The sequence below is a fragment of the Haliotis rufescens genome, unplaced genomic scaffold, assembly GCF_023055435.1.
Source record: "Haliotis rufescens isolate VD_foot unplaced genomic scaffold, xgHalRufe1.0.p SCAF_1, whole genome shotgun sequence".
NCBI classification, from domain to species: Eukaryota; Metazoa; Mollusca; class Gastropoda; order Lepetellida; family Haliotidae; genus Haliotis; species Haliotis rufescens.
The window spans coordinates 1,443,580-1,731,937 of NW_025963779.1; the positions used below are offsets into that span (position 1 = coordinate 1,443,580).

Consider the following 288,358-nt stretch of genomic DNA (forward strand, 5'->3'; position numbering starts at 1 on the left):
ACACTGACATTCTGTATTGATGACTCAAGGAGACGACTACATTCACATACTGTATTGATGACTCAAGGAGACGACTACATTCACATACTGTATTGATGACTCAAGGAGACGACTATACTGACATTCTGTATTGATGACTCAAGGAGACGACTACATTCACAGACTGTATTGATGACTCAAGGAGACGACTACATTCACATACTGTATTGATGACTCAAGGAGACGACTACATTCACATTCTGTATTGATGACTCAAGGAGACGACTATAATTACAGACTGTATTGATGACTCAAGGAGACGACTACATTCACATTCTGTATTGATGACTCAAGGAGACGACTACACTGACATTCTGTATTGATGACTCAAGGAGACGACTACATTCACATACTGTATTGATGACACAGGGAGACGACGACATCCACATACTGCATTGATGACCCAGGGAGACGACAACATTCACATACTGTATTGATGACCCAGGGAGACGATGACATTCACATACTGTATTATTACCCAGGGAGACGATGACATTCACATACTGTATTGATGACCCAGGGAGACGACGACATTCACATACTGTTTTGATGACCCAGGGAGACGACAACACTCACATACTGTATTGATGACCCAGGGAGACGACAACATTCACATACTGTATTGATGACCCAGGGAGACGATGACATTCACATACTGTATTATTACCCAGGGAGACGATGACATTCACATACTGTTTTGATGACCCAGGGCGACGACGACATTCACATACTGTTTTGATGACCCAGGGAGACGACAACATTCACATACTGTATGGTGACCCAGGGAGACGATGACATTCACATACTGACTTGATGACCCAGGGAGACGACGACAGAGTTGTTCACCAACATATCTGATGCTTCATACACAAAACTGGAAACCACCCAGAGAATGTTTGCCCGACGTGCACAAGGATTCTCTTGTAGATCAGTATGGGAGCCCACCATAACAGCAGTTGGACTATGGTCAATGCATACATATATAGACAAATGTAAACTGTTATTCTTTGGTCGACTATGTAAAACAGAATAATTCCTTTATATCGAAGAAACTTTTCTTATGGCTATTAGGCAACTGTATAGCAGGTTTCAACATCAACAGCAGTTTTATACAAGAGACAGTTTTACTGTTTAGAAAATATAATATAAAAGAAATACTGCTTGTTTATTTTAAATATGGCACTAAACTGACATACTGTATTGGTGACCAAGGGAGACAACTACATTCGCATACTGTATTGATGACCAAGGGAGACAACTACATTCGCATACTGTATTGATGACCAAGGGAGACAACTACATTCGCATACTGTATTGATGACTCAAGGAGACGACTACATTCACCTACTGTATTGATGACCCAGGGACACGACTACACTGACATACTGTATTGGTGACCAAGGGAGACGACTACATTGACATACTGTATTGACGACGAAGGGAGACGACTACATTCTCATACTGTATTGATGACCTAGGGAGACGACTACATTCACATACTGTATTGATGACCTAGGGAGACGACTACATTCACATACTGTATTGATGACCTAGGGAGACGACTACATTCTCATACTGTATTGATGACCTAGGGAGACGACTACATTCACATACTGTATTGATAACCAAGGGAGACGACTACATTGTCATACTGTATTGATGACCTAGGGAGACGACTACATTCTCATACTGTATTGATGACCTAGGGAGACGACTACATTCACATACTGTATTGATGACCCAGGGACACGACTACACTGACATTCTGTATTGATGACCCAGGGACACGACTACACTGACATACTGTATTGATGACTCAAGGAGACGACTACATTGACATACTGTATTGACGACGAAGGGAGACGACTACATTCTCATACTGTATTGATGACCTAGGGAGACGATTACATTCACATACTGTATTGGTGACCAAGGGAGACGACTACACTGACATACTGTATTGATGACCCAGGGAGAAAGACGACGTCCACACACTGCATTGATAACCAAGTAAGAAGCCTACAGTGGCATTCTGTATGGATAACTTAGTTAGCAATACAACGCTGACATATTTTATTGATGACCCACTAAGCAACATCACACTGACATATTGTATTGATGAGCCAGCGAACAAGGCCAATCTTGTGCATCTAATGCGACATAACGATGACGTTACTTAAGACCTGACACTCATACACTTACTCAACGCACTATCTGAACACTTGATTATTGAAGGCATATGTAGTCAGATATTTCTGGGAGTATAGTGCATTGGTATAATGTTGTAGGGCGTTCCGATGCTGTATAAAGTCTTGAGGTTGTTTGTCAAAAATATATGTCATTTCTCACATAAAGACAAACTAAAACAGAGGGAAAATACGTTAAAAATATATTTCTGAATAATACACAACTCTCTTACAAGGAATTAGATTAGTTTGTTAAAACATATTGACAACATTGTTGATGGAGATTAAGCAGATACACATAAAATGTAATCAACAAAGAGTACTATTTGTATATAGAAGAAGAGAAGTATCAACGATATATATCAACAAGTATCACACCAAGACAATATTCAACAGTATTTCAGCCAAATCACAGTGGTCATTTCAAAGGAAACAAGGCCTGAACGTGTTCACTTTCTGTTAACCAGATGGTGTTAGACGTGCCAGGATCAGCTTTTCTTAGTTCGAATTCTAGATACGATCTTAATATGATTCTTGGTTTGTAGGCAGCATACCTATGCTCGTGGATTTCATGAAAATGATCTCTTGGAGCTACGTAGCTCTGGCCTTCCTCCAACATGAAACTGACACGCCGTGGTCACTTGCCCACACACTCATTGCTGTTTCATTGGAGTTTGGATAATAAGATAAGCAATCTTACCTTCCAACTGGATGGATAGAGTCAATATGAGATGTTGCTTAAAGCAAGTGACGCCTTAGCGTCATATTTCTTCTGTTATAATAAGTCAGTTGGCAATTTCAATGAATAATTTTAGTGGGATAATATGCAGTTGAATTACATCCAGGCATCAAGTTGTCATCGCCCCAGCAAATTGATTAATTATGAATAAAGTCTGCTGAATAAAACCCTAAAAATATTCAAATGGATGGATCAGTATTGTTGTTTTTGAAGTGCAAATCTCCATTTTGCTTTGGGATTCTACACCTCTAATGCGCATGACGGGTTTCGCTCCACCATTTCGTCGTAGTCTGGAGCGTTGGGGATACAGCGTGGCTTCTCCGCGTTACCGTATCTAACCACCCGGGCTCCCTTCTCGGGGTGGTGGCTGTCCTTGTATTCTACCCTGATGGAGTCACGTGACTGGGAGGACGGGCATTCCTCGAAATAGTTGTAGGGAAGCAGGGCGAAGCTGAGATGTGCCCCGGGGGTGGGGGTGATGGGCATGTCCTCGGTGTGGGGGATGTGATGGACACCCATACTGATCCATGCCACCAGGTCCTGGAAGAGTTTATACGTAATACAAAGACAAACATTTCACCAGGTACATTAACTTGATAGGAAATGGGAACGAGTTTTGTATCCTATATATCACAAACAATGATTTTAATCAATTAGCAAAGTGTGTATGAATACAAACCATGCACGATCCAACCGCATCACTCATCGCGTGCATACCATATACATCCCTGCAAAGACGGCTGAATTATTTGGGAAATCAAACCCCTAACGGCAAACATTCTTCACAACATAGTTGCATTTCGTTCCATTTTAATTATCTATCATTGAAAGACACGTTTTACGTTGACACAACTGAACTAATTTGATATGGCGCCGCGACTACACGCTGCTCAGCAAGCTGCTTCTGTCCTACCAAGGAGCCAACAAACACCTTGCTGACACAAACAAAGTCAAGCAAAGGCAATGGTGGTAGATGATTATCGGCGGTGTTAAACCTTCACCATAGGACAGCATGACAACACAATTTTAGCATGTAATGAAGTGAAGTGAAGTCTCCACACATCTGCTCATCTGTAGTCTTCACCCACTCAAAGTACAGTACATCATTCCATCCATAATTTCTGGTTCATCTGGCAACAGGCGATTCTACTGTACATCTAGCTAGACCTAAAACAATGTAAAGGTAACCACTATTGTTTCTCTTGTAACCACCAACGAACGAACAAACGAACGAAGGAACGAATCAAAAGTTGTACCAGAAAGGTAAAATATCGCTCATCGACAAATCTAGTTCCACCTGGGTTATAATGATTGATAAATATACGAAGGTATCAGCATTTACGTTTGTGCATAGTGACAGAGACATTTCTACTGCCTAGTGTACCACTTAATCATATATACCACTAACTCCAGAGATGTACATGGTTGTCACTTTACTGACTGTACTCGCCTAGTGTTTAATTGGTATTTTCCTAATGAACCCAAAAGACGTTTAAATGTGGTTGGTGGATCGTGGCGCTAGCTCAAACGTTACGGTCATTACAAAATAATTTTGTCAAAAAGAAGCTTCTCACAAGTAGGTGTCCGGCACTGGGGCTCACCTGCATGTGTAGGCAACTGTTTGAAATGTCAACTATAACAGCTCATCATCAAAAGTGTCATATACCAAAATATCCCTAAATGATATGGACTAACTGAGAACTATGAAACAAGTAACTATATTTCATTAATACTTATCTGCTAACAACTTGTTCAAAACTCTTTTGTTTAAATGAGCTTATTTACATTCATATATTTCAACACAAATGAAACTTACAGCCGGGATAAACAGGACGTAAGGAAACAGATTCTAAGAAAAAAAGAGAAAATATCATCTGTCTCTACCCCATCCCCCTGAGACGAGGGTGTCGACTAGCCTGTATCAAAGCCTAGTTCCCACCCTTGCCATTGCAATTCTACTTTTCTTGGATTGATAGCGGCGCCACCGTGTGTAGAACACGGGTTGTGTCCCTTGTCAATCAGATCGCCGTCACGAATTGATACTATAACAAATGTTATTACATCTGTTACCGTAAATAGCCTAATAATGGCTATAATTATGGTTTTCGATGTTTTTGTTTGGCTTAGATGTACCACGGTTACAAAGGACCAAGAAAGAAAAAACGTATTATTATTGTACATATTCCGGGTCGTTATGACATGAGTCATGACATGCTTCACAAGAGGATCATATGACAAATAAATGTGTGCAAAAGTGCACAAAGCAATTCTATCACGAAGAGCCTCCACATTAATCAAACCACGCCCTCCCATCATAATTGGTAAATATAAGCGATTGAGGGAAGAGCGAGGGTGGTTGGATCTATTGTCTGACATGATTCTTCGTGTGAGGGTGTCAATACCCTGGATTTCTCGTTTCGTCCAATCAACAACACCAAAAGAATACGAAAGGATGGGCACAGCGTTAGTGTTTGTGGCTTTGACTACTGTATAGCGAGCGTTCAGCTCTGAACTCCAGATTTTCTTTAGTCTACATTTGTACTCTGCTACATTATTATTATTAGTAGTAGTAGTAGTATTATTATTATTATTATTATTATTATTATTATTTACATATTAAAATAAAATAAAAAGCAGCAAAGAGGGTTTGTGTGATCCTGGTTAGGCTCATCATCAGCTCAGGGCCCTTGCCCCCTCTACACGCAGCCCAGACAGCGAATGGGACTTCTCCCAGGAAGCGCTGCCTAGTCAAAAAACCCACCCAGAACTTTTCGGAGAATGTGAAGACTCCCCAACATCGCAGCCTTCTGCATTATCCAGATTGTCAGAAGGTGTGTATTCCTGGTAGCAAACCAGGGTACTTTCCTAATATCAGTCAACAGATTGGGAGGTACCAAACCTAAGGCACCGAGAACAATGGGGAGTCGGACAACTTGGTACTTGGGATGCAAGCGTGACATTTCGAAAGCGAGGTCATATATGCCATTTTCTCCTCAAACTTGTCAATCACATTACTGTCAAAGGGCACAGAAAATTCAATGATATAAATGATTTCATTGGATTTATCAAAAAGAACAAGATCAGGTTTGTTGGCCTCGATACGTCTGAGGCTGTAAATGGGCCTATTCTAAAGGATTTTGTATTGATCATTTTCCATAACGCCCTCTACATATTCCGGGTCGTACCATGGATTGACCTCTGTGTCAAAACCACAAGCATGGCGAAGACGGTAATAAAATGATCGAGCTACACCATCATGTCGTTTAAGATACTATGTCTGTGCCAAAGCTGGGAATCCACTGACAATGTGTTGGACAGTCTCATTAAATTCATTACATAATCTATATTTCATATTTACATTTTGATGCAAAATCACACAATGACGGTTGCGAGTTGGAAATGACTGGTCCTGAGCAGCAAACAGAAAGCAGTCAGTTTCACTTTTCAGGCGAGACGACTTCATTCACACAAAGGACTCTGCAGGATTGCTGATCTCAACATACTGCACATAAACTCGATGAAGTGTTCGTTCAGAAAGCCTCTCCTTGAAAAAGTAAGTCTGGGCCGATTTGATATGGCACTTAGCTTGGTTGACACTCATTTATGTACCGTCCAGCAGTACAGAACCATCAACAAAATCAACACTGACATGGAGATTATGTCCCACATCCTTGGCTCGTTTTAGAAAACTGTGGAATGCTTATTATTAGTAGTAGTATAAGTAGTATTAGTAGTATTAGAAGTATTAGTAGTATTAGTAGTATTAGTATTAGTAGTAGTAGTAGTAGTAGTAGTAGAAGAAGTATAAATGGTCCTGAATAATTTGCTTGACTATGCTGACTGTTTGCAACTGGATGCTGCAACGTACATGATTGGGATTCAAAGTAATGCTTAATGATATTTGATTGAGCTTGAACATACTTCGACCTTCAGAACGAATTTGTTGGCAAAGAGTTTAACTTTCTTAGTTGTGTAACCGTATCCATATTAATTTCCAAGCATTATTTATTTCCACGCTTTCTACTACATTTTTGCTTTTCATCTGCATTCACATGATGCCCAAATTATTCTCCTGTCGATTTAACCTGATGCCTTGACACACTCCGAAAATGTCCTCATCTTTAAACTACTACCTGCACCTTTTGTATTGACCCAGGAGTAGGTGGCCTTGGTTCTAATTCACAGGATAGTGCAACTGCCATGACCTAATCAATAGTTGTATAGTCGACTCGTGAGCGTATGTTCTTACATGGGTTACCTCCACGGATTATTCATCCAAATCATTACCTTATCAACAATGTCGTCGTTGTCAGTATAAAACGATGTGAAGTTAACTGTGGGTTCCATGGAATCGAACAAGCCATAGACGGAGCTGGCATCTCTTTCGTCGTCCTTGAACTTGGTGACCGTCATCTGGTTCCTCGCCCATGTAATAACTGGTTCATTACCTTCATCCTCAGGGATAAGCACTTTCGTCATTCCGTCGAGGTGGATTCTGGGAAAACAAATGCCTTAATATCAATATTCCACTGTGTGTCTAATGAAAGATAAAGCACGTCAAAAAATTCTTTGAGATCTATAACCCGAAAACAAGTTTTATCCCGAGGATGAGGGTTTAAAATCTCATAAAACCTCAGGGAAAGTGTTTTATCTAACTTATAAACCGAAAAAGAAACTTAAAACAACATTTATCAACATTTTTTATGTTTTAAACATATTTTCCATTAACCTAAGGACACGGGAGAAAAATATCTGTTGCTGGCACACGGCTACTCTTACTGATTGATCAGCGCTTCTGTCTCCAAGTTGTACATTCACTGGGCTAGATACGAAGGTTGCATGTTCAATCCGCAGAAATGTAAAGAAAACATCTGTCATTTGATTTTAAATCAAGAATTATTTAGAATTATAAAGAGTTCTTACTATTGTTTTTAAACATTTCGAACATCTTCAAGACACAGACCGTGAGCAGGATTTTAAAAACAAAAAAGGTAAAAAAAAAAAATACAGAAAGTCTCAAAGAAGCCTACCTGTAAGACTTCATTGCCCCAAATTTGGTTGGCTTGTCGTTGTTGTGGAACACATGGTATTTTGGCTTCTCAAAGTTGAACTTAAAGGCTGCATCCATTTCAGTCGTCTTGAGAGAACGCTCATACTTGATCTGAAAGTACTTTGAGTTGGGGTCGTTTGTCGTCTGCGAATTGGGGGAAACGTCACGTGATATGTCAAGGGTCTCGTATCTGTTGTTCGGTCCATGAATGTCAACGTCAGCTTTGAAGAGGAAGAGATGATGATGAATACTACCAATGGTATTTTCCTTCAGTTGGAAGCCATACGGATCCTCTTTAGGGGTATAGAAGGAGCCGAATATGTACCCTGTTGATAGAACTCGAACTTCCATAGCTCCACTTTGGTGGAATATAAAGTCAATCACATAATCATAGTTTACAATGGTCATGATGCTTCTGAGAACTATGACATTGTCCTCCATTCCGGAATAGAAGCCACCCTCAACCTTACTGTATGACAGATGTCGACGAAGAGGAAGTCCTTGGTTCAGTTCAAACAAACAGAAGGCTCTCTGGAGAAGAACTGGCTCCTCAGAAGATTCGCCCAAATAGGAGTAGTTAAAGAATGTACTTGTCTCTGGACAGTCCGCACCTGGAACCAGAGATTGAGAGTGGGTGCCAATAAGAGCACCACTGTCGATGAAATCTGCACTTCGTGTAGCAGAGTTGTTGGACGCATAAAAGACAGCTATCTCCTGCAGGCCGACTTCATATGCAATTCTTTCGTTGTTGAATCGGATGTCGTAAATTTGTGGACCGCTTAAAGTGGACATTCTGAAGTCGAAGGCCCACTGCATGTATTCCACATGACGGTGGTGTACACTGTATCGCTTACCGTCAGGTTCATACATTCGGGGAGCTCTCTGTGGCTTCTTCGGGACAGGATCACCTCTTCTGTGCAATGACGACTTCAATTCTTCTATGTTTTCGGGGAATGGTATCCTTGACTTGGGGATTGATCCAGCTCTGTACTGAGTGGCGAGATCATCAAGACTCGTGTACTCCTGGCCAGCATATACCAGCTTCTCAATGAAGAATTGTGCAGGGTCTTGAGAATCCACATTTGCAAGCATCAGGAAATCAACAGGATTCAGGTCATAATACTCAACAAAATGACTTGTTGTGAACCACATCTTCCTCACCTTAACTTTACTTACTCCAGTCCCTACAGGCGCTGGGTAGAAATTTAGGCATCTGTCTCCACAGTCTGTAAATGTAGCACCATAACTCTCCTTCAAAATAAAACCAATCTTTTTGTCTACCTCTGGGAACAGTTTCATGTAGTATGTCCCAAATTCGACATATCCTATCGGCCTGTAGGCATATGGAACGGGATTTTTACGTCCTGGAACGCTTAACAATTTGCAACTGTTGGGATTTGGGAGAGGACCAACAATATATTCTTCTGACACAGGAGGGACAGCGTCACCTCTGAAGATCACAATTCGAGCTTTTCTTTCTGGTTTAGGACCAGAACCACTTAAGTAAGACAGAGCTTCTGATTTCAAGGGTGGATGAAGATCTGACACATATATGTAGCTAGCGTTGACTGTGGCTTCAGCTTGCTTCTCGAGATTTAACTGCATTTTCAGGCTGTATAGATAGTCCTGGATTGCTTTGAGTTCCTTCACTGTAAGGTCATCGTACAACCCAGGTTCATCTGCCTCTGATGTGTCAATATCGGGCTCCCCAAAACTTTCTCCACAATCACCAACCACCTGACTTTCAAACCTCTTGTCCTTCATCACGCAGACAGCAATGAGAGCGGCTACTAAAGCCAGGGCTATAAGGGACAAGGCTATTGCGATACATCGCCATCTCCCAGCACTCCAATTCTGGTGAAATTCAGTCATAATGCTTCAACTGAAACAGTAGGAATAATGTTCAGCAAGGTTATCTCGTAATATGACTTGGAGTATGCGGCTGCACATTTTACAGCATTTCAGGTATTTGTCTTCATGAGGACAGTAATAGTAATAATATAGGTATTTGATTTTATTATGGTACATCAGTACTAAGACAGTATTATTATGATACACACATACTGATTCACAGCGTATGGAAATTGTATGGTACAATAGAGGTGCGGTCAATTACACTAGTGATTAAAGCGTTTGCTCGTCACGCCGAAGACCCGGGTTTGATTCTGAATACGGGTACAATCTTTTAAGCCCATTTCTGGTGTCCCCGCCGTCATATTGCTGGACTATTGCTAAAAACGGTGTAAAACTCTCTCACGCACCGTATGGTACAATAATGGGCAACACAAGGCTGTAATGAAGGTCACAGATGGACACGGACAGACAACAAATGGCAAAGATGGACAGACGGTGCTAGGCAAAACAGGACAATGGTGATCAACGACTCACAATGAAGCAAAATGAAAGAAAACGAAGAACAAAGCTTGTGGGTCAAAGATAGACAATGAAGGGTATAGAAGGACAACGAAGAACAAATGGGAAAACTGAATATAGTGAGTAGTTCGTTATAAAGGACAGTGATGGACAATGACAGACAACTGTGGACACTGAGGAACAATGGAGGAAAATGACTGATTACAATGGATACAGATGGATAAAGAACGACAATGACTGACATCAATGCATAACTGTGGTCTATGAAGGACAAGGGATGACAACAATAGTTGCTGATGAACAATGAAGGACAATGACTGACAATAATTGGTAGCGAGGAACAACGAGGGACAATGACTGAGAGTAGTAGGTACCGAGGAACAATGAAAGTCAATGACTTACAACAATAGGTATCGAAAAACAATTTAGCATAAGAGCTGACATCAATGGGAACTGATGAACAGTGAAGGAAAATGACTGACAGCAATGGTTACCGAGAAACAACAAAGGACAATGACTGACAGAAATGGGTATCCAGAAACAATTAAGCGTAAGAGCTGAGATCAATGGTAACTGATGAACAATTAAAGACAATGACTGAGAGATGTAGGTACAGAGGAACAATAAAGGACAATGACTGACAACAATAGGTATCGAGGAACAATGAAGGACAATGACTGACAACAATAGGTATCGAGGAACAATGAAGAACGGTGACTGACAACAATAGGTATTGAGAAACAATTAAGTGTAATGGCTGACATCAATGGTTACTGATAAACAATGAAGAACAATGACTGACATCAGTGGTTAACGATGGTCAATGAAGGTTAGGGGATGACAAGAATAGGTACTGATGAACAATGACGGAAAAAGACTGACAATAATGGGTACCGAGGAACAATGAAGGACCATGACTGACATCAAAGGTTACCGATGAACAATGACTGACAACAATGAGTGTCGAGAGACAATTAAGTGTAAGGGCTGACATCAATGGTGACTGATGAACAACGAGGGACAATGACTGACAAAAGTGGATATCGGTGGAAAATGAAGAACAATGCCTGACAAAGAAGGACATACATTGTGACATTAGCCATCCCTAACTTGTCTACACGTCCTTCTTCAGGGGTTCATATCGTGACGTTCACTTGCAACCAGAAATTGTTGACATTCGTATATTTTAGAGGTGAGATTTTGTTAAATTGATATCAGTGACACTGATATATAATCATTCAAACGTGGTGTAGTTTAAGTAGTTTACGTGAACTGTTTAGTGGTGGGACAAGTTGGAAAAAGTTTATGTTCGACTATTTGATGAATATCCCTGACTATAAATGTCGACAACTTGACACCTTCTGGGGTATTTTAGGTTAGATGTCCAAGACTGTAAGCTATATTTGAGAATCATGCAGATTCAATCTTGTTATTTATTCTTGTAGCAGGGTAAGAATTGTTTATGAACTTACAAACTAAAAACTTAAACACGAACTATGTTATGTACAAGCAACATTTATTCATGTTACAAAGGCTAAAAACAAAATTGGAAATATGATGTACTCGTGTTTAATATGATTTGCTCACGTTGTGGACATCTTTAACACATATATGGTTGCAATGGCGGACTTAGTACAAGTAGGGTCAGAACCTCTTGAACCATTTACCGTGCCATCTTTGGTGGGAACAAGATGTTTACTATGAGCAACTTACAACGGACAGGTCACTTGACGGCTGGCCTATAAAACACAAACTCTCACCGACGATGTTAAGGTGAGCTAAAAGTTACATTGCATTACATTGGGGTCCACTCTGTGTACCGACATTGAGAATCAACCCAGCATTATGTAACACTAATCATCCTATTGCAACGAGCAGTAAAAATCTGTTTTTGAAGCAATGTGATGTGATGCAAACATCTTATTTGGAATATGTTATCGTTGGGATCATAACGCCAAACATACCCCCCACCCCCTCCCCTCTGAAGTCCACCCACGGTGCCAGGAACCATGTCATGTGGAAGGCTTCCAGTCCTCCATGGACGAAAGGACGTCATCGTAATATGCTTTATACTGGCCTGACAGTTCTTTTTGCAAGTTTGGGAAATCTGAAGATGTCAAATCGGGTGAATATGGAGTATGTTTTATGTGTTTACATAAAAGCGATAAAACCCATATTCAAAGGAAATCTCTTCTAAAAGCAGAGTCGATTGAACGATTCCGACGATATCATGAGCATGTGTTTATGAATCACTTTCAGATAGTGACGATACCAGGTGTTCGCGAAAGGACATCATTATTGTCACTGATGCGCCAAATTTTGAAATGTTATACACATGTCTACCATGAAACGTTTAAAACTTTGCTGAATGTTGTAACCTTGATCAAGAGTGTTTTGTCTATCAGATGAGGCGATGTCACTGGTACCCTTTATTTCGAGTTCATGTGGGTAAATCGGTGAAAGGGAATTGGCTATTACCAGAAAACTGGTGATCATAAATAGCAATCTCAACGCTCAAGAATACAGGGATCAAGTTCTTCAGCTAGATGCATTGCAACCTTTACATGGACAGCCCCAGGGAGCACTGCTGAAACATGACAACGCAAGGCCTCATACAACATAAATTGTTCAGGGTTAACAAAATATTACTGTGAACATTATTCCACGGCCAGCATGCTCACTCGACAAAACTTCTAAGGTATATTGACGAGAGTGAGTGAGTGAGTATGGTTTTACGCCGCTTTTAGCAATATTCCAGCAATATCACGGCGGGGGACACCAGAAATGGGCTTCACACATTGTACCCATGTCGGGAATCGAACCCGGGTCTTCGGCGTGACGAGCGAACGCTTTAACCACTAGGCTACTCGACCGCCCATATTGACGAGACCACATGGACAGAACAATTCAACAGATTTCAAAAAGCGTAAAGAATCCCCACTAACGTATTCAGGCGACTGGCATCAGTTAGACAACGTGTGACAGGGTCCATTAATGCATGTGATGGACGTACACACTAAAGGCTTTACAACCAGTGCCTATTGCCAGAGACATGTTACCCTTCGTTTGAAGACAGAATTGGCGAGGAATTACTTTCTCCCCCGCCTGAGTGCAGCGTTGCTGTGAGTATTTTTCCCGGTAGATACTGGGGTCATATTTCTGATCTGATGTACTTTTGGGCATATCTAGTCTCCAGGCATGTTAAACTGGTCTGAAAAGCCATAATAAATGTATATGTAAGGTGATGTATATCAGGTTCAACCGTTAACATTTATATCTGCAGTAGATCACATGTGGTTGTTGTATATCAGGTCATGTGTTTATGTAAACCCTGTTGTAGTTGCTGTATATCACGTCAAGTGTTTATGTAAACCCTGTTGTAGCTGCTGTATATCACTTCAAGTGTTTATGTAAACCATGTTGTAGCTGCTGTAAATCACGTAAAGTGTTTATGTAAACCCTGTTGTAGTTGCTGTATATCACGTTAAGTGTTTATGTAAACCCTGTGGTAGTTGCTGTATATCACGTCAAGTGTTTATGTAAACCATGTTGTAGTTGCTGTATATCACGTTAAGTGTTTATGTAAACCCTTTGGAAGTTGCTGTTTATCACGTTAAGTGTTTATGTAAACCCTGTGGTAGTTGCTGTATATCACGTCAAGTGTTTATGTAAACCATGTTGTAGTTGCTGTAAATCACGTCAAGTGTTTATGTAAACCCTTTGGAAGTTGCTGTATATCACGTTAATTGTTTATGTAAACCCTGTGATAGTTGCTGTATATCACGTCAAGTGTTTATGTAAACCCTGTTGTAGTTGGTGTATATCACGTCAAGTGTTTATGTAGACCCTGTTGTAGTTGCTGTAAACCTAGTCACGTGTTAATATAAACCCCGTGGTAGTTGCTGTAAATCAGGTTAAGTGTTTATGTAAACCCTGTGGAAGTTGCTGTATATCACGTCAAGTGTTTATGTAAACCCTGTTGTAGTTGCTGTAAATCTAGTCACGTGTTTATGTAAACCCTGTGGTAGTTGCTGTATATCACGTCAAGTGTTGATGTAGACCCTTTGGTAGTTGCTGTAAACCTAGTCACGTGTTTATGTTAACCCTTTGGTAGTTGGTGTATATCACGTCAAGTGTTTATGTAAATCCTGCTGTAGTTGCTGTAAATCTAGTCAAGTGTTAATATAAACCCCGTGGTAGTTGCTGTATATCAGGTTAATTGTTTATGTAAACCCTGTGGTAGTTGCTGTATATCACGTCAAGTGTTTATGTAAACCATGTTGTAGTTGCTGTATATCACGTTAAGTGTTTATGTAAACCCTTTGGAAGTTGCTGTATATCAGGTTAATTGTTTATGTAAACCCTGTGGTAGTTGCTGTATATCACGTCAAGTGTTTATGTAAACCATGTTGTAGCTGCTGTATATCACGTTAAGTGTTTATGTAAACCCTTTGGAAGTTGCTGTATATCACGTTAAGTGTTTATGTAAACCCTGTGGTAGTTGCTGTATATCACGTCAAGTGTTTATGTAAACCCTGTTGTAGTTGCTGTAAACCATGTCACGTGTTTAAGTAAACCCTGTGGTAGTTGCTGTATATCACGTCAAATGTTTATGTAAATCCTGCTGTAGTTGCTGTAAATCTAGTTAAGTGTTAATATAAACCCCGTGGTAGTTGCTGTAAATCAGGTTAAATGTTGATGTAAACCCTGTTGTAGTTGCTGTAAATCTAGTCACGTGTTTATGTAAACCCTGTGGTAGTTGTTGTATATCAGATCAAGTGTAAAACTTATGTAAACTCTCCTGTTGTTGCTGTATATCAGGTCAAGTGTTTATGTAAACCCTGTGGTAGTTGCTGTATATCAGGTCAAGTGTTTATGTAAACCCTGTGGTAGTTGCTGTATATCACGTCAAGTGTTTATGTAAACCCTGTTGTAGTTGCTGTAAACCATGTCACGTGTTTAAGTAAACCCTGTGGTAGTTGCTGTATATCACGTCAAATGTTTATGTAAATCCTGCTGTAGTTGCTGTAAATCTAGTTAAGTGTTAATATAAACCCCGTGGTAGTTGCTGTAAATCAGGTTAAATGTTGATGTAAACCCTGTTGTAGTTGCTGTAAATCTAGTCACGTGTTTATGTAAACCCTGTGGTAGTTGTTGTATATCAGATCAAGTGTAAAACTTATGTAAACTCTCCTGTTGTTGCTGTATATCAGGTCAAGTGTTTATGTAAACCCTGTGGTAGTTGCTGTATATCAGGTCAAGTGTTTATGTAAACCCTGTGGTAGTTGCTGTATATCACGTCAAGTGTTTATGTAAACCCTACGGTAGATGCTGAATATCACTGTGCCTACATCCCATTTTGCCAACAGAAATTACTGTAGGCACATTGGGAACTCGGTTCCATCCCTGTTTTTGTAAATGGGCTGAACCAGTATTGTTTGACTTATTTTCATAAGAGTTAACTCTCGAGGATAAGAGTATAAAATTAGTAGGTCAAAATCTGCTGCCCAATCAAGTCCCTGTACTGTTGCAGATTCCTGTATACAATGTAAGAATCTAAAAATATGTGTAGATGAATCAAATACTTGCTGTAAAAACACTTACAACAAAATAATAAAGAACAAATCACTTTAATAAACTATTTTTAAGATCAATGCAATTTAAATTTTAATCCATTGTTGTGAAAACAAGCCAGATCGTTACCTGAGTAGAGATGTTAATTCATTTGCCCGTATATGCTTTATTTTCTTATAGAGATCAATTCAATTAACATTAGACTAAGTAAAATGTGTCGACGTTTATCACTTACACTATTTTAATCCCATCACACTGAAAAGTATAAAACTAGATTTTGGCAAGTCAAAATATCACATCATGGCAAATATTCAGTGAGTAGAGTATCTTGGATTCAAGACAGGTGACCAGCACATGTTCCACGGGGGTACCATTACCGGCTCACCGTGAGGCGTCAGGCTGCAACACACTGGAAGTGTGTGCATTCAGGTGCAAATGTCGGTGCACCAGTGGTTGGAGATTTCATCAGATCAGCATCAGACTACAACCATCCACCAGTGGCATCAGAAGTGCAGCTAAGCCTCCTCAGCAGACTGAGACAAGGTATGCAAGCAGAAATATGAAGAAATAAAATGATGCCAATCTTGCCGATGTCCCGTAGGGACGTTCAGCTGGATGGAGGGTGGGCGGAAACGAAAAATGGAGATGAGTTTCTGTGTGTGAATAATGGTGACGATGACAAGCTGCTTGTGTTTGCCACTGATGATATGGTAAACATGATTCAGGAAGCTGACACGATTGCACAGTTGAACTATATAAATATAATGTATCCGAGACTTTCATTATGTGTTATGTTTTTTTAATTTTATTTCATTTCACAAGTGTTTGCCATTGTACCTACATTGTTTCGTTGTCTCAATATGGACAGGTTTATCTCATGTCACAGGTGAAACAGGTCACAATTCATGGTCACTCGTGCATTTCTCTCCAACCATATCATTTCATGATTTAACTGCAATGGTACTGTATCCTCATTGGAAAGACCGTGATTAATTGAATGTGCGATCCAATGTATTTAATGATCAAAAGTATGTATGGTGTAATGTGTGTATGTTTATGCATGTACGTTATTAAAATGTCGGCCATGCAACTACCTGTCCCGTTGTTAAATGTGTTGTTATGATGTAGCGTAATGGTTGGGCACAGAAGAATCGGTGATCACTGACCCCACGCGTGGTCAGGAGACAGGGACACGTGATACATTGTATAGAATCACTGGATTATGTGCACGCAATACCATCAACGATTACGTAAGTGTTTGTTTGTTTGTTTGTTTGTTGTTTAACGCCGCACTCAGCAATATTCCAGCTATATGACGGCGGTCTGTAAATAATCGGATCAGACAATCCAGCGGTGGACAGCATGAACATCGATCCACGCAATTGGGATACGATGACATGCATCAACCAAGTCAGCGAGCCTGACAACCCGATCCCGTTAGTCGCCTTTTACGGCAAGCATGGGTTGCATAAGACCTATTCAGCCCCGGATCTTCACGGGTCGATGACGTAAGTGATTCGTTCCGACATTGATATTCGTTTTAGGTTTATTCAAACATTCAAACATGTTAAGTTTCATTTGTCGATTCAGTTGGACCAGAAATTTGCTAGGGACTGCTTTTCAACAACACACTGACCAGTGGACAGAGCGTTACCACAGCCGCATTATACCAAAAGAGATTAAAACGACTTTTGTTTTAACCACGCCTGGTTTTCGGCATTCAGGTGATAAAACAGGTAGTATTAGGATCGGAGTCAATATACTGTGATTGAGCGGGATATACATGTCAAACTCAGTAGTCTGGCATTATTGAACCGGCAATAGTCACACGCACGCACGCACGCACTCACGCGCACGCACACGCACACATACACACACACACACGAACGCACGCACTCGTACGCACACACACACATATACACACACACACACACACTCACTATAAGGAAACTTATACATAATAACCCAGAAATGTGTCACATATCTACGCATTAGCTTTACATTGCAGCCCTCTAGGGAAATGATAAAACGCCATACTGCGATGACATGACGAAGTGGGACTTCTTTCCTAATTGTCGACATGTAGAGTTGTGTGTTTAGATTCTATTTCGTATTTTCTCTAACTGAGGCAGACTTACCTTGTTCTGAACAATGATGTCCCTTGTCACGACCACGATGCAGTCGTGGGAATGACACCAGCCTTCTATGTAGGTTATGTGCCAGACTGGTCCTGTTGGGTAATGTATCAGTGCCTGTGTTGTCAGAGCGCTGTATTCATATTCATAAGCACCGATATAACCTGTTGTGTTTACATCTACTGCTTTGACAAAGCAAGTAGTTCACAAAACCCATTGCGGAGTATCGAGTAACAGACTCTGGGCTTATACAGCTGTGAACAGAGGCTGGGACAGAGGCAACGCAGCAAGAACACCTCGACAGTAGAGTGAGTGAGTGAGTGAGTATGGTTTTACCCCGCTTTTAGCAATATTTGAGCAATACCACGGCGGGAGGCACCAGAAATGGGCTTCATACACTGTACCGATGTTCGGAATCGAACCCGGGCCTTCGGCGTGACGAGAGAACGCCTCAACCATTAGGCTACCCGACCACACCATCGACAGTAGAAAAGTATCCTCTATTGGAAACCGTTACAACTAATTCTACCATGAATTTGGAAACTACTCGATTCTGACTGACCAATCATTGGCTATTAAATCACAATAAACCTCATTGAAACAGCTGGTTTGACGGCCGCATCACCGCGGAAGCTAATATTCATAGAATGGTACTTCTTTTAGTCATTTTCGGTAGGCATGTTAAATTAATTATACCTAAAATGATAAGTTACAAAATGCAAAGCTGCGGTTACTACAATATTCAAAGCATGTGGGACAATACAGTTCGTGCAGAAAACACGATGGAAATCAACAAAGAGACTGAATTTTAAGTTTTGGGGACAACAGAGAGCTTGGAATCTGGCGCTTTTCTGTATACGCCTTATATAATTGTTAATTTCATGTAACAGATCAAATTAATTAGTTTCTATAATTTATTTAGGAACGAATTGTAATTCATTTTTCTTTGGACCAAGTACGAATGCCAAAGGCCATAAATGCCATGAATTGTGTTAGACCCTACCTGCCCCCCCCCCCCCCTCTCCCTCTCTCTCTCTCTCTCTCTCTCTCTCCCTCGCTCTCTCTCTCTCTCTCTCTCACACACACACACACACAAACACACACAAGAAGAACATACGTATGTACTCAACAACAAAAGTTCCTGTGACACCAATATTTTAGTGTATTTTTCAAACAAGTAAAGTTTGGTTTTCAATATTGTAGTACATGTATTGAATCAAGTCACAAAAACGCAACTGCTACAGAAAAGCATGCATTCTATGCAAAAGTTGACTTTTATGCAAACCTCATACATTTCACTACCCAAGAATGGGTATGCGTTAACGTGATTCCATATGCATTGTTTAGCATCGTGCTGACAACAACCACTCAGAAAAACAACAAAATTACGCAATTATTCTACATTACGAAATGCCACGTCTGTCCGAAAATGAGCGCCTGCGAGCCATTGGTATGCTTGAAGCAGGATCGAGTCAACGTGATGTTGCAAGACAATTTAACGTCCACAGAAACACCATTTGGTGTTTATGGCAAAGTTGGCAACAGACGAATGCAGTCAGAGACCATCCTCGGAGAGGCAGGCAACTGGATTCGAACAACAAACCTACGAAATCGATTCCAGCCAGCAACAGTGACTGCATGAAGCATCCCTGGCATTCCACGAATATCTTCACAAACCGTACGTCGTCGCCTCAGATGTGCACGGATTGTCGCCAGCAGAAGACCGGCCAGACGTCCCATTGCGACAGGATACCACCGTCAAACACGTCTACAGTGGTGCAGACAGCGTCTACGCTGGATGGCCATGCCGTGGGGACAAGTTCTACTCACCGACGAGTCTCGTTTTCACCTCAGCCACAGCGATGGACGGATTCGAGTGTACCGAAGTCGAGGTGAACGTTACGTCAATCATTGTGTCATGGAAGAGGATCGGTTCGGGGGCGGCAGCGTTATGGTTTTGGGTGGGATTACAGCAAAACAGAGGATCCGTTTGATAGGTGTAGAGGGAAATCTCATTGACAGCGCTACCACGACGAGATCATCGGCCCTGTTGTTCTACCGTTGTTGCGTCGTCATGGCCAAGGCATTACCATTCAATATGACAACGCCCGGCCTCATTTTGCTCGACTTGTTCAGGTATCTCTTCAACAAAACAACGTGAATGTCATCCCCTGGCCGGCTCGCTCCACTGATCTCTCGCCTTCGACGTCAACCACGTGTTCCACAGCAATCCAGGAACTTCGAAACATGCTCCAGCAGATATGGACAGATATCCCACAGGACTTTGTGCGACGCCTGATCCATTCCATTAGACGAAGATGTGTTGCTTGCATCGCAACCAGAGGTGGACACACACGCTATTGATTTGTAAAATGTCATTTTGGCATGTTCATGGTTTTTTTTATGAAATCACGCATTTTTTGAAATCAGTATGGCAAATGAAACCAATTGAACACTTACAGGAGTCCTTTATCTCTTGCAAACCGAAATTGTCTCAGATTTGGTAAAAAAAATAACTTTGCATTAAATCTTATTCAATGTCACAGGAATTGTTGTTGTTTAGTGTACCTTCATCCCCTCTCTCTTTATTCGGACCTTTTTAATTATAGTATTCCCATGAAGCCGAATCGCTGTGTCGCTTTGAAGTTTCTTGTTGTTTTGCCTGTGTTTATTGAAGGGATTATGAATGAGGGATGGTGTGAAAAACTAACCTGAGCTCACTGGTGTTAGCTTCCTGTCCAAAACCTGAACCAGAACTGATTACTGAACTTCAGTCACCTTACCTTAATCTGTATAATATATTTACTTCAGATATATAATTTGCTGGAGTAATGTGCATCACATTTGAGATTTTCTCCAACGCCCCACGTTTGCAGTTATTAGTGTGAAGGTTGTTTCATGTGTACACTCGGCAAGATAAAGGCAGGAGAGGTTTATTGCATTAGAAATGCGGTATGCACTACGAAACATTGAAAAGGAACCATGCATGTCTGTTTATGTGCTGTGTTACCTGCTCAACACGACTGCTGTTATGACTCTCTTGAATGAAGCTCTGTATAAATTACGTCACGATATTTCCCTGTTCGTGTATGCATTCTGTTAAACAGGACCCTGTTACATTTTCTGTGACAACGAAAATTTAAAATCTATCTTGTTTACAGACACGTGGCATCTGAATAACTTATTTTTATTTTTCTGTAAAAACTTTTATATAATCAACGTAATCAACTTTACGTAATTCGTGTTTCAACGAAAAGTGACTGAAAAGATATGTTTGAACATAATTGCATTTTTGGGATAACAGTGAAACTTTTGCTTTAAAATGAAATTAGTAAAATGTACACATGAACATATATGATTAAAGAATTTAAAAAATAACCGAAGCTTGTATTTATGCCAGAATCCACACAAAATGAAGAAGCATACACATATTTATACAGCAATATTTAAGGGCATATCACAAAATTCACTTCAAGTCCTAATGTTGGTCATGTTTCTTAATTTGTTTATTTCGTTGTTATCGTCATATTGAGGATGTTGTATTTAAGGTATTTGAGAGGTATTTTTATAAGTGTGACATATGATTTAAACATGTTATTTAATATGAGTGTGGATTGGTAAACAGGTCATCAGACATATGTTAATACCGTTCCAGTACAAAGTAATAGAAACAAAATTATATTGATTAAGTAATGTTGAGACATGGTTGTTTTATGTATATGTTGGTTTTACGCCACTTTTAGCAATATTCCACCAATATCACGGCTGGGGGAAGACAGAGATGAATACCTTTTTGTACGTGTGTTATGCTTACGGCAATATCAGGAGTTCGTATACACCCCCTAAATACTACTTATATCCAACATTACATACATTTAAACTTACTAATGTCCTCAAAACAAAAGTCATGTAGTCTGATTCAGTAAACCATATGAATCAAGATAACATTATAATGGCCAATGTCGTTGTGGTAAGTCTATGATGCACACGATAACATGTACAGTGATGGAAGATCATGTAAACAATTTTATATTTGGTGATAAATTCGTGAACAGATTCAAGAACAAGTGAATTTGTTTGTTTAGAACTGTGCTCATTTCGAAACAGCAATTGGTCTAAATTGGAGGCGTTGCTTTTGAAACAGGATTCATTTCTGATATTGGTGTAGCTGCCCCAGCCACAACTCTTTATCTGTCCGTGTAGGCAATAAGCTAAACCCAATCTGCTTTTGTATACCGATCCTGAATGACAATGTGTATTGACAATGGACCCACATCGTTCTTCTTATTTGTAATAAACTGGCATACAGTGTATTTTGCTGTATTATTATTGTACAAAACTAATCATGAACATATTGTGTGTATATATGTTCGTATTAGTTAACAACTGTTATACATTGTATTATATTGAATTATCTTTGAATAAGGAAGATGCAGCTGGTGCCTTAAAATCGACGTTAAACGAATTCTCTTGTATAATATTGCATTTGTGAACATATGACAGTATTGATCTTTCTGTTACTAAAGTCAGCCACAATGTTATATTTTCATAACAAATTTCATAACCCTCTAAATGTAGTTGTCATAATGAAGAAAGTATTAAAATATTACAATAAATACTGTACGGTACATAATCATTCGTCATTTTTCAATGAATTTATATACAAGAAACAACAATCAACCAAATACTGTACTGAATCAAAGAAACACTTACTAAAGCAAAAGAAACGAAAGAAGGAGTGTATTCCATACATACAAACAATGAACAAGCTTTGAACAGGCGACCAAAACAAACTTTGTTTTTCCTTTTGATATATCAAATATAAAATATATATATATATTGAATATATTGGAGTTCTCCTTTGTGCTTGTACAGAGAGAGCCGATGTGAGACATGTAAGAGCTATACAAAAGGGCGATAAGTCTTTATCTTACAGAAGCAGTTGTTCGCCAAGACGCTTGGGAAATCAGACAGCTGTGACTGGTTGATATTTTGTGAAATCTTTTGGTTTTTAATGTAATTCATCAACTACTATAAACGGATCATGTTTTTCAATAACATGATTACTTATGTTGATGGTGACCACAGATATTTATAAGTAGGTGAAGGTTGGTGCGGAACTGGGTTTGGTGTATTCTTCTTCCTGTACTCGGAAAAGTAACCAGCTTATCTTGCTGAAATGTGTTGAATTCTTAGTTATTTAAAAGGCTATGATGTGACCATAGACGTCTATCGGACAATTTTTTATTTCGTGTGAGCTGTAGCCCAGAACGGACAGGACACCGATCGGAAAACATCGACATTCTGCCTGTTTCCAACACTGTTTCCTTGATCCAAAAACGGAACACTTGCCTCATTCAACTGTCGCAAATTCTGGACATTCGTGAGTGCACTGACTTGCGTAATAGGGCCTGTTATTTATTACTGCAGTCACCTATTTGAGCTTTTGTATTGCCCTCTATAAATGTGGGCCAGTGGGGTAGCCTTGTAGTTAAGCGTGTGCACATAACGCCGAAGACCCGGGCTACCATGTGTGAAGTCCGTTTCAGGTGTTCCTCGCTGTTATTTTGCTTGAATGTTGCTAAAAGCGGCGTAAAACCATACTCACTCACTCATTTTATAAATGTAAATCAAATCATGTGTGTTTCAATATAACTTGTTTTTTTTCCATTATTCTTGTATGGTTATATTCTGATTTCACAATTTAGTTCGGTACATTAAGATTGTTGGCTTAACTTTTCAATTAACGTTTCAATTAGAACATCTACACGTAACTATGCCATAAAGAGATAATGAGGGGTGAGCCACTTCTATGTAACTGATGCTGTGTAGATAATTTGGTGATGAAAATCCTTTCCCTTACAATAAAATATACCCATGGAGATTCCTGGTTAAAAGCGAATACCCGTGAAGAACCGGGGTAGACAAGGTCTTCAGCAACCCATGCTTGGTGTAAAAGGCGAGTGTGCATGTTATAAGAGGCGACTAACTGGACCAGGTGATCAGGCTCGCTGATGCATGTCATCGTATCCCAATTGCGTGGATCGATGCTCATAATGTCAATCACGGGATTGTCTGGTCCAGACTCGAGTATTTACGTCACATAGCTGGAAAATTGCTGAGTGCGGCGTTAAACAACAAACAGACAAACATACGTAAAACCGATTAATGGTTTGGACTTGGTTGAAAGCAAGTCATCCTCCCGCGACAGCCTGGATAGTTGTGCATAACATGAATCATTGGATTGTCTGGTCCAGACCTGATTGTTTACAGACGCCATCATATTGGTGGAATATTGTGATGTAAAACAACAACGATAAGCAAACACAATACATAGTTCCGACCGGATGCCTTTTAACCAATCAGAGCGCTGTACAGACGTGTGACTGTTTGATTCAGACACATGCATCTGTCCTATCCAGACGTGTGTCTGTTTTATTCAGTCACATGCATCTACTTTATACAGACGTGTGTCTGTGTCATTCAGTCACATGCATCTACTCTATACAGACGTGTGTCTGTGTCATTCTGTCACATACATCTGCCCTATACAGACCTGTGTCTGTTTCATTCAGTCACAGGTATCTGTTTATTTGTCGTTTTACGCCGCCCACGTTAGGACTCACCCCGCCTCCATCACAAGGACCAGTACGCTATCTATTGGGCCTGCATATCGACTTGCTGATATTACGAGCAGCGCCCACGTTGTCTTGGTACGTTCGGACGCAATCAACGAAATCCCTTCCCGATCCACATGTGTTGAATAAAAGGGCTTGACATGCGCAGCAACGCAAGCCGTGGACAAAGGCTCGCTCAGTTTCTTAGGTATCGGCTCGTCACTTACATCCTGCCCGTCAGGCAATTGTATTGTCCGCGTCATGTGAAGCAGACTCTGTCACACATGCTTAACATCTGACATTGTATTGTCCGCGTCATGTGAAGCAGACTCTGTCACACATGCTTAACATCTGACATTGTATTGTCCGCGTCATGTGAAGCAGACTCTGTCACACATGCTTAACATCTGACATTGTATTGTCCGCGTCATGTGAAGCAGACTCTGTCACACATGCTTAACATCTGACATTGTATTGTCCGCGTCATGTGAAGCAGACTCTGTCACACATGCTTAACATCTGACATTGTATTGTCCGCGTCATGTGAAGCAGACTCTGTCACACATGCTTAACATCTGACATTGTATTGTCCGCGTCATGTGAAGCAGACTCTGTCACACATGCTTAACATCTGACATTGTATTGTCCGCGTCATGTGAAGCAGACTCTGTCACACATGCTTAACATCTGGCATTGTATTGTCCGCGTCATGTGAAGCAGCCTCTGTCACACATGCTTAACATCTGACATTATATTGTCCGCGTCATGTGAAGCAGACTCTGTCACACATGCTTAACATCTGACATTATATTGTCCGCGTCATGTGAAGCAGACTCTGTCACACATGCTTAACATCTGACATTGTATTGTCCGCGTCATGTGAAGCAGACTCTGTCACACATGCTTAACATCTGACATTGTATTGTCCGCGTCATGTGAAGCAGACTCTGTCACACATGCTTAACATCTGACATTGTATTGTCCGCGTCATGTGAAGCAGACTCTGTCACACATGCTTAACATCTGACATTGTATTGAGCCGAGGTCGATGTGTGCCTTTTTGCTTGTTGACATTCTAGGTGGGAAAACAATGACAAAATACCCCTAATCACTTTTGCTTTCAGCACAAATAGTTTCAAAATGTTCTAACACCTCCTCACTTTAAAAAAAAAGAAGGTGCCCGAGAAACATAAAGTAAGCCTACGAAAGGAAGGCAGCGTTTCTGTTAGCCACACCTGAGGTTTAATCGTGTGAGAATGTCTCAGGAAACTCTACGTGTAAGATCAACATTGGGATATTGTCCTGAAATATCCGTTTCACAATACATATATTGTATATTCTACCCAAATATTGTCTTCGTACGTACGTCACATCCTTCCTAAATATATGTCACTCTTAACTGTAACATTATCTGAATTAAACAATGGCTTGTGGTGAAGACCTCCTCTGCTACCGATGTGCCTGCATGTAGCTGCCTGTATCACCAAACAGTGTTGATAACCTACCTGGTATATCCTACATGTACAAAGCCTATAAACAATATGCCTCACCACGACCGGTGTCGGGACTCGTGTCAGATTTCTTTGCCCTGTTGGGTGACCGTCTATATACACAGCTGAGGCTCCACGACGTAAAGGGTCTGTGGCAAACAGTCGACTAGTCGTGTGTGTGGTCAGCAACGTTCCTAATGTTATGAGTGTCTCCCCTCCGAAATGAACTCAACATATACAGGACAACAGATACAGGTCAACATATACAGGACAACATATACAGGACAACATATACAGGACAACAGATATTCGCAAAACAACCGCTATCATCTTTTGACATCATTTGCCCATTCAGTGTTGAAATACTGCCTATTTAACAATACAGATTGAACTTCGGTGGCGACAGACGAACGATAGTACGTTGATGGGAGACTAGCTAAAATCAGGTACTGATCCGTGCCATGAAATCAGGTACTAATCTGTATTACGAAATGAGCTACTAGTTTGAATTATGACATGAGCTACTAGTTCGAGTTATGACATGAGCTACTAGTTTGAGTTATGACATGAGCTACTAGTTTGAGTTATGACATGAGCTACTAGTTTGAGTTATGACATGAGCTACTAGTTTGAGTTATGACATTAGCTACTAGTTTGAGTTATGACATGAGCTACTAGTTTGAGTTATGACATGAGCTACTAGTTTGAGTTATGACATGAGCTACTAGATTGAGTTATGACATGAGCTACTAGTTCGAGTTATGACATGAGCTACTAGTTCGAGTTATGACATGAGCTACTAGCTTGAGTTATGACATGAGCTACTAGTTTGAGTTATGACATGAGCTACTAGTTTGAGTTATGAAATGAGCTACTAGCTCGAGTTATGAAAGATGAGCTACTAGTTTGAGTTATGAAATGAGCTACTAGTTCGAGTTTGAGATGAGCTACGAGTTCGAGTTACGAAATGAGCAACTAATTTCAGTTGTGACATGAGTTATGAAGTGAGTTTCTAGTTTAGGTTATGAAATTAGCTACTAGTTTGGGTTATGAAATGAGCTACTAGTTTGAGTTATGACATGAGCTACTAGTTTGAGTTATGACATGAGCTACTAGTTTGAGTTATGACATGAGCTACTAGATTGAGTTATGACATGAGCTACTAGTTCGAGTTATGACATGAGCTACTAGTTCGAGTTATGACATGAGCTACTAGCTTGAGTTATGACATGAGCTACTAGTTTGAGTTATGACATGAGCTACTAGTTTGAGTTATGAAATGAGCTACTAGCTCGAGTTATGAAAGATGAGCTACTAGTTTGAGTTATGAAATGAGCTACTAGTTCGAGTTTGAGATGAGCTACGAGTTCGAGTTACGAAATGAGCAACTAGTTTCAGTTGTGACATGAGTTATGAAGTGAGTTTCTAGTTTAGGTTATGAAATTAGCTACTAGTTTGGGTTATGAAATGAGCTACTAGTTTGAGTTATGACATGAGCTACTAGTTTGAGTTTTGAAATGAGCTACTAGCTTGAGTTATGACATGAGCTTCTAGATTGAGTTATGAAATGAGCTTCTAGATTGAGTTATGAAATGAGTTTCTAGTTTGAGTTATGAAATGAGCTACAAGCTCGAGTTATGAACTGAGTTTTTGGTTTAGGTTATGAAATGAGCGACTAGTTTTAGTTATGATGGGATGGAGGGGGCTCAGTTGTAATTTGACTTAAGTCAATACATATGCGGTCAAAACCCGTACTCTAATTCTACCTAACGTGAAAATACTTAACCCCTGACACTCACTCACTCAAAACCCTGTCTGAACACCGTAGCCAGATATCTCTAGGAGCTGAGTACATGTCGGGGTTTAATGTTGTGGTAAGTTTAGATATTGTGTAAAGTATATAGCTTGTCATGTCAAAAAAATCATTTATCGAAGAGAAAATAGAACAGAGTGAATATACCTTAAAAAAGAGAACCGAGTATATATCCGAGTAATACATTTTAATTGTACACGACAGACCATACAAGGACTTTGATGAATGAAATAAAACATAAGCAATATAATTTGTAGTAATAGCACGAGGGATATATTTCGCCGCTTACAAATCTACGTGCAGCCTGTTTTCTTAGAAGCGGGGTATAAGGGCTTTATTCTCCCGCTAAGAAGTGTCTTTCCTTCCCAGGCGGGATACAGAGTATTTTATCAAGATCACGCGAACTAATGAGATATCATCATTCTGACATGGAGTTACGATAACATTATTGATAGACGTGGTTCATATGGTCAACAAGCAAACAACAGTGAAGCTGATCACGCAAACAAATATTAATGTTCTTGTCGGTTAGATAATTGTTTACAAACTTTTAATAGAATAGCAGATACAAAGGAAATGTTATCGAGATAGCTATTTCCATATATTTGGGATAACTTTCTTAGTAAAGTACAGATTCTCGTACTGTTTAGGGTTTAGTCCCGTCCGGGATTCGAACCCACACTGCCAGAGTGAGGCACCCAATCGCCATCACACAAAGTCAGTGGTCTAACTCACTCAGCAAGGTGAGTACAAACAGTGCTCTGAGGAGTCACAAGGCAGTAATGACGGTACTTGGATAGGTCACCAGACAATACAGAGAATACAAACAGAGTTCTGAGGAGTCACAAGGCAGTAATGACGGTACTTGGATAGGTCACCAGAAAATACAGACAGTACAAACAGTGCTCTGAGGAGTCACAAGGCAGTAATGACGGTACTTGGATAGGTCACCAGACAATACAGAGAGTACAAACAGTGTTCTGAGGAGTCACAAGGCAGTAAAGACGGTACTTGGATAGGTCACCAGACAATACAGAGAGTACAAACAGTGCTCTGAGGAGTCACAAGGCAGTAAAGACGGTACTTGGATAGGTCACCGGACAATACAGAGAGTACAAACAGTGCTCTGAGGAGTCACAAGGCAGTTATGACGGTACTTGGATAGGTCACCAGACAATACAGAGAGTTCAAACAGTGTTCTGAGGAGTCACAAGGCAGTAATGACGGTACTTGGATAGGTCACCAGACAATACAGAGAGTACAAACAGTGTTCTGAGGAGTCACAAGGCAGTAATGACGGTACTTGGATAGGTCACCAGACAATACAGAGAGTACAAACAGTGCTTTGAGGAGTCACAAGGCAGTAATGACGGTACTTGGATAGGTACTCAAAGTACTTAATAAAGAAATACCTCATTAATTATCGGGACCTTGAACATAACCTTTTTTATGTTCGGGGATGATAATTTCTTTACTCCATGTATCTGGAAAACGACCACTGTTGAAAAGTCCCCTGAATACATTTAGTAGAAAGGGCAATTTGATATTTTCCGATGACTTTATAATTTATGATTTTTCTTGTGTTTTATGGCATTTCAAATATCATATTCACTAAAGGGGGTCCTAATATCTGTTTATCAACTTCGAGAATTTCCAGAAATGATTATCAGATTGAACCTCCCATGTTCGGATCAATCGTCTCTGGCCAATTATAGACGTTCTTACAACGTTTCTTAAGAGATATCGACTGTATATTTCTAAGGTTTTCAACTCTTTCCAAAATACATTAGAATTCTTTCTAAATACATATAACCTCCTCGCTCTTGTTGCTGGGTTCTCATTTTCAAGTGTCTGCACTTGCTTTTGTACTTGTTTCTGATAGAACAATATTTTATTTGATTAAACGGACTTTAATTATTTCTATAGCCAATTAGCCTTTGCTTTGCTGCCTTCTTGGCCCTATGACACTTGCGAAAATAAAAAATATGAGTTCTTTCTTGAAAAAATAAACCTGTTTATTCATACACACACCCGCAACTAGTTATAATTTGCAAATAAAGCAACAGCTTTGTCAATTCAAAAGTCAGGATATTTACAAGATCATCCAAAATATGATTTTGTTCTGATAATTTATCAAGATAAATTCTTTCACGTAATGCATTCTATCTATAACAAGGAGTATTCGTTGTTCTCTCGATAATACAACTGTCTTTAATAGAATTTTTAATCCTCGGGAAGAAAGTTTCACGTTTATCCTGCCTACATCAGGTGGTTGGTTTCCATCTCCTACCCGAGCATTAAAATCACCAAATAGATATACATATATTACAATCTGTTACAAAATGCGGATTTTCTAAGAGCCACCGTTCTCTCTGATAAAAAGTAGATGCATCGACAACTTTACAGTAGGACTACCCTTCCGGTGGGATATAGACAACAAACAACATGTTATCAGGATCGCTTCTTGAAATACGTCTATCAAAACGCAAACAAACAACATTATCTATGTCAGTTGCTATACAGGGACACGATCGATTTTCTTACAAAGGCATAAAACCCCACCAGACAGTCTACCATCAATTTACATGGTTTACAAAAATAATAGCTCGAAATCACAAAGTTCTGATATTGTGAATTACGTATCAGTAAAAGTCTCACTCAGACAGATGAGGTCAAACTGAATAAAATAATCCGGTAAGTCTTCTACCTGTAGCTTATTGGTGAGACAATCAATGTCCAAAAGGAATAGAATGATAGCCACACTGGGATCCAACATGGCTACCGGAAGAAATGGCAGGACATGGGATGTTTTACGTGCGCTTTGTGAAGTTGGCTCCTGAACAGGTGTCGCTGCCGCTGATTCACTGCCTGAAATACTGGCACTATTTTCACGCAGACCAAGCCTAACAGCCTTTGCTGAATGTTCTGTTTAACTGGTGATCCGCTTGGGTAGCTGATCTGTTTGTTTCAGTAGGGTTTGAATCTTTTGGTCTTGTCATAAGGCGTCCCTTTTTTAAATACGTGGTAACGCCTCAGTCTCTATGCTCGCTAATAATCGCCCTTTGTCTCTTAGTAAGGTCATTTGAAACACCAAGGTTACATTTTTGCAGCCCTGATCATATTGTCAGCAATGAATCTTTGTCTGGAACTTTAGGAATAAATGGTCGTGGTTGACGATTGTCATTTCTGACACCAAAACGGCGAGCCCGTAAAATGTCCGAATGTTGCCAGGTACGATCTTGGTAAAGCTGGTTCAGTACTTCTATGACAGTGCTAGTCTCTTAGTCTCGTTCTGTCCTTCTTCCACATAATATAACAACACATTGCATCGACGACTATGAGTTTCGAGTTCATCTAGATTGTCAGTCTGTTGTCAGAGGTCTCCAATTTTGAAGAATGTGCGTCTAGTTCAGCGTAAACCGTTTCTTCCTGTTCTAATATGTCTAAATCTTCCTCGAGGATAATTACACGTTTTTCTATCATCGTACACTTATCAATTACTTCATAAAGCCGTGATTTAAGCAAGTGCATTTCTGTTTGCATCGAGTGTCTAAATTCCTTCATTTCATCTAAAATAGCCATTATATAACGTTATTTAAATCCTGTCGCGTGATTGGATCTGGCTTGGTCATCAGACAGTAAAGGCAGACAATACTTGAACGGATCACCCGACAGTACTCAGAGGGGGTCAGTACTTTGATCGGTCAACTAACAGAGTTGTCTCGCATTTTTAACATCTTAAATTCCGAGTCGATGGCTAGAAACAATGTGACATGTCGCATAGAGCGAGTGACGACTATCTTCATATTTCTTCTGCAATAAAACTGACAACTGACAAGTTCAACAATAACTTTAGTGGGATAATGTGCTGCTCAAACAGGTGTAGCATATCCAGGCAAAAATACATCGCCACAAGAAATAGTGAGTGAGTGAGTTGGGTTTAACGCCGCTTTTAACATTATTCCAGTTATATCGCGGCGTGTCAGCTTAATGTGGGAGGAAAGCCCGAAGTGATGCAGGTCTCAGACGTTTACCACTTCGGTGAAACCCACGAGCACGGGTATGGTGCTGACAAACCTAGAAACCTAATCATAGGTTTCTGGCGTGCACAAGGGACGTAACTCGGCGCCTTAGACGACTGGGCAACCCGTACCTAAGTCTGCATCATAAAATTCCAACAAATTCCAGTCAACTATTAGATGGATTAGTATTGTTGTTTTTGACGTTTGGTATTCTACACCTCTATTGCGCATGACGGGTTTCGCTCCACCATTGCGTCGTAGTCTGGAGTGTTTGGGATACAGCGTGGCTTCTCCGCGTTACCGTATCTCACCACGCGGGCGCCCTTCTCGGGATGGTGGCTGTCCTTGTACTCCACCCTGATGGAGTCACGTGACTGGGAGGACGGGCATTCCTCGAAATAGTTGTAGGGAAGCAGGGCGAAGCTGAGATGTGCCCCGGGGGTGGGGGTGATGGGCATGTCCTCGGTGTGGGGGATGTGATGGAGACCCATACTGATCCATGCCACCAGGTCCTGAAAGTGTTCATACGTAATACAAAAACAAACAGTTCACGAGGTACTTTAACTTGATATGAAATGGGAACGAGTTTTGTTTCCTATATATCGCCATCAATGATTTCTTATCAATTATCAAGAACATTAACCCATGTCCTGCAAATGAGAGCAACGTGCGCATAAAACAAACTATACAAGATGTAAACATTGAGAGCCGCATCACTCCCGACATAAACATATCTGCGAAGACCGCTGAATTATTTAGGAAATTGTCTTTTGGCAGTGTATTTTATTGTTTAACATTGATTGAAGCTGTGTGAAATTATTTCTGTTGGGATTTGGTAGATGCTCATTGCCTTGTGTTTGGACAGTGATCAGTCGTCAGAAATTATTATATTTAGATGCTAGTGTGGTGTGTAAACTTTCGGTCCGGTATACCGCGGACGGTCATATTATGTAAAGGAAACTTCTTTAATATTCTAGTACCGTTAGACTTGTGAGGGCACTGTATAGAACCAGCTTTTTGTGAGGATCGTTCATCATCCCTGATGGCCTGCCTAGCCCATCTCGGAAGCTTGCCCACTGTCGCCGGTGGGTGAATATATACTCTTTAAAAAGAAGAAACTTGACACTGACTTTCAAAATGTAATATAATGCGATTGTTTCAAAATAGGACACAGAAACCATAATTGAAACACTGTTTGAAGATCAATGTACACAATGATCAAAACATTAATCGTGTCACCTAGACAGACACACGTACACGATACAGTTAATGTCACAGGGGTACAGAAAATGTCAGTATCGGTTGTGCCTACCACGTGCATCAATCACCGCTTGTCACCTCCATAGATGCAATCAAGTTGTCAATAACAAGCTGTTGGATGTGCTGCCATTCATGCTGAAGTGCATCAAAAAGCGCCGGAGGTGTTTGGGGCGGTGGATTCCTTCTGCGAACGCGTCGATCCAACTCGTCCCACAGATGCTCAATCGGGGACAAATCTGGTGACCGGGCTGGCCAAGGTAATGTCTGGATGTTGTTGTGCTGTAAGAAGTCCTGACAAAAACGTGCAATATGCGGTCGAGCGTTGTCCTGCTGGAACTGTCCGCCATGAACGTTGACGTGAGGAAGAAGGTAAGGCTGTAGGATCAAGTCTCTGTAACGCACACCTGTCAATGCACCTGCAACATGCACGCGAGGCGTCCTACCACCGTGATGAATTCCAGCTCATACCATGACACTTCCGCCGCCAAATGGGACAACCTGCTGCACACAGTTGGGGGCGTAACGTTCATCCCGACGACTGTAGACACGTGCGCGCCCATCAGCACGTGTGAGTAGGAAACGGGACTCGTCAGTAAACAGTACATTTCTCCACCTTGCACGTGCCCATCTAACCCTCTGTTGGCACCAAAGGAGACGGTCCGCCAGATGACGTGGGGTCAATACATGACGTCGAACAGGTCTTCGTGCAAAAAGTCCAGCCTCCCTCAGTCTGTTGCGTACCGTTTGATCTGATATTCTGCGTACCCCAGGGATCTGTGTGGTTGTAGACGTGGCTGTGGTAATGCGGTCTCGGAGGTGTCGTAGCCGGATGTATCGATCTTGTGCTTGGGTTGTCACCCTTGGTCTTCCTGACCTTGGTCTGTCGTCAACTCTGTTTGTGTTGTTGTATCGGGTCCACAGTTCGGAGATTGTCTGTCTGGATACGCCAAAGTGCCTGGCCACTTCTTGCTGAGTTGCTCCAGCTTGCAATCTCTCAATGGCGTTGTTCCGTTGAGCTGCATTCAGTCTTGGCATTCTGTCACCGCCTCTACTGCCGTTATAAGGACTGTATAAACAGCCGTTGATGTGGATTTTTATACCCATTCATCAGGGGGGCCTGCATGCCTAAATGCAGGATCCTGTGCTGCACGTTTTTTACAGGCGGTTGCGTTTGGATGAAGCTGTAACATCGATCCCCAAACGCTACGTTCATGTGCTTTGCATGTGTTTTCGCGAATTATAGACACATCATCTTTCTGTTTGACTTATTTGGTTCTCATTTAATGTAATTATTTAGATATTTGGCAAAAAGTGGTTTTACATGTATGTCAAGTTTCTTTTTTTGAAGAGTATATAGAGGATTCATCACGAGTGTTTTTTAATATGGGAAATATCAACCGAGTCTTAGTTAATCGGTATTTGCCGAGCCTTTGGCGAGGCAAATACCGATTAACGGGACGAGGTTGATATTTCCCATATTAAAAAACACGAGTGATGAATTCTATTTATCATTGTCACATTTTTGCTTCCAAATTAAGGAATAATTGCATTAAACATTAACATCAGCAACTTGTCGAAATCTTACGTATAGATCGTGCGTAGTGTTACATGTTTTCCATAGCCATGTAAACCAAAATAAACAATTCGCTGAGAAAAAAAGTTCCTCGGATTATTTTAAACAAAATACTTGAACAGAGTTTTGCAGAATAATTGAAACTTTAATAACGGTAACAACAACGATTCTGTGTAATCTGATTATATCTCTGGTGTAACTTCACTTATAATATATAGTTTCAAATCAAACCGCTCGCTCTTCCGGTTATCTAATTTGCATATCTAATTTGCATACTTATGTCATTGGGGTGTGACATACATGTTTTTATGTCATAAGCTTATGTCATGGATAAATGCTTAAGTTAAATGATAAATATTATTATCACTGACTTTTGCTATCATCGCTGTATTTGTGTATTTGATACTGACATCATATTAAATATTGCCAATGAATATTATACTACCACTCTATTGTTTACTGCCAGTAATTTGTATTGATTTATTAATTTAGTGAATTTTGTAATGCTTTTGTTGATTGTATACCCCTTGTTTCACACTAAGTTCTTTTACGTACAGATTTCTGGGTTAACATATTGTTTAATTAGGAATCGGCCCGTAACAAAATCAAACCCCCGGGGGCTAACTTAGTCGCCTGTCGTTCCTGTCTTCATTTATACCACTAAACACGGTTTACGTATGATGGAACCATACCTTCCACTCCAGATGTCTTATAGATATTCAAAAGGTTTTGTCACGTCAGGATTGTGTTCACTCATAACTGGTTAGCCAGACTCACGTCAGGATTGTGTTCACTCATGACTGGTTAGACAGACTCACGTCAGGATTGTGTTCAATCATAACTGGTTAGACAGACTCACGTCAGGATTGTGTTCACTCATAACTGGTTAGACAGACACGTCAGGATTGTGTTCACTCATAACTGGTTAGACAGACACGTCAGGATTGTGTTCACTCATAACTGGTTAGACAGACACGTCAGGATTGTGTTCACTCATAACTGGTTAGACAGACACGTCAGGATTATGTTCATTTATACCAAGGTGCTTACAAACATGTTGGTGTTGAGAGAAAAGTCAAGAAAAGCCCATGGGTTATCGGCGGTGTTAAACCTTCACAACAGGACGGATTTCTTTAGTGTAGATTCAGCAAAGACAAGCACACGTTTTCAGCATGTAAGGGACTTTTTCCACCTTTTTTTACTACATTTTTTATTTTCATCTGCCCCAAGGATTAAGCCTTGACATACTCAGAAGATGTCCTCATCCTTAAACTATTATCCTGTACCTTTTGAACCCAGGCGTAGGTGTTCTTGGTCCTCATTCACAGTTTATTGCAACTGCCATGACCTTCTCAATATTTTTATAGCGACACGTGAGTCTCCAGTTTGACTCCACGTTTCTGTACTTGTGGCAAAGATACACCTTAATCATGCACATGAGCTATCTCGGTGGACATCTGCTCTTTACAATGATTACCCTGGCTCTATTCCCTATGTGATGGCTCTGGCGCTATTCCCTTTCCGATGGCCCAGTTAGTCAGTGGTTAGTGTTGAACCCGCATTTCAACTGGTCAACCTAACAGTCAATGCTTCATACATATAAATACAAATATATAATACAAGATATTTCAGGATATGTTGTTATATGGCAGTGTAATTTAGTGATAAACAATTATTGTTACTGTATAACACTGTTTCTGTTGAGATTCAGTAGACGTTCATTGCATTGTATTTTGACATTGATTAGTTGTCAGGAATGTAGTACTGTTTAATGTAAGCAGTGATGAAGAATTTATTATACTCAGATGCTCGAATTATCTGTAAACGTCCTAAATAGCATGGGCGGTGTATATTGTATTGATTTTTGAAGAGCTGGCACATTTTGTAATACAATTGTTGATTGAATTCTATTTGTTAGTTGTTTGTTGATATCGCACTAAGTTCTTTTAAGTACTGATTTCTCGGTTAACATATTTTTTTCCATTTTTGAATAGACGAGTAACAGCTTTTGCTGCGTTTTCTCCATAATTCCCTGTCACAGTTAGAGACCTCAGATACTTCTTCATATTTCAAACAATTCCAGTGACATTTCCAAAACCTATTTTGTTATCATTCATAAAGATAATGTATAATGTACAACAATGTTGTGATTCAGCCATCACTGATGCATTCATATAATTTTCCCGTCTATTTTGCCGTTTACGCCCAATGGAATCTGTTTTGTCAGATAATTGAAACTAGGCATTCTCTGTTGTTGACATTTACAATAATGCTAGGACTGGTTACTTATCGCTGCTGCCGCTTATTTGAGCCATGTATTGCCTTGAATATCAGCTTGTAACAAATGTCACATGGTTCAGATCCCAAACATTACCTCATCAACAATGTCGTCGTTGTCAGCATAAAACGATGTAAAGTTGACTGTGGGTTCCATGGAATCGAACATTCCATAGACGGAGCTGGCATCTCTTTCGTCGTCCTTGAACTTGGTGACCGTCAACTGGTTCCTCGCCCAAGTAATAACTGGTTCATTTCCTTCGTCCTCAGGGATAAGGACTTTCGTCATTCCGTCCAGGTTAATGCTGGTAGTAAAAAAAACCTTAATACATATCGTGTTAACTTGTATACTTATAACACTTTGTGCTCTGTTATGGCGGATAATTCGGAAACATCACCATGTGGAGTTTAGAATTTATATTAGTTAATCGGTTCCGAAAAATGTCAGTATGCCCCCAAATCATGCATCTTCATGCATGTTAGTTCCCATCTATGGAGGGATTCTCATATTTTAACGGAGAGGGGAATCAAGTTGGGGTGAAAAACGTCAACCTTCTGTTTATGTAGAGCAATATTCCTGCAGGTCTACATTTCACATTCTTCGAGCATGCTCTTTCTACCTAGATTTTAAAGAGCGTCAATCGACCCCTGTTCAGAATTTGTTTTATCAAGATTATAACATTTAAAAGATTATGATTGTAGCGGAAATTTCCAAATTTGACGCATTTATGACAAAAATTATGTCCTATGCAATTCCCTGTTTTGACTTGTTCATGATCCTGTGTTTTTTCAGGTGAACAACTGATTTGCCTTCGCATGTGTTTATGACGTTAGCCACAGGTGGAGCAGTATATGCTCACCTTTTCGCGAACACCTAGTGTCTTCACTATTTGATAATGTCTCAAAACCACATGCTCAGGATAAAGTCGGAATCGCAAAGTCGAGATTTATGATGAATATCGAAAGGGTTTTGTCACTTTAATGAAACAGTCCCTTCACCATCATTTCCTCAAGGACCAAGACATTACAACCATCATGCTACATTACACCATGCATTTACATTCGCTTTGTGAAAATACATGTATTTACATTTGGTTTGGGGAAATAGATGCCTCCTTCAAACTTAAGCAAGATAAAATTGCCACGCATCTAGCTAACATAATGAGACACATAAATGCATTTCTGAGTACTGAGTTCTGAAAAATAAGCTTCTACCTGCAGGTCCTCGTTTTTGTAATAAAGACGCTATTTTCTGGTCTAATAGCATTATTTTCGTTTTGTGAAAATATATACCCAATACAGTACACTTTTATACCAGAAAGTCCTTTGAATGTCACTTGTAGTAAGTAAAATATATAAAACGGAAAGTCCCTGAGTGGAGCGTAAAACTACTGACACATACTTAACAAGCTCGTACCTGTAAGACTTCATTGCCCCAAATTTGGTGGGGTTCTCGTTGTTGTGGAACACATGGTATTTTGGCTTCTCAAAGTTAAACTTGAAAGCTGCATCCATCTCAGTCTTTTTGAGAGAACGCTCATACTTAATCTGGTAGTATTTGGATTCAGGGTAGTTTGTCGTCTGCGAATTAGGGGAAACATCACGTGATATGTCAAGGGTCTCGTATCTGTTGTTCGGTCCATGAATGTCAACGTCAGCTTTGAAAAGGAAAAGATGGTGATGAATACTACCAATGGTATTTTCCTTCAGTTGGAAGCCATATGGGTCCTCTTTGAGGGTATAGAAGGAGCCGAATATGTACCCTGTTGAGAGAACTCGAACCTCCATGGCTCCACTTTGGTGGAATATAAAGTCAATCACATAATCATAGTTTACAACGGTCAGGATGCTTCTGAGAATTATGACATTGTCCTCCATTCCGGAATAGAAGCCGCCCTCCACCTTACTGTATGAAAGATGGCGACGAAGAGGAAGTCCTTGGTTCAGTTCAAACAAACAGAAGGCTCTCTGGAGAAGAACTGGCTCCTCAGAAGATTCGCCCAAATAGGAGTAGTTAAAGAATGTACTTGTCTCGGGACAGTCCGCACCTGGAACCAGAGATTGGGAGTGGGTGCCAATAAGAGCACCACTGTCGATGAAATCTGCACTCCGTGTAGCAGAGTTGTTGGAAGCATAAAAGACAGCTATCTCCTGCACACCGACTTCATATGCAATCCTCTCGTTGTTGAATCGGATGTCGTAAATTTGTGGACCGCTTAAAGTGGACATTCTGAAGTCGAAGGCCCACTGCATGTATTCCACATGACGGTGGTGTACACTGTATCGCTTACCGTCAGGCTCATACATTCGGGGAGCTCTCTGTGGCTTCTTTGGAACAGGATCACCTCTTCTGTGTAATGACGACTTCAATTCTTTGACGTTTTCGGGGAATGGTATCTTGGATTTTGGGATTGATCCAGCTCTGTACTGAATAGCGAGATCATCAAGGCTGTTGTACTCATGGCCAGCGTATACCAGCTTTTCAATAAAAAAATGTGTAGGGTCTTGAGAATCCACATTTGCAAGCATCAGGAAATCAACAGGATTCAGGTCATAATACTCAACAAAATGACTTGTTGTGAACCACATCTTCCTCACCTTAACTTTACTTACTCCAGTCCCTACAGGTGCTGGGTAGAAGTTTAGGCATCTATCTCCACAGTCTGTAAATGTGGCCCCATAACTCTCCTTCAATATAAAACCAATCTTTTTGTCTACATCTGGGAACAGTTTCAAGTACAATGAGCCATACTCAACATATCCTCCTGGCCTGAAGGCATAGGGAACGGGGTTTTTGCGTCCAGAAATCCTTAACAATTTGCAACTGTTGGGATTTGGGAGAGGACCAACAATATATTCTTCTGACACGGGAGGGACAGCGTCACCTCTGAAGATCACAATTCGAGCTTTTCCTTCTGGTTTAGGACCAGAACCACTTAAGTAAGACAGAGCTTCTGATTTCAAGGGTGGATGAAGATCTGACACATATATGTAGCTAGCGTTGACTGTGGCTTCAGCTTGCTTCTTCAGATTTAACTGCAACTTCGGGCTGTATAGATAGTCCTGGATTGCTTTGAGCTCCTTCACGGTTAGGTCATCATACAACCCGGGTTCCTCTGCCTCTGATGTGTCAATATCAGGCTCACCAAAAAATTCTCCACAACCATCAGCTGCCTGGCATTCAATCCGCCCGTCCTTCTTTACAAGGACAACAATAAGAGTGATGACTAAAGCCAGGTTTATGACACACATAGCGGCTATAGCGGCAACGTGCCATCTACCATCAGCCAGACACTTTTTCTTTTGACGTTCAGTCATGATGATTGAACTGAAACAGTGAAACTAGAGTATAGCAAGGGTATCTTACAATATGGCTAGGGGTATGTGGCAGCACATTTTACAGCATTTCAGGTATAGTGTTGTTATTAGGACAGTAATAGAGAAACGATAAAGGTATGTGATCTTGTTGCATTACCTCACTGGTACGGCAGTGATATTATAGTATGGCAGGCGGGATAATGCATACCTAGAGGACAACACAAGGCTGTAATGGTACGACTGACAACAAAGGAAACTGATGGCCAATGATAGACAACAAAGGGCTACAGTGAACCACAATATGGACAACAAAGGTATATGGTGGTCAAGAACGGATAATCACAAAACAATGAAAATGGCAACGACGGACAATAAAGGATGATGAAGCACAATAATGAACAATTAAGAAAAATCACGAACATTTGATATTCTGGATGAGACTTGGGATTTTGTATGGATATTTTTCAGCTACAGCTGCAAAACCAGATATTTTGTATTGAAACAATGAGTGTAAATAGTTTTTGGTCAAACGTTTTGCAACAATGTATTTTTTTGTGACTGATGCTGTCTTTTTTATTAAAAAATCTGGAGCAAGGCTTTCGATAGATAAAAATTACCACAGGCAGTTCTGTCGATGATTAAATCAGTTTTCTAGATCAGTTAATATGACGAGTGGCAGAAATGTACTGTCCTATATATCTCTACACAAGGCCTGACACTCCGTACAGTATCGCTCACCTTGTATCGTCAGTAATAAAGTCATGCACAAAATCTCGCTACCTACCTTGTCTAGGGGGTTTACTGTATCGATCCCAATATACGATACCTCCCAGTTATTTATTACCATGAAATAATATGAATCGAATCTGATCGACTCGCCACTCTGAAACCAACTTGGCACAAATGGCCGACGTCGGACACACATAGAATGAGTGTATCTCGCAAAGGAGCTCTCTGATTGATCGATATCTGTCAGACCAATGGTTTTGTTCTGATGATGTTGTTCTTACATATCGTGAAAGTTAAAAACCCAGAACCAAGGAAGCTGCACTCAGCAATATTCCAGCTATGTGACGGCGGTCTGTAAGTAATCGAGTCTGGACCAGACAATCTAGTGACTGACATCATGCGCATCGCCAACACCAACATTGAATTTCATCAACCAGTATGTCTACACAATATACCAAGAAAACCCAAGTTTACTCCGAATCCCACCCCTGTTAATACACTGGAAAGCATTTGCCCAATGTTGGTACAATATTGGACCAATATCATCTTCCAACAATGGACCAACTTTAAGCGTGACATTGGGCCAATATTGATCCACTATCATTGTGTTTGCTGGGTGTGAATACTTGGCTTGGTTCCCCAGGTTCCGTTGTGTCGAGCTAATGTCCTAAACCCCATGACATAGCTCTTCACTGTCCCCCCTTACTGTCCCGTTTATCCAGGTTTGATCCCTCAGGACGTGGAGACCCTTGGCAACTCGAATTTTCAGTTCATCGATGTGCAGGAGGGTGCCATTTCAAAAGCTTTCTGACGAGTCTTCTGTGTCTTTGTCGCCTGACCTGACTGGCAGTACTTGGCATTGTCAGTTTTAAGCGTCGGCAACTGACGACGACCCTTGCCGTTTAGGTCAAAATTATAACTAGACCATCAAGGAACATTTAATGTAACACCTCCAAAAATCCACAAGTCATCATTAACAACAATGAAGAGAAAGCTAAAGACTTCGTAAGTTACCGATAGCGGATAGGGCAGTGGAATTACTTACTCCCAGCAATGTGCAGCGTTGATGATGCGATTATTCTACACCGGTAGATGGCGTTAAACAGGGGTATTTAAGATAGGGCAAGTTTTTAATTGTTCATTCAAGTGCAAACACTGCCATTGCTTATTTTTCTATTTCCTTATTATAAGTATTGCATTTTCAATGTTTTAAACTTTTTTCTGTATGTTACAAATGTTTTATCTGTTGTATACTCTCCAAACTGGGAAACTTGAATATATTGGTTACCTCTCACCGTATCGTACCAACATGCCAATAGCCTCTTAGTGTCCATCAGGTTGAATACAAGCTATTCACAGTCTGATCACAAATACTGTCAGCTAACTGTGGATAATGAAAAATCAGTACGTATCTTTTGTTTGACGAAACGTCACTGAAATGTCAAAATATAGACTGACCTCCTACCCACGATCACCGAGGAACTGCATGGTCCACGTGTTTGTCCAGATGTGCTGGGGCGTCAGGTTTTGGATTGGGCTCAATACTGGCAATGGCTTTCTGATGTTGTGCTTATGGAAGTGAGCTTAGACGTTTCGGGCACATTGAGCACGGGTGTGAAAGACAAAACGTCCACCAACACGCCTTGCAAACGAGACAACAATGAGTGTCAGTATGTCGACCACGCTTATCGAGGAAGTGCAAAGTGAATAGGATGCATGTGACAACATGAGACGTAACCATCGACGATTACCTCAGTTTCGACGTTGTGTACGTCATTGACGTGTGTTGGCAATATGACGATTTGAAAGGGGCAGCACAACACGAGCCCGTTGTGCGTGGTGTTGAGCTACATCTACACGGTTTCTAATTTTCTGACCCGTAACTCGTTTTCCAGCAGCCTTGATTTGCAGCAATTCGATTCGCCGTTAGACCTCGATTTCGTAGAGCCTGGTTTTGGATCACTCGAACCAGTACCCTTGTCGTTGATCTGAATCGCACTGAACGGGATCGAGCGTGAACATTTTGAATTTATTGGTACCTGTTCCAAAACCTGCCAATCAGTACCACGAAACATTGACCGTTGTAGCCACTGCATGCTGACATCTGTTTCCAACATGCCTATCGCCCGTTGACGCAACGCGCGTTTCAGACGCCGTATCGCTAGTTCACACTCTAATGATGACTGAAAGCAAGTTAATCACAACTGTATCATAAGCAGAATCAATAAGCGTGACAAAAATAACGGTCAACAGAGGTTAATCGACCTTTTTTTAAAGTGTCACAATCAAGGAATGACACCCTACGCACGTGTGTGGCGTCAGTCACGTTCTGGAAGGAAGCGCCATTCTACTACGAGGACATGATTATGCTCTCATGCTGTATGTGTATGTTTGTGTATATCAGTGTCAAAACAAATGTGCTCACTGCAGGTTCATATGCTATAGTCCGTTTGCTGCAAAGTCGTACCGATGAACTGGGTCAAGATCACAGATAATCTTGTATATTTCAAATAAATGTTAGTACTTTAGATAGATGTATTATGGTATGGTTAAATTAGTATATTAAGATACGCAGGTTGTTTTAGATACTTTCAGGTAATACCATTGGAACAGGTTAGGTTCGGCTTATAGCTGTGGAGTTAATTGGTGTATATAGGGAGGTCAGGGGTAGCTTGAATTATTGCGTCAGTTTAAATAGCGCGGCAGGGTTATAATTTGGACAGTCAGCAAGAACCAGTATGATCATATAAGGCATGGACGGACATTATGGGAGCTTTCTATTCTGTTTGGCTGTCCCGAAACTGGCCGGACATCCTTGTAACTGTGTAAGGAGAGAAGAGTCTCCGAAACTGTATAGGAAGAGAAGAGTCTCCGAAACACGTCGTCCTGTTCTCCAACCACGGCATCGACAAGCACGACTTCAGTGGGCACAGGGTCATCACAATTGGCGTCATCGTGAGTGGAGGCGTGTTATCTTCTCTGATGAAAGTCGCTTTTGTGTCTCCCATGCAGACGGAAGAGTCAGAATTTGGCGGCGTCGAGGTGATCGTTTCGCTTACTATTTGGACTTAATTCGAGACTTGGACCCATGTGCTTTCTGAATGTTGGTCAAGGTCGGGGACAATGCGTCACTGCTCAGCGGTACATCGACCAAGTGATCAGACCCCACCAGAACACATTTTCCAGCAGGACAACCCACGTCCCCATGTTGCCAGAGCTACCATGGCCTTTCTGCAACAACACTACATCCGTGTTCTACCGTGGCCTTTCTGCAACAACACTACATCCGTGTTCTACCGTGGCCTTTCTGCAACAACACTACATCCGTGTTCTACCGTGGCCTTTCTGCAACAACACTACATCCGTGTTCTACCGTGGCCTTTCTGCAACAACACTACATCCGTGTTCTACCGTGGCCTTTCTGTAACAACACAACATCCGTGTTCTACCGTGGCCTTTCTGTAACAACACAACATCCGTGTTCTACCATGGCCTTTCTGCAACAACACTACATCCGTGTTCTACCGTGGCCTTTCTGCAACAACACTACATCCGTGTTCTACCGTGGCCTTTCTGCAACAACACAACACCCGTGTTCTACCGTGGCCAGCCCTCAGACCTGATCTGAACCCCATCGAAAACTTGTGGGATGAGGTTCAAAGGCGTCTGCACAATGTGCACCCAGTCCCTACAACTGCCGATGAACTACACACAGCTGCTCTGGATGTGTGCAGGAGGATCCCTAGGGCCTTCACAAAGCGTCTGATCCACTCAATGTACAGATGTGTGGGAGTGATCAATGCTAATGGTGGTCACACCAGGTATTGACTGACATTTATGGTATTGACCCGAAACTGTGTAAGCCCTTAACATTTGAAGAAAAAACAATTATGTCATCTGCCTTTTAATCCATTAAACTGTCTTCAGTCAATTTTTGACAATCTTGCCCTATTAGTATTTCTTGTCTTTACTGTTGAAAATAAATAACATGTATACTGCATACTCGCCTTGCGTTTCTTTTGCGTGTGAGTATATAATTGACAAACCACTCCCCATTCCTGAAAAATAATGGAGCGTTTAACAATAGAATGACGTCACAGATGTGTTTTAATCGATTGTACACAGACCCCCGTAATGTAGGTGACATTTGCAGAAGATACATAAAGATACATAATATACGTGAAGGAGAAAGTTTCACAGTTACTTTCTACTTTCGCTCGTGAGGTTCGTTCGAGTGAAATTAATCGTGAAATAGAGGACTTTCTCCTACAAACGAAGTCAACGTCGAGACCCGGGCCGAACTGTACAGCTCGCTTCCCTGTGATGAAGTTTAAGGGCTGGTAAGAAGGCCTCGCCGAAACGCAGCAGCAGTATGCTGTACGGGCTCAACTGACTCTTCAACACGGGCACTGTGCTACAACTGGTCGCCGAAGTTAGATGCAAGTCTGCGTACATCATGTAATTTATCAAATGGATTCTGATGAGTTGAAAATGAGACCCTGTGTGTTTACCTACGATTACACGTACACCATGCCGTGTATAGTCAATTAAATATAGACAGATCAAAACGAGGCGATTGTTACAAGTTCTCATGTCGGCCTGACCCGCTCCCCTTCTGTTAGCTTCATTGCTAGAATCACGTTACGCACTTGTTGTTGAGATATATAGCCTTTTCTTTCTGAGAGATTTTACCGAAACATATGCAGGCTTTCCTTAGCGACATGAGAGATATGAGCCACATCTATTTAACTGATGGTGTGTTAAAAACTTGATTCTAAAACTTATTTTTTAATACAATAACCTGATTGTAGGGTTAGGAATGGTTTCCAGCTGTGCTGGTAGAAAGGTCGATTAAACGGATCGTAAAGGTCAGACTTGATGACTTGGAGGAAAGCAAGTCATCCTACTGCGACAGCGGGGATCGTTTGTAAAACGTGAATCATTGGATTGTCTGGTCCGTATTGTCTACAGACAGACGTGATATAGCGGGAATATTGCTATGATGGTGTACGTTTTGTTACTTACTCTCCAAATTCTGGAATTCCAATCAAACAGTCCTATGAGTATGATGTTAAACAACAAACAATGACGAAACAATGCACAGTTTGGAGAATTAACCGATTCAGTTATTTAATGAATAAGCTCTTGTGTAAAATACTCTATGCCACAAATTAGGGAATTGTGGACTGTAAGTCTGTTTGAAAATATGCAAATGTGACGATAGATTAAAAAGGGTCACGGCTACACCAGTACCTCGTCAAAACATCACCAAGCGACAATGGCAGTTTGTTGTCGAAAACAGATAATAATATACCATGTGAAAGTACACGTGCATTAATGCGAGAAATTTGAATGTACACGCGAATCAATGAGACACGTGAATGTACACGTGAATCAATGAGACGTGAATGTACATATAAAACAAAGAGAGACAAGTGAATCAATGGGAGAGGTGATGCACACGTGAAATATTTAGAGAGGCGTGTGAATGTTCGCGTGTATCAATACCAGATGTGAAAGTATACACGTGAATTAATGAGAGACACGTGAATGTACACGAATATAATGGGAGACACATGAATGTACACGTGAATTAATGAAAGAGTGACATTTACACGTGAATTAATGGGAGACATGTAAATGTACATGTGAATTGATTAGAGACATGTGAATAGTGAGATAAAGTGCGTGTCCTGGGGTGTGTTGCTTCCTTCTCCCGACAGGGCGTTTAACCTTAGCCTAGAATCTGGCACAGCGCTGGACACGTTTAGGAACGCCCTGTTGTGATCACTGTCAGAGGTTTAGATCCGAATTTAATGAAAACGTACCTTTTCAATCTTTTCTCGTTATCGAAAGTAAAGGGTAAAGGCTGTTAAGTCTCGAATAACTTCACACCTTGTGAACTTGATCTTGTCCATCTGCATGACAATCTGCCTGCAAGCAGCTCAAAGCACAAAGACTAGCCCCCTCACTGTCACTAATAATCTACAAGGTACTTCTGTTGCGGGGAAATTCTATTTGTGGCACTCCACTTATCAGCAGCAGATAGACCATGGACATTTATTAAATTGCTCCAGCACAAAACTACAACCCAATAAATGCAGATCAACCATCCAGATGTGCGACGAGACTCAGCGTGATTGTAGGACGACTCATGCAGTTCCCACAGACGCTGTTGATGATTATGCATAAGAACGTTCGACGTTTTGGAATGTATCGGAACTGAGTTCTTAATTAATTGATCAGGACTTTATCAATTATTAAAATATAAGTGACTAAATCCTTTCCACATTCATTAGATATCTCTGTCAAAAGCAGAGAGTCGAGTGTACGATTCCGACTATATTATGAGCTTTTGTTTATGAATAGTGATGATACTAGGTGATCGCAAAAAGGTGGGCGTATCCTGCCCAACAGGTGGCAAAGGTCATAAACACATGCAAAGGCAAGTCAATTTTCAACGCGAAGTAAACTCAAAATGTTTACCATAAAACCTTTTTGAAAGCTTTACTGAGGCCTAGATTGTTGAATCCTTGATAAAACAACTTCTGAGCAAGAGTCGCGTGAAGCTCTTTTAAATCTTGGTGGATAGAACAAGCTCGATTGTTCCTCAAAAGTTGTGAAATGTAGACACCAAGGGCTGCAGCTGCAGGAATAGTGATCGACATAAAGGAAAAGTTGACCATTGGAAAGTTGAAATCATCCCTCTTGTTATACAGCCTTGTGGAGGGTGGTTTGTCAGTCTGAATCTTTATGCATAGATCTTAATAAGAAACAGGCGACTTGGTCTCATCAGTCACCTTTATTTCAGGTGGGTAAATCAGTGATGGGAATTGGCTATTTCATTATAATTGAATCATAACAAATTATCGATATACCTGAAGCTTAAGTTAAACCTCTTGGCTAAATTATCTTGCTTGGACTTTGCCAATCCGAGAAGATATTCCGATATTATCAATGAGGAAGCCCAGTGAGAAAGATTTATTATAGTCATGTGTTTATGTTCATATTGAATGATCGACATGGTACACAAACCCTTTTTACATATTGTTTTACCAAATGACTTATTGTATGATGTATTAGCAAATTGTGATGATGTTTATATGATGATTGGGGAAGACTTTCATGCCAAAACTGAATCTGATTTTGTAGCTGATGATGACAGTGTATTGGGATTTCTTTCTTACAATTTCATCTTTAAATATTTTTTTTGTGGATTTTGTAAAAATAATTCTGGTCATAGCTTACCCGATTTGTGTAGTTTACTTGATATACATACTATGAATGGAATGTGTTGGTGAATTTACTTTTATAGGAAACCAGAGTGCGAGTGTGATGCCTTTTCCGAGTTGTTTGATATGTGCCATAGCTTCTTGCTCAGACGTTGTTTGATCAACGTTACAACATTCAAGGACTCAGTAAAGCTTTCAAAAAGTTTTATGGTAGACACGTGGAGGACATTTCCAAATATGCCGCACCAGTGACAACAATTATGTCCGATGCAATTCCCTATTTTGACTTGTACCATATGTTCCCATGTTTTTCTTAAGGTGAACATTTGACTTGCCTGTGCATGTGTTTGTGACGGGTGCCACCGATGGGGCAGGATACGCTCACCTTTTCGCGAACACCTGCTATCATTGCTATTTGATAGTGATTCATAAACACAGGGTTACGATATAGTCGGAATTGTACGATCGAGATTTCTTTTGGATATGGAAAGGGTTTTGTCACTATATTTGACAAACCGCCTCGACCCGATCATCACACCTTCGGTCGCGACTAGTTTACGTACGCTTCACGTAAGTGAACCTAAGTCACACAATACACATATCAATGATTATTTGAAATTTGTGCGGGTTGATGGGACGACAGGTCAGTACAAACTGCGCATGATATTTCTGGGACCACGCATGGTACACAGGAAAAGGCTGTAGATGTAGTATTTGTAAACCGTGAAGCGTTGGGTACATTACTAAAGCTGGTAGTATCAATGCATTTGATATGAAGAAAATTGATATGGGCTATAAATATCACCAACATTGGATTGAAAGCGAACGCCAGTTACATAAAAGAAGAAGTGTAGAAGTTTAAATACGTTTAAGAAGAACAAGGACAGCAGATCACTATAGAAGAGTAAGCAATCAATACAATGATATTTGTGAGAAAAAAGACAGAAACTCATATCCACATTTTAGCCTAAGCAATTAAACAAAACAAATATTGTATACGCGAAATTTGATATTCAAGATTGTTTTAGAGCATTACACAGAAAATGTTTTCAGTTCCTTTTAGCCATGGTGATAGGATTCTGTTACAATGAATTAAATGGAGATAAAGCTGATATTATTGAATGTCCAATATCTAGAGTGGAATTATTGTCTTAAAGATATGGCATCTGGAACTGATAATGTGATAAAAGAGGTTTTTGAACATTCCTCAGATATTTTAATACCATAAGCGGGTTGGTAAAAAAGTTCTAAGCCTAAGAAAGAAAACAAACAATTGTGAAAGTGTTTTTTATTGTATTTTTCAACAAATCTCCCTGCTTTTCAATACACTTCTCAAATCGATAGTGAGGCTTTAAAATTCCAGTCAGGAAGAAGTTTTCTGAATCCAGCATGAAAAACCCATTCACGGCAGCTTTGAGGTCATCGATTTCGTCATAGAGCTTTCCCTGAAGGTGTTCTTTCGGTTTAGGAAACTGGTGGGAATCACTTGGTGCCAGATCTGGCGAGTATGGAGGATGAGGAAGCCCTTCGCACCCACATTGTCACACAGCAGCTTTTCCAAATCAAGAGGGATGAGAAGAGGCATTGTCATGAAGTAAGAAAACTCTAGCAATCAGTATTCCTCGCCGCTTTTCTTTGATAGAATCTCATAGGCGATAAAGCATATCAGCAATGTGGGCACCGGTAATCGTCTTTTGACTTAATCAAGAAGGATCACACCCTTTGCATCCTAGAATACTGTGGCCATAAGCTTCTTCACTGATCTTGAAGACTTGAATTTTTTTGGTGCCGGGAAAGTGGAATGGTGCCATTCCATGGATTGACGTTTTGACCCTGGATCATAATGGTAGCCCCATTACTAATCTATTTTTGAATTTGACGAAATCCTCCTAAATAAGCTCTACATTTTTTCTGGCAATGTCAGTTCTTTTTTCTTTAAGATCGGAATTTAGACGCTTTGGCACCCAACAAGCAGATATCTTATTTGTCTGTAAATGTTCATGAATAATAGTTCAGTGGATCCATGGCTGAGACCTGTCTCTTCCTCGCGTTCAGCAATGACAATACGTCTCTCTGACAGTCTATCTCCTTGATTGAATCTTCATTGTAGGAAGTTGAGGGACGTCGAGATCTAGGGTCATCAACAAGGTTTGTTCTCCCAGCCTTAAACATACGAGGGGTGTTCATTAAAGATTTCCCCTGACCCACTTCCGATGGACCTAGTGGAATGAAACTTGGCATAGGTATTAGTCTTTCTCCACATAGGAACCACCAAGAGTTACACACTTCTCCCATCGTTTTATGCAACTATGGATACCTCACTTGTTAAAGCCCTCATTTTGCGTCTCAAACCAGGACTTGACTTCAGAAATCAGTGTTTCATCATCTGTGAAACGTTTTCCCTTCAAAAATGACTTCATGGTTGGAAAGAGCTCGAAGTCAGATGGTGCAAGGTCAGGAGAGTAAGGAGGATGTGGAAGGATTTCATAGCCACAGGACCGCGCTTCTGTCTGGGCAACATGAGAGTTGTGTACTGGAGCATTGTCTTGCAGGAGACGGACACCCTTGGTCAGCATGCCACGCCTCTTAAGCTTGATAGCGTCCCGCAATTTCCGCAGCAGTAAAGCATAATAAGCTCCTGTAATTGTGGTACCCTTTGCCAAGAAATCCATCATCACTACTCCGTGCTGGTCCCAAAACACCGTGAGCATGACCTTGCCTGCAGAGGGTTGAACACGCGCCTTCTTTGGGGGTGGTGACTCCACATGCTTCCATTGCACCGACTGAACTTTAGTCTCAGGATCATAGTGATGGACCCATGTTTCATCCTGTGTGATAAGTCTGTCAAAACAGTTTGTCTGGTGGTTTTTTTTCACATGTCCAAAAGATCCTTTGAGCAATTGACTCGTTCCTGCTTTTGGAAAGGTGTGAGCAACCTGGGAATCCATCGTGCAGACACTTTATGCATGTTCAAATTGTCATGGATGATTTTTTCCACAGACCCTACACTGATCTTGACATCTTGTGCTAACTGGCGAACAGTTATACGTCGGTCTGCTAAAATGGCGGTCTCAACTTGATGGATAGTGTCCTCATCAATGGCTGAATGGGGGCGACCGGGAATTGCAGCTGTTTCCACAGATGTCCGACCACACTTGAACTGGCGATGCCAGTGTTTAACAACGTCATATGATGGGGCATCTTCCCCATAAGTTGCTTTCATTTCATCGAAAGTTTCTTTTGATGTGCGACCTTTCAAATATAAAAACCTCATCACTGCTCGGTATTCTACTGGCTCCATTACATCACCCTACTCGATCATAACACCTGTTAAAGTGGTAAGATTAATAGTTTGGTGCTGCAAATTCAGACATAACCCATAGATACATGTATCATTACACATGTGAAATTTCAACCAAACATGATAACCCTAAGTGGTTTAGGGGAAATCTTTAATGAACACCCCTCGTAGCTGTCCAACGTTTAACAGTGGAAGAGCTAGGGCACTTATCCCCATACACCTGTGACACGGTCACGAATTTCTTGGGAAGTGTTTCTCTCTAAAGAAACAAAACTTGATGACTGCATGATCGGTACTTGTTCTTTTCCATTTCTGTGTCTATTTCCAGTGTTCGAAATACCTGCCTGCCCGACCGTCCGTGACGGGTTGATTTCAACTCGGGCTGCCAGATTTTCAAATTCCCCTGCCCGACGGTCGGGTAATATTTCATATGTGAAAATATTCTAAATATTTCCCGATGATAAGCATTAATTCACATGTAAAGATGAATGATAAAATGTAACCAAAAAGAAACCCCGTAAGCTTATCCTGAGAAACATATGATTATAGTGGGCAGGCGGGTTTTGGTCAGGGCTGGCAAGTATTTCAGGTAGCCAATCCTGTGGACTGGCTGAAAGTTTTGGGAGTTTCATACCCTGCTATTTCGACCCCATTCACGTTCAACTGGCTGTCACTAATATACAGTCAGCAACAACAGACCAAATACACTTGCAATGAACTACTCAAACAATGTACTACATTGAGGCTTAGAACTTGTTGACCAGCCTTTGTATTTAAATATTATTGTTACGTACATACAAGAGTGGTATTGTATGCTAGTTTTATCGTCAAAATGTCAGTACTTTAGTTTGTTTAAAACACTGCAAAATATCTTTTGAAACCACTCTTTAACAAATGTAGAAAAGCATTTTCTAGATTCAGATACTCATCGCATGAAATAAATATTGAATTAAATATCCCTTAAATACTAAAGGAAATTAGATGTAGAATGTGTAATTTTCAGAGGATGAGTACCATTTTGTTCTCATTTGTCCACTTTATCAGAATGTACAAATTGCATACCTACATCAATCAATGTATCAATTTCCAAGTTTAATGAATTAATATCTTCTATAAATATTAATGTATTGAAACCTTTGAATGCGTATGTAATCCATGCAAAAGTTTAGAAATGTTAAGAGGAATGACTAAATCAAGTAGAAATCAATATGTCCACCCACTATCCACAATGATATGAACTATAGGCCTATGGCGTTTCAGTATTTCTGTAATAAAGAATCATTGAACTTATTGTTAATATTCTTTTTTTTGAGAGGTAATATTTGCCAGAGAATTGGACAATTGACAAAATTGTTCGTTTTCACAAACAGCGATGTCAATCATTATTGAGGAATAACTTTTCTCGGTGTATTCAGAAAAATATTTACCTCCATTATCAAAAAGAGACCTTTTTTTCTGGGCGAATTCTTTTCATAAAATGAGTGCGTCGCAAGCGGGCTTGAGAAAGATTACACTGCAACTGACAGTGCTTTTATCCTACAGTCTATATATTACAGATATCTATCAGTAAAGGAGGGAAGAAACAAGCTTTATTTATAGATTTGTAGGCATATTAATATTTTTTGACAATATCACAAATGTATAAAAAATACTGAGTCAAATTAAAAACTTCACATTTTTAAAAGTAATCCCATTTATGATATACAACGGACAAATGTATCAGAGAAGGTAATTTTTAATCATTAATGTCCAAAGAAGGATTTTAATTAACGGTGGTAACCATAATTTGTTCCAAGCACCTACGGTATTCGGTAATAAGCACGAGAATCTGATGGCACACAAGTTCAGTAGCGTGTATGACCACCATGTGCGTTGACAACTGCAACACAACGCCTCCGCATGGACCTTGTGATGCTTGTGAACACATGATTGGGAAGACGACGCCATTGTTGCTGCAAAATGATGCTAAGATCTTGCAAATTCTATGGTTGGTTCTGGAGAGTGCGCAAACTTCTGCCAAGAACATCCCAGACGTGTTCGATGGGATTGAGGTCGGGAGACCTTGACGGCCAGTCCATGACGTTTACTCCCGCATTCTGAAGGACATTCCTTGTCAAAACTGCTGTGTGGGGTCTTGCATTGTCCTGTTGGAAGATCAAACTGGGTCCATGTGCTGCCATAAAAGGCAGAAGTTCTGGTGCCAGTACCTGGTCGCGGTAGGCAGGAGCGTTGAGGTTGCCACGGATGACAAGAAGCCTGGAACGTGCATTGCCACAGAAAGCACCCCACACCATGACAACTTCCGCCTCGAAATCTGTCAACTTCCTGTACACAACACTGGGCGTAACGTTCATGACGGCGCCTCCATTGTAAGTGTCTCTGTGCCCACGTTGACATCTGTGTAATTGAGTCAGAATCGGCCCGCAGTATGGTCGTCGTGCTTGAAGGTGAGCAGTTCTGAGACGGTTTCGAATAGTTTGCGCACTCAGTCTACCCCTAAACAGTTCATTTCTGGTTGATGTAGCCGTCGAAAATCGGTTACGGAGGTGACGTAAGACAATCTGACGATCCTCTGCATGTGACGTCACACGTGTTCGACCTGGCCGAGGGCGATCAGCGGTGGTACCCGTTTGCTGTAGACGCGTCTGTAAATCATAAACAGTCCGTCAACTACAACCCATCGTCCTTGCGACTTCAGCTACGGACGTTCCCGTCTGCAACATGCCGATGGCACGTTCACGTTGCACATTTCAAAGGCGTGGCATGACAAATGGCCGTAAAGACTTTTGTTTTCTTGTGTTTTCTTTTTTTGTTATTGACTGCTTACAAGTATGGCTGAAAACACGTGCGTTATTATGGCCACGTGACCAGTTGCACGTGAAAAAACACTTTTGCCACTATAGTGCTGTGCACATGATTTTGATTCACCTGCACAAAAACGGGTGTTATCTGAAGACAATACGTGGCCATTACTGTTTAAATACACAATAAGGGCCCACAATGATAACTGGTCAAAATGTTAAAAGTTTAGGATTGTGAAGTTTTTAATTTGGTTCAGTATATTTACTTTACACAAAAAGTCCGATTCTTTTGTATGGAACAGACATTTTGGGCCTAGAACATTTGGATGTTATTGAAAAGGTACATTACATTTATTTGCATTTTAATCTAACATCTTGGTAGTAAAATCTTGGACACAAAACGCAAGGGTACACGGTGATTGCGGAATGTTTCACATGTATATCTGTACTTATTTAAAGGTTATGAAATATTGTGTCAAGTTATTAATTTTGCCATCTGCAAGATAACCCAGAAAATGTTTTATGATGCATCTCTGCGACAAGGGTCTATCTCGATTTCGTTGAAGTTCACATGATCTATTTATTGAAACAGGTAGACATGTATCTACTTAACGAGAACAATTGCCTTTGTAGAATTTGTAAAAATGATTTATTGAAGATGAATATAACTTTTTTAGGTGTATTTCCAGTGTATAATTTCAGAGCAGAATATCTTAATAACAATTTCTACCACAATCCAAATACTCACACGCAAAAGAAACGCAAGTGGTTTTAAGCAAATAGGTAGGAACCATAAATTGATACGAGTTTTAGCATGTAGTGAAGCCTGATGGTGTTATCAATATGTTTGGTTGCATTTTGGAAGCCCGAGTAAAACCGCAACATAAAAAAAGAATCGCCAAAACGCAACATTTCAATGAATATGTGGGTATCATGCACCCATTTCTCGCGAAATCGAAATGCACGAACTGTCACGAACTGTAGTGGGTATAAGACTGTGGCTGATTCTTGGACCTACCACTCCTTGGTCAACAATGCCACGCCAAACTCAAATTCAGAGAAACTAGGCTATCGGACGTTTGGAAGCTGGAGAGTCTGTCCAAGATGTTGCCCGTTATTTCAACGTTAACATAACCACAATTTACCGTCTCCTGCATCGATACAATGCTACACAGACCACAGATGACCTTTCTCGGAGCTGTCGTCCTAGGGTCACCACACCTCGACAAGATCGGCAGATTACCCGTCAACACCAGCGACATCCGTTCCTAACTGCAAGTGAAAGTGCTCGACAGACCTTAGGAACACATTATCAACACATTAGCCGGGACACTGTGATCCGACGTCTCCGTTCCAACAATCTTAGATGTCGCCGACCAGCACGTCGTCCTGTTCTCCAACCACGGCATCGACAAGCACGACTTCAGTGGGCACAGGGTCATCGCATTTGGCGTCATCGTGAGTGGAGGCGTGTCATCTTCTCTGATGAAGTCGCTTTTGTGTCTCCCATGCAGACGGAAGAGTCAGAATTTGGCGGCGTCGAGGTGATCGTTTAGCTGAAAGAAACGTTGTGGAAAGGGATCCATGGGGTGGACCTATCGTCATGATATGGGCAGGGATTGGACTTAATGCGAGACTTGGACCCATGTGCTTTCTGAATGTTGGTCAAGGTCGGGGACAAGGCATCACTGCTCAGCGGTATATCGACCAAGTGATCAGACCCCACGTTGTTCCATTTTTTGCACAACATCAACAACACATTTTCCAGCAGGACAACGCTCGTCCCCATGTTGCCAGAGCTACCATGGCCTTTCTGCAACAACACAACATCCGTGTTCTACCATGGCCAGCCCTCAGACCTGATCTGAACCCCATCGAACACTTGTGGGATGAGGTTCAAAGGCGTCTGCACAATGTGCACCCAGTCCCTACAACTGCCGATGAACTACGCACAGCTGCTCTGAATGTGTGCAGGAGGATCCCTAGGGCCTTCACAAATCGTCTGATCCACTCAATGTACAGGAGATGTGTGGCAGTGATCAATGCTAATGGTGGTCACACCAGGTATTGACTGACATTTATGGTATTGACCCGAAACTGTGTAAGCCCTTAACATTTGAAAAAACAACAATTATGTCATCTGCCTTTTAATCCATTAAACTGTCTTCAGTCAAATTTTTGTCAATCTTGCCCTATTAGTATTTCTTGTCTTTACTGTTGAAAATAAAAAAAACATGTATACTGCATACTCGACTTGCGTTTCTTTTGCGTAAATGTTCATTTACCATCCTATGAAACTTAGATAGTGTATGAATTTGTAACACACCCAAGACTACCCAAGACTTTAGGTTTTTGGCTCATCAGTACCATGATTCATGATTAACTGAAATCATTGTATCAAAGCACATGATTCATATATATACTTGTTTAAACAAACACCTACATTTAACCTACTTAAAGAGCAGCTCACACAACACACGCCAAAAAAACCTGATTCCATGTATTACAACACGAACATTCTTCAACACATTTTGGTCAAATTGTTAAGGTAACTGTTTAGTTTTGCGTAGCGTGTATGCATATTACTGTGTATATTAGTTATAGAATCGTGACATTCTTATTTAGTTATATGCAACAACAAAACAATATAAAAATAAACACAATCATAAAAAAGAAATCCATACTATCGCAATAACATGCGATAGTTAGAGAAGAAAACATATTTTCCATAATGAAAAATAATAACGAGAGATGAGTAATAAAATTGTTGATTATAGAAACATTATGAAAATATGTATGTTTAATGGAATGAATATCCTCTATTATGTAACCTCTATTCTATTACAGATCTCATCCTACATATTATATACTTGATAAATGCATGAGTCAATACAAGTTTCACCTGATTCATTTCATTTTACTTAAAGGCGACAAAACCTTTTCCATATTCATGAAAAATCTCTGCTGAGAGCAGAGTCGATAGTACGAATCCGAATACATAACACGAACACGTGTTTATGAGCACATGCTAAACTCATACATAACTACAACGTATCAAATACATATTTTCTAACTTTTAAGAAATCTCGTTACACTATTGCAATTTCTCAAAATCAATCCATACTAAACTAAGATGTATTAAGCAAACTATAGCTTCAAATATCGAAGATAAAATTGCCTCACTATAGAGGACATGGGTAACCAATGGTTTATTGTATTATTATGCAAACACACAATCCGGACTCCATCCACCATTTGAAGAACTGTTTTCAGAGTCACATTGTGACAAAATGTGCCCATATTAACTATATCCATCTGGCACCGATCACATGGTATAAAATACTAAAAGAAAACCAAGTTTGCCTCAGAATTTATCAAAACAAACATTATATTTTTACATCAACAGTATCTTGATACAGTGTTACTCCACTCAGCGTGAATGATGTTTAACAAATCTTAGGCTAGAGTAGCCCCGAGATCTGCAGGCTTAAAGGATACATCTAAACAGGATTGGGTGGTTACTGAATGCACGTCAGAGTTCTCATTGCTCCCGCTGTCAGCCAGTGATGTGTCTTTTGTCAGCTTCCACAACTATTTACAAGCAACTGAACACTGTGGAATACATGTTGACCACAGTGTAAAATAACTTTCCATGCAATGTTCGTGTTTGACGTTGCTGTTTAAGAAGGATTTTCAAGAAAAAAAATTTGGTTCATTGACTAGATCTCATCAAAATACATTCAAAGATATTCATGAGCATGCAACATCCTGAAGACTGTTTATCTAATAGGTGACCCCTGTTCTTTCATCTTACAGTAGGAGTCTACATCAACATTGTTATTGATTCATTACACACATGTTCTGAGTACCAATCAAACGTCTGCATATATGCCTCAGGAATTCGATGTTAGCGTGCACAACATAATATATTCGTACAGAAAAAAATCACACCCCTATATACATACAGACAAATAGTGACACCCGCAGTGATTTCACACTCGGTTCATATCAAAGCTCCTCCATAATGCATTAATTAAAAATTACCATTTTTTTTCAACCTATCAGCACTTGCTAAACAAATCCTTGCCTACAACATCGTACTCATCTGTGGTCACCTTACCTTGTATTTATTTTAAAGCAGCCATCAGATCTCAACCCTATGCTTTGCCGCAAAGGTAAACAAGAAATGAGGCTGATAATTACAACACGTCACGAGCATGAACGCAGCAAACGTTTCTGACAGGTTAAAATTAAAAAACAAAGTGGATAATATTACCACATCGTAAAGGGAAATTAAATACCTTCAATCATAAGTCTAGTTACAAAATGTTTAATTATGCTTTAGTTTTCCTTGTCAACCCAAAAATTTTGCAAGCAAGCTTATCATTGATGGTTTTGAATTTTCCATTCAAAACGAGTTCCTTTGATGTATACATTTCGAGAAGTCTTTAATTGTTCTTTACCTCCCGGAGTGGGAGATGCCTGGAATTAACTCCAATACTTGAGATCTCATCTTCACCAGTATCGGTATATCGATAGTTGATGAAGTGCTAAGGCCACAAGTAGATAATCATGTGTTCATCATGAATTGTTTCCGAATATTAAAAGCAGATGAAGCTGATAACCAGAACAGGATCAGAAACCATTTCTAGAGGCTCCTACACACCAATTCCTATATTGAGTCATTGTTATTGATGCATTACACACAAATATTTGATGTCTTTACTCTTCACCATAACACGACCATATCCAGGTCTCTCTACCCAATCAGGGACACCTCGAAGATATCACGATATGGACACGATGCAGACTGAATGACATAGCCTGAGATCACAACCATCATTTAGACATGACCAATGTGATAAAATTATTTCATAATTTTAAACGTCAGGTACGTGTTCAGACGTATTTGTGTACAAGAAAATATACGACTTTCTCACGTAGACTCAAATACATCATGCTTAAAGACACGTGGCAACAGCAAGAGAAGACACAAAGTGTATACAATTGTATCTTCATTCAAGCCATTTTGTGTCATTCGTACGATAAAACTCCAGATGCAAGCAGAACTATCTGAATACAATTTACAACTACATGTCATGACGAGAGATGACGAGAATCAATTTTCAACTATTCCTCTTTTTTGGTCTAATGGTGCTCATTATTGCCGTTGGCTGACACATATTCGTCTCCCGCCTCGTGGTGTACGTAGGAAGTCTCTATTGCGCATGACGGGTTTCGCTCCACCATTGCGTCGTAGTCTGGAGTGTTGGGGATACAGCGTGGCTTCTCCGCGTTACCGTATCTAACCACCCGGGCCCCCTTCTCGGGATGGTGGCTGTCCTTGTACTCCACCCTGATGGAGTCACGTGACTGGGAGGACGGACACTCTTCGAAATAGTTGTAGGGAAGCAGGGCGAAGCTGAGATGTGCCCCGGGGGTGGGGGTGATGGGCATGTCCTCGGTGTGGGGGATGTGATGGACACCCATACTGATCCATGCCACCAGGTCCTGAAACATTATTAGGATTTCAGTTATGATTTTGGTGACATGCGAAGTCGATCCGGTGATGGACGTTTAGCAATTAGTCCACTCCGCTCCACATGGTGATAAGGGCAGGATTACTACTAACTGGCGGTTTACAACATCTGAACTAGTAATTAACTAGAAAGGTGTTTGCATGACACATTTTGTTAGTGACCAAAAATTAAACCACAGCTGACCTCACCAACGTCTGTATTTATAATATAATTGTTAGGTTTCTCAGTAGTATAAAGCCAATGGATAAAAACGGTATCTGTTGGGGTCATTTGTGGATAAGTATTCATATAAAAGGTCGGTTAGATACTAATTTCAGTTTTCACAAACAAATATGCCGTCGCCATTGTGTATCAAGGTTCGCTAAATATATTGTTTATTCCTGAAACAGGATATTTACCATCCCAAAACACACACCCGTGATAACTTCTCTAAATTCATCTTTGATAAATAATATGGTCTAATGCAGTACGCCCTCAAAACAAGCACTTCTGGTTGAATGAAATAACCTTCTCTTTGGGAAAACATGTGCTCAAATACAGTAGAAGTTTGAAACAGTCCAATGACAAAGGTATCAGCACTCCCGGTTAATGAAGACAAATGTCCTATACAGTAAAGACAAATTTATAAACACTTCCGGTTTAATAACATCAATTCCTGATTGAAAGTCCTTTGTAGAAGAACTTTGAAACAGGAATTCCTGTGCTTCTAGCTACATTAATAATACCGTTAAATGCACTTCGGGTATAATTACATTACCCCTGTTTTGGGGAAATATATGGGCAATGTCAGATAATATTTATGACATCTGGTTTTGGAGAACACTACCTACAACATACAATAGAACTCATGAAAGTCTCTTGTCTCTCTCCAACTTATGTAATTCTACGTTTTATTCATTTCGAATTATATATCTCATATTCAATGTCCCACATTTAATTACAAGGGAGAGAGTGTGGTGCTTTTTTAAGAAAGACAATACATCTGATCTTTACCTGATCAACAATGTCGTCGTTGTCAGCATAAAACGATGTGAAGTTGACTGTGGGTTCCATGGAATCGAACATTCCATAGACGGAGCTGCCATCTCTTTCATCGTCTTTGAACTTGGTGACCGTCATCTGATTCCTCGACCAAGAAATAACTGGTTCGTTACCTTTGTCCTCAGGGATAAGCACTTTCGTCATTCCATCCAGGTGGATTCTGGGAGAATACAGTAAAAACAATGAATATCTAGCTAACTTACATTTATATTTATATCACATCATGCCCTGTTATGGCGCACAATTCTCAAACCTTACTGTAATTCTCATGTATAGTTATTTTAACACTGTGGTACCTGTTGTAATGAAGGGTGTGTGTTATACATGCACGACATAACAGGGTACTGTGGGACGTTCAACACGGTGTGTGTCTGTGTCTGTGTGTCAGTGTGTGTGTGTGTGTGTGTGTGTGTGTGTGTGTGTGTGTGTGTGTGTGTGTGTGTGTGTGTGTGTGTGTGTGTGTGTGTGTGTGTGTGTGTGTGTGTGTGACCCAAGTTCAAGCTGTTAATCAGTGGTCTTGAGGCGAGGGCAGGTGTGAAAATTCACAAGCTTGTAAATAGTGACACATCAAATATAACCTATGTGTTATACATGCACGATCAACCACCATACTGCTGGGACATAACAGGGTACTGTGGGACGTTCAACACAGTCTGTGTCTGTGTCTGCGTGTCAGTGTGTGTGTGTCAGTGTGTGTGTGTGTCTGTGTGTGTGTCTGTGTGTCTGTGTGTGTGTGTGTGTGTCTGTGTCTCTGTGTGTGTGTCTGTGTGTGTGTGTGTGTGTGTGTGACTTGTGGAGAAAATCACCAAGGAGAAAACGGATCAAGTTGCCAAAATGAAGAATTGGTTAACCGGAATCGGTACAGAAAACTGATGAGCGATTGTCAGATACAACGGAGAGAGGTATGAACATGCATTTCCCGTCTCAAGCGAGATTGAAATGCCAGGCCTCTGGCTAACATAATGAGACACAGCAGTGCATTCTGAACGCTTTGGTCTGACCACAATTAACTTCAACTCGTTTCAGTAATGAAGAAGTTTCATGCTTTTCTGGTCTATTTATATCATTTCCGTTTCTTGAAAATATATACAAATTTAGTACACCTTTACACCAGAAGTTCCATTGCATAATTTAATAATGATCACTTCCGGGTTTCAAAAAATGTTTTAAGAAATACGTCATGTACCAGTCACTTTGAAAAAATGTCAAATGTATAAAGCAGAAAGTCTCTGACAGAGATTAATGCTTTAAACACTCAAAGTCCCTGAGAGAAAACAAGTGCAGCGTGAAACTACTAAACAAGCTCGTACCTGTAAGACTTGATTGCCCCAAATTTGGTGGGGTTGTCGTTGTTGTGGAACACGTGATATCTTGGTTTCTCAAAGTTGAACTTGTAGGCTGCATCCATCTCAGTCTGCTTGAGAGATCGCTCATACTTGATCTGGTAGTACTTAGAGTTTGGGTCGTTTGTCGTCTGCGAATTGGGGGAAACGTCACGTGATATGTCAAGCGTCTCGTATCTGTTATTCGGTCCATGAATGTCAACGTCAGCTTTGAAAAGGAAAAGATGGTGATGAATACTGCCAATGGTATTTTCCTTCAGTTGGAAGCCATACGGATCTTCTTTGGGAGTATAGAAGGAACCGAATATGTACCCTGTTGATAGAACTCGAACCTCCATGGCTCCACTTTGGTGGAATATAAAGTCCATCACGTAATCATAGTTTACTACGGTCATGATGCTTCTGAGGACTAAGACATTGTCCTCCATTCCGGAATAGAAGCCACCCTCAACCTGACTGTATGACAGATGTCGACGAAGAGGAAGTCCTTGGTTCAGTTCAAACAGACAGAAGGCTCTCTGGAGAAGAACTGGCTCCTCAGAAGATTCGCCCAAATAGGAGTAGTTAAAGAATGTACTTGTCTCTGGACAGTCCGCACCTGGAACCAGAGATTGAGAGTGGGTGCCAATAAGAGCACCACTATCAATGTAATCAGCGCTACGTGTAGCAGAGTTGTTGGAAGCATAAAAGACAGCTATCTCCTGCAGACCGACTTCATATGCAATCCTCTCATTGTTGAATCGGATGTCATAAATTTGTGGACCACTTAAAGTGGACATTCTGAAGTCGAAGGCCCACTGCATGTATTCCACATGACGGTGGTGTACACTGTATCGCTTACCGTCAGGCTCATACATTCGGGGAGCTCTCTGTGGTTTTATCGGGACAGGGTTACCTCTCCTGTGTAAGGAAGACTTTAAATCTTTGACGTTTTTTGGGAATGGTATCTTGGATTTTGGGATTGATCCAGCTCTGTACTGAGTGGCGAGATCATCAAGACTGGCGTACTCCTGGCCTGCATATACCAGCTTCTCAATGAAGTATTTTGTAGGGTCTTGAGAATCAATATTAGCAAGCATCAGGAAATCAACAGGATTTAGGTCATAATATTCAATAGAGTGACTTGTTGTGAACCACATCTTCCTCACCTTAACTTGACTTACTCCAGTCCCTACAGGCGCTGGGTAGAAATTTAGGCATCTGTCTCCACAGTCTGAAAATGTGGCACCATAACTCTCCTTCAAAATAAAACCAATCTTTTTGTCTATCTCTGGGAACATTTTCAAGTAGTATGACCCAAATTCGACATATCCTACCGGCCTGTAGGCATATGGAACAGGATTTTTACGTCCTGGAACGCTTAACAATTTGCAACTGTTGGGATTTGGGAGAGGACCAACAATATATTCTTCTGACACGGGAGGGACAGCGTCACCTCTGAAGATCACTATTCGAGCTTTTCTTTCTGGTTTAGGCCCAGAACCACTTAAGTAGGCCAGAGCTTCTGATTTCAAAGGTGGATGAAGATCTGACACATATATGTAGCTAACATTGACTGCAGCTTTATCTGGCTTTTTGAGATTTAACTGCATCTTCAGGCTGTATAGATAGTCCTGGATGGCTTTGAGTTCCTTCACGGTAAGGTCATCATACAACCCAGGGTCCTCTGCCTCTGATGTGTCAATATCGGGCTTCCCAAAACTTTCTCCACAATCATCAGCCGCCTGGCGTTCAAACCTCCTGTCCTTCATCATGGAGACAGCAATAAGAGCTACGACTAAAGCCAGGGCAATGAGAAACAAGGCTATAGCAGCACAGCGCCATCTACCGATACTCCGTCGATATTTTTCCTGAAGTTCAGTCATGACGTCAGACCTGAAATATGTAATGTATTTTATCAACTTTTATGAAACAAAGACCAAAAGGTAAGAATAATCGTTACCCACAGACCAGTTCTCACACATTGAATGATCCTGTCCTTTTAGGCGATTGGGAGTGAATGGATATTGCTTAACGCTTCATCAGTAATTTTTCATCATTCATGGCAAGATATGTCTTTACCTTAGACATATGTTAATAAAGTAACAAAACCCTTTCCCCATGCAGTAGAAATCTCAGCATAAAACGAAAAAAACACGGGAACAAAATAGTGAATTGCATCGGACATAATTGTTTTCACTGACGTGTCAAATTTGGAAATGTCCTCCACATGTCTATCATGAAACATTTTGAAAGCTTTACTGAGGCCTTTAGTATTGTAACCTTGATCAAACAACTGAGCAAGAGTCGAGAGACGCTCTTTGAAATCTTGGTAGGATGAGCATGTTCCATTGTATCTCAAAAATTCCGAAATAGCGAATCTCACCCGGGTGTCTTTTAATATCCAATATATCAACACTCTTTTAGAAAAGTGGAAAACTCCTTGGCAAGGCTCGGAGTTTTTCCACTGTTATCAACGAGTGTTGATATATTGGATATCAAAAGACACTTGGGTGAAATTTTATTTATCATCAAACATCATTCTTCCAACTTTTTCAGTTTGAAGACAGTTATAAGCAGTGTCTTTAGTGTAAAAAGTACTGCCAACAGCTTTAGTAGCAGAACCATTAGTGAGCAGGGTCATTTGATTATGACGTCATGGTCACCAAAGATGTCACAATGGTCTTCAAATGTAGATATCACTTGATCTCACACAAACGATATCTTCTATGGGGGGCGGTCGGGTAGCCTAGTGGTTAAAGCGTTCGCTTGTCACGCCGAAGACCCGGGTTCGATTCCCGACATGGGTACAATGTGTGAAGCCCATTTCTGGTGACCCCCGCCGTGATATTGCTGGAATATTGCTAAAAGCGGCGTAAAACCATACTCACTCACTCACTCTTCTATGGGAGCCAGTTTTGGATGATAAATACAAACACGAAAGGCTGGAGCTGCTGGAATATTGCTCAACATTAACAGAAAGTTGACTGGTTGAAAGTTGAAGTCATCCCTGAATATAGATACGTAACGGTCAAGTTTGTCATATGGGACAGTGGTGAACAAAGTTGAAAAATCAAATGTTTTGACCAAATGGAACTTGTTTTTTTTCTGAGATGCAAGCAGTTCAAGCAACTCCTTTTATTTTTTGAGACCTGTTTCAAATACTTTCTGTGAATATAAAACAAGTCCAACCTTGATCGTATTATTACCATGTACAGAGGGACAGGAGGGACAGAAAATTCAAAGATATGAATATAAAAAAGGAAAAGATCAGGTTTGTTGGCCTGCATACGTCTAAGGCCATATACAGGTCTATTCCAAATAATTTTGTATTTATCATTATTATTATAATGTACAGATTAAAAATAAAACAATCAGGAACAAGGGTCTGGGTGATCCTGGCACAGTCCGGTTGGTTAGGCTCATCATCAGCTCAGGGCACTTGCCCCCTCTACACGCAGCCCAGACAGCGAATGGGACTTCTCCCAGGAAGCGCTGCCAAGTCAAACCCACCCAGAACTTTTCAGAGAATGTGAAAATTCCCCAACACCGCAGCCTTCTGCATTACCAAGATTGTCAGAAGGGCTATATGTCAGTCAACAGATTGGGAGGTACCAATCCTAAGGCACCAAGAACAATGGGGAGTCGGATAACTTGGTACTTGAGATGCAAGCGTGACATTTCGAAAGCGAGGTCTGCAAATTTGCCATTTATTTCCTGAATCTTGTCAATCACATTAGTGTCAAAAGGGACAGAAAATTAAATGATATGAATTATTTCATTGGATTTATCAAAAAGGACAAGATCAGGTTTATTGGTCTGGATACGTCTAAGGCTGTATACAGGCCTATTCCAAAGGATTTTGTATTTATCATTTTCCATGATGCCCTCTACATATTCAGGGTTGTACCATGGGTTGACCTCTGTGTCAAAACCACAAGCATGGCGAAGACGGTAATAAAATGATCGAGCTACACCATCATGCCGTTTAAGATACTGTGTTTGTGCCAAAGCTGGGCATCCACTCACAATGTGCTGGACAGTCTCATTAAATTCATTACATAATTTACATTTCATATTTACATTTTGATGCAAAATCTGTGGAATGCCTTGTTTTCATCATGCTGCACAAGAGGATCATCAGAAAAATAAATGGGTGCAAAAGTGCACAAAACGATTCTATCATGAAGAGCCCCAACGTTGATCAAACCACGCCCTCCCTTTATGATTGGTAAATAAAAGCGATTGAGGGAAGAGCGAGGGTGATGTGATCTATTGTCTGACATGATTCTTAGTGTGAGGATGTCAATATCCTGAATTTCTTGTTTTGTCCAATCATCAACACCAAAAGAATATGAAAGGGCGGCTCTGAACTCCAGAGTTTCTTAAGCCTACATTTGTACTCTGCTCGAAGTTTTTCCTTTATATTGGCATTCTGGAGTTTGTCCCTTATCTGCATCCAAAAGTACGTCTAGACCTGACTTTCCACGAGATGGTCAATGACTCCTCCTCTATGTAAACTGACTAATCCTCCCTCTTCTACCTTGCCATGCTTGCATTTGTCGAGTCCAATGGACATGCAGATATCATTAGAAAAGGACTCGACAAGCAATAGATATAAAGAAATATATTGTAATGCCCGTTTTATTTGTCTCATTTGCCTCCACATACAAACTGTCAATGAGCGATGTCCTAAATGTTCCAAGACACAACCGAAGTCCCTTACGGTGAATGGTGTCTAGTTCTCGGACATTTGGTTTACGAGGTGAACCGTAAATGAAGCATCCATAATGAAGTTTAGACTAGATCAATGTTCTATCAAATGTGTGTGTGTGTGTGTGTGTGTGTGTGTGTGTGTGTGTGTGTGTGTGTGTGTGTGTGTGTGTGTGTGTGTGTGTGTGTGTGTGTTAATGTCTGACTAAACTCAAGTTTCAAGCATGGTTTACATGGGTTCAAGGTTAGCCGTTAACATTGGTCTGCAATCATTTGGAACATAGTGTTATAGACGTTGTTGTTTGCTTAAATATATATCCAAATCAGCGAGACCTGACATCCTGATCCTGTTTGTCGCCTCTTACGACACGCATAGTTTACTGAAGACCAATTCTAACCCGGATCTTCACGGGTAATATTGCTCAAAACCTGGAAACTGACTTTCATGCAGTTAGGGTCTAAGCCATTGTTCATAGGGAGAGTCCAACACCAAGTTTGGTGAGACTAAATAATTTTGAGAAAGTGTAACCACAAACATGCGCAGAAGCAGGTGAGCTACACATGCCGACAGCGGTGTCAAATTACACCAAACCTTAGCTTTATTATGATCAAATGGGCGCCATTCCAGTATTTCGAGACGGATTACAAACGCTCTGTTGATGTGGGCGATTATGTGCAGTATGAACAACTGCTGCTTGTCATTGATGAACCTGTCCACCTCACGCGCAGATGGCCTCTGACCATAATTCTTTGCCTTCTTTGCTATATGCAGTAAAAGCGGCGTTAATCCCTACTCGCTCACTCACACACTATCTACAGTGACATGACAGCCCACCATAGTTACTATCGGTCGTAGGCTGTTCTCCTGTTGTATGCGGACCAACCTGCCACTCGTCACTTAAAACGCAAAGCATCGGCCTGGATCCACCAGCTGGCTTTCGCAGTAACCACTGTCAACAGTGCTCACCGGAATTTTCCAGCCAAAACACACACAGCGGCCTTCAATTTGGGGCCATGTCATGGGAAGCTGCAATCAATAACTTCACAGATTGTGGCTAACAAAAAATTGGGAACAAACTACAATGTCTAATCTTTCATTTAAGCTATCACAAGTCACTCAAAACAATTGGCACAGGCTGAACAGCCCATTTAAACAGGGCAGCATAGTCTACTATTTTCCTTCTGGATCATGCTGAGGTCACGTGACTGCAGACACATACGTACACGATAACACACACGCGAAATGAAGGGTATCTGAGGTAGGTAGAGGTTGAGGTTGCTGGAGTTGTAGAGGTTGCTGTAGTGGTAGGGGTTGCTGGAGTGGTAGAGGTTGCTGGAGTGGTAGAGGTTGCTGTAGCGGTAGAGTAAGAGGTTGCTGTAGTGGGACCGGTAGAGGTTGTTGTAGTTGTGGTGGTTGTTGTAGTTGATGTCATGCCGGTTGTTGTAGTTTATGTTGTGGTGGTTGTTGTAGCGGTTGTTGTAGTTGTAGTTGTTGTGGTGGTTGTAGTTGATGTTATGGCGATTGTTGTAGTATATGTTGTGGTGGTGGTTGTAGTTGTGGTGGATGTTGTAGTTGTGGTGGTTGTTGTAGTTTTGGTGGTTGATGTAGTTGATGTTATGGCGATTGTTGTAGTATATGTTGTGGTGGTGGTTGTAGTTGTGGTGGATGTTGTAGTTGTGGTGGTTGTTGTAGTTGTGGTGGTTGTTGTAGTTGATGATGTGGTGGTTGTTGTAATTGATGTGGTGATTGTTGTAGTTTAATGATGGTTGCAGTTGTGTTGATGGCGGTTATAGTTGCTGTGGTAACTGTAGGTGTTGTGGTTGTACACGCCAGCTGTGTGATGGTGTTTTGTGTAATGTAAGCAGGGTTCGATGCATGTTTGAGCAATGTCGACACGATAGTACTACCCACTACATTCCAATTCAAGGCATACATTGAGGTACTCCTTGTCTTTAAAGCACACAGACATGATACTCACGGGTTTACAGCTGACCTCAATATGTTTGTAAACCTGCTCGGCAGATCTGGCAGAGATAAGTAACTGATGTGTGTGGCCGTGCGCTTCTGTGTCGCCCAGACCGGGTATCACAAGGGCGAAGCAGCCAGTGACTGGGCAGACCCTACACGGAGATTAGATTATGTACACATTATGTCTATTGAAACCACAGGCTTTATTTTGATGTGTCATTATTAACAAGCTTGTGAATTTTCACACCTGTCCTCGCCTCAAGACCACTGATTAACAGCTTGACCTTTGGTCACACACACACAGACACACACAGACAGACACACAAAGAGAGACACAGACACACACACAGACAGACAGACAGACACACACACACACACACACATACACACACACACGTCACACACACAGACAGACACACACAGGCACACAAACACACGACACATACACACACAGACACACACACCCCCGCACTGTTGACTGTGAGGGGTTTAACATGAATACCCGAATACCCCACTCAGACACAGTACACTGACCCCGAGGCGACCAATCCTTGTTTTAACCCGTTAATACCGAGCGCCAGGCAGGGCAACAAGAGGCATTATATTTTTATGTCTTTTGGTATGACGCGGCCGGGGATCGAACACATAACTGGTTCATGGAAAATATCAAATACATTTGGCAGTATTTTGACATCTTGAATATTAACATAATTAAACAAGACATACGTAACTATATAATCAGGAATGTCTGTTGACGTATCTGCACGTAGCGTAATACCGGGTTAACCCTGGACGTATACAATACTGGATTAATAGATGCAGGTCGTGTCCTTAACCTTGCCGTCTTGTTAGCTGTATATATGGGAACTGTCTGCATGTTGTGACACAGAATATCTCACTTTAACAGTTAGCCGTAATCAGTTCACGATGTCGTCCAATAAAACCAGCACGCCCTGCTGGTCTGGGGCACAGTGACAACGCGCTACTTGTTTCCACTGCTGGTCGTGTTCCTACATTCAATCTTCCCTTTTGCTTCGAAACATCTCTTACCGTGAAGGTTATACAAAAGGCCTCTGTATGTTGAAAAGTGTTCGAGCTATATGTTTCACACATGCTAATAAAATATATCAATTGTAGAAAAGTTTGACAATATAGAGACGAATAAAATTGTATTAATAACGAGGATCGTATCAACAATTTGGCATTTACTGGTGACACAGTTGCCGGAAAATGTGCTATTATCGCAACAGGGTGTGCGGGTAACAATGTGAGGTACTTACATACACGCCGCACTGAACACCTGGGATGTTGGCAGTCGGTAATGGATGTGTAGCATTGTCTGTAGACCGCACGTGGTGTTGGCAGGGTGCAGATTATGTATACAAGAGCATCTTGCGACTAATCCTGATTTATGTACACAAGAGCATCTTGCGACTAATGCCGGATTCATGTATACAAGAGCATCTTGCGACTAATCCTGATTTCATGAACACAAGAGCAACTCTTTGCTAATGCCGGGTTCATGAACACAAGAGCATCTTGCGACTAATGCCGGATTCATGTATACAAGAGCATCTCACGACTAATGCCGGATGTATGCCACAAGAGCATCTTGCGACTAATGCCGGATTCATGTATACAAGAGCATCTCACGACTAATGCCGAATTTATGTACACAAGAGCATCTTGCAACTAATGCCGGATTCATGTATACAAGAGTATATTGCGACTAATGCCGGATTCATGTATACAAGAGCATCTTACGACTAATGCCGAATTTATGTACACAAGAGCACATATTGACTAATGGCGGATTTATGTATACAAGAGCACATCTTGGCTAATGCCGGATTCATGTATAGAAGAGGATCTTGTGACTAATGCCCGATAAATGTATACAAGAGGAACTTTCAACTAATGCCGGTTTATGTATACAAGAGCATCTTTCAACTAATGCCGGATTTATGTATACAAGAGCACATCTTGGCTGATGCCGGATTCATGTATACAAGAGCGTCTTACGACTAATGCCGGATTCATGTATACAAGAGCGTCTTACGAGAAATGCCGGATTCATGTATACAAGAGCAACTTGCGACTAATGCCGGATTCATGTATACAAGAGCATCTTTCAACTAATGCCGGATTTATGTATACAAGGGCACATCTTGGCTGAAGCCGGATTCATGTATACAAGAGCACCTTGCGACTAATGACGGATTTATGTATACAAGAGCATCTTTCGACTAATGCCGGATTTATGTATACAAGAGCATCTTTCAGCTTATGCTGGATTTATGTATACAAGAGCATCTTACAACTAATGCCGGATTTATGTATACAAGAGCACATCTTACAACTAATGCCGGATTTATGTATACAAGAGCATCTTACAACTAATGCCGGATTCATGTATACAAGAGCATCTTTCAGCTTATGCTGGATTTATGTATACAAGAGCATCTTACAACTAATGCTGGATTTATGTATACAAGAGCATCTTACAACTAATGCCGGATTTATGTATACAAGAGCATCTTTCAGCTTATGCTGGATTTATGTATACAAGAGCATCTTACAACTAATGCCGGATTTATGTATACAAGAGCATCTTACAACTAATGCCGGTTTATGTATACAAGAGCACATCTTGGCTGATGCCGGATTCATGTATACAAGAGCGTCTTACGACTAATGCCGGTTTATGTATACAAGAGCATCTTTCAACTAATGCCGGAGTCATGTATACAAGAGCACATCTTGGCTAATGCCGGATTCATGTATACAAGAGGATCTTGTGACTAATGACGGATTCATGTATACAAGAGGATCTTTCAACTAATGCCGGTTTATGCATACAAGAGCATCTTTCAACTAATGCCGGATTCATGTATACAAGAGCATCTTTCAACTAATGCCGGTTTATGTATACAAGAGCATCTTACAACTAATGCCGGATTTATAAATACAAGAGCACATCTTGGCTGATGCCGGATTCATGTATACAAGAGCGTCTTACGACTAATGCCGGATTCATGTATACAAGAGCGTCTTACAACTAATGCCGGATTTATGTATACAAGGGCACATATTGGCTAATGCCAGATTCATGTATACAAGAGCATCTTTCAAATAATGCCGGATTTATGTATACAAGAGCGTCTTACGACTACTGCCGGATTCATGTATACAAGAGGATCTTGCGACTAATGCCGGATTTATGTATATAAGAGCACCTTGCGACTAATGCCGAATTTATGTATACAAGAGCACCTTGCGACTAATGCCGGATTTATGTATGCAAGAGCACCTTGCGACTAATGCCGGATTTATGTACACAAGAGCACCTTGCGGCTTATGCCGGATTTATGTATACAAGAGCATCTTTCAACTAATGCCGGATTCATGTATACAAGAGCACATCTTGGCTAATGCCGGATTCATGTATACAAGAGCATCTTGCGACTAATGCCGGATTCATATATATACAAGAGCACCTTACGACTAATGCCGTATTCATGAACACAAGAGCACATCTTCGCTAGTGCCGGATTTATGTACACAAGAACACACGATTTATGTATACAAGGGTATCTCTTGACTTATGTCTCGACTTAATATCATGACCGTCCAACTACCGCCCACACCACCACTACCATTCTCTCTACTACTAAGATAAGAGATAAGACTTTATTATCCCAAGCGAAATTTATATCGCACAGATGTTTAGCACTGAAATATGAAAAAAAGAAAATATATGATATTCAAATATATACACAAGAAAATACGATACTTACTAACATAACCACGGGTAAACACATGTAGAGAATTGAACACTATCACAGTGACGACAAGGAATGGTATTAAAGTATATGTTTATTAGTATTTAACAGATAATCATTTAAAAGACTAATACTGGCTGGCATGAATGGTTTCCGGGCTCTGTTTGTTTTCAGCATCGGTAGACACGGATATTCGGAATGAAGTATATGACTGCTGTCATTTTGTATCTTACGCGCCTTTTGAACAATTTGCTGCTCATGAATTTCGCCGATGTGTTGAAATTTGATTTTGTTTGCTGTATTAATTTTTTTTGTAGTTTAGATTCATTTTTAACAGACAGGCTCACATACCAGCAGTTAACATTAAAAACAAAAATGCTCTGAATAAATGTTCTATAAAACAGAGAGAGTATGTATTATCAAGTTTAAGAAACCTAAGACGCCGTAAGAAATACAATCGCTTTTGATCTTTCTTATAAATATGTTCCGTGTTAGCATTCCACGTGAGTTTTAAATCAATAATGAATGGTGCTAAGATACTTATACTGTTCAACCAAATCAATATTTGCGTTGTCAATAATAACAGGCGGAGATTTGGGTCTTCTTCTTTTCTGAACTCTATAATCATTTCATTTGTCTTTTTAATTTTAGAGTAAGAGAATGAATCTTGCGATATTGGACAAATTTTGAAATTTGGGAGCGATAATCAATTTCAGACAGTGTTATGAATCCGGCCAGCGCTGCCTCGTCTGCAAACTTAACGGTAGATGTAAAGGTCACAGATGATTGGATACAATTTACAGTCTCAAATTGTAGTCTGTTTACAAGAAAAGATTCTATCCATTTAATCATTGTTGAATTAACAGACATGTTAAATTATTTTTGCATGAGTGAGTGAGTGAGTAAGTACGGTTTTACGCCGCTTTTAGCAATATTCCAGCAATATCACGGCGGGGGACACCAGAAATGGGCTTCACACATTGTACCCATGTTGGAAATCGAACCCGGGTCTTCGGCTTGACGAGCGAACGCTTTAACCACTAGGCTCCCCGACCGCCTCAATATCTTTGCATGAGCAGATAAAGTTGTATAAACTACTATCCTTACTATCACTTTCTATACCACCGCCACTACCATCCTCACTACCCCATCACCTACACCAGCACCACCATCCTCGCTACACCATCACCCACACCACCACACACACCACCACACACACCACCACTACCATCCTCACTACCCCATCACCTACACCAGCACCACCATCCTCACTACCCCATCACCTACACCAGCACCACCATCCTCACTACCCCATCACCTACACCAGCACCACCATCCTCGATACACCATCACCCACACCACCACCCACACCACCACCTATACCACCACCACCATCCTCACTACCCCATCACCTACACCAGCACCACCATCCTCGTTACCCCATCACCCACACCACCACCTACACCACTACTACCCTATTCTCTATACAAGGGGGCACGGGTGGCCCAGTCGTCTAAGGCGCCGCGATTCGCTGTGCAGAGTTGCGTCCCTTGGGCACGCCAGAAACCTATGATTGTGGGTTCGAATCCCGGTTCACCCCGATTATGTTTCTAGGTTTGTCAGCACCATACCCGTGCTCGTGGGTTTCACCGAAGTGGTAAACGTCTGAGACCTGCATCACTTCGGGCTTTCCTCCCACATTAAGCTGACATGCCGCGATATAACTGGAATACTGTTAAAAGCGGCGTTAAACCCAACTCACTCACTCACTCACTCACCCACACCACCACTTCCACCCACACCACACCCCACACCACCCCCCACACCACCCACACCGACACCTACATCACCACCCACACCACCACCAACACCATCATTCTCTATACCACCAGCTCTGCCATCCACACTATCTCCCACACCACCACTACATCACCACCCACACTACCACTACCACCCACACCACCACCTACATCACCACCCACACCACCATTCTCTAGACCACAACCACTGCCATCCACACTATCGCCCACATCACCACTACCACCCACATCACCACCTACATCACCACCCACATCACCACCCACATCACCACTATCACCCACACCACAACTACCACCCACACTACCACCTACATCACCACCCACACCACCACTACCACCCACACCACCACCTACATCACCACCCACACCACCACTACGACCCACATCACCACCTACATCACCACCCACATCACCACTACCACCCACACCACCACCTACATCACCACCCACACCACAACCTACACCACCACTACCACCCACACCACCACTACCACCCACACCACCACCTACATCACCACCCACACCACAACTACCACCCACACCACCACCTACATCACCACCCACACCACAACTACCACCCACACTACCACTACCACCCACACCACCACCTACATCACCACCCACACCACCACTACAACCCACACCACCACCTACATCACCACCCACATCACCACTACCACCTACATCACCACCAACATCACCACCCACACCACCATTACCACCCACACCACCACCTACATCACCACCCACATCACTACCCACATCACCACCCACACTACCACTACCACCCACACCACCACCTACATCACCACCCACACCACCACCTACATCACCACCCACACTACCACTACCACCCACACCACCACTACCACCCACACCACAACCTACATCACCACCTACATCACCACCCACACCACCACTACCACCCACACCACCACCTAAATCACCACCCACACCACCATTCTCTATACCACAACCACTGTCATCCACACTATCGCCCACACCACCACCACCACCCACATCACCACCTACATCACCACCTACACCACCGCTACCATCCACATCACCACCTACATCACCACCCACACCACCACTACCACCCACACCACCACCTACATCACCACCTACATCACCACCCACACCACCACCTAAATCACCACCCACACCACCATTCTTTATACCACAACCACTTTCATCCACACTATCGCCCACACCACCACTACCACCCACATCACCACCAACATCACCACCAACATCACCACCTACATCACCACCCACATCACCACCCACACCACCACTACCACCCACACCACCACCTACATCACCACCCACACCACCATTCTCTATACCACAACCACTGCCATACACACTATCGCCAACACCAACACTACCACCCAACTCACCACCTACATCACCACCCACACCACCACCTACATCACCACCCACACCACCAATACAACCCACACCACCACCTACATCACCACCCACATCACCACTACCACCCACACCACCACCTACATCACCACCCACATCACCACTACAACTCACACCACCACCTACATCACCACCCACATCACCACCCACACCACCACCTACATCACCACCTACATCACCACCCACATCACCACTACAACTCACACCACCACCCACACCACAACCTACATCACCACCCACACCACCACCTACATCACCACCCACACTACCACTACCACCCACACCACCACCTACATCACCACCCACATCACCACTACAACTCACACCACCACCTACATCACCACCTACATCACCACCCACACCACCACCTACATCACCACCTACATCACCACCCACATCACCACTACAACTCACACCACCACCCACACCACAACCTACATCACCACCCACACCACCACCTACATCACCACCAACATCACCACCTACATCACCACCTACATCACCACCTACATCACCACCTACATCACCACCTACATCACCACCTATATCACCACCTACATCACCACCTACATCACCACCTACATCACCACCTACATCACCACCTACATCACCACCCACATCACCACCTACATCACCACCCACACCACCACCTACATCACCACCTACATCACCACCCACACCACCACTACCACCCACACCACCACCTACATCACCACCCACACCATCACCTACATCACTACCCACACCACCACCTACATCACCACCCACACCACCACACACACCATCACTACCACCCACACAAACACCCACACCACCTACACCACTTTTACCTCCACTACGACACTCTCTACCTCCTTAAATGAAAACTCGCAACTTTTCCTCGATATTTCCATAAAATGCGGCTGCGTGCAATGAAACCGACACTTTGCAAAAACATGTGTTACTTCCTTCTGTGCTGTTACAGTCAATAGACATGGTGTATGCTCCATCAGGCTGACCTGTTTAACACCCTTGATGGTCGGGAAGGTAACTCACATGGTGCTTTGATAGCGGGGTAGGCTGGGTCTAAGGTCAGGGGTTAAGCCAGTAAGCGACCAGCAATGTAAATACATTGTGACCTGTAAACAACGCGTGTGTGCCGAGTGTCGATTCACCACGTAGTGGAAAGATTATAATCAATCACTCGTAAGGAGAGTCACACAACACATTATAGTTCAACTTGCTGAATCATGATCAGATTCGGTCGCTTTTTCCTTTTTAGCTTTTGCCGTTTTCTTTTCCGTGATCTCAATATATGAATCGTGCTTTAAATGATGCAGAACAAAAATGTAACAAAGAAAAAAAAACAGATTATTTGACAAGGAATTTAAGCAACTTACAACGTACCCAAACAGTCTCTTAAATAAGGAAATCACTGCGAATGAAGTTCAGGCTTATGTAAATGAACTTAAATGCAACGTGAGTACAGTCTTTAACAACATCACTAATGAATTCCTAAAATCAATTTGTCCTGTAATCTTAGATTCGTTCTGCTGGCTATTTAATGATGTGTTCAAATCAGACCACTATCCTAGTATATGGGCAACACCCGTTATCATGACACTCCATTAAAAAGGAGACAAAACTGACCAAAATAATTCCAGAAGTATTGCCATTAGCAACAGCCTTGGTAAAGTATGTTGCAAGATCCTACATAACAGACTCATCAAACGTCCAGAGGATATCAACATCCTAGATCCCTGGCAATCTGGATGCCGCAAAGACTTCGGAACTTGAGATAACATTTCAGAACATTAATTGATAAATCTAAAAGTAAGCGGAAGAATATCTATACTTGCTTCGTCGATTTTACAAAAGAAACTTCGACACAGTTGACAGAAATGTGTTGCTGGACATACTTATTAGGAATGGTAACCTGTTATCGTCCATATAATCCCTGCGCCCATCCTCCCAGCTAAACACCGTTGGTTTCAAACATTGATGTTCGACAAGGCTGTAGATTATCACCAAAGCTCGTTAATATCCAATGAAGCTACCTTTGGAAAGCTCAATACAAGGCAGCAGTGTCATAAGATGGTCAGCACAAGGAAATCCAATAGCCACAATTGATATATTCACATATCTAGGAATACAACTTCATAAAAATGCAAAGTTCAAAAAGTTGTATACTCACAAGGAAAGCCACAGGTACCATCAGTTTTTTTATGATGACATCCCGGTGAAGTTAGCAATAAAATTGTTTTAAACCCTTATAGAACCATTAGTGTTATTCCGTTGTAAAGATTGTGGTGTAGATATTGCAATGTTAAAAATATCGATAACTCAACAAATGTCATTCTTAAACATGCTTTGGGAGTAAATATAAATATTTCTGGTCAAAATGTTACCTGGATTCACACATTCAACTTTTGAAATAATAAACACAAATAAATGTAGTAAATCCACTGTAAATAAACTCCAGTCCAAATGTCAAGACATGTTCAAGGATTCATTAATGGATTCTCTCATATGCAAAAGCAAGTTAAGAACATACAGGTTGGCCAAGTCTATAAATAGTGAGAACTATCTTCCTCATTGTAAGTGTAAAACAATGATCATGGGTCACATTTCCCCAAACCTCGTGTAAGTAAACATAAATTGAAATTGGAACGTATAAAAAACACACACACACCAGAACGTCTCTGTGAAACATGTTAGGCCTTAGAAGATGAATAACACTATAAAATGTCTTGCATACAATATACTAAAGAAATGATAAATAATTTGGTGCACTCCGCAAAAATGGACAATTTAAAATACTTTTACCAACAGTTATCAAGAAACAATTTCCAAACTCTGTTATCATATTTTTTTTTATAATAAATCCTAGTGTGTACATTACCATACTTTTGCTCAATCTTCATATTGTTCCCACATCATTATAATACATTTGTTCTAAAATGAAATTGTTCTAATGTATCTCATTTTATGTGGAATGAAATACTGCTCCGTATGTTATAACTGAAGTACTGACTCGTGCAGTATTGAAGAAAAATGCCACCGTGTTTAAACTAAAATACTGCTCCGTATGTTATAACTGAAATACTGCTCCGTATGTTATAACTGAAATACTGCCTCATGTGTTATAACTGAAATACTGTTCCATGTGTTATAACTGAAATAATGTTTCGTATGTTACAACTGAAATACTGCCCCATATGTTAAAACTGAAAAACTGCTCCGTGTGTTACAACTGAAATACTGCTCCATGTATTATAACTGAAATACTGCCCCATGTGTTATAACTGAAAAACTGCTCCGTGTGTTATAACTGAAATACTGCTCCATGTATTATAACTGAAATACTACTCCGTGTGTTATAACTGAAATACTGTTCCGTGTGTTATAACTGAAATACTGCTCCGTGTGTTATAACTGAAATACTGCTCCGTGTGTTATAACTGAAATACTACTCCGTGTGTTATAACTGGGACCGGGAAGATCCGGGGTAGAAGAGGTCCTCAGCAACCCATGATTGTCGTAAACGGCGACAGCTTGTCGTAAAAGGCGACTAACGGGATCGGGTGGTCAGGCTCGGTGACTTGGTTGATGCATGTCATCGGTCCCGCTTACGTGGATCGATGCTCATGTTGTAAATCACTGGATTGTCTGGTCCAGACGCGATAATTTACAGACCGCCGTCATATAGCTTGAATATTACTGAGTGCGGAGTTAAACAACAAACCAAACCAAACATGTTATGACTTAAATATTACTCCATGTGTTATAACTGAAATATTACTCCATGTGTAATAACTGAAATACTGATCCGTGTGTTATAATTGAAATACTGATCCGTGTAATAACTGAAATATTACTCCATGTGTTATAACTGAAATACTGATCCGACCAGGGTACATTGCAGTTGCTCGCTACACCCAGGTTCGGCATAGACGTTTCCTGACACAGCCATTTGTGACAATTAAACTGGTGGTTACTCCATATTGACATAAAAACCACCAGATGTCACACGATATTTCACAGGACATAACACAGGACATGACACAGGACTTAACACAGGACAGGACACAGGACACCACATAGGACAGGACACAGTACATGAAACAGGACTTAACATTTGACATGACACGAGACATGGCACATGACATAACACGGGACATGACACAGTACATGACACAGGACACCACACAGGACACCACACAGGGAATGACACGGGACATCACACAGGACATCACACAGGTCTTAACACAGGACATAACACAGGATATGACACAGGACATAACACAGGACATGACACAGGACATGACACAGGACACCACACAGGGCATGACACGGGACATCACACAGGACATCACACAGGTCTTAGCACAGGACATAACACAGGATATGACACAGGACATAACACAGGACATGACACAGGACATAACACAGGACATGACATAGGACATAACACAGGTCTTAACACAGGACATAACACAGGACATGACACAGGTCTTAACACATGACATAACACAGGGTATGACACAGGACACAACAGGATATAACACAGTACATAACACAGGACATGACACAGGACATGACATAGGACATAACACAGGATATGTCACAGGACATGACATAGGACATAACACAGGATATAACACAGTACATAACACAGGACATGACACATGACATGACACAGGACATAACGCAGGACATGACACATGACATGACACAGGACATAACACAGGACATGACACAGGACATAACACAGGACATAACACAGGATATAACATAGGACATAACACAGGATATAACACAGGACATGACACAGGATATAACACAGTACATAACACAGGACATAACACAGGACATGACACAGGACATAACACAGGATATAACACAGTACATAACACAGGACATGACACAGGACATGACACAGGATATAACACAGGACATGACACAGGACATAACACAGGACATGACACAGGACATAACACAGGACATGACACAGGACATAACACAGGGTATGACACAGGACATAACACAGGATATAACACAGGACATAACACAGGATATAACACAGTACATAACACAGGACATGACACAGGACATGACACAGGTCTTAACACAGGACATCACACAGGACATAACACAGGACATGACAGAGGACATAACACATGACATAACACAGGACATGACATAGGACATAACACAGGATATAACACAGGACATAACACAGGACATGACACAGGTCTTAACACAGGACATCACACAGGACATAACACAGGACATGACACAGGACATAACACAGGACATGACACAGGACATAACACAGGACATAACACAAGACACCACACAGGACATAACACAGGACATAACACAGGACATAACACAGGACATGACACAGGACATGACACAGGACATAACACAGGACATGACACAGGACATAACACAGGACATGACACAGGACATGACACAGGTCTTAACACAGGACATCACACAGGACATAACACAGGACATCATACAGGACATAACGCAGGACATGACACAGGACATAACACAGGATATAACACAGGACATAACACAGGACATCACACAGGACATTACACAGGACATTACACAGGACATAACACAGGACATGACACAGGACATAACACAGGATATAACACAGGACATAACACAGGATATAACACAGGACATAACACAGGACATGACAAACACAGGACATAACACAGGACATGACACAGGTCTTAACACAGGACATCACACAGGACATAACACAGGACATCATACAGGACATTACGCAGGACATGACACAGGTCTTAACACAGGACATCACACAGGACATCACACAGGACATAACACAGGACATCACACAGGACATAACACAGGACATGACACAGGACATTGTACAGTATAGGAATAACCGGGTTCAATTCCCCACATGTGTACTATGTGTGAAGTCTATTTCTGGTGTCCTCCGCTGTGATATTGCTGGAATATTGCTAAAAGCGGCATAAAACAATACTCACTCAAATTAGATTCCTCTTCTGATAAAATAAAACTGGCTCGATGAAGCTTCGCATGTTGCTTTGTATCCTGCATGTTACTCGGCGGAACCCTTTCCCTTGTTTGCACTTACAAACCTCGAAATGCGTATGTTTTAGAATGTTAATAGTAGCTTACGCGTCAAGAAACAGACAACACGTCTGACAAATACACGTTACAGGCATTGCCTCATGGTGTAGAACAAACAAATAATAACCTCAGAATCGTCGGTCATTATTACTGGGGGCACGGGTTCCCCAATCGTCTAAGGCGCCGCAATTCGCTGTGCAGAGTTGCGTCCCTTGGGCACCCAAGACAACTATGATCGTGGGTTCTAATCCCGGTTCGCCGCCATAATGTTTCTAGGTTTTTCAGCACCATACCCGTGCTCGTTGGTTTCCCCAAAGTGGTAAAAGTCTGAGATCTGTATCACTTCGGGCTTTCCTCACTGTCATTATTAACAACTTACCAGTGTTAAGCATGTATTAATGTTCTCGAACATTGGGACAAAACATCGTCGAAACACATGTGCACGAGATAGTCATGCCTTAATGACCCATTGCGCGCGGACACCATATTTGATATCGCGGGTGTGTCAGGACTTGCCACGAGAGCGATGTGGAAAAATCTCCAATAAGTGTACTCCCCTTATATATACGCCTAACGTTTTTTATTGTGTAGAAAGCGTTACAAGCCAAATCACTAGCTTTAGTCATGTATATAACGTTAGATGTTTTAGTTAAATATTAGAAATATACTTTAAAGCAATACACATACTTTACTTTCGGTGACGTCAAAAACCCTGCAAGGTGTGGCAATGTTTGCATCCAATTTATTACATACGAAATGTACTCTAGCACCTCCAGCACAACGAAGTCATTTCACATGTCAAAAACTGTACACTTCGTTCTCCTAGAGGTGCTAGAGTTACATATCATGTGTAATAAATTGGATGCAAAATTGCGAATTTATATTTCTTTGTTGCAGTGATGGAGGTACTACTGTCAGGATTCAACATTTGGAACTGGTCCATAATAGGGTGTTAGTATCTGAAAGTAGGTCGCCAATATCAAACGGAGGTCTCTGATATGGGAAACTAGGTCACCAATACGCGAAAGATATGGGTTTTCCTTTCAGCGTATAAGAGGCACAGGTTGTGTAATGGAAGTTAAAGTAGGTTTAAACATATCGATGATCCCTATAATCACATTCTCTGCGACTGTTGCAGTGAGGCATATTTTCGATAGAAAAAGAAACCGCGTTTCAACGTTGGAGTCTTACCTGGTGTGCACCAAAGACAGCAGACAGCTTCACAACCACGACGCTCCGCTTGGAACGACACCCACAGCTGCTATGTAGGTCATGCGCCAGACTGAGGCTGTTTGGGTAATGTGTCATGATCAGTGGCTGGGTCCTACGGCTCCTGTTCTCTGGGGGTGAGGAGTGTTTGCACCCACTGACTCCCCCCGGGACGCCGCTCTGGGGGTGAGGTGTGTTTTCACCCACAGACTCCTCCCGGGACGCGCTCTGGGGGTGAGAAATGTTTGCACCCACAGACTCCTCCCGGGACGCCGCTCTGGGGGTGAGGATTGTTTGCACCAACAGATTCCTCCCGGGACGCCGCTCTGGGAGTGAGGAGTGTTTGCACCCACAGACTCCTCCCGGGACGCCGCTCTGGGGGTGAGGAGTGTTTGCACCCACAGACTCCCCCCGGATGCCGCTCTGGGTTGTGAGGAGTGTTTGCACTCACAGAATCCCCCCCAGGACGCCGCTCTGGGAGTGAGGAGTGTTTGCACCCACATACTCCTCCCGGGACGCCGCTCTGGGAGTGAGGAGTGTTGGCACCCACAGACTTCCCCCGGATGCCGCTCTGGGGGTGAGGAGTGTTTGCACCAACAGACTCCCCCCCAGGACACCGCTCTGGGTGTGAGGAGTGTTTGCACCCACAGACTCCCCCCGGGACGCCGCTCTGGGGGTGAGGTGTGTTTTCACCCACAGACTCCCCCCGGATGCCGCTCTGGGTTGTGAGGAGTGTTTGCACCCACAGACTCCTCCCGGGACGCCGCTCTGGGGGTGAGGAGTGTTTGCACCAACAGACTCCTCCCGGGACGCCGCTCTGGGGGTGAGTAGTGTTTGAACCCACAGACTCCTGGGAACCCTTCCACGTGATTCGCAGACCAGCCAAGGGTCTTATCCCCACCCTCAGGGCTTTAAGGGACAATTGTTGATGGAGATGGGTTTGAGATTGGTGAGGGGGTTGTAGGGTGGGTTGTTGGGGGGGGTGGGGGGGTACTAGGAGTGAGAGAGGTGTTTATTGACATTATGATTGAAGACATCACTTTGCATTGGGCTAGCGGTGTTTTCTTATTTTGGCAGTAATGTCTTCGCCAACGATTTTTTTCACTTTTGGTAAAGGCAGGACCCGTAACGACCGGGGTAGAATAGGTCTTCAGCAACCCATGCTTGCCGTAAGAGGCGACTATGCTTGTCGTAAGAGGCGACTAACGGGATCGGGTGGTCAGGCGCACTGACTTGGTTGATGCATGTCATCGTATCCCAATTGCGTGAATCGATGCTCATGATATCAATTACTAGATTGTCTGGTCAAGACTCGATTATTATGGAATATTGCTGAGTGCGGCGTTAAACAACAAAGAAAGATAAAGGCAGCATTGAGGTCGGCCCGAGTACAGATTACTCACTTGTACAACGTACAGCCAGACTAGCTTGTCGCCAGTGGGGTACTGACCTGGATGGATGGTTGACAATCCCATGTACATCTTCTCGACTGATAATAAAAAAGACAAGCAGCTGTATGCAATCGTATACTACACATAAAACGTCTCTGGTATAGTTTTGTTTGGTGGCCATGATATCACCTTATCTGCAAATGTAACGATACTGGCAATTAAGTCTATCTTGCGTTCAATTATTTCCGTCCAGATGTAAGCGTATGTAGCATGGTGTTCAGTTTATACAAAGTATTGGAGATGTGACAGCGCCTACGATAAGATAAGAATACGTGATACCGTGCATGCACACACGGGGTGGTCCAGCCGATCTCGAAAACATGAACCGTTTAATAAGCAGCAAAGCCTCCTGAAAATATTCTCAAGAGGACCCACTTATAAAGCCCTCCAGTAGAATGTGATACCGCTTCGAGTTCACTCCGTGCCTTTATGACATATTGCATGTGCATTGATCAAAATGGATGCTCGGTCAGGGCCTCAGTTGGAAAACTTAAGTGCCATTCATCGTGTATGATTTAATTGGTTACAGACAAAATCAAAGAAAAACTGCGATAAGTGGAACTTTGCTCATGTTCAAACATGTGTCAAAATTTATCAAAGTAATTATTTTCTTGAAGTATGGGTAAGTACGTTCAATTTAATCATTCATTTACTTGAAAAACTGTTTTCGATAGTTTTCAAAATTAATTTTCTTTGAGAAATCGGAGTTTAAACCTATCCTTTTCAGTAGGGTAGGGCAGTGGTTTAGAGTTATCTGTCCTTGGTGTGAGGAAAGCTGCCGACAACCGATGCGAAAAAACCAAATCTCATTAAAATCAGATCTAAGTTCTCGCTGCCGCTAAACAAAGGTCTTTGGCAAACATAGGCAAAAAACCGTGTTCATTCCAGTACCATGATATCTCAGTAAATATTCATGAGTGATTACATTTAGAATTGTTGTATCAAGTGTCCAAGGTAATTTTAAGACGTTAATCGCCGGTAATTGTTATCAATTAAAGGTGGCAATTGGTGTACCTCTTCACCTGAACTACGGTAATCCCCTCGTTCTTGGTGCTGACAGTCTGGGGTGTGCGAGAGGTACGATGTCAAGACCCGAGGGCCTTCGACCTATTACCGTAGTTCCTCCAACAAGCACAAAGAGTGATCTTCGTGTAACAGCTTTTATTCCCACTTTGTGTTGCCGGTCAACCCACTCTATTTGTCACTTAAATACGAGACTTCGGCCGCAAAGCTTCAGTCTCAGTCGAAATGCTGGTGCTTAAGTTTGGTTTCTGGTTCGAAAGATCGTGACAACAAGCCGAGAACGGGGTACCAGTCCAGATGTCGTCTCCCCAGCCGCTCTCTAGCCGCTCCCTAGCCGCTCTCTAGCCGCTCTCTCGATCTGGGGGCTTTTCCCCCTATTTAAACCGGTACCTACGTCACAGTTCTACTCATTTTTCCATGTATCATTGTCAACCACCTTTCCCCCCTACACTAGATCATTCTAACCCACTCTTGACTAACCTCAAGGTCCTTTTTAGGACTTGTGGTAATGTGACCACCTCAACCCCCGGAATCTGGACTATTCCCCCCCAAAACCATATATGAACCGGAGGGCAATTTCCTCTACGTTTCCTCTCCCAATCTATTTTGTCTCTGGCAACCTGCACATTCCCTTGCTATGTTACTTTTATTGTTTTGCTCTAGTACTCCGACCCACGACCTACTACCGTCACCTCTGGTTATTAGTGGCCCAGTATGTTTCCTGTGCTCTTCAACTCCAACATCGCCTGCCCTCAATATATCTTCCCATGTGTTATACCTATATCTTACTGTTTTAGCCCCTCATATTGCCTACTTATATAATTACTGTAGATGTCTTAATGAGTTGCTAATTACCATTATTTCATGCCTATAATACGACCCCCGTTCTGACGAAGAGTGTGTCCCCACACTCTAAGATGGTGCCAATTCTTGTTATAATATCTGATTTACATTCCCTCTTATTTCTATGACTTATTGATTTAACTTCCCTTTAATTATCTAAATATGTATTACACGTTCATGCCTATAACACAAGATTGTGAAGAAAGTAATCATACATGACGGTACACTTCTTTAAGGATATTGTCTCAGTTTGTTGTATCACGACGACGTCCATAATGACACTCACACCAATAGTTTTAGTGATTATAAATATGTTCAAAGGACACTTTGTGGAAAGATGCCTTGATATCCCCTAAATGGATAGGAACAGTTTTCTCTTTGAAAAACATTTCTCAGGAGCAGTAGAGTGGACCAAATCGCTCTCTTGGGTGTTTTCAATAAGAAGACTCTCGTAGCTATTTGTGATGTTATTATGATTTCTGTTCTCATTGGTTACTAGACCTACAAAAAAATAGAAAAAATGTTGCATTTAAAGAAACATTTGGTCTGCAGTTCCTAAGAAAGAGACTGATCACGCTCACTTTGGGGGTCATAACCTTGTTTAATCTTCCAGCTTTCGACTGTGTGCCTTGTGCCCAGTAAGATAAGTTACATCGTCATTGTCTGTTATTTTACAGTACAAGTTCAAGTTCAAGAGGTTTTATTGTACATATATGGAGACAGTGTTACAAAGTGAATGTACACAATTATTTTACGAAGTGACTTCACGATACTATAAGATTCTTGCGCCGAAAAAGTGCATGATGAACAAAAAGTGCTAACCTCAGAACTGTTTTTCTATCATTAGAATTCAACAGAGATTTACATGAATACAAATTTGACAAACGCAGGTATTTCTGTGGAATATACGCTTCCCTTAAATCAGTATAAACAGTACAAACAAGCAGTATATGAAGTTCATCCTCTATACAAGTTTGACAGAAAGGGCACAATCTCATTGGCTTCGGTATAGAACGAGGTCGTCAAATGTTAACCATTATTTCAGACAGTCAGAGACGAAATCTTGAATATGTTATGCGTAGAGATTGGCATGTTATAACATTTAAATACAATTCAGGTTCAATCAACGATTTAAAAGATCTATACATGACATATCTTGAACTGTTTTCAAGTGTCGATCTCCAATCCTGCTGAAACATATCTAGTTACTTTCTATGAAATAATCTAAACAAATCATGTTTATTACCGACACTTGATACAACCACACATAACCGAAACCGTGATAAAATAGCATGTAACGAATATTTGATGCCCATGTTGTGTACCCATGATTGTCCAGATTAAGTAGCATTTTGTATGTTTTTCTAGGCACGCGGTCTTCGTGCATTCCTAAAATTCTTAACAAGTATTTTAAACAACGAATATATGCATTAATGTACATCGGATATCTTCCACATTCGCCATAAGCCATACAGTTTGAAGTATTTATTCCTGTCTTCAAAAACGTTTTGCATGCATACAAATGTATTTCCTCTATTGGTTCACAATTTTTAAAACCCCAAAGTTCTGAGCCGTATAAAAGGATGACTGTATTTTGGCATCATATAGCTTAAAATAAACTCTAGGTGGAACAGGTTCTAATTTCGATACAGTGGTAAATAAAATGACCATTGCTTTTTTGGCCCTTGGCCTGTTTTTTTCCTAAATTCAAAGTCTGAGTAAAAACAATACCCAGGTATTTATATTCATCTGCAAGAATAACGGGTGTTTTTGTAAAACCAGTTTTCGGACTTAGCGAGTTGGACACCTCTCCTAAACACAACCACATTTGTTTTATCTAGGTTTACTTTTCTAAGATATTCAGCTGGTTTTGAAGCCCTACCACAGTATCTGATACAAGTATAACATCATCGGCAAACAATAGCATGAATAACTCTAAAATATCTGGGTACAGCTGAACGCCGTGTTTCCCCTGTCTGACAATATCGTATGTTAACTCGTTAATGAAAAATGAGAACAGCATAAGACTTAATAAGCAGCCTTGTTTCCAACCAAGAGGACAGTCGAAAAAGTCTGTTACCTGACCATCCAACTGTACACATGCTCTCACATGTGTGTACATACTTGTTAACATATGTAGCATTTTACCCTTTATGCCTGTATTTCTCAAACAAAGCCATAATTTATGTCCATTAACAGAATCAAACACTTTCTTGAAGTCAACGAGTGCTACATACAGCGTCTTCTTATGCCTTAATTGATATTTCTGAACAATTGCATAAAGCGTAAACATGTGGTCAGTAGTAGAATAATGTTTTCGAAAACCAGCTTGCGTTCCGGAATTTTGTCTCTCATATTTGCCCAAAGCGTAAGTCTCTTGTTTAAAATACATGTAAAGGCTTTACTAAGTGTACTATTCAGGGTGATTCCTCTATAGTTATCTGGATTATTAGGATCACCCATTTTGTGGAGAGGTACAATTATAGCTTTCGACCACATATTAGGGAAACAGCTACTTGAATATATCTTATTAAAATATTTCGCCAAAAACGGCAGTATTATTTCTTTAGAACATTTAAGCATTTCAACAAGAAGATTATCTAGTCCAGGGGACTTTCCATTCTTCAGAGAATACATTGCATCAATAATTTCCTCAACAGTGATATTGGCATCAAGCATACATCGATCAATATCAGTATAATGCTCATGATAACATATATCTGTGTCTGTGTCAGAACTGTTCTCAAACATATCAGCAGTATGGAAGACATCTTTTAAATGAGTTAACCATTAGGTGGGATTAGTTTTGCAAACGGTGTATGCCTTTGACTTAATATTTCGAATCTCTTTCCAAAATTTTGTAGGGTTACCGAGAGATTTGCATAATTTATCTACTTAATGTTGTCGAACTTGAAATTTATACCTCCGACATGTTTGCTTCTTTTTTTTCCTAACAGCATAATATTGTTTTCTGGAATGTTAATTTCTATGCTCTCCTGCAGGCACGTTTAGCAGATCTACATTCACCATTTAATATAATTATTCTATTGGGTGTATTGTGGATATTTGACACACATCTTTTCATACAATCAGCTGATTCTAAAATTATTTTGACAAAATCGTTTAAAGCTTTATCTTCATTTTCATCAACATCTAACAACAAATGATCCAATAACTTAGTCGATCGTAGCTTGTCTAAGAACTGAACACTGAAGTTATCATTCCAAATGTACTCATCATAATGTACATTACTAATTCCCCGCTGCATTCTGCTAGTCGTCTGCGTCATCGCCATATTTACCACTGAGTTCCAGAGGAAAATGATCAGAGTCTAATCTTTCACCAACATTCAACATAGATATGTGTGAAAATAAAATCAAAGGGCAGATGAAGTAACCGTTAACACTGCTGCCCTGGCGACTGACGTACGTATATTCACCATTAGTGTCACCCTCCATTCGACCGTTCACAATACAGAAGTCGAACACATCACATAAGTGTAACAGCGTGCGGCCGAATCTGTTCACACTAGTATCTTGTGAAGTTCTATCCTCAAATGGCGGGGTGGTATCCCCGGGAAAAGGATCACCTCTATTCTGTATGCTGTCTGGGTTAAAGTCTCTATAGTTATTCTAACCACCACAAGGGGCGTTCATGTCTCCACACAACACAATATGACAATCTGATACATCGGGTAATAAACTCCAGCTGGTCCATAGCACACGTTGATGACTTATTAGCATAATAAGTAGATCCTTGTAGAGGAATATATACACAAACTAGAACAATGTCAAAATCAATTTTAAGAATATATTTTGATAGCCTGAGACAAACAACCTTATCTAAGTTGGTTTGCATAGCGGTGCAAAAACCATCAAGAGCTTGCTTAATACAGACACAAACACCACCACAACATCGACCGTATTTAGATATTTTGATGGCAGGTGGATAAAAACTTACATATCCAGGTAACCAACTCGTTAGACAAAACCGTTTCAACTAGACATACAATGTCAAATGCTTGTAAATAATTTAGAAAGTCAAGATCTGAAAGTTTGCTTGAGAGTCCATTTATGTTATAAATTAATAGACGAAGAAATGTGGATTCTTTTACGGTGTTGTGATTTTCAAGACATGAGCTTGTGTTGTCAAAATCACCGGTATCGTCTGGACATAGCTCCTGTGGAAAAAGGTCCTGGCCACTGTCCTAGCTGGTTGAAGTGCTGTCGGTTCGCCGTCCATCAATTCGACGACTGGCACGTACGAACAGGCGCTTGGAGGTCAATGAACCCGTCTCCGATGTGCTGGGTGCCTGTTCCGTCTCATGTTGGTTTCGCACTGTTATCAGTTTTCCTTGCTTGAAATACACTTTCAATCCTCTCCTCTCGAGTTCCTTCAGACGGTCACGTTGGCGAAAGGTGAGATCGTTGGAGACGCCATAACCGCCCTCCTTCAATACAGGCCTTGCTTTTACAGTCTCGACTTTATCATCAGACGCCCGATGTTTCACTATTAAGGGTCGTGGTTTACTTGGATTGTCACGCTGGATGCCTGGGCGAGCGCCTCCGTCAGCTGTGTTCCTTGGGCCCAGACGTCTTAAACCCCTGAAATTGCTGTTGTTGGAAATATTCTTCAGGGATATTCAGAAATTGTAAATACAGGTATTCAGCGTACTTAATTGTCTCATTCGTCGGTTCTCCTGATGAAAATCTAGATTAGATGACTCGCGGTGGGAATTCGGTTTTCGACAGACATATGTGCCAATTGGAGCCTCTATTAATGCATTCTGAGTTGTCGACATCCTTGCTTTACAACTGTCTTATATGTACTTCGTCTATTCAGAGGGAATTTTACGGCATATTAGTGTTATATTGCAGTGTGATTTATTGTTAAATTTTTTTGTAACAGTATCACATTGTTTCTGTTCAGATTCGTTACATTGTATTTAAGCAATAGTTAGTTGTCAGGAATGTAGTACTATTTAATGTAAGCCGTGATGAGGACGTTATTCTTTTTAGATTCTCGGTTTATCTGTAAACTTCCGGAAAAGCATGGATGGATGTCAAGCGTTTTGAAACATGTGGAATATTCTGTGGTGTTCCGATGACACTGGGCTGGTCTGACATTGTGTGGAAAGTGCAGGGAGCTAGTTAGACTATATAAGTGGAGCCGGAGCGTGCTTGTTTCATCTCACATTTCATCTGACATTACATCAAGACCAACTTTCGTGTGAAGAACACTTTCCACTCTGGTGTTCAGCCTAGGCCTATCTCGGAAGCTTGGCCATCTACTGGTAGATAAACATGGTGGACAAGAAGATAAGTACCACCTTCATAAGCATTAAAGATAATAAAAAAACTAAGATGAGCAGAATTTGAACATTTCTGATCGCCCCGATCAATTATTGTGAGAGTATTTAAGAACAACATTTTTGTAGGAAAAGAAGAAAACCGTCGATACGAAAGATGGGGGATTCTACACAAATGGATGATGATGCAGGAACTGAGGTCCTTGCAACCACATCTACCTCATAGTCCTGGTTTGCCCCACAACGTTCAATATTTTCCCCTCTCTGTCTTGCAGACATTCAACCATGATGACCTAATGAATGTCGATGCCTTGACTCCAGAGCAGAAGTGGTAGTTATCAGCAGAAATCCCAGGACTTTCATATATTTCTCAGATCGTGATATCACGTTTACTGGAATGAAATATTGCATCGATACCATTCTCCATTACATGATAAACTACAGTATTAGGCACGATTTTGATTTTATTTGGCTCCGTTGGTCTTTGGGACGGTGGTTGATGTCTTTGTAGATGTTGGATAATATATGGTTTGTGTTGATGCCTGGGTTGTTGATACGATTGTGAATGGTGCGATGAAAGGTGATGAGGAATACATTTCTGATACTGATGTGTTGGTGCTTGTTGCTGTTCCGGCTGATGTTGATATGACAAAAGCAATCAAAGAAGATTAAGCCAACAGCCTTCAGTGACAAACGTGACTCCCTATAATTCCTAAGCATCGATACCTTGCTGAATGGCCAAATTTATGGTTCAAGCGCCAACTCTGTGAACTGGCATTTCATATTGGCATGGACTACTCTCTGATACCATGCGGGATATGGAAGGCATGAGACGTTCATTGCTCTCAGCCCCTCAATCTACAATCACTTACAGCACAACACCCTCGATGGTAGTGACATCTGTCAGCAGGGAGAGATTTGTGGACAAAAATGTGTGTATAAAAATTTGTGAAAAAATAATTGCACAAACTTCATAAAACTTCAAATACGTCATAAATAAACCATTTCTGTCATTCTCTCTCATTGTCCTGTCATTTATTCCCCTACACAACTTGCAAATGTAACCTTAAGTATCTTTGATCCACAACCAACTTGCACAATGTTGTCTCAATAACTTCATAATATGTTATGGGACTTACAATCATCTTGGCGTTAAGGCAACCGCTGTCTCAGTATTTCAGCAATATACGAAGAACATTACGTTACCTGTATGTACCTTGATGGTATACCTATTTGGCATCATATACACGTAACGTACATACTTATACCTTTCCAGTAATGGCACCTTCAAATCGGATGCTTTTTTTCTACAGCAGCCAGCTTGTTTCTTTTATTGCGTCAAGGCCTGTAACATATAAATCAACTGCAGATATTGTAGTCTACTTGGTGTACAGTGTGCCCTGTATTTGCCTGTCGTTCAAAGGTAGATAAAGGTGGTAATTGGAAACAGGGTCAGAGGACGGGGTCAGAGGACGGGGTCGGTGGGCGGGGTCGGTGGGCGGGGCATGTGGCCTGGGGGAGGGAGGAAATATAGCCCCATTGTTCTTCAAGATAAAGATAGCAGGTGTCGTTTCAAAATCATGAAAGTGATATGGGAGATTCCAGTCATGTAGTGTATTAAGTGCCGTTATTATTAGTATTTTTTTTTATTACAATATTAGTATATCTATATAGCGTATTAGTTCTCGATATCTACTAATCAAGATGGACTCAAACAAGTTTACAATTTATAAATTAGTATCCTCTTTTGAGTTTTAGTTAACATGAATTGCGGTCTTCCAGGATGGATAATTACTTCGTAATTCTTTTATCACAACTTTTATGGGCTACTTCTTGACCTTCTACTGGGCAAATCATTTAACTCAAAATGAGTTAAATATGTACATACACTGTATTTAGTCAGATATACAAGAAGTCTGTGTAAGGTGATTTGGGTTATGATTTATGCCCCTTTACAATACTTATAGAATCATTGATACAATCCTACATGTCCTGCATAGATGCATCCTGACACATGACCTGTATAGATGCATCCTGTCACATGACCTGTACAGGTGCATCCTGTCACATGACCTGTGTAGATGCATCCTGTCACATGACCTGTACAGATGCATCCTGTCACATGACCTGTAAAGATGAATCCTGTCACATGACCTGTACATATGCATCCTGTCACATGACCTGTATACATGCATCCTGTCACATGACCTGTATAGATGCATCTTGTCACATGACCTATACAGATACATCCTGTCTCATGACCTGTATAGATGCATCCTGTCTCATGACCTGCATAGATGCATCCTGTCATGACCTGTATAGATGCATCCTGTCACATGACCTGTATAGATGCATCTTGTCACATGACCTGTATAGATGCATCCTGTCACATGACCTATACAGATACATCCTGTCACATGACCTGCATAGATGCATCTTTTCACATCACCTGTATAAATGCATCTTTTCACATGACCTGTATAAATGCATCCTGTCACATGACCTGTTTATATGCACTCTGTCACATGACCTGTATAGATGCATCCTGTCACATGACTTGTATAGATGCATCCTGTCACATGACCTGTATAGATGCATCCTGTCTCATGACCTGCATAGATGCATCCTGTCATGACCTGTATAGATGCATCCTGTCACATGACCTGTATAGATGCATCTTGTCACATGACCTGTATAGATGCATCCTGTCACATGACCTGCATAGATGCATCTTTTCACATCACCTGTATAAATGCATCCTGTCACATGACCTGTTTATATGCACTCTGTCATATGACCTGTATAGATGCATCCTGTCACATGACCTGTATAGATGCATCCTGTCACATGACCTGTATAGATGCATCCTGTCATGACCTGTATAGATGCATCCTGTCACATGACCTACATAGATGCATCCTGTCACATGACCTATACAGATACATCATGTCACGTGACCTGTATAGATGCATCCTGTCACATGACCTGTATAAATGCATCCTGTCACATGACCTGTACATATCCATCCTGTCACATGACCTGTATACATGCATCCTGTCACATGCCCTGTTTAGATGCATCCTGTCTCATGACCTGCATAGATGCATCTGTTCACATGACCTGTATAAATGCATCCTGTCACATGACCTGTATATATGCACTCTGTCACATGACCTATATAGATGCATCTTGTCACATGACCTGTATAGATACATCTTGTCACATGACCTGCATAGATGCATCCTGTCACATGATCTATACAGATACATCATGTCACGTGCCCTGTATAGATGCATCCTGTCACATGCCCTGTTTAGATGCATCCTGTCACATGACCTGTATAGATGTATCCTGTCACGTGACCTGTAACGATGTATCCGGTCACATGCCCTGTTTAGATGCATCCTGTCACATGACCTGTACAGATGCATCCTGTCACATGACCTATATAGATGTATCCTGTCACATGACCTGTTTAGATGCATCCTGTCACATGACCTGTATAGATGTATCCTGTCACGTGACCTATATAGATGTATCCTGTCACATGACCTGTACAGGTGCATCCTGTCACATGACCTGTATAGATGTATCCTGTCACTGGACCTGTAAAGATGTAACCTGTCACATGACCTGTACAGATACATCCTGTCACATGACCTGTACAGATACATCCTGTCACATGACCTGTTCATATACATCATGTTACATGGCCTGTACAGATCCATCCTGTCACGTGACCTGTTTAGATGCATCATGTCAGATGACCTGTACAGCTGCATCCATTCACGTGACCTGTATAGATGTATCCAGTCTCATTGTCCTGTATAGATGCATCCTGTCACATTGACCAGTATAGATACATCCTGTCACATGACCTGATACATTCGATACATTCTGTCACATGATGCATTCTGTCACGTATAGATGTATCCTGTCTCATTGTCCTGTATAGATGCATCCTGTCACATTGACCCGTGTAATCAATTTCAAATCGTCATCTCACAGAATAATGTTTAATTGATTTGAACAATTTAAGTTGCATTTGACGGCTTGCTGGCTGCTGCATGACGACCTCCTGGTCAGCGCGACTTGAGACGGCTTGCTGGCTGCTGCATGACGACCTCCTGGTCAGCGCGACTTGAGACGGCTTGCTGGCTGCTGCATGACGACCTCCTGGTCAGCACGACTTGAGACGGCTTGCTGGCTGCTGCATGACGACCTCCTGGTCAGCGCGATTTGAGACGGCTTGCTGGCTGCTTCATGACGACCTCCTGGTCAGCACGATTTGAGACGGCTTGCTGGCTCCTGCATGACGACCTCCTGGTCAGCACGACTTGAGACGGCTTGCTGGCTCCTGCATGACGACCTCCTGGTCAGCACGACTTGAGACGGCTTGCTGGCTGCTACATGACGACCTCCTGGTCAGCGCGACTTGAGACGGCTTGCTGGCTGCTGCATGACGACCTCTTGGTCAGCACGACTTGAGACGGCTTGCTGGCGCCTGCATGACGACCTCCTCGTCAGCACGACTTGAGACGGCTTGCTGGATGCTGCATGACGACCTCCTCGTCAGCAAGACTTGAGACGGCTTGCTGGCTGCTGCATGACGACCTCCTGGTCAGCAAGACTTGAGACGGCTTGCTGGCTGCTGCATGACGACCTCCTGGTCAGCACGACTTGAGACGGCTTGCTGGCTGCTACATGACGACCTCCTTGTCAGCGCGACTTGAGACGGCTTGCTGGCTGCTGTATGACGACCTCCTGGTCAGCGCGACTTGAGACGGCTTGCTGGCTGCTGCATGACGACCTCCTTGTCAGCGCGACTTGAGACGGCTTGCTGGCTGCTGCATGACGACCTCCTGGTCAGCGCGACTTGAGACGGCTTGCTGGCTGCTACATGTCGACCTCCTGGTCAGCACGATTTGAGACGGCTTGTTGGCTGCTACATGACGACCTCCTGGTCAGCAAGACTTGAGACGGCTTGCTGGCTGCTGCATGACGACCTCCTGGTCAGCAAGACTTGAGACGGCTTGCTGGCTGCTGCATGACGACCTCCTTGTCAGTGCGACTTGAGACGGCTTGCTGGCTGCTGCATGACGACCTCCTGGTCAGCGCGATTTGAGACGGCTTGCTGGCTGCTACATGTCGACCTCCTGGTCAGCACGATTTGAGACGGCTTGCTGGCTGCTGTATGACGACCTCCTGGTCAGCGCGACTTGAGACGGCTTGCTGGCTGCTGCATGACGACCTCCTGGTCAGCACGACTTGAGACGGCTTGCTGGCTGCTACATGACGCCCTCCTGGTCAACGCCACACATAAGACAGAAAGATATTATTTCAAAACTTGTAATCCAGAATATCTGTAGCACATTCATCAAGCAAACACTTGAATCCCAACTGATGCCCACAAAAGCAGATCCTGAAATGACAGAATAACAGGTGTAAAGTTGTCAGTTACTTGTCTTCTGACTTCTACATGGCAAGGGGGTCAGCAGCGTTAGGTGAGTGTAACGCACGCAATCGTAAATTCAATCTTACCCTGGGTCTCTGCAGATATTTGTCCGTTTCTCTGCTCAGAAAAATGTGGCATTCACCATGTAACATCTTTATATATATTTTCGTGCGTGCTTCGTCTGGAGATATGTGTGTTACTACTACACAACAGCAAAACTTAAACAACGAAACTATGCGGTCATACCCTCACGGTGAATGGAGTTTAAAAAGCCTTAGGCTACAATAGATTTGAGTACCTCAGGCATGTATAAGGCAACGAATGAGGATTGAGTACAAGACATGTTGTTGTGGCTTCACATGTGGCCGTCAGCTTCAATGCTCCCCTACAAGCTACTTGATAGTGCGGAATACATGTTGTGTTGACTTCAGTATAATATATGACATTCAACTCAATTCACGGAGACGGTCGTTTCGTATTTGGACTCGTGTATCTGAAGTCATTAGAGGGGAGGAATCTATGTAATGCGTATGCTTCAAGATACTTCGTGTTATCATTATGTCTAGGAAAATTGAGAACCCTTATTGATGAAATGATAAATTATATTTGAACATCTGTCCAGATCTAAACAATCGGGCGCGGAGGTCAGGTGAATCCGCCAATCAGAGGAGCAGCAAATCTTATTTATGTATCTCCAAAACGAATGTCAACGGACAGTGCCGAATGAAGAATAATGCAGATTTTCTTCAAAAGTGCAAAACACTTTCAGCTGTAGGTGGTAAGGTCTCCTGTGATAATCTGCTACCAGTCAAATTATTTAGGAAAAAGATATTTCTTAGTTTCAGCTTTGCGTTCTTAAGATTATGAAAACCTGCAGGCAAAGTTTCTGGTGTTGTTTCCAGATGTTTTTCGGTGTTTCTCGATGTTTCTCGGTGTTCCTTGGTGTTAGGTGTTGCTCACTGTTTCTTGGTCACTTTGACCAAAGTCACGACTATTTCAGCTACATGATGACGGACAAGGCCCGACTACCTCATAGCAGTGGGGTCATACCTGGCAGTACAACAGGGGGTCAAACTAGGTACATGGCGTCCTACCGTGACCGTATCAACATACCTGGCAGTACAGCAGGGGGTCAAACTAGGTACATGGCGTCCTACCGTGACCGTATCAACATACCTGGCAGAGAGATTCCATGGGAGAGAAAGCACAACCCAGGGCACAGGGCGTGTGTGGCCTCTGATTGGACGAAAACCCAAGCTTCTGATTGGTCAGATTTCGATCCTGTTCTTTTGGGTAGACATGTCCACCACCACCACGATAATGAATTACCACCACCACGGTCGTCTGAATTCTAAAGGTGGACCGACATGGACAGACATGAACGTGATGTAGGAATGCCTACGTGATGTACTTCGTGTCTCCATGCAAACGTCATGTCACTCGTGACTACAAAGAGACGGGTTTTTTTGTTTTATTTTTATAGACATACGTAGTGTTGTCACTCGCTCATCCAGGTGTTGGCACTCGTGTATGCCTGCGTGGCGTTTTTTTTACATGTGACTACAAACATACGTTACTAGGGGTATAGATCGATAGACATACGTAACGTTGTCACTCGTTCATCCACGCCTAGGTGTTGGCACTCGTGTATGCCTACATTCGTGCTGCCATTCGTGTCTCCATGCAAACGAGTTGTCACTCGTGTCTCCATGCAAACCTGTTGTCACTCGTGTCTCCATGCAAAAGATGTGTCACGCGTGTCTTCAAACAGACGTTTATATTATATATATATATATTTATATATACATACATACATACATACATACATACATACATACATACATACATACATATATATATATATTCATATTTATATTTATATCGATAGAGAGAGCTAGATAGACATACGTGGTGTTTTACTCGTAGGCGTGTACCGTGTACCTCAAAAGGATGGGGAGGATGTGGGTTCTTTTGGATCGTTGTTTGTGTTGGCAAAGCAATGATCAAAACGTTTCTTTCATGAGAGATGGGTGGCCCCGAAAAGGGCCGTTGGAAAACAAACTGGAAACTGGAAACTGTAGGAAACTGGAAACTATTGAGAACTGGAAAAACATTTGAGCAGCATGTGCCATGCGTTAGACACTTTGCTCAGATGATGTATCTTTTTCCTCCTCCTCCTCGGGCTGATGACATCGCCGGCGCTTTGAAGGGTGCTTTCTTGAGGGGCTTCTGTCATGTTTTCTTTTGCCTAGGCGTGGTGTGACGTCCGCATGGAGTTGTGTGAGGTATTCTTCTAGGGCACGGATATCGATATGCATGTCTTCTATGAGATGGAGCACTTGTGTCACTTGTGTCGCCATGGACGGTGCTGCAGGAGTCTTCTTCCGACTGGGTTCTGGGCAATCTGTAGCAAAATTGCGCATGGCTTGACAGTTGTAGCATGGGCCCTGGGGAGTCTTCTGCTTATCTTGACTGCTTAGCTTCGGATAGACATAGTGGCGATGACCTTGAGCGTGGCACTCGGTACATGACACTTCAGGGCAGTACAGGTAACTGTGACTGTCGGTCTGGCACTTCATACAGTTGTATCGACGACATGGTTGATCTCTCATTCGGTGGTGCCTATAGGAGAGGCACTGAAAACCTGCTTCCTGATTGGTCGAAAATGCAGCGCGCCGATTGGTCCGTTCCGGCGCCTGGTCAGAGCCCCGGTTTTCCAAACCGTACCGACCCTTGTGTTTCAGGAACAGGCCTGTTCCATGGGAGAGAAAGCACAACTACTGTTCGACCCATCAGAGGGCCGTACTGGGTGTGTGCGACCTCAGATTTCGATCATGTTTTCCCTCGGGAGTGCATGTCGATCCACTTTCAGACCGTTGTTCTCATCCATGGCTTCACGGATGGAAGTGAACAGTGCATGGTACTCTCTCCGAACGCGCCTGTCTTCCAGATAAAACGCCAACAACCAACACAACGTTAGGAACATCATAAAAAATGGACTAGTCTCTGTACCCACAGGGGCCGTGTCTACAGGCAGCCCTGTGTTAGTACTGTAGAGGATGCGTCGCTTGGTGTAGATGATGCGGTAGTCTTTTGTGGTGGCTTGGGTCAGGAGATCGTTCCCGTTGTGAAGTACTGCACGGATGATCCGATGAGGATGATGCACCCTGATGATGTCATCCTCAGACTGTTGTCCAACAATCAGATGTTGAGGTGTTGACAGGCTCTGTAATTCAAGGTGAAACCGCGCACTTTGCAGGTTGTGCTGCGCGTTCCATCGGATCTTGGGTGCATTAACTCATAGGCATAGTTTTTGGGACCCCCTGACACAAACGTCTTGATGGTGTTTCCGCCCAGCTCATCTAAATCACCCAACGTATCCCCCAGGGGTGGATTCCATTCCTCTGGACGATGGATGTAAATGACACTGTCAATGTCGAAGTACAAGACCCTGCGATCCAGAGGTTTGAGGATGCTGTACAGCTTGAGACGCGCTTGTGTAGTGACCCAAGCAGCCATGGCAACATTGGATTTAGGATGTGGCATGTGGAATTCTTTCTTGGGGGTATATTTCACCAACACCATATGTTCGTTGATGACCATGACATCGTTGATGGTATTTCTTTCATCTCTCAACAGTAAAGTACTTGGCAGGATCGCTGATATACGCTGTCTGACTATAGCCTAAGCGCTGGGTTCTTCTTGATGTTGGCCTTGTTCAGGACGATGCCTTCTTTCTGATAGATGTCTTCAATGTAAGCATCAGGATCGGTACGACCCTCGGGGTTTGGGTCTTCAACTTGAAAAAATGGTCGACATAACGGGCAAAGAGTTCCCCTTTCTGGGTCTCGGGGTCATACGTGTCAAACGTGTCGAAACGCCAAGCTTCATAGATCTGAATCACTTTGTAGCCACACTGCTTCACGGCTTCTTGGACTTCTAGGGTGGTGTACGTGCCCACCCAGGCCCTCTCTTCGTCCGTGTGCTCACAGGACGTCTCTGACTGGGTTTTGGGACAAGTGCAGCTCACAGGAAAGAGCATTTTTCCACCCGATCTGAATGGTAGTAGAGGATGGTAGAGTTGTGTCGTTGGTAGGACACGACATAGGATGCAGATCAAACAAGGTCTCCACAGGAGGGTCGCGGAGGGTAGGGTGTCCTGTGGGATAGGTACCGCACTTGCAAATGTATCGATTAAGCGAACAGACATCGACTTACCAGATGGTTTCACCTTCTTAGGCCTTAGGTACAATGCACGTTTTGCATTCTAAAAATGCATCCAGTCCAATGACGTTATTCAGACGCCCACTGCCTGATCCTAGCCCGTCGGGATCTGCTACATGTAATAATTTGACATCCATTGTGTCTTTGTTGGACTGCTGGACTTTTTCCACGGCAAACAAGATATCCTGGCCATGGAGATCTTCAAAGCGGCGAAATGGAATCCGTATGGGGCAGTCCAAAGTGGGGTGACGGATACATAGACCAATACGATCACGCTTCTGGCCTGACACCTGATGGTAGATGTCCTCGATCACGCAGTCAAATAAACGTTGCAGTTCTGTGGACAGGTGGTGTGATGGAACATCTTCCAAGTAGTCTTGGTTCAATGTCAAACGATAAGTATAGTTAGAGGTTCTTAACCATCTGGCTCAAGACACCTCTATCTTCTCCCAAGCAATACGGTTCATTCTGCTTGTCAGTCATAATGCCTATGAGTGCCTGATGAACGTCTACTTTTCTTGATTAATAGATAAGGCTTCCCCAAAACAGGATCGACAATCTGGCCAATCAGAAACTTGGGTTTTCGACCAGGGTTTTGGAACAGGCTCGTTCCTATGGAAAAGAAACACAAGGGTCGGGTCGGTTTGGAAAACCGGGGCTCAGGCCAGGCGCTGAAACCGACCAATCGGCATGCTGCGTTTTCGACCAATCAAAACAGGGATTATTTCGATCTACTCCCTCTCCTATGAAAAGAGAGCGAACACTCGAGTGGGTTCAGTGTCAATTGTGAAAAAAATCATCATCGCACCGAGAATGGCACAGACGAAGAGCTGTACAGATGCTTGTGAGGGGACCAGGACTCTTCTGAATTCTTTTGGACCCAGGAGTGAGGGTCCGGATGCTTGTGGGGACAGATCTGAGTGTACGGGTGGTTGTAATGGTAGGCCACACCTGCCGCCACCGCCACCCAGTAAGTCACCATCGCCCTTGTATCGACACATTGAAAGAAGGCTAGCCTCGTTTGAGGGTTGACCGCTGAAGAGATGGGCCATGCGGGCTTCGTGTACACGCAAAGTGCCGATGATGTGTACTGCTTTCATTGTGGCCTGCAGCTGAGAAGATGGGCTCCCAAAGACGATCCTTGGCTGAAACACCTCAAGTGGTCCTCTCACTGTGCCTACCTCAAGCTGACCAGGCTGGTGAGACACAAGAAGAAGAACGTGGCAGCTTACTGGCACTATCTGTGCGAGGAAAATGCGAAAAAGCTTTCCCGCCTTCCAAGGATAAAGTTTCCGTTTCCGTTCCCGTTCCAGTTCCCGTTCCAGTTTGTTTCCAACGGCCCTTTTCAGGGCCAACCATCTCTCCTGAAAGAACGCTTTCCTCATTGCTTTATCTACCCACCACAACAACAAAAAACTCCACCACTTTTTATCTTTTTTTTAAAAAAAGTGGAGGATTTTACGTGCGCTTCTGTTCCTTTTTTCATTTCCGAGCGCTTATTATGTCCTCCTCCGGATGTGGCGCCCTCTTGGGGGCGCAAGCCTCTTGGAACCGGAAGTGACGCCATCTTGGATGCGCACGCCCTCCCGGAAGTGACGCCATCTTGGATGCGCACGCATTACCCAGCATGCCCTCTTCGCGCATGCGCAGAACCCATTCCGGATACCAGGGTACGGGCTATAACTACTCCTGGCAGTACAGCAGGGGGTCAAACTAGGTACATGGCGTCCTACCGTGACCGTATCAACATACCTGGCAGTACAGCAGGGGGTCAAACTAGGTATATGGTGCCCTACCGTGACCGTATCAACGTACCTGACAGTACAGCAGGGGGTCAAACTAGGTACATGGCGTCCTACCGTGACCGTTTCAACGTACCTGGCAGTACAGCAGGGGGTCAAACTAGGTACATGGCGTCCTACCGTGACCGTATCAACATACCTGGCAGTACAGCAGGGGGTCAAACTAGGTACATGGCGCCCTACCGTGACCGTATCAACGTACCTGGCAGTACAGCAGGGGGTCAAACTAGGTACATGGCGCCCTACCGTGACCGTATCAACATACCTGGCAGTACAGCAGGGGGTCAAACTAGGTACATGGCGTCCTACCGTGACCGTATCAACATACCTGGCAGTACAGCAGGGGGTCAAACTAGGTACATTGCGTCCTACCGTGACCGTATCAACGTACCTGGCAGTACAGCAGGGGGTCAAACTAGGTACATGGCGCCCTACCGTGACCGTATCAACGTACCTGGCAGTACAGCAGGGAGTCAAACTAGGTACATGGCGTCCTACCGTGACCGTATCAACATACCTGGCAGTACAGCAGGGGGTCAAACTAGGTACATGGCGCCCTACCGTGACCGTATCAACGTACCTGGCAGTACAGCAGGGGGTCAAACTAGGTACATGGCGTCCTACCGTGACCGTATCAACGTACCTGGCAGTACAGCAGGGGGTCAAACTAGGTAGGTGGCATCCTACCGTGACCAAATGAACATACTATCGGTGAGAAGGTTCATCAGTATCCATGCAAGATTCTTGTGTGACAGAACCGTTTTAGATGGACACGTACGAAAAAGGTTTTGGTTCATTTAATAAACCCATCACAAAATACATTCAAAGTGATTCATCAGCATGCAATATCATGAATACTGTTTCTGTTTATAAAATGGGTAAAACATGTTCTTTCATCTTACAATACCAGACTGATGCATTATGACAGTCAGCAAAGAAATTCCTATACTGAGTCATTGTTATTGAAGCATTTCACACAGTTACTTAATGTATTGTAATCTGATAAGTATATAGAGCATGCGAATGTACCAGCTTACTCCCATCCATCACGAGACCATATCTGAGTCTCTCTGCCCATTAAGGAACACTTTCGAAGCGGACTGAATGACGTCACAACCATCAGTTAGACATAGCACATAGGGTGAAGTCCTTCCATAATAATAAATAGCAGGTACATGTTCAGAGATGTCTGTGTACAAAGAACATATATGATTTTTCACGAGCAGTCTATTTACATACACGATGCCTGAAGACACATCGCAACGTGAAGAGATGACACAATGAGTACACAATGGTACCCTCATGCACGCAAGTGTGTGTCATACGTACGATTTAACTCCAGACGGACGCAGAACTCTCCGAATACAACTTACAATTACTCGTCATTGATGAGATGACGAGAATTAATTTTCAACTCTTCATTTTTTTTCAAATTTGAGAAATAGAAGTTTTATATTCGCCATTCACACAACACTTCCTTATACCCTTCACAACAACTGGCCATTCACAATAACTGATCCTAAAGCTGGAATATTGCTGAGTGCGGCCTAAAAACAACAAACAAAACACAATAACTGGAGGTTCATGGGCATTACATTGTCGAGAGCATACCGTTACGTTTCACGTCTAGGAAAATTTCACATGGTTGTCACATTAAGGTTTAAATGCATGGTTGATAAAAGGCCAAGCAAAACTGCACGCGTGTTTATTCCACAGCCAACAGTCCAAGGCCATTACAGCTACAATTATTTATAAAGGCAATTTACTACATAACGGTACATGAAAAACAATTTTTACCTAAAACGTTGCTGTTACTAGAACTACTTGTTAATATCTATTTTTAACAACTTCTACACGATCAACAGTCGTGGTCTAATGGTGCTCATTATTGCCGTTGGCTGACACATATTCGTCTCCCGCCTCGTGGTGTACGTAGGAAGTCTCTATTGCGCATGACGGGTTTCGCTCCACCATTGCGTCGTAGTCTGGAGTGTTGGGGATACAGCGTGGCTTCTCCGCGTTACCGTATCTAACCACCCGGGCTCCCTTCTCGGGGTGGTGGCTGTCCTTGTATTCTACCCTGATGGAGTCACGTGACTGGGAGGACGGGCATTCCTCGAAATAGTTGTAGGGAAGCAGGGCGAAGCTGAGATGTGCCCCGGGGGTGGGGGTGATGGGCATGTCCTCGGTGTGGGGGATGTGATGGACACCCATACTGATCCATGCCACCAGGTCCTGAAACATTATTAGGATGTCAGTTGTGATTTACGATAAACACCGCTACCAGTCGTTTATTTATTATTTGAGATATCAACATCAGGTACAGCCTCTTTAAGGGTAAAAAGTACACGCTTTAAACATATCTACCGGTATTTTCATAATGATGACTCCATGAACTAGAATCCGACCGCGGCTATGTCGGACAAATCCAATTTATGAACAGGGGGGTTAAATTGGGTCTTTCCCACATATTCTCACAAGTTTCAACTCGATTACCTGTACCTTTCCTCCCAATACCGATTGTCATATCTCTCCCCCTTTTGGGTGGGACCGTTCGGTCATTGCGCTGTCCAGCTACATCCATGGGTAACAACTCACTAGACACTTCCCTCTCCAATTTACGACGTCATCAAGTTGCGAGCGCATGTTCGAATCTCCAGAAATGACGTCATGATAGAACAATGTTTTATCGTGAAATAAACCACGCATCGTTCTTCATTGTTCTTTGGGAATTATCGCGTAGCACAGCGCACAGCTCACAAATCAGGTGAAGCTAAGCAACTTCGGTCTCGGAGACTAGTTGGGTGGGTGACCGCGTTAAGTAGCTTGACTCCATTGGCATGATGGCAACTTTGAAGTTTTGGGCATATGTTTTAATGTTGACTTAAAAGACCTTTGGGTAATCAACACTGAAAAACGCCTGGATAATATCTATTGTATTAAAAGCAAATGGAAAAAACGTAATTTGACAGTTTAACAGTTGTTAAGACTTTAATTCTCTCTACCCTTGTACATATTTTTTCTGCTCTCCAAAATCCACCAAAAGCTTTTATTGATCAACTGAATAGAATTCTTTTTAACTTTATCTGGAGTCGCAAAAGAGATAAGATTAAGAGGGATTGTTTGAAAAGGAATTATAGTCAAGGTGGATTGATAATGACTGATATACCCAAATTTATATCATCTTTGAAAATTTCATGTTTAAAAAGATATTGCGAAAAAAACATTGATTATGACCTTGCTAGTTTTCAGCTAGCTCATATCTACACTTTAGGTGCCAGTTCCCACAAGAATCGGGAAAATGAATTCTTTCTGGTAAGATACCATTATAGCCTGGAGTGACTTCATGCATTCACATCACATTGAAGACTTAGAAAAAGCAGAAATTGCTTCCCAACCATTATGGTTAAACCATTATTTTAGAGATCCAGTATTAATTTTTAATGACTGGTTTAAAAAAAGGTATAGTTACGATAAAAGACTTGTATGATGAAAACGGATGGATCCCTTTCCCACGTTTACAACAACTTTATGATCTTAAAGGAACTTTTCTCGACTATAACCGTTGGTTTTTTAATATTCCAAGAAGTTGGAGACAAACTATTGATAAAAATCTATATTCCTCCTCTAACCTCACAGTATCTCCTTGGATTTATGATCTTACACGTTCTATTAAAGGAACAAAAGTTTTTTTATAATAAACTGATAGGGAATTCCCTCCCTCTCCCTAAATCTTGTTTGAAATGGGAAAATCAACAAGGATGTTCTTTTCCATGGAAACAAATATTCAGTGTATATATTGCCATGGGTTAAGAGACACAAAACTCAGGGACTTCCAGTTTAGATTTATTCATAAAGAATTATTTACTAAACGTGAGTTATTAAGAATGAAACTTATTGATAACGATGAGTGTTCTATGTGTCATACTCACAAAGGAAATGTTTTTCATGTTTATATCGAATGTCATGTTGTTAAGAATTTTTGGTAAGATTTCTGTATTTACTTGACTCATATTTTGAAATAATTACTTCTCTGCCTTTAACAGAAAATGGGCTTTGTTTACTCAAATTGCAAAATAACTTATTCACTTGATGCTTGCAACATAATTTGATGTACCATAAATACCGCACCTTCTTAATTGTATACATAAATATGCCTTCACCTGTACCATGCTGTGGATTATGCCTTATGCCTCCTCTGTACCACATCCTTTGCGAATTACCTTTATACATGAATTTGTACTGTTATTTGACTGCATCTGTATCCTGTGTATATGACTGAATAAAAAGAAAAAGCAAAAAAAAAGTAGCTTGACTCCTGAGAGTTTCTAAGGCATCGGTCCTGCCCCACACTGAAGCACATGTACCACATGTCGTGTCTCCTTTGGCAAGAGACTTTGTTCGAAATGTGCCTCTGTTCACTCAGCAGTGAGTGGGTACCCGGTAGGATGAGATGGTAATGTGGCTGTTAACCTTCTAGCGCCTCACAGGCAGCTTGGGTTGTATACTCCCCAGGGAGATGAGAATGAAAACAGAGTGTTCACTGATCCTTTGACCGGGGTAATAATAGTGTAGCGCTATGAGCATCCACTTGGTGAATGGAATCTGGCGCATTATAAATGCACTTATTATCATTATTATTATTATTATTAACACTACATCAAGTGTCTTTCCGGTACATGTGATGTGACGGGAGTTAGAGAGTAGTCAATTAATGATGATAATTCCGGATATAACTACTTCCCAAGGATCAACACAATTACCTAGACACAGCCGCATTTCACTGGCACCAAAATTATCATTTGGATACATAAGAAATGTGTTATTTACATAAACAGTTACGTCAATGTCATTATAATGTCCACTCCATGGTGATTAGGGTCGGATTAATAATAACTGACCGTTCATCATGTCCGAGTAAGTAATTAACTAGAAAAGTGTTTGCATAACCCAATTTTTCACAAAACCAAAATCAGATGGCAGATGACGTTACCAATATCTATATGTATGATATAAGGGGTAGGTCTCCGGATACGTATGCAAATATATAAGGTCATGTCGGTACTACTTTTAGTGTTTACAAACAAATATGGCGTCGGCGTCTATCGTCTATCAAGGCTACCTAACTTCAATGTTTATGCCTATTACAGGGTATTTACCATCCCAAAAAACACAACCATGATACAAGACAATTTTGAAACAGACAGCCCCATGTCTGTAGGTACCTCATTGACAAAAGGTTATAGCACTCCCAGTTAAAAAAAATTGTAAAAAAGTAAAACTTTGAAACAGGAAGTCATGTGCACCTAGCTGCCTTAATAACAAAGTTATATGCACTTCCGGTGTGGGAAAATATATGCTTAATGTCAGATAAGTTTATGACTTCTGGTTTTGCAGAAAAGAGTCAAACGTATCCAGTAAAATGTGAAGACAAAAAGTCTCATGCCTCTCTCCAGCATGAGTAATTCTACGTTATATTTCCACTGATATATCTCCTGTGCAATGTCCAACATGTAATAACAGGGAGAGGGTGGTGAGCTTTTTTAAGATAGACAAAGCATCTGATCTTTACCTGATCAACAATTTCGTCGTTGTCAGCATAAAACGATGTAAAGTTGACAGTGGGTTCCATGGAATCGAACAAGCCATAGACTGAGCTGGCATCTCTTTCGTCATCCTTGAACTTGGTGACCGTCATCTGGTTCCTCGCCCAAGAAATAACTGGTTCATTACCTTCGTCCTCAGGGACAAGCACTTTCGTCATTCCGTCCAGGTGAATTCTGAGAGAACACAATAAACAATGGATATCCAGCTAACGTATATATTTATATCACGGCATATCATTGTTTCCTGACACTATTCATCCTCGACTGTTGAACTGATAAGGGTACTTAATTTCCCTGTACTTAATATCAGTGCCAGGTTACTCTCAGCAATCTTCCAGCCACAGGGGACAAGGGACACATACTACCTATGTGTTGAATAAGTGTGAAGAAATTCTTTAGTTTGGGTAAAATTGCTTCCTAAAAGTTAAGTACCTGTAAGACTTGATTGCCCCAAATTTGGTGGGGTTGTCGTTGTTGTGGAACACGTGATATCTTGGTTTCTCAAAGTTGAACTTGTAGGCTGCATCCATCTCAGTCTGCTTGAGAGATCGCTCATACTTGATCTGGTAGTACTTAGAGTTGGGGTCGTTTGTCGTCTGCGAATTGGGGGAAACGTCACGTGATATGTCAAGCGTCTCGTATCTGTTATTCGGTCCATGAATGTCAACGTCAGCTTTGAAAAGGAAAAGATGGTGATGAATACTGCCAATGGTATTTTCCTTGAGCTGGAAGCCATACGGATCCTCTTTAGGGGTATAGAAGGAGCCGAATATATACCCTGTTGATAGAACTCGAACCTCCATAGCTCCACTTTGGTGGAATATAAAGTCCATCACGTAATCGTAGTTAATTATTGTCATGATGCTTCTGAGAACTAAGACATTGTCCTCCATTCCGGAATAGAAGCCACCCTCAACCTGACTGTATGACAGATGTCGACGGAGAGGAAGTCCTTGGTTCAGTTCAAACAAACAGAAGGCTCTCTGGAGAAGAACTGGCTCCTCAGAAGATTCGCCCAAATAGGAGTAGTTAAAGAATGTACTTGTCTCTGGACAGTCCGCACCTGGAACCAGAGATTGAGAGTGGGTGCCAATAAGAGCACCACTGTCGATGAAATCTGCACTCCGTGTAGCAGAGTTGTTGGACGCATAAAAGACAGCTATCTCCTGCAGACCGACTTCATATGCTATCCTCTCGTTGTTGAATCGGATGTCGTAAATTTGTGGACCGCTTAAAGTGGACATTCTGAAGTCGAAGGCCCACTGCATGTATTCCACATGGCGGTGGTGTACACTGTATCGCTTACCATCAGGCTCATACATTCGGGGAGCTCTCTGTGGCTTCTTCGGGACAGGGTTACCTCGTCTGTATAAAGATGACTTCAAATCTTCGACGTTTTTGGGGAATGGTATCTTGGATTTGGGGATTGATCCAGATCTGTACTGAGTGGCGAGATCATCAAGACTCGTGTACTCCTGGCTAGCATACACCAGCTTTTCAATATAGAATTTTGTAGGGTCTTGAGAGTTAATATTTGCAAGCATCATGAAATCCACGGGATTCAGGTCGTAATACTCAACGAAGTGACTTGTTGTTAACCACATCTTCCTCACTCTAGATTTACTGATACCAGAACTAACAGGCGTGGGGTAGAAATTTAGGCATCTGTCTCCACAGTTTGTAAATGTGGCACCATAACTCTCCTTCAAAATAAAACCAATTTTTTTATCTACGTCAGGGAACAGTTTCAGGTAGTATGATCCAAACTCGACATATCCTATTGGCCTATAAGCATAGGGGACGGGATTTTTACGTCCTGGAACGCTTAACAACTTGCAACTGTTTGGATTTGGGAGAGGACCAACAATATATTCTTCTGACACGGGAGGGACAGCGTCACCTCTGAAGATCACTATTCGAGCTTTCCTTTCTGGTTTAGGCCCAGAACCGCTTAAGTAAGCCAGAGCTTCTGATTTCAAAGGTGGATGAAGATCTGACACATATATGTAGCTAACATTGACTGCAGCTTTATCTGGCTTTTTGAGATTTAACTGCATCTTCAGGCTGTATAGATAGTCCTGGATTGCTTTGAGTTCCTTCACAGTAAGATCATCATACAACCCAGGTTCCTCTGCCTCTGATGTGTCAATATCGGGCTTCCCAAAACTTTCTCCACAATCATCAGCCGCCTGGCGTTCAAACCTCCTGTCCTTCATCATGGAGACAGCAATAAGAGCGACGACTAAAGCCAGGGCAATGAGAAACAAGGCTATAGCAGCACAGCGCCATCTACCGATACTCCGTCGATATTTTTCCTGAAGTTCAGTCATGACGTCAGACCTGAAATATAAGAAAACATGTAATGTTTTAAGTCAAATATTATCAGATATAAATTATCGTTACCTCTAGACCAGTAGATGTGTGTGGGTGTGGGTGTGGATGTGGGTGTGGATGTGGGTGTGGGTGTGGATGTGGGTGTGGGTGTGGGTGTGGGTGTGGCTGTGGCTGTGGCTGTGGCTGTGGCTCTGGCTGTGGCTGAGGCTGTGCCTGTGGATTTCGGTGTGGGTGTGGGTGTTCTCAGTACCTGGCAATGGAGGATACAACCAACTGCCTAGTTTCAGGATTGTACAGCAATCTCAGTACCGGGCAATGAAGGATACAACCAACTGCCTAGTTTCAGTATTGTACAGCAATCTCGGTACCGGGCAATGAAGGATAAAACCAACTGCCTAGTTTCAGGATTGTACGGCAATCGCAATTACTGGCAATGAAGGATACAACCAACTGCCTAGTTTCAGGATTGTACAATACAACCAACTGCATAGTTTAAGGATTGTACAGCAATCGCAGTACCTGGCAATGAAGGATACAACCAACTGCCTAGTTTCAGGGTTGTACAGCAATCGCCGTACCTGGCAATGAAGGATACAACCAACTGCCTAGTTTCAGGATTGTACAGCAATCTCAGTACCTGGCAATGAAGGATACAACCAACTGCCTACTTTCAAGATTCTACAGCAATCTCAGTACCTAGCAATGAAGGATACAACCAACTGCCTAGTTTCAGGATTGTACAGCAATCTCAGTACCTGGCAATGAAGGATACCACCAACTACCTAGTTTCAGGATTGTACGGCAATCTCAGTACCTGACAATGCATGATACAACCAACTGCCTAGTTTCAGGGTTGTACAGCAATCTCAGTACCTGGCAATGCATGATACAACCAACTGCCTAGTTTCAGGGTTGTACAGCAATCTCAGTACCTGGCAATGACTGACACTTGATTTGTTGTTCACATCAACAGCCTGGTCAAGTCACTGCAGACACATACGTACACCGTAACAAACACACGCGGTAAAGTACCTGAAAGCACCGCCTCGTCTCCCCCACCGTCAGACCGGCTAAGTAACACCGTCAATGTTCACAACACACATCACCTCATGACGTCTTGTCACGTGAAATCGAACTAGCATCATATCATGTTTAAAGTCTTGAGGTTTCTTTTAAGTTCGAATACAATCATCCCTTTAGTCATAATATTCAGACGAGTTTGCTGGGCATGTCGTCGCTCTACAGTGTCGTAGGATATGTGCAACATTAACCATTAGTTCACACAGCAGCCATCCAACGGTTGCTGTAGCGGTAGAAGTTGTGGTTGTGGCTCCTCTGATGGGAGTGTTTCCCGTAGTAGTAGTAGTAGTAGTAGTAGTAGTGGTTATAGTGCTGTAGTGGATTTGGTAAACGTTGCTGTTGTGGTAGTGGTAGATGTTGCTGTGGTGACAGTGGTAGAGGTTGTTGCAGTGTTTGTGGTTGTGGTAGCTTTTGTGGTAGTGGTAGATGTTGCTGTAATGGCAGTGGTAGATGTTGCTGTGGTGGCAGTGGTAGAGGTTGCTGCAGTGATTGTGGTTGTGGTAGCTTTTGTGATAGAGGTAGATGTTGCTGTGATGTTAGTGTTAGATGCTGCTGTGGTGACAGTGGTAAAGGTTGCTGCAGTGTTTGTGGTTGTGGATACTTTTGTGGTAGTGGTAGATGTTGCTGTGATGTTAATGGTAGAGGTGCCTGCAGTGTGTGTGGTTGTGGTTGTTGTAGTGGTAGTAGTTCCTATACCATACCCACACCACCACCAACACCACCACTTACACCACCTACACTATCAACTACACCACCACCCACATCACGTACACTATCATCTACACCATACCCACACCACCACCAACACCAACACTTACACCACCTACACTATCAACTACACCACCACACACATCACGTACACTATCATCTACACCATACCCACACCACCACCAACACCACCTCTTACACCACCTACACTATCAACTACACCACCACACACATCACGTACACTATCATCTACACCATACCCACACCACCACCAACACCACCACTTACACCACCTACACTATCAACTACACCACCACCCTAATCACGTACACTATCATCTACACCATACCCACACCACCACCAACACCACCACTTACACCACCTACACTATCAACTACACCACCACCCACATCACGTACACTATCATCTACACCATACCCACACCACCACCAACACCACCACTTACACCACCTACACTATCAACTACACCACCACCCACATCACGTACACTATCATCTACACCATACCCACACCACCACCAACCCCACCACTTACACCACCTACACTATCAACTACACCACCACACACATCACGTACACTATAATCTACACCATACCCACACCACCACCAACACCACCACCCACACCACCTACACTATCAACTACACCACCACCAACACCACCACCCACACCACCTACACTATCAACTACAACACACCCACACCACCACCAACACCACCTACACTATCAACTACATCACACCCACACCACCACCAACACCACCACCCACACCACCTACACTATCAACTACAACACACCCACACCACCACCCACACCACCTACACTATCAACTACAACACACCCACACCACCACCAACACCACCACCCACACCACCTACACTATCAACTACAACACACCCACACCACCACCAACACCACCTACACTATCAACTACAACACACCCACACCACCACCAACACCACCACCAACACCACCTACACTATCAACTACAACACACCCACACCACCACCCACACCACCTACACTATCAACTACAACACACCCACACCACCACCAACACCACCACCAACACCACCTACACTATCAACTACATCACACCCACACCACCTACACTATCAACTACATCACACCCACACCACCACCAACACCACCTACACTATCAACTACATCACACCCACACCACCACCCACACCACCACGTACTACACCCACACCACCACCCACACCACCACCCACACCACCACCCACACAACCTACACTATCAACTACACCACACACACACCACCACCACCACCACCTACACTATCACATACACAACCCACACAACCTACACTATCAACTACACCACACCCACACCCACCACCCACACCACCACCTACACCACCCACACCAACTACACTATCAACAACACCACCACCAACACCCAAACCACCAACCACACCACCACCTACACATCCACCTACACCGACCACACCACCTACAATATCAACTACACCACACCTACACCACCCACACCCCCTACACTATCAGCTACACCACACCCACACTACCACCCACACCACCACCTACACTATCAACTACACCACACCCACACCACCACCCACACCACCACCTTCACCACAACCCACACCACCACCAACACCAACACCAACACCACCTACACTATCAACAACACCAAACCCACACCACCACCCACACCACCACCTACACCACCACCCATACCACCACCCACACCACCACCAACACCACCATCCACAACACCACCTTCATCACCCACACCACCTACACTATCAACTTCATCACACCCACACCACCACCCACACCACCACATACACCACCACCCACACCACCAACAACACCACTACCCACACCACCACCTACACCACCCACACCACCTACACTATCAACAACACCAAACCCACACCACCACCCACACCATCACCCACCACCAACACCACCTACACTATCAACTACACCATCACCCACACCACCACGTACTACATCCACACCACCCGCCACACCACCACCCACACAACCTACACTATCAACTACAACACACCCACACCACCACCCACACCAAAACCTACACCACCCACACCACCTACACATCACCCGCACCACCACGTACTACACCCACACCACCACCATCACCACCTACACTATCAACTACAACACAACCACACCACCACCCACACCACCACCCACACCACCACCCACACCACCTACACTATCAACTACAACACACCCACACCACCACCCACACCACCTACACTATCAACTACAACACACCCACACCACCACCAACACCACCACCCACACAATCTACACTATCAACTACACAACACCCACACCACCACCCACACCACCACGTACTACACCCACACCAACACCCACACCAACACCCACACCACCTACACTATCAACTACACAACACCCACACCACCACCCACACCACCTACACTATCAACTACATCACACCCACACCACCACCCACACCACCACCCACACCACCACCCACACCACCTACACTATCAACTACAACACACCCACACCACCACCCACACCACCACGTACTACACCCACACCAACACCCACACCAACACCCACACCACCACCCACACCACCTACACTATCAACTACAACACACCCACACCACCACCCACACCAACACCCACACCACCTACACTATCAACTACAACACACCCACACCACCACCCACACCACCACCCACACAATCTACACTGTCAACTACATCACACCCACACCACCACCCACACCACCACGTACTACACCCACACCAACACCCACACCACCACCCACACCACCTACACTAACAACTACACCACACCCACACCACCACCTACACTATCAACTACACCACACCCACATCACCACCCACGGCATCCTAAACCACCAACCACACCACCACCCACACCACCCACACCACCTACACTATCAACTACACCACACCCACACCTACACCCACACCACCACCTACACAACCACCCACACCAACCATACCGCCTACACTTTCAACTACACCACACCCACACCACACCCACACCACCACCCGAACCCATTCTTCCAACAGGCTGACCTGTTAAATACGCTGGATGATCCGTAAAGTCGGATTGATGGCGGCGGGGAGGGGGCATGGGGATTGGGTCAAAGGTCAGGGGTCAGCCCAGTGAGAAGCCAGCAATGTGAATACAACCTTGATCAACCTTGCTAAACTTGCATTGTGTTAATCTTACCTGTACATGTAATCTTCTCTGTAAAACAAACATTAAACATATAAATTTTACGAGATTGTGTCCAAGTGTCAGTTCACTTGCATATGCTATCATGGCGGGCAAAAGTAAGAAGAATTTCATGACAATGTTCGAAAAATGTTATGAATTTAATGTTATTAATTGAATGTTATAAAATGTTATCAATTGAATGCTATGAAATGATCACTGCTAATACAAATCAATGCGGCAATTACGTGTTTTATCCAAGATGGCGGACGTTTCCGAGCGAAAACGTATATAACGAACAACGGATATAACGAACTGATTTCTCTGGTCCCTTGTAGTTCGTTATATCCATGTTCTACTGTACATTGTGATATAACTGAAACATTGATCCGTGTGTTACAACTGAAATACTGCTCCGTGCGTTATAACTGAAATACTGCTCCGTGTGTTATATCTGAATTACTGATCCGTGCGTTATACATGAATTACTGCTCCGTGTATAATAACTGAAATACTGCTCCGTGTGTTAAAAACTGAAGTACTGCTCCGTGTGTTATAACTGAAATACTGCTCCGTGTGTTATAACTGAAATACTGCTCCGTGTGTTATATCTGAATTACTGATCCGTGCGTTATACATGAATTACTGCTCCGTGTGTTATAACTGAAATACTGCTCCGTGCGTTATACATGAATTACTGCTCCGTGTGTTATAACTATAAAACTGCTCCGTGTGTTATGATTGAAATGCTGCTCCCTGTGTTATAAGTGAAACATTACTCCATGTGTTAATCCGATCAAGGCACATTGCAGTTGGTCGTTTCACCCGATTTAGACACTGGTGTTTCCTGACACAGCCGATGCTTACAACTAAACTGGTTATTCGATATTGGTGTGAAAATAAGCAGATGTCACAAGACACTTCACAGGGCATGACAAGTACACCGATACGACTGGGAGAAAACTACCTTCCTTGATTAACACCATTTCTTGTAGGGGAACTGCGACACAACTTTCCCATGCTAATGCTATGACTTCATAAACATGTAAACTGTTTTGACACTGGCAATCTCAGGCGCTGATTGACAGCATGCGAATAACAGTGAACTCATTGGAGGTCTAAACTCCACATAATATTGCATATTCCTCTGAAGCAGAGTGCAATCTTACCTGGTGTTCAACAAACACAGCAGACAGATTCACAACCACGACGCTCCCCTTGGAACGACACCCACAGCTGCTATGTAGGTCATGGCCAGACTGAGGCTGTTGTGGTAGCGGGTCAGTGCCTGTACCCACAGGCTCCTCCCGGCACGCCGCTCTGGGGCGGGGGAGTGTTTACCCTTGTGTGGGAACCCTTTCGCGTGATTCGCAGACCAGACAGGGAGCATATCCCTCCACCCCCCACCAGGGCTTTGGGGGACACTTGTTGATGCTGATGGATATGAGATTGGTAAGGTTAAAGAAGGGTGAGGGGTGGGAGATGGGGTTGGGGAGTACTTTGGGTGAGAGAGGTGTTTATTGACATTAAGATTAGAGTCATCACTTTGAATAGGGCCAGCAGTGTTCATTCCTTATTTTGGCATTAATATTTTTGATAAGGATGTTTACACTGTTGATAAAGGCCGGCCCGATTGTAGATTACTCCCATGAACAACGTAAAGCCAGACTGATGGTTACACAACACAGTCGTAGCTTGTCGTCGGGGGGTGGGGTGGGGTGGGGGGTGGAGGGTGGGGGGGAGATGGGTGGGGGGGGGTTGAGGTGGTGTCGGGGTTAGGGGATGGGGGGTGGTAGGAATTGGATGGATGACAGACCAATGAACATCTTTTCGACTGATTACAAAGATAAGCTGCTGTTTCTAGCGACAGGCGGGCATTGAAGGAGAGACTCAGACTACTAGATGTAGGGGAGGGCCTATGGGCAGCAAGTTCCCTAAGTTCTGCGTGCCGCGTTCCCGAGTGCCGCCTCTCTATGTCACAAGGAAAGTTTATAGCTTATACATCCTCACACCTCGCCCAAATCCCCTGCCCCAACCCCTCCTTTTATCCAACCTCTGACGTCCCCTTCCTCAAAAACATTCGTCTTCTTCTGGGCTGAAGCCATCTTCCCGAGGCAAGGGAGTTAACTGACTATTTTCACCCTTGCCGATATAGACGTCGACAGATATTTTCCAAATGTTTTCACGTTTTTAATCAAGGTGCTCAGATGATTTGATGCACTTTACGGGGTAAGACCCGTTTTCTTACAAGATAGATCTTGACTATCGATCAGACCGTCTTGCCTGGGTGCCACCATTTTGTTTAAAGCAAATGCAAGTGAAATGAGAGGTGAAATCTGATTGGTCAATGGGTAGGGACATGGAAGGGATATAACTCGTAACAGACACTGGTGGCGCTACGATCGAGCCTGGAAATTCCAGCCTAGTTCGGCAAGGGTGGATACAGGGCTTTCATAGTCATGTTACTCCCTTACCTCGAGAAGATGGGTTGTGTCCCTTTCCCCCACAAGAGCATTGTCCCATTCTATGCTAGTCACTGGTTAGTCAAGGTAAGGGGGCGGTATTTCATAGGCCAATTGGATGTACTCTAGACTTGACTGGTTCGCATACATAGTTAATGTATCTTTCTATACAGTGTTCATGGTTTGAGTTTATCTTATTTTCTTGCACACACTTTAATTTACATTTCTAGTTTTGGACTGTCATAATTATGAATAAGGTCTTACAGTCCATTCACGGAACTGCTATTCAAATGAGGCAAGACTTTCTTTAAAGATTGAGGACTTCGCCCGGTTGTAATGCTGAGGGTGGGGTAGACTGGTGGCTAGAGCCTTGACACGCCCCTTGACGGTAGTCCCAGCTCCGCCTTCTTGTATTGCTGGGGGGATGGGACAGACAGATGGCAACAGCCTTGACACGCCCCTTGACGGTAGGCCCAGCTCCGCCCTGTTGTATTGCTGGGGGATGGGGCAGACAGATAGCTACAACCTTGACACGCCCCTTGGCGGGAGTCCCAGCTCCGCCATCTTGAGATGCTAGGGCGGGGCAGATTCAAATAATATTGAAACTCCTAACCCGTCTACTTCCGACGTGTATATTCGAAACAAAACATGACAGATGATGAATACGTGACACTTTTTATCGATAACAAGCACATATTCTTCGTATCGACGTTACAGGGTCCCTTCGTTTGATTACCCATATTGAGCTAATATATATATATATATACAATCTGATTTGTTCACGGACTGTAATTTTGGCAGACAAACAAACAGAAGTCAATATGTATACACTATGAAACAATACATTTCTTGACATGGAAGTCAACATATCTGTTTATTATATGTACGTGGACGGCCAGAGGCATAAGAGTGCGGGTTTGGGCCACGTTAAAACTCATGTTTTAACATTAGAAAGCCGTATTTTCAGTATTAAAAGACTTGTAAAACACTCTGAATAATCAAGATTAGAAGATGGCAGGATAAGGTTTGGTGAACGATGATAATGCTAGAATGAATATCCTTATTTATGCGTTGTTCACAGGGACAATAGTCTTTTTTTATAAGTTATATTCGCCCAACAATCTACCAATCACTTCATGCAAATAAAGTGCAGATAAATATATGTTTTAATAAAGCTTATAGTCCGACGATATATCCGGCAACCTGCATGTCTAAGTGTGAGGCTCCAGCTAGGCTCCAGGCTCCATCTATGAAGCAAATACGTAATAGCACAGGAGGGGTAGACTGTGTTACAGTGTGGTTATTCAAGCAAAAACTATTTAGCATTAACTGTCAGGGGGAATAGAAATTGATTTATTATGGGGATCATTAATTAATCATCTACAGTAAAATGTTTTAATTCATATGGAGCAATTTAAGTTGCATTTGATTTTCCGGCTATGTTATGTTTGTCAGGAATTGCGCAGTCCAACAGACAAACATCCTTTTATAAAAGTGAGCCACTCCAGTTTCCTGCTGAGAATGTCAATGACTATACTACTCAGTTTGCTGAGGATCACGTTTTGATGGTATCAAAAACATATCCAACATATATAGACTGACATCCTGGCACACAATGATTGGGTGGCCCCTATAGGACCTCATGTTCATGATGAACGGACAGAGGCGTGCAGTCGTGGGCACGATGTGCACGAGGTGTTTGAAATCATGTTTGGATGTGCCGTGGCAGAATGGTTGCACATCATTATCAGAGAGCACAACGACATGTACTATTTTACTTTACAACTGAATGCACTTATTCCCCCTCAACGTCAAACACGTCATAAGCATGCTTGAAGCCACACATCATGTGTAAATCCAAGGTCGTGACTCTCGTGATTGAAAAAACAGCCCATACTGTATGCTGATATAAACTGTTTTCTTGATTATCAGCTGGATATATAGTTTGATTGTCACAAACGTTTAAGTGACCGAGTGTGTTAAGAATTAAAGATTATTTCTGCAATATATCATCAATTTAGCTACCACACGTGTAATATAAGTATAAGACAGAAAGGTATACTTCCACAAACAAACTTTATGTTCACTTCAAAACTACGTTGTGATCATGACTATTCGCAGCACTTCCATCAAGCAAACACTTCCTCTGCATTGTCCCCAAATTCTTCGTCAAGATCGGTTAATCTCGGTAGGCACGTGGACTCGCTCTTGTATCCTTCAACGCTGACACCTGACGCCATATTGAATTTCTCCTTCAGTTCTAATCTGACGGAGTCACGTGATGCCATAGATGGACTCTCCTGAAAGTAGTTGAAAGGAAGCAAGTATATTCCAAGATGGCCGCCGACTGTGGGCGTAACCGGCAGATCCTCTGTGTGGGGGATGTGGTGGATCCCAACTGATGCCCATAAAACCAGATCCTGAAACGACAGAATGACAAGTGTAAATAAGGGTGTCAGCAGCCTAAAGTGCGTGTAACGGACGCAATTGTTAACCCTTGGAGGTTATATTAAACTGACAGGGGCATCCAACCCTGTCATCCCGACCGCTGTGGCCGCAGGGTCATGTCCTTACCTCATCCACAATGCTTTCGTTGTCGGCCAAGAAATTGGTAAAGTTAACAACTGGATCCAACGAGTCGAACATCCCATAGCAGGAGCTGCTCATTCTCTCCCAGTCCTTGAACTTGGTTGCTGCAAGTTGATACCTTGACCACGAGGCTGTAGCCTCGTTTCCACTGTTTTCTGGAAGAGGTTGGTAGGACATTCCCTGAAGGTGAAGGCTGCAAGTAAAGCATTCCTACCATGAGAGAGTATGCGTGTGTTAAACCCAACTCACTCACTCACTCACTCCTAAGCTGAAATACGGAATACTATATGAATCTACACGTATGGACCTCGCACCATGTAGTGACGTTAATCTCAACGATAGATGGACCTCGCATCATGTAGTGACGTTAATCTCAACGATAGATAGACCCCGCACCATGTAGTGACGTTAATCTCAACGATAGATGGACCTCGCACCATGTAGTGACGTTAATCTCAACGATAGATAGACCCCGCACAATGTAGTGACGTTAATCTCAACGATAGATGGACCTCGCACCATGTCGTGACGTTAATCTCAACGATAGATGGACCTCGCACCATGTAGTGACGTTAATCTCAACGATAGATGGACCTCGCACCATGTAGTGACGTTAATCTCAACGATAGATGGACCTCGCACCATGTAGTGACGTTAATCTCAACGATAGATGGACCTCGCACCATGTAGTGACGTTTATCTCAACGATAGATGGACCACTGAAAGTCTGACGACAACGACAGTCCTCTCTGGATACCAATGAATCCTAATAATGTGTTGTAGTTAACGAAAATAGTTGCCGCACAAACAAAATTCGGATAATAAAATGGACATCACTTTTGCATATCAGTGAGTGAGTTTGGTTTTACGCCGCTTTTAGCAATATTCCAGCAATATCACGGCGGGGGGCACCAGAAATGGGCTTCACACATTGTACCCTTCTCGGGAATCGAACCCGGGTCCTCGGCGTGACGAGCGAACGCTTTAACCACTAGGCTACCCGACCGCCCCCTTTAGCATATCAGCGCATGGAGGCTGCATCAGATGTTAAGTCGACTCCCTCAGATGAGTTCGCATCAATCTCATTAGAATCAGATCTTAGTTCTCGCTACCACTAAAACGAAGATCTGAGGACATTCCGTTCGCAAACTTTGGCCGAGACTTTGGTCAAGAAGTCGACAATCAGAAAGCAGCTTTCTCGAGCTTCACAGCACTAGTTTCCAACTGGCGACCTCAATTCCAGACTTCGCTTTGAAAAATATGTTGATAAAGTTCTCGATTCAAAATTTGAAAAATGAACAAAAGGACATTCAGGAATGTCTATTTGATGGCTGAGATTGCATGGTGGTACTTCCCCAGGGCTATGGGAAGTCGTTTTCGTTTCAAATATTTATCCCATTGAAGTGAGAGATTATTTCGATGGAATCAGTCGGACAGCCCGTAACTGTTAAGAAAACAGTTTGCACGATGAGAAAACACATTCCGACTGACACTTTCCCGATCTGGTAACGACGCTCTGATTAGTCGGATAAAGGTCCTTCTCACGAGACCCATATGGGATGTCCTCAGGATCTTTGTTCAGCGGCAGCGAGAACTACAATTTTATTTTAATGAGATAAAGTTGTTGACCTGAAGTTTGAAGTGTTTCGGCGGCTGTTTTCAGCATTTTGATAAAATAATGATCAGTCGAATCCACTTTTCAAGTGTATAATTTCGTTTCCTTGACAGTTCAGTTACCTGTATCCGCTTATTTCTCCTTGTCGTGTTTTCACTCCAGCGCTGTGAATCACGTGATACTTCGGTACCTGGAAGTCATATTGAAAAGCTGCTCCAAACTCCGATTCTTTCAAATTCCTCTCAAACTTGGTCTGCCAGTAGGTGGTGTTTGTGGTTGTGACGTCATTGGACACCTCCACCGCGTGAATGTCCAGAGTTTCATATCTGTTACTGGTGCCATGAATGTCAAGGTCAATCTTGAAGTTAATCATATGGTGGTGAATATTACCAGATATAGAGTCTTCAAGCCTAAAGCCGTAACCTTCCTCGGCAGGCGTGTAGAATGAAGTGAAAATATAACCGGTTGCTGCTGCTCTAATGTGCAGGGCGCCATTTTGATGAAACACATAGTCTACTATGTAGTCATAGTTACCAATAACCGCCACAGATCGCAGGACTAGAGCGGAGTCCACTAACCCGTGGTAGAACTGCCCATCGTAGGAGTAATACGACTGATGACGATGTAGAGGGAAAGCTGTGTTTTCTTCAAAGATGCAAAACATCCGAGGAAGCCTTTTTGGTGACTTTGTTGACTCCGACAACACGTATCCATCCACGAAGGTACTGGTATCCGGACAGTCGACCCCAGGAACCAGAGCGTGAGTGTGTCTACCTATTCCCTCCGCACTGTCCGTGAAGTCGGCAAACCTGTGACCAGCATTCCCGGAATAAAACACGGCTATCTCCTGCAGGCTTATCTCATATGCAATCCGTTCGTCAAGGAACCGGATGTCGTACAACTGAGACCCCGACTGAGGGGACATCCTGAAATCAAACTGCCACTGCATGTATTCCACGTGGCGATGGGCGATGCTGTACCTCTTGCCGTCGGGTTCGTAGAATTTTGGCGGTCTCTTAGGCAACTCAGGAACCGGTTCTCCTCGTCTATGGAGGGTCGAAAACGAGCCTCGTGTAATGTCCGGGAAAGGCTTTTTGTGTTTAGTTACCTCCCCTAAATTATACTTTGAAATGAACTCGTCAATGGAATGGAATCTCTGGCCACCGTAATCAACAAGTTCGACAAGATATTCAAATGGATTCGACATGTTGATGAGGAAGGACAGTCCTACAGGATGGAGTGTAAAGTATTCTGCAAAGTGCGCGAGGACGATCCAGACCTTCCTGTCGTCTGCTCCTACAACTCCTGACCCAACAGGAACAGGGTAGTAGCTGAGACACTTCTCACCGCATTCAGGAAAGTGAAGCCCTGCCCCGTAGCTCTCTTCTAAAACCTTCTTCAGCTTATATCCGAGTTTAGGAAACATTTGACCATATATGACAGAGTATTCATTGCTGCCCATGGGTCTCTGACTGAAGGGTATCGGATTTGGCCTGTTCGGGGAATCGCGAAGTCCTACATAGGATGGAATGGGAAGTGCTCCGACGATATATTCCTCGACAACTGGAGGTGATTTATCTCCCCTGAATATAAGCACTAATGCTTCTCTTTCGGGTTTGGCCGCATTCTCGTCTAAATATCGTAATACATACTCTTTGTTAGGAATGTGCAGCTCTACTGAGTGGACGACGCTCCTGGCCAGTCCTGCCCCAGAGGGCTGCGAAAGGTTGAGTTCCTGCACGGAATATATGTACTTCTGAATAGAGGCGAGTTCTTTACTAGTAAGATCATCGAAGATACCGGGGTCGTCTGCTTCAGTGACGTCAATATCTTTCGTGTCAGGGTCACCACAAACATCCATAGGGACCGTGGTCGGCGTCCTGTGGGTGAATATCGCCATGGCAACAAGGAATATTGAAAGTACCAATGAAATCAGTATAAATACGACGGCAGTGAAGCGCCATCTGCCGATCGTTCTTCGAAACTGGTGTTCCTCCTCCACATTCATGATATCTGCAACATAAACATGTCTAGGATGAAATACATCTACAACGTAACGAGGGTGTTAATGCATCTACAACGTAACGAGGGTATTCATGCATCTACAACGTAACGAGGGTATTCATGCATCTACAACGTAACGAGGGTATTCATGCATCTACAACGTAACGAGGGTATTCATGCATCTACAACGTAACGAGGGTATTCATGCATCTACAACATAACGAGGGTATTCATGCATCTACAGCGTCACGAGGGTATTCATGTATCTACAACGTAACGAGGGTATTCATGCACTTAGAAAATACCGAAGGTATTCATGCACCTAGAAAATAACGAGGGTATTCATGCATCTACAACGTAACGAGGGTATTCATGTATCTACAACGTCACGAAAGTATTCATGCATCTACAACGTAACGAAGGTATTCATGTATCTACAACGTAACGAAGGTATTCATGTATCTACAACGTAACGAATGTATTCATGCACTTAGAAAATACCGAAGGTATTCATGCACCTAGAAAATACCGAGGGTATTCATGCATCTACAAAGTAACGAGGGTATTCATGAACCTATGAAATAACGAGGGTATTCATGCACCTAGAAAATAACGAGGGTATTCATGCACCTAGAAAATAACAAGGGTATTCATGCACCTAGAAAATACCAAAGGTATTCATGCACCTAGAAAATAACGAAGGTATTCATGCATCTACAACGTAACGAAGGTATTCATGCATCTACAACGTAACGAAGGTATTCATGCATCTACAACGTAACGAGGGTATTCATGCATCTACAACGTAACGAAAGTTTTCGGGCATCTACAACGTAACGAGGGTATTCATGCATCTACAACGTAACGAGAGTATCCATGCATCTACAACGTAACGAGGGTATCCATGCATCTACAACATAACGAGGGTATCCATGCATCTACAACGTAACGAGGGTATTCATGCATCTACAACGTAACGAGGGTATCCATGCATCTACAACGTAACGAGGGTATTCATGCATCTACAACGTAACGAGGGTATTCATGCATCTGCAACGTAACGAAGGTATTCATGCATCTACAACGTAACGAGGGTATTCATGCATCTACAACGTAACGAAGGTATTCATGCATCTACAACGTAACGAGGGTATTCATGCATCTACAACGTAACGAGGGTATTCATGCATCTACAACGTAACGAAGGTATTCATGCATCTACAACGTAACGAAGGTATTCATGCATCTACAACGTAACGAGGGTATTCATGCATCTACAACGTAACGAGGGTATTCATGCATCTACAACGTAACGAGGGTATTCATGCATCTACAACGTAACGAGGGTATTCATGCATCTACAGCGTCACGAGGGTATTCATGTATCTACAACGTAACGAAGGTATTCATGTATCTACAACGTAACGAGGGTATTCATGCACTTAGAAAATACCGAAGGTATTCATGCACCTAGAAAATAACGAGGGTATTCATGCATCTACAACGTAACGAGGGTATTCATGTATCTACAACGTCACGAAGGTATTCATGTATCTACAACGTAAAGAAGGTATTCATGTATGTACAACGTAACGAAGGTATTCATGCACTTAGAAAATACCGAAGGTATTCATGCACCTAGAAAATACCGAGGGTATTCATGCATCTACAAAGTAACGAGGGTATTCATGAACCTATGAAATAACGAGGGTATTCATGCACCTAGAAAGTAACGAGGGTATTCATGCACCTAGAAAATAACAAGGGTATTCATGCACCTAGAAAATACCAAAGGTATTCATGCACCTAGAAAATAACGAAGGTATTCATGCATCTACAACGTAACGAAGGTATTCATGCATCTACAACGTAACGAGGGTATTCATGCATCTACAACGTAACGAGGGTATTCATGCATCTACAACGTAACGAGGGTATTCATGCATCTACAGCGTCACGAGGGTATTCATGTATCTACAACGTAACGAAGGTATTCATGCATCTACAACGTAACGAGGGTATTCATGCATCTACAAAGTAACGAAGGTTTTCGGGCATCTACAACGTAACGAAGGTATTCATGCATCTACAACGTAACGAGGGTATCTATGCATCTACAACGTAACGAGGGTATTCATGCATCTACAACGTAACGAGGGTATCCATGCATCTACAACGTAACGAGGGTATTCATGCATCTTCAACGTAACGAGGGTATTCATGCATCTACAACGTAACGAGGGTATTCATGCATCTGCAACGTAACGAAGGTATTCATGCATCTACAACGTAACGAAGGTATTCATGCATCTACAACGTAACGAAGGTATTCATGCATCTACAACGTAACGAGGGTATTCATGCATCTACAACGTAACGAGGGTATTCATGCATCTACAACGTAACGAAGGTATTCATGCATCTACAACGTAACGAAGGTATTCATGCATCTACAACGTAACGAGGGTATTAATGCATCTACAACGTAACGAGGATATTCATGCATCTACAACGTAACGAGGGTATTTATGCATCTGCAACGTAACGAGGGTATTCATGCATTTACAACGTAACGAGGGTATTCATGCATCTACAACGTAACGAGGGTATTAATGCATAGACAACGTCACGCGCAACGCATTCCGCCATTATATTCATGCTATCCAATGAGATAGAATGCGTAGCTCGGCGGTTAGCTGCAAACTTGCTGATGCGGCGTAAAGCAACAGTCACTCAATCGCTTCAATCTGTACCCTGCTAACAGGCTCATGTCTCCGAGGACGTGTGTTCCATGCCAACACCTCCCTGTACACAACAGTCACTCACACGCTTCAATCTGTACCCTGCTTATAGGCTCATGTCTCCGAGGACGTGTGTTCAGTGCCAACACCTCCCTGCACACAACCATTAACATAGCCGTTATGGCTACAATTCACTTCAATTCACGGTGGTACAAAAGCGTATTTTACAAACAAATATATGTTCAACAAAAGTGATCATTCTGACATTGAAGTATTATTTCTAAAGTAGGTGTAGACATTGGAAATAAGTCTTCAGCAACCCATGCTTGTCATAAGAGGCGACTAACGGGATCGGGTGGTCAGGCTCGCTGACTTGGTTGATTCATGTCATCGTTTGCGTGAATCGATGCTCATGATGTCAATCACTGGATTGTCAGGTCCAGGCCCGATTATATACAGACTGTCGTCATATAGCTAAAATATCGCTGAGTGCGGAGTTATACAACAAACAAACAAACATTGGAAACAAATTCTTCATTCAGGTATTTTCGTTGTACAAATTAGTTGTTTGAGTTTACAAAGATTAGACCCTAAATAACATTTTTCTGATATATGTATATTCTACGGATTGTATCAAGAGCTTGACATTTAACTGTTTGATTCGCATTCTAGAAGTTGGTGAGCCAGAAAGGAAACGTTAAACTTTATGGATAACAACTTCTGGTGTATTTGCATATAGCGACGTTCCGATGTCGATTCTTTCACCGTTACCAAGCTGGAGTGACAACAACCAAGTGATGAGAGATAGATATGCATGGTATGATAAGCAGCAGATTAACATTGACAACAACCAAGTGATGAGAGGTAGATATGCATGGTATGATAAGCAGCAGATTAACATTGACAACAACCAAGTGATGAGAGGTAGATATGCATGGTATGATAAGCAGCAGATTAACATTGACAACAACCAAGTGATGAGAGGTAGATATGCATGGTATGATAAGCAGCAGATTAACATTGACAACAACCAAGTGATGAGAAGTAGATATGCATGGTATGATAAGCAGCAGATTAACATTGACAACAACCAAGTGATGAGAGGTAGATATGCATGGTATGATAAGCAGCAGATTAACATTGACAACAACCAAGTGATGAGAGGTAGATATGCATGGTATGATAAGCAGCAGATTAACATTGACAACAACCAAGTGATGAGAGGTAGATATGCATGGTATGATAAGCAGCAGATTAACATTGACAACAACCAAGTGATGAGAGGTAGATATGCGTGGTATGATAAGCAACAGATTAACATTGACAACAACTAAGTGATGAGAGGTAGATATGCGTGGTATGATAAGCAACAGATTAACATTGACAACAACCAAGTGATGAGAAGTAGATATGCATGGTATGATAAGCAGCAGATTAACATTGACAACAACCAAGTGATGAGAGGTAGATATGCATGGTATGATAAGCAGCAGATTAACATTGACAACAACCAAGTGATGAGAGGTAGATATGCATGGTATGATAAGCAGCAGATTAACATTGACAACAACCAAGTGATGAGAGGTAGATATGCATGGTATGATAAGCAGCAGATTAACATTGACAACAACCAAGTGATGAGAGGTAGATATGCGTGGTATGATAAGCAACAGATTAACATTGACAACAACCAAGTGATGGGAGGTTGATATGCATGGTATGATAAGCAGCAGATTAACATTGACAACAACCAAGTGATGAGAGGTAGATATGCATGTTATGATAAGCAGCAGATTAACATTGACAACAACCAAGTGATGGGAGGTTGATATGCATGGTATGATAAGCAGCAGATTAACATTGACAACAACCAAGTGATGAGAGGTTGATATGCATGGTATGATAAGCAGCAGATTAACATTGACAACAACCAAGTGATGAGAAGTAGATATGCATGGTATGATAAGCAGCAGATTAACATTGACAACAACCAAGTGATGAGAGGTAGATATGCATGGTATGATAAGCAGCAGATTAACATTGACAACAACCAAGTGATGAGAGGTAGATATGCATGGTATGATAAGCAGCAGATTAACATTGACAACAACCAAGTGATGAGAGGTAGATATGCATGGTATGATAAGCAGCAGATTAACATTGACAACAACCAAGTGATGAGAGGTAGATATGCATGGTATGATAAGCAGCAGATTAACATTGACAACAACCAAGTGATGAGAGGTAGATATGCATGTTATGATAAGCAGCAGATTAACATTGACAACAACCAAGTAATGAGAGGTAGATATGCATGGTATGATAAGCAGCAGATTAATATTGACAACAACCAAGTGATGAGAGGTAGATATGCATGGTATGATAAGCAGCAGATTAATATTGACAACAACCAAGTGATGAGAGGTAGATATGCATGGTATGATAAGCAGCAGATTAACATTGGCAACAACCAAGTGATGAGAGGTAGATATGCATGGTATGATAAGCAGCAGATTAACATTGACAACAACAGGTCATAGATGCATACAATCTCATATCACTATATCGCAAGTTGACGACGTGCATTTTGAGCCTTGAACCAATTAAGATTTTTCACCCTTTTTTCTGTAGTCGACTGTGACGACACACTGAGTGGCGTCACAATAGTGACATTATAACTGTGAAGTGCGATATATAGAGGATATTTCACGTGTCGAGTGAAATATCATGTTTTCCCCCCCCCCCCCCCCCCCCCCCCCCCCGTCATTAGATGAGAGAAACATGATATTTCACGAGACACGTTGAAAATCCTATTTATAATATACTTTTTGATTAGTTGTGTACCGGAAAACTAAAATAATTAATTACAAATGTAAAACCTTGAAAAAAATATAAACAAAAGTAGCAAAAATATTAGGGTAACGAAAATTCTGTATCATACATATAGATATGATAATGTACAAAATTAACTTTAAACTAATCTTGAAGAAACAAGGAGACAGCTGTTAGAAGTGAAAGAATATACGCTGGTCAAGTAACAAAAATGGCGCTTTGCAAAACGAACAGACTCGATTGACAAGTTAAATGAGAAATTTATAGTTTATAACGAAACATTTTCAAGAGAATAACAAACAGCATGTAGCAATATTAAGTCTGGCCGTCTGACATTATTTTACCTTGACAATGTGGAACTAACGTAAAAAGGAAGTCAACAGTCAACAGACGCATAGTATAAAGGGAGACAATTTGAGGGAAGTCAACTCTTCTATGACTATAGTCCCGTCAAAGTGTTATTTTCACACCAATGAAATATCAAGTATTATGTTCACTGCAGTGAAATATCAAGTGGTATGTTCACTACAGGGCAATATAACTTTTCTCAACTTCGGAAAAATCTTTCACACTAATGTAAAAGCTGGACAAAGTCGTTCTCTGGGTCCATGTATTTTATTAATACTGAAGATGGTAGACCTAAACAATAATATACAAACTTTTAATATACTTGGTAACATCATGTATGGCCTTTCATAGATGATAATGCTGTATCGTATCGGCATATTACACATGTATATAATAATCATATATGGCTGAAAGTATCAGTTATCATACATTTATATTTCATCATAGTAATACACACAGTGTAGTTCTTTTCAATGAACTCAATGCATAAAAGTACAATATAAACATTTGCATGGTAGAAAGTATCTTTTACATACAATGTCAAATGTACCAATAGCACTCACAGTTACTTCCAGTAAAAAAACAGATCCAGTGGGTCTGAACACCTTTATAACAGTTTATATACTAAATAATCTTACTAATTACCAAGTAACTAACATGAAGAAAGTATAGACAAACAAATGACAATGTACCCGTTGAGGTTTATAGACTTACCCCCAACTACCTCTGTTGCATCTGTAAACGACTGGAATGGGCTTCCAGGCCTAGTAGGACATAACTACAATACAATATGCAAAACTGACAATTCCATTCAAATACAGTCTTAGTATTTAACAACTTATCAATGCCTAATTCTATAAACCACTCTGAGATTCGAGCCTTATTTAAGTCCCTCGCTTGCACGTGGCATTGAAACGTAAACAAAACGGAACAAAAGAAAAACAATGGAGTAGAAGTGTATAATTACAGTACAAGGGAAATTCGCGTCTCATGCAGTACAGCATGACCAACGGGAGATAACTGCTTATGGGATAGGTAGCTATAACAGTAGTCACTACAACTAAAACCCGTACTTAATTTGTTAATCTCATAACACAATTTAAATATTATGCACTTCTTTGTGCTCACACAACCATTGAGAAAAGAAATGTTGACTAGGTTACAATTCTACTACTACTATGCTGATGAAAATATGTGTAAGCAATGAAACAGCCTCTCCACTGCGTTCCTATACTGACTATAGTACAGTGGCTGCTACAAGATGGTAATTCGATACTAAACACAGTTTCTACAAAATTAAACTTTGCCACTAAAAACCATCACAGACAAATGTACTTCTATAGCATCAAACAACAATATGTCAGCTAAAGGGGTGTACTTACTCATTGATAAGATAGCTAATTAGGGCTGGTCCAAAACAATGTGCTCTGTGTTGAAACAACGTGCTCGGCTGGCTGGCTAAAACAATGGAATTGGCCTGAGCGCGAGATGGAGTGATAAGCAGAGCATTTTGGGATATCCCACAGTAATTAACTAAGGCCAGATACGTATTTGTGAACTTGTAGGAAATAAACAAATCTTAAAAGGATATGGTTACATTAATGTGACATATAAAATAACTTCTTAATCAGGAATGCTTACAAACATTTCCGAGCACAGTCGGAAACTGCCGAAGATAATGTAAGCAAAAGTGCGTGTCTGATAGCTACTTTACACTCCCCTGCTTCCTAGTTGACTCCTGGCAACTAGACGCTAAACAAAACTAACTTCTTTTCTACCATGATATACACAAGATGGTCCCGAGAAAAGGTATTTCGTCAAAGACATTGTGGTACTCATCTATCAGTATCAAGACCAGATACCTTATGACAACATGATACACTGCAAGGACATTGTGAATCTCAAACTAACATACAAAATAATGTTCCTTTAAAAATATACATAGAAAAATATATTTGGATATAACAGTAATAAAATTGCACCACAATTGAAATACTGTTTTGGTAAATACTGTTTGTCAACTGAAATTTCATCTCAGATGTCTTTCATCACTTCTGGACGGAGTTTGACAGCAGTTGAACCAGAAGTAACTGGGTCCTTGTGATGTCGGCAATCACAGATGGATCCAACTGCATCGTCGTGTTATTGTTGGAGGACTGATCTCGGGAAATTAAGGGGATTAGGGTGTTTTCCAGCTGTGCTCCTGGTTGACCTCCGTGGCAGTGTTGTCTCCAACTCAGAAGGTTCTGCCACTAGCTCCCCCGCTTTGGATGAAGTTGTGCTCTTCTCCTCCCCTGCTTCATATGAAGCAGTACCCTCGGACTCATCTTGAGGTCCCACTGGTGTGTCTTCTTCACTGAGAACTTCCACAGCTGAAGCTTCATCCGGACCCACAGATTCTGCAGTATCTGTGTCCTGTGGCACTTTTCCGCCCTTGTTCCCGGCTTCCACTGTTTCCACACCAGGAATTTCACCGATGATATAGAAATCATTTTCACTCCCAATATCATCGTCTTCTTCGCTGCTCAGCTCCACCCGATTAGGTAATTCAGTTGTAACACTGTCTTCCCGAGAAGACTCTCTGTGGATGTCCTCTACTAATGTTCTTGAGTCTAGAAGCTCCTTTCTGTGTACAGTTTTCCTATTTTCCTCCCCTTGTAGTGTCTGAATGACATATTGATTGAACATTTTCTTTTCCACTACTTTGTATGGTGCCAGGCTCCATACATCTTGAATCTTGTTCCGGCCTTTGGGGTGGTTTCGTAGGAAGACTCTTGCTCCTATGGAGATTTCTTTGTCCTCGGCATCTTTGTTGACTCTATTTCTTCTCTTTAAGGCTTCATGCTCTGTTCTCTCAGATACCATGCGGTAAACATCTTGCAGTTTCTTCTGGTGTTCTGCAGTCCATTCCTCTTGCTCTTTGTCACTTACACCAATCAACATGTCAATTGGAACCCTAGGTTCCCTGCCAAAGAACAAATAGTTAGGTGAGTATCCAGTGGTCGCATGGCGAGTTGAGTTGTATGCATACATGAGCTCTGGTAGTAGTTCAGGCCAATGGTTCTTCTTCTCTGAGGGTAGGGTTCGAAGTAAATTGTGCAGTGTTCGGTTAAATCGTTCACATGTGGCGTTTCCTTCTGGATGGTAAGGAGTGGTTTTAGTTTTCAGGATGCCATAGATGTTACACAGCTCGTGAATGACTCTACTTTCGAAGTTCCTACCCTGGTCGCTGTGCAGCCGAAGTGGAACTCCATAGTGCACAAACCATTCCTTGACCAATGTACGTGCAACACTCTTTGCTGTCTGGTCTCTCAGGGGTATGGCTTGGGTGAACTTGGTATACACATCTGTCATGACAAGCACATTCTCAACTTTGTTTCTTCCTGGTTCGAGGACTGTGAAATCGATTGCCAGGATTTCCATTGGTTTCCTTGCAACAATGGATCCAATGGTTGGCTTGACTACCTCCCCATGTTTTCCTAACATGCACCTGTAGCATTTTGTGCAGTAGTCCTTTACAGCTTTTGACATGTATGGCCACATAAACCTACTCTGCAACAAGGAAAATGTCCTTGAAGAACACTGATGTCCATGGTCATCATGTACCGACTTCAACACCTTTGTCTTCAAGCAATCTGGTAGTAAGAATTGCTTGATTACTGTTCCATTTGTCTGTATCTGTCGGTACAGGACATCTTTATCCTCCACTATCTGCTTCCAGTACTTGAACAATCGCCCGGTCCTAGGGTGTTCTCGGAGGAGTTGACGATTAGATGGCTTTTTATCCTTGTCCCAGTAATTTCTAAATTTACCAATGTATGGATCCTCCATCTGTAATTTTGACATATCTTCCAGTGACAGTGAAGGCATGTGAGTGACCATCATAGGAACCTGTCTCTTTGCAGTCGTCTGGAATTCTTCTACCCACACCATCTCTGTGATAGCTTGTGCAGAGGACCTTAACTCTCCCGGAAGTTGTGAGGAGGTTTCCATTCTGAGGAATGGAGACTGAATAAATACTTCCTCTAAGCGAGCGGATTCTGGGGAATGATGAGATTTTCTACTCAGGGAGTCTGCATTCTTGTTTTCTTTGCCAGAACGATGGCGGATGGTGAGGTTAAATTGTGCAGGCTCCCCATCCCATCTCATCTCTGTAGCTCCAAGCTTTGCAGATGTCTGTATGTAGCTGAGAGGGTCATTGTCTGTTAGCACCAGACTTCATGCTGCTGTAATTTTGCATGTTCTTTTCATTGGGATCGGCTGGCATAACTCAGTACAACTTTCACTTGGTCTTGTTCCTGTGACAGGACTGCTCCTAATCCCATAAAGCTGGCGTCCACCTCCAAAATATATGGTTTTGTGAAGTCGGGGAATCCTAAGACTGGTGCTGTGGTGAGTTTTGTCTTCAGCTCTTGGAAGGCTTTGTCGCAGGAGGCATCCCAGGCACTGATTCCAAGTCCTTTGTTCGATTTTCTCCTCCTTCCATGCCTCTTAGGGTTGGTACCTTGCAGGAGTGCATGAAGTGGGGCAGCTATTTTTGCAAAATCCTGGACAAACCTCCTGTAATAACCTGCCAGTCCTAAGAATACTCTCACTTCCGTTTCAGTTCTTGGAGTTTCCCAATCCAACACAGCTTTGGTTTTATCTGGGTCTGGAAGAATGCCCTCCTGGGATATCTGGTGCCCAAGGTATCTCAGCTTCTCCTTGAAGAGTTGGCACTTTTCTGGGCGAACTTTGAGATTGTAAGATGCCAGTTGGGTCAAAACCCTGTCGAGTCGTTCAATGACCTCTTCTTCCATTGAACTGAATACTAAGATATCATCCATGAAGACAATGAGGGTTTGAAAATTTTGGTCCCCGAAGATCTTGTCCATTAGGCGCATGAATGTTGCTGGTGCACCGGTTAGTCCAAAGGGCATCCTGGTATATTCATAAAGTCCGCCAGTACCTATCCTGAAGGCAGTCTTTTCGATGTCTCCCTCAGCAACTGGAATTTGGTTGAAGCCATGCGCCAGGTCCAGGCTGCAAAAGGACTTAGCACCCTTCAAAACATCTAATGCTTCTTCAATCCTGGGCAGAGGATACGCATCTTTGCGTGTTTTCGCATTTAAAGCACGATAGTCACAGCAAATCCTCAGCTTTCCATTACTCTTGCGGACCAGAACCACTGGTGATGCATAAGGACTTGAAGATTCCCTTATGATGCCAGTATCTAGTGCTTTTACGATATATTCCCGGACTTCTTCCCATTGCTGGGGTGGAATCTGTCTATGAGGGGCCTTGACTTGGACTTCATCCAGGGTTATGATCTTGTGCTGAACTGCATTACAAAATCCGATGTCTTCATCGCATGAGCTAAAAGTTTTGTGGTGTTGGAAAATAACTTTTCGTGACACTGGTCACTGATGTTCTTTCCAAGATCCATCTTTTCAATGAGATTTCTGGATATTTCCTTGACATTCCTGACTTGAATTTCATTGTTGCTGATGTTGACAATTTCGAACTGTGGCTCCAAAGAAGCATGCTTCAGTGTGGCTATTGGGGTTCTTGGCTTGAGATACAAGTCACTGTTGCTGAAGTTTACGACTTGTACTGGGATGCAACCTGAGCTTGATACTTTAACAAATGATGGGCCGATTGCTAAACCTTTCTGCAGTGGAAATGAATCCGCATCAAGTTCCTCCACAATAGCTGTACAAGACTCTTTAATCTGCTGACAGCTCCCCTCAATGATGTGGATGGATTGTGCTGGAATTAGTACAGGTGCTCTGCCCGCTACCCTGACTCTACCTATATCATTTTTCTTTCTCTCTGCACAGACTTCTTCGTAGAGGGCCAAAATGGTCTGCCAGTCTTTAGGGAAGTTTTCTGTAGGAGTGCTTAATTTCATACCAAAAACTTGTAAAGAGAACTCCACATAGCCCAGGATAGGGCTGTCCAGTCCATTAGCCGCCTTCACATGAATGTAGCTTGAAACATCCCTCAACAAATCCTCTAGCAGAAAGTGTTTCTGAAAAAAAGATTCCGTGATTGTTGACACTTGTGCTCCAGTATCAACCAAGCATTTTGTTTCAATGTTATTCAATGTTACAATGACTTCTGGACATTTCCCCACCGCTCTAAATTAGAATGAGCCTTTGTCGTCCTCGCCTGCTGTGAGACTCTCCACTGCAGACTCTAGGCATTTCCCTGTGGTTTGTGTTCCTTGTTGTTGTACCACCAGCGTGGGCATTCCCTCTTGAAGTGATCCGGAGATCTGCAGATCCAACAACATCGATCATTTTGTGCTTGTACTTGTTGCTTTGGCTGGTACCCTTTCATAGGCCTTATTGACTGGTTTACATCAAGAGCTTTAAGTAGACTGTCAATTTGCTTTTGCTGCTGGTCAATCATGGCTTGCTGTTTGTGGATTGTGTTTTCCTCTATTCTCGTGGCAGCAGCTTCTTGGGAGTGGACAGACTTTGGCTTCTTTGGTTGTCCTAGCCAACTGACAGTCCTGTCCCTAAAGTCGAAGAAGGACAAACTTGGGATCTCCATGTTTAATCTTCTCAGTTCCCTCTTTAGTCCTTCTTCGTTAACAGTCTCTGCAAAGCGCCCCTTTAGGCTGTCTGTTCTTCTTACTTTGAGTGTTGGGTCCAACTCAACCATGCGATCGAACAGTTCAACCATATTGAGGGAACAGGTGACAATGTCATCATCCCCTTGATGCAGGGAATAAAACTTCTGTTGGAGAATGGGAAGTTGGTCACCATCTCCAAATACCCTGAGCAGGATTTTCAGGATTTCCTCAGGGTTGTCCTTCAGGTCATCTCCCCGACCAAGAATCTCCTGTCTGGCCTTTCCTGCCAAGTTATCCACAATATGTGCTCCAAGCTCTTGCTTGGTCATTTTCCTGTCGTTAGCATGGCTTCTGACATCTGCAATCCAGTCTGAGAGAGACGGATCGCCTGATTATTCTGGCCGTCCCCTGAATCTGTCCAGACGTCTGCCTGAAACCATCATGACAGGTTTTGGAGCTTCCTTTTCCTGATTCTGAATCCAGGCATCTTGGTCCTTTAACCTTGCTCGAAGCTGCTCCAGCTCGTTAGCCAATTCAGTCACTTTCTCCTCGGGACTCTTGGGATTTTCAGTGTCTCCCGGCATGCTGAAATCCTTTGAAAATGCTAAGGTAAACAAGGCAATGTAAGTTATCTTATTACAACATGTTAAGGAGCAACCTAACGTAACATGAGATTACAAAACTGTCGATAGGGCTAATAACAACAGTTTCTTAAACTTTGGACATAATGATATTCATCTTCACTGTTCAAGTAAAGTTCACCATCAACACCAGTGGGAAATATCACAGTTGCAGTCACTGAACATCAGACACTTGAAACGCTGTTCCTGGACTTGAACAGCTCTTCTGGGATGCATTCACAGACTGTGCTTCAAACCGATCGAACTTATCTGGCAGCTGGGGGTCCACCTTGAGTCTTCATCCCACTTCTGACACCATGTAAAAGCTGGACAAACTCGTTCTCTGGGTCCATGTATTTTATTAATACTGAAGATGGTAGACCTAAACAATAATATACAAACTTTTAATATACTTGGTAACATCACGTATGGCCTTTCATAGATGATAATGCTGTATCGTATCGGCATATTACACATGTATATAATAATCATATATGGCTGAAAGTATCAGTTATCATACATTTATATTTCATCATCGTAATACACACAGTGTAGTTCTTTTCAATGAACTCAATGCATAAAAGTACAATATAAACATTTGCATGGTAGAAAGTATCTTTTACATACAATGTCAAATGTACCAATAGCACTCACAGTTACTTCCAGTAAAATAACAGATCCAGTGGGTCTGAACACCTTTATAACAGTTTATATACTAAATAATCTAACTAATTACAAAGTAACTAACATGAAGAAAGTATAGACAAACAAATGACAATGTACCCGTTGAGGTTTATAGACTTACCCCCAACTACCTCTGTTGCATCTGTAAACGACTGGAATGGGCTTCCAGGCCTAGTAGGACATAACTACAATACAATATGCAAAACTGACAATTCCATTCAAATACAGTCTTAGTATTTAACAACTTATCAATGCCTAATTCTATAAACAACTCTGAGATTCGAGCCTTATTTAAGTCCCTCGCTTGCACGGAGGATTGAAACGTAAACAAAACGGAACAAAAGAAAAACAATGGAGTAGAAGTGTATAATTACAGTACAAGGGAAATTCGCGTCTCATGCAGTACAGCATGACCAACGGGAGATAACTGCTTATGGGATAGGTAGCTATAACAGTAGTCACTACAACTAAAACCCGTACTTAATTTGTTAATCTCATAACACAATTTAAATATTATGCACTTCTTTGTGCTCACACAACCATTGAGAAAAGAAATGTTGACTAGGTTACAATTCTACTACTACTATGCTGATGAAAATATGTGTAAGCAATGAAACAGCCTCTCCACGGCGTTCCTATACTGACTATAGTACAGTGGCTGCTACAAGATGGTAATTCGATACTTAACACAGTTTCTACAAAATTAAACTTTGCCACTAAAAACCATCACAGACAAATGTACTTCTATAGCATCAAACAACAATATGTCAGCTAAAGAGGTGTACTTACTCATTGATAAGATAGCTAATTAGGGCTGGTCCAAAACAATGTGCTCTGTGTTGAAACAACGTGCTCGGCTGGCTGGCTAAAACAATGGAATTGGCCTGAGCGCGAGATGGAGTGATAAGCAGAGCATTTTGGGATATCCCACAGTAATTAACTAAGGCCAGATACGTATTTGTGAACTTGTAGGAAATAAACAAATCTTAAAAGGATATGGTTACATTAATGTGACATATAAAATAACTTCTTAATCAGGAATGCTTACAAACATTTCCGAGCACAGTCGGAAACTGCCGAAGATAATGTAAGCAAAAGTGTCTGATAGCTGCTATACACTAAAGTCTACAATAAATGTTTCATTTTCTTTAGGGGTTCCCAACACACTCCGGCGCAGTGGTGACTAATTTGCATATCATGTGCCTAAACACTGTTCATTAAACCTGTATTGTTATTGAACGGGTGATCTCTTCACGGGTGGCGTATTCGTGCGGAACGGGTAGGTAAACGTGTAAACCCCGAAGAAAAGTAACCTGACGAGTGTGTCTAACGCTAATGCCATGAGAACCATGTTGTCAAAAGCTGTATTTCAGAAGCTGTAGTATTAGTGACAACTAGGCTTACTTATGGATGTTCGCGTCGCACGCCAAGAACAAACGTCAGTCTGCATGAGCATAAGTACTGGATTACCCAAGCATCAGTTTCCAGTATACTACGTTTACAACGAACACGCTTATAACAAAATGACCGATATAACGAACTATTTTTTTTTAGTCCCGGACATTTGTTGTAGATATGCTTATAACGAACTACGGTTATTACCAACTAAAATTGGTGGTCCTTTTGTTGTTCGTTCTATCCGTAGTTTACTGTACTTCTGTTTCTTCAGTCAAACCCATTCTTCTTATTATTACCCAGATAGTACAAAGATTTACACATGTTTATTTCACATTGCTTGCTAATATCAACATATTTGGTATAGACAGTCATTACAATACATATCACAACAGTTTCGGTATTTTAAAGACTGCTCTTATATATAATCTCCAAATAAAGTAGGGAATATTCGAAAATAACCGATGATTACAGAAATACAAAGAGGTAATGGATTGATGATAAAAGGGAAGGACAGGTGTCACATGACAATCAACATAACATGTGGGCGGAGTACTGAAAGGATGGTAGGTAAGGACAGGTGTCACATGACAATCAACATATCATGTTGGCGGAGTACTGAAAGGATGGTAGGGAAGGAAAGGTGTCACATGACAATCAACATAACATGTGGGCGGAGTACTGAAAGATGGTAGGTAAGGACAGGTGTCACATGACAATCAACATAACATGTGGGCGGAGTACTGAAAGATGGTAGGGAAGGACAGGTGTCACATGACAATCAACATAACATGTGGGCGGAGTACTGAAAGATGGTAGGGAAGGACAGGTGTCACATGACAATCAACATAACATGTGGGCGGAGTACTGAAAGGATGGTAGGGAAGGACAGGTGTCACATGACAATCAACATAACATGTGGGCGGAGTACTGAAAGGATGGTAGGGAAGGACAGGTGTCACATGACAATCAACATAACATGTGGGCGGAGTACTGAAAGGATGGTAGGGAAGGACAGGTGTCACATGACAATCAACATAACATGTGGGCGGAGTACTGAAAGATGGTAGGGAAGGACAGGTGTCACATGACAATCAACATAACATGTGGGCGGAGTACTGAAAGGATGGTAGGGAAGGACAGGTGTCACATGACAATCAACATAACATGTGGGCGGAGTACTGAAAGGATGGTAGGGAAGGACAGGTGTCACATGACAATCAACATAACATGTGGGCGGAGTACTGAAAGGATGGTAGGGAACGACAGGTGTCACATGACAATCAACATAACATGTGGGCGGAGTACTGAAAGGATGGTAGGGAAGGACAGGTGTCACATGACAATCAACATAACATGTGGGCGGAGTACTGAAAGGATGGTAGGGAAGGACAGGTGTCACATGACAATCAACATAACATGTGGGCGGAGTACTGAAAGGATGCAAACAAACAAGAAGACGAAAAGGACGTGCAGTCAAAAAGTGAACGTTTGAGATGACCTGGTGACCTTTGTCATGCCCGACGATTGGTCAAACATTCGCGTGTACGACCTGGCATGCTCCGATTCAATCTCCCAATGATAATTTGAGAGAGTCTTGTATTTCGACTTTATTAGCCTGGGACAGCTAACGTAGCGGTTGGCATTTGACGTCGGCGTACACGTCTCCCAGACGTACACAGTGAGGGAAAGGTCAGGATTCGTGGCTTGCCAATACATTCTGTTGATATTGTGCTATTGGGGGTAGTCAGTCAGGATACGTGCACGGTAGGCACTAGCGTTTTCGTCTTGAAAGACAACACGTGGACCAGCATGGCGGGCAAACGGCACGACCGTTGGCGCCAATATGTTGTCTCTGTAGTACTCTATAGTCACCCTTCCCTGGACAATATGCAGTTGTGCTCTGTCATAGTGATCCCGCCCATGTCATTACACCCAAAATCTGTCGTTGACGTTGACGTTCGCATAACGTTCGCTATGACGCCTCCAGACACGTCCACGCCTATCCAGAAAGTCCAGAATAATTGTCGATTATCCCAGTTTCTACGCTCTCAACGCCACTGGTGTCTGGCTGGAATGTGTCCATTTGTTGACGGAGGTACAACAAGGGGTTGCCGAGTATGTCGACTAGCAAGCGTCGAATTCTAATGCTCTGGTCAGTTACTTGAACCCCGGTAGCCTCATGGCCAAGAGCACAGCGATTTGATTGATTTCGTAAAGCCTGGTTTCAGATTTATAGATCCTAAACTGCGGGGCCGCTCATTTTGTCTGCAGAAACCTGTTTCAAAGTCTGCAAATCACGGACTTTGACACATTGAGCTTATGTGCTACCTCTCTACCAGTTTGAACCTAGCCAAATTCCAGGAGGCGTTTATCACGTTGACGACGACGCACAACTACATCATTAAACCAAGAGTAGAGAGCTTACATGTCACTGCGGATAATTAAAATCAACAATACGAATGGTTCAGGGCGATTTGACGACCTTTCACTGAAGTATCAAAATAGAAAATGATCCCCTACCCACGTGAGAGGAATTGCAAGGTTCACGTGCAATGTGTCAGGTGTGTTGGGGCGTTAGGCTTTGGTTCCGAAACTGTTCTATTTCTTGCAGTCATGTTTCAAACCTGATCATTCTAGTGACGACCGCCATAACATTTCTATTTCGTGATCCCATACTTTTTTATTATGTGATCCTGCAAAACTGACGGGCAACATTTACCTCAGGATAACAAAGTGCTGAGTCATGCACGGAATAAACCGTAAATACACCACAAAACAAAGCTATTCAAACACAACAGATCGAGACACTTACCCTACCTTATGATTGTTAACGGAGTACCAGCATGTCGGTGGGTAACTCATACAAATTTGTATTATAAGTTCAGTTTGAATCTATGTAACATTCATCTATAGTAGACAATTTCATATTTAAATTCGTTTTCTACTTGTTCAAAAATATGCACGCAAGAGAAGAAGAATTATCGTTAAGGTATTATTTACATAATAACTAATTATACGTTTCAAAGAGCTTCGCACACCCATCCATCCATTCATCAATAATCCTTCCTCGGTCATCAATCAATTATCATCAGTAACATCCGTGATCTGTCTGGTCTGTGTGAATTTCGTTTTCATAAATATTCTAGCTGTGTATCATATAACGTCACCGGCCAGAGACTGACCAATACACTTGTAGCTGTGTATCATATAACGTCACCGGCCAGAGACTGACCAATGACTTGTGGGTATGATACCGTATTTACGTATCTGTGATAGGCCAGGTAGCTGCAATAGACTGTATATACACCTACAAAAGGTTCATGGGGCATTTGCTGTGAAAACAAATTCTGAACGTTAACTACAATAGTAAAAGTAATTACATGTATAAGTTTAATAAGGTCACAATACCTACTGAAATGTGTATTTGACTGATGTGAAGTCATCAGAATTGTATCTAACCTCTTGCAGACTAAGACAATTTCTTGATGTGAAGTAATAGTATACTCAACAACAAAAGTTCCTGTGACACCAATATTTTAGTGTATTTTTCAAACAAGTAAAGTTTGGTATTCAATATTGTAGGACATGTATGGAATCAAGTCACAAAAACGCAACTGCTACAGAAAAGTTGACTTTTATGCAAGCCCATGCATTTCACTACCCAAGAATGGGTATAAAAACATGTGCGTTAACGTGATTCCATATGCATTGTTTAGCATCGTGCTGACAACAGCCACTCAGAAAAACAACAAATTACGCAATTATTCAACATTACGAAATGCAACGCCTGTCCGAAAATGAGCGTTATGAGCCACTGGTATGCTTGAAGCAGGATCGAATCAACGTGATGTTGCAAGACAATTTAACGTCCACAGAAACACCATTTGGTGTTTATGGCAACGTTGGCAACAGTCAGAGACCATCCTCGGAGTGGCAGGCCACGCGTAACCAATAATCGACAAGACAACTGGATTCGAATAACACACCAACGAAATCGATTCCAGCCAGCAACAGTGACTGCAAGAAGCATTCCTGGCCTTTGACGAATATCTCCACAAACCGTACGTCGTCGCCTCAGATGTGCAGGGATTGTCGCCAGAAGACCCGCCAGACGTCCCATTTTGACAGGAAACCACCGTCAAGCACGTCTACAGTGGTGCAGACAGCGTCTACGCTGGACGGCCATGCAGTGGGGACAAGTTCTATTCACTGACGTGTCTCGTTTTCACCTCAGCCACAGCGATGGACGATTTAATGTCTGAACTAAACATTGTTTCTGTAACTGATGGTGATTTTCCAGCTTCCGGGCACTTTAATGTTTTCATTATCATTGTACATTAAAGCACACAATTCATTTCTCAAATTATATTGAGCATGTTGTGGGGCTTAATTTAAGGTACATACGAACTGTAACAACCGAAGATATTACATAGGAATTTGTGTAAGTAAATTATAAAGCATTTTCAAGCTGAGTCATCATTTTGTTATGTGCTAGTAGGAAATTGATGAGCACTAAGGAAGCAATGCCCACAAGACTACTAATGTTGCGCTTGCGCCTTGACGTTCTTATATTACGCATGCGCAGTTACAATGTCTAAAACGTGAGACAATGAAAACACGAAATGTCGCATTCCCACGTTCTCACGATGTCGTGCTTTGTGGCCTATTTTGAGATTGGGAGAAGTCGAGATTGGGAGATTCCGAGATTTTAATTCATGTCCGAACATCGCATTCTCGCTTTGACTGAACTGAATTTTATATTACAGTCATGCCGTTATCAGCGGTAGAAGAGGTACACAGTCAATGCAGCAACATATGCATGTACATATAGATATGGGTTATATATGTGCAATGAAATAGGGAAAGAGTTACTTCATAAGTTTAAAAAATGACATGATGAATTTTAGAACATTTGGACAATTTTCTCAATGTTCCTTGTCGTGGATTATTGAAGAGTAAGTTCATTTTATACATATTGGGTCTAATGAAGAACAATCAGAGTAAAAATAAATGTTCGTTTTCTAGACATAATAAACAAGTAATGGAATTCATCATCTGTCATATACCTTACAAAGAGGACACTTTCCTTCGGTTGCAGCTGTTTTTCCCTCTCCCAGTTACTTCAGGTAAGTTGTGGTTACAAGTTCTAAACTTCAGTTAGGCTCGCCAAACGTTCTCCTGCAGTAAGTTCAAAATATATTCAAAATTTAAACAATCATTTTTTATGATGCTACACATTGCGTCTTTTGAAGACTTATCTCTTGCACTTATCCAACAATGGAGGTTAATGTCATTTAATGTTTCATGGACTAAATGTTTTATATGAGTAACCAGGATTTTTAATATTTTGTAATAAACAGATGTTGCTAAGACCAAGTTCGTCAAAAGTTCCTTTGATATATCTTATCCGTTTATGTTTACACTTTTCAAATAAATAGTCATTAAACAATAACTTATATACAAGGAAAGAGAGCCTCGATTATTTCCCGGAGAGTAATTTTGCCATAAAACAAATCATTCCCATTTTAACTACAGTAAACGCTTATAACGAACTGACGGATATAACGAACATACTTTTGGTCCCGGTCATTTGCTGTATTTATGCTTTATATATTCTTATTATGACCTTCGGTTATAACGAACTACAATTTGTGGTCCCTTTGAGTTCGTTATAACCTTAGTTTACTGTATGTTTCATAGATGGAGAGTAGTTGTAGCCCGTACCCTGGTAACCAAGCCAGCAGGAGTTATCTCCCCTACCGGAAGCGCCGCCATCTTTGATTGGCAAAGAGGGGCATGCTGGGTGATGTGTGCACGAAAGAATAAAAGAGAAAGATCATGTTTGAAAGGATCAGTTGCCTTGTGTCAGTCACCCAGAACACAGGTTGGCGTCACGTGGTGATGATGATGAAGAGGCCATGACCTCACCTTAAATCCTACCCCAACCTTTTTTAAATGTTCGTTGCTGGACCCACAGGATCAGGAAAAAGTTCCTTTGTGAAATCATGTATGGAGCAGATGCATCGCCCCGAGGTGTGGGATACGCCATCGCATCGTGTAGTTGTACAGTGAATGGCAACCGCTTCATCATGAGTTGGAAGAGATGGCAGACTGCTTCGGGGTCACTCTTGAGTTTGTGCATAGCATAAAAGAAGCGGATCGTGCCTTGCCAGAAAAAAGGGGTGGCCTCGCATTGGCTCATCATAGATGATTTGCTGGGCTACAATACAAAAGAAGAAGAAACGGAAGTGTTGCAATGGTTTACCAAGAAAAGACATCACCGAAACACATCCGTGTTGTATCTCACTCAGAACTTGTTTGCTCAATCACCACAACATCGCAACATTAGTCAGAATGCTCACTACATGGTCTTCTTTAAAAATCCGAGAGATGCAACGCAGATCGACAGTCTGGCTTGCCAGGTCTTTCCAGGCAAAGTTCTTTTTCTGTGTGAAGCGTATGAAGACGCCACCAAAGAACCTTACACCTGTTCTTGGACTTGAAACCCACCACGTTGCAAGACCATCGAGTACGTGCCTGCCTTTTTTTCGAGATCCGAGATACCCATCGTGTATGTGCAGATCCTATGAGATGAGGAGAGACTTCATAAAAGCATGTGATCCCGCTGACCTTCCTTCAGTTGAGCCACAATCATCATTGGCCAAAGACAGAAACAGGCTCATCCTACGAAGGGAAAGAACAAAGACCAAGAGATGATCATGAAGGAGCTCCACAGTATGGTCTCCCCCACGTCGCTACGGGGACTTGTATCATCTGCACTTCAGAAGAACACTTCACCACCAGGACCGTCTCACTCTTCGATGGTACCCGTGAACATGCGTCATCAGGAACAACAATGTCCTTCCTCATCAGCACCCTCGCCACCCTCACCACCACACGATCTTCAACGCTTTCAACCTCTGCAGCAGCAGCAGCAACAGCAGCTGCAGTCCCCACGAAAGAAGGAAAAAGACAAGAGACTGTCTATTTTTCCAGCAAGGGATGTGACAACCCTTGCTGTCAAAGGAAGAAATTGGCTTTTGCAGTGGTTTGCGATTGTTGTGCGGAATCTGAGAGCAGGACGAGTCCCATTGAAAGCTCAACATAAGACGTGGTTGCAGAAACATAAAGATATCCTGACTAAAATTGTCAATCCAGGTTTGCCTATGGATGAACGTCTTGGCTGCCTAATGCAGCACAGTGGTAGTGGAACACTTGCAGGGGTCTTGACACCCATTCTGTTGCAATGGCAACATTATCTTCAAGCACAACTCCTCAAACAGGGTAACCGACCTAAAACAACAACAACAACAACAACGACTACTAAGCCAAAAGTATAGGCTCATGAAAACCTCATGAGGCGTATAAAGCTGATGCTGTCATGTGGTTGGCGCAAATGCGCACCAAAAGAAAGGCTAACACTTCCATGCAGGAAATATGTCTCGGTGCCTCAGGAAACAGAAACACGCTCTGTGTCATGTGTGTGTCTTGCCACTCCAGCGATGCGCAAAGCCATTCTCAAACATGCTCCTACTGATCTCATCCATGCCCTTTGTGAATGTGTGGTGAACTTGTATGCAGGCAATATTCCCATGACCACAACTCAACGTCAAAACTTGCAACCGCATGATAAAGTCTTGAATAGGCTTATGAAAAAACAAGTACCTCTAAGCAAGAAACGTAAAATTCTTCAACATGGAGGAGGAATATTGGGAGGTTCATTCCTCTTATTGGTTCTGCCCTTGCCTCTTTGTTTGGAGGAAAGTAATAAATGGTCTGACACCTATCGAGAAAGGAGTCTATTCATCTGAAGATTTGGTGAAAACCCTCAATCGTTTGATTCAGGAGCATATTACGGGTGTCTTGAAAGAACAGTCCTGAGACAAAATTCAAAGTGATGGCAGGCGATTTGACATTGATGTCAAGTATCCCCAAGATAGTCTTCGATTTGACATGCTTGAAGATGGAAAGGTGCGATTTCAAGCCCCTCTAGTCTATGCCACGGTACTCTATGCCACAGAAGTGATCTTACCAAGTCCTCTCTGGATAATGCTTGGATTTGTTCAACTACCGATCCTCAATGATGATGAATACAAAAGCTACACAGACACTGCTGTTCCCTTGAGTGTATTGTTCCAACAGCAAGTGGGTGCCCAACCCATGACACTGGGGGGAGGTGTATTTAAACAAATTACAGGTGATACAAAAGCTAATCGTAAAAGCTACACGTGCCTGTGTCAAAGAAGATGATGCAAGATAGTGTGGTGATTAAAAGTCCTCAGCACATTCGCTACCTTGGACTGCGTCATGGTTCCTTTGACGGTATTAAACTCTATATCATGGACGACACCGCCAATAACGCAGAAGCAACATGTTGGGACATGCGTTGGCACGCAAGTTTTATCGAGGACAGTTCGGAGAACTGGGAGTTGCATCAAAGTATACAAAGGACAGTATCTCCAACGTGGCAATGGTCTCGGTGGTATCTTGAAGATGGCGTTCACTTTCCTTAAATCTGCTGGAACATCGGTGCTCAAGATGGGTAAAAAGATCCTACCTTGTTGGTGAGTGATGTGGTTGCAGGCAAACGCAAATGGTCAGAGACTCTGAAACATCTTGGAACAGCTGCCCTGATGGATGCCTTGGAGGAAAGTGAGGAGCTGAGACCACCTAAAAGATGTAAAGTCGCCCAAATCACCACCCATCAGAAACAGCGTAAAAGGGGAAAAAATGGCTTAAAGGTCAGTCCTCATCACACTTTCAACCTGACCAGACGTCCTTAAAGGCAAAGAAAGAGAAACATTCATCATCATCATGCGCCAAGATGCTTGGGAATGTTCAAAGGCCCAGTTGGATCTCTTTACTGTACCCCCTGTGTCCACAACGATGCAAGAGGGTCAGTGGATTCGCTATAGTCCCTTGGCGCCACCCTCTGTTCCAGAACTACTCCAGTTTAACATTTCCAATCCCGTGAACACTGATTGATTTGAGGCAGTGTTACCAGAGAGTGTGTCTTCGAGTGACTCAAGAAGATGGGACAGATACCGCTCTAGCGGATCACCCCGTATCGACAGTCAACAACTTGATGAATTCCCTGTTTCCTGAAGTGCGGCTGCAAGTGGGACACAATCAGTTTGAGATCACACCTTCCATGGGGACTTACCCTTACAGAGCCTACTTGGAAACCCTTCTGAGTTATGGTGCAGGAGCCAAAACATCTCACCTTCAATGTCCTTGATGGTTCACCGATAGTGCTGGTAAAATGGACACCTTCAATCCTGATGCAACTGCTGATGTAAGAAACACGGGCCTCAGAACTCAACGTGATCTTATCGTGCCCACCAAAGAAGTGGAACTGACAGGACGTCTACACTGTGACCTGTTTCTTGAAGACTGTTATCTGCTGGATGGTGTCCCTATGAAACTGGAATTGCTATGAAGTCCCGATGAGTTCTTCTTCATGTGTGCTGCTGATGGTGTCTACAAAATAGCCCTGAACAAAACCAAATTTTATGTTCGTCAACTCAACATTGATTCTGCTGTCCGAGAAACACACGTGTCCAGCCTGAATGCAGGGGTGACTGCCAAGTATCCCCTTTCCCATGTGCAGGTGACAGTCCATGACATCCCGAGCGGCGGTAGAGACTTTCACAAGGATCAGCTCATCGGTGGCTAATTACCCAAACGAGTGGTCTTGGGACTGGTGGACAATAGTGCCAATGTAGGAAGCAAAGAGAAGAATCCGTACAACTTCAAACACAACCATGTCACCATGATGAAGCTGAAACTTAATGACCAGGATGTCCATGGCATGGAAATGAAAAGCAACTTCAACAACAGCAGCACCTATTTGAAACAAGTCTTCATGAATCTGTTCCGAAACACTGGACAGCTGTGGCGGCCTGATACCTGTGAGGTGTCTCTCAAGGCCTTTGCTCAAGGTTACACGTTGTGGGTGCTGGATCTCACCCCAGACCTTGGCGCTGATGAAGGCATCAACTATCCTCAACACACTGGCAGGTTGGGTTTGAAAATCCAGTTTGGACAAGCTCTCAAAACCCGGTCACCCTCATCTGCTATGAGGAAATCGAAAATGTTCTCGAAATAGATCGTTTTTGTAATGCGATGATGGTATGAAAAAGAGCAGCGACAGACGGTCATGCCACACTTTTCTTCCGCCTCCTACCATGAATGAACCACTCAGGTTGAGCACCTTGGATTTAAAAGCCATCGAGGCGGATGACGTCCAACTTCATGCCATCTCCCGGGGCACCCTGGCCAGAGATGACTTTGCCAGACTGGGATGGCAACAGGATGAGATCCAAGCGATCAACCTGGCACACACTGGGTGAGTGTCTATCGTCCAGCTCCTGGATCCGTGGAAAAGATGGATAGCTATGGACTGTATTCATTACCTCTGTTTAAAGAGACTTTGAATCCTATGGGCCTGATTCAAGAACGATGGAATACACACCCCTTACAACATGGATACAGCACGTTGTGTGGCGTGCGCTGTCTCTACATGCTGACCTATCGCGTGCGTGGGTGGACTTTTAATCAAGTGTTAAATACGTTTGACTTGAATGACACTGTCAAGAATGATGCCACTGTATTAGAATGGTTTCATACGAAAGTGTCTACCTCTGTTCCTGTGGATGAGATGCCTGCCTTTCGACTGAGTGCCCAGACACGTCCCCTACATCAAAAGAACCAACCTTTCTGCCCTTATTGACACTTGTTCACTGAACGTAAGATTACTTCAGTTTTAAGAGTTTTATGAGTGTACATACGTTCACCCTAGTGACAACGTTCCTGTTCACTGAGTTTTATAAGTGTACATACGTTCACACCCTAGTTGCAAAAGATTTTTCCTGTTCACAAATATCACAGGGACGCCCGTCTTCCTGTGGCTTTTGTTTTGTTGGTTGGTTCATGTGAGGGGGGAATTACAAATGTTGAAAAAATAGGTGTTGTGTTGTCTTAAGGATGTGGATCGGCATGCACACCCGAGGGAAAAACAGAATCGATATGCACACCCAAGAAAAAACAGGATCAAAAGCTTGGGTTTTCTGTCCAATCAGAGGCCACACATGCCTTTTGCAGGTATCTGATGGGTCGAACAGTGGGTTGTGCTTTCTCTCCCATGGAACAGGCCTGCTCCTATGGAAAAGAAACACAAGGGTCCGTTCGGTTTGGAATAAACGAGGCTCAGACCAGGCCCCTGAACGGTCCAATCGGCGTGCTGCCTTTTGACCAATCAGGAAGCAGGGTTTCAGTGCCTCTCCAATAAAAAAAAAGACGATCTTATCGCACTGGTTTAAGAACAAGTCTGAGGCTATTGCAGCATTACAACGAACTATACAACGCGGAATTGACGTACCTGACTGTTGGAGTGGACCGTATTCTTATCTTGTATCGAGATCAAGGAAAGTAATGTAAAATAGAGACAAGCCTCGTCCAGCTTGTTTCCAACAGCACTTTTCAGGGCCACCCCACTCTCCCGAATGAACGCTTTCATCATTGCTTTGCCTTCCAACCACAACCGGAAAAAAACAAACTCCTCCCTCCCCCTCCTCCTCACTCCTCCCTCCCCCCTCCTCCTCCTCCCTCCCTCCCTCCTCCGCCGCCAATATTTTTTCGCTTTTTTTTAAAATTCTTCTGTTCCTTTTTAATTTATTTTTTTTTATTCACGAGCTCTTATTTCCTCTTCCTCCCCGGAACCGGATGTGGCGCCCTCCTGGAGGCCATCTTGGATGCGCACGCATCACCCAGCATGCCCCTCTTTGCCAATCCAAGATGACGGCACTTCCGGTAAGGGGGATAACTCATGCTGGCTTGGTTACCAAGGTACGTGCTACAACTACTATGGAGTCCCAAAGTTCCCAATGTAATTTTTGAGTACTTTTTCTTAATGAAAAGAAAATGTTTAAGAAAACGCAAATGACCCCTACTATAGTGAAGATGTTGTGAATCCCCATATAACATTCAATGGTAAATTTCCGTCCTTGGCATAAAACATAGACCATAGCTGTCGTTGCTTGTTGGATTAACTTTTGCTTTGTTATAGTGAATTTGGAAATGTTTTGAAAGGTAACACAAGGTCTTTTAGGAACCAATATTTCCCAGAACATCATGACCAATTTTACAATTATAATTGTATTCATTTTTTTATCTACCAAACATTAATATTTTGTGTTGGTAATATTAATCTTAAGGTTCCACTGTATACAATCATAGCTTTGAAATTAGTCTAACATCTGTTGTACGTCATAAGCACTTGTTGCTAATAACATGCTGCTGTCAGCGGTACATATATCAATGCTAATAACGCTGCTTTGTCTGCATACAATAATACGAATATTGTGATAATATTGTGATAATATTTTCAATTCGATCATAGAATTCATCTGGTTTCAATTGGACACCTGTCTATGAATCCTGTACAATTGCCGCCTCGCGATCACTTAACTATGGCAAACAGGACCAGCGACAGGTTTTCTAAATTTTTACTTTTTACTTGTCTTACTCCAGATTTACATGGAAAGGAACTAGTTCAATTACCACGACAGGAAAGACACGATTTGATAACCTGGTACATATTATAAATAACGCTCTGATCTATGTGATAACGGATAGCACCAACTCACCAATATACCACCACTGCAGCTCGATCTATCTGATAACGGATAGCACCAACTCACCAATATACCACCATTGCAGCTCGATCTATGTGATAACGGATAGCACCAACTCACCAATATACCACCACTGCAGCTCGATCTATGTGATAACGGATAGCACCAACTCACCAATATACCACCATTGCAGCTCGATCTATGTGATAACGGATAGCACCAACTCACCAATATACCACCATTGCAGCTCGATCTATGTGATAACGGATAGCACCAACTCACCAATATACCACCACTGCAGCTCGATCTATGTGATAACGGATAGCACCAACTCACCAATATACCACCACTGCAGCTCGATCTATGTGATAACGGATAGCACCAACTCACCAATATACCACCACTGCAGCTCGATCTATGTGATAACGGATAGCACCAACTCACCAATATACCACCACTGCAGCTCGATCTATGTGATAACGGATAGCACAACTCACCAATATACCACCACTGCAGCTCGATCTATGTGATAACGGATAGCACCAACTCACCAATATACCACCACTGCAGCTCGATCTATGTGATAACGGATAGCACCAACTCACCAATATACCACCACTGCAGCTCGATCTATGTGATAACGGATAGCACCAACTCACCAATATACCACCACTGCAGCTCGATCTATGTGATAACGGATAGCACAACTCACCAATATACCACCACTGCAGCTCGATCTATGTGATAACGGATAGCACCAACTCACCAATATACCACCACTGCAGCTCGATCTATGTGATAACGGATAGCACCAACTCACCAATATACCACCACTGCAGCTCGATCTATGACGTAAGGTAGACTCCCGTCATCATAACACATCACCTTGTTACCAATGACGAGGAACATTCAGGAACACGTTTATATCAGTAAGCCCGATAAAGCGAAGTCCCTTCCTGGCCACCATAGCTTCTCCAACACTAGCCTGTACCCCAGGCCCTAGAGAATAAATTAAAAAAGGAGTCCAACTCAAGTCTAGAATGATTGGGCAAGTCTAGATTGCCTCAGCTCTAGTTCTGAAATTAAGAATTGTTTGCGCTCTATTTGGAATCATCTTATTTTGTATATATATATATATATATATATATATATATATATATATATATATATATATATTATTAAATAATACAATAATACAACTCTATGACTTGGAGTCAATGTCAGCCAACTACACCACATGACAGAATGGATCACCCCAATATCTTCCTTTGTATGTTGAGGAATGAGAGGTACGACGGATAGTCCCGTAGTGGAGAACAGACGGTGAGTCTATAAATAATATCCTAATGTATAAATTGACATTCTGACTGATGTCCTGACATTCTGGGAGCTTGCTGCTAAAGTGAGTGAGTGTGAGTATTGTCTTTCTTCGCTGTTAGCAATATTCCAGCAATATTCTGGGAACACCAGAATTGGGCTTCACATATTGTATCAATGTGGGGAATCGTCATGGGTCTTTTGCGCGATGCGCGAACACTTTAACCACAAGGCTACCCGACAGCCCCTTGCTGCTAGAGCTGTTAGCTCTGTACAGTGGATATGGCACTGTTCTCAGGACCCCTTAATCCACTCACAATGGCGGTGCCATCACGATTGGGGGGTTTTATCGTGTAGGTCTATCATTACAGATGATGATGATCACTTTTACCATTCATGACGTCATTTCTGGAGAAAACATTTTCAACTTGATGACGTTGTAAATTGGACGATGCTATTGTTGAGTGGGTAGTGAATTGTTCCCCTTAGTGCGTTAGTACCCAGTTGTTTCCTGACAAATATGTTTTACATGTCACCATTTACTGAAAGGCTTCAGGAATTACGTTAAAAAATAAAATATACATGCTCATTTTTCACAGTTTTAATGTTTGTGCAAATATTCAGTATTACCAAACTTAACCCCACTTTTCATAACATAGACTTGTCCAACATTGCCGAAATCGAATTGTATTCATGGTGTCATAATTGTAATTTAATTATGGATTAAAAAATAAAACGTTTAATGCCATCCTTAAAGAGGCTGTATATAATGTTGATATCTCATATAAGAAATAAACGACTCGTTATACGTCACATCTCCTGTTAAACCTCAACATAATAAAACAGCGTAATAAAATTCTGTTCTGTTCTGTTCTGTCGTTTGACGTTTTATAATTATCGTACAATAAAACACTGCAGAGAGAATAAACCGGTTATCTCCCAAAACGCCTACATGCCAGAACACCTACAGCCCAGTACCCCTCCACTTGGTTAAAAGAACAAGGGATTTCACCTACTTATAATGGAACAGTCCCAAAGACAAGCTGGAATAACATTTGGAAAGATTGACTGAAACTGTGTAAAAGAATATTTTAATTAACTTAAGATTGGTTTGTTTAAACAAATTATATTTCTAAAAAAACTGAATTGGTGAACAAGCATGTTTGCTTATTTTAACACTTCCGGGAAATACAGAATTGGTTTAAAACCAAGTAAAGGCTGAAGCATGAATGCGCCTAAAGTATTTAAATAAACCACTTTCAACCAATTGTATTAAGAGCTGTATTGCTGTGGTATGTAAGCCTTGTCAAAAATGACTGCATATCAACATGGCAGGTCTCCAGAATTTTTTTCACAGAAAGGAAGTACACAAGTTTTGTTTAATGGATATCGTCACACCAAGAATGTAGAGAGACAATCTCATTAAAATCAGATCTAAGTTCTCGCTGCCGCTAAACAAAGATCTGAGGACATCCCATTACGGGTCACGTCAGAACGACCTTTCCCGAACCTTGACCGACCACGGAAATGACTAACAAGAAGTTGACATAAGCCAATTAGAAAGCAGCTTTCTCGAGCTTTACGGTACTCGTTTCAATCTGGCGACTTCCATTTCAGACTAAGCTTCAAAAATATATTGACACAGTTCTCGATCAAAAATTTGAAAACTGAACAAACGAACATTCCGGAATGTCTAATATATGGTTGAGATTGTATGGCAGTGCTTCCCACGCACTGTGCAACGCCTCTCCCGTTCAAATGTTTATCCCGCGGTAGCGAGAGATAGAGGATAATTTTGACGGAATCAGTCGCAACTGTCGTTCGGAATACCCCGTGTTGACGTTTTCGAGGTTGCATGATTAAAAAACACATTCCGAATGTCAGTTTCATGATCTGGTAAGCGACGCGAATCGCCGGATGAAAGGTCGTTCTGACGTGACCCGTAACGGGATGTCCTCAGATCTTTGTTTAGCGATAGCGAGAACTAAGATCTGATTTTAATGAGATTGGTAGAGAGACAGACTTGCATTCACTGGAGGCGTGTGAAAACCACCTGTAAAGGGAAAGCGACCACAGTTGGTAATATCCTTAGCAATTCAACAGAACACAACCACCCGTACAAAGAAGACCTTGAAGTGTGCAAGTGTGCAAGTGTGCAAGTGTGCAAGTGGACAAGAAGAGCTGCTGGACTGCCTCTGATTCCACAAGCAGTTATTCAAGACACCTGGATCTAAGCCATGGATGACCAAGATGTTCCAAGAGCTGTTGACTATGTGGTTGTCAATTGAGTTGACGACGGAACTCGACCCCGCTGCCATTGTGGAACCATCATTCAACGATAGGTCAGAGAACAAACAACAATCTGGAAGGAAGGACTACCTCATCGACATCCCAACATCTACCTTCATTGAAGTCACCAATAAGGCAGAACATGCAGATCGGGCCAAGATTTCGCAGATCGACTTTGGTGCTGCCCCCAGGCGTAGAAAACGATTCTACCCAGAGGTAGACACTCGCTTGTGCCTTGCCGAGTCAGCGACCTCACACAGGGCGACACCTGTATGTATCCTGTGTCTACATGGTCTGCCTTGCCGAGTCAGCGACCTCACATAGGTTGGCACCTGTATGTATCCTGTGTCTACATGGTCTGCCTTGCCGAGTCAGCGACCTCACACAGGGCGACACCTGTATGTATCCTGTCAGCGACCTCACACAGGGCGACACCTGTATGTATCCTGTGTCTACATGGTCTGCCTTGCCGAGTCAGCGACCTCACACAGGGCGACACCTGTATGTATCCTGTGTCTACATGGTCTGCCTTGCCGAGTCAGCGACCTCACACAGGGCGACACCTGTATGTATCCTGTGTCTACATGGTCTGCCTTGCCGAGTCAGCGACCTCACATAGGTTGGCACCTGTATGTATCCTGTGTCTACATGGTCTGCCTTGCCGAGTCAGCGACCTCACACAGGGCGACACCTGTATGTATCCTGTCAGCGACCTCACACAGGGCGACACCTGTATGTATCCTGTGTCTACATGGTCTGCCTTGCCGAGTCAGCGACCTCACACAGGTTGGCACCTGTATGTATCCTGTCAGCGACCTCACACAGGGCGACACCTGTATGTATCCTGTGTCTACATGGTCTGCCTTGCCGAGTCAGCGACCTCACACAGGGCGACACCTGTATGTATCCTGTGTCTACATGGTCTGCCTTGCCGAGTCAGCGACCTCACACAGGTTGACACCTGTATGTATCCTGTCAGCGACCTCACACAGGGCGACACCTGTATGTATCCTGTGTCTACATGGTCTGCCTTGCCGAGTCAGCGACCTCACACAGGTTGACACCTGTATGTATCCTGTCAGCGACCTCACACAGGGCGACACCTGTATGTATCCTGTCAGCGACCTCACATCGGGCGACACCTGTATGTATCCTGTGTCTACATGGTCTGCCTTGCCGATTCAGCGACCTCACACAGGGCGACACCTGTATGTATCCTGGGTCTACATGGTCTGCCTTGCCGAGTCAGCGACCTCACACAGGGCGACACCTGTATGTATCCTGTGTCTACATGGTCTGCCTTGCCGAGTCAGCGACCTCACAAAGGGCGACATCTGTATGTATCCTGTCAGCGACCTCACAAAGGGCGACATCTGTATGTATCCTGTGTCTACATGGTCTGCCTTACCGAGTCAGCGACCTCACACAGGACGACACCTGTATGTATCGTGCGTCAACATGGGCTGCCTTGCTGGGCCATTGACCACAACTAGGGTGACACCTGTATGTATCCTGTGTCTACATGGTCTGCCGTGCTGGGTCAGCGACCTCACATAGGTTGACACCTCTATGTATCGTGCGTCAACATGGGCTGCCTTGCTGGGCCATTGACCACAACTAGGGTGACACCTGTATGTATCCTGTGTCTACATGGTCTGCCTTGCTGGGTCAGCGACCTCACATAGGTTGACACCTCTACGTATCGTGCGTCAACATGGGCTGCCTTGCTGGGCCATTGACCTCACCTAGGGTAGCACGTAACACATGCATATTGCTCGTGTCCTCTGTCCCAACCTAATCTGAAGAAAGGTTTCCGCATGTATGACTAGTGTATACCTCCCTTCTGGTCATACCGTTAAGAGCAAACGATGTTCTTTGGTGGAAATAGCCGTTTTGCTGAAACGTAGTTCCACAGGTATTTCAACTTCACCATGAAATATTCACCGGGGACGGGGATGGGCCTGGGAGACGACTTACTTGAGCACAATAATGCACACACACACCACACACGCACGCACACGCACTCACGCGCACACACATACACATAAATAAACGTGAGGAAGACACTTAACTGTCGTTTTGATATCATTTAGCTCGTCCGTGTCTTCCAAATATGTCCTTGTCCCCAAACTCGTCTGTCATAAAGACACTGAAACAAATATATCCAATACAGCCCATGCAAGTCTATAGTATTTGACAGTGTAGATTACTGCAGTACATCTGATCTGAAAATGAAGAAAGTATCTGTGCTCCTGTTTATCAAATTTTATAACTATACTTTAACAACCTATTTTCCGTAAAAAAGTTCATTTCAGAGACTGGATGTTAGTATTTCCCCAAACCTGAGAGCGAGTCTCACTCAAATATCTCAAAATTCTCATTCTCATGGGAATGGCGGATCTAGGGAAGACGGGATGAATGGGAATGGCTGGTCCAGGGAAGACGGGGTGAATGGGAATGGCGGATCCAGGGAAGACGGGATGAATGGGAATGGCGGATCCAGGGAAGACGGGATTAATAGGAATGGCGGATCCAGGGAAGACGGGATGAATGGGAATGGTGGATCCAGGGAAGAAGGGATGAATGGGAATGGTGGATCCAGGGAAGACGGGATGAATGGGAATGGCGGATCCAGGGAAGACGGGATAATTAGGAATGGCGGATCCAGAGAAGACGGGATGAATGGGAATGGCGGATCCAGAGAAGACGGGATGAATGGGAATGGCGGATCCAGGGAAGACGGGATGAATGGGAATGGCGGATCCAGGGAAGACGGGATTAATAGGAATGGCGAATCCAGGGAAGACGGGATTAATGGGAACGTCTGATTCGTGAACCGTTGATGAAGTGCGAGGGCTGAGACGTTTTTTACTTGCAACGCCCTTATCCATACCAGCAGTGTGTAGTAAAATACGTGGAGTGAACCCTCACCGCTGCCCTTACACTATATAGACCTGGCCCCATGTGGCTTCAGGGTTAGAATTGTTCCCTGCAACCTACGTAGGCCGACCAAATGTACTCTTTAAAAAGGTAGGGGGTCATGAAATATAAATGTTAATACCAAGTATTTGAACAAAGATCAGTGCTGACGACAAACATCGTATGCAAGAACGTTTAAAAATGTCTGTAAAACTTAACACTGAATCACGTCCTACAGTTAGCACATGCTGAGAGCAGTAGCGCCACATACGTGTGAAGGGGGCCATCCTGATTTTGATACTTTCGGGGAAGGTCAATTAATCTCTGTGGACAATTATTCTGACATCTGGTTGTTTCTGCTTATCATACAGATGTGATTTACTTGATTTCATTTATTGTTTTTGCATGAACTGGTGATGCGGCGTCTGCAATGCGCGGAGCGTCTACGGGCAATTGTCATGCTGGAAACTGGCAGAAGTCAAAACGTTCAATGTTTGAGTCTGTGATTAGCTGACTATGGTACCAAGAAGGGCGTCCTAGGTCAACAACTAGAGTACAGGGTCGGTGGATCCGAAACCAGGCTCTACGAAACGGAGCTCGAACGGCGAATTGCTGCAAACTTTTATCTGGCTACTGGAGAACGAGTTACGAGTCAGACGGTTAGAAATCTTCTACATGCAGCTCATCGCCATGCTCAACGGCCACGTGTTGTGTCACACCTTACAGATCGTCATTACCATGCAGACGTCAAACTGGGGTAATTGTCGCTGGTCACGTGTCAGGATTCCAAATGATTCCGATTCACTTTGCATTTCCTTGACAGATGTGGTCGTGTCTGGCGACGTCTGGCAGCTGATCACGTTGGCTGAGCTTGGCCAGGCGCTGAAAGAGGAGTAGGTCACACTCCCTCAAATCGCCATTGGGAGAGTCTTCCGGGGTATGTCTCGTCGAGTGAATGAATGTTTGACAAATAGCGGCGGTATTACCCACTACTGATAAAAGAAACGTCAATTTTCCCATCTTACCCCTATCGGCCTTCAAGATTGTTGGCGGTCATAACATCAACTCCCACACTTCACTACTAGTAATGTGTTCCCAATTCGTTCATTACTATCATGCAACTATTAAATTTTAAAGTTATTTCTCATTTTATCAAGAGCAGCTCGGTAGCCTGTTCAGTTCCATGTCAGTACAGAGTTGCGTCCCCTGTTAAGGACTGTATCTGGGTTCGGATCCGAGATTCAAAGTCATTATGACCCATAGTCTGTCAGTACCATATCACCATAGTGATCGTCTCAGACTTCCGGCTATGTTCCCACAGCCCACCCCAACGTATATAGCGTGAAACCCAACTCACCCACTCATCAATGTTGAGTGGTATATGGTTGTTGTTTAACGCCGCACTCAGCAATATGCCACCTATATGGAGGCGGCCTATCAATAATCGAGTCTGAACCAAACAAACATGTGATCGATATTATGAGCAACGACCCACGCCGCCGGTGTACGATGACACGCGTTCAACCAAGTCACTGAGTCTGACCACAAATCCATTTGGTCGCTACCCACGACCAGCAGGTGGTTGTGGCCACTCTAACCTGGAATCCCTACGGTGGAGTAGTAACCTATACATGTGACGTTAAGACGAACCTGTCACTGATACAACACCAGCGGTATCTGCATGCTGTGAGCAGGGTATATACACTAAAGCTACTACATATAGACAATGAGAGTAAATTGACAACAGAGAATGGCGTGTGTATTTATAACTCAAGCCAACTGGTTCTCTTACCGCAGTGTGGAATATTCCTAGAGGTGAACTCCGAAGTGACTTGTCAGCATGTAAATGGTATGAGATGTGTTTTCCAGAAATCGTGTTCTTATGAAACATTTACATTTTCTTCCGGTGTTGTTTGCGTATGAACAGTGAGATCAGAAGTGCCGACAGAGGTCAAACTCTGCTCACTCCTTGGAAATTGATGAGGTTCCAGTATGGCGCATAGGATCGCCGCTGCACTGTTGGGAGCTTGGTGTTGTACAACAGAGTTGAGAGATTGCATGCATCTGGCCAAGTTCCAAACAGAGACCCTGTACTTTTGTACATAAACATAAAGTCAGAAGATGGGTTGCTTGCTCGTTTTTTCGACAGTGTGGGAAAGTCACTAAGACTGCCCCGATGCGACCCATTATCTCGATTGCCAGATACTTTGTTTTTATCTGGCAACGAACTTTGCAGATCCCATGTCATGCATTCTGGTTGTGTCTCGAGACAACATGTCCTAAGTATTCCAAATTGTTTTACAATCAGTTATGATGTAAGCCTCTCGTTTCGGGACATTTAATGTAAAGGGTATGCATATAGGAGTTGTTTCTGTATAGACAGTGAATCAAGGCGGGGACTTCAAGGGGGTGGAGCAGACCACTCTGGAAAGTTGTTAAGTCATTAAAGGAATCCACCTTGAAGCTAGATATCGCTAGACGCTGCATATCACTAGACGCTAGATATCGCCAGACGCTGCATATCACTGGACGCTGCATATCACAAGACGCTTGATATCGCCAGACGCTTGATATCGCTAGACGCTGCATATCACAAGACGCTTGATATCGCAATGCGGTGCATGTCACTAGACGCTAGATATCGCAGGAAGCTAGGGCTTGGACGAGTCCAAATTTACTACCCGGGCGCATGATCCCGTTTTACTCGGCTCTACCCGGGAAACCCACTGCAGGTCTCAAGAGTTGGGGACAAAATGTCTGATTGGGAATTGTTTTATGTATCAAACGATCAGTACACTAAAGTTGACTGAAGCTTATCTTCACTCAGACATGTACAAGTCAAAAGGAATGTGTGCATCGTCAGAAAGAAATGTGAACATTAGCGACTTGTGGTGTAACCACTGAGCGATAGTGAGTTTTTGTCATCAAACAATATTTCACGTGACTAGCCACCGGTCCGGGTAGTCCTGTGGGTACCCGGGTCCTACGCGGGACCCACCTGACCCGAGTACCCGAGTACCCGAGTTACCCGTCCCAGCCCTACTAGAAGCTATAGATATCAAGAGGCGCTGTATATCACAAGACGCTTGATATCGCTAGATGCTACATGTCCATCCGATTTTGACTGTTCCCGAATATATATGTTTGGGGAATATTTCATTATTTCTTTAAATTGATGTTGGACAAGGTTCTCGACAGTGCAGTGATTTTGCCTGATGTTTGGAGTGTTCGAACGATAATGTCCATACATAAATCTGTCGTCATGTCCAATCATAAAGATAAGTGAGCTATTTCGAGTTTACAGTTTACTGGCAGACTATTAAATTTATTTTGGTAATAGAAAGAAATATATTATTGATAACAGATGGGGCCTAAAAGATAAAATAAAGTATACGTCGCTATTACAGTATAACAAAGAAGATGTTATTCATTTATATTTGTCAACTTTATTTATAACTACACCTAATGGTTAGTTGTTTTAATATAATATAGTTAAAGAAAGAATAAGCCATTTCGTAGTGGTATGCAAACGCATGAACTTGTGGGTTAGTGACCCTGACTAAAGCTCCGTACACAGGCGAATGAGGAAGGCGCTGTGCCTAATCTGCCAGGCACGTTGAGTTCAGGTGAGCGTCTGCTCGAGGTCAAAGTACCCCAAACATGGCCACAGATTAGGAACCACAGAGACCAAGTAGCTGAAGTTATAGAAGTGAGAATATTCTAGGTGTTGTTGCTAATGCATACTGATGACATGAGATAACTAACTTGTAGTGGTAGACCAATGTGTCCCGCTTTTTATTTGATTTCTGTTTATGATGTTCAGACATTGGTTTCGAGGTTTATGGCCGTTCAGTATGAAAACTGAGTTCACGTGATCAAGCAGACTATTATTCCCATCCATTACACACTGAAAGTATCAAGACAGATTTATAACAAACTCACAGTTCATACTTCACAGAACTGCGACTGCCACACGATGTTGGGTAGTCCATGTTTTTTTATAGATGAATATTTGACTTAGTATCCTCGTGTCATGGAAGTTCGATCACTTACGAAAAGTCGCTGAATATTCATAGTAACATTCATATAATCTTTTTTTCAAATATCTTACCTGTGAACTTGTTTATTTATGACAAACATTTCCCAAATCCACGTATTTCCATTGAAATTTACACTCGCGGCATGGCCGCCCTCTCACTGTCAACAGAAGTGACCCAGAAAGCTACGTCACACAAGTTCGATCATTTGATTGGTTGGCTTGTCGCAAAACCGGGATGACATGTATGGACGATCTCTTGTGTCAAAATTCGAATTAGAACAGTCCGCAGTTGTTTTATTACATCTTTGTCCATCAACAAGTCAGAAGATGGGTTGCTTGCTCGTTTTTTCGACAGTGTGGGAAAGTCACTAAGACTGCCCCGATACGACCCATTATCTCGATTGCCAGATACTTTGTTTTTATAATATCTGGCAACGAACTTCGCAGATCCCATGTCATGCATTCTGGTTGTGTCTCGAGACAACATGTCCTAAGTATTCCAAATTGTTTTACAATCAGTTATGATGTAAGCCTCTCGTTTCGGGACATTTAATGTAAAGGGTATGCATATAGGAGTTGTTTCTGTATAGACAGTGAATCAAGGCGGGGACTTCAAGGGGGTGGAGCAGACCACTCTGGAAAGTTGTTAAGTCATTAAAGGAATCCACCTTGAAGCTAGATATCGCTAGACGCTGCATATCACTAGACGCTAGATATCGCCAGACGCTGCATATCACTGGACGCTGCATATCACAAGACGCTTGATATCGCCAGACGCTTGATATCGCTAGACACTGCATATCACAAGACGCTTGATATCGCAATGCGGTGCATGTCACTAGACGCTAGATATCGCAGGAAGCTAGGGCTTGGACGAGTCCAAATTTACTACCCGGGTGCATGATCCCGTTTTACTCGGCTCTACCCGGGAAACCCACTGCAGGTCTCAAGAGTTGGGGACAAAATGTCTGATTGGGAATTGTTTTATGTATCAAACGATCAGTACACTAAAGTTGACTGAAGCTTATCTTCACTCAGACATGTACAAGTCAAAAGGAATGTGTGCATCGTCAGAAAGAAATGTGAACATTAGCGACTTGTGGTGTAACCACTGAGCGATAGTGAGTTTTTGTCATCAAACAATATTTCACGTGACTAGCCACCGGTCCGGGTAGTCCTGTGGGTACCCGGGTCCTACGCGGGACCCACCTGACCCGAGTACCCGAGTACCCGAGTTACCCGTCCCAGCCCTACTAGAAGCTATAGATATCAAGAGGCGCTGTATATCACAAGACGCTTGATATCGCTAGATGCTACATGTCCATCCGATTTTGACTGTTCCCGAATATATATGTTTGGGGAATATTTCATTATTTCTTTAAATTGATGTTGGACAAGGTTCTCGACAGTGCAGTGATTTTGCCTGATGTTTGGAGTGTTCGAACGATAATGTCCATACATAAATCTGTCGTCATGTCCAATCATAAAGATAAGTGAGCTATTTCGAGTTTACAGTTTACTGGCAGACTATTAAATTTATTTTGGTAATAGAAAGAAATATATTATTGATAACAGATGGGGCCTAAAAGATAAAATAAAGTATACGTCGCTATTACAGTATAACAAAGAAGATGTTATTCATTTATATTTGTCAACTTTATTTATAACTACACCTAATGGTTAGTTGTTTTAATATAATATAGTTAAAGAAAGAATAAGCCATTTCGTAGTGGTATGCAAACGCATGAACTTGTGGGTTAGTGACCCTGACTAAAGCTCCGTACACAGGCGAATGAGGAAGGCGCTGTGCCTAATCTGCCAGGCACGTTGAGTTCAGGTGAGCGTCTGCTCGAGGTCAAAGTACCCCAAACATGGCCACAGATTAGGAACCACAGAGACCAAGTAGCTGAAGTTATAGAAGTGAGAATATTCTAGGTGTTGTTGCTAATGCATACTGATGACATGAGATAACTAACTTGTAGTGGTAGACCAATGTGTCCCGCTTTTTATTTGATTTCTGTTTATGATGTTCAGACATTGGTTTCGAGGTTTATGGCCGTTCAGTATGAAAACTGAGTTCACGTGATCAAGCAGACTATTATTCCCATCCATTACACACTGAAAGTATCAAGACAGATTTATAACAAACTCACAGTTCATACTTCACAGAACTGCGACTGCCACACGATGTTGGGTAGTCCATGTTTTTTTATAGATGAATATTTGACTTAGTATCCTCGTGTCATGGAAGTTCGATCACTTACGAAAAGTCGCTGAATATTCATAGTAACATTCATATAATCTTTTTTTCAAATATCTTACCTGTGAACTTGTTTATTTATGACAAACATTTCCCAAATCCACATATTTCCATTGAAATTTACACTCGCGGCATGGCCGCCCTCTCACTGTCAACAGAAGTGACCCAGAAAGCTACGTCACACAAGTTCGATCATTTGATTGGTTGGCTTGTCGCAAAACCGGGATGACATGTATGGACGATCTCTTGTGTCAAAATTCGAATTAGAACAGTCCGCAGTTGTTTTATTACATCTTTGTCCATCAACAAGTCAGAAGATGGGTTGCTTGCTCGTTTTTTCGACAGTGTGGGAAAGTCACTAAGACTGCCCCGATGCGACCCATTATCTCGATTGCCAGATACTTTGTTTTTATCTGGCAACGAACTTTGCAGATCCCATGTCATGCATTCTGGTTGTGTCTCGAGACAACATGTCCTAAGTATTCCAAATTGTTTTACAATCAGTTATGATGTAAGCCTCTCGTTTCGGGACATTTAATGTAAAGGGTATGCATATAGGAGTTGTTTCTGTATAGACAGTGAATCAAGGCGGGGACTTCAAGGGGGTGGAGCAGACCACTCTGGAAAGTTGTTAAGTCATTAAAGGAATCCACCTTGAAGCTAGATATCGCTAGACGCTGCATATCACTAGACGCTAGATATCGCCAGACGCTGCATATCACTGGACGCTGCATATCACAAGACGCTTGATATCGCCAGACGCTTGATATCGCTAGACGCTGCATATCACAAGACGCTTGATATCGCAATGCGGTGCATGTCACTAGACGCTAGATATCGCAGGAAGCTAGGGCTTGGACGAGTCCAAATTTACTACCCGGGTGCATGATCCCGTTTTACTCGGCTCTACCCGGGAAACCCACTGCAGGTCTCAAGAGTTGGGGACAAAATGTCTGATTGGGAATTGTTTTATGTATCAAACGATCAGTACACTAAAGTTGACTGAAGCTTATCTTCACTCAGACATGTACAAGTCAAAAGGAATGTGTGCATCGTCAGAAAGAAATGTGAACATTAGCGACTTGTGGTGTAACCACTGAGCGATAGTGAGTTTTTGTCATCAAACAATATTTCACGTGACTAGCCACCGGTCCGGGTAGTCCTGTGGGTACCCGGGTCCTACGCGGGACCCACCTGACCCGAGTACCCGAGTTACCCGTCCCAGCCCTACTAGAAGCTATAGATATCAAGAGGCGCTGTATATCACAAGACGCTTGATATCGCTAGATGCTACATGTCCATCCGATTTTGACTGTTCCCGAATATATATGTTTGGGGAATATTTCATTATTTCTTTAAATTGATGTTGGACAAGGTTCTCGACAGTGCAGTGATTTTGCCTGATGTTTGGAGTGTTCGAACGATAATGTCCATACATAAATCTGTCGTCATGTCCAATCATAAAGATAAGTGAGCTATTTCGAGTTTACAGTTTACTGGCAGACTATTAAATTTATTTTGGTAATAGAAAGAAATATATTATTGATAACAGATGGGGCCTAAAAGATAAAATAAAGTATACGTCGCTATTACAGTATAACAAAGAAGATGTTATTCATTTATATTTGTCAACTTTATTTATAACTACACCTAATGGTTAGTTGTTTTAATATAATATAGTTAAAGAAAGAATAAGCCATTTCGTAGTGGTATGCAAACGCATGAACTTGTGGGTTAGTGACCCTGACTAAAGCTCCGTACACAGGCGAATGAGGAAGGCGCTGTGCCTAATCTGCCAGGCACGTTGAGTTCAGGTGAGCGTCTGCTCGAGGTCAAAGTACCCCAAACATGGCCACAGATTAGGAACCACAGAGACCAAGTAGCTGAAGTTATAGAAGTGAGAATATTCTAGGTGTTGTTGCTAATGCATACTGATGACATGAGATAACTAACTTGTAGTGGTAGACCAATGTGTCCCGCTTTTTATTTGATTTCTGTTTATGATGTTCAGACATTGGTTTCGAGGTTTATGGCCGTTCAGTATGAAAACTGAGTTCACGTGATCAAGCAGACTATTATTCCCATCCATTACACACTGAAAGTATCAAGACAGATTTATAACAAACTCACAGTTCATATTTCACAGAACTGCGACTGCCACACGATGTTGGGTAGTCCATGTTTTTTTATAGATGAATATTTGACTTAGTATCCTCGTGTCATGGAAGTTCGATCACTTACGAAAAGTCGCTGAATATTCATAGTAACATTCATATAATCTTTTTTTCAAATATCTTACCTGTGAACTTGTTTATTTATGACAAACATTTCCCAAATCCACGTATTTCCATTGAAATTTACACTCGCGGCATGGCCGCCCTCTCACTGTCAACAGAAGTGACCCAGAAAGCTACGTCACACAAGTTCGATCATTTGATTGGTTGGCTTGTCGCAAAACCGGGATGACATGTATGGACGATCTCTTGTGTCAAAATTCGAATTAGAACAGTCCGCAGTTGTTTTATTACATCTTTGTCCATCAAACGTTCATTTTATGTTTTAATATTGAAAAAAAAAACGATGAAAAGTCACAAATATCCAGATTATTTACAAGGTTGATGCAGGGAGTTATTCTTCAGGCTCATCGTGACAGGGGCACCAAAACTCAGAATGTCGACGCACAACACGAACTGGCTTGCAGAAACGTAAATGTGTCCAGTGCTGACATGTAGGGTAGGTACATTGTGCCCAGGTTGTTATGATCAGGGAGACATTAGCTCGAACCTCATCAGGTACAAATTTGCTACATTTGCAACACAGTTCGTCATCACTTGTCACATCACTATCAAAACTATCGTCCTGATGCGCGTTGGACCGTGAAGTTCCAGTACTTGCATTCGTTGCAGTGACAGTATTTTTTTTTTTTAAAGATTTACTTGGTTTAGGTGCTTGCTTTCTTTTTTTGGGTGCCGATTTCACAGTCTGGTGAGAAATAATTTTATTCAGAATGACGTCTTCGGTGATGGCCTTGCCCCCGACAACAGCGCTCAGAACGTTTCTCTTTTTAGTAGGCACAGCTTTCTTGAAAAGTACAGTCGTCTTGTCTTTAAAGAATCCTGCTACATCATTGCCCTCAGTAGGTGAAGTGACAACCTTGTCTCCAACTGGCACACATGAATCAATAACACCAGTATCAGGATGCAGCAAAGGTTCAGTCGACTTAAAAACTGTTGATGGCGCAAAGTTGATATTGGCGGTGGAAGACTTGTCAAATGGATAGACTCCACATTTCCTGAAAGAGGATTGCAGATTTGTTGGTGTCAGCGACAGGTTATAAGCTCTACAGCCAAGTTCACAAACAGAATGTTTATCAACTGAACTTGTGGCATTTTCCCGCATATACGTATGACGGAGGTTGTTGTAAATTTTAGCAAAAGGTCCAAAGCAACCAACATCCATTGGCTGTAAAACATGGGACGTGTGTGCAGGCAGTACAAACAAAATAATGTGATGTTGACGTGCCCATTCGATGAGTGGAATAGATACGTGGGATCTATGACCATCATACACAATAAGAAGTGGACTATCTGCAGACGCGGCGACAGCATGCTTCAGGAAATGCTCTGTCAGATAGTGCTGAAAAATCTCCGTGTTTGACCAGCCAGAGTCGCTTACAGTGCCTGCTGCTCCAGGGGTACTTCCTGAAAGGAGTTCTTCCCGCATCCTCTTGCCCTTGAATACAAAATACGGTGGTATAGAACTACCAGACGCATTGCCGCAACCTATAACCGTTGTAGTACTTGATCTTGATGTTGTGACTGCAGCTGGAGTACTCTGACTCGATGTAACAACTGATGGTGGGGTATGATGCTCCATAAGTCCCTTTTCGTCAACATTATAAATGCGATGAGGGCATGTCTTCAGGTTGTACTTATCCATGATGTGCCCAAGCTCATTAAAATAATGAGTGATCGTCTCCTCTGAGGTAGCTTTTGCTCTCTGTATCTCAAGGGATCGTGGCTTCTTCACTGACAGATCAGGCCATCGCTTCATAAACCCATAGAACCACTGAAGTGATAGGGGTTGTTCATCCTTTGACTTCTTTCCAACATATATTGCTAGGTCTGTGGCAATAGTAGTAACTTCAGCCCTTGTATAGCCATACCCAAAATTTGCCATGGCTTCAATATGTGAAACAAGTCCCTGTTCTTCTTCCATGGACAATAGTGGTTCTCTACCAGTGGTACTACATTCAATAGAAACCTTCCCACTCACCCTGTCATGCAGTGTAGCAAATGGAACAGCAAAGGTAGTGGCAGCTTTCCTAATTGCCATTCCATCTAAAACAGCATTATATGCCTTGTCTAGGGCTGCAGACAAATATTGCCTATATTGACCTCTTCTGGTTGGTTCACCATTGGTCAAAACCTGTAAAAATAAAGGTTTATTTTATATATCACCAAAACTCCAGAGACAGAAGTTCTCAAAAAGCATAACATTTTCAATAAGAAATTACCCTAATTTGTTTCCATAGTTTTAAATTTTGGCGAGCACATCACGTGTCTCATCACGTGACATTTACACCATGAACGTAAACAAGCAGACGACAGGTGTGCCGTCGATTTACAATGTGTGCATTTATTACAATTGACATTTTATTTGAGCTGATCAAGTTACATTAGTGATCTCGGGTTAAAAAGTAGTTGTTTGCTGAATATGAGCTATTACTTACGTTTGGTAACTTCACACGAAGCATTTTCCGGTCCAAGCGAACGAAAGCGGTGTTGTCAGAAGATCAAAGCTGCAGGTACCGTAATTTCTCGTTACATTTCGCGAGAAATATCATTCAAAATGGCCGATCGAAGTTACATGTCGATCGAACTTGTGTGACTTGACGATATTTAAAGGATTTCCATGCTGAAGTTATAGAGCGAGGATCTTGGAGAAATGAACAATTATTTGGGTTGACACAATCCTAAAATAAGTTTCGTTCTCAGAAACACTGTGCTGCCTAGAGCTGGGTCGAGTTCAAATTTACTTATGTCCCCAACTGTGTTGGTCATGGCTTGTGCTATCAACTACTAGCAGGTCTCATTAAGACTCTTACAAAACAACTGAAAGAGACATGACACAGCATTGGCTCTTTTCTGTCAGGCATGAAACAGCCCTCACTCATTGCTGACGAGCATGAAACAGCTTTCACTCATTGCTGACAAGCATGAAACAGCATTCACTCATTGCTGACGAGCATGAAACAGCTTTCACTCATTGCTGACAGGGGCATAAAACAGCATTCACTCACTGCTGACAGGGACATGAAACAGCCTTCACTCACTGCTGACTGGGACATGAAACAGCATTCACTCACTGCTGACAGGGACATGAAACAACATTCACTCATTGCTGACGGGGACATGAAACAGCATTCACTCACTGCTGACTGGGACATGAAACAACATTCACTCACTGTTGATAGGGACATGAAACAACATTCACTCATTGCTGACAGGCATAAAACAGCATTCACTCACTGCTGACAGGGACATAAAACAGCCTTCACTCACTGCTGACAGGGACATGAAACAGCCTTCACTCACTGCTGACGGGCATAAAACAGCATTCACTCATTGCTGACAGGGACATGAAACAGCCTTCACTCACTGCTGACGGGCATAAAACAACATTCACTCATTGCTGACAGGGACATGAAACAGCATTCACTCACTGCTGACTGGGACATGAAACAACATTCACTCACTGTTGATAGGGACATGAAACAACATTCACTCATTGCTGACGGGGACATGAAACAACATTCACTCATTGCTGACAGGGACATGAAACAGCCTTCACTCACTGCTGACGGGCATAAAACAGCATTCACTCACTGTTGATAGGGACATGAAACAACATTCACTCATTGCTGACAGACATAAAACAGCATTCACTCACTGCTGACAGGGACATAAAACAGCCTTCACTCACTGCTGACAGGGACATGAAACAGCCTTCACTCACTGCTGACGGGCATAAAACAGCATTCACTCATTGCTGACGGGCATAAAACAGCATTCACTCATTGCTGATAGGCATTAAACAGCATTCACTCACTGTTGATAGGGACATTAAACAACATTCACTCATTGCTGACGGGCATAAAACAGCATTCACTCACTGCTGACAGGGACATGAAACAACATTCACTCACTGCTGACTGGGGTATGAAACAACATTCACTCACTGCTGACTTGGACATGAAACAACATTCACTCACTGCTGACTGGGGTATGAAACAACATTCACTCATTGCTGACTGGGGTATGAAACAACATTCACTCATTGCTGACTGGGACATGAAACAGCCTTCACTCATTGCTGACGGGGACATGAAACAACGTTCACTCATTGCTGACGGGCATAAAACAGCCTTCACTCACTGCTGACAGGGACATGAAACAGCCTTCACTCATTGCTGACTGGGGTATGAAACAACATTCACTCACTGCTCACTGGGACATGAAACAACATTCACTCATTGCTGACTGGGGTATGAAACAACATTCACTCATTGCTGACTGGGGTATGAAACAACATTCACTCATTGCTGACTGGGACATGAAACAGCCTTCACTCATTGCTGACTGGGGTATGAAACAACATTCACTCATTGCTGACGGGCATAAAACAGCCTTCACTCATTGCTGACGGGGACATGAAACAACGTTCACTCATTGCTGACGGGCATAAAACAGCCTTCACTCACTGCTGACAGGGACATAAAACAGCCTTCACTCACTGCTGACGGGCATAAAACAGCCTTCACTCACTGCTGACAGGGACATAAAACAGCCTTCACTCACTGCTGACAGGGACATAAAACAACGTTCACTCACTGCTGACGGGCATAAAACAGCCGTCACTCACTGCTGACAGGGACATGAAACAGCCTTCACTCACTGCTGACGGGCATAAAACAGCCTTCACTCACTGCTGACGGGCATAAAACAGCCTTCACTCACTGCTGACAGGGACATAAAACAACGTTCACTCATTGCTGACTGGGGTATGAAACAACATTCACTCATTGCTGACTGGGACATGAAACAGCCTTCACTCATTGCTGACTGGGGTATGAAACAACATTCACTCACTGCTGACAGGGACATGAAACAACATTCACTCATTGCTGACAGGGACATGAAACAACATTCACTCATTGCTGACAGGGACATGAAACAGCCTTCACTCATTGCTGACAGGCATAAAACAACATTCACTCACTGCTGACAGGGACATGAAACAACATTCACTCATTGCTGACAGGGACATGAAACAACATTCACTCATTGCTGACAGGGACATGAAACAACATTCACTCACTGCTGACAGGGACATGAAACAACATTCACTCATTGCTGACAGGGACATGAAACAACATTCATTCATTGCTGACAGGGACATGAAACAACATTCACTCATTGCTGACAGGGACATGAAACAACATTCATTCATTGCTGACAGGGACATGAAACAACATTCACTCACTGCTGACAGGGACATGAAACAGCCTTCACTCACTGCTGACAGGGACATGAAACAGCCTTCACTCATTGCTGACAGGGACATGAAACAACATTCATTCATTGCTGACAGGCATAAAACAGCCTTCACTCACTGCTGACAGGGACATAAAACAACATTCACTCACTGCTGACAGGCAGTAAACAGCCTTCACTCACTGCTGACAGGGACATGAAACAACATTCACTCACTGCTGACAGGGACATGAAACAACATTCACTCATTGCTGACAGGGACATGAAACAACATTCACTCATTGCTGACGGGCATAAAACAACATTCACTCATTGCTGACAGGGACATGAAACAACATTCACACATTGCTGACAGGGACATGAAACAACATTCACTCATTGCTGACAGGGACATGAAACAACATTCACTCATTGCTGACAGGGACATGAAACAACATTCACACATTGCTGACGGGCATAAAACAGCCTTCACTCACTGCTGACAGGGACATGAAACAGCCTTCACTCACTGCTGACAGGGACATGAAACAGCCTTCACTCACTGCTGACAGGGACATGAAACAACATTCACTCACTGCTGACAGGGACATGAAACAGCCTTCATTCATTGCTGACAGGGACATGAAACAACATTCACTCATTGCTGACAGGGACATGAAACAACATTCACTCACTGCTGACAGGGACATGAAACAACATTCACTCACTGCTGACAGGGACATGAAACAACATTCACTCACTGCTGACAGGGACATGAAACAACATTCACTCATTGCTGACAGGGACATGAAACAACATTCACTCACTGCTGACGGGCATAAAACAACATTCACTCACTGCTGACGGGCATAAAACAACATTCACTCATTGCTGACAGGGACATGAAACAACATTCACTCATTGCTGACAGGGACATGAAACAACATTCACTCACTGCTGACAGGGACATGATACAACATTCACTCATTGCTGACAGGGACATGAAACAACATTCACTCATTGCTGACAGGGGCATGATACAACATTCACTCATTGCTGACAGGGGCATGATACAACATTCACTCATTGCTGACAGGGACATGATACAACATTCACTCATTGCTGACAGGGACATGAAACAACATTCACTCACTACTGACAGGCATAAAACAACATTCACTCATTGCTGACAGGGGCATGATACAACATTCACTCATTGCTGACAGGGACATGATACAACATTCACTCATTGCTGACAGGGACATGAAACAACATTCACTCATTGCTGACAGGGGCATGATACAACATTCACTCATTGCTGACAGGGGCATGATACAACATTCACTCATTGCTGACAGGGACATGATACAACATTCACTCATTGCTGACAGGGACATGAAACAACATTCACTCACTGCTGACAGGGGTATGAAACAACATTCACTCATTGCTGACAGAGGCATGATACAACATTCACTCATTGCTGACAGGGGCATGATACAACATTCACTCATTGCTGACAGGGACATGATACAACATTCACTCACTGCTGACAGGGACATGAAACAACATTCACTCACTGCTGACAGGGACATGAAACAACATTCACTCACTGCTGACAGGGACATGAAACAACATTCACTCACTGCTGACAGGGACATAAAACAACATTCACTCATTGCTGACAGAGACATGAAACAACATTCACTCACTGCTGACAGGGACATGAAACAACATTCACTCATTGCTGACAGGGACATGAAACAACATTCACTCACTGCTGACAGGGACATGAAACAACATTCACTCATTGCTGACAGGGGTATGAAACAATATTGACTCACTGCTGACAGGGACATGAAACAACATTCACTCATTGCTGACAGGGGTATGAAACAACATTCACTCATTGCTGACAGGGACATGAAACAACATTCACTCATTGCTGACAGGGACATGAAACAACATTCACTCATTGCTGACAGGGACATGAAACAACATTCACTCATTGCTGACAGGGGTATGAAACAACATTCACTCATTGCTGACAGAGGAACAATGCAACAATCGCTCTTTATCAACATGGGCATCATACAGCATTCACTCACTGCAGACGGCATTGAAACAAGATTCAGTCATTGCTGTCAGGTGCATGAAACAATCATTCATTCATTGCTGACATGATAGAAAGAAAAGTACAAAGTTGTTACAATAACATGGCAATTAGGTGGCAGATGACACAGTATACTTACTATCCAGATCAACATTTACATTTCAGAACTTCTTTAACAAACTTAGCACACTTCTAAGGATTGACACATCAGTAGAAGACAATAATGTATTAAATTTACAAATTTTTGATGAAATATCCCAGTTTGGTTTGTACTTGTTTCTCAACAATACATATGCCTCGCCATCAAATATGAAATGGAGTCCATCTTCAGTGCTATTAGCATTACACATCCTACAATTTTGGTTAACATTTAAATCTTTTTAATTCCCTAACATTGATATTTGTAACATAATATTCAACAGTTAGCAATTACTTAATTCTCTATATAATGTACAAGTCATTATCAATCAATCAGTTTATTCCTATATAAATGTAAGGCCACAGGCCCATAGCACAGAATACATGACAATGTGGAAGCGGTCAGAAATGTTACAAGGATTCATTTCTTAATAACATGGCATGATATATAATGAGAGATAGATTTCATATAGCCGTTTTGCTGACATGTGATATTAAAGAGATAAACTTGTATTTATTTGGATGTACATAGTATTTTTGTTCAATATATTTTTTACAACATACAAGTGAAAAGTGAAATTCATCTTTGACGACATTTAAAGAATATTGTCTACATAATCTTAAACATTTGGATATTTTTTTGTGCCTGCCAACTTCAACCATTAACCTGTGTGAGCTGCATCTAAATTGTGTTAATGATATTCTGCATTTTCTTATATTTACTTCAGTTAAATAATTTTCTGTGCATATTTGCATTTTAAAATATCTATAATAAATTCGCATTTGCTAGAAACATTTACAGTAGATCTCCATGTTTGAAAGTACATGTCAAAAAGCGTCTGCCTTATTTTCGATATGAACATGGCATGATTCTCAAAGAAACATTGGTTGTCCCAGATGTAACCATACCCACATTTATACAGTAGACATTTAACATTGTATGCCCAATTTTGATCTCCATTCTTTTCATACAATAGCATCATATTATAACATTTTTGCGGCAATCTACTTACTGGCATTTTTAGTAATTTTAACCAATATCTTATGATTTTTATATTGTGGTATAAATACAAGGGCATGCGACCACATTCACCATAAACCATTACGTTAGAAGTACTGTGTTCAACACCAAGAAATCTTTTGCATGCGTGTAAATGTATGTAATTGTCCCCGAAAGTACCACCTTTCGTTTTTTGACAGCATATTTCCTTTGCTAAAGTCCCCACGTATCACAGTACAATTCTAGCTGATTTATCAAAGTTTGTAAACCTTTTACTGTACTTGAGAACATGATTATATCATCTGCAAATAATAACATAAATATTTTTTTAAGTTCAGGATGTAATTGTATACCATCATCATAATTTCTTTTGATTTGGGCTGCAAGCTCATTAATAATTTTTAAAAAACAGTACAAGAAAGGGCTTAATACACATGCTTGGCGTACACCAGTATGGCAGATAAAAGAATCTGAATACATGCCTTTTTGCTTAACACATAATTTAACTTCCTTATGAATACCACATAACAATTTACCCATTTTATTACTGACATAAATACCATAATTTGTCTCTACAGACTGAATCGAATGCTTTAGAAAAAGTCTACAAACATAGCTTACAATTTTCTATGTTTACGTTGAATATAACTATCTATTAGAGCCTGGAGGATAAACATATTATAAGTGGTAGAGTAACCTCGTCGAAAACCTGCTTGCTCTTCCTTATCTTATCAAGTGTATCCAACCACAATACCAAGCGTTTATTAATAATGCTAATAAATATCTTGCTGAATATATTGGTAAGTGTAATCCCCCTATATTTTTCAACATCTGTCACCGAGCCTTTCTTGTGAATTGGAACGATAGTTTCTAGTGTCAAATCTTTTGGAAAGTAAGAGGTATCCATTATTGTATTAAATAATATTTCCAAATACGACAGGGTGTTATCAAGAGAGTATATATTCTGTTATGAGTCTATCAATTCCAGGGCTTTTCGAGTTTTCAGATTTTGAATTGCAGATTTAATTTCTTCTTTTGAGATTGGGGAATCAAATATTTCCGTTGCAAGTTATTTGTGGAATCATCACCGCTAAAAAGGTTTTTGAAGTAATTAAACCACTCATGCATTTCTATGTTACTTTTAGTTTCCTTCTTTTTGCTAATGCTTTTCAAAGTCGTCCAAAACTGTTTTGATGAGCTGATACTTTCTTCTAGTTTTTTGTCTGCTTCTGACCGCCTCCGTGGTCTAGTGGTAGAGCGTCCGCCCGGAGAGCGGAAGGTCCGGAGTTCGATCCCCGGCTGGGTCATACCAAAAGACGTTAAAAGATGGTACTTGTTGTTACCCTGTCTGGCACTCGGCATTAAGGGGCTAAAACAAGGACTGGTCGGCTGGGAGTCAGTATACTGTGTCTGAGTGGGGTATTCATGTTAAACTGCGGCCTGGTATCTCAGTGAGCTAGCATACAAGCAGTCACACACACACACACACACACACGTGCATGCACGTCGTTATATAAGTGCAATAATCTTGGACGCGACGTGAAAACCCCATTTCACCTTACCTTGTCTGCTTCTGTCCATGAAAATTTGTTTCTTTTTTCTGCAAGTAGCTTTATACTTATTTTTCGAATCAGTGTACTTAGCAAGTGAGTCTTTATCCTTTAATTTCCTGAAATGGTTTAAAAGAGTGCATCTTTCCTTCTTTAGCAACTCACATTCCCAGTCAAACTGATGTTTACTTGTTCTGTTAGGGGTTACTTCCCTTTTCATTACATTCCCTGCATATCCAATAACTTCTGTTAAGAATGATACACTTTCATCAATATTTGTAAAAACAGAATCAATAGCTTATTTAAGAGTCATGCGAAAGTGTCTGATAACAGACGTTCTTGGAAAATGTCTGCTTTGCTGTTAGCGCACTTAAACATTGAATGACTATGGAAGGCGTTATCAAATGATGGATTTCCTCATGAATGATATTGTGATAGACAGGTGGTGTGACTCGTGGCGTGACTTAATATCAAAATTTTGGCACAGGTCAAATATATCTATGGTGCTAATAATGTAATTGATAACACGAGCCCCAGCATTGCCAACAAATTTAAAATCACCTTCCTGGAATCATTTCCACGGCGGCCATTCATAATGTGTACATTTAAAACAGCACATTAATAAAACATTTTCCAAAGTTATTAAGAACAGTATCGTTTGAATATCTACACAGATTAAACCTATCAATAGAAAGTCCCAGTATGAAGTATCCTGGCTTTTGAGATATTCAAGTATATCATCCTCTACATAATCTGGCTCTTTGCCAGTTCTTGCATTAAAGTCACCCCTTAAATGCAGGAAACGTCTCCAACATCACCAACATCACCAACATCACCAACATCACCTAGGATGTCAAGCAGTTCATCCTGAAATCGCAATATTCCGTTTAAAGATCCAACATTACTGTCGTACCATGTATATCCTTCTGGGGGAACATACAGACAGCAGTATAACACATGTTTTATTAAGTCCAAACAGTGACCTGTCAAGTAATATATACATATAAAGATATAACCAATTGCTGTAATCCATGAGTTTTTAATATAAGTAACAAGATTCTTTTTTACGAGAACACAAATTCCACCTGAAGGTCTTCCAAAATTTGCTATCTTGTCTGCTGTCTTAATGAAGTTGGTATATTTGCAGAACATATCCTCAAAATTCAGTATCTGGGTCCATGTTTCTGTCAAACTAATTATGTCAAATGTTTTTAAGAATGATAGACACTCACAGTCTGATAACTTTGAGAGCAATCCTGATATATTCCAAAACATGAGTTTCACAGCATTAATGATACTACAAGTAGGTTCAGACGACGACCCCTGTATATCCAGGCCCTGGCCACACCCCTATCTCCTCTGTGTCGGTCTCCCACCCCTGCCTGCGTTACCTCTGTCGGCCCGATGTTGGTTGTTTCCGTCACGTGACTCGGGTCACGTATCATGTACAGGAGCAGACGACACTTTGCCACCTTTATAGAAATAATGTTTGCTTGGGTCTTTCTCTTTGCATTGTTTTATTTCTTGTCTCTGGTTCATGGTCAGGTCATTTGCTATACCGTAGCCTCTGGACTTAAGAGAACCCCTCAAGTTCAGAGTCTTTGTTTTATCATCTCAATGAACCATTTTTGCAATAACTGTGCATGGTCAGTTTGAATCATTGATGTTACTAAAAATATTTTGTTTTCCAGTCTTCTAATCTCTGTCTGAACTCACATAAAAAATGAAATATCTCCAACATCTTGACTAACCCATGCATATCAGAAACCATACGTGTTTAGCAATAATCTTATACAAGATGCCCATATCTTCCATCCTGCTGAATCTAACTTCCAAGTAGGTAACGTTGCTTTGGATAGAGATCATCAACATCTTAACAATGTTTGGTAGTAATCTATACAAAGTCCATGTCTACCACAGTCAGCTAAGGTTGCACTTCTCAATACATGTTTGCCAACAGCAACATATTTCTTTAATCCGTTAACGTTCCAACACATTATAGACAAGTCCTAGGTGTTGTCTATTTCATTGTCACTCAAGACCCTGCCACATTCCTCTCTGTGTTGATTGGCGTTGAAATTGACATGGGGTTGTGAGTCTGCATGTGTCGTTCCTGCCCCATTGTCAGTCTGATTCAAAACAACAACCTCACCTTTGTCTAGATCATAGGTGTACACACATCTGTCAATATTCAACTTGTCAAATCTTTGATAAGCTCGTTGGTCATTTCTCCTGGCCTCCATCATCAATTTCAGATGTCGCCTCTTCTCTCTCACACTCCTCGAGAAGTCTTCGCTAGTCCACGTCGATGTACCCTTTTATTTCTTAGCTGATGTAAATATTTCTCGTCTCTGGTGATCATCGGGGATTAAGGCTATTATCACCTTCCCTCCCATGATCCTGTGTGTTCAATCTATTGCTGTCTTAGAATCATCAAGTTCCTGACGATCTTTTAGGACTCCTCTCACTACCGAGTCACTATCATCCCAGGTTTCAGTTTGTCCACATTCGGCTACACCATGAAATATCACATTTGATCGTCTGCTTTGATTTTCTCGGTAGTCCAGTTTGTCTTCAAGTCTACAAATATTTTCCTTCATTTTCTTATTTTCCAACTCTAAATGTTCACATCTCTCTTCAACAATACATACCAATCTGTAGAATTTGAATAGATGTATTGACATTGTCCAACTTATTATAAGTGCCTTGCTGGATTCCATGATGTCGTTGATTTTAGCATGGATCTAATAGTCAAATTCAGCCAAGGGAACTCAAACATTTTAACATACACTTATGTTTAATTCCAGACTAAACCACCCAGGGGAGCATCAACATGGCTCTGAGAGGAATCCGAGTCCTGGAGATGGCGGGGCTGGCACCAGCCCCCTTCTGTGGAATGGTGCTGTCTGACTTTGGAGCTAACATCATCAGAATTGACAGGGTAACTTCTAGGGCTTGAATTCAATTCATGAATTGAATTCGTTATTTGTGATCACTAGAATCGAATATTTTTAAATATGCAGCCATGAGCAATTACATACCTTGTCCCTTAAAATATCCCTAAAAATATCTAATATGCATAGATTTCTTTAAAGGCAACACTCTTATATATTTAGTTTGACAGTAATGTAGTCACTGGTCATTGTCACATGTGAGCAGATACTAGTACCTGGATAAGTGCAGTAAATAGAATGTATTATAAATAAATAATTAACAAACTATGTCAAATAATTTATGTTATTCTCTCACTGAATATGATAAATAATACATCAACTGCTGACATGTTAGTGTAATCGTGAATAGATATTCGTATTTGTTACCCTATATTCATGATACGAGTCGTATTCGCCTCATAGTGTATTCGTTGCACCCCTAGTAAATTCAGATCATTACTGCAAAATGTGTACATGTTGTATTTCACTGATGAAGATCTTAATAGTTTACTAAATATCACATGTATTGTGCACATTGTGTCGTAACTGCAATGCACATACAGTAAACTATGGTTATAACAAACTCAAAGGACCACAAAGTTTAGTTCGTTAGAACCGTAGTTCGTTATAAGCATATGTTCAGCATATATACAGCAAATGGCCGGGACCAATAAAATAAGTTTGTAATAGCCATCAGTTTGTTATAAGATATATATAATATATTGTTATATATATATACGTCTTTGAAAATATAAAACAGAATAGGGCGACTGTACATTGGTGAGGTGGGAACATCTACATGTAGTAGTATTCATACTGATGGCTAATCCGCCTTCCCAGGATCAAATATTAATGGTAGTAATCAGCCACCACATGTCTCATGGCACTGTTAACGTCTGTCTTATTCAGGATTGACCGATGACTATAGGCATGTGTCAGGAAGGAAGAGCTGGGTGGTGCTGGCTGAATCCAGAAATTCAGGGAATGGAAATTAGTTACTATTAAGATGATGCTATTGAGAAAAGGGTTAGGTATGACTCGTTTCGTGTGACTGAAACATTTATTTCGGAAGGAGGCGATAAAATTATCATCGATCATATTTTGTTAGTTGTCCAAGAGGGTTGCAGGAATTCCAACAGTTGCTTCTGCAAGAAAGGTTCTCTCTGTATTTTGGAAGTTGAAATCACTGAAAGTTAACTTTAGACTTGATAAGAAGTACAATCACACACTTCAACACACTTCTAGTCATGTGTTGTTTTTAGAAAAGTCAGGCAACTGAAACACATGAGGACCCAGCTATTGTGTGTAGATCCAATCACTGGACCAAATACGAACCCCAGAACCAAGGAGTGGTGGGAAAAAGTGGTCGGGGCAATTATGAATAATGGAATGACATGAAATCTAACAGCTGGAATGTATGATTTTCTGCACGACATTATCTTGAAGATGTGGGCAAGTGACAAGTTTATCATATAATATATGTTTTCAGATGTTCATAGGGGGGCATGGGTGGCCCAGTCGTCTTAGGCGCCGCGATTCGCTGTGCAGAGTTGCGTCCTTGGGCACGCCAGGAACCTATGATTTTGGGTTCGAATCCCAGTTCGCCCCGATTATGTTTCTAGGTTTGTCAGCACCATACCCGTGCTCGTTGGTTTCACTGAAGTGGTAAATGTCTAAGACCTGCATCACTTCAGGATTTCCTCCCACATTAAGATGAAATGCCACAATATAACTGGAATACTGTTAAAAGCGGCATTAACCCCAACTCACTCACTCACTCGCTAGTTTGTCATACTTAGTAATGTAGTACATTTTGAGACATTTTCTGTCTCACACCATGCAATTCTTCCGTCTTCTTTCGATTTTTATATTGAAACGTGCTTGAACAAAGTTTCCAGCTTCTAAAAACATATAAGACATCCCAGCATCACCATGGTCACCGCCCCAACAAATGGATCACCCACTGTAAACGATTCGATCAGTAAATAGTTATGAGTGAAGGTATGCAAACTGAAAAGGCAACACTGGGTAATTGCGTAGTGTTGTCATACTACTGGCATTTTGACATTTGTTTGCGTATTTGTTCGAGAGAAACTGAAAATCAATGGGATTATTGTGATTTATTTTGCGTATTTCTGGAGTTATTGAAACATGTTGAGAATGCCAATACTCGATGTAGACAAAGACATGCTAAAGTGAGCCTGTGCCGGAAGTGTCCCTGTGCAGTTAATGTTGGATCTATTCCTGACCATCTTCCCAAGGCATGGGAGTTAAGTGACTGTAAAAGTCCATTTTCCATGTTTTCCACCTTTGCCGAACAAGGCAAAAAGTTCTGGTTTAGATCAAAGGTCTTCCACTGGCTATCATTACTTATGTCCCTTCTAGGTTCCTCCTACTGACCAATCAGATTCCACCTCTCATATCACTTGTATTTGCTTCAAACAAAATAGCGACACCCAGTCAAGACGATCTGAGCGATAATCAATCACTATATTGTAGTAAAACTGGCCTTACCTTGCGAAGTGCATCAAATCACTTGAGCACCAAAATATGACTTCATAATTGCAGTTTTGTTCGGCAAGGGTGGAAACTGGACTTTTACAGTCAGTTAACTCCCTTACCTCAGGAAGATGATTACTGACCTGTAGGGGTGACTATTGGTCTGGAAATCACTATTGCGATAACTATTGATATTGAAAGAAACTATTGCAATAACTATTGATATTGCAAGCAACGATTGCGATAAATATCGATAGTTTTCAGTGTATCATTTTAGATGGATTTTGGAGTTGAATTAAACCTTTGAACTGACTTTTCCTTTGAATGTGATAACAACAAATAAAAAGTAAAGTTTGAGATATGACTGATTTGTTTTCACATTACCCTAATAACTTAAGAAAAAGAAATTTCCACATTACCATGTGTAAATTACTACCACTCATGATCAAAAGAAAAACAAATTTGAACAGCAGTACGTGTATTTTATTGATATGGTAAATACAATCGAAGCTATCGATATTCCTAACTGAAATCGATACTATTGATCAGAAACTGATTTAACAATCGATTTATTGATTTTAAGTGCTTACCAATAGTAATAAATCGATATTTCGATTTATCGTGACACCCCTACTGACCTGCCTCCCCATCATCAGAAAGATTACCTTTACCATAAGCAATCATCTTGTGTGCAAGGACAATACCAGGATGATGAAGTATGTCCGCCTTCGGTCACAGAGTCACACACTGGTTGCAGTATATCAACATGTGTGCCAGAATGGACAGCTGTTACAATGCTGCTTTAAGATCATCAAATCACACTGTGCCTGTATTGATGCACCATTACAAACATTCGAGGTCCACTACCAACGAGAAATAGACCACCAACACAGCCTGTGACTTGTGTCCTTAGCCCGAGTTGAGTAACATTGTGTGTCCTGTAGCAAGCTCAGCTCACAATAGCCTCTATATTCACATTAAACCTATGTTCCTCTCAGAGGGTTAAGTCTAAAATTTATATCAGATTACATACAATCTCATAGAATTATGGCCACATTAGCATGGAATTATGCCTGCCATTATCTTTAGCTGGTCCTGATGTAGGTCTGGTGTATGTAAAGGTGTGTCTGATGTTATATATGGGGTGGATGTAGTTCAGGTGTACGTAAAGGTGTGTCTGGTGTTATATATGGGGTGGATGTAGTTCAGGTGTATGTAAAGGTGTGTCTGATGTTATATATGGGGTGGATGTAGTTCAGGTGTATGTAAAGGTGTGCCTGGTGTTATATTTGGGGTGAATGCAGTTCAGGTGTATGTAAAGGTGTGTCTGGTGTTATATTTGGGGTGGATGTAGTTCTGGTGTACGTAAAGGTGTGCCTGGTGTTATATTTGGGGTGAATGCAGTTCAGGTGTATGTAAAGGTGTGCCTGGTGTTATATATGGGGTGGATGTAGTTCAGGTGTATGTAAAGGTGTGTCTGGTGTTATATTTGGGGTGAATGCAGTTCAGGTGTATGTAAAGGTGTGTCTGGTGTTATATTTGGGGTGAATGCAGTTCAGGTGTATGTAAAGGTGTGTCTGGTGTTATATTTGGGGTGGATGTAGTTCTGGTGTACGTAAAGGTGTGTCTGATGTTATATATGGGGTGGATGTAGTTCTGGTGTACGTAAAGGTGTGTCTGGTGTTATATTTGGGGTGAATGTAGTTCTGGTGTACGTAAAGGTGTGTCTGGTGTTATATTTGGGGTGGATATAGTTCAGGTGTACGTAAAGGTGTGTCTGGTGTTATATATGGGGTGGATGTAGTTCAGGTGTATGTAAAGGTGTGTCTGGTGTTATATTTGGGGTGAATGCAGTTCAGGTGTATGTAAAGGTGTGTCTGGTGTTATATTTGGGGTGAATGCAGTTCAGGTGTATGTAAAGGTGTGTCTGGTGTTATATTTGGGGTGGATGTAGTTCTGGTGTACGTAAAGGTGTGTCTGATGTTATATATGGGGTGGATGTAGTTCTGGTGTACGTAAAGGTGTGTCTGGTGTTATATTTGGGGTGAATGTAGTTCTGGTGTACGTAAAGGTGTGTCTGGTGTTATATTTGGGGTGGATATAGTTCAGGTGTACGTAAAGGTGTGTCTGGTGTTATATATGGGGTGGATGTAGTTCAGGTGTATGTAAAGGTGTGTCTGGTGTTATATATGGGGTGAATGTAGTTCAGGTGTATGTAAAGGTGTGTCTGGTGTTATATTTGGGGTGAATGTAGTTCAGGTGTATGTAAAGGTGTGTCTGGTGTTATATTTGGGGTGAATGTAGTTCAGGTGTATGTAAAGGTGTGCCTGGTGTTATATTTGGGGTGGATGTAGTTCAGGTGTACGTACAAGTGAGCCTGGTGTTATAGTTGGGATGTTTGTTTTCAGACAAAGAACCCTGTTGACTCCGACCGCTTAGCTCGCGGAAAGAAGTCAGTAGCTGTTGACTTGAAGCAACAGAAGGGAATTGAAGTGGTCAAAAAACTCTGCTCAAGAGCTGATGTGCTTATTGAACCATTCCGGCCAGGTGAGACATGTCTCGGTGTCCAAGAAGGATAAAACCATGGCAGTTCTTTTGGGAGTGGGAGACAAGAAATAACAAACCCTATAAGCTGATCAGCCTGAGCTTGTCAGTCGTGTAACAGCAAACTGTGTATTCTGAAGTCTATTAGTGTATTATCCTTTAATCAGAACCGTCATGTCAACATTATTAGAGCATATTACAATCTCAATAAATTCAGATCTTAGTTCTGGCCACAATTTAACCTAGATCTGAGGACATCCCATTATGGGGCATGTCAAGACGACCTTTCGCGAACTTCGACCGTCCAATGGAGAGCCTGACAAGATGCTTTACAGCACTAGTTTCAAACTGGCGACAACAATTTGAAACATTTTGACAAATTTTCAATTAAAATTTGAAAACAAAACACACAAACATTCTGGAATAGCTAATAGATGGCCTAGATTGTAAGGATTCAGTCATAAAGCCTGTAACTGGCGTTCAGAGTACCCCGTGTTAAATCTGTTGAGGTTGCATGATGAGAAATTACATCCTGACTGTCACTTTCATAATCTGGTAAGCGATGCTGTGATTGGTCAGATGAAAGGTCGTTGTGACATGACCCGTAATGGGATGTCCTCAGATCTTTGTTTAGCAGTAGTGAGAACTAGGATCTGATGTTAATGTGATTGAGCAGATAATTATTAGTATATGAACTTGATCTAAAAGTAACAAGAAATATAATTGTTTAAGTTTTGCTCAAGTTGAAAGCTTCTATGTTATAAAGCCAGACCAATCTATTTTCTTGTTTTTAAAGTTTTCTTAGTTGTCAGGCAGCAAGATATATAAAAGACAAAAGTCCAGGTTCATTTGAGGTAAATTTTAAATATGTACTCTGAGATATCCTAAAGTAAATGCTTTGAATATATACATACATATTTATCTTACTTACACTAAAATACTAGCTTCTGATTGGTTAAGGAGCGGGTAGTTATTATCCCCCGCCCAACAAAGTTGGCGGGGGATATAGAAACGGGCTCCATCCGTCACATTTCGTTTCCGGAGCATAACTCAGAAACCTTTCAATATTTTTTCATGAAACTTTGCAGGTCTGTTAAGTACATGCTGAACTGGTGCCTTTTGCTATTTAGAAATTTTAGAAATCTTTATTTTTTATGTTTCCATGGCAACAAGATGGACTTAGGTTCTGTGAGGGTAGGGTTCGTTTCCGGAGCATAACTCATAAACCGTTCAATATATTTTCATCATTTGTGACCTTGACTCAGCCGATGATGCAGGTCAAAATGACACCTCATACTGGTCGAGCCGTCGGGGTACATCACACCATATACCCATCGAGATCAGTTGATAACTCATGATGTACAAATGAAATAAAAGTATAATTGCCAGTGTATCTGTAACCACCAAGTTGTGTTGATATTGCCAGCAGGGAATGGGTACCCGATTTCTGAAGTTGATGTAAAAACCTTCTGGTGCCCCTTGGCAGCCCCGGTTGTATACTACCTAGGGAGTTGAGAATGATAACTGGAATGCAAACGGATCCACTGGTCGGGGAACAAATAAAACCGCATTTGAGCAGATACAAGTACCTGGGTACCTGCGGTATATAACTGTATAATAGTAATAGTAATAATAATAACAATAATAATAGTAAAAGTAATAATAATAACAATCAGCAGTGGTAGAAACTAGTCCTTATAATGATAACATGTAGCAAAACCTGTAAAAATGGCAAATTTCTATAAGTCCTTATGATACCTTAACTATTGGGCAGTTTGGCAAGGACTGTAGGACGAGTGCCAGTGTCTAACACTGATCAGTATTGCTGCTGCTGTGCAGGTGTGATGGAGAAGCTGGGTCTCGGCCCAGAGGTGCTGCTGGTCAACAACCCAGGCCTAGTGTACGCCAGGATGACCGGCTACGGACAGAAGGGGAGTCTCTCCCACAGAGCTGGACATGACATCAACTACATCGCGACATCAGGTAGGTGTGGTCACAGCAAACATGTTACTATCATTCTTCTGGATGCCCTTTGGTGTTGACGCGCAGGCGTCAGTGACCTTGCACTGTATTGTAGTATTTGTTAAATCAAGTGATGATGCTTGGTATTTCTTCAATCATAGAATCAAGGTTAAAAGCTGGTCAAGATTCATGAACTAAAACAGCTCTGACCTGCTACAGTAATGTACAGTACGTTGTGTTCAGTTTGGATGATAACTTAAAGTGTTCAAGTCTTTATAATTAAATTTTCGTTGTGTTCATGGAAATTCCTGCATTCTGATTAGCTGAATTGGTCATGTGTTATTGCATTCATTTCCCAATGAATGTAAAGAATTAAGCCATGCCCACCGTGGTGCACTACTTTTATTACTGCGGAATGTCGGGGAATCCCAATATTACAGTCGAGGGAATTCCCTTTCTGGTCACGTGTATCGTCATGCACAGGACATTTAGCGACTTTCATGCATATTCATTGTCCAAACTACCCTTTGAAACCGAAGACCGAGAATGAATGAAACAGCAAACGTGCAGGCTCGCTCGCCTGTTTTTTCCCACTCGCCTCGGTTCAACTTTCATGTCTTCGGGTTTCATTTCTAACTAGCATTTCTCCAACTGTGTTTTACCGTAATCAGGGAAGTAATGTTTGAATCATGTAGTAAATGACCATGTTATTTGAAACAGCCGCCTTCTCTCGGACATATTTCTTCCGGTTCGTTACAGTCTGACTGTTGCAGTTCATTTCGCCTCTTGCCCTAATTGACAGGTCCAATGAACATTGTTTTAATCCCACTCTCCGTTGATTGGCTACTGACTGTGTAGGCATGTCAAGTTATGTGCATAAATTAAACGATCACCTGATTCATGTCACGCCACTGTATGTATTCCTACACCTGGAATGTTTATCAATGTCGTCATTTTTGTCTGTTTTGATATATACAACTGTTTTGGGTTAAACTATTGTCGATAAAACATGTTTTACATTGTCGAATTTAATTATAAGCATTGACTGTATATTTTTTTCGGTTCATTGAGGTATGAAACGAAAAACCGATGTGCAAACTTTTGTAATTCTGATTCATACAGTTTGCACATCCGTTTTTCGATTCATACCTCAATGAACCGAAAAATATAAACAGTCAATCCTTAATTATCTCACCTTGCATTGAGATACTTGTTTCTGATTGGTTATTGCCTATTCAGTAACCAATGTACACCACTGACAAATGTACAAATTACATATAACCCGCTGGGAAATGCTGATCTTCTTACCAATGCAGATACATAGAGGTTATCACGCTTGTGTGTATGGGGATGGTAAATATCCTGTATTAGGAATAAACATTGTATTTAGCGAGCCTTGGACAGTGACAGTAGCCAATATAGTTCCAACAGAAACCTGTTTCTTATACAGTGGCGTAGCTACATATATGCAAAACAAAAATTGGCTACACAAATTGTTTTACTTGCCTTTCGCGGCAATCCATCGGTCTGTCCGATAGAGTAACTGCCCTTTATCAAAGGGAAGCTACTCTAACCTTAGTCAACGAAACGTCACAGCCACAGTCAGACGTTGTTGAGAGTCGGCCAGTCCTGTCATAACGTTAAGTGCAGTCAGATGTACACACAGCGATAAAACGAAACAAGGTAACAATTCGAACATATTTCGGCCAAATCCAACTGTTTTAATTTGTGGAAAAGGTTCCAAGCCGCAGAGGTCTACAAGCACAGATATGGAAAGTGATCCCGCTTGGCTAGTGCCCTCGCTAAATTGTTTCGCAATTTATATCTCCAAAGTTGCCAAAACTTGAAAAATGCCTTAGCTACGTCACAGTTAGACATTGGTTTTCAGTATAGTAGACTGTTCTTTTCATAATGATTGCAATCATCCCAGTAGTTTCTCCAGACTCCTGATGGTTAATTCTGACTCGATCGCCGAATGACAAGGGTTACGCCATGTTTGTTTATAAACAGTGAAAGTAGTGCCTACTTGACCTTTGATATTTGCATCGCTTTCAGCATATGACCCCAGTGGATATCGATTTAATCAGTTGGCTTTATCAGGCCGAGAAACCAACCCGTTATATGATAAAATAGGATTATGTGATCTTGAACTGAACACCTATCAAACACAGTGATCTTTACCAGGGATATCCGAAAGACATGAATATATCCATAAATTTTTATCCCCCCGGCTTATAATGCGTGGGGGTTAAAGCGATCAGCTAGTCTGTCCGTCCATCTGTCTGTCCGTCCGTAAATATTTCCTTTTTGGGGGCAGAACTCGAAAACCATTTAGTGTATTTGATCGAAACTTGGCAAATCTATCAGTCACATACTGAAGTGGTGCCTTTTGCCATTTAGGAATTTTAGAAATTTAAATTTTTACGTTGCCATAGCAACAAGTTGGATTTAAGTTTTAATATAGGATGGGTTCACTTATGGAGTATAACAAATAAACTGTTAAATATTTCCTTGCCAAACATTGCATGTCTATATATAAAGCACATACTGAAATGGTGCCATTTGATATTAAGGAGTTTTAGAAATGTTTATTTTAGAATTTCCATTGCAACTATTTTGACATGGGCTAAGAGAAATGTTGGGTCAGTTACCTGGTTTGGGATCATAAGGTGTTAAAATGGGCAAGGGATATAGACGACTTCGTTGACTATACGCTTGTTTAGTTATTTTCTTGTAATTTGTCATTTGTTTGCATAAAAAAAAACACAGAAACACACTTGTTTTACTTTCCATTTCATATGGATGCGACCATGGTGGATCTTTTTTGGGTAAACACTGTATGCTTATTCAAGAACATTCAACTCTTTACACATTACATACAGAATTGCACATTTACTTGTGGTTACTTTACAGACAGCTGCCGGGGGGATATGTCATCTTTCTGGTGACTCTTGTTCCAATATGACGGCCATATTATATAGTATGCCATAAGCATGTGTCGTATTAACAATGACAATCAGGCAGATTATTATTCTTGTATCACAGGTGTTCTCTCTGCACTGGGCCGTAAGCATGAGAATCCCTGTGCCCCCGTCAATCTGGTGGGGGACTTTGCTGGGGGTGGTCTCATGTGTGCCCTGGGGGTGGTGCTGGCACTGTTTGAGAGGACCCGGTCTGGGAGGGGCCAGGTGGTAGATGCTAACATGGTGCAGGGCTCAGCTTATGTCGGTGAGTGCCACCATGCAGTATGGGGCCAGAATCTCTCAAATATTTTATTTAATTTCTTTTTGTGAAGCAAGTTTCTTAGTTAGGCTTTAAAAAATAAAAGAATTGGTTCTCAGGCAGTGGGTTTCGAAAATATAGTGCAGGCAGGCGGTGTCTTTTCTTTCTTTTTTCGGTTGTTCAAACTAGTATGTAACCAATATGTAAACAGTTGTGTAATCAATAAACAGTTGTGTAATCAATAAACAGTTGTGTAATCAATAAACAGTTGTGTATTCAATAAACAGTTGTGTACAATCAACCTGGGAAAGGGCCTCCCTACATAAATGTATTCCTTGATGAGTAAAATACTGGAATACAGTATTTGACTACCGTTGGACTTGGAATATTTAAGGTTTCTTTTATTTTTTTAAAAATGGAAATAGAAACGAAACATGCAGCAAACTTTATGATGATGCGGGCGGTGCCTGAGAACCAAGACTATTATTTTTTTTAGCCTTAGATTTTTGTTCTTTATATATTTATTTGAATTTGTGTGCAGTGTTAGATATGTTGTCTCTCATTTAACCAGCAGTAAACTATTGTTGCAGTTTCAAGTATTTGCAATTGTTCTAATGTAGAAGTTTGTGCTATCTCGCTAAGTGCAACTAATTATGTATCTTTGTTTTTTTTGGTGTTTTTTTTGTTTGCTATTTAACGCTGCACGCAGTAATATTCCAGCTATATGACGGCAGCCTGTAAATAATCGTGTCTGGACCAGACACTCTAGTGATTGATATCTTGAACATCAATCGTTGCAATTTGGTGCAGACTGAGCATTGGACACCACCAACCTCCCCCTCTCTAGGGTGAGACTCTATTCACTAGACCACAGTGACACGGTGTCTGAGATATATTCCGCTGTCACTTCTATATTTGTTCAAAATTCCAATTATGAATAATGGAATGTATATATCATTGATATGTTTCAGATGTTCATAGGGGGGCACGGGTGGCCCAGTCATCTAAGGCATACAGAGTTGTGTCCCTTGGGCACGCCAGAAACCTATGATTGTGGGTTCGAATCCCGGTTAGCCCCGATTATGTTTCTAGGTTGGTCAGCACCATACCATGCTCATGGGTTTCACCGAAGTGGTAAACGTCTGATATCTGCTTCACTTCGGGCTTTCCTCCCACATTAAGTCGAAACGCTGTGATATAACTGTAACAATGTTAAAAGTGGCGTTAAACCCAACTCACTCACTCAGATGTTCACAAATTCTAGTGATGATGTTTTCAGCAAACTTCCTTTGGGCTTCGAAAGACTCTTTCATCTGGGGAGGGGCGCGAGGAGAAAACCTTCTCGACACAGGGGTTCCATTTTATGAGACGTACAAGACCGCTGATGGAAAGTTCATGTCTGTTGGTGCCTTGGAGCCCCAGTTTTATGCTGCACTGCTCAAAGGTAAAAAGTGAGAGAGGCAGTTAATAGAAATCCAGCAATATGACACTGACAATGAGCTTTACATTTTGTACCCATGTGGAGAATCAAAAGGAGATAGGTGCACGTCTTGACAAAAGACAAAATCAGGTGCACGTCTTGACAAAAGACAAAATCATCTGAACCGCTGAATAACCAATGTTGTATGTCTTCAATTGGACAAAACTCTGTTTTTGCACTTTGGACAGTATGACACAGTATTTGAAATATTACTTACACATTCAAAGAAATAAATCAGGTCTTTTTTGTATACTATGTACATGGGTTATTGCCTTCATATTAACATAAGTGCAATAGGTGGCACTGAAGATGAAACAATATGGTCCCATAAAAAGCAAGCTGTATTTTCTGAAAGTGTTTGTTGAGAAGTTGATTTTACAACTGAAAGTCTGAAGAGATGTGATAGAAGCTTCCCTTTGTGTTGCAGGCCTTCAACTTGATCCAGACAAAGTGCCACAGTTTGGTGATAGCAACAAAACGAAAACGTTATTCACTGATATCTTCCTGTCTAAGACTCGCGATGAGTGGACTGAGGTGTTCCGAGATTTAGATGCATGTGTGGAACCGATCCTGGAGATGGACGAAGCACCTGTTCACCCTCATAATCAAACTAATAATACATTCCTGAAGAACTCCCGCGGTGTGTATGAGGCTGGACCTGCACCTGCTCTGTCTCGAACACCAGGTGTCAGCACTTTGGAGCCACAGCCTGTGATTGGTCAACACACACTGGAGGTGTTGCAGGAAGCTGGGTACAGCCAGGCGGACATCAGGAGTCTGATTGATGCAGGAGCCGTTCAACAGGCCAGCGCCAACTCCAAGTTGTGAAAGGCATGAAATGTCATGCAATTACTCCACTGCTGACCAGTTGGAAATTGAACCAAGTCAGCAATGAAAGATTCTATAATTTCAATGTGCAAGTCAGTTTGTATTGATGCCGAGCAGATACTAGTTTCTCATCAAAATCAATCCACCAGTAGTCATTTTCCTGTTGATATTGAAAAATATCTGATCTTTGTTTTCATGTTATTGAATTAGTCAGCTGGGTTTGTACTACTAAAAATAATAATAATGTGCATATTTATAATGGACCACGTCCACACCCTAAAGCAGGCTGAAAGTGCAACATTATTACCCGGTCAGAGGATCAGTGTGCACTAGAGTTTCTTTCTCAGCTCCAGGGGAGTAAACAGCTTTGGTGCATTCTTGCAGCACTTATTCTCAGTATGAACATCACACAATGGCTTAGCAAGATGATTGAGGAGGCGATTTTCATCTTAGAAACACCCAAGTGATCCTATCAAGCATGTCTTCCTATTGCAGTGCCTTGTAGCAGGAGCTGTCCTGTGTCACGTCGCCATCACAAACTCAGAATATTCAATACGAAAATAAACATGTATGATTCTCTGCCATAAGACGTTTCCTCTTTATCAATGTTTGACTTTAGATGATTGTCGGGTGGCTGCTTGAATGTAGACAAGCGGTGTATTTAACTTCTGTACCCAGGAGTCAACAGAGTGGCTCAGGTGGTAAGGCTGTGTGACTGATTGTGTATTCTTATTACGTGGATCGTTGGTCATGTTGTCGGTCACAAATGTGTTTGGGCCACACTCAACTGACAAGAGGTCATTGTCCTTCAGCTGGACTATTGCTGATGTGGCGTTATACAGCATACACTCACTCCCATGATTAGAAAGGGATGGTGTCACACTCTGACACAACAAACAATGAATGCAACTCAGAACTGTCAAGTTTGCACAATGATTCCTATTTTGTGAAAGATGCGTACAGTCACTGACATATTCACGAAACACTAAAATGAAAATTGTTCACAAGATATCACATATGCATTTATTAGCATGTACATCACACTTCATGTAGTATATTACATCCTTCTGTAAATATATATACATTCATATGTACATATTAACACACTCTCATAATTCATGTGTATACAACAGGTATCATTAATACATAGATAGACCTGATCTAAACACAAAGAACATTTTGTAGATTATTATACAAAAAAGCACATTTTGAAAACAGTAAAAACTTTCAAAATTGATGGGAAATAATCCACTTGGACGGGGATGAACATGTTGGACAGAATGTTTGACCCCTTTGTGACAAGACCACGACATGACCCCTCCCAGCCCCCCTCCCCCCTCCAACCCCTACTGTGTGAGACTCGATAATGCACACAGACTTGCTCCGACATGTGCTACTGAAAGGATCGACAATGTTGTCAAATCACATCAATTTCATCCCTAAATAGAACATGAAACCAAACAAAGACATTCCTTGTTATAAACCATTGTCACTGTGATAGTATTCATATGTCATGTATGTTTATCTTGTAAAACTGAAGTGTCACATCTATGATTACAACCAAACATAATGTGACCTGGCTAAAAACAAGGTATAAAATATACAAAGTATATGGCTTGGACGGAACTAGTTAAACCAGAGATTCAGAAAAATATACATACAAACATAAACAAAGTGGTAATAAATGATTTCTAGATATGATGTGGTAGATATGACATGCAGCCATGGAAGCTCACAACGCCCCAGACTGACACAACCTGAGTGTAAACTGAACAAAGTACATCTTGAGATCAAGATCTTACATCGGGTACTTGATGTCGCTCACGGTATGTTGTTAATTTATTTGTATATACATACATGTTTATATCTAGCAAATGATTTTTATTAATGCACCTTGTTCAAGGCACTTTGTGCTCAAGCATAGTACATGATACATATGTGCACATGGTTCTAAACTGTCAGCATAATATTGCAGTCGGGTCATATGTGGTATTCTCACTTCACAAATATGACATCAACACGAAGAGGGATGTTTAAGTACTTGTCTGCCAGCTAGCCAGCTAAACCCACCTTTTATTGAATGTTTATTATGTTTATTGAATAAAAAGTTTGGAAGGTAAAGTAATACAGGTAATAGTTCTAATGGGACCAGATTGCTCGCCTGTGTGACCCAAATACACTTTGTTTGAAAATAGAATTGCACTTTAATCTTTCTGTTGTAAACTTCCACCAGCTGTTTTCTTGGGTGGCAGGTGTCCGCAGTCAGTTGAGGCCTTGCCTCCAGGATGGAACAGCTCTGAAAAAAGGAGAGGTGTAGGCTACTGAAACAGGACTGATGACAAACACTAGTAGTTACCATGATGACCCTAGATACACCAGCAGTTACCATGGTAACCCTCCATACAGTTAGATCTTACATACACCAGTAGTTACCTTGGTGACCCTACAGAAACCAGTAGTTACCATGGTAACCCCCCATACTCTTAGTTACTATAGTGACCCTACACACACCTGTAGTTACTAGGGGTGTGACAGATAACTCGGGTACTCGGGTCAGGTCGGCCCTGAATGGGACCTGGTACCCAAAGGACTACCCGGACCTGTGGTTAGTCACGTGATATATTGTTTAATGACACAAATTATCTAAAACTATATGGTTACACTAAAAGTCACTAATGATCCCATTTCTTTCTGACAATGCACCCATTCCTTCTGACTTGTATATGTTTGATTAAAGATAAAACTTCATGCAGTAAACTTCAGTGTTTGCATGGCTGTATCTAAATACATTTTGCCAGGGCTATGGTTCAACTTTTCCAAATCGGACAGTTTGTACCTATCTCTAAATATCTACAGCTGGAAACCGGGTAGTGTCGGGTAATAGGCGAGGTGAAATGGGGTTTAACGTTGCGTCCATGATTATTGCACTTATATAGCGACGTGCATACATATGTGTGTGTGTGTGTGTGTGTGTGTGTGTGTGTGTGTGTGTGGCTGCTTGTACTAGTCCGGACTGATGCCGATTTATAGTGCTAGCACACTGAGATACTATGCCGCAGTTTAACATGAATACCCCATTCAGACACAGTATACTGACTCCGAGCCGACCAGTCCTTGTTTTAGCACCTTAATGCCGAGCGCCAAACAGGGTAACAACAAGTACCATCTTTTAACGTCTTTTGGTATGACGCGGCTGGGGATCGAACCCCGGACATTCCGCTCTCCGGGCGGACGCTCTACCATTAGACCACGGAGGCGGTCAGTCGGGTAATAGGGTGGTGGGTACCTGGGTAGTAAATTTTGACTCGTCCCTGCCCTAGTAGTTACCATGGTGAAGCTACATACACTAGTAGTTAAAATTCATACATTATAGCTGAAATAGTGTGAGCGCCATCTCAACTGACACATGAGCAGGATGGGTACCTCGTCATATAGCAGGAATATTGCTGAGTGCGCGTTAAACAACAATCAATCAATGTCATGGCTTCAGTCTTCTGGGTAATCATGACTGACTATCTGCAATGAGGTCAAATCGTCAATGGGCAATACCATGCAACAGAACTATGGTAGGACAGTTGAGAGAAGCTATCAAGGAAAAGATTAAAGAAAGCTTGGGTAAGATTTGTTCATGGCTCTGGACAGAATGCCTGTGCACACAAGTGGCTGTTGTGATTTTGAACTACTACCCATGTCTCCTGACCTAGCACCCTCTGACCTAGCACCCTCTGACCAAGCACCCTCCGACCCAGCACCCTCTGACCAAGCACCCTCCAACCCAGCACCCTCTGACCCAGCACCCTCTGACCAAGCAGCCTCTGACCTAGCACCCTCTGACCAAGCACCCTCCAACCCAGCACCCTGACCCAGCACCCTCTGACCTAGCACCCTCTGACCCAGCAGCCTCTGACCAAGCAGCCTCTGACCTAGCACCCTCTGACCTAGCACCCTCCAACCCAGCACCGACCTAGCACCCTCTGACCTAGCAGCCTCTGACCCAGCAGCCTCTGACCAAGCAGCCTCTGACCTAGCACCCTCTGACCAAGCAGCCTCTGACCTAGCACCCTCTGACCAAGCACCCTCTGACCCAGCACCCTCTGACCCAGCAGCCTCTGACCAAGCAGCCTCTGACCTAGCACCCTCTGACCTAGCACCCTCTGACCAAGCACCCTCTGACCCAGCACCCTCTGACCCAGCACCCTCTGACCCAGCACCCTCTGACCCAGCACCCTCCGACCCAGCACCCTCCGACCCAGCACCCTCTGACCCAGCACCCTCTGACCCAGCACCCTCTGACCTAGCACCCTCTGACCCAGCACCCTCTGACCTAGCACCCTCTGACCAAGCACCCTCTGACCCAGCACCCTCTGACCCAGCACCCTCTGACCAAGCAGCCTCTGACCTAGCACCCTCTGACCCAGCACCCAGCACCCTCTGACCCAGCACCCTCTGACCCAGCACCCTCTGTCCAACCACCCTCTGTCCAACCACCCTCTGTCCAACCACCCTTAAACTCTTGTCTTTTGCCTTAAGTCAAATGAGTGGCAGACTTGACCAGGTGATGAGGTGATTGTTGCCATCTAGGTATTTCAGGGGGCCGGGGACCGAGATGAAGAGAGAACTACATTGATATGTGACCAATTTAATTCAGCACAATTTTCTATCTGAAGTCCATTTTGCTCTACACTTTTACTCAAAGAATGTTCCTGATTCCACTAAATATAGGAGAGTCTCCGAATTTCCTGTTTCAGTCCTATCACTAGCACTGTTGAACACTAACAAGCTCAGCTTCCTGGCAGAACACAGAGATGGTTGCAGATGTACCTGTGAGGCATTTGAAGCACCTGGCCCCCGCCACTCGGACCCGGTTCTTTCAGTCTTTCCTTCCACCCTTTGGTCGGCTTATACAGGCGGGTGGGATCTCTCGGAACAAACATCTCCACCTGCAAAGTCCACACTGATACATTCAAATTGATGTCAGTCTTTTCAAAATTAACTTATATGCACACATTATTTTCAGGATATCAACAATTAATTCTTGTAAAAACTTATATTCCATAAAAAACTGCAATCTTGCCTGTTGCTTTATTCTCGCCAATTTTTTCTCTTTTTCTATTTCTTCTTCTTCTTTGGCCTTCTTCTTCATAACCCTCTCAGATACCGCTTTTAGATCCTATTCAACAAAATAATCACCATGATGTACCATATATAAATGGACACACTGAACTACACACATTTCTAAGTCACCATACAACATGTCAAATATAATACCGATAGATCACTGGACCTAGAGTGATGACATGGCTCTGTTTGAAATGAGATATATTTTAAATTATTCATGTGATCAGGTCGTATAGGTTGCTATGCATGGGTTTACAATGCGTGACCCAAGTGTTTGGGTGGTGACCTTGGTGACGCTGGGATGTGTTGGGGTGATTTGTTTTTAGAAGCTGGAAACTTTGTTCAAGCACGTTTCCGCATAAGATCGAAAGAAGAACTAAGAAATGCATAGTGAGAGATAGGCTAAGTTTAAAATTTAAATGTATTTCACCATTCATTACAACTGAAACATGACAATGTAACAGCTTCTGAATGTGAAGTTTCCTATATATGTCACTGATCTGTGTAACCATCTCTAATTTGTTAACTGTTAGGCTACTGTTGGTCTTCAGGCAACAACCTTCAAAAACGGTCTCTTTTACGATGTAATATGTACAATGATTGGAGGTCAACATTTTATTTTTTGTTGAATTCAAGTAGAAGGAAATTACAAGTGAGTGAGTGAGTGAGGTTTTACACTGCTTTTAGCAATGTTCCAGCAATATCATGGCGAGGGACACCACAAGTGGGCTTTACACATTGTACCCATGTCGGGAATTGAACCCGAATGCTTTAACCACTAAGTCCCGACCGCCCCAGGAAACTGCAACAGTGGTGTTGTGATTGTTGGTTGTGTTGTGTTGGTGTTGTGAGTGTACATGAGTTGTGCCCGTGACTGACCCGGTCCCTGAACTTGACAATCTCCCGGGCGGACAGCTGCTGCTTCCTCTCACTCTCCACCTGCTCCCACCTCTCCTCCTGCGCCCGGAGGAACTCCTCCTCATCCTTTCGCTGTTGCTTGTACTCCAACACCCGTGACCGCATCTCCATCTGCAACAGTGTAACTACATCTACAACAGTGGACCTACAATCTCATTTGAAAATGAGTTATTTGGTACTTCCGGCTTTTGATTCCTGGGAAGTTAGATCATGTGTCAAGCGAATGAAGTTAAGTTTGAGACGATAGCAAATATTATTATTCTCTCAAACTGCTATTGACCCATTCTATATCACAGAATTCTATCTGAAGTCTTGGTGTTATCGTTTGATGATAAGGTTTTACATTTCAAAAGTAGGGCTACTCGAAATTATTTCATGACACATTTCAGACCAGGGGCAGACACTCACATTAATTTCATGATCTACAGTAACAGTGCTGTACAGTAATATTTTCTATTTCTTTGAACCTTTCTGTTTGTTTTTCAACCCACCTGTCTTTTCTTTTCATCTTCCTGTTTCTTGGTTCGAGCCATCTCCTCCCTCATCCTCCGCTCCTCCACCTGGGCCTTCTCCAGCTCCTTCTGCACCTACACATTCACCACAGTTACAAACTTCACCTACACATTCACCACAGTTACAAACTTCACCTACACATTCACCACAGTTACAAACTTCACCTACACATTCACCACAGTTACAAACTTCCCCTACACATTCACCACAGTTACAAACTTCACCTACACATTCACCACAGTTACAAACTTCACCTACACTTTCACAACAGTTACAAACTTCACCTACACATTCACAACAGTTACAAACTTCACCTACACATTCACCGCAGTTACAAACTTCACCTACACATTCACCACAGTTACAAACTTCACCTACACATTCACCACAGTTACAAACTTCACCTACACATTCACAACAGTTACAAACTTCACCTACACATTCACCACAGTTACAAACTTCACCTACACATTCACAACAGTTACAAACTTCACCTACACTTTCACAACAGTAACAAACTTCACCTACACATTCACAACAGTTACAAACTTCACCTACATATTCACCACAGTTACAAACTTCACCTACACATTCACCGCAGTTACAAACTTCACCTGCATTCACCCCAGTTACAAACTTCACATACACTTCCACAACAGTTACAAACTTCACCTACATATTCACCACAGTTACAAACTTCACCTACACATTCACCGCAGTTACAAACTTCACCTACACATTCACCACAGTTACAAACTTCACCTACACTTTCACAACAGTTACAAACTTCACCTACACATTCACCAGTTACAAACTTCACCTACACATTCACAACAGTTACAAACTTCACCTACACATTCACCACAGTTACAAACTTCACCTACATATTCACCACAGTTACAAACTTCACCTACACATTCACCGCAGTTACAAACTTCACCTGCATTCACCCCAGTTACAAACTTCACATACACTTTCACAACAGTTACAAACTTCACCTACACATTCACAACAGTTACAAACTTCACCTACATATTCACCACAGTTACAAACTTCACCTACATATTCACCACAGTTACAAACTCCACCTACACATTCACCGCAGTTACAAACTTCACCTGCATTCACCCCAGTTACAAACTTCACCTACACTTTCACAACACTTACAAACTTTACCTACACATTCACCACAGTTACAAATTTTGCCTACACATTCACCACAGTTACAAACTTCACCTACACATTCACCACAGTTACAAACTTCACCTACACATTCACCACAGTTACAAACTTCACCTACACATTCACCACAGTTACAAACTTCACCTACACATTCACCACAGTTACAAACTTCACCTACACATTCACCACAGTTACAAACTTCCCCTACACATTCACCACAGTTACAAACTTCACCTACACATTCACCACAGTTACAAACTTCACCTACACTTTCACAACAGTTACAAACTTCACCTACACATTCACAACAGTTACAAACTTCACCTACACATTCACCGCAGTTACAAACTTCACCTACACATTCACCACAGTTACAAACTTCACCTACACATTCACCACAGTTACAAACTTCACCTACACATTCACAACAGTTACAAACTTCACCTACACATTCACCACAGTTACAAACTTCACCTACACATTCACAACAGTTACAAACTTCACCTACACTTTCACAACAGTAACAAACTTCACCTACACATTCACAACAGTTACAAACTTCACCTACATATTCACCACAGTTACAAACTTCACCTACACATTCACCGCAGTTACAAACTTCACCTGCATTCACCCCAGTTACAAACTTCACATACACTTCCACAACAGTTACAAACTTCACCTACATATTCACCACAGTTACAAACTTCACCTACACATTCACCGCAGTTACAAACTTCACCTACACATTCACCACAGTTACAAACTTCACCTACACTTTCACAACAGTTACAAACTTCACCTACACATTCACCAGTTACAAACTTCACCTACACATTCACAACAGTTACAAACTTCACCTACACATTCACCACAGTTACAAACTTCACCTACATATTCACCACAGTTACAAACTTCACCTACACATTCACCGCAGTTACAAACTTCACCTGCATTCACCCCAGTTACAAACTTCACATACACTTTCACAACAGTTACAAACTTCACCTACACATTCACAACAGTTACAAACTTCACCTACATATTCACCACAGTTACAAACTTCACCTACATATTCACCACAGTTACAAACTCCACCTACACATTCACCGCAGTTACAAACTTCACCTGCATTCACCCCAGTTACAAACTTCACCTACACTTTCACAACACTTACAAACTTTACCTACACATTCACCACAGTTACAAATTTTGCCTACACATTCACCACAGTTACAAACTTCACCTACACATTCACAACAGTTACAAACTTCACCTACACATTCACCACAGTTACAAACTTCACCTACACATTCACCACAGTAACAAACTTCACCTACACATTCACAACAGTTACAAACTTCACCTACATATTCACCACAGTTACAAACTTCACCTACACATTCACCGCAGTTACAAACTTCACCTGCATTCACCCCAGTTACAAACTTCACATACACTTTCACAACAGTTACAAACTTCACCTACATATTCACCACAGTTACAAACTTCACCTACACATTCACCGCAGTTACAAACTTCACCTACACATTCACCACAGTTACAAACTTCACCTACACTTTCACAACAGTTACAAACTTCACCTACACATTCACCAGTTACAAACTTCACCTACACATTCACAACAGTTACAAACTTCACCTACACATTCACCGCAGTTACAAACTTCACCTACATATTCACCACAGTTACAAACTTCACCTACACATTCACCGCAGTTACAAACTTCACCTGCATTCACCCCAGTTACAAACTTCACATACACTTTCACAACAGTTACAAACTTCACCTACACATTCACAACAGTTACAAACTTCACCTACATATTCACCACAGTTACAAACTTCACCTACATATTCACCACAGTTACAAACTTCACCTACACATTCACCGCAGTTACAAACTTCACCTGCATTCACCCCAGTTACAAACTTCACCTACACTTTCACAACAGTTACAAACTTCACCTACACATTCACCACAGTTACAAATTTTGCCTACACATTCACCACAGTTACAAACTTCACCTACACATTCACAACAGTTACAAACTTCACCTACACATTCACCGCAGTTACAAACTTCACCTACACATTCACCACAGTAACAAACTTCACCTACACATTCACAACAGTTACAAACTTCACCTACACATTCACAACAGTTACAAACTTCACCTACATATTTACCACAGTTACAAACTTTGCCTACACATTCACCACAGTAACAAACTTCACCTACAATTTCACAACAGTTACAAACTTCACCTACACATTCACAACAGTAACAAACTTCACCTACACATTCACCAAAGTTACAAACTTCACCTACACATTCACCACAGTAACAAACTTCACCTACACATTCACCACAGTTACAAACTTCACCTACACATTCACCACAGTTACAAACTTCACCTACACATTCTACACAGTTACAAACTTCACCTACACATTCACCACAGTTACAAATTTTGCCTACACATTCACCACAGTTACAAACTTCACCTACACATTCAAGACACCCTCTAGACATCCTCAATCAATCCTGCTTGTATCTAGACACCCTCCATCAATCCTGACTATATCTAAACACACGCTAGACCTCTGTCCACATCACTCCTGTCTATATCTAGACACCCTCCATCAATCCTGTCTATATCTAGACATCCTCGATCAATCCTGCTTGTATCTAGACATCCTCCATCAATCCTGACTATATCATAACACACGCTAGACCTCTGTCCACATCAATCCTGTCTATATCTAGACACCCTCCATCAATCCTGCCTGTATCTAGACACCCTCCATCAATCCTGTCTATATCTAGACATCCTCGATCAATCCTGCTTGTATCTAGACACCCTCCATCAATCCTGCCTGTATCTAGACACCCTCCATCAATCCTGACTATATCATAACACACGCTAGATCTCTGTCCACATCAATCCTGTCTATATCTAGACACCCTCCATCAATCCTCCCATTATCTAGACACCCTCAAGGCCTCCGTCCACATCAATCCTGTCTATATCTAACCAACCTCCATCAATCCTGTCTATATCTAGACACACACACACACACACACACCCACACACCCATCAATCCTGCCTATATTAAGAAACCCTACAGGCCTCGATCTATATCAATCTTGCCTACATCTGGACACTCTCAAGACCTCCGTCCATATCAATGCTGTCTATATCAAGACACCCTCCATCAATCATGTCTATATCAAGACACCCTCCATCAATCATGTCTATATCAAGACACCCTCCATCAATCATGTCTATATCAAGACACCCTCCATCAATCATGTCTATATCTAGACACCCTCCATCAAACCTGCCCTGCCCCCGTCCACATCAATCCTGCCTCCATCTAGACACCCTTCATCAATCCTGCCTAAATCTAGACACCCTCCAGACCTTCGTCCACATCAATCCTGCCTACATCTAGACACCCTCCAGACCTTCGTCCACATCAATCCTGTCTTTATCGAGACACCCTCCATCAATCCTGCCTACATCTAGACACCCTCCAGGCCTCCATCCACATCAATCCTGCCTACATCTAGACACCCTCCAGACCGTCGTCCACATCAATCCTGTCTTTATCTAGACACCCTCCATCAATCCTGCCTACATCTAGACACCCTCCTGACCTCAGTCCACATCAATCCTGTCTATATCTAGACACTCCCATCAATCCTGCCTACATCTAGACACCCTCCAGACCTTCGTCCACATCAATCCTGTCTTTATCTAGACACCCTCCATCAATCCTGCCTACATCTAGACACCCTCCTGACCTCAGTCCACATCAATCCTGTCTATATCTAGACACTCCCATCAATCCTGCCTATATCTAGACACACTCTAGACCTCCGTTCACATAAATCCTGTCAATATCTAGACACGCTCCAGACCTCTGTCCACATCAATCCTGCCTAAAACCAGTGTAACCTACCCTCCATGCATTCAGGCGTGAAAATCTCTCCCTCTTCTCACTCTCCACCTCCTCCTTTAGCTGGGCCTTTCTCATCTCTTCCTGCTCTTCCTCCAGGTTCTCCTCATCCACATGGGCCAGCAGCTCCTCCTTCTCCCCCTACAGCATGGAGCATAGGGTAGCATAGTGCAGGATAGTGGAGCATAGTGTAGCACAGCAGTGAGGGGTAGTGTTGGATAGTATAGAGTAGCACAGTGTAGTATAGTGTAGCATAGCAGTGTTGGTTAGTATAGAGTAGCACATTGGAACATAGTGTAGCATAGCATAGCATAGAGCACCATGGCATAGCCTAGTGTAGCATAGTGTAGCACAGAGTAGCATAGTGAAGCACAGTGTAGTTCAGTGTAGCATTGGGTAGCACAGTGCAGTGTAGAAGGTGTAGTGTAGTGTAGTGTAGTACAGTGTAGTGTAATGTAGCACAGTGTAGTGTAATGTAGTGAAATGTAGTCTAATGTAATGTAGCGTAGTGTAGTCTAATGTAATGTAGCACAGTGTAGTGTAGTTTAGTGTAATGTAGTGTAGTACAGTGTAGTGTAGTGTAGTGTAGTGTAGTGTAGTGTAGTGTAGTGTAGTGTAGTGTAATGTAATGTAATGTAGCACAGTGTTGTGTAGTGTAGTGTAGTGTAGTGTAATGTAGTGAAGCACAGTGTAGTGTAGTGTAGTGTAGTGTAGTGTAGTGTAGTGTAGTGTAGTGTAGTGAAGCACAGTGTAGTGTAGTGTAGTGTAGTGTAGTGTAGCAGTGTAGTGTAGTGTAGTGTAGTGTAGTGTAATGTAGTGAAGCACAGTGTAGTGTAGTGTAGTGTAGTGTAGTGTAGTGTAGTGTAGTGTAGTGTAGTGTGGCACAGTGCAGTGTAGTGTAGTGTAGTATAAGGAATAATCTTTATTTCCTCCATCAGTATCGGAGTGTACAAGGAAAGAATTACATATCACTATTTACATGCACTTTTTACAAGATGATGTGTTAAAGATACAGGATATTTCCTGCGCCACAACGTTCATAAATTGTGCCCATGTATCAAGAGACAAATAGTCCACGAGAAGTGTGATACCTCTAATATTAGGTACTGGTTTAATGATAAGTGGTCACACAGTTTCTCATACAGAATAATCCGCTGTGCTGTGAGCCTATCACAGGTCACAGGTTGGTGATACACAGTCATCACAGTCACTGTAAAATATGGGAGAATTCCCAATTTGAGCTACAGCATTGATTACTGCTGGACACCTGCCTCAACTTACCTGTTTCCTTTGTCTCCACGCTTTTATAGCATCCTTCTTGACATCGTTGAGGAAGAGATATTCCTGATACCAAGACTCATGGTCGTGGATTTCGTCTTCCTGCTTTGTTGGCAGTGCTGGAATCAGGTGCTGCACAAACACATTCTTGCCCTGAAACCAGATATCAACAGATTTTCATAAAGTTGGGGAATAAAATCAAATAAGAGGGTAAAACATTATTGGCTTTTACTGTGTAGATGACAATATTACAATTACACATAAGTACAACATAGTCTGATGATGCATCAGTCACGCTGAAGGTTTTATGGTCAAACTCAATCCAGAACATCCACAACCATCTTGAATCTGTTCCTGAAATTGAGTGAGTGAGTGAGTGAGTGAGTATGGTTTTACGCCGCTTTTAGCAATATCCCAGCAAATATCACAGCGGTGGACACCAGAAATGGGCTTCACACATTGTACCCATGTCGGGAATCGTCGTGCAAGCTACCCGACCACCCCTCCTGAACTTGAGGAAGGTCTGATGGTCATACTCAACCTAGAACATCCACACCCACCTTGAATCTGTTCCTGAACTTGAGGAAGGTCTGATGGTCATACACAACCTAGAACATCCACACCCACCTTGAATCTGTTCCTGAACTTGAGGAAGGTCTGATGGTCATACTCAACCTAGAACATCCACACCCACCTTGAATCTGTTCCTGAACTTGAGGAAGGTCTGATGGTCATACTCAACCTAGAACATCCACACCCACCTTGAATCTGTTCCTGAACTTGAGGAAGGTCTGATGGTCATACACAACCTAGAACATCCACACCCACCTTGAATCTGTTCCTGAACTTGAGGAAGGTCTGATGGTCATACACAACCTAGAACATCCACACCCACCTTGAATCTGTTCCTGAACTTGAGGAAGGTCTGATGGTCATACTCAACCTAGAACATCCACACCCACCTTGAATCTGTTCCTGAACTTGAGGAAGGTCTGATGGTCATACTCAACCTAGAACATCCACACCCACCTTGAATCTGTTCCTGAACTTGAGGAAGGTCTGATGGTCATACTCATCCCAACCCCCACGCACTCCGCCTGTTTGCTGGAGAAATTTCTGAAGAAACATAAAAGTCTTGTCAATAACAGTAGATATAGGACATTGCTAACACTTAACACTGACACTGATATACATTAAAATTGCAAAACTGATATACATCATCACGATAAGGCTAAGAGACAAGGTCCGTTTAGAATTACATGAAGATCCGGTGAACAATAGGTCTTCAGCAACCTATGCTTGCCCTAAATGGCGACTATGCTTGTCGTAAGAGGCGACTAACAGGATCGGATGGTCAGGCTCGCTGACTTGGTTGATGCATGTCATCGATCCCAATTGTGTGGATCGATGCTCATGATATCAATCACTGGATTGTCTGGTCCAGATGGATTATTTACAGACCGCCGTCCTATAGCTTGAATATTGGTGAGTGCGGCGTTAAACAACAAACCAAAACAAAACAAAAAGAATTAGACATCAAGGAATGCCAATGTGCCCAAGCCCAGTTCCCTCATAAGGGATGTTGAAATAACCCCATTTCCTCCAAAGTAAGGGCCCTGGTTCCACAAGCATGTAATACATCCAACATGGCAGACTTGTGTCAGGACCAGTATGCTACCTCAAAGGCTGCAACTTCTGGTGGAAGATCTTTGGTGATGTCTCGAGCTGTTGAGGGTGCCCTGACACTGGCAACTCTGGTAGCAGATGCCCCGCCATCTCGGACCTGACTCCACACCTCGAATCTCTTCTCTAGCGCCTGGATCTCCTGTGTGGTCGTCCTCTCTTCCTTCATCAGTTCCTCATACCTGCTCAACATAAAGTAACATCTGATGGACACGACATACAGTAACATCTGATGGACACGACATACAGTAACATCTGATGGACACGACATGCAGTGACATCTGATGGACAAGACATACAGTAACATCTGATGGACACGACATACAGTGACATCTGATGTACACGACATACAGTAACATCTGATGGACACGACATACAGTAACATCTGATGGACAAGACATTCAGTAACATCTGATGTACAAGACATACAGTAACATCTGATGGACACGACATACAGTAACATCTGATGGACACGACATACAGTGACATCTGATGGACACGACATACAGTAACATCTGATGGACACGACATACAGTAACATCTGATGGACACGACATACAGTAACATCTGATGGACAAGACATACAGTAACATCTGATGGACACGACATACAGTAACATCTGATGGACAAGACATACAGTAACATCTGATGGACACGACATACAGTGACATCTGATGGACAAGACATACAGTGACATCTGATGGACACGACATACAGTAACATCTGATGGACATGACATACATTGACATCTGATGGACACGACATACAGTAACATCTGATGGACACGACATACAGTGACATCTGATGGACAAGACATACAGTAACATCTGATGGACATGACATACAGTGACATCTGATGGACACGACATACAGTAACATCTGATGGACACGACATACAGTGACATCTGATGGACAAGACATACAGTAACATCTGATGGACACGACATACAGTGACATCTGATGGACAAGACATACAGTGACATCTGATGGACACGACATACAGTAACATCTGATGGACACGACATACAGTGACATCTGATGGACACGACATACAGTAACATCTGATGGACACGACATACAGTAACAACTGATGGACACGACATACAGTAATATCTGATGGACAAGACATACAGTGACATCTGATGGACAAAACATACAGTAACATCTGATGGACAAGACATACAGTGACATGACTGTCACAACATACAGTAACATCTGATGGACAAGACATACAGTAACACCTGATGGACACGACATACAGTGACATGACTGTCACAACATACTCTGACAGATGACTGTCATGACCTATATGTCAACAAATTATTCACAAAGCTTTGTCAGTTTTTTGACACATTAACATGTTTATTCGATCATCATGATCATCATTACCGTGGTTAGACTATTTGCTGAATGATTCCATTTGTTCTACTCTTTTGTTTATGGAAACAATTTGCATTTCAAATGAATGCCCCAGAATGTGTGGTAAGCAAGAACACAGGTATGAACAATGTTCAAGTGGTGTAAAGACAGGTCAGTTTAACGTTGGAGGAACCCCTGAAGTGAAGCCCCTGAGGATGGGCATCATGCTGACAAACAAACCATAATCAAGATCTGGGATACAAACTCACATCCAGCAGATCCCGGTAAAGGGACATAACTCTACACAGAGAAAGGCATTGACTTGAACCAATGGACAACCTGTGATCTTGTCACGTACTACAACCGCTGACTGTACTAACATCTAACACAAACAAAAATGTAAAACACCTACAACTGACGCTGCTGCAACTTGAATGTGTTTATAGTTCCTTCTATGTCCTCCATGATCACCTTCAACTTCTCAACAACTGGAAACAAAAAACCAAATTGATACACATCTCAACATGCACATGAAACAGCAAACCAATCACATCTCAACATGCACATCAAACAGCAAACCAATCACATCTCAACATGCACATCAAACAGCAAACCAATCACATCTCAACATGAACATCAAACAGCAAACTAAACAGTGATTAGCAAAAGCAACAACGAGTACAACAGATGTTGTATATGACAAATTATGACACTACCAGCCAGAATACATTTTGATTTTCTGAAACTGAGTGAGTGAGTGAGTGAGTGAGTGAGTGAGTTTGGTTTAACGCCGCTTTTAACATTATTCCAGTTATATCATGGCGTGTCAGCTTAATGTGAGAGAAAAGCCCGAAGTGATGCAGGTCTTAGACGTTTACCACTTCGGTTAAACCCACGAGCACGGTTATGGTGCAGACAAACCTAGAAACATAATCAGGGTGAACCGGGATTCGAACCCACAATCATAGGTTTCTGGCGTGTCCAGGGGTGACTCTGCACAGCGAATTGCGGCGCCTTAGACGACTGGGCCACCCGTGCCCCCCTTTCGGAAACTGATGCCATCCATGTAGTGGTGTAAAGATACATTGATACATATCCCAATACGAGGCCCCGACACAATACATTAATTTACAACCCTGAATAGCAATACATGATATATTTCAATGATAACAAAGTTTTTTTGTGTCAAAATCATGTGAATAATAACAGAAATTGTTCACCAACCAGCTTACACAGATTCTCTAGTATTCCTGGTTGGCTTTATTGAGCAACACATTCACAGTGCCTTCTAGCCTATGTGTTTATGGCCTACTATAATTTATATCCCAACTTCAATCTGTGATATAAATAAAGAAATGACTCGGGGTTGGGATTTACCTGCAAATGAAAAAAAATATCAACTTATGAAATAAAAAATACTGTATCAGGACACGATGTGTATTGTACCAGGTGACCATTAGTATCAGGAGGTACAACGTGTCATGACCCCGCCGTATCGTTTCACCTCTAATGGCAGGTCCGTGTGTGTTAGTTCATCTTGTAGGAAGATGCTGATCAACATGTAAACATTTATGTCGAAACAAAATTTGAAGAAAACATTATGCATGATTAAATGCATTATGCATGCTACAAACATCATCATGATAATTACAATGAGATGGAGCTTACATTCAGGTGTGGGTTTGATATCCTTCAGTTCTCGTTGAAACCTCTTCACCATGTGGCTTATCTTCTCTAACTGTTGGCGTAACTTTATCTCTGTAGGAAGAAGAAGAGTAGCAAATAATTATCCAAGTCTTGTTGTATAGCCATGTAGGTATACCTTATAGTTTGAAATAGTCAATCTGGTAAGCAGAATGGTAAGACATCTTATGTGAAATATAGTTGAAATCTCATAATATTTTAGCAAAAAGCACAGCGGGTCCATAAACAACAATATTTAAGGCTAAAAAAAAATAATTAAAAAATCCTTATTTATTCCAAATCCAACGGTAGTCAAATACTGTATTCCAGTATTTTACTCATCGAGGAATACATTTATGTAGGGAGGCCCTTTCCCAGGTTGATTGTACACAACTGTTTATTGAATACACAACTGTTTATTGGTTACATATAGTTTGAACACACCCACCACCATCCCAAAAAAAAAAACACAAAAAAAAAACACTGCCCACCCACACTATATCTTTAAAAACCATTGCCTGAGAACCAATTCTTTTATTTTTTTAAGCCTATAATAGTCAAACTTTTCCCTTATCATTTTTGAAAAAATTCATGTTACCATGGTTAGGGCAGTCTTGTGCCCTGAGAATAAAATATGTAGCCTCAGATGTATTTCTTCAGATGTTCTGTTTGACCGATGCCTACTTGAGAGATGAACATTGCAAGACTGTGACATTAACCATTATATTAACATGATCAATGCTCTATTTACTTTCTGTCTTCCTTTGTGTGGTCATCTTGCTATCCTGCTCTTCAAGTTGAACGAAGTCTGCTCTATAGTCACTTCGCTTGCTGTAGATATGTGTTCCCTTCTCTCTCTCCATTGCCTGAATTCTTCAGAGTAAAACAGAAACAATATCATTTGCATTCTAATGATAAAACATGAAGAAGAGAACTAGGTCTCCTGTGTTGGATCGACCACCTCTGTTGTCTAGTGGTAGAGCATTCGCCCGAATCATACCAAAGATGCTAAAAGATGGTACTTGTTGTTACCCTGCCTGGCATTCGGCATTAAGGGGGCTAAAGCCGGGGTTCGATCCTCGCCCGAATCATACCAAAGATGCTAAAAGATGGTACTTGTTGTTACCCTGTCTGGCATTCGGCATTAAGGGGGCTAAAGCAAGGACTGGTTGGCTCGGAGTCAGTATACTGTGTCTGAGTGGGGTATTCCATTTAAACTGTGGCATGGTATCTCAGTGTGCTAGCACTATAAATCGGCATCAGTCCAGACCAGTACAAGCAGCCACACACACACACACACACACACACGTGCATGCACGTCGCAATATAAGTGCAATAATCTTGGACGCGACGTTAAACCTCATTTCACCTCACCTCCAGTGTTGAGTCATTTACAAAACATCACTAACTTGTTGGGATAATGTACAATTATACTGATACTTTGTTAACAAGCCACAAGTTGGGACACTATGAGTACAGCAATCCAGCAAAACATATGGTACGTCAAAACACACACAAGACATTTTTCTAGGTGTATAAAGTAGGTCAATAACATCAGTCACCAAAAATGATACCATATGAATACCAGCCCAGCACTCACATTTTCATATATATGTCACGTTCCTGGTCCCAGCATTGGAGACATACTCAGACATGTATATACCATGTTTCTATTACAGCCCACCCTGCCTAGTTCACAATCCCATCAGGAATTGAGATTGACTGCCAGAAACCTAAACTGATGTTCACCATCTTTTACTTACTGTATCTCCAATTTATTAATTTCCCGTAAAATTTCACCCTTTTTGGCCTGCTCAGTTTTGGTTTTCCATGCCATGACTTCTCCATTTCGGGATGTGTTGACCACCTACAACATGGTGAATATCTATCAGCCACAGAAAACAAGCACATCTCTATGCTATGTACAACATGGGATGATCTTCAATCTTAACAATTCACTTAGAAATATGTTCATAGTTGATCTATGAATTTGATTCAATAGAACAACTGTAATGTCACCTCAAGTGACAACTGTCTTAAATACTTAGTTTTTTTAGTTGTTTTTTTTTGTCTTTTAAGAACTGATTTAGGCATTCAGTTAGCGAGACAGTGATGCCACCAGTAAGAACAGTTCTGTCGGAATGTATAATTTTTTTGAGGAAACATTGTCCCTAACGGTACTTTACATACTCTCAATGTTTCAGTTTGTAATGACAACGGTGATGGCTATATTCAAAAGAACCATGTCAATGTTTTGTTTGTTGTTTGACGCCGCACTCGGCAAAATTCCACCGACGGCGGTCTGTAAAATATCGAGTCTGGAACAGACTCCAGTGATTGACATCATGAGCATCGAATTGGGATACGATTACATGAATCGACCAGTCAGCAAGCCTGACCACCCAATCCCATTAGTCGCCTCTTACGACAAGCATAGTCGCCTTTTACGGCAAACATGGGTTGCTGAAGACCTATATTGTACACCGCTCTTCACGGGTCAGCATGTCAATGAGTAATCCGGAAATGGATTAATGTGATACGATGTGTTGATTGAAAGCAATAACTAATTGCGGGAGTAGTGCACTTTACCGGGCGCACTTTTTCAGATCCAATTAGCGCTGTGGGGACTCGAACGCGCTTCGCCGGCTCACCGGCTCTGCTAATTAATGCGTTAATTAGCCTACGCTCTACCACTGGACCACAGGCGCTATCACATGTAATCAGTGCTCGTTTAACAGGTCATTAGAATCCCCATTGACATGCATGCGTAATTCAGTAAACAATGAATTGCGCATGCGTGTGACGTCACTGCCCGCTCTCCAATTCATCTTTTCTCGAAACCACACCCGCAATTGTTTATGTCAACATGACCGACCAATGGGATTAACTGGATTAACGCTTGAAAAGGTAAGAATTTATGGCTAACCCTTGCCCAAACCCACTGACCCTAATGACCGAAAAGGGGTTTTGGATCGTAAAGACGTGTAAGTTTCCCTAAGACCGAAAACGGGTGTTGGATCGTAAAGACGTGTAAGTTTCCCTAAGACCGAAAAACGGGTGTTGGATCGTAAAGTTGTGTAAGTTTCCCTAAGACCTAGAACGGGTGTTTGATCGTAAAGATGTGTAAGTTTCCCTAAGACCGAGAACGGGTGTTTGATTGTAAAGATGTGTAAGTTTCCCTAAGACCGAAAACGGGTGTTGGATCGTGAAGCGAGAGTCACCAGAGCGTGAGGCACGGTAACGGTATAACGAGACAGCGGTGGCACTATAGCGCGGTAATTGAGCGGATGGTAGAGCTCGGGCTGCGCCCGGTAAACTGCATTGTTGCCCTAATTGCAGGCTGTCGGTGATAAATTCACTCATCATCTGCTAGTACTGGGTTATTTAGATATGTAAGTGTCAAACCTGTGTTGTTTTAGGTTTGGCTGCCATTTTGACGCTCACTGCTATCGTATTTCTGATTGGTTGGATTGGGTGTATCTAAAAGCTAAACTCAACAAATGAACAGTGCAACGCAGGAAATTATATTGAAATTTCATAATATCATTAATTAGTAATTGCAGAAAAGACACATAATTCTAATATTATCAAATATCTTTATATTATAATTTGTTAGATTTCTGGTGATATATGTATTGCTTATGTCTTGGCTGTTTTCGTTTATGCTATTGTAAATATAGTAGAAATCCAAGCTCCTTCCCAGCGCGTGACACCTTCGTTACACTCTCGGTAAAGAGAGATCCGCGAACGGACTATCGCTGTGAGGAGCTTGAGTATAAATCATGAAGGGAAGGATCAAGCTCCTCACAGCGATAACCCGTTCGCGGAGCTCCTATATACCACTCTCATACCCAGAGTTCCATGCGACCAGCAGCCAGCCAGCCAGCATAGTACCTCTGCCATAGGCCAGCGCCAAGTGACGATTCGTCACATCTTTCACAGTTCATTCAAGATATTGAATATGCTTTTCATCCGTTTCATGTTTGACTAGTCTACACATTTTCATAAACAAATATCAAAGAATGGTTACGGTTCATTTAGAAAGTATCCTAATACGTGAAAATCTATTTGTTTTTGCGTAGTTATCTAGCTTCGTTTACATTGGTTGTACGGCTCTACGTGCTGTCTTCGAAGCCCAACGGAGAGCTAGCGATACGGTCACTTTGATGTATAAATATATATTGTCATGAATTCACTGTCGCAGTGGTAGTAGCATATCTATATAATTATGCAAAACAATATGTTAAGCGCCCCCAAATACTTGCATTAGTCCGTTCTATACTGATTTCTGAAAAAGCGCGTTTGTTTACAAACAAGAGAAAAGTCCGGTCACGTGATATGCAAATTAGCCTGTGGCAGTGGTGTTATGCTGAGTCACCACTGCGCCGGAGTGTGCCTATATACTATATGTTACCGAGAGTGTAACGAAGGTGTCGCGCGCTGGGAAGGAGCTTGGGTGAAGGACGTGATATTTATTCTCCACACAGGGCACTAAAGCACCTAGTGGTATCTACGAGTACAAACATGTGACGTAGTTCGTGTCTTTTGTGACAATAGGTTCATGTTTCAAATAAACATGTCCGTGTATGTACAAATAGCCAGTATTTATTCATATAGTAAAACCTTAATTACACTGAATGTGTACAGATATGTCTTTTTAGATTGTTGTAAAGTTTGAAACCTAGTGAGAGAAAAACTTTGTCACCTTACTTCATGAATGTTTCAACAGAAACAATTCAAGTTTCTTCACACTTTATATTAGTTTCGTCACTTTTTCAATCGCTGTTTACACCGCAGTACACTTAGGGACTGAAGGTGTTGGGGTTTGTGTTTTTGTATGATGGATGTATTAATTAATTAAGTCCATATATACTGATCAAGCTGTAACAAATGTCTTTTGACATCGTACAATATTTAATTGAGATTTGTAGCATAATAATTGTTCCTCTTCTTTCTTATACCCTGTTCCGCACAAGCATTCGGGTCTATTCCATTGTCAAGGAGGGGTTGAATGGTGGATACAGAAGTGTTTTACCAGCGCAGGTGTCGCGTTCAGAGGAAGAATATAACACAGCACTAAATATATAACCGCGCTCGAACCTTACCCGTATTGTAACCCCAATGATCCGAACGTAATGACGATGTAACAAATGTTATATTTGGGATAACACTTTCTTTGTAAAGTACAGATTCTAGTACTTTTTTAGGTTGAGTAATGACCATGTTTATCGCTAGCAAAATGGATGAACACACAATGCCATTTAGAAAGTGGTCAAATGTAACAAATGTTATATTTGGGATAACACTTTCTTTGTAAAGTACAGATTCTCGTACTTTTTTGGGTTGAGTCCCGTCCCAAAAGTGTACGAAAATCTGTACTTTACTAGGAATGTCTTATCCCAAGTATAACATTTGTTACAGCAAAATGGATATTCCTTGAAAAGCACATTGCATTGTTTTCATTATTGTAAGTAATATTTCTTATCGCCAGAATAGCTTGCTTGCATGCCATAAGTATTAGAACACGTATACCATCTTCGCTAATTAATACACGCAGTATCTGGTAATACTATTTCAAGTTGCAAGGACCATATTGCCAGCTCATCATGCCTTCTTCAGAAGTATCGTCCATAATGGCAGTAATGGTAGATACACTGATGCATCGATGGATCACAATATTCTACTTCTCGATACAAGTATCGATCACAATCGCACATGAAGTAAAATGTATCGATTCTTACCTTAACTGTATTCTTTAATAAATGTTACTCTAAACACTAATTACTAGTGAAAATGGGTACTGAAAACGTAAATATTTTCATCCATTGTGCCACTTGATACTGCCAACTGTAGTGTGCCAGGTATTTGGCCACCCCGTCTATGAAAGATGGCTTACGCACCACAGATACGAGCACATGCAAGTTTGGTGTATCGTCCAAGACCTACAAAATGGCCACCCGGGCCATGCCATGTCTTTCTGCATTCGGATTTTGATGCAAAGGTACACAGTTTCCGGCTCAATTACCGCCCAGGTCACCTAATCACCAAAAAGCCCAGATTACCTATGTCTGTGGTGACCACAGCTCCTCGCTGGAAGTCACATTAATTAGACACTGCGAGACATCTCATCTGACTGACTGCCCAGTCCATCGCAGAAAGAAATCTCGGAATGACGTGTATCATCTTCTTGGGAATATTAAATATCTTAAATCTCTGATGTTTTCTGTCGAAATATTGACATAAACCTATTTCAGAACTGATTGAATCATCGGATGAGTAGTCAATGCAGCAAGGCAACTGAGGTTGCGGGGGTGGGGGTAGGGGTGGGGAGCACCGTTGCAGGACAGTCTAGTATAGCAAACCCAGGTCACGTAACTACCTCTACCTCTCTTGTGTGTTAGGGGCACGGGTGGCCCAGTCGTCTAAGGCGCCGCGATTCGCTGTGCAGAGTTGCCTCCCCTGGGCATGCCAGAAACCTATGATTGTGGGTTTGAATCCCGGTTCGCCCCGATTATGTTTCTAGGTTTGTCAGCACCATACCCGTGCTCGTGGGTTTTACCGAAGTGGTAAACGTCTGAGACCCGCATCACTTCGGGCTTTCCTCCCACATTAAGCTGACACGCCGTGATATAACTGGAGTAGTGTTAAAAGCGGCGTTAAACCCAACTCACTCACTCTTCTGTGTAAGGATTGGGCGAAGTGGGGGGACACCGTTGCAGGCCAGTCTCATATAGCAAACCCAGGTCACCAAACTACTTCTACCTCTCTTGTGGGTAAGGATTGGGCTGAGTTGGGGAGACACCGTTGCAGGCGGGAAGACAATCAATGGGTTTTCGATGCCATTATACTTATCTTTCCATATGTTTAGTATCATTTAAGATTAACAGGAAACGCATGTGCACCATATATGATACACTGGGCAATACGTGACTCCCCAGAGGAGATACCGCAAATGGAAAAAATACTTTTATAAGTTTCCTATGATTTCACTTTTCTTAAGAAAATTATTGAAATGTTTCCGAAATGACTTTTAGTAGTTTATGAACATTTACATGATAAAGCAAATGTGTTCTTTCCCAGGTAACTGACCGTAAAATTATAGACTTACTATTTCTAAAGGTTAAATAAATAAATTAACATAGCATAGATTTGCCCAAGAGATTTGCTATTTTACTTGCAGAAGGAGTTTCCAGCCCGGAAGGGCAAATACCGTTACAGAGTAGCAGTAACGCCAGTTGTAACATTGGTTCAAGGAACAGTTGGGTGTAAGTAGCATTATCAGGAGACATGCTTTCTACAACTCACTAACAGATATCACAGTTCAAGGTTGCAAACATATGTATTACAAATATATATATAATATTCCTGTTTGTATGATGTCCTCATGTATTCGATTTAAAACAAACCCTATTCTAAGAAGCTCAATTGTAATATACAAATGAAGATAGTTTTGACGAAAAAACAACAATTAACTCGTTATCATCTGTCGCAAGTTTGCATTCAAAATAATTGTTCCTTTAGCTAACCCTGCTCTGGGAATGTATTAACGTAAGCTTGGTGTTATGATATAAGAGAGAATTAACATTCTATAAAGAATAAAACCAATATGTCTACTGAAGCGCAATGACCATATTCTTACGTCTAATGAATACACGTATCGGTGGCTTTAGGGTCAATTAAACGGTCTCAGTCACCCGACAATAATTGGGTATATAGATAATAAGGCACTATTCGGGAGGCATCAAGCTGACAAACAAAAGCTATATGCCCTGTCCTGACAGAGGTGTACGAGGTCACTAAATGTAAATCATGTAAGTACGTCCACACCAAGCCATCAGAGGTCGTGCGCGGATCACCGACCAGTCAAAGCCTCGTTTTGGCTCCAGCGGGGCACCCTGACCGTGTTGCACGCACAGAACCAGAGCGAGGGGTCATTCAGAGAGCAACGAGCGGGCGATGGGTCTCATCTAGGTCAGTATAGGTCATCTCAGGTCGCACTAGCTCGGAAACGGTATCACGACCCTCGTGGAAGTGCAAAGGGTTCAATATACAGACGGTCTATTACAGTGGACAGCGCCAGGCGTTAACGATGCATAACGACCCGACATCAACACATTTCCAGAATGGACTCGTCCGGCTGTTGTTTACCAACAGAATACACAACATACAGTAGCACTAGCAGCGAGGCGCGAGGGACGCTCAAATGCTGATGTTGCAAAATTCACGATGTACTGACGATAATGCAAGAAAGGAAACAAACAGTCTCAAATCATCAGACGTGATTTTAATTTCACCGAGTTGCTAACTCTGGACTGTTGAACAGAATATCTCGACTTTTTTGCAGTTATTAACCACAAAAATACATTAACGGTAAATCTCATTAAATTTGCCGTACTTCTATAATTATACGTTCCTGCGTTAGAGAATTAATCGCATGTACATATCTTATGTTGAATTGGTAATTGGGGTTGGGAAAGACTATGATATTCTCTCAAGGTTATTTTAAATCATTTAAATGTCAATCTGGTATAGATCCCGTGAAGATTCCGGGTTCGAATTGGGGTTTTTTATCGATCACGTGAAGATTCCGGGTTAGAATTGGTTTTCAACAACCCATGCTTTTCATAAGAGGCGACTAACGGAATCGGGTGGTCAGGCTAGCTGACTTGGTTTATGCATGTCATCGTTTCCCAATTGCGTGGATCAATGCTTATGATGTCAATAACTGGATTGTCTGGTCCACACTCGATTATTTACAGACCGCCGTCTTTTAGATATTGCTGAGTGCGGCGTTAAACAATAAACAAACAAACAATCTATAGTAATTGATTAACGTCGTTATGTAATTAAACACAGCGTTACAATGAATAGGATAGGGCTCCAGACTGTGAAGAGGAAAGATCCTGTTTAAAAGGACATGCGACATATACATTTTAAACTTGTTAACTACTTGTGGAAAAAGATTAACTAGTTTTCAAATTCTCCAAATTAGACCGGTTGAAGAATTTGAAAAAGAAACAATTGCTTCACAACAATAGCTGTCGAGTTAAACAAACGAGTTAAACTGACTTCTTCTAACTGCATCATTTGTTATTGTGTGGGTATTCGACTGACATTAAGTGTCAAAATGTCATCATTAACCTCAGTTTAAAGGATTTCTTACATTGGATTTCATTATTTTTATTATTATGGAGATGAATTATCGAATGCAGTGGGTCGCTGAAATACTCAAACTCAAAGAAGTTAAAGAACACCCGAATGTTTCATATTACCATAGCCAATCGGTCTAACATAAAGTCTATGAGATCTTATATATTACATAATACCCTTCTCCCCTCTTAAATTGAAACAAATAATTTTCCCGATGTGGAATGGAGCTAGCTAGAGCTCGCGAGACTCGCTTGTGTGTATATATATATATCTACATGGGTTTTATTTTCATTGAATAAATATATTCCACAGTCATGGTGCAGGACGAGGCAGGGCATGACAGATTAATAAACGTAGTATGAAAGAGCCAGGTGTTCTTTAACTTCTTTTGAGCAGTATACACAGCCGTGTCTCGCACTTGACGTGTTATGATATGAACTTTAAACCCTTCTCTATACAGGCTGTCGAACATGACAAACCTAGTAAGCTGACCACATCAGTCGGTCTGGCCGAATCCAACCTTGGACAAGGTCATTTTGACACTGAACTCATGGGTGAACTTGGCATGACCGACTGAAAGGCTAGGCTTTCCTGACCCAAGCAATCAACGACTGCACGAGTGATGTAAGACAATGGGCGATGCCATTCGTTGACGGGGAAAGAGAATAGACTCTCCCTTATCTACATGACGCTGTTCTTGAGAAAAGAAACGATTCGATTATAAAAGCTGTTTATCGAAGTGCCACCATGGACTGTTAAGAAGTTGATAATTTTGACATTATCTGTCGACTTGAAGTTACAGGCGTGATAGATACTTCTTGTTTTAGTAGAGGTAGATCTACAGTTTTTCATTTTGGATAAAATATTATGTGAAACACTTTGTATAAACTTGTGAGAAGCGACTCACGTGGATCGGGTGGTTAGGCTCGCTGACTTGATTGATGCATGTCATTGTATCACAATTGTAGGGATCAATGCTCATGATATCAATCACTGGCATGTCTGGTCCAGACTCGATTATATACAGACAGCGCTCATATAGCTGGAATATTGCTGAGTGCGGCGTTAAACAACAAACAAACCACACACAATCTTCTGTGGCCTGACGCAGAGAAAAGTACAACAAAGAGCCAAGGTGTCGTGTCTGGCTGTCTTTGGGTGATTACAGTGCTATAATGGGCATTGCACCCCACAGAGGCCGACACATGTCTGTGTGTCGTCATATGATGTCTGTGGCATGGTTATATTGACCGCCGTAATCACTACATACGTGCTGGTATATGGATTACCTCCCCTTATGACTAAAGCCTCGCCCCCACCCCAGTCCGTCACTCATCTGTGTTCACTCGCAGTTCTCAAAACACGCAAAAGAGTGCGATTATTATCAGTCCAATAGAGACCTTAATGACTTTGATCTTCTGATGAACGACATTGTCTGCCATGATTGGATGGGTTATAGTCATAATCACTGACATCAACCACGCGATGTTCGAAGCCTTCTGTTCCTGCACGTGCCGTTTCGTTATGTAAATATATTGATCATTGATCCATGTCCTCTGAACAGCGCAGGTGTCTACACGCTAGTCTAACTTCAATATTCTTTTTAATTTACTTAAAATTAATTTCCGTCAATTTACAAATTACTTGATTCACTCCGACACAATATGCATTGCATGTTATTGAATAATTAGACTGACATACTCTACCATTAAGTAAATTACAAACTGGGGTTATTTGTTTGACCCCATTGACAAAAATGTACGGTAAATAAAGTTGCTCAAAGATAATAACAAGGAGAATCCCTCTCCTATGAACTCCCTGAAATATATCCTGAAGGTTGATCGCGCTTTACTACGCACTAGTTGTCTGTGCGTGCGTACGGGTATCACATGCATTGATTAGTATAAGAGTATGAATTAATGTCGGGATCATGTAAGATTAGCAATATCGATGGCGAAAGACGCCAGAACTAGTTTGGGAAAATACGTTTGCTTATTTCAGTTATTTGTAAACTTGGTTTAACAAAAAACAATACTCTTAGCAGCTATATCGGGCAATACACCTGATTTGTTGTAGAACAAGTTCTAACCAATATCCATACAATTTAAATCTGTTATTTTCAGTTGGGGTGGCTTTTACTGATTTGTATTTGGTAGTCGGAGGTCGTATAGTTCCAGTACACGACGTGCATGTCTCACATCTTCACGTAATGTTATCCCGTGCTAGTCGAGGCCGAGTGGGCAGTGCGGTGGTTGGGTTGACCAACAGTGGAGATCAGTTCTGATGGATACCCATTACGTGTACCCAACCTTCAGTGGTTTGTCTGGTCCAGGCCGGAACTCGTCACATGGCGCTATCTCGAATTCTCCACAGTACTCCATGCTTGTGAATCTCATCTATCCGCACTTGTTTTGAAGCGTGCGTAAACTCTTCCCCACTCAACAATACACCTTTCGATCATCGTTCACGTAAACTGGATCTCAACATCTTGTACTAGAAAAAAATATTTCCCCAAGACCAAGATAACTTCATATGTTCCGGTTGATATTGTATTAATGAGACATGATCTGTAGCGTGTTATAGAGGACCAATTCACAGGCGTACCGGGGCTGATATTGTGTTAATGAGACATGATCTGTAGCGTGTTATAGAGGACCCATTCACCGGCGTACCGGGGCTGATATTGTGTTAATGAGACATGATCTGTAGCGTGTTATAGAGGACCCATTCACCGGCGTACCGGGGCTGATATTGTGTTAATGAGACATGATCTGTAGCGTGTTATAGAGGACCCATTCACCGGCGTACCGGGGCTGATATTGTGTTAATGAGACATGATCTGTAGCGTGTTATAGAGGACCCATTCACAGGCGTACCGGGGCTGAACTATTCGAAATATGAATTAATTATTTGTGAAGTTAAACGTCATCATCATAGACCGGTTCCCAATAAGCATCTGCTTGGAGTCTTACCCTTCGGACCGTGAAGATGTGGGTTGGAATAGGTCTTCAGCAACCCATGCTTGCCGTAAAAGGCGACTATTTTGGTACTAAGAGACGACTAAGGGGATCAGGTGGTCAGACCTCCTGACTGGGATGATGCATATCATCGTATCCCAATTGCGGATCGATGCTCATAATGTCAATCACTGGATCGTCTGGCCCAGACTCGATAATTTACCGACCGCTGTCATATAGCTGGAGTGCGGCGTTAAACAACAAACAAATAAATCTTACTTTTTGCCAACCGGCGCGTTATTTGCGTCGATTACGGCACAACGAGCTCCTGTAGCTACCTTCTTGAACAAGCTTCTCTTTTTTCAAGTAAGACTTATCATACTGGTCGATCTGCCGGGGTAATTGTCACGTCAATACATGGCCTCCAACCAGAAGCGTTTGTCCTTAATGAAATACCGGTACAATAGATATAACGAATACATCAAACTAAGCGTTTTCTTGTTTACATTAAGTTATCGAAAAGCAGTCCAAGATTTTTTTCCTTACATCTTAATTCGTGTTTAAATATGTGCTGGGTTACAAACAAATTTGTATGATGTGGCAATTGTTTCTTAAATAATGTAAAATCACACCCATTTATTTTGTGTAGCAATTTTATCTCGAGGAATTGAAAAACGTATTTTTTCTGAAGCAACTGTACCCAAAACAATACAAAGAAAGTCTTGTGAGTTTTTGTGCTCTGATAAAGGCAGTCGCAGGTGCTCGAAATGATACACAATGATCGATCCCTTAACCGGAAGAGGGTAATTGGAGGCTCCACACGAATACTCCGCCATGTCAAATTTCCAAGGGTGAAATCTGCGACAAGCAGCACCTATACGACAACAGTATGGCCAAGCAGTCCATTTCGACTATACAAGAAAAGGTAATAACATTTTCAACAATAAAAACGGAAAACTGTTTCGCATAATGTGATCTGGGGGGCGTGGTCGTGTGTGACCAAGGGCCCACTAACGAGATCGCTCAGACCCTCTCAAGCTCACGCCACGCTCCCCCATCTCGGTGTTACGTGGACGTCTAATTAGCTATTGTGACTTTTAATTAGTGATTATTACATTTGTTTACAATAATTAGGTGTGTGCTAGCATTAGTGGTGCTTTGTGCTTATCAGTCACCGTTGTTTGGATGTGTTAGACATAAGGGTTGTTTCTGGATGCAGAGGGACCATTCATTGCAACTTCGGAAAAAGTACTGTTAGATGACATGTATTAGCCACATATGGATCTTATGACATCTGATTTCAGATCATACAAAAGTTATCAAACGTAATCAAGTTCTTCAAATAATAAACTGTTTACCATATTTAATTTATGATATGCTTCAATTTTTTTTACTGTAACCCTTGATAGTAAATAAATATTTAGTGGTAATGTTGTAGCCATTGAATTGAATTGATAAGTTTAAATCTGTTATTTAATCTATTTAGGATATATCTTCATGGTGAAATTGTATTTGCAACCAAATAAGTTTTGTTCTGATTGATTCCTCAACAGATAAGGCATATCGAGATCATCTCCCTTGATCTGTGTGTGCAGCAATAATTAACACAGAGATATTAGGCATGACACGTGCCACACATAGCCTATCTCCCTTGACAAAAACAATCTGCTTCATGCTGATCTTCCGTAATGATCGGACCACAATTTATTATAATGGTCCTGTTCCATATCTTATCTTTTGTTTGTAGACTGAAATATTATTGAAACTAGAAACATTTAAGATTTCTTCCTCTCAGAGGGACACATCAGTAATAGAGAGGAGAAAAAGTAATGGCTTCAGGTATTCTCTGGTTTCTTCAAGGCGTGAAGTTTTCCCGATTTTGGTTGCCAGCTGCAGCAGTCAAGGGATATCTATCAACATTAGGGGCTGAAATTTGAATGCAGTTTTAAGCCCATGCCGAACCAGAACTTTATGATCGTTTCTTGATCTCCTGTCAACCCTTCATATTTGTGAACTCCTCTGAAAAAAAGCCAGCGATGATGACGTTGGACACAGGGATGACGTTGCACACATGGGAGATGACGTTGCACACAGTGGATTTGTAATTGCACACAGGGGTAGATGATGTTGCACACAGGGTAGATGACGTTGCACACAGGGTAGATGACGTTGCACACAGGATAGATGACGTTGCACACATGGGAGATGACGTTGCACACAGGGTAGATGACGTTGCACACAGGATAGATGACGTTGCACACATGGGAGATGACGTTGCACACATGGGAGATGACGTTGCACACAGGGTAGATGACGTTGCACACAGGGTAGATGACGTTGCACACATGGGAGATGACGTTGCACACAGGGTAGATGACGTTTCACACTGGGTACAAGACGTTGCACACAGGGGTAGATGATGTTGCACACAGGATAGATGATGTTGCACATAGGACTAGGTTAGACTAAGCCCACAAAATGTACCTTCTGTACCTGTGTCATTCTCATTTAATCTTGTATTAATGTACATTGTTCAAATATGTTTCAGATTGTAGGAATAGAAGCTGTTTTTTCCACTCTTGGATCAGGGGAACGTGAGAATGCTGTTGGATTGCTGGAGGAATACCTACAGAAGCTCCGAGGTCAGATCAAAACTCCCGAATCAGGTCCAACTGAATCCCGCTCTGTGAAGGCGGAGACTGTCCCCGTGAAGACTGAGAAAGATCATCAGCAAGAGGATGGTGCGAAGACTTCAGGGGAAGTTCCCAAAGTCACCAAATCCCGCAGGAAACAGAATGTTGCACCACCTGTCCATAAACCAACTGAAGAAGTTAAGGTATCGTCGCGAGGAAGGATGACAAAGTTGCGTCAAAGTTATGCTGACTCTGATTGTGAAGACGATGGTGTTGGTTTTGATGATGTGCCTAAACCCAAACCAATGCCCAACAAGCGAGGAAGGCCACCAGGCAGCGGAAAGGCCAAACAAGCAGCTGTGGTGAAGATGGAGATGAGGAGGGTGATGGAAGCAGACATGGAGCTTGAGGATAAACCTGACACTCTTGCATCCCGAAGAAGAGGGAGGAAAAAGCGTAAAATGAAATCCATGTTTAATGCATCTAAAACAAAGCGATTGTATGTTCAGAAGAAGAAGTTTGTGTGTAAAGCTTGTGGGATGGAGTTTAAACATTACAAATCAATGGCTGTTCATATTCGATCACATGGCAACAATCTCCTGTCGTGTCGGCACTGCAAACGTGAGCTTCAGAACGAGGTAGAACTTCTGCATCACGACTGTCAGAAACTCTCGGCTGTCAGTTATACGTGTCCCTCGTGTGGTGAGAAGTTCACGAAGAAGAAACATTGTAAGGTGCACATGTTAGAAACACACAACCTCAAATACAACAAAGTGATGGGGAGGAGCACGAAGAACATTTGTCGTTTCTGTAACAGGACATTCGTGCGGAAAGTGTCCCTGTTTATGCATTATAAGACCCATGCTGAGACTTCATTTGTGTGTTTGAAGTGTGGAGAGATTTGTGAAGACTTTGCCATATACACAGAGCATATGCTTGAACACGACAAGGCCGCATCATTTGACTGTGATAAATGCGGCGCGACGTTCGAGCGTCAGCAGCAGTACCTACAGCATCTGGTGGGGCACAGGAAGTATGACTGTCCGGACTGCAACATGTGCTTCACACGGAACAAGGAACTTCTACGTCACCGCCGCATCATCCACGGCGACCTGCCCCAGCCAGAGCTGAAGAAGTTCGAGTGCTATGTGTGTTTCAAGAAGTTTCAGCGTCCGATGCAGCTGGAGATCCACATGAGGATACACACAGGTAGGTCACTCATTCATCCACGCCTGGAAACACACACGTAGGTCATTCATCCACACCTGGATACACACAGGTAGGTCACTCATTCATCCACACCTGGATACACACAGGTAGGTCACTCACTCATCCACACCTGGATACACACAGGTAGGTCACTCACTCATCCACACCTGGATACACACAGGTAGGTCATTCATCCACACCTGGATACACACAGGTAGGTCACTCACTCATCCACACCTGGATACATACAGGTAGGTCACTCATTCATCCACACCTGGATACACACAGGTAGGTCACTCACTCATCCACACCTGGATACACACAGGTAGGTCATTCATCCACACCTGGATACACACAGGTAGGTCACTCACTCATCCACACCTGGATACACACAGGTAGGTCATTCATCCACACCTGGATACACACAGGTAGGTCACTCATTCATCCACACCTGGATACACACAGGTAGGTCATTCATCCACACCCGGATACACAGAGGTAGGTAATTCATAAACACCTGGATACACACAGGTAGGTCATTCATCCACACATTGGGGGCGGTCGGGTAGCCTAATGGTTACAGCGTTCGCTCGTCACGCTGAGACCTGGGTTCGATTCCCGACATGGGTACAATGTGTGAAGCCCATTTCTGGTGTCCCCCACCGTGATATTGCTGGAATATTGCTAAAAGCGGCGTAAAACCATACTCACTCACTCACTCACTAATCCACACATGAATACACACAGAGGTAGGTCATTCGTTAACGCCTGGATACACACAGGTAGGTCATTCATCCACTAATGGATACACACAGGTAGGTCACCCATTCATCCACACCTGGAGTAGGTCACTGATTCATCCACACCTGCATACACACAGTTAGGTAATTCATAAACACCACACCTAGATACACACAGATAGGTCACTCATTCATCACACCTGGATACACACAGGTAGATCACTCATTCATCCACACCTGGATACACACAGGTAGGTCACCCATTCATCCACACCTAGATACACACAGGTAAGTCACCCATTCATCCACACCTGGATACATACAGGTAGGTCACCTATTCAATCACACCTGGATACACACAGGTAAGTCACCCATTCATCCACACCTGGATACATACAGGTAAGTCACCCATTCATCCACACCTGGATACATACAGGTAGGTCACCTATTCAATCACACCTGGATACACACAGGTAGGTCACTCATTCATCACACCTGGATACACACAGGTAGGTCACTCATTCATCCACAACTGGATACACAGGTAGGTCACCCATTCATGCACACCTGGATACACACAGGTAAGTCACCCATTCATCCACACCTGGATACACACAGGTAAGTCACCCATTCATCCACACCTGGATACTCACAGGTAAGTCACCCATTCATCCACACCTGGATACATACAGGTAAGTCACCCATTCATCCACACCTGGATACATACAGGTAAGTCACCCATTCATCCACACCTGGATACACACAGATAGGTCGACCATTCATCCACACCTGGATACACACAGGTAGGTCACTCATTCATCACACCTGGATACACACAGGTAGGTCACTCATTCATCCACAACTGGATACACAGGTAGGTCACCCATTCATCCACACCTGGATACACACAGGTAGGTCACCCACTCATCCACACCTGGATACACACAGGTAGGTCACCCATTCATCCACACCTGGATACACACAGGTAGGTCACTCATTCATCCACACCTGGATACACACAGGTAGGTCACCCATTCATCCACACCTGGATACACACAGGTAGGTCACCCATTCATCCACACCTGGATACACACAGGTAGGTCACTCATTCATCCACACCTGGATACACACAGGTAGGTCACCCATTCATCCACACCTGGATATACACAGGTAGGTCACCCATTCATCCAAACCAGTATCTGTGTATAATGCATCTTTCCGAGGCAAGGGAGTTAACTGACTATAAAAGTCTAGTTTCCAAGATATGTGGAAGATATGTATATGATGTATGTCAGTGTGTGATCTATGGATCTGTGGTTGTTGCAGGCGAGCGGCCATTAGAGTGCGCTACGTGTCAGCTCTCGTTCCGGACAACGAAGGCCCTTGCCAAACACCGGCAGACCTACAATCACTGTCTGAAGGCGGGGCTGTCCACACAGGAGAAGAAATACCTGTGTTCAGAATGTGGCAAAGCTTACTTCAGGTAACCATAGCAACTCTTCATAATAATGACACAACAACTGAGGGTTATTCCAAGTCAGTCAGACAAATTTTACTATTTCGAACCTATGTATACAACTACAACTTCAAGTATGGTGTTTGTATTATATACTACTTTGTTCATTAAGTATTGTCAAATACTTCAAGCATGCACAGATTGTTTCCCCCCAGTATTGAAAGTATTCACCCAGAGTAGACAGTATACACCAAGTGCCAGTATTCACCCAGTGTAGACAGTATTTAATCAGAACCATTAAATTGATGCTTTAGAAAAACTGTAGATATACATTGCCAGTTAACTTCCCAAGTTCCAGCAGTATAGGACGATGGTAACAACAGCCATTATGCTGATACCTGTAACTGAATACATGCTGCAAGTAATGCTGTGAATGTTTTCCGTGTTGTTCAGGAAACAGGCCCTGCAGCGCCACATCCGTTACCACACCGGGGACAAGCCCCACACCTGCCAGTACTGCGGCTACAAGTGTCGGGAACAGAATAATCTGAAGCGACACATCGCACTGCACTTTGAGAATCTTCGCAACTTCATCTGTGAGGTGTGCGGGGCCGCTTTTCACGCCAAGAAGACGCTGGAGATGCATCATAAGTACAAGCACACCGAGATCAGGGACTTCCCCTGCCACGAGTGCCACATGTCCTTCAAGGCCAAGAACGCCCTGAGGCGCCACATCAAGACGCACGAGAAGACCAAGGACCATAAGTGCTGGTGTGGCTCAGCTTTCGGACGCATGTACAATCTCCGACGCCATATGAGGATGGTGCATGGCGACGAAGAGTCACTTCCACCCGTTAGGAAAGTCGCAGTTCTTGATGCAGCAAATGCAATCAAACAGGCAATAAAATCTCCTCCCGCCAAAAAGAGAATGTACAAACTGAAACAAATCCCGATTGTGACTTCTGTGGCTTCTGACCACGAGACGATCATCATGAATGTCGTGTCGGACCAGATGACAGAAGCAGCCCACAGCTCCCAGGCACCCATCTACACCCTCCCCCAGCAGCATCAACAAGTAGCATCACACATGGGGGAGGAACAGCAGCAACAGCAACAACAGCAACAGCAACAGCAGCAGCATAACATGGTCTATGAGACGGTGACCATGCCACCGTCCATGGTGGCATATCATCACAATGCCCCTCCTCCCCCACCTATTGGTGCTGAAACTGTCGTGGACAATCGGGCTCAACAGCAGCAGCAGCAACAGCAACAGCAGCAGCAACAGCAACATCAACAGGCTGACTACTACAACAACCCAAGCATGTTGGAAGCACAGGCTAATGACTACAACAACCCCTACATGTACATACAGAACGTCCTCCTGCCGTCGGTGGCTATGGCCGGGCTACTGGACCTGTCACATGCTCCTCCACCCAAACAGTGATACCCGGACAGCCACAGCTGTAGATACAGGGCAGTCTCATTGAAATCAAATGTTTTACTCTAGAAGGTGAAGTCTAAATGGAGGATGTGTGATTCTAGAGCCAATTGATCATACTTGCTTCTTGGTGTCTTCCACTTGATGTATCCACAGGACTATACTGGTGCTGCCTTTATCAGTTACATTCGGAACTGACTGATTAACTTCATTTTCAATATAGGCTTGTCTGAATGCTTCACTCATTGGCACCAAAAATTTAGAATCATCAATGTTCATTGGCTGATTAGAAAGTTCATCAGACGCGGCTTTCTTTGATGTCGCACTGAGGTGTTGTATCAGAGTAAAAGATCTGATTGTGATGAGATTGTATACAGGGCATCCCCCAGCCTACAGAGTGCTACATTTCACATGCGTTTCAAACTAACGTTCAGAAAATCCTACAATGTGATTCCTCTTACAAATGTGATATTTCCAGAAGAAAACTTGCATATTTCTGGCTTTAAAATCATATTCATGTGTTGCCAAAAATATACTTTTTGTTTACCTCTCCAGGACAGGGTGCGTGGGAGGGTGGGGGTGTTTGTTTGGGGATACAGTCTGGAGGGACATTGATGATATGACTGATGGGGACTGGCTTTGTTTTGCATGACATTAAACATACTTAGTGATTGTAAAATTATGAAAAAGTGTGCACAGATATATTCCTCTTCTAGAATAGGGGGCGGTTGGGTAGCCTTGTGGTTAAAGCGTTCGGAAGACACGGGTTCGATTCCCAACATGGGTACAATATGTGAAGCCCATTTCTGGTGTCTCCCGCCGTGATATTCCTGGAATATTAATAAAAGCGGCGTTAAACCATACTCACTCACTCACTCTACTAGAATAAGAACAGGCAATAGAAAATATGTGAAGGTCTGATGTTGTGTGCAGATACTGCTGAGGAGATCTGGAGGAGGATGCCGGGGAATGCCAAGGTCAACATGGTAGCCTCACTACGACTGATCTCTCATGACTCAATTAGGTCTCTCTCTGTTGTTTCAGCTCCTTGATTTAACACATAATGATAAATACTTGCCATTTTCTGGGGCAAACTGTTGCATCAGCACACACAACAGTGCAACAGCTGATACAAGAAGCAGCAACTACTGGTGTAAAGGCAGGACCTTATTGATGTCATGCATAAAAGAACACTCATTCTCCTGAATATCAGTAGTCCAGAACATTAATGGTTTTCAAGTCAAATGCCCCAAATATCCCCAGTAGAGATACCTCAGCTTATTGATCCATCAACATCATTACTGCGACTGCTCCATCTTCAATACTTGCAGGACCACGAACCTCCTCGTCGTCGCCAGTAGTCCCAGCATTCTCTACTGCCGCAGTATCACTCGTAACCTCCACTTATGTCGTATTGCCAGCTCATAGACTTCTTTTGAAAGGAATGTCAGCGTGTGTTATTTTGTTTTCAATGTACATACAGCAGTGTATATACCATGTTTGTTAGAAATGCATGCTTAAGTTTGGAGAATATCATTCTGGTGTTGAGTACATATGTACTTGGACCAGACCGTTGCTGCCCGGGAAGACAGCTATAGTCAGGAACTATCTTCTGTTGTTTGGTACTTGTTTAGATTTGTGGTTTCTATGGTAACTGACCGGGTTTGAACAAGGTTGCACCGTTATGTTCAGTTTTTTCAGCATGTTATTTTATATGCTGCATAGTATGTTTCCAGTATTGCATTATTCTCAAAATCTGTCAAGCATATTATTTTTTTTGTTTTTTAAATATACACCAGTGGATCAACAAAAGCTGCACACAGTTGCAAAAAGTCACTTTCCATGTTGAGTACATAATGTCAAGAGATTTATGTTGTTTGAGTTGAAAGGCTTTGGTATTTGCCACAATGCAATGAACTCTGTTACTCTGTATGGGATGGTTCCCCATGATGGATTGACTCACCACTGGTGTAGAGTAATGTCCCTTTGTAGATACATGACTGTTCCCAGTTGGCCAGATTAATGAGGGGTATCCAGACTAACAGGGTTTCACTGTAGCTCACCTGATGCAGGACAACATGCTACAGAAGGTGAGCTTGGGGACAATTAGGGGCTGAGGAGGAAATGTGTTGAGTATGTGTTGGCATGGATGCTGACTGTATAGAGTGTCGATAGTGTAAGTATTTAGATGTGTGAAGTATTATATAGAGACTGTCCCATAACCTGAGTACTGTAGTGACGTGCATGGTAACGTCCTGTGAAGGATGCAAATATCATATTGATATTATCATTAAGGTACCTTTGTTTGGTCGGATGGTTGTTCCAGATAACAGCATTAGCTTATGAGGACCGATACGGATTAGGTAACACTTCGAGGATGTAGTAGTTTCTGTAGGGCATAAATGTTATATCCCTGTAAACATGGTAAATGTTTTGTATTAAATTGAAATATTTATGAGGAATGTTTTTAGTTATACCTTTAGTATGTAATCACAAACATGATTACTCCGACATATTTGTGAAATAAGTAATGTGTGGGGAAGGAAGGGACGCACGGTATGTTGTTGACATCACACATTCAGTGAAACCCAGGATCGTGGTATGTTGTAGACATCACATATTCAGTGAAACCCAGGATCGTGGTATGTTGTTGACATCACACATTCAGTGAAACCCAGGATCGTGGTATGTTGTAGACATCACACATTCAGTGAAACCCAGGATCGTGGTATGTTGTAGACATCACACATTCAGTGAAACCCGGGATCGTGGTATGTTGTAGACATCACACATTCAGTGAAACCCAGGATCGTGGTATGTTGTAGACATCACACATTCAGTGAAACCCGGGATCGTGGTATGTTGTAGACATCACACATTCAGTGAAACCCAGGATCACAAGTAGCTGACAAACCAAGGGCATAAATCAGGGAAATCTGGGTCGCAAGTGGAACAACCAAGGGAGACAACTTTACACAGCATGTTGCAACTCCATCAAGCAGTGATCCATCAATGCCAAGCTTTCTTCATCTCACTGCAGTTCATTTATTTCAGTCCAGAACTAGTAAAATCAACAAATGACAAATAACTTCTTATCAAACTGATATTTATTAAGAACTTGCTGTATATGTTAAATACAAAGCTGCAAAGTCAACAGAACTTACAAATCACCCCAAGGATCACTGATGCAACTGTGGCATCAGGCCTGTGTCTCCTACTCAGATGCTGTATACACAAAGCTAGTGGTAATGTGGAACAAAGCACTTCTAAGTAACCATGGTAACAGCACACCCCTCCTCTGTAGCAGGATCTAGCTGGAGTATTTACAAGTTTGCAGGGGGTAGGTGTGAAGTGGACCCTGAGTCGTGTCATACGTCTTTGCAATTCGGGCGTCCTCACAAGGTAAAAGCTCCTTGTTTCTCTGTTCTCTTGAATGCAGGAGGATGTCTATTGGATTTCATAGCTGGGACATCTTAACCCCTGTGCATTCAACCCCAGCTTCAAACCATAACAACTGAAGGTCTGGGAACCTTCTCAATCTCATTAAAATCAGATCTTAGTTCTCGCTACCGCTAAACAAAGATCTGAGGACATCCTATTGGGCTCCCAATCAGAGTGTCCCTTACCAGATCATGAAAGTGACAGTCAGAATGTGTTTTCTAATCATGCAACCGCGAAATATTTAACAGAGGGTATTCCGAACAACAGTTACGGGTTTTATGATGATATCCATACAATCTTGGCCATCTGTAAGCCATTCCAGAATGTTGTTTAGAACATTTTTGAAATTGTTAATCAAGAATATGTCAAAATATGATTCGAAGCCGAGTCGCCAGTTTGAAACTAGTGTCATAAGGTTCGAGAAAGTTGCCTTCTGATTGGCTAATATTGATTTCTTGTCAGTCATTTCATAGGTCAGTCAAAGTTCGCGAAAGGTCGTCCTGATGTGACCAGTAAAGGGATGTCCTCAGATCTTTGTTTAGTGGTAGCGAAAACTAAGATCTGATTTTAATGAGTGGGGAACCCTCTCGGTGCAGCACAGAGGTTGAACATGTAGCCACTCTACAGCTTCCTGTGACCAGCATATTGTCAGGAGGAAATAACAGCAGCGAACATAATATTGAATATATAATAACAAAGACTTCCTGTCAGGCCGTACAGTGATGACATGGGTCAGACCTAGGGGTACGTAGCCAACACCAGACATTTCCATTAATACTTGTTTAACATTCTTAAGAATGATGACGAACTAGCCAAGTCCCTTCATGACCCGTTGAACAAGATTTTCCAGGCACTGCTAGTTTGTGAATCTGTGTTAAGCCTGGCGCCAACAGAGCAACTTTCACCACATGGCAGCCAGATGCTCTGACTTTAGGAGTCCGCATGACACGTTGTCAATCAGATGACCGCATTAGTATGATCATGAAGTGTTTCCATGACAACAGGGTGACAGGTCAATTTGAGCACATGACATGGGACTTGGCTGTCCATCACACATACCACAAGTTCCTGGAGAGAAATCCTTTCATCAGCACTAACAGCTCCTCTATTGCTTTATAGTTGTATTATTAATGAGATCAGAGAATATTAATCATGAAATGTTGACAATTACAAGTGTAAACACATGATCGTTGAAGTACTACATAGCCAGACCATGCTGAAGCGTATCTCGGACCCCAGTGAACACAAGGTGACCATGGTGAATGAGGATCCTTCACATATAACGTTATCAAGATGCTCCAAGCTATCTACGAGCTGCTTCATCACAGAAAGGTTCCTCTTGCTCATATTACACAAACTCAGGACAAAACAAACAGGAAAAGATGATGTTCTTCAACATCGATACTGAGTGCAGTTTGAAGGGAGAGGCAAGATTGGCAGACATTATATATATTTCAGAATTTATCAGAATTAAGCCATGACATGACATGGCATAGGTATGTAATGACCTCTCCCTCAGTTGTCCAAACAAAATATCTCAGCCCTCCACAAAGTAATTTCTGCTCCAGCAATCCACTTCAGCTCTGCTGGATGCTGTGCAGCCAAGATGACCTCGAGATCGAGCTGGTGAAAGAAATATGTCACTAATCCCAGCAGTAGACTATGGATGGATCAACTTAGCATGATAACGTTGTGCATAGTACTGAATCAACAGTTAGCCGTCGCTGTACAGATATGTAGAGGTGTCAGTGCCCTATGTACAGGTGCCCTGGTGTGTAGAGAACAGGAACAGCAAGACAACATGACAACACGTGCAGGACTCCACTCATCATCCTCAACTAGCCAGTGTACCTCTGTTCTATGATCATCCTCAACAAGCCAGTGTACCTCTGTTCTATGATCATCCTCAACTAGCCAGTGTACCTCCGTTCTATGATCATCCTCAACTAGCAAGTGTACCTCCGTTCTATGATCATCCTCAACAAGCCAGTGTACCTCCGTTCTATGATCATCCTCAACTAGCCAGTGTACCTGTTCTATGATCATCCTCAACAAGCCAGTGTACCTCCGTTCTATGATCATCCTCAACTATCCAGTGTACCTCTGTTCTATGATCATCCTCAACTAGCCAGTGTACCTCCGTTCTATGATCATCCTCAACAAGCCAGTGTACCTCTGTTCTATGATCATCCTCAACTAGCCAGTGTACCTCCATTCTATGATCATCCTCAACATGCCAGTGTACCTCTGTTCTATGATCATCCTCAACTAGCCAGTGTACCTCCGTTCTATGATCATCCTCAACAAGCCATTCTATGGAGTTGTTTGATAGGCCGCTCTTAGAAGTTGAGGGATGACAAAGCAGATACAATTTATGTATAACAACTTCTTTAATATACTATTATAGTGGAATTTCGGTATAGATCCTTGTACCGCTGTCAAGCAAGACTCTATTCTAGTGTGATATATACTCAGGATCCATTCACCACCATAGCTTCGTATTGAGGACAACACTTAAGATATTTGTCTGATCAATTTAGACTCTTCTCTCATGTCTGGTGGTGTAAAGAGGTTCTTTATACTCAGGAAACATATTTTACAACAGCAAAATGTGTGTTTCTATCGGTTCAAAATACTTTAAAGTGGCGTTGGCTTGCTCCTAAAGTAGACCTGGAAGAACTCATATTCAGAAGTCATTTTGATTGGTTGTTGATTTCAAGTTCAGGAGCTGTATGTGATGTTTTTAGTTCATGACAAGAGAGATTGAGCTGGTGACTTCCGAAACAAGCTCCGGTGGTGAGCGGGTCCAGGGAGCTATCGTACCAGAACGGAGACAATACACCGACTAACTCATAGCCAGGTTTCATTGACTGAATACTAAAATACATCTGCTGTTGAATACACAGTAGGAAGATTCTGTATTGAACATGTAAAGTAAATGTATTAGAACAAACATGTTTGTTCAAGTCACAGAATAAATGGTCTGGTTGTATAATCCTATACAAAGCTGTTTCCTATAGAGACCATGGTTATAGTGATTGAATGCTCACACCACAACTCTCACAAGCCTATTCTCAGTACGAGTGTTTTGGTTATTTGGGAAGGATTCTAACCATGTCAGGGAAGGATTCCAACCATGTCAGGGAAGGATTCCAACCATGTCAGGGAAGGATTCTAACCATGTCAGGGAAGGATTCTAACCATGTCAGGGAAGGATTCCAACTATGTCAGGGAAGGATTCTAACCATGTCAGGGAAGGATTCCAACCATGTCAGGGAAGGATTCTAACCATGTCAGGGAAGGATTCCAACCACGTCAGGGAAGGATTCCAACCATGTCAGGGAAGGATTCTAACCATGTCAGGGAAGGATTCCAACCATGTCAGGGAAGGATTCAAACCATGTCAGGGAAGGATTCTAACCATGTGAGGGAAGGATTCCAACCATGTCAGGGAAGGATTCCAACCATGTCAGGGAAGGATTCCAACCATGTCAGGGAAGGATTCTAACCATGTCACTAATGGTAGGCTGATCTGTAACAAAATAAGTAAGTGCTGACCTTGCTAGACAACATTAAAGTTAATGGCATTTCTGTAGACTTAGGACTTTTGCTGAACAACTCCTGGGTCACAGAGTGATATAACATTAGCTACACATGACCTTGGGAACGCTGACCTACACACAACACGCAGTCCGACAATGGCTCTATACAGGTGTGCACAGGTGTGGTGCCAGCAACAATTAAAGCTGAAATGTAAGTTTCGTTGCATTAATAACTTCAGATAAAAGTTGACAAGGCAAACGCCTCAGAAGAAAACAACTACTCACAAACCAGAATGTGGGATTAAAACCAACTGTTCTTAAACAGGCAATATACAAGTCTTCACAAACCAGAATGTTGGATGAAAACGAACCGTTCTTAAACAAGCAATATACAACTCCTCACAAACCAGAATGTTGGATGAAAACGAACCATTCTTAAACAAGTAATATAACATGTTCACCATATCTACATGATATGTCAAATGTCAAAGTTCACAAATGATAATAAATCTTAAAACAAAAAGAAAGCACCATGATTTGATATCAGTATAGAATCAACATAATCAAACAATGAAGAACAAATATATCAACATACATTAAATAATTCAAAGCAATACTTCATTGTTCATAATTACAGCCATGCCTCGATGTGAGACGCTTCAACGTCCCGCCTGCTGAATACAAGGATGATATATGTGAACCATGCATCGACCACGATGCCCTGGAGTGAAATGATTCCTGTAAACAACAACATACACAATCCTCGTCCTCCATGTGACACGAGTCACAGCCTCCCATGTGACACGAGCCTCGTCCTCCCATGTGACATGAGCCTCGTCCTATGTGTGACACGAGCCTCGTCCTCCCATGTGACTTCCATGAACATAACAAGTTTTTACTGCCTATGCCAGAACTACAAGCGTGGCCTTCTGAGCAGGTGGCAGATTACATACAGCATTCATTGTATACAAACCTGGAACACTATTTCCAGTTCACCCCCAAGCAATCTGGCACTACGACTGTCATGACTCCCATATCTAATAGAAACATTTCCAACTGTTGTTGCACTAAGATCACCTCATGGAAAGAGTCTGAATGCATGGAGAACTCACTTTCATTATCCAGTATGTATATTTTCCAACCTGTTCTGATCGACAACCACCCGGGATCTATATGCTACGATAGCTTCTGGCTCTATTTGAATGACATGGTGGTCAACAGCAGTCCCATCCAAATGCCCGTGGGTGAGATGACATGTCCCTACCAAGCTGTGGCGGTAGGGCTGGCCATCAATACAGATCATACAGATTGATAATCGTTAACGAAATACTGATCAATTATTGATAAATATCGGAGAAGTAACTTTAAGGAAAAATGAAAATAAAGTCGACACAAAGTCATGCCACTGGTGAGTAGTGACAAATTTATGTGTGTGTTACTTTAGGGACAATTAAGTTAATACAATAACAGTTGCTTTCCGTCTCTGGCAGTTGACATAATTTACAATAACAAGTCTGTTTCGGTAAATTTAAACTTAATTTCATCACAATAGTTTATGTAAGATGTTATTGATGACACAATTTTCATATCAATAATTTCTTCCAATTGACGATGATTCCGATTATCAATCTTTTTAGCCAGCCCTTGTAAAACATTTGGTACTACGAATGTTATTGTGCGTCCTTCAGGACCAAAAATAATATTTCTCTGTGTTCATTCTATACATGTATTTGGGTGTACTGGGCATACATTTCTGCAAATTCCAATGATTTTGTTGATAAGGGTTATGTGTATTCTCCCCAGGGAGCTGAGAACTGGGCGGTTAAAGAAGTGAAACACCAGCACACCTGTTCAAAGTAAAATACTCCAATAACAACACTGCCCTGTTCAAGCCTAACACTGCCTCACAGCCAGCTTCAACAAACTGATCTTAGGACTAAGACAATCCTACTGTCCATTCTTCAACATAGACTTATGCAAAGATCACTTTGTGGAATGAGGGATCAGGACTTGATGCTGTGCCCACTGGCATAACATATATAGTTTGCAGTCACAACGGGGCTTATCAACACCCAATGGGTACATCCAGTTATTTACGTCTGAAGTCATGTCGAGGATACAGGTACCAGACGAGCATGACAAGACTAGAGGGGGTGTCAAAGATGACAGTCTCTGACATCATTCGAGGGCACATCATCAATGTAAAACAAGATTGCCTGGAAGTACTAGAAAGATGGAAAGAGGGAGAATTGAAGTAATGGTATTAAACAGAAGAAGCTTGGATATCTCTGTTGTGCAAATACCTCCATATCTGTGTAATGTTGACAGGCATCAACAACTGTGTTTGTTCAAACATCATCAAACAAGTTGAAACAGTACAGAAACATAGAAAATCCATTCATATGGATCAAGCATATTCACAGTTCTGAGATAACATATACAGTTCCTTCAGGTTAGAAAATCTGTCAATAACGCAAGACCAGTAGAAAACACACTGGACCATCACCAACTATTGTCTACTGCCCCAATAACACATAAAGGGCAGCAGCGTCAGGGCCATGCCTTCAGGGCAAAACCTGCAGAGCATCATCAGGGCAACACCCTCAGAGTCACCTCAATGAGGGCAACACCTTCAGAGTCACCCCAATGAGAGCAACACCTTCAGAGTCATCCCAATGAGAGCAACACCTTCAGAGTCACCTCAATGAGGGCGACACCTTCAGAGTCACCCCAATGAGGGCGACACCTTCAGAGTCACCCCAATGAGGGCGACACCTTCAGAGTCACCTCAATGAGAGCAACACCTTCAGAGCCACCCCAATGAGAGCAACACCTTCAGAGTCACCCCAATGAGGGCGACACCTTCAGAGTCACCCCAATGAGGGCGACACCTTCAGAGTCACCCCAATGAGGACAACACCTTCAGAGTCACCCCAATGAGGGCGACACCTTCAGAGTCACCCAAATGAGAGCAACACCTTCAGAGTCACCCCAATGAGGGCGACACCTTCAGAGTCACCCCAATGAGAGCAACACCTTCAGAGTCACCCCAATGAGGGCGACACCTTCAGAGCCACCCCAATGAGGGCAACACCTTCAGAGCAACCCCAATGAGGGCAACACCTTCAGAGCAACCCCAATGAGGGCAACACCTTCAGAGCAACCCCAATGAGGGCAACACCTTCAGAGCAACCCCAATGAGGGCAACACCTTCAGAGCAACCCCAATGAGGGCAACACCTTCAGAGCAACCCCAATGAGGGCAACACCTTCAGAGCAACCCCAATGAGGCCGACACCTTCAGAGCCACTCCAATGAGGTCACCCCAATGAGGGCAACACCTTCAGAGCCACCCAATTAGGGCAACACCTTCAGAGCCACCCCAATGAGGGTGACACCTTCAGAGCCACCCAATTAGGGCAACACCTTCAGAGCCACCCCAATGAGGGCAACACCTTCAGAGCAACTCCAATGAGGGCAACACCTTCAGAGCCACCCAATTAGGGCAACACCTTCAGAGCCACCCCAATGAGGGTGACACCTTCAGAGCCACCCCAATGAGGGCAACACCTTCCTAGCCACCCAATTAGGGCAACACCTTCAGAGCCAACCCAATGAGGGTGACACCTTCAGAGCAACCCCAATGAGGGTGACACCTTCAGAGCCACCCCAATGAGGGTGACACCTTCAAAGCAATCCCAATGAGGGCAACACCTTCAGAGCAGCCCCAATGAGGGCGACACCTTCCGAGCCACCCCAATGACAGCAACACCTTCCGAGCAACCCAATTAGGGCAACACCTTCAGAGCCACCCCAATGACAGCAACACCTTCCGAGCCACCCCAATGAGGGCAACACCTTCAGAGCCACCCCAATGAGGGTGACACCTTCAGAGCAACCCCAATAAGGGCAACACCTTCAGAGCAGCCCCAATGAGGGCGACACCTTCAGAGCAACCCCAATAAGGGCAACACCTTCAGAGCCACCCCAATGAGAGTGACACCTTCAGAGCCACCCAATTAGGGCGACACCTTCAGAGCGTCCCCAATGAGAGCAACACCATCTGGGTGACACTTTCAAAGCCACACCTTCAGGGCAACAGAAAGTGGAAGAAGTCTGTCACCACGGCCTGTGTACAGATCAGAAGCCATCAGACTTTCTTCATTCTTAGATAAAGTATAGGAGTCAAAGCAAACAATCTTAGCACCAAGTGTTGTACGTCTAAGACAAAGAATAGCAATCATGCTAGTGGTAATCAATCCTAGCACCGAGTATTGTAACTTTGTGAGAGAACACAACCATGATCCAATAGAACTCTGAGCACTGCAGTGTTGGTGATGGAGCCTGTAGCATACATCAAGTGTGCACAATCATTTTCAGCTCCCAGGGGAGTATACAACCCACTTGCACATTCACATCACTGCTTGAGTGAATTCCCAACACAGACCCTGCTTCATTTTTGTAGAATGATGTCAATCAGTCTTCCGATGCTGACGCAGATGCAGACACAGACAGATGCAACAACACCACTGCATCCTCGTCCAGGGTGTTTATCACAATCGAACGCAAATATAAGATACTGGATAGTCAAGGCTGATTAATGAGATTTGCACGTTCAGATTATTTTCTATTTTCAAAGAGCACCATCAAGATCCAAAAGATATTATAGAACCACAGTGTCACACCTTTACCCTGGAAGCGGCCATTGATATTTCATGTACAAGGTGATTTATCTGTGAAATATCCATTTGATAAATGAGAAAGTTGACAGATAATAGCCTGTAGATGACTAGGATTTGCTAAGACAGGTCACATAATAAACATTGTAGCCCTCCCGCAACCCAGCGCCTGAGCAGAGCTGATATGTTCCATGAATATCAATATGTATACATTGCAGCAACAGCGTGTGTACAGCACACGCACTCACGCACGCACGCACACACACACACACACACACACACACATGCACGCGCGCACACATACTCACACACACACAAACATAAACACACATATATACACCATCACACCAATTCATTGCAGTTGTTTTAAGAATTCCCCAGCCTGATTCAGGTCACATAGCAAAGCCTGTCGTTTGTTCCCACTTGTCAGATGTGCTATACTTGTTTTGTTTTCTTAAGAAATTAAAAACATTCCCCAAAACAGTCACTGTTGTTCCTCAACTAAAAGTATCAATCACCAGTATGACACGACAGTAAGACAGTATTAGACTGAAATGATTCCCCGATTCCCCAGGGCCAGAATACTCTCAGCTTCACCCTACATAATACACCTTATTCAGAGTCGACGTACTTCACAACTTCAGTTACTGATGTTCACAAGATGCTCTTCAGACATCACCAGGTGGAGGCCATTGTTCTGGTCAAGAACGACACTGGTGTGTTCTAGCTAAGTTGGTGATAGTGAAAGCTTTTGTTTATTCCTTTGTTATTACAAACTGTGAATACATTCACACTCTATCTTATCCACATGAGGCCTGAAAGCACTCAATCAGATGCTCTGTCTAGTTATCTAGTTTCACGACAATAAATCAAATGTTGTTTCATTAGAACTTTGTGAAGACAGTCATATGTTGATGGAGTCTCGGCAAAGCTGCCACATTGCAAAGTAATCATCTTTGTTGTGGTTCAACTTCCTTTTTTTCAACAACCTTGACCTTGACTCGGCTGGAAGCCGTATTCATGAGATGCTAAGATTGACCACTTGACTAGAATGTCTACTGACACATGATGAGAACATGGTGGACTGAGTGAGTGAGTGAGTTGGGATATCAACTGTTACATCACCGCATGTTCCTTTAATGTTGGAGGAAAGCCCGAAGTGACATAGGTCGGAGAAGTCTGAAACCCACAAGCATGGGTGCCTGCAAACTCAATCACTACCAGATTCTGCAGAACAGTGCCATGACACCTGGGTCACAACTGCCCAAAGTGACTCGAGTGAGCTTACATAGTTAGCAATAAATGTCAGCTCAACATACCAGTGTACTTACAAAGACGTGAAACAGTAAGTACAAAGGTCAACTCTCCAGCATGCTGACTGTCCACACGCAGACAACAGGGTAAATACATCAACGAAGCATCTCCAAAATAACACGATGATATGTCTGAATGTAGTTCACAATATTTTAGTACAAAACTACAGATTCATTTAATCTTTGGTGTCATGTGACTTTCAACAAATGAGACAAAAATATACCACCAGTATGTAAACCCAGTGTATATGATTCTGAATGTCATAAGTATGGCGGACCCTGTATGAATCGTAAATCTCATCGTAACGTACGTGTAGTCCAGAAGTAACATATGATTAGATAGTCTAAACCCATCTTCACAATCCACCACGCATTAGAGTACACCAAAAAACGATCATCCCATCACTTCATCGAACTGGCTTCAAATGATGAAGGAAACAATAAAATGTTCCCTGGTAACCATGGTAACACATATACTAAATACCATCACTACTTAGGTTTGGCTTAACATGAACAATTGTACCACGTAGTATCAAAGATTTTTTTTCAAAATCTTATTTTCCTGCTACATGGTAAATAAATAATATATAGATATAGATATATACTTCAATAAGTGAACACAGAGTAAGTAAGTGAGGATTAATAAATATATAACTCTAATATGCTACATCACAGCTCAACCTTACCTAGGTATTCTTCACATTATCAGTCATTCCACAAGATCAACAACTACGTTCGATTGGACTCCACAAAGCAACATCAGTGCGACAACTGTCTCAAGTGTGTGAAAGCGTTCGTTCGTCACGCCGATGACCATTTACAATTTTCCACATGGGCGCAACATGTGAAGCTCATTTCTGGTGTTCTCCATTGTGATATTGCTGGAATATTGCTAAAAATGGCGTAAAACCGTATTCCCTCACTTGTAAGCCTATGGTTTCTAAAACTGTCGTTGCACTCACATTACTTGGACAAAGGGCCAAGTTGGTTACTATGAATTGTACATCAGCGGGAGTGAGATTGCAGTATCTGGTCAGCTGTGTCACAAACCAGTCACGTAAAACATGGACGACAATAAATATACACACGTATATACACGGACTGTCATGCCACACACAACACTAACTGTGCACTCCGACATGTCATGTACAATCAGTAAATATGTGGGATGAACCTATTATGTTGTGTAAACATAAATTCTGTTAATAAAAACTTCATAAAACCATGTCATGAGAACACAGGCGTATCGGGACAATTATCATGGACACAAAAGTGGATTCCTTTGAACATGTTAAATTACAGAATTGATCTCTACTCTACTGATACCGAGCATGCAGCACCCTTGCAAATACCAATAGTGGTAACAAAGGTGAAACTTCTGTAGAAACCTAGAAATGATATTGCATTGAAGATGCACTTCCACAACATAATGCTACCAGTGTCTACGAGGAGTTGGCCTGAGAAATGTGAAGGCTTCTCACAGGCTGTAAACTAGGGCTGGATCTCAGGCACAGTGTTCCATCAGCTCATCGGGGCTTCTCCAGGCCGCTAGGTGATTGGGCAACCATGTACTTATAACTTACTTCAATGTTGACTTGTGTCAACAGTCTCACTTGCCGGATGATAATATTATCATCCAAATAGAGAAATGTTTTGAGACATAACCATTGCCAAAATCAAGACAGATATAGCCCACATGGACGCAGTGATCCTTATCTTAGTATTACACACAACAGAAATCATTAAAACGAATATTTCTTGCTGTAACAGCATGTACATGAGGATGCCGCTGCCCAACACCAAAGGTGAGAGGCCTTAATGAGCTGTGGTCCCCATCAGCTGGGCTATAGTCGAGTCTGTGCTCGGGCCTGCGAGTGCATAGACTGTTGCCTTTGTTTGTAACACCCAGAACAGAGGTGATCTAACTCAGGACTCCCAAAGAAATCACAACCATCATTTCTACATCTGTTACTTGAGTACTGTCGCTGGCCGCCCTGTGCAGGTCCTGCGGTCAACCGAGGATTAGACTGGGACAGCTCTGCTGGAATTTGGACACCTGATGTTGGCCGCGAAACCGTTTGGCTAAGACCAGATGGAGGCCTTAAAGCTGATTGGTTGTAACCAACTGGTGGTCTTGAAGCCGGTTGGCTGGAAGTAATGTAAGTGGAACTGGATCTTCTTTGGTGCTGAAGTTCAGTAAACCTGTAGTCCACATTGTCATAGTCGGGAGATGGGGTGCGCGCATGGGGGCCATGTTGGCCCATTTTGGACACATCACCAACAGAGCGAGACTGCTGGCGGTCCATGTTAGCTACTACAGACAGTCTGGAATCCTGCAGAGCAGGTCTGTCAGGACAATAATCCTCTACCCCTGTGTAGAACTTGGACTTGCCCAACTTGACAATGGTAGCTTCCTCCACCCCCTTGTTCCTGCCTGGGAAAGTATTATACACAAACTGCCCTCGCTGCTTCTCCTTATCGATGGCTTCCTGCTTCTGTTGGGAGTAACACTTGGAACACAGATACGCAGTCTCGGCTGTGCCAAACATCTGACAGCCTGGGGTCACACAAGTCACAGTGGAGGCGATGGAATGGGTGCTGACTCGGTTACGAATCTCTTCATTCTTTTTCCGCCACAAGTCTCGGTCCTTCTCAAAGCGTTGTTTGGACGTGTGGAGATAGTTCTTGACAAGCTCCTGCTGCATCTTTGTCCTTGTGACAGAGAGCCTGGCACACCACACTCTATCACGACCAATATCAGTAGCAATGGTAGCAATAACCTTCGTGCTCTGAGTGATGACACTCCCCACAGACTGGCGCCGACTGCTTTTGTCAGAGTCACCAATATTCTTCATGGCTTTACCAATATTCCCAAAGTTTTTCTTGATCTTCTTGCCCATGCTTTTACCGATGCTCCCGAACTGTTTGGCCACACTGTGCATCTGCTGTGACACCTTGGCATCCTTCTTCTTCTCCTTGTTCCCGACACATCCCACGCTATCGTCAGACTCATAGGATCCGCAGGACTGCCTGTCGCTGTCGTAGTCGGTGTCGAGGGTCGGGATCTGCAGCTTCTCAACATTCATAAACTGCTGCAGCAGGTTCAGTTTGTCCTCTGACGTCAGCTCCGCCACCTTCTTGTTGCTGTTGACTTTGTTCCAGTCGTAGCGAGGACCAGGATCGATGTGGAAATGAAGAGGAAGCAGCTGAAAGTTCGGGTCCACCAGGGGGATCGCAACTGTAACAGGAACACCATTTTCTACGAAAAAGTGAAAGAGTGAAAACATGATTATGATTGAGTGAATGAGCACGGCATAACACTGATGGTACAAATAGAGCATGGGCTTCATACACTGTTCTTATGTGGGGAATCAACCAAGGTCTTCAGCATGCACACACTTCAACCACTAGGCTACCCCCTTTCAAACATGACAAGCTGGGGACCTATATTCTTAACTGGGATCCCTAAGGGTTGTCACCTCTCCTGACAAGCATAGGTTGCTTGGGACCTATATTCTACCTGGGATCCCTAAGGGTTGTCACCTCGTCTGACAAGCACAGGTTGCTGGGGACCTATATTCTTAACTGGGATCCCTAAGGGTTGTCGCCTTTCCTGACAAGCACAGGTTGCTGGGGACCCATATTCTACCGGGGATCCCTAAGGGTTGTCGCCTCTCATGACAAGCACAGGTTGCTGGGGACCCATATTCTACCCGGGATCCCTAAGGCTTGTCACCTCTCATGACAAGCACAGGTTGCTGGGGACTTATATTCTACCCGGGATCCCTAAGGCTTGTCACCTCTCATGACAAGCACAGGTTGCTTGGGACCCATATTCTACCCGGGATCCCTAAGGCTTGTCACCTCTCATGACAAGCACAGGTTGCTGGGGACCTATATTCTACCCGGGATCCCTAAGGCTTGTCACCTCTCATGACAAGCACAGGTTGCTGGGGACCCATATTCTACCCGGGATCCCTAAGGCTTGTCACCTCTCATGACAAGCACAGGTTGCTGGGGACCCATATTCTTAACTGGGATCCCTAAGGGTCGTCACCTCTCATGACAAGCATAGGTAGGTGGAGATCTATATTCTTAACTGGGATCCCTAAGGGTTGTCATCCCTCTTCTGACAAGCACAGGTTGCTGGGGACCTATATTCTTAACTCGGATCCCTAAAGGTTGTCACCTCGTCTGACAAGCACAGGTTGCTGGGGACCTATATTCTTAACTGGGATCCCTAAGGGTTGTCACCTCGTCTGACAAGCACAGGTTGCTGGGGACCTATATTCTTAACTGGGATCCCTAAGGGTCGTCACCTCTCATGACAAGCATAGGGTGCTGGAGATCTATATTCCTAACTGGGACTCCTAAGGGTTGTCGTCTCTCATGACAAGCACAGGTTGCTGGAGATCTATATTCTTAACTGGGATCCCTAAGGGTTGTCGCCTCTCATGACAAGCATAGGTAGGTTGAGATCTATATTCTTAACTGCGATCCCTAAGGGTTGTCGCCTCTCATGACAAGCACAGGTTGCTGGAGATCTATATTCTTAACTGGAATCCCTAAGGGTTGTCACCTCTCATGACAAGCATAGGTAGGTGGAGATCTATATTCTTAACTGGGATCCCTAAGGGTTGTCGCCTCTCATGACAAGCACAGGTTGCTGGGGACCTATATTCTACACCGGATCCCTAAGGGTTGTCGCCTCTCATGACAAGCACAGGTTGCTGGAGATCTATATTCTTAACTGGAATCCCTAAGGGTTGTCGCCTCTCATGACAAGCATAGGTAGGTGGAGATCTATATTCTTAACTGGGATCCCTAAGGGTTGTCGCCTCTCATGACAAGCACAGGTTGCTGGGGACCTATATTCTACACCGGATCCCAAAGGGTTGTCGCCTCTCATGACAAGCACAGGTTGCTGGAGATCTATATTCTTAACTGCGATCCCTAAGGGTTGTCGCCTCTCATGACAAGCACAGGTTGCTGGAGATCTATACTCTTAACTGCGATCCCTAAGGGTTGTCGCCTCTCATGACAAGCACAGGTTGCTGGGGACCTATATTCTACCTGGGATCCGTAAGGGTCGTCGCCTCTCCTGACAAGCACAGGTTGCTTGGGGCCTATATTCTTAACTGGGATCCCTAAGGGTTGTCGCCTTTCCTGACAAGCACAGGTTGCTGGGGACCTATATTCTTAACTGGGATCCCTAAGGGTCGTCGCCTTTCCTGACAAGCACAGGTTGCTGGGGACCTATATTCTTAACTGGGATCCCTAAGGGTTGTCATCCCTCTCCTGACAAGCACAGGTTGCTGGGGACCTATATTCTTAACTGGGATCCCTAAGGGTTGTCGCCTTTCCTGACAAGCACAGGTTGCTGGGGACCTATATTCTTAACTGGGATCCCTAAGGGTTGTCATCCCTCTTCTGACAAGCACAGGTTGCTGGGGACCTATATTCTTAACTGGGATCCCTAAGGGTTGTCACCTCGTCTGACAAGCACAGGTTGCTGGGGACCTATATTCTTAACTGGGATCCCTAAAGGTTGTCACCTCGTCTGACAAGCACAGGTTGCTGGGGACCTATATTCTTAACTGGGATCCCTAAGGGTTGTCGCCTTTCCTGACAAGCACAGGTTGCTGGGGACCCATATTCTTAACTGGGATCCCTAAGGGTTGTCATCCCTCTTCTGACAAGCACAGGTTGCTGGGGACCTATATTCTTAACTGGGATCCCTAAGGGTTGTCACCTCGTCTGACAAGCACAGGTTGCTGGGGACCTATATTCTTAACTGGGATCCCTAAGGGTTGTCGCCTTTCCTGACAAGCACAGGTTGCTGGGGACTTATATTCTTAACTGGGATCCCTAAGGGTTGTCGCCTCTCATGACAAGCACAGGTTGCTGGGGACCTATATTCTACCCGGGATCCCTAAGGGTTGTCACCTCTCATGACAAGCATAGGGTGCTGGAGATCTATATTCTTAACTGGGACTCCTAAGGGTTGTCGTCTCTCATGACAAGCACAGGTTGCTGGAGATCTATATTCTTAACTGGGATCCCTAAGGGTTGTCGCCTCTCATGACAAGCACAGGTTGCTGGGGACCTATATTCTACCCGGGATCCCTAAGGGTCGTCACCTCTCATGACAAGCATAGGGTGCTGGAGATCTATATTCTTAACTGGGACTCTTAAGGGTTGTCGTCTCTCATGACAAGCACAGGTTGCTGGAGATCTATATTCTTAACTGGGATCCCTAAGGGTCGTCGCCTCTCATGACAAGCACAGGTTGCTTGGGGCCTATATTCTTAACTGGGATCCCTAAGGGTTGTCGCCTCTCATGACAAGCACAGGTTGCTGGAGATCTATATTCTTAACTGGAATCCCTAAGGGTTGTCTCCTCTCATGACAAGCATAGGTAGGTGGAGATCTATATTCTTAACTGGGATCCCTAAGGGTTGTCGCCTCTCCTGACAAGCACAGGTTGCTGGGTACCCATACTCTTAACTGGGATCCCTAAGGGTTGTCGCCTCTCATGACAAGCATAGGTAGGTGGAGATCTATATTGCACTTACTGGGGAGGAAGGGTTTGTCATCAGGCGAGACCTCCTGCTCCATGGGAACCAGTGCGGAGAAGTGTGCAGCATCATACGTCAGCAGCAGAGGGGAGCGGTAACACATCTTCGCCTCACACTCCAAGGGGAGATAAATCCCTCCGAATGGTATGGGGGCTAGGGCCTCTCCTCCTGAGTCCTTTAGGACAGTGTCAGCAACAACAATGATTGGTCTCTGCAGCACATGGGCCAACACAAACACATGGAACTCCTCCAGACTCTCGTACACCACTGGGTCACACGACGTGTTGCTGAAACACACACAGGGTTCCAAATATTATTTTAGGACATTTTGTGTCAGGGCTGGTAAGATATAATCATGGAGAGGCAATAATGACAGTAAACATGTACAATGTCAACAAAGGGCCACAACTCTGTTAACTGAATAAGCCATAGAGCCTATAACTGTTGTTCGGAACGCCTTGTTTTAGCCTTACAAGGTTGCATGAGTAGAAAACATTTGTCGGATGAGGTTCGTTCTGACTTGACCTGTAAAATGTGATGTCCTCAGCGAGCACTAAGATTAGATTTTAAAAAGATTGTCCTACGATGTAAACAACAATGTTGTATTTACCCATGAGTAACTGGACTGTCACAGCAGCTGATTCTCTTTGTTGTTTCAGGAAATGTGCGTGGCGTGGGGGATGAAAGCTTCAACAGATTGTCCCATTCCGCCTGCCACTCCTCTTCAGACAATACCAGGCCGGACTGGAACACACAGTCAAGACTTACTTCCACATCAAACTGTAAGCAACAGCAAGATAATGACCTTGACCTTAATCCCTGACTGGGATCTCTGCTAGGCTATATCCCTGACTGGGAACTCCCATGGCTTATATCCCTGACTGAGATCTCCCCTGGCCTATATCCCTGACTGGGAACTCCCGTGGCTTATATCCCTGACTGGGATCTCCCTTGGACTATATCCCTGACTGGGAGCTCCCTTGGGCTATATCCCAGGCTTAGATCTCCCCCAGGGTATATCCCTGACTGGGAGCTCCCTTGGGGTATATCGCTGACTGGGAACTCCCCCATGGTATATCACTGACTGAGATCTCCCCTGGCCTATATCCCTGACTGGGAACTCCCGTGGCTTATATCCCTGACTGGGAACTCCCTTGGACCATATCCCTGACTGGGAACTCCCCTGGCCTATATCCCTGACTGAGATCTCCCCTGGCCTATATCCCTGACTGGGAGCTCCCGTGGCTTATATCCCTGACTGGGAACTTTCCCAGGGTATATCACTGACTGAGATCTCCCCTGGCCTATATCCCTGACTGGAATCACCCCCTGGCTTATATCCCTGACTGGGAACTTTCCCAGGGTATATCCCTGACTGGGAACTCCCTCCCTGACTAGGAACTCCCCCAGGGTTTATCCCTGACTGGGAGCTCCCCCAGGGTATATCCCTGACTGGGAGCTCCCTTGGACCATATCCCTAACTGGGAGCTCCCTTGGGCTATATCCCAGGCTTGGAATTCCCCTGGGGTATATCCCTTACTGGGAACTCCCCTGGGGTATATTCATAGTAGGTCTTTAATTCATATCCTCATATCTATTGTAACTGCAATCATTTGCAAGGGTTTTTTTAATATCAATTTTGCAGTCATAAAATATGTGGTAACAACAAGAATAAGGAACTCATCTCTTTATTTGAAAGTGTCTGCTGAAGCAACTCACCTCTTTTTGAGTGTCTACTGTAGCAACTCACCTCTTTTTGAGAGTGTCTGCTGTAGCAACTCACCTCTTTATTTGAGAGTGTCTGCTGTAGCAACTCACCTCTTTATTTGAGAGTGTCTGCTGTAGCAACTCACCTCTATTTGAGAGTGTCTGCTGTAGCAACTCACCTCTTTATTTGAGAGTGTCTGCTGTAGCAACTCACCTCTATTTGAGAGTGTCTGCTGTAGCAACTCACCTCTTTATTTGAGAGTGTCTGCTGAAGCAACTCACCTCTATTTGAGAGTGTCTGCTGTAGAAACTCACCTCTTTATTTGAGAGTGTCTGCTGTAGCAACTCACCTCTATTTGAGAGTGTCTGCTGTAGCAACTCACCTCTATTTGAGAGTGTCTGCTGTAGCAACTCACCTCTATTTGAGTGTCTGCTGAAGCAACTCACCTCTTTATTTGAGAGTGTCTGCTGTAGCAACTCACCTCTTTTTGAGAGTGTCTGCTGAAGCAACTCACCTCTTTATTTGAGAGTGTCTGCTGTAGCAACTCACCTCTATTTGAGAGTGTCTTCTGTAGCAACTCACCTCTTTATTTGAGAGTGTCTGCTGTAGCAACTCACCTCTATTTGAGACTGTCTGCTGTAGCAACTCACCTCTATTTGAGAGTGTCTGCTGTAGCAACTCACCTCTATTTGAGAGTGTCTGCTGTAGCAACTCACCTCTTTATTTGAGAGTGTCTGCTGTAGCAACTCACCTCTATTTGAGACTGTCTGCTGTATCAACTCATCTCTTTATTTGAGAGTGTCTGCTGTAGCAACTCACCTCTATTTGAGAGTGTCTGCTGTAGCAACTCACCTCTTTATTTGAGAGTGTCTGCTGTAGCAACTCACCTCTATTTGAGAGTGTCTGCTGTAGCAACTCACCTCTATTTGAGACTGTCTGCTGTATCAACTCATCTCTTTATTTGAGAGTGTCTGCTGTAGCAACTCACCTCTTTATTTGAGAGTGTCTGCTGTAGCAACTCACCTCTTTATTTGAGAGTGTCTGCTGTAGCAACTCACCTCTATTTGAGAGTGTCTGCTGTAGCAACTCACCTCTATTTGAGAGTGTCTGCTGTAGAATCTCACCTCTTTATTTGAGAGTGTCTGCTGCCACCTCCAACGCCTGTACAAGTTATCCTTACAGCTCCCCCTTGTCATCTTGGCGTAGAGAGCATTGCGAAGTATCAGCTGCCTGTCATGGATGCCCCACATGGCTGTCAACACAATAGAGTCTGTCAGTCTGTCTGTCGAGGTTCGAATATTTATCAATTCATGGCAGAATTCTAAAAATAGTGTGAAATATACATGTTGCCAATGACTGTCATATGTGTTCAATGAATCATCTAGGATGCTAAGCTGCATCTGTACAGCATGGCCACCAATGTCACCATCAGAATGTCTTATGTAGTGTACAGAAATAACGCTTTTATCAAAGGAAATGGCTGCATATCTGCCAAGCACCACTATCATCTCATGCTGGCTACATGCCAGTAACAGTGTCTGGAACAGTTCAGTACATTGCCTGGTGTGTACAGTACCTAGTGACGCGGCGTGGAGGAGGCAGTTGCCATCTCCGGAGGTGGCCATGGGAAGAAGGCGCTGACAGATCCTCATCTCCGCCCACCAGTTCAGTCTCCCTGCAACCACAAACAAACCATCACAAACATATCACCGCACCATGGATCTATCAGAGATTGGGGAAAGCACAAACATACAATTACAGATTCGACCACTCACATACACCATCACAGCATGTGTCAATCATCTACACCATCACAGCATGGGTCAATCATACACACAATCACAGCATGGGTCAATCATACTCACCATCACAGCATGGGTCAATCATACACACCATCACAGCATGGGTCAATCATACTCACCATCACAGCATGGGTCAATCATACACACCATCACAGCATGGGTCAATCATACACACCATCACAGCATGGGTCAATCATCTACACCATCACAGCATGGATCAATCATACACACCATCACAGCATGGGTCAATCATACACACCATCACAGCATGGGTCAATCATATACACCATCACATCATGGGTCAATCATACACACCATCACAGCATGGGTCAATCATATACACCATCACAGCATGGGTCAATCATACACACCATCACAGTATGGGTCAATCATACACACCATCACAGCATGGGTCAATCATACACACCATCACAGCATGGGTCAATCATATACACCATCACAGCATGGGTCAATCATACACACCATCACATCACGGGTCAATCATCTACACCATCACAGCAGGGGTCAATCATACACACTACCACAACATTGGTCAATCATCTACAACATCACAGCATGGGTCAATCATCTACACCATCACAGCATGGGTCAATCATACACACTACCACAACATTGGTCAATCATCTACAACATCACAGCATGGGTAAATCATACACACCATCACAGCATGGGTCAATCATACACACTACCACAACATTGGTCAATCATCTACACCATCACAGCATGGATAAATTATCTACACCACCACAGCATGGGTCAATCATAAACACTACCACAACATTGGTCAATCATCTACACCATCACAGCATGGGTCAATCATACACCGCATCACAGCATGGATCAATCATACACACCATCACAGCATGGGTCAATCATACACACCATCACATCATGGGTCAATCATACACACCATCACAGCATGGATCAATCATATACACTGCATTGGTCAATAACAGTTTGCATCACAACATCCTCCCCCAAATGGCACAAACCTGCTTGCTCCAGAGACACGAGAGTGGAAGTCTCGATCAGGTCCTTCTCTAGGTAGGCCCTGAAGTCCTCGGAGTAAACTGTCAGGTCCGGGAGCAGGAAGGTCAGCAGGTACATGTGATCGTGGCTGTCCTCCTCAATGTCATGAAGCACACTCGATCTGGCCTCCGACACCAAGTTCACATTCTCCATTATATTGGAAATTCCTCGCTTTAATTTAGGGGCTGTGGAAAAAAAAACATATTTCAAAAGGGATGTCCAAATGTCAATACACACAATCCATTAAATCCTAATTCACTGTAACAATGACCAGTAATTAATACCACAGTAATTGTGAAGAGCAATGATAATAGAATGAGGTTTACGCTAGTTATAACTGCTACCATGGTTACATTTGTCACAAAAGTGTTCAATTTCAACGTTGATCTTCAACTCAGGGTTGCTGTAGGCTGTCACTGACAGCCTACTGATACACTGACAGATACACTGACACAGACACCGACTGATACACTGACACATACACCGACTGATACACTGACACAACACCGGTTGCTGACACATACACCGACAGATACACTGACACAGTACCGATAGATACACCGACACATTACTGATAGATACACCGACACATACACCGACACATTACCGATAGATACACTGACACATTACCGATAAATACACTGACACATTACTGATAGATACACTGACACATACACCGACAGATACACTGACACATTACCGATAGATACACTGACACATACACCGACACATTACCGATAGATACACTGACACATACACCGACACATTACTGATAGATACACCGACACATACACCGACACATTACTGATAGATACACTGACACATACACCGACACATTACCGATAGATACACCGACACATACACCGATAGATACACTGACACATACACCGACACATTACTGATAGATACACTGACACATACACCGACACATTACTGATAGATACACCGACACATTACCGATAGATACACTGACACATTCCCGATAGATACACCGACACATACACCGACAGATACACTACCGATAGATACACTGACACATACACCGACACATTACTGATAGATACACTGACAAATACACCGACACATTACTGATAGATACACCGACACATACACCGACACATTACCGATAGATACACTGACACATTCCCGATAGATACACCGACACATACACCGACAGATACACTGACACATACACCGACAGATACACTGACACATACACCGACAGATACACTGACACATACACCGACAGATACACTGACACATACACCGATAGATACACTGACACATACACCGACACATTACTGATAGATACACTGACACATACACCGACACATTACTGATAGATACACCGACACATTACCGATAGATACACTGACACATTCCCGATAGATACACCGACACATACACCGACAGATACACTACCGATAGATACACTGACACATACACCGACACATTACTGATAGATACACTGACAAATACACCGACACATTACTGATAGATACACCGACACATACACCGACACATTACCGATAGATACACTGACACATTCCCGATAGATACACCGACACATACACTGACACATACACCGACAGATACACTGACACATACACCGACAGATACACTGACACATACACCGACAGATACACTGACACATACACCGACACATTACCGATAGATACACTGACACATTCCCGATAGATACACCGACACATACACCGACGGATACACTGACACATACACCGACAGATACACTGACACATTACCGATAGATACACCGACACATTACCCATAGATACACCGACACATACACCGACAGATACACTGACACATTACCGATAGATACACCGACACATACACCGACGGATACACTGACACATACACCGACACATACACCGACAGATACACTGACACATTACCGATAGATACACCGACACATTACCCATAGATACACCGACACATACACCGACAGATACACTGACACATACACCGACAGATACACTGACACATTACCGATAGATACACCGACACATACACCGACAGATACACTGACACATTCCCGATAGATACACCGACACATACACCGACGGATACACTGACACATACACCGACAGATACACTGACACATTACCGATAGATACACCGACACATTACCCATAGATACACCGACACATACACCGACAGATACACTGACACATTACCCATAGATACACCGACACATACACCGACAGATACACTGACACATACACAGACAGATACACCGACACATTACCGATAGATACACTGACACATACACCGACACATACACCGACAGATACACTGACACATTACCGATAGATACACTGACACATTACCGATAGATACACTGACACATTACCGATAGATACACCGACACATACACCGACAGATACACCGACACATACACCAACATATACACTGACACATTACCGATAGATACACTGACACATTACCGATAGATACACTGACACATTACCGATAGATACACCGACACATACACCGACAGATACACCGACACATACACCAACATATACACTGACACATTACCGATAGATACACCGACAGATACACTGACACATTACCGATAGATACACTGACACATACACCGACAGATACACTGACACATACACCGACAGACACACCGACTGATACACTGACAGATACACCGACACATACACCGACTGATACACTGACACATACACCTACAGACACACCGACAGATACACCGACAGATACACTGACACATACACCGACACACACCGACTGATACACTGACAAATCATAATACCTTGCAGACCATTGTGACATCATCAGTTACCCTGACCAGTGATAGAAACTAACAGTTTTAGTCCACTAGTCCTGATAATGATAACAAATAGCAAAAGCCTTAAAAAGGGCAAATTTCTGCTAGTCCTTATGATACCTTAACTATTGGGCAGTTGGCAAGGACTGAAAGACTAGTGCCAATTTCTAACCCTCCTGACGTCACAATCAAATGACATCACTACTCTATGCCACTGAAGCTGATGAGCTGTACTTTTTCCACTCAAGACACAGGTTATTATTGTCTACAAACTGAACAAGTTGATGAATGATTTTGGATGATAAACAGAATCACACCCTTAAGCATGTTAAGACCAAACTTGTGTGGATATATCAGACATCCAAAGACATCCAAGAGGTTAAGATTCTCTGCATCTGGTTGTAACACACTACCAACTTACTGTGATCTCCAGCTGGTTTGCTGCCTGAGGTGACATTGCTGGTGTCCTTGGGTTTGTCTGTGGGTCCGGGCGGCGGGGGAGGCGGCATGGCTTTCTGAGCCTTCTGCTCCTCCAGTGAGAGGGGCATGGACTCCTGGACATGGGTTTGGCGCTGGAACTGCGGGGGCCGGAAGCCTTGCTGTGGTGAAGGGTTGGGCAGGACCCTATGGTGCTGCTGTGGAGATGGCTGCTGCTGTTGCTGCTGTTGATACTGTTGGTGCTGAAAGGGTCGGGGTTCATTGGACCGGGTCTGAGATTGTGGAATCGAGGGCGCGGGTAGCTTGACAGCAGGCCCTCTCTCCACATGGATAGGTACTATTCTCTCTGTGGGTCGATAAGCATGATCTACTTGTGACCTTGGCCTTGTGTTTTGTTGAAGATCATTTGAGACAATGGGGAAGCCTTGATGGGCCATGGTGTGACTCTGAATGGGCATAGTGTCGTAGCCCGGTCGGCTAGATGAAACAGTGTATCCCCCAGCCCTCCCCACCCCCGTGTTTGTGATACTGGGGGGGAACGCTCCCCCTCCCCGCTGACCAGGCAATGACCTGGGGGGGGTTCCCATGTGATGAACAGGGATGGGAGTGCCTCGGTTATTTGGATGGTTTTGCATATTTCTGGCCTTCTGTACTGAATCAATACACAGTTTTTCTATCTTCTTGTAGGTGTCCTGAAGCTGCCAGTTGTGCTCTGAAACACATGGGTGGTTCATGTAGGTGTTGGGTTAGAAATGGTTTCCAGCATGACAGCATGGAGCACTGCTTATAAAATCAATCCCCGGATAGACTTCAGACACACCAGGTAGGTACTCACCTTGCAGAAGCCCGAGGGCGAAGTCCCTGTCTGCTCCTGTGTTTCGAACTAGCTCTTCCAGAATCCGAGTCCTGGTCTGGCGGTTGAGAGTGTCCGTCATGGCCGCTGGAGTGAGTCATGGTCAACTCTCACACACTGGCCTCGCCACCAGACATCAGCTCTCTGGACATACAAACACATGGACATCAGCTCTCTGGACATACAAACACATGGACATCAGCTCTCTGAACATACAAACACATGGACATCAGCTCTCTGGACATACAAACACATGGACATCAGCTCCCTGGACATACAAACACATGGACATCAGTTCCCTGGACATACAAACACATGGACATCAGCTCTCTGGACATACAAACACATGGACATCAGCTCTCTGGACATACAAACACATGGACATCTGCTCTCTGGACATACAAACACATGGACATCAGCTCTCTGGACATACAAACACATGGACATCAGCTCTCTGGACATACAAACACATGGACATCAGCTCTCTGGACATACAAACACATGGACATCAGCTCCCTGGACATACAAACACATGGACATCAGTTCTCTGGACGTACAAACACATGGACATCAGTTCTCTGGACATACAAACACATGGACATCAGTTCCCTGGCCATACGTTTCATTTCATTTGTCTAAAGCATTTGCCATAAAGGCACATGTGAAACTATTCCTGAAAAGAGATTCAATAACTCCATGATACAACTACAAGAAGGGTTAAGTTATTTTCATACATTATGTTACAATTTCATCCATGTTCAAACAAAGCAGCTTTAGTTGAGAAAAAGTACTGAAAGCAAATAGCAATTGATAAGACATAAGAGAGAGCCAATCAACACAACCAATTAATCCAATGACATGTCAACACTCAGTGATGTCATGAATACTCAGGATCACAAGGCACCCCAATGACAGACATCGATGAGGCTGATAATGTGCCAAGTCATATATCATGTTATATGACAGTGCGTTTCACTGAAAATGTTATGTGCAATTGTGATGAAACAAGGGCTGGCTATTGATATAGATTATAGAGATTGATAATCACTAAATACCAATCAATTATCAATAAATATCGGAGAAGTAACATTAAGCAAATGTGCAAGAAAGTCCCTAAAGAAATCAACATATTTCACACTTACTGGAGGGCAGTGACACATTTAATTGTGCATGGATTACTTTGTGGACATTTGAGATTTAACAAAAACAGTTGCTTTCCGTCTTCGACAACTGACATTACTGGCATTAGCAAGTCTGTTTCAGAAAATCTATGTTTTATTTCGTCAATAGTTTATCTAAGTTATTATTGATGACAACAATTTCATATCGATAATCGTTCCCATCGAAGATAATTCCGATCATGGATCTTTTTAGCCAGCCCTAGTTGAACCCCTCCACTCCCTCACACTGGGGGTGAACCCCTCCACTCCCTCACACTGGGGGTGAACCCATCCACTCCCTCCCACTGAGGGTGAACCCATCCGCTCCCTCACACTGGGGGTGAACCCATCCACTCCCTCACACTGGGGGTAGCCCATCCACTCCCTCCCACTGAGGGTGAACCCATCCGCTCCCTCAAACTGGGGGTGAACCCATCCACTCCCTCACACTGGGGGTGAACCCCTCCACTCCCTCACACTGGGGGTGAACCCATCCACTCCCTCCCACTGAGGGTGAACCCATCCGCTCCCTCACACTGGGGGTGAACCCATCCACTCCCTCACACTGGGGGTAGCCCATCCACTCCCTCCCACTGAGGGTGAACCCATCCACTCCCTCACACTGGGGGCGAACCCATCCACTCCCTCACACTGGGGGTTAACATGTTTACACGCAGAAATTCAGTTTTGATTTTCCACTCAGTTTTTTACCTCGAGTATGTAACACCGAAAAGAGCCTGTCAACAAATCCCCAAGTATGAAATTCTGAAAGTTAGTTAACTGGGTTATACCATTACTGGTTATAAAAAAGAATTCTATGTTTACCTGGTTTCATTCTGTTTTATCAATTTTATAAATGTGAAAATGTGTGTGAACTGATTGGCAGGTTACACCAACTGACCGTTCCTTTCAGCAACCACGATCAGATTACCATAATTGATGGCAACTACAGTTTTACCTGTGTCTTTACCATTGTCAACAACAGTTTTACATGTGCATTTACCATTGTCAACTAGTTTTACCTGTGTCTTTACTATTGTCAACTACAGTTTTAATTGTATTTTTACCATTGTCAACTACTGATTTACGTGTGACTTTACCATTGTCAACTACCAATTTACCTGTGTCTTTACCATTGTCAACTACAGTTATAGTTGTATTTTTACCATTGTCAACTACTGATTTATGTGTGTCTTTACCATTGTCAACTACTGATTTTCCTGTGTCTTAACCATTGTCAATTACCAATTTACCTGTGTCTTTACCATTGTCAACTACAGTTTTACCTGTTTACATGTGCATTTACCATTGTCAACTAGTTTTACCTGTGTCTTTACTATTGTCAACTACAGTTTAATTGTATTTTTACCATTGTCAACTACTGATTTACGTGTGTCTTTACCATTGTCAACTACCAATTTACCTGTGTCTTTACCATTGTCAACTACAGTTATTGTTGTATTTTTACCATTGTCAACTACTGATTTAGGTGTGTCTTTACCATTGTCAACTACTGATTTAGGTGTGTCTTTACCATTGTCAACTACTGATTTATCTGTGTCTTTACCATGTTAACCATTGTCAACTACCAATTTACCTGTGTCTTTACCGTTGTCAACTACAGTTTTAATTGTGTCTTTACCATTGTCAACTACTGATTTACCTGTGTCCTTACCATTGTCAACTACAGTTTTACCTGTGTCCTTATCATTGTTGATTTAATCACTGCTAATTACAGTGTTACCTGTGTCCGTATCATTGTTGATTTAATACTGCTAATTACAGTGTTACCTGTGTCACTGCGGTCTTCCTGATTAACACACATCTTTGGCAGGTGTCTCAGACAGTAGACATCTAGGACTGTCGCATATAGCCTGGATTGCCTCCTACACTGTTGATCAGTCATGGTGGTCACAGCAAATATTACTCATTCCAATACAACATGTACATGTGCACAGGTGGTAACCACTCCTCACCACCCCCGTCTCGGGGACACAGCAGCGACAGGAACATATGACAGACATAGCGTAACAAAAAGTCATGTTGGAATGACTCAGTGTTAATAACAATCTGTATTTACCAAAGAAGCCATAACAATCACAACATGATTACCAATCTGAACCATGACACCAGCTCAACTGAGTTATACTGGGCCAACACGTGTCAAGATCACTAGACTCCAAACCAGTGTGATATTTCCTGGAAACAGCTGTGCAGATGTCGGGAGATGTGCAGCAATAAAGACTAGCAGAGGGAAGATACGCCGATGTATCTGTGGATTGCGATTTTTAACTTCTCGATACAATTATAGATCACAGTTGAACAAGTAAAAATATTGATTCATACCTTACTTGTCTGCTTTAATAACTGTTAAACCAATAATTACAAATGAAAGTAAGTGGTGACAACATCAATATTTTCATCCATTGTGTCACAATTTTAGTCACAATTTTTCTCTTTTTTTAAATATTTTGAGACTAAGTCCCTACAAATATATATTTAACCTCGAAGCAAAGCAAAATGTTATTTCCTTGCACTAAAAATAGACAAGGGGAACCCTGATGATAACAGACAAGTTGACTTTGTAAATAATATATATGAATATTGCTGATATTTTGTTGTACAACAAAGATTTATAAGGTACTTTATTTGCCGGACCACAGGGACTGGCAGTCACATGAAGTACCAGTCAAAGCCTAGTTTTACCGGTAAAAGACTGGTAATTACCGGAAAACAGGAACACTGGTTCTGATTAAGTTCAAGGTGGACATAGTGTCCCTTTTTGGGGCTAGAGGCAGCATTGTAACTGTCGGCAATACTGTTCACTGTGTTGCAATGTGCTGGACCCTACAATCAATTGCCTACCACACAAAGGAAGTTTTCAGTAAGGTACATCATAAAGCTGACTAGTGAAACCCATGTTTGACAGGGGCCTGATACACTTGGTGCAAGCATAACAATGAACTAATTGGCTGGATTGATCTCAGCTTTCAGCTGAATTCTGCTATCTGGGCCTGTTGAAGTAGATCTGATTCCGGAGTGCTGCTGCAGTCTAAGGCTGTATGCTGAGCGTGGCTGAAAGCACTGATTAGCCCCACAAGCAGCCAACTATTGCTTGATGGCAAACTGGAGCAGGGCGAGTCATTGTTTAGTCTGGGCTTTGACAGGTAACTTGTGATCATCTGTAAAATTTGTCACAATGGTTTAATATTTACCAGTTGAAGAAATATGGTAACAATATAATATGTCTCTGTAGATTTGTTGGAGTAGACTTAATTGGCGATGAAGTAGATAGTTCACTTTCTGTTGTATTTAGTCTATGTTTAAATGGTCCATCTGTAGGATGTTTGTGTCCTTGCACAAAATTTACATCTACGCACACACACGTTTCTAGCTAAACAAGTAGTGGGTTCTAACTTGACTGGTATCACATCATTACTGCTTTGATCAGGTGAACGGTTATTTCCTTCTAGGGATGTCACGATTCACCAATACATTGATGTATCAATAATACATGTATTCTCAAGTGATACGATATTTGATAATCACTTACCCGTATCGATTCATCTTTTAATCCGGCATCGTTTCACACATGGGTCAATCCATTCATATTAAATATATTTAATTTTCGGTGCACATGTGAGGTATTTCGCATATTTGCTTTTGTACTATTGTATTTAATATTAGAAAATACTTTTGTTGCCACTCCAATTTTATCTGAAATAAATTATTGTTTGTTTGTTGTTTAACGCCACACTCAGCAATATTCCAGCTATATGACAGTGGTCTGTATATAATCGAGTCTGGACCAGACAATCCAGTGACTGACATCACGAGTATCGATCCATGAAATTGGGATACAACGACATGCATCAACCAAGTCAGCAAGCCTGTCCACCCAATGCCGTTATTCGCCTCTAACGACAAGCATAGTCATAGTCACAAGCATGGGTTGCTGAAGACCTTTTCTTCACGGGTCGAAATCAATTTATTGATTGAAATGACATTTTTATTCTAAATATGAGACCAGATATTTAACATGATTCAAGAAGTTACAAGCTTTTTTAACAGAGTTAAGGCCCAAAAAATATATAATACTTTATGCACAATTGCAACGAATTAAGTTTCATGATACATATTGTATCCTGACCAAAGTATCATGGTATGTGTCATGACAGGAGATAGTTGTATCGTGACAGCCCTGTTTCCTTGTACATGTAGTCTGTGATAATGAGGACTATTACACATATTGTGAGTGTTATCAAGATGTTATCAACATGCACACAAGAGCACTTGACTGCTACTTACTGAGGGTAACAGGAAATATAGACATTCATATCTTGAAATGAGTGCCTTCATGATGATTGACACTTGCATCAGTTTTTGATGAACTACTCACAGTGCATTCCCTCCTCCTTGCCTTCATCACTCACTGCCAGTTACCATGGTTACAAACATGTGTCAGTCAAAAGTCAGATTTGCAACAAACCATAACAGAATACAATCAATATAAATTCTATATTGCTAATCATGCGGAAACTGTGAGAATTTAAACAAAAATAATAAGAAATTGAAAAAAATAAAACCAGTTGGTGAAAACACATGGAAAAGTTGAGTTTAAACTTGATACCTAGAAACTGAAACATCTATTCTACATTATGCTTCAGTGCATGAGATATTGAGTACCTATGTCCTCATGGGCATTGCTAGTCCTTCTCGGAACATCTCTAGGTAATCGCTTGTTACACAAATGTTAGGTTACACTTCCTTGTTGACACAAACAGGGGCTACAACACACAGCAAACCTAGCACTAGAACATGCAGCACCAGGCAAGCTGGTGGAAATCCTAGAATGGACTATTTTCTGAGTTCAAAAACTAATTTATTTGGACAATTCTGTGGTAAACAGAACAATAGACATAGGGTGTCCGAGGAATGTGTAAATAATAGTTATTTGGATTTGCATACCATGCCAATCAATCCATGAAATCACAGGGGCATTATGAACAAAGTTACGCCAGACAACATTGGCTACATTCAGTGAGTGAGTGAGTGAGTGAGTGAGTGAGTGAGTGAGTGAGTACACAGGCTAACCAACAGAAATGCCATCTCACTTGGGAGCGACTCCAATGTTAACATGACTAGTTCGCAGACTGACCAACAGACCCACCATCCCACTTGGGAGTGACTTCAATGTTAACATGGCCAAGTCGCAAACTGACCAACAGACCCACCATCCCACTTGGGAGCCACTTCAATGTTAACATGACCAAGTCGCAAACTGACCAACAGACCCACCATCCCACTTTGGAGTGACTTCAATGTTAACATGACCAAGTCGCAAACTGACCAACCGACCCGCCATCCCACTTGGGAGCCACTTCAATGTTAACATGACCAAGTCGCAAACTGACCAACAGACCCACCATCCCACTTGGGAGCCACTTCAATGTTAACATGACCAAGTCGCAAACTGACCAACAGACCCACCATCCCACTTTGGAGTGACTTCAATGTTAACATGACCAAGTCGCAAACTGACCAACCGACCCGCCATCCCACTTGGGAGCCACTTCAATGTTAACATGACCAAGTCGCAAACTGACCAACAGACCCACCATCCCACTTTGGAGTGACTTCAATGTTAACATGACCAAGTCGCAAACTGACCAACCGACCCGCCATCCGACTTGGGAGCCACTTCAATGTTAACATGACCAAGTCGCAAACTGACCAACAGACCCACCATCCCACTTGGGAGCCACTTCAATGTTAACATGACCAAGTCGCAAACTGACCAACAGACCCACCATCCCACTTTGGAGTGACTTCAATGTTAACATGACCAAGTCGCAAACTGACCAACCGACCCGCCATCCCACTTGGGAGCCACTTCAATGTTAACATGACCAAGTCGCAAACTGACCAACAGACCCACCATCCCACTTTGGAGTGACTTCAATGTTAACATGACCAAGTCGCAAACTGACCAACCGACCCGCCATCCGACTTGGGAGCCACTTCAATGTTAACATGACCAAGTCGCAAACTGACCAACAGACCCACCATCCCACTTGGGAGCCACTTCAATGTTAACATGACCAAGTCGCAAACTGACCAACAGACCCACCATCCCACTTTGGAGTGACTTCAATGTTAACATGACCAAGTCGCAAACTGACCAACCGACCCGCCATCCCACTTGGGAGCCACTTCAATGTTAACATGACCAAGTCGCAAACTGACCAACAGACCCACCATCCCACTTTGGAGTGACTTCAATGTTAACATGACCAAGTTACAGAAAATTTGCCTCAGTATACGAAATTTTAAAAAAATGCCTGACTGCCATCAGGACCCACTTTAGAAGCTGCAGGCTGCGACTAAACTTGTGTGGCCCTCATTAAAAAATACTTTATCTTACTGTGACAAATAAATCAACATAAATTAACTGCAGGCCATAAGGACCCATACAACTTTGAAACTATGGCCTGACACAAGATCTACAGGTCTGCCACAAGCCAAGGGGCAGGCACTTATTCCAAACACTGGACCATGGCATTCGTTTTCTTTGGCAAAAGAGTAAACATGGTAAAAGTCAGTTGTGGTATAACAAGTCTTCAGCTTCTAGTCTGAGACCAGGTCTGATGCAATATATTCATCATTGTTGGTAAGATTAGGTAAAATAAGTCCATATGTTCAGATAAAACTGAAAATAAATCTGTAAAACATATTCTGGCTTGCGGGCTCGTAACTCTTTGGCACAGGCTGCACACCTCAACAAAACATGTCCCAAGTCTACTCATTATGCAGGAGCTTCTGGTAACATAGGGGTCAGGATGACCCCAAGTATCGAATGTGTCAGTCTAGATTAGGTGGAGCCAGCAACCATGCCTTACAAGGGACAGGCATACAGCTGTGTTGAATCAAAGCTCATCAAACAATCAACTCTAGCCTTGCTCCAAGGCTGTACTGAAAGAAAAGTCCATGGATGTGTAGAAATTCTATCCTCCTAATAGGCAAGTCTAGATGTATGGACAAAGGCCTCCAGTCTCTTATAGGGACAACTTGTTCTTATTTACATAATCTAGAAATTATGATATAAACTAATAATTATTGCCTTAGAGACTTGAGCAAGTCTAAATCAAGCCATCCTACTGGAGAGGCTGGCAGTGCTGGACTTGTTCAATGATTTGGTTGCTTCAAAAAGACAAACAAGTCAAGCGTAAGGCAGATGCAATCTCGTCATTTTAATAAGTGATTTAGGGCTTGAAGTTTTCCACACTGGGGTCTTGGGGTCTTTGTGATACCTGCCATTGAAATACAACAACTTGAAATTAATCAAATCATTTTGTATTATCCTGTATTAAAGTTTGCTATGATAGCAAGTCTCCAAAGGGCCAATGCAGTGTTGAATTTTAAAGTCACTCATTCACATAACTGATTGAAACGTCAGTCTTGGGATACATACAAATACACACCCACTCATCATCCTCACATCATGCACATAACTCAGTGTTTGAAATGAAGTCTGGAAGTCAAGCCTAATTTAAACAGTTGTAGATTTAGGGGTCTCTAGTCTCATATACAACAGCACAGGGTTTGACACGATGCAGTTACTGTGTCTATACAACAGCACAGGGTTTGACACGATGCGCTTGACACGATGCAGTTACTGTGTCTATACAACAGCACAGGGTTTGACACGATGCAGTTACTGTGTCTATACAACAGCATAGGGTTTGACACGATGCAGTTACTGTGTCTATACAACAGCACAGGGTTTGACACGATGCAGTTACTGTGTCTATACAACAGCACAGGGTTTGACTCGATGCGCTTGACACGATGCAGTTACTGTGTCTATACAACAGCACAGGGTTTGACTCGATGCAGTTACTGTGTCTATACAACAGCACAGGGTTTGACACGATGCAGTTACTGTGTCTATACAACAGCACAGGGTTTGACATGATGCAGTTACTGTGTCTATACAACAGCACAGGGTTTGACACGATGCAGTTACTGTGTCTATACAACAGCACAGGGTTTGACACGATGCAGTTACTGTGTCTATACAACAGCACAGGGTTTGACACGATGCAGTTACTGTGTCTATACAACAGCACAGGGTTTGACACGATGCAGTTACTGTGTCTATACAACAGCACAGGGTTTGACACGATGCAGTTACTGTGTCTATACAACAGCACAGGGTTTGACACGATGCAGTTACTGTGTCTATACAACAGCACAGGGTTTGACACGATGCAGTTACTGTGTCTATACAACAGCACAGGGTTTGACACGATGCAGTTACTGTGTCTATACAACAGCACAGGGTTTGACACGATGCAGTTACTGTGTCTATACAACAGCACAGGGTTTGACACGATGCAATTACTGTGTCTATACAACAGCACAGGGTTTGACACGATGCAGTTACTGTGTCTTTACAACAGCACAGGGTTTGACACGATGCAGTTACTGTGTCTATACAACAGCACAGGGTTTGACAAGATGCAGTTACTGTGTCTATACAACAGCACAGGGTTTGACACGATGCAGTTACTGTGTCTATACAACAGCACAGGGTTTGACTCGATGCGCTTGACACGATGCAGTTACTGTGTCTACACAACAGCACAGGGTTTGACACGATGCAGTTACTGTGTCTATACAACAGCACTGGGTTTGACACGATGCAGTTACTGTGTCTATACAACAGCACAGGGTTTGACACGATGCAGTTACTGTGTCTATACAACAGCACAGGGTTTGACACGATGCAGTTACTGTGTCTATACAACAGCACAGGGTTTGACACGATGCAGTTACTGTGTCTATACAACAGCACAGGGTTTGACACGATGCAGTTACTGTGTCTATACAACAGTACAGGGTTTGACACGATGCAGTTACTGTCTATACAACAGCACAGGGTTTGACACAATGCAGTTACTGTGTCTATACAACAGCACAGGGTTTGACACGATGCAGTTACTGTGTCTATACAACAGCACAGGGTTTGACACGATGCAGTTACTGTGTCTATACAACAGCACAGGGTTTGACACGATGCAGTTACTGTGTCTATACAACAGTACAGGGTTTGACACGATGCAGTTACTGTCTATACAACAGCACAGGGTTTGACACAATGCAGTTACTGTGTCTATACAACAGCACAGGGTTTGACACGATGCAGTTACTGTGTCTATACAACAGCACAGGGTTTGACACGATGCAGTTACTGTGTCTATACAACAGCACAGGGTTTGACACGATGCAGTTACTGTGTCTATACAACAGCACAGGGTTTGACACGATGCAGTTACTGTGTCTATACAACAGCACAGGGTTTGACACAATGCAGTTACTGTGTCTATACAACAGCACAGGGTTTGACACGATGCAATTACTGTGTCTATACAGCAGCACAGGGTTTGACACGATGCAGTTACTGTGTCTATACAACAGCACAGGGTTTGACACGATGCAGTTACTGTGTCTATACAACAGCACAGGGTTTGACACGATGCAGTTACTGTGTCTTTACAACAGCACAGGGTTTGACACGATGCAGTTACTGTGTCTATACAACAGCACAGGGTTTGACACGATGCAGTTACTGTGTCTTTACAACAGCACAGGGTTTGACACGATGCAGTTACTGTGTCTATACAACAGCACAGTGTTTGACACGATGCAGTTACTGTGTCTATACAACAGCACAGGGTTTGACTCGATGCGCTTGACACGATGCAGTTACTGTGTCTACACAACAGCACAGGGTTTGACACGATGCAGTTACTGTGTCTTGACAACAGCACTGGGTTTGACACGATGCAGTTACTGTGTCTATACAACAGCACAGGGTTTGACACGATGCAGTTACTGTGTCTATACAACAGCACAGGGTTTGACACGATGCAGTTACTGTGTCTATACAACAGCACAGGGTTTGACACGATGCAGTTACTGTGTCTATACAACAGCACAGGGTTTGACACGATGCAGTTACTGTGTCTATACAACAGCACAGGGTTTGACTCGATGCAGTTACTGTGTCTATACAACAGCACAGGGTTTGACACGATGCAGTTACTGTGTCTATACAACAGCACAGGGTTTGACACGATGCAGTTACTGTGTCTATACAACAGCACAGGGTTTGACACGATGCAGTTACTGTGTCTATACAACAGCACAGGGTTTGACACGATGCAGTTACTGAGTCTATATAACAGCACAGTGTTTGACTCGATGCAGTTACTGTGTCTATACAACAGCACAGGGTTTGACACGATGCAGTCTCAATGGATGCGCAATAAAATTCACTGTACAAAATTCATAACAAGGAATATAAAGGTCCTGTAAGTAAAGTTTGTAATTATCAAATCTTACTACACAATTTCCTTACTTTAACAGGGGGGGGGGGGCGTCAGCCCCGAGGATGAGGGTTTTAAATATCATGAAAACCCGAGGGAAAGTGTTTTATCTAACTTCTAAAAAAGAAACTTAAAGCAACATTTAGCAATATTTTTATGTTTCAAACATAATCTCCATGAACCTTGGGTAACCGGTGTAAAATATCTGTTGCTGGTGTACAGTACTTGAAAAAGACATTCTCCGAAGCATTGTGATTTATCAGCGTGTCTGTAGCCTAGTGGTACACTCATTGAGCTACAGATACGAAGGTTGCATGTTACACTCACTGGGCTACAGACACAAAGGTTGCATGTTACACTCACTGGGCTACAGATACGAAGGTTGCATGTTCGATCCTCGGGAATATAAAGAAAACATTTGTCATTTGATTTTACATTTCATTATATTGTGTTCAAGTGCAAAATGAATTTCTAGTGAGAAACATTAATATGTTACAATCTAAACGGATGTTGTATTAATACAATCCCCGGGATATATTAAAAAATAAAATCCTGGGGATATTATAACATCCCTGTATGAGACTTAACCCGACTGGAAAACATGACCAGCGATAGAATTTGGCACTAGTCCTGTAGTCCTTGCCAAACAGCCCAATAGTTAAGATATCATAAGGACCAGTTGAAATTGCCACTTTTAAGGATTTGTACAATATGTTTTCATTATAAGGACTAGTGGCGTAAAAATGTTAGTTTCTTTCACTGATGACATCGCTGGAGGTTTGTAAATCAAGGTAAAACCCTGAATGAAGATCTCAAGGACCCCAGTTCCCATTAAATCTGTCACTGACTGTAATGAAACTTGTAACTGTGGACCTGTACAGGGACATTCCTTTCAACCCTCACCCTACCATCACCTCCTGGTCAACTGACCACTCAAACAACTACAGCTGTCACCAATTATCCTGAAATGACCCTGGCAATGAAAGACACATGGCGACTGTAAACCTGTTCCACCACAAACAACATTCCCTCATTATAACAATTACCCCATTATAACATAAGTCCTGTATATCAAAATTCCAAGGCAAAATGAAAACAACAAAACCACACAGGTGCCATACCATGTATCTTCATTTGATATTTATTAAATTGTAATTACAACAAGCTCCAAATTGACCTGCAGGAAGCAGCACTAGACTGACCAGGAGAGAGGGTGTCTACAAGACTGAGTCTCGGGACATGCAGTTGACCGACCTCCACTGGGAACATACAAACAATCTGAATCCTGATCACTGACGTCTTGCCACATATCAGATTAGGTCTAAAAACAACCACTTACTGCATATAATCACATTCCACACTCAGTATATACTCCACAGCTTAATATGAATACCTCATAACACTTGAGTACTCCGCTTATATTAGCTCCATCATGTTCAAGCAGGGATCGATTTAACTGCTGGCCCATTGGCCCATGGCCAGTTAAAATTACAAAGGGCTTTCTGAAACGTGAAGTAGATAGCCTGTCTGGCTAATCAAGATTTCACCCCTTCTCCGTGTATGTTTAATTTTATTGAATGGATCACCTCGGTAGAATGTCAACCGGCCGCCATTTTGTAATGTTGTGTACAACAACTTCTTTATTTGCTCATAAATCGCCTTGAAATGTGGCAAATGGAAGAAGATTTAATCTTAGGGCCCAGGAAAAAACATTTTAGGGGTGAGAAGTTCTAAAATTTTGAGTACCCTGCTAGGTGCCAACAAACCCTCAGCAGAGCTACAGATAAGCTGTGCGTAAAATACCCCCCAAAAATATTCAAAACCCAATTACTTTCAATTAACTTGTGTACAGAAACACATGCATTTTAAAAATGAAAAACTCAAATCATAAAAACAGCTCGCTTAAATACACAATGAAGCTTTTTCAGCATGTGTACAATGGCGCTAATATCCGAAACACAATAACGAGCTAATTTACTTTCAGAGTCAAGCCTTCAAGAAAATAATTATTTTTTTTTTTAAATCTAATTTTTTTAGCTCATTTGGGGGAAAACCCAATAGAGTGATGAAGAGATGAGTGAAAAAATATTTGTTACCCAATGAAAAATGTAATAACCCAAATAAAATAGAAACCTTCGAGTAAAAACTCAATTCCTCAAAAAGTTATCTGGAACTCTGCCTTTAGGTTCAGCCACTTCGTGGCCTCCATCATTTAGTTGTAGGCCAGTTAGTTTGGAGAAGGGCCAGTAACATTTAAGTGGAGCAAGCCCTGCTGGCCCCCTACAGATTTGTTGTTAAATCTACCTGTGTCGTGCATGTTCCTGGAGTGAAAGTCATAGACCAATACAACATCAGCGACAGGAGCAGGCAGTGACAAGGACATGTATGAATACTGCGTGCAGAGAGTGTTTGTTTGGCTCCATTGTATGCAATATTCCTCCTATATGTCTGTGGTCTATAGTAATAAAGTCTGGACAAGACAAACCAGTGGCTGATATTGAGAGTGATGTCCCTAGCTATTGGCTACAATGATACTATCAACAGTCTCACTGCCTAATCTAATGTAGTCACCATTTTATAGTAATATAGTGTTGATGACCTTTTCTACCCTGGGTCTCCACAGTTCTGTGTGAACAGCTTTTGAAATACCTTATAAATAGTTGGAACTGAAAATCTGGATTGCGAAATTGTGAAAGAAACTATTTGCACAAGTTTCCACCTATGTTTTAATGACAAATGATTCCCTGATAAATTCACTATCTATTTTGGCCCTTTCATTCCCTTTACATTTCAGTCTTCCAAGAAACCAGTTGAACCACCTCAAACATGTAAAGTCTACAAATACTGATTAATGTTTCCTGTCATACATAGGGTGAGAGTACCTCAAACACTGTCAAAGAAAGAGTCCTTTCCTGCATAGGGGGAGGCATACCTCAAACACTGTCAAAGAAAGAGTCTATTCCTGCATAGGGGGAGGCATACCTCAAACACTGTCAAAGAAAGAGTCTATTCCTGCATGGGGGAGGCATACCTCAAACACTGTCAAAGAAAGAGTCTATTCCTGCATAGGAGGAGGCATACCTCAAACACTGTCAAAGAAAGAGTCTATTCCTGCATAGGGGGAGACCTACCTCAAACACTGTCAAAGAAAGAGTCTATTCCTGCATAGGGTGAGGCATACCTCAAACACTGTCAAAGAAAGAGTCCTTTCCTGCATAGGGGGAGGCCTACCTCAAGCACTGTCAAAGAAAGAGTCCTTTCCTGCATAGGGGGAGGCATACCTCAAACACTGTCAAAGAAAGAGTCCTTTCCTGCATAGGGGGAGGCATACCTCAAACACTGTCAAAGAAAGAGTCTATTCCTGCATAGGGGGAGGCATACCTCAAACACTGTCAAAGAAAGAGTCTATTCCTGCATAGGGGGAGGCATACCTCAAACACTGTCAAAGAAAGAGTCCATTCCTGCATATTAGGAGGCCTACCATATACCTTTCCAAAGAAAGAGCTCAATCTAAATGAAGGCTGCGTTGTTTCGCAAAACAATCACATGTCAGATGTCAACGTAATATTACAAATCTACTTCATTTCTTCTACATCTCAATTCTAAAATGTTGATTTTAACAAAAGAAACCTCACCACAGTGCGATTAAATCGCCACAACAATATAATGGTGCGAAACAAGACGATTAACTTTGTTTTTGAGATACAGAATGGTACAGGTCAATGGTAATTTTGGAACTGTTAACATTGGTTAACTCAGCAAATTGTTTAGCAAAGAAAGTCTATATTCCAAATGTTTCTTAAAAAGTGGTTGGTTCCCCTGACCTCCTCCTCCATGGCCTAGTGTATAAAGTGTCTGCCTTGAGAGTTGCAGGTCTGTTGTTTGATCCCTGGCTGCTACATACCAAAATATGTTAAAAGATGGTATTAGTTAGTAGAAACCAAGTCATCTCAGAGTCAGTATAATGTCTCAGTGCAGTACTCATGTTGAAGTGCAGCATAGTGTCTCAATGGCCTAAGACCAAAAAACAGCAGAAGTCCAGACTAAACAAGCAGCAACACACCCACACCCACACCCCCACCCACCCAATTGCTGTATTTGTACAATGATCTTGGATACGACATTAAAACCTATTTCATCTTACCTCACTTTTATTTAACTCTGCAGCAAGACGTCACTTTCGAATGCTCCAGGAAGCATCTCGTTCACGCCTATTGGAGTGCTCATATGACTTATTCCTGGTCAACCCTCTTACAAAGGAAGAGCACTTCTCGAAGATCAAATTTGTCATGAAGCACGTAGTTAACCCTACTGACTGAAGCAAGTGAAAGCTGGGTAGTCATTAAGTCTCTTCCTCCACACTAACAGACACACCCTAATATACAATCTAAACACAGCCCAACATCTGTATCCATGACAGCCACTGAGCCAGTGTTAGAAATTAAGTGGGTCCTTCAAGTTTTCACTGCCAGAATATGGTATTGCCTTGTAGGGAGTCCCTAAAACTGTGATTTTTATACAAGATTATAACAGATCCCTTGACTTCCAATTCCTAATTTCAAATAGTTACATGTAAGTGTTATTCAAGAATGTTCATTTTTGATAAATAAAGACCCTAACCATCTCATTGAATAGTGTTGAAGTATTGTTAAACAGTCGCCATGGTTGCAAATCTCATAATCATCAATAGCTTTCTTGCAACCTGGGATTGAGTTAAATCACATCTTAATGAGGGGACAACCCCAAACGTGAGTGAGAACAGTGAATGTAGATGTTTACCATCTTGGAATAACCGAGGAGCATGGCTATGGTGTTGAAAAAACTTGACCATAATCAGCTTGAATCTTGGCACCAAACCCATTCCTGGTTGCAGTGCTACCTTGAACATGTTGAACCTGATGACAGCATGAGACGGCTGCACAATACCAGACAACCCCAGAACCTTTGTCAAACTCCAAAATTATTATTTTACTACATATGCTAATGATATTGTTAGTTTGATTCATGAAGCAAGTTAGAAATTGGCACTAGTCCTATAGTCCTTGCCAAACTGCCCAATAGTTAACTTAAAGTATCATAACGACTAGTAGAAATTTGCCTTTTTTAAGGGTTTTGTTATAAACATCATTATAAGGACAAGTGGACTAAAACAGTCCATCACTTATTCTTTGTTTGTTGTTTAACGTCGCACTCAGCAATATTCCACCTATATGACGGCATACTGTAAATAATCGAATCTGGACCAGACAATCCAGTGATTATTGACATGAGTGAGTGAGTGAGTTGGGTTTAACGCCGCTTTTAACAGTATTCCAGTCATATCATGGCGTGTCAGCTTAATGTGGGACGAAAGCCCTAAGTGATGCAGGTCTCAGACTTTTACCACTTCGGTGAAACCCACGAGCACGGGTATGGTGCTGACAAACCTAGAAACATAATCAGGGTGAACTGGGATTTGAACCCACAGTCATAGGTTTCTTGTGTGCCCAAGGGATGCAACTCTGCACAGCGAATCGCGGTGCCTTAGACGACTGGGCCACCCGTGGCCCCTGATTGACATGAAGGCCACAGGTACTTTATGGTTTACAGCGTGTTTACTTACACATTAGCTTGAGCACACTGTGTACCATTTCAAAAGAACAGACGCAAATACCCTGTGTAAATATCATCTGTCTAATTTGGCCTGATACTTGCCTTCAAGTTGACTGTCAATCTGTTTAGTGGCAACTACTTACATGCAAACTCTGTATTGACTTTAGCATGTTTAGTCATTGTGGTGTTAAGAATTGCATACCCTAGTTCTATCAATAACAATAAGACAGTGAAACTGTAAATAAACGGTATTCAGCTACGCTGTGCAACACTAACACATTTGTGAAACCTTACAACAAGAACAGGCCATGAAACTTTGTTACTTACCACAGTTGTGTTTTTGTACAATTCTATAACCTCCAATATGTTTTCATTTTAATGAACAGATTTAATCCCTAGATAATCATGTCATTGGTTTGTGACTGAAACCAAACAGTCATTGATAAAAACAATTACGTGGAGCAATAGTAATGAAATATCCATGCACAAAAGAGCAAAATGCATTCTAGACACATTTCATGCCCTCTGCTTCAAGTAACCCGGAAACCATCATCATCAATGATTGATTATAAACTAATATGTCCTGGTACAACAATCTTCACAAGAAAGCAACATGCTACTTGGTTTACAAGTGAAGGCAGATCTACTATGATCCTGCTCGTCATTGATGGAGTCAATATATCGGAAACAGCTTACAGCAAGGAGAGTCATAAAACCTGTAATGGATCCTTCACATGCAAACTCCTGCAGGAGCACCAAGATTGATTGTGATCAAAATTAAGCGTAAATTTTGACAAAATTCAATGCAGATGTTGTGTCGGTTAACAGAATCAATAACAAGCCTGTCAGTCTGTCAGCTTATGACACAGGGATCTTGTCAATATGGATACATGGTTTCCTCAACTTAATGATCAATTATATATTTGGAATCATAAATGTTTCACGACTGTTTCTGTATATTGTGCCATACTTACTCTGATGTCCTTATGTTATAGAATATGGCTTTCCTGAAGAAAGCATGAAACACATCAATCACACATTATACCAGTGTTGAATAGGATTGATTGATTGATTCTTGTTTAACGCCTAACTCAGCAATATTCCAGCTATATGACGGCATTCTGTAAATAATCGAATATGGACCAGACAATCCAGTGATTGACATCATGAGCATTGATCCACATCCACAATTGGGATACGATGACATGCATCAAACCAAGTCAGTGAGCCTGACCACGCGATCCCGTTAGTTGCCTCTTAGGACAAGCATAGTCGCCTGTATTGGCAAGCTTGGGTTGCTGGAAACCTATTCTACCCCGGATCTTCACGGGTCTTGATAGGAAGGAGGTAAATTTGTAGATAGCTGACAGTTGACAGTATACTGGCTACGACAGGGAATGTCAGCGTGTCTGTCTAACGATAAAGGTACACAGAGGGCTAGAAGAGTTTCTGAATATTCAGGGTTGTTTTATCATTATTCTGGCTATTAAAAGTATTATTTCAGGATATTTTGCATCACTGAAGATGCCAAAAGTTTATGAAGTAAGATTAGGGCAATTGGAGGTTTAAATCAGATCATTCATACAACACTTTACTCATCAAATGCAGGTTTGATAGATGCATATGAACGCATACATGAATTCATACCTGGTTACATAAAGACAAAGCATCAACTTGACCCAGCTGTCCACTTATTACTGGTACAGTTATGTACACGCCCCCTAAACTGATGCGAGGTTGTTTGTGTTACAAGGACATTTAATCTGTCCTACTTTTAAAATTACAGAGGATTGAACATTTAAGTCAAAGTATATTACAACATGAAAAAATTAACAAATGCAATAGAGGTAGTTGTAGAATCTACATTCTTAATTATAACGCCAAACATTTCTGACACAGAAACAATCCAACTGGTACCCCACATAAACACATTGTGTAATCATAGAAATAATCTTGGTAATGTATTGAAATTTTCCCTCACAGACATGACAGAATATTTCATAACAATAACATAATAATTCATGTAAACATGCATCACACATGAATATTATGCCTGAAAACTCAACAAATCATCTAACTGATGCACAAACAACATTGTCAACAATTAAATCATCAGATCGCTTGGTAGGTTACCTTATGAGCTAAACCATAAATATATTCCTCATAAATCCTCCATGACAGGCAATATTCACTTCATAATCAGGTTTGGGGCAAAACTTCTGCTACCCACAGTTTCGTATTACACGAGATGGTTCACATACATCTACAATGACTACGTGTTTTCATTTTTTGTAGCAACACAATATAAATCTAACCAATGATCGCGGGGACACAATAAGGTGAGATTTGAACGCAGCACAGGGCGGTGTATGATTCATACATAAACAATGTGAAGTGGCCACGCATTTCTTATTTCGTAACATCGAGCAACTAACAATATACGTGTCCACTGTCATTTGCAAATAAATCAGTGCTTCTGTTAAAATGTTCTCGAATGTTGCAGTTCTGTCATCTGCCTTGCCCTAATCCTACAGTTTCAAGTTCAAAGCCAAGTTGTTTTGATCTGAAATATACTACAAATCGATCTACGTGGAACATACTGGAAAATTAGCAACAGACACATTGAGGGATTTCCCCTCCGTGTCTGACTCGCCTCTTGGGATTCTACAAGAAATAAATGAGCTGCCATTACCTTACTACACTCACTAATCCAAATCCTCTCCCGTTGGTAATTAGACATCCGCCATGTTTAACTTCCCGTCCACGTCCGCGCATGTGCAGTGAAGGCGGATTTAAGGTGCTCGGTGCGGGAAATACAAAGTTTCTGTGTCGGCTATTTTTTGACATTGCATGTCAGCCGTAAACTTTTCAGTTTTCGGCAATTAGAAGGTCATTGTGAGCGGATCCGCGCACAAATAACCATACATTTCAACAAACAAAAGGATAAATTCAAAGATTCTAGGAGGCGGATCAATGATTTGGAAAAAGGGGGGTGCACAATACCCACGGGCCATCAGTTTTCGCGCATGTAAGACTTGAATGACCAACACTTTCTTTCAAACTTTTCTTTCCCACTTACGCTGTAAGACATAGAGGACATACAGTCAAACAGAACAAGTTAATCTTCAACAAATGACAGATGTCATAACTTCGGATTGCTACTGCTCTGCTAGAAGGGAATAAAAATAATTATATACCACACCAATCTGTTTTCGTGATTACAGCATGTCATACACTTTTTTCTCAAATATAACATGAACTTTAACAAAAAAACAAGAGGACAAAATCATCGATATACCCCGCAATGGTAAGTACTTGTGAATATATGTATGATACTATTGCTAGGAAAACTCGAAAATCATATGTTAAAAAACCAAACTATCAAAAAGCCCCAGAGCATCACTAGACCTCTCTATGTTCCACGTTTAGTGAAGCAATATTGAAAGGTTTTCAACATCAACTCCGGGAAAAAGCACAACCCCTATTTCCAATCTTAATCCAACTTGTTACTTTGGAAACTCGAAAAATATAATTTTTAAAAAAAATCAAAGTTCACCACTAGACCTATCTATGTACCGAGTTTGGTGAAGAAAAATGAATGTTTATCAAGATCTGCTCCGGAAACGCATTTCGGTAAACCTACACTTACCTATATTACCAGCCCTTGATTTTCATTAACATTTAACCGACCAATCAAATGCCGAGATAAGGAAATAGAAAATGGATAAGGGAGGTAACTCGTATTGCCTAGAATCCAAAGCCACCACCAGTTTTTATGGACCTGTAAACCTCCTTTTAGTCAAGAGACTTTTGACGGCTTTGTTTTTCGTGTCAGTCATTTTGTCAACGTTGAATTTCTCGCAAACTCTATCGTAATCAATGGGACAGCTAGGCCGCCATGTTGTTGATATCGCCAACCCTACATTAAGGCTGGTTTGTAACTCGCATTTTGATTGGTACGTTGGACCTAGTAGCGTAGCCAATCAAATTGGCTAAATAAAATCATGGACAGGTAATTTAAGATCGCGAAAATGGGTCCAGGGGTTAGTGTAGGTGTTCCGAAACGCGAGCCCTGGAGAGATAGAGTATGGTCCGTCGAGTTGTAAGGTTTTGATAGACTAACGCTTAGTCTCTAATATTATATAATTTGGATAGAACCAAATAACTCCAATTTATTTGAATAGGAGCCCAGTGAGATGGGGCTGAACCTGAGGAAAATCTAGACTTGCTTCATTTAGGGACTGAGTGGAAGGGAAATCAATGGTTCATCGACTGTGAGACAGACTACTCGTATCGCATACAGTGAGTGAGTGAGTTGGGTTTAACGCCGCTTTTAACAGCATTCCAGTTATATCGCGGCTTGTCAGCTTTATGTGGGAGGAAAGCCTGAAGTGATGCAGGTCTCAGAAGATTACCACTTCGATGAAACCCACGAGCACGGGTATGGTGCTGACAAACCTAGAAACATAATCAGGGTGAACCGGGATTCCAACCCACAATCATAGGTTTCTGGCGTGCCCAAGGGACGCAACTCTGCACAGCGACCCAGACAACTGGGCACACAAATCTATGTATTTAGCGAACTTAATAAAGTTGTACACTGTTTTTGTTTGTTTTCCTTTAACCCCTTGGCATGAGGCATTTGGTTATAATAATGTAAATGCAGAAAACTCTACGGGCTCCACATGCCAAAATAAGTCGTAAAATAAACCGCTATCCGGGCGGGGAAGTATACAGTGGGGTGGGGCGGGCAGTTCCATGGTTGCATAAAACCGTATATCAGATGTAACAGTAAGGTGCATTAAACCGTATATCAGATGTAACAGTAAGGTGCATTAAACCGTGTATCAGATGTAACAGTAAGGTGCATTAAACCGTGTATCAGATGAAACAGTAAGGTGCATTAAACCGTGTCTCAGATGTAACAGTAAGTTGCATTAAACTGTATATCAGATGTAACAGTAAGTTGCATTAAACCGTGTATCAGATGTAACAGTAAGGTACATTAAACTGTATATCAGATGAAACAGTAAGGTGCATTAAACCGTATATCAGATGTAACAGTAAGGTGCATTAAACCGTGTATCAGATGAAACAGTAAGGTGCATTAAACCGTGTATCAGATGTAACAGTAAGGTGCATTAAACCGTGTATCAGATGAAACAGTAAGGTGCATTAAACCGTGTCTCAGATGTAACAGTAAGTTGCATTAAACTGTATATCAGATGAAACAGTAAGGTGCATTAAACCGTATATCAGATGTAACAGTAAGGTGCATTAAACCGTGTATCAGATGAAACAGTAAGGTGCATTAAACCGTGTCTCAGATGTAACAGTAAGTTGCATTAAACTGTATATCAGATGTAACAGTAAGTTGCATTAAACCGTGTATCAGATGTAACAGTAAGGTACATTAAACTGTATATCAGATGAAACAGTAAGGTGCATTAAACCGTGTATCAGATGTAACAGTAAGGTACATTAAACCGTATATCAGATGTAACAGTAAGGTGCATTAAACCGTGTATCAGATGAAACAGTAAGGTGCATTAAACTGTATATCAGATGTAACAGTAAGGTGCATTAAACCGTGTATCAGATGTAACAGTAAGGTGCATTAAACCGTGTATTTAGATGAAACAGTAAGTAACATTAAACTGTATATCAGATGTAACAGTAAGTTGCATCAAACTGTATATCAGATGAAACAGTAAGGTACATTAAACCGTGTATCAGATGTAATAGTAAGTTGCATTAAACCGTGTATCAGATGTAACAGTAAGTTGCATCAAACCGTGTATCAGATGTAACAGTAAGGTGCATTAAACTGTATATCAGATGAAACAGTAAGTTGCATTAAACCGTGTATCAGATGTAACAGTAAGGTGCATTAAACCGTGTATCAGATGTAACAGTAAGGTGCATTAAACCGTGTATCAGATATAACAGTAAGGTGCATTAAACCGTGTATCAGATCTAACAGTAAGGTGCATTAAACCGTGTATCAGATGTAACAGTAAGTTGCATCAAACCGTGTATCAGATGTAACAGTAAGGTGCATTAAACTGTATATCAGATGAAACAGTAAGGTGCATTAAACTGTATATCAGATGAAACAGTAAGGTGCATTTAAACCGTGTATCAGATGAAACAGTAAGGTGCATTAAACCGTGTATCAGATGTAACAGTAAGGTGCATTAAACCGTGTCTCAGATGTAACAGTTAGTTGCATTAAACCGTGTATCAGATGTAACAGTAAGGTGCATCAAACCGTGTATCAGATGTAACAGTAAGGTGCATTAAACTGTATATCAGATGAAACAGTAAGGTGCATTAAACTGTATATCAGATGAAACAGTAAGGTGCATTAAACCGTGTATCAGATGTAACAGTAAGGTGCATTAAACCGTGTATCAGATGAAACAGTAAGGTGCATTAAACTGTATATCAGATGTAACAGTAAGTTGCATTAAACCGTGTCTCAGATGTAACAGTAAGGTGCATTAAACCGTGTATCAGATGTAACAGTAAGGTGCATTAAACCGTGTATCAGATGTAACAGTAAGGTACATTAAACCGTGTATCAGATGTAACAGTAAGTTGCATTAAACCGTGTATCAGATGAAACAGTTAGGTGCATTAAACTGTATATCAGATGTAACAGTAAGTTGCATTAAACCGTGTATCAGATGAAACAGTAAGGTGCATTAAACCGTGTATCAGATGTAACAGTAAGGTGCATTAAACCGTGTATCAGATGAAACAGTAAGGTGCATTAAACTGTATATCAGATGTAACAGTAAGTTGCATTAAACCGTGTATCAGATGAAACAGTAAGGTGCATTAAACCGTGTATCAGATGTAACAGTAAGTTGCATTAAACCGTGTATCAGATGAAACAGTAAGGTGCATTAAACTGTATATCAGATGTAACAGTAAGTTGCATTAAACCGTATATCAGATATAACAGTAAGGTGCATTAAACCGTGTATCAGATGAAACAGTAAGTTGCATTTAACCGTGTATCAGATGTAACAGTAAGTTGCATTAAACCGTGTTTTAGATGAAACAGTAAGTTGCATTAAACTGTATATCAGATGTAACGGTAAGGTACATTAAACTGTATATCAGATGTAACAGTAAGTTGCATTTAACCATGTATCAGATGTAACAGTAAGTTGCATTAAACCGTGTATCAGATGAAACAGTAAGTTGCATTAAACTGTATATCAGATGTAACAGTAAGGTACATTAAACTGTATATCAGATGTAACAGTAAGTTGCATTTAACCGTGTATCAGATGTAACAGTAAGTTGCATTTAACCTTGTATCAGATGAAACAGTAAGGTGCATTAAACCGTGTATCAGATGAAACAGTAAGTTGCATTAAACCGTATATCTGCTGAAACAGTAAGGTGCATTAAACCGTGTATCAGATGAAACAGTAAGTTGCATTTAACCGTGTATCAGATGTAACAGTAAGTTGCATTAAACCGTGTTTTAGATGAAACAGTAAGTTGCATTAAACTGTATATCAGATGTAACGGTAAGGTACATTAAACTGTATATCAGATGTAACAGTAAGTTGCATTTAACCGTGTATCAGATGTAACAGTAAGTTGCATTAAACCGTGTATCAGATGAAACAGTAAGTTGCATTAAACTGTATATCAGATGTAACAGTAAGGTACATTAAACTGTATATCAGATGTAACAGTAAGTTGCATTTAACCGTGTATCAGATGTAACAGTAAGTTGCATTTAACCGTGTATCAGATGAAACAGTAAGGTGCATTAAACCGTGTATCAGATGTAACAGTAAGTTGCATTAAACCGTATATCAGATGAAACAGTAAGGTGCATTAAACCGTGTATCAGATGTAACAGTAAGGTGCATTAAACCGTGTATCAGATGTAACAGTAAGGTGCATTAAACCGTGTATCAGATGAAACAGTAAGGTGCATTAAACCGTGTCTCAGATGTAACAGTAAGGTGCATTAAACCGTGTATCAGATGAAACAGTAAGGTGCATTAAACCGTGTCTCAGATGAAACAGTAAGGTGCATTAAACCGTGTATCAGATGAAACAGTAAGGTGCATTAAACCGTGTATCAGATGAAACAGTAAGGTGCATTAAACCGTGTATCAGATGAAACAGTAAGGTGCATTAAACCGTCTATCAGATGAAACAGTAAGGTGCATTAAACCGTGTATCAGATGAAACAGTAAGGTGCATTAAACCGTGTATCAGATGTAACAGTAAGGTGCATTAAACCGTGTATCAGATGTAACAGTAAGGTGCATTAAACCGTGTATCAGATGTAACAGTAAGTTGCATTAAACCGTGTATCAGATGAAACAGTAAGGTGCATTAAACCATATATCAGATGTAACAGTAAGGTACATTAAACTGTATATCAGATGTAACAGTAAGGTGCATTAAACCGTGTATCAGATGTAACAGTAAGTTGCATTAAACCGTGTATCAGATGAAACAGTAAGGTGCATTAAACTGTATATCAGATGTAACAGTAAGTTGCATTAAACCGTGTATCAGATGAAACAGTAAGGTGCATTAAACCGTGTATCAGATGTAACAGTAAGTTGCATTAAACCGTGTATCAGATGAAACAGTAAGGTGCATTAAACTGTATATCAGATGTAACAGTAAGTTGCATTAAACCGTATATCAGATATAACAGTAAGGTGCATTAAACCGTGTATCAGATGAAACAGTAAGTTGCATTTAACCGTGTATCAGATGTAACAGTAAGTTGCATTAAACCGTGTTTTAGATGAAACAGTAAGTTGCATTAAACTGTATATCAGATGTAACGGTAAGGTACATTAAACTGTATATCAGATGTAACAGTAAGTTGCATTTAACCGTGTATCAGATGTAACAGTAAGTTGCATTAAACCGTGTATCAGATGAAACAGTAAGTTGCATTAAACTGTATATCAGATGTAACAGTAAGGTACATTAAACTGTATATCAGATGTAACAGTAAGTTGCATTTAACCGTGTATCAGATGTAACAGTAAGTTGCATTTAACCGTGTATCAGATGAAACAGTAAGGTGCATTAAACCGTGTATCAGATGTAACAGTAAGTTGCATTAAACCGTATATCAGATGAAACAGTAAGGTGCATTAAACCGTGTCTCAGATGTAACAGTAAGGTGCACTAAACCGTGTATCAGATGTAACAGTAAGGTGCATTAAACCGTGTATCAGATGAAACAGTAAGGTGCATTAAACCGTGTCTCAGATGTAACAGTAAGGTGCATTAAACCGTGTATCAGATGAAACAGTAAGGTGCATTAAACCGTGTCTCAGATGAAACAGTAAGGTGCATTAAACCGTGTATCAGATGAAACAGTAAGGTGCATTAAACCGTGTATCAGATGAAACAGTAAGGTGCATTAAACCGTGTATCAGATGAAACAGTAAGGTGCATTAAACCGTCTATCAGATGAAACAGTAAGGTGCATTAAACCGTGTATCAGATGAAACAGTAAGGTGCATTAAACCGTGTATCAGATGTAACAGTAAGGTGCATTAAACCGTGTATCAGATGTAACAGTAAGGTGCATTAAACCGTGTATCAGATGTAACAGTAAGTTGCATTAAACCGTGTATCAGATGAAACAGTAAGTTGCATTAAACTGTATATCAGATGTAACAGTAAGGTACATTAAACTGTATATCAGATGTAACAGTAAGGTGCATTAAACCGTGTATCAGATGAAACAGTAAGGTGCATTAAACCGTGTATCAGATGTAACAGTAAGTTGCATTAAACCGTGTATCAGATGAAACAGTAAGGTGCATTAAACTGTATATCAGATGTAACAGTAAGTTGCATTAAACCGTATATCAGATATAACAGTAAGGTGCATTAAACCGTGTATCAGATGAAACAGTAAGTTGCATTTAACCGTGTATCAGATGTAACAGTAAGTTGCATTAAACCGTGTTTTAGATGAAACAGTAAGTTGCATTAAACTGTATATCAGATGTAACGGTAAGGTACATTAAACTGTATGTCAGATGTAACAGTAAGTTGCATTTAACCGTGTATCAGATGTAACAGTAAGTTGCATTAAACCGTGTATCAGATGAAACAGTAAGTTGCATTAAACTGTATATCAGATGTAACAGTAAGGTACATTAAACTGTATATCAGATGTAACAGTAAGTTGCATTTAACCGTGTATCAGATGTAACAGTAAGTTGCATTTAACCGTGTATCAGATGAAACAGTAAGGTGCATTAAACCGTGTATCAGATGTAACAGTAAGTTGCATTAAACCGTATATCAGATGAAACAGTAAGGTGCATTAAACCGTGTATCAGATGAAACAGTAAGTTGCATTTAACCGTGTATCAGATGTAACAGTAAGTTGCATTAAACCGTGTTTTAGATGAAACAGAAAGTTGCATTAAACTGTATATCAGATGTAACGGTAAGGTACATTAAACTGTATATCAGATGTAACAGTAAGTTGCATTTAACCGTGTATCAGATGTAACAGTAAGTTGCATTAAACCGTGTATCAGATGAAACAGTAAGTTGCATTAAACTGTATATCAGATGTAACAGTAAGGTACATTAAACTGTATATCAGATGTAACAGTAAGTTGCATTTAACCGTGTATCAGATGTAACAGTAAGTTGCATTTAACCGTGTATCAGATGAAACAGTAAGGTGCATTAAACCGTGTATCAGATGTAACAGTAAGTTGCATTAAACCGTATATCAGATGAAACAGTAAGGTGCATTAAACCGTGTATCAGATGAAACAGTAAGTTGCATTTAACCATGTATCAGATGTAACAGTAAGTTGCATTAAACCGTGTTTTAGATGAAACAGTAAGTTGCATTAAACTGTATATCAGATGTAACGGTAAGGTACATTAAACTGTATATCAGATGTAACAGTAAGTTGCATTTAACCGTGTATCAGATGTAACAGTAAGTTGCATTAAACCGTGTATCAGATGAAACAGTAAGTTGCATTAAACTGTATATCAGATGTAACAGTAAGGTACATTAAACTGTATATCAGACGTAACAGTAAGTTGCATTTAACCGTGTATCAGATGTAACAGTAAGTTGCATTAAACCGTGTTTTAGATGAAACAGTAAGTTGCATTGAACTGTATATCAGATGTAACGGTAAGGTACATTAAACTGTATATCAGATGTAACAGTAAGTTGCATTTAACCGTGTATCAGATGTAACAGTAAGTTGCATTAAACCGTGTATCAGATGAAACAGTAAGGTGCATTAAACCGTGTATCAGATGAAACAGTAAGGTGCATTAAACCGTGTATCAGATGTAACAGTAAGGTGCATTAAACCGTGTATCAGATGAAACAGTAAGGTGCATTAAACCGTGTCTCAGATGTAACAGTAAGGTGCATTAAACCGTGTATCAGATGAAACAGTAAGGTGCATTAAACCGTGTCTCAGATGAAACAGTAAGGTGCATTAAACCGTGTATCAGATGAAACAGTAAGGTGCATTAAACCGTGTATCAGATGAAACAGTAAGGTGCATTAAACTGTATATCAGATGTAACAGTAAGGTACATTAAACTGTATATCAGATGTAACAGTAAGGTGCATTAAACCGTGTATCAGATGAAACAGTAAGGTGCATTAAACCGTGTATCAGATGTAACAGTAAGTTGCATTAAACCGTGTATCAGATGAAACAGTAAGGTGCATTAAACTGTATATCAGATGTAACAGTAAGTTGCATTAAACCGTATATCAGATATAACAGTAAGGTGCATTAAACCGTGTATCAGATGAAACAGTAAGTTGCATTTAACCGTGTATCAGATGTAACAGTAAGTTGCATTAAACCGTGTTTTAGATGAAACAGTAAGTTGCATTAAACTGTATATCAGATGTAACGGTAAGGTACATTAAACTGTATGTCAGATGTAACAGTAAGTTGCATTTAACCGTGTATCAGATGTAACAGT

General features: G+C 42.1%; 11 protein-coding genes across 17 annotated transcripts; 2 read left to right on the forward strand and 9 right to left on the reverse strand.

Moving 5' to 3' along the window:
* Positions 1-2,415: 2,415 nt before the first annotated feature.
* LOC124117472 (putative amine oxidase [copper-containing]) lies at positions 2,416-18,191 on the reverse strand. Of its 2 annotated transcripts, XM_048393989.1 has the most exons (5): positions 18,100-18,181; positions 16,347-16,494; positions 7,995-9,896; positions 7,252-7,459; positions 2,416-3,504 (listed from the first exon to the last, which is right to left on the reverse strand). In XM_048393989.1, the coding sequence occupies exons 3-5, from the start codon at positions 9,884-9,886 to the stop codon at positions 3,205-3,207; spliced, it is 2,400 nt and encodes a 799-aa protein (XP_048249946.1). In that variant the 5' UTR covers positions 9,887-9,896; positions 16,347-16,494; positions 18,100-18,181; the 3' UTR covers positions 2,416-3,204. The 2 variants fall into 2 exon arrangements, with proteins under 2 accessions (XP_048249946.1, XP_046335344.2); XM_046479388.2 differs by lacking the exon at positions 16,347-16,494 and having other exon boundaries at positions 18,100-18,191.
* A 13,899-nt stretch (positions 18,192-32,090) lies between these two features.
* On the reverse strand, positions 32,091-40,443 carry LOC124117480 (putative amine oxidase [copper-containing]). Its single transcript, XM_046479395.2, has 3 exons — positions 38,566-40,443; positions 37,246-37,453; positions 32,091-32,550 (listed from the first exon to the last, which is right to left on the reverse strand). Exons 1-3 carry the CDS (start codon positions 40,398-40,400, stop codon positions 32,251-32,253), a joined length of 2,343 nt encoding a protein of 780 aa, XP_046335351.2. The 5' UTR covers positions 40,401-40,443; the 3' UTR covers positions 32,091-32,250.
* Positions 40,444-57,884: 17,441 nt separating this feature from the next.
* Positions 57,885-83,640, reverse strand: LOC124117463 (putative amine oxidase [copper-containing]). Of its 2 annotated transcripts, XM_046479374.2 has the most exons (5): positions 83,462-83,562; positions 69,125-69,266; positions 62,421-64,328; positions 61,063-61,270; positions 57,885-60,040 (listed from the first exon to the last, which is right to left on the reverse strand). In XM_046479374.2, the coding sequence occupies exons 3-5, from the start codon at positions 64,316-64,318 to the stop codon at positions 59,678-59,680; spliced, it is 2,469 nt and encodes an 822-aa protein (XP_046335330.2). In that variant the 5' UTR covers positions 64,319-64,328; positions 69,125-69,266; positions 83,462-83,562; the 3' UTR covers positions 57,885-59,677. The 2 variants fall into 2 exon arrangements, with proteins under 2 accessions (XP_046335330.2, XP_046335328.2); XM_046479372.2 differs by lacking the exon at positions 69,125-69,266 and having other exon boundaries at positions 83,462-83,640.
* A 21,813-nt stretch (positions 83,641-105,453) lies between these two features.
* LOC124117462 (putative amine oxidase [copper-containing]) lies at positions 105,454-117,889 on the reverse strand. 2 transcript variants are annotated; one of them, XM_046479371.2, is made up of 4 exons: positions 117,740-117,889; positions 109,624-111,531; positions 109,158-109,365; positions 105,454-105,820 (listed from the first exon to the last, which is right to left on the reverse strand). In XM_046479371.2, the coding sequence occupies exons 2-4, from the start codon at positions 111,519-111,521 to the stop codon at positions 105,458-105,460; spliced, it is 2,469 nt and encodes an 822-aa protein (XP_046335327.2). In that variant the 5' UTR covers positions 111,522-111,531; positions 117,740-117,889; the 3' UTR covers positions 105,454-105,457. The 2 variants fall into 2 exon arrangements, with proteins under 2 accessions (XP_046335327.2, XP_046335326.2); XM_046479370.2 differs by lacking the exon at positions 117,740-117,889 and adding an exon at positions 116,586-116,608.
* Positions 117,890-119,691: 1,802 nt separating this feature from the next.
* Positions 119,692-161,620, reverse strand: LOC124117460 (putative amine oxidase [copper-containing]). The gene is made up of 4 exons (XM_046479369.2): positions 161,375-161,620; positions 123,359-125,249; positions 121,607-121,814; positions 119,692-121,452 (listed from the first exon to the last, which is right to left on the reverse strand). Exons 2-4 carry the CDS (start codon positions 125,242-125,244, stop codon positions 121,162-121,164), a joined length of 2,385 nt encoding a protein of 794 aa, XP_046335325.1. The 5' UTR covers positions 125,245-125,249; positions 161,375-161,620; the 3' UTR covers positions 119,692-121,161.
* On the reverse strand, positions 131,394-135,266 carry LOC125378593 (protein NYNRIN-like). Its single transcript, XM_048394251.1, has 2 exons — positions 132,544-135,266; positions 131,394-131,939 (listed from the first exon to the last, which is right to left on the reverse strand). The coding sequence occupies exon 1, from the start codon at positions 135,152-135,154 to the stop codon at positions 133,304-133,306; it is 1,851 nt and encodes a 616-aa protein (XP_048250208.1). The 5' UTR covers positions 135,155-135,266; the 3' UTR covers positions 131,394-131,939; positions 132,544-133,303.
* Positions 161,621-167,622: 6,002 nt separating the features above from the next.
* On the forward strand, positions 167,623-194,269 carry LOC124117459 (alpha-methylacyl-CoA racemase-like). 2 transcript variants are annotated; one of them, XM_048394408.1, is made up of 7 exons: positions 167,623-167,695; positions 181,025-181,158; positions 186,058-186,196; positions 188,033-188,176; positions 191,201-191,383; positions 192,657-192,821; positions 193,285-194,269. In XM_048394408.1, exons 2-7 carry the CDS (start codon positions 181,051-181,053, stop codon positions 193,683-193,685), a joined length of 1,140 nt encoding a protein of 379 aa, XP_048250365.1. In that variant the 5' UTR covers positions 167,623-167,695; positions 181,025-181,050; the 3' UTR covers positions 193,686-194,269. The 2 variants fall into 2 exon arrangements, with proteins under 2 accessions (XP_048250365.1, XP_048250334.1); XM_048394377.1 differs by having other exon boundaries at positions 167,638-167,778.
* LOC125378604 (MFS-type transporter clz9-like) lies at positions 168,345-170,493 on the reverse strand. The gene has a single exon (XM_048394303.1). It carries the CDS (start codon positions 170,214-170,216, stop codon positions 168,510-168,512), a length of 1,707 nt encoding a protein of 568 aa, XP_048250260.1. The 5' UTR covers positions 170,217-170,493; the 3' UTR covers positions 168,345-168,509.
* Positions 194,270-195,029: 760 nt separating the features above from the next.
* On the reverse strand, positions 195,030-214,874 carry LOC124117458 (coiled-coil domain-containing protein 112-like). The gene is made up of 14 exons (XM_046479365.2): positions 214,811-214,874; positions 213,169-213,272; positions 212,157-212,278; positions 211,391-211,480; positions 210,135-210,210; positions 208,359-208,545; positions 207,710-207,796; positions 206,684-206,833; positions 205,406-205,543; positions 200,213-200,308; positions 199,683-199,832; positions 198,760-198,855; positions 198,507-198,625; positions 195,030-195,981 (listed from the first exon to the last, which is right to left on the reverse strand). Exons 1-14 carry the CDS (start codon positions 214,835-214,837, stop codon positions 195,948-195,950), a joined length of 1,476 nt encoding a protein of 491 aa, XP_046335321.2. The 5' UTR covers positions 214,838-214,874; the 3' UTR covers positions 195,030-195,947.
* Positions 214,875-224,306: 9,432 nt separating this feature from the next.
* On the forward strand, positions 224,307-233,444 carry LOC124117457 (zinc finger protein 835-like). Its single transcript, XM_046479364.2, has 4 exons — positions 224,307-224,437; positions 226,061-227,354; positions 229,421-229,577; positions 230,004-233,444. The coding sequence occupies exons 1-4, from the start codon at positions 224,402-224,404 to the stop codon at positions 230,995-230,997; spliced, it is 2,481 nt and encodes an 826-aa protein (XP_046335320.1). The 5' UTR covers positions 224,307-224,401; the 3' UTR covers positions 230,998-233,444.
* A 639-nt stretch (positions 233,445-234,083) lies between these two features.
* Positions 234,084-279,120, reverse strand: LOC124117456 (OTU domain-containing protein 7A-like). Of its 3 annotated transcripts, none has more exons than XM_046479361.2 (9): positions 279,048-279,120; positions 259,195-259,356; positions 258,343-259,071; positions 255,067-255,288; positions 253,828-253,926; positions 253,376-253,503; positions 251,154-251,287; positions 250,541-250,830; positions 234,084-247,224 (listed from the first exon to the last, which is right to left on the reverse strand). In XM_046479361.2, the coding sequence occupies exons 2-9, from the start codon at positions 259,292-259,294 to the stop codon at positions 245,810-245,812; spliced, it is 3,117 nt and encodes a 1,038-aa protein (XP_046335317.1). In that variant the 5' UTR covers positions 259,295-259,356; positions 279,048-279,120; the 3' UTR covers positions 234,084-245,809. The 3 variants fall into 3 exon arrangements, with proteins under 3 accessions (XP_046335317.1, XP_046335319.1, XP_046335316.1); XM_046479363.2 differs by lacking the exon at positions 279,048-279,120 and adding an exon at positions 278,489-278,819 and having other exon boundaries at positions 234,084-247,203; XM_046479360.2 differs by lacking the exon at positions 279,048-279,120 and adding an exon at positions 278,489-278,817.
* Between the last annotated feature and the right edge of the window lie 9,238 nt (positions 279,121-288,358).

What these genes read in the sequence shown, in the direction of transcription:
- LOC124117472 (XM_046479388.2), bottom strand. Translation starts at nt 9,886, where the DNA reads ATGACTGAATTTCACCAGAATTGGAGTGCTGGGAGATGGCGATGTATC. An exon ending in GGGGCAATGAAGTCTTACAG is followed by an intron (nt 7,460 to 7,994) that starts GTAGGCTTCTTT and finishes TTGTTTTCCCAG; the next exon opens with AATCCACCTCGACGGAATGA. An exon ending in ACGACGACATTGTTGATAAG is followed by an intron (nt 3,505 to 7,251) that starts GTAATGATTTGG and finishes AAACTCTTCCAG; the next exon opens with GACCTGGTGGCATGGATCAG.
- LOC124117480 (XM_046479395.2), bottom strand. Translation starts at nt 40,400, where the DNA reads ATGTGTGTCATAAACCTGGCTTTAGTCATCACTCTTATTGTTGTCCTT. An exon ending in GGGGCAATGAAGTCTTACAG is followed by an intron (nt 37,454 to 38,565) that starts GTACGAGCTTGT and finishes TTTTACTACCAG; the next exon opens with CATTAACCTGGACGGAATGA. An exon ending in ACGACGACATTGTTGATGAG is followed by an intron (nt 32,551 to 37,245) that starts GTAATGTTTGGG and finishes GAACACTTTCAG; the next exon opens with GACCTGGTGGCATGGATCAG.
- LOC124117463 (XM_046479372.2), bottom strand. Translation starts at nt 64,318, where the DNA reads ATGACTGAACTTCAGGAAAAATATCGACGGAGTATCGGTAGATGGCGC. An exon ending in GGGGCAATCAAGTCTTACAG is followed by an intron (nt 61,271 to 62,420) that starts GTACGAGCTTGT and finishes GTATTCTCCCAG; the next exon opens with AATCCACCTGGATGGAATGA. An exon ending in ACGACGACATTGTTGATCAG is followed by an intron (nt 60,041 to 61,062) that starts GTAAAGATCAGA and finishes ATAATGTTTCAG; the next exon opens with GACCTGGTGGCATGGATCAG.
- LOC124117462 (XM_046479370.2), bottom strand. An exon ending in GGGGCAATCAAGTCTTACAG is followed by an intron (nt 109,366 to 109,623) that starts GTACTTAACTTT and finishes GTGTTCTCTCAG; the next exon opens with AATTCACCTGGACGGAATGA. An exon ending in ACGACGAAATTGTTGATCAG is followed by an intron (nt 105,821 to 109,157) that starts GTAAAGATCAGA and finishes ATAATGTTTCAG; the next exon opens with GACCTGGTGGCATGGATCAG.
- LOC124117460 (XM_046479369.2), bottom strand. Translation starts at nt 125,244, where the DNA reads ATGAATGTGGAGGAGGAACACCAGTTTCGAAGAACGATCGGCAGATGG. An exon ending in GGAGAAATAAGCGGATACAG is followed by an intron (nt 121,815 to 123,358) that starts GTAACTGAACTG and finishes CTTTACTTGCAG; the next exon opens with CCTTCACCTTCAGGGAATGT. An exon ending in ACGAAAGCATTGTGGATGAG is followed by an intron (nt 121,453 to 121,606) that starts GTAAGGACATGA and finishes CTGTCGTTTCAG; the next exon opens with GATCTGGTTTTATGGGCATC.
- LOC125378593 (XM_048394251.1), bottom strand. Translation starts at nt 135,154, where the DNA reads ATGGAAACCTCCTCACAACTTCCGGGAGAGTTAAGGTCCTCTGCACAA.
- LOC125378604 (XM_048394303.1), bottom strand. Translation starts at nt 170,216, where the DNA reads ATGGCAATTAGGAAAGCTGCCACTACCTTTGCTGTTCCATTTGCTACA.
- LOC124117459 (XM_048394408.1), top strand. Translation starts at nt 181,051, where the DNA reads ATGGCTCTGAGAGGAATCCGAGTCCTGGAGATGGCGGGGCTGGCACCA. An exon ending in ACATCATCAGAATTGACAGG is followed by an intron (nt 181,159 to 186,057) that starts GTAACTTCTAGG and finishes GTTTGTTTTCAG; the next exon opens with ACAAAGAACCCTGTTGACTC. An exon ending in TTATGCTGCACTGCTCAAAG is followed by an intron (nt 192,822 to 193,284) that starts GTAAAAAGTGAG and finishes TTTGTGTTGCAG; the next exon opens with GCCTTCAACTTGATCCAGAC.
- LOC124117458 (XM_046479365.2), bottom strand. Translation starts at nt 214,837, where the DNA reads ATGGCAGCCAAACCTAAAACAACACAG. An exon ending in ATTAATAAATTGGAGATACA is followed by an intron (nt 212,279 to 213,168) that starts GTAAGTAAAAGA and finishes TTTACTCTGAAG; the next exon opens with AATTCAGGCAATGGAGAGAG. An exon ending in CACGCCTGAATGCATGGAGG is followed by an intron (nt 200,309 to 205,405) that starts GTAGGTTACACT and finishes GTGAATGTGTAG; the next exon opens with GTGCAGAAGGAGCTGGAGAA.
- LOC124117457 (XM_046479364.2), top strand. Translation starts at nt 224,402, where the DNA reads ATGGCCAAGCAGTCCATTTCGACTATACAAGAAAAG. An exon ending in TTTCGACTATACAAGAAAAG is followed by an intron (nt 224,438 to 226,060) that starts GTAATAACATTT and finishes AATATGTTTCAG; the next exon opens with ATTGTAGGAATAGAAGCTGT. An exon ending in CCACATGAGGATACACACAG is followed by an intron (nt 227,355 to 229,420) that starts GTAGGTCACTCA and finishes TGGTTGTTGCAG; the next exon opens with GCGAGCGGCCATTAGAGTGC.
- LOC124117456 (XM_046479361.2), bottom strand. Translation starts at nt 259,294, where the DNA reads ATGACGGACACTCTCAACCGCCAGACCAGGACTCGGATTCTGGAAGAG. An exon ending in CGCCCTCGGGCTTCTGCAAG is followed by an intron (nt 259,072 to 259,194) that starts GTGAGTACCTAC and finishes CATGTGTTTCAG; the next exon opens with AGCACAACTGGCAGCTTCAG. An exon ending in CCTCCACGCCGCGTCACTAG is followed by an intron (nt 253,504 to 253,827) that starts GTACTGTACACA and finishes TTGTGTTGACAG; the next exon opens with CCATGTGGGGCATCCATGAC.